This window comes from Schistocerca piceifrons, chromosome 2 (genome assembly GCF_021461385.2).
Source record: "Schistocerca piceifrons isolate TAMUIC-IGC-003096 chromosome 2, iqSchPice1.1, whole genome shotgun sequence".
NCBI lineage: Eukaryota > Metazoa > Arthropoda > Insecta > Orthoptera > Acrididae > Schistocerca > Schistocerca piceifrons.
The window spans coordinates 334,640,330-334,928,687 of record NC_060139.1 but is presented as its reverse complement, the minus strand read 5'-3'; the positions used below and the strand labels follow the sequence as shown (position 1 = coordinate 334,928,687).

Sequence of the window (288,358 nt, the reverse complement as noted above, 5' to 3'; positions counted from 1 at the left end):
TTAACCATTTTTTTTGTTTTCATGTCGTTCGTTGTTTTCCTGATGTTGACCTGAAGCTGATGTTAAAAACGCGTATTCGGGGATGACATCAGGATTAAACGGGATGATTCCTGTGCTTCTGAACCCCGATATTGCATTCTCTATCGTAGCTGCTTGTACCCATGCCTTTGTAAGCAGTCCTCCAAACACTAGTCTGGAAATTTTTCTATTTGTATTCATTTTAATGTACGAATTGCAAGCATTGTAATAATAGGATTTCAGAGCTTTAAAAAATGCTCTGTCTAGCGGCTGTAGATAGTGTGTGGTGTGGCTGGGTGGACAGAGCAAAATTTTGTTTTTTCCTTCTGCAAACTCTAATGTATCCACGCTGCTGCAATGAGAGCTATGTCCATCCAAAATAAGCACGACTGGTCCCTCAGGCTTCCTCGGTGCAAAATGGTTCCTTAGCAACAGAAGAAAAATATCAGTTGTTACGTAAGCCGACTTTTGTGAAATGAATATCATGGAACCCGGCGGCATACAGTCCTTGTACTCGGCCTTTTAATTTTTTCCCTACAAAACACAAGCTGGGGGTAAAAACATGCCCTCTCCATTGCAGCAAAAGATTACAGATATGGTTTCACCCTTTTCGCCGGATGTTATCGCTGGAACGCTCTTAGACCCCTTTGCTGCCAACACGTAACTGGTCTATTATTCAGCTGAAGTCCGGACTCATCTACGTTGAATATATTTCCCGGTTTATCAAGGAGGTTATGCTCTACCAAGATGTTCTGCAGCAGTGAAATATAGTCTGAAACGTTTTTCGTACTTAAACCCCTTCACCGTGCTTGTGAAACTCCTTCCGATTTGCGGATTGAGAGTTCCGGATTTCTTTTTAAGAATGAATGTAACCAACCCAATCCAGCAGTTTCCTTTTGTCGGCTAAATTTGTGATGTTGGTTATATTTCTCAGCTAGTTTATATGCCATGGTACGTACTTCTGTCCTTGTCGGTGCTAATCCGAAGTTTTATAATTTTATGATATGTTTTACCATCTTTTTCTCACATTCTTGTGTTAGTACAGGCTGCCCACCCAAAGGTTCTTTCGTAAAGCACCCGTTTTCTGATCGTCTCTTCAGCGTTGACCATGGAACGCAAAACTCCTTTGAGGCTTTATTCAGGCTCATTCCATTTTGCACCGCTTTTACGGCATCGTTAAGTTGCTCCTCTGTCCAATCAGCACGACTGGAGCCTTTTTGTCTTTGGTAAAATGTAGGCATCTTTGCCTGGAACAATGGCGGTAGTTAGAACTTTTACTTTTTGAATCACTAACAAACCAGACTGTACTCGCAAAAAAATATATAAAAACTAATTTTTAAATTAACGATTGTATTAAGACGTCGGATAAAACAGAATATAACTCTCGCATTGGATAGGAAGCGCTAATATTTCATGACTTGTCGAAAACCGTGGTTAGGATGTACCTAAATAAAAGCTTTAACACTTTACACATAAGAAAAGTGCTTCACCGTATCACCCCTGCCCTAGTTCACCATTTATCCCATTTGCTATGGGTGAAACGTTGAATAGCACGGCAAGAAGTTCAAAACACTAAACGCAACGATTTCTAGGTTATGTAGTACATTAGCAGTATAAGAAGGCAGAATATATCAAAAAATACCCCGCGGACTACGCTATCTGAAGTAACATCTACAAATGCATGCAGCATATAAAAATTATTTGGCATCGAAAACAGTTTTGCACAAAGTACTTACGGTGTTTGAAACGGAGCTGGTTTTCAACACGTGCACACTGCACACATGATCAGAGACTGTTGGCATGAAGACATACAGAGACATCTGTTTAACCAGTAAAGAATTAAAGCAATTCACCATTTCACCCGATTCACCATATCACCCTGACTTACCCTAATATATATGTTTTGAGTCATCAGTCTTCTGATTGGTTTGATGCAACCTTCCACGAATTCCTCTACTGTGCCAAACTTTTCTGTAAATACATATTAGACCGTAAACTGCTGCCCCGACTGATAAAAGTACCTATAAAACATCGATGTTCTGCATCTGCATCTACAACTATATCCTGAAAGCCACTGTGACGTGAACGGCAGAGGGTACGACCAACTTTACCGGAGTTGCAATCACTTATGGAGTGCGGGAAGAATGATTATTTAAAAACCTCTGTGCTTGCTGTAATTAATCTAATCCCTCACGTTATATAGCGGTGTAAGCTGCTGCCCCCCCCCCCTTTTTATATCAGTTTGCTGGAAAAAATTCAGTCTGGCTGTTTGATATTTTTAAAGACATCGGACATCTATATTAGACAATATCTCGAGAGGAAACCTTATTCCCAAGGCACATGCGTCGGTAATTAGTCTCAACTGTGTCGTCTGCGACACATGCCCTGTCTACTTCGTTCACACTGACACAAAACAATCCCACCCAAAAGTTGTGAAAGTAAATTAGGTTATAAATTAGATATAGCGCTTGTACGCAACACTCGATTTTATTCGTTCCTCGATTGCAAACCCCTTCCCCATCTCCGACGCGCAAGTCGCTCGAAGTGGCGTCGAATGCAATAGTACTTGCCTTCGGCGGCCGAAATTCCCCGAATGGGGGACTCCAGGCCCACTATGCCATACGCTCATTTCCATTTCTTTCTTTTTTTTTTTTTTTTTTTTTTTTTTTTTTTTTTTTTTTTTTCAAAGCCCTTTAATCTGGTTTCTAACCGCAGTCGCATTACACTTGCATATACTCATCATTCAGGATATAAAATGAGTTAGCCGTTGGCATTCCATCAATATTAAACGTTTCATAATCGACAAATTAATATTTTTGACACATTCCCGCGATCGCGCTCTCATACATATTCGAGTCCTGCTCGCGTGATAGCTCCAGGTACTGTACGAGTGCGACTGACTCACTGCCTACCGCCAACCGATCTCTAGGTACAACTCGCACATTCCAGTACCATGGGGAATCCCCGTCAGCGCTGCCTATGCGCCGAAGCAAAGACGTACGGTATGCCGTAGCCAAGAAGTATGAAGGGCAGATTCGATCCGTCGAATGCCGGATCGACACCTGTACCCTTAAAGGGGGCAGTAAAATATTTTTAAAGTCATCATTTAAAGCCGGTTCTTGAAACTTTGTCAGCAGGCTTCCTCGTGAATTCGAGAGAATTCTGCGTCGCCAGAACGTACCAGCCAAGCGGACATACTGGGAAGTACACAGTCCAACACTATTAAAGGTTCGCGTTCCGAAACCCCGTAATTGTCTTCCATTGTGACGCAGAGGTTGCAAATTTGGCTCAAAGATACCTACAACCTTCCTCTGTAATGGTGAAAAAGTGTGGGTCCTGCGACGTCATCCTCGGACTCGATGACGCTTCAAACATCGAGGTACACACCTCCTCGCCCCAGCCTCCTCCTTCAGTAGCCTGAGACTGTAGTCGTGTATGTGTAGGTAGCGTTTGTGCGTGTGTGTGCGTGTGTGTTTGTGTGTGTCTACTTCTATTGTTGACAAAGGTCTTAATGTCCGAAAGCTTTATTTGTGACAGTCTTTTTGTTGTGCCTATCTGCATCGCAGGATCTCCGTTATATAGTGAGTAGCAACTTTCCTTTCATAACATTGTTACATTCCATCCTGGATTTTTCGTTTCTTGACTCTTTTAACCCCTTCTTTTGACGCCTCTGCGATGGAGATCAGAATCGCGGCTTTCTTATTTGTGGCCGAGGAAAACATTTCTGACACAGCGCCGCTCACTGATTTTAGAATTTGTAATTAAATTATTTTACGCAGTGACGCGGAACAACACCCAGGAGAATTTTAACCATCGTGATATCCACAGCGGAAGCGTACTTAGTTATGTCATCATCCAAGTTATGTTGTGCAGTACGGGAAGTTGCGAGAATTCGAAAGTGCGTTTCCGTGCAGGGGCGTGGAATTATGACCCCACCATTTTCCGGGTTTATACACAACTATTGCAGTTTAATAAGCAAGCTTGTGTTAAGTAGGCAGAGACCTCACATTAGATAGCGAAGCCGCTAGCAAGCAAAAGGTGGAGTTAAATGAAGGAGACTGACTTCACAAGGTGCGATTAAAGCCAGTAAGATGTTTGGACAATATGGTTGTGGAGAAACAGCGATTGATATAAAATTAACTTAATATTAAGAAAACAATCTTCATTGCGTTTTTTTTTTTTTTTTAAGTGCCGACCGACCGGTGTCCGACAGTCTCCTGCCACACTTTGGTAGACGTGACGCCACCAGCAGTCGACCATATGTTCGCCCTGAAGATGGCACCTGGATGGGCTGAAACCGGTCGGCATGAAAAAAAAAAAAAACTGTTTTCTTAATGTTATGTTAAAGCCAGTAAGTTACCAGAATGAGATTTTCACTCTGCAGCGGAGTGTGCGCTGATATGAAACTTCCTGGCAGATTAAAACTGTGTGCCCGACCGAGACTCGAACTCGGGACCTTTGCCTTTCGCGGGCAAGTGCTCTACCATCTGAGCTACCGAAGCACGACTCACGCCCGGTACTCACAGCTTTACTTCTGCCAGTACCTCGCCTCCTACCTTCCAAACTTTACAGAAGCTCTCCTGCGAAACTTGCAGAACTAGCACTCCTGAAAGAAAGGATATTGCGGAGACATGGCTTAGCCACAGCCTGGGGGATGTTTCCAGAATGAGATTTTCACTCTGCAGCGGAGTGTGCGCTGATATGAAACTTCCTGGCAGATTAAAACTGTGTGCCCGACCGAGACTCGAACTCGGGACCTTTGCCTTTCGCGGGCAAGTGCTCTACCATCTGAGCTACCGAAGCACGACTCACGCCCGGTACTCACAGCTTTACTTCTGCCAGTACCTCGCCTCCTACCTTCCAAACTTTACAGAAGCTCTCCTGCGAAACTTGCAGAACTAGCACTCCTGAAAGAAAGGATATTGCGGAGACATGGCTTAGCCACAGCCTGGGGGATGTTTCCAGAATGAGATTTTCACTCTGCAGCGGAGTGTGCGCTGATATGAAACTTCCTGGCAGATTAAAACTGTGTGCCCGACCGAGACTCGAACTCGGGACCTTTGCCTTTCGCGGGCAAGTGCTCTACCATCTGAGCTACCGAAGCACGACTCACGCCCGGTACTCACAGCTTTACTTCTGCCAGTACCTCGCCTCCTACCTTCCAAACTTTACAGAAGCTCTCCTGCGAAACTTGCAGAACTAGCACTCCTGAAAGAAAGGATATTGCGGAGACATGGCTTAGCCACAGCCTGGGGGATGTTTCCAGAATGAGATTTTCACTCTGCAGCGGAGTGTGCGCTGATATGAAACTTCCTGGCAGATTAAAACTGTGTGCCCGACCGAGACTCGAACTCGGGACCTTTGCCTTTCGCGGGCAAGTGCTCTACCATCTGAGCTACCGAAGCACGACTCACGCCCGGTACTCACAGCTTTACTTCTGCCAGTACCTCGCCTCCTACCTTCCAAACTTTACAGAAGCTCTCCTGCGAAACTTGCAGAACTAGCACTCCTGAAAGAAAGGATATTGCGGAGACATGGCTTAGCCACAGCCTGGGGGATGTTTCCAGAATGAGATTTTCACTCTGCAGCGGAGTGTGCGCTGATATGAAACTTCCTGCCAGGAGTGCTAGTTCTGCAAGTTTCGCAGGAGAGCTTCTGTAAAGTTTGGGAGGTAGGAGGCGAGGTACTGGCAGAAGTAAAGCTGTGAGTACCGGGCGTGAGTCGTGCTTCGGTAGCTCAGATGGTAGAGCACTTGCCCGCGAAAGGCAAAGGTCCCGAGTTCGAGTCTCGGTCGGGCACACAGTTTTAATCTGCCAGGAAGTTTCATATCAGCGCACACTCCGCTGCAGAGTGAAAATCTCATTCTGGAAACATCCCCCAGGCTGTGGCTAAGCCATGTCTCCGCAATATCCTTTCTTTCAGGAGTGCTAGTTCTGCAAGTTTCGCAGGAGAGCTTCTGTAAAGTTTGGAAGGTAGGAGGCGAGGTACTGGCAGAAGTAAAGCTGTGAGTATCGGGCGTGAGTCGTGCTTCGGTAGCTCAGATGGTAGAGCACTTGCCCGCGAAAGGCAAAGGTCCCGAGTTCGAGTCTCGGTCGGGCACACAGTTTTAATCTGCTAGGAAGTTTCATATCAGCGCACACTCCGCTGCAGAGTGAAAATCTCATTCTGGAAACATCCCCCAGGCTGTGGCTAAGCCATGTCTCCGCAATATCCTTTCTTTCAGGAGTGCTAGTTCTGCAAGTTTCGCAGGAGAGCTTCTGTAAAGTTTGGAAGGTAGGAGGCGAGGTACTGGCAGAAGTAAAGCTGTGAGTACCGGGCGTGAGTCGTGCTTCGGTAGCTCAGATGGTAGAGCACTTGCCCGCGAAAGGCAAAGGTCCCGAGTTCGAGTCTCGGTCGGGCACACAGTTTTAATCTGCCAGGAAGTTTCATATCAGCGCACACTCCGCTGCAGAGTGGAAATCTCATTCTGGAAACATCCCCCAGGCTGTGGCTAAGCCGTGTCTCCGCAATATCCTTTCTTTCAGGAGTGCTAGTTCTGCAAGTTTCGCAGGAGAGCTTCTGTAAAGTTTGGAAGGTAGGAGGCGAGGTACTGGCAGAAGTAAAGCTGTGAGTACCGGGCGTGAGTCGTGCTTCGGTAGCTCAGATGGTAGAGCACTTGCCCGCGAAAGGCAAAGGTCCCGAGTTCGAGTCTCGGTCGGGCACACAGTTTTAATCTGCCAGGAAGTTTCAAGTTCCAGTAAGTTACGTTTGTGCCTGTGGAAACCTGAGTTGTTGTGTTATAGGTGACTTTTTGGCTGTTGACTTATCTGTTATCCTGTTTTCTCTTTGTGGATGTTATCGGCTAGGGTTGTGAGAAGCCAGCAGGAGGCGAGATGTGAACTGTTTGTGGACTACAGGCCAGTTGTCTTATCTCAATGCAGTTATGTTGCTCTGAGGAATGAATACACTGTCTGATCAAAACTGTCAGGGTACCCCTACGTAATTCGGAACCGATCTCTGGATGTGCCGGTATAAAAAGGAGGCGGGGAGTGTTGTGTTGTCAGTAGAGATACAGCAGCAGCAGACGGGGCCGACCAGGAGATCTCAGTGACCTGAACGTTGACTACTCACTGGATGTCACCTGCGTAACAAATCCGTCAGGGACGTTTCGACATTTCTGTGTTGGCCAAATCGACTTGGTGCTGTGACTGTGAAGTGAGAACGCGAACAACCACCCCTAAACCGAGGCCAGGCGGATAGGGGCGGTCAAGTGTTTGGAGCGTGCTTATAAGAAGTCGCACGAATCAGTGGAAGGAAACACTCGTGGGTTCCAAGGCCTACCAACAGTCCAGCTAGCACAATGACTGTGAGTACAGAGTTAACAAGAATGGTGTACAGTGGTAGAGCACCTCTCCATAATACACAGATTTCTGCAGTCACTGCCAAATGACGCTTGAGACGGTGTAAAGAGCGGATGCCACTGGACAGTGGATGACTGGAAACGAGAGATTTTAAGTGATGAAGCGTATTATACCTTGCGGTACTCCGGTGAAAGGGTTTGGTTTTGGCGAGTGCCTGAAGAACGTTACCTTCCAACATTTGTAGTGCCAACAGAGAAGTACGGAGGAGGTAACGTTATAGTACGGGACTGTTTTTCGTGATTAGGGTGTGGTCCCCTTATTGCGCCTAAGAAGATTCGAAATACTGAAAGACATGTAATCATTTTACGGCACTGTGTACTTCGTATAGCAGAGGAACAGTTATGAGACTATGATCTATCAGCACGACAATGCATCCCGTCATAGAGCAACATTTTTGAGGCAATCGTTTGTATAGAATAACATTCCTAGAATGGGCTCATCCCAATGGAACACCTTTGCGATGTGTAAGAACATCGACTTCGCTCCAGATGGCAACGTCTAACACAATTACCTTCTATGATTTCAGCTCTAGAGGAAGTTTGAGCCGCCATACCTCCACAGTCATGAAGACCCCCGGCAGGGTTCAAGCCGTCATAAGGGCGACGGAAGTTTGCTTGTAAACTCTGTACTTTTTCGTATGTTGTGTATCACGATGCAAACGAACGTATGCGACTGTGACATACGAAGATCTTTGAGAATATATTTGCCTCGTGATGCCAACTGAGGAGCTACTCGACCGAATACACTACTGGCCATTAAAATTGCTACACCACGAAGATGACGTGCTACAGACGCGAAATTTAGCCGACAGGAAGAAGATGCTGTGATATGCAAATTATTAGCTTTTCAGAGCATTCACACAAGGTTGGCGCCGGTGGCAACACCTACAACGTGTGGACATGAGGAAACTTTGCAACCGATTTCTCATACACAAACAGCAGTTGACCTGCGTTGCCTGGTGAAACGTTGTTGCGATGTCTCGTGTAAGGAGGAGAAATGCATACCATCACGTTTCCGACTTTGATAAAGGTCGGATTGTAGCCTATTGCGATTACGGTGTTTCGTATCGCGACATTGCTGCTAGCGTTGGTCGAGATCCAATCAGTGTTAACAGGAGGGCAATGACTGGGTTCAGGAGGGTAATACGGAACGCAGTGCTGGATTCCAACGGCCTCGTATCACTAGCAGTCGAGATGACAGGCACCTTATCTGCACGGCTGTAACGGATCGTGCAGCCACGTCTCGATCCCTGAGTCAACAGATGGGGACGTTTGCAAGACAACAACCATCTGCACTAACAGTTCGACGACGTTTGGAGCAGCATGGACTAACAGCTAGGAGGCCTTGGCTGCGGTTACCCTTGACGCTGCATCACAGACAGGAGCGCCTGCGATTGTGTACTCAACGACGAACCTGGGTGCACGAATGGCAAAACGTCATTTTTTCGGGTGAATCCAGGTTATGTTTACAGCATCATGATGGTCGCATCCGTGTTTGGCGACATCGCGGTGAACGCACATTGGGAGCGTGTATTCGTCATCGCCATACTGGCGTATCACCCGGCGTGATGATATGGGGTGCCATTGGTTACACGTCTCGGTTACCTCTTTTTCGCATTGACTGCACTTTGAACAGAGGACGTTACATTTCAGATGTGTTACAACCCGTGACTCTACCCTTCATTCGATCCCTGCGAAACCCTACATTTCAGCAGGATGGCGCACGACCGCATGTTGCAGGTCCTGTACGGGCCTTTCTGGATACAGAAAAAGTTCGACTGCTGCCCTGGCTAGCACATTCTCCAGATCTCTCACGAATTGAAAACGTCTGGTCAATGGTGGCCGAGCAACTGGCTCGTCACAATACGCCAGTCACTACTCTTGATGAACTGTGGTATCGTGTTGAAGCTACATGGGCAGCTGTACCTGTACACACCATCCAAGCTCTGTTTGACTCAATGCTCATGCGTATCAAGGCCGTAATAAAGACCAGAGGTGGTTGTTCTAGGTACTGATTTCTTAGGATCTATCCACCTAAATTGCGTGAAAATGTAACCACATGTCAGTTCTAGTATAATATATTTGTCCAATGAATACCCGGTTACCGTCTGCATTTCTTCTTGGTGTAGCAATTTTAAAGGCCAGTAGTGTAGTAGCGGCTCCGGTCAAAGAAAACCATCATAACGACCGGGAAAGCGGTGTGCTGACCACATGACCCTCCTATCCTTACCCTCATCTGAGGATGACACGGCGGTCGGATGGTTCCGGTGGGCCACTTCTGTCCTGAAGACGAAGTGCTTTGCTTTTTGAGAATATATTTCATTCTAAGAAGACTGCAGCAACAAATGCGCCAGATGGACATTCCACAGCAACTCGCAAGAAAGTAGTGTATCATTCGTTTCGAGGAAAGCATGAAAATCATCTGATGATGAACTGTGCAAAATTCGAAACTAGTAACGGCACTTTTTGAATAAATTGGCCTGAAACGAATTTGTGTCTGGTTGTTATACATCATCAACAGTTTATTTCATGTAACAGCCACGGTCTGCAACATTGTCTTTATTTGACTAAGTTGCATGATATAATAACTTCCACTACGGTGCATTGGATTAGTGATAACCAATCAACCCACGATTCTTTAAAGAATCGAAGTCCCATGTGTAAAACAGCTTCTAACCTCTGATTACTTTAGAAATGAGTTAGTGTCTTAAATATTTGAATTTAAGCATGTAAGAGAACAAAAGTTTGGGAAAGGTTTGTAATTATGCTTAAAGTTTGTTGGAAGTCACAATGTGCTCTCATTATGAAGCAAAGGATGAATATAATCAGAGTAATTTGGGCTCCGTTTTAAGAAGAGCTAGTTTTTCAACGTCTATGTCGTCATATCTCCTTAGCTATGCGCCATACAGTGATATAACACTGCAGGTTCATTCGGTGGTACATGTAGATACTCTCTGAAAAGTGTGTTGCGAATGGAGTCAGTAGTAAAGAAGTAATGCGGTTTTTTGAAGTTTTACTACTCGCGATTTTAAGCAAAATCTAGTTTGTCACCCATGTAAATATTCCTGACGTCATAGCTCCTGAATTATGTGTAGTGCAATGATAAAATTTAGCCGTAAAGCCAGTGGTGTATGTGGATATTGTCTGCAAACTATGTTGCGAATAGAGTCGGTAGTAAAAAAAATAATAAACGAAAACTTTATGCCTGGTGCCGAAGTTTGTATGAATAGCGAAAATGTAGTAGCAGATAAACTTTTTTTTCATCTTTTGTGGAAGATGTTAGCGACAAGAACTTTCGTAAAGGTTTTAAATTTTGTATAAAGTTTGGTGAAAGTTGCTAAGTGCTTTCATTCCGACATACTGGACGAATGATGTCATGGAATTTGCGCGCCATCATTTACACTGCCCCAAGACGTATACACAGTTTCTAACTGTAATACTTCTTTCAGCGTGTGTAACGTTTAACATTAGGTTATACCTCTTAAATTTTTGAACTCAGTCAATAATTACGCCAAATACTGAAAATCAAATTACTGTTGCCTCCTGAAGCTGATAGATAGACAACCTGCGACCGGTATGGGGTTCAGGGATAGTGTGGGTTTTTTTCTTTTCTTTTTTCCATCGTTTCGTCCTGCTATAGACCACAAAGATTTTTATCTCTTCCCTGTTTGTGTTTTCCTCTTTTGGCTGCAGATTTTCGTTTTGGCTGACTGTGCTTCTTTTCTCTGCTTTGATCATTTGCAGGCAGGACGTGGAAATGGCGTAGTAAGAGAAATAAGGTTTTTCTCTGAAAACTTCTCGATCCTGAGTGTCATCAAATGAAATTTCAGCTTCCTGTAAATCCTTTTTAACTTGACTTGCCCATTTTGAATACGATTTTGTTTTTGAAATTGATGAATGTATGCGATAAGTAAGTCTTTACTGGTTCATTCTTTCCAGATGACCAAAAAACATCATTCTCCGCTTCCTCATGCTGGTAACAATATCTTCTGTATGTTCGTATAATTCACAGTTGTCTCTTGGCGGAATTCTCCGTTTTCTTTGATAGGGCCATGGATTTTCCTCAAAATTTTCCGGTCTTTTATTTCAAGTTTTCGTAGTGGTCCTTTCTTCATCGTGTTTAAACATTCTGATGGATTCAAAGCACCGGCCGAAGTGGCCGTGCGGTTAAAGGCGCTGCAGTCTGGAACCGCAAGACCGCTACGGTCGCAGGTTCGAATCCTGCCTCGGGCATGGATGTATGTGATGTCCTTAGGTTAGTTAGGTTTAACTAGTTCTAAGTTCTAGGGGCTAATGATCTCAGCAGTTGAGTCCCATAGTGCTCAGAGCCATTTGAGCATTCAAAGCTGACGGTCTAATTACGGTGTTATAATGAAAAAGTTTTAGGTTTAAAGACAGGCATTTGCTTTTGTATAAGTCTTTGCACAGATGAAAAGCACTTTCTAATTTAGAACACCTACTTTCTACAGCTGCATTTTCTGAATCGTCAGGTGTAATTATTTCTCCAAGATATTTAAATTTCTTCAACTGCTTGATTTTCTCTTGTATTTCAATATGAGGAAGAGCGTGTTTGATGTTTGTGATGAATTTAGTTTTGTTAATTGCTATTTTTAGGCCCGTCTTAGCAGCAATTGATTGTAGGCTTAGCTTCGTCAATATTATTTGCAATGAGTGCCAGATCATCAGCAAAAGCAAAACAGTTTCCACTAAGGCCATTTCTTTTGTGTCCAATTTGAATCCCATAACCTGCCGGTACGGTTTTTTTCCACTCTCTGATTATATTTTCCAGGACACAGTTGAAAAGAAATGGAGAGAGCAGATCACCTTGTCTCATCCCTATACAGATTTCAAATTCTGATAATTCGCCTCTGAACTTGACCTTTGACACTGTGTTATTTAAAGTGACGCTTATCAGATTGACTGTTTTCCTATGTAGACCAAATTCGGCAAGAGTGTTCCTTATTGTTTCTCGATCAATTGAGTCATACGCTTTTTGAAAGTCGACAAAGGTCACAACAAACGTTTTTGATCTTGATTTGGCGTATGATATAATAGATTTTAGGTCATGGATCTCCTTTGCACAGGATCTTGATTTCCTGAAACCAGCTTGATATTCGCCCAATTGTTGATCTAAGACTGGTTCAGCTCTGTTTAACAACAGTCTGGAAAAGATCTTGTACGTCGTTGGTAGCAAAGAGATTCCTCGGTAATTATTCAGATCACTCTTATCTCCTTTTTTATGAAGTGGACGAATAATTGCTACGGTCCAATCTGGAGGTAGAGTTTCAGTTTCCCATATCTTCACTATGATATCATGGAGATGTTTTATTGTATCATCTACATCTACATACATACTCCGCAATCCACCATACGGTGCGTGGCGGAGGGTACCTCGTACCACAACTAGCATCTTCTCTCCCTGTTCCACTCCCAAACAGAATTAGGGAAAAATGATCTGCGTATTTCCACATTTCAGCCAAGATGCGATCCTCGCCTCCAGGTTTGTTATTTTTCAAACCTTGTATAGTTTTCATGATTTCATCTAATGTGGGAAGGGCACTATCTGCAGGAGGAACAGTAGGATAGAAATCAAGCTTTTCATTTGGATTTTCAGCATTCAGTAGGAATGAAAAGTAATTTCCAAAAGCTGCAGTACATGATTTGTCATTCAAATTTAGTTTTCCATCGAGTCCTCTTATATGTAACGTAGGAGGTTTAAACTTCGATAGTTGTGATTTAAAGGCTTTATAACATTCCCGAGTGTGATGTCTTCTAAAATTTGCTTCTATTTCATCGATTTGGTTTTTGTTGAAGAGTCTCTTAGTTGTTCTCAGTACTTTTGGTGTATCTTCAAGAATATCTTCTGAATATCTTCAAGAAGTTTTCGTGATTTTCGGAGGTTTTCTTGCTATTCCATTTTATCCAAGCCTGTCTTGGCTTTTCAATTGCTTCATTACAATCTTCGTTCCACCATGGGTGTTTATATTTTTTATTGGTCAGTACAGTTCCAGTGGCTGATTGTGCTTTAGAAATATAGATTCCTGACATCCCGAAATTCATATGTCTCTTCATGTACGAAGCTTTTATTTTACAGATTCCTACAGTTTACGGAAAAAAGGCTACGGTTAATAGCTGCAACCCTCACATTAATGTGGAAAGGGGGGGGGGGGGGGGGAGGGAGAGAGACAGTGAATGAAATCGAATGGCCAGGCAGGATCTCTCGTCCCAACCCAATTAAGCATAATAAACATGAGTTAGAGTGCCTGCCGCCGCCACACACACACACACACACACACACACACACACACACACACACATACGCAGACTAAATCCTCTATACAAGGCTACAAAATTGTTCGCCAACTAGTAAGTGTGTTCGCGCAGAAGAGCAACATAACTTACAGAAAAAGTTTTCGTAGAAAAGGAGGAACTAGAATAAAGTTTACCGTCTATGTTGAAACATTAGAGCTCAGACTGGGTAGGGTTTGGAGAACGGATCGGTTGTGGCCATATGGAATGAATTACGCTGGCATCCTGCTGTACTGACTTAGGAAAACCACAAATCTGCTTCACAATGGCCAAATGGGGATCTGAACATAAAATTGGCATATCCTAAGAAACCATAATAACCACATCAACAAAGGCAAATAGGACATTCCTGATCAATAGAAGTCTCTTAGTATTAAACATCGACCTGCACCCGAGGAAGAAATTTCTGAGAATGTAAGTTTGGAGCACAGCTCTGAATGGTAGTGAATACTGCGCTGTGGGACAACCAGGAAATAAAACAGAGTTTGAGATGTGATGTTATCGAAAGATGTTGAAAATTAGTTGGACTGATAAGAAACGAAGAGGATCTGTGCAGAACAGTCAAAGAAAGAAACATATGGAAAACACCGACAGGAAGAAAGGACAGGGTGATGGAACGTGTATTAAGACATCAGGAAATAGGTTCCATGATATTAAAGGAAGCTCTAGAGGGTGAAAACTGTAGGAGAAGACAAGAGATTGGAATACATCCAACAAATAACTGAAGACGTGAAACGCAAGCGCTACTCTCAGATGAAGAGGTTGGCACAAGCGAGGAATTCGTGGCGGCCGTATCAAACCAGAACATTCGGTGGCAAACGAGTAATAAAAATAATCAATATTGGGCAGCTTATATATAATGACATATTTCGGAAGTCTGATTGCAGAAAAGGCTGAATCAATGCGTTACTGACACTATAAATATCCAGGTAATCAGCCTAGCGCTCTCCATTTTTTTCGGACGTTGATGGCAATGTAATTTAGGGAGCTAAGTACATGCTTCGATTCTTGACTTAAAATTGTTTCTTGAAATTTCGTAAACAGGCTTTCGTGGCTCAAACGATCCCGTGACCACGCGCCCTACACTTCTTTACACACGTTCACCATCACCTGATATGAGAAGTATTGTATGATGGGTCCCACGTGTGTATTGTAAGCAGCCTCCTTGTACACTTCCCAGCATCATCCCTATCAACCGAAATGTGTTGTCTGCCTTACCTGCGGTTGAGTCCAAGTGATCATTCCATGTCGCGTCCTCCCCGGTAGCTGACTGGTCAGCGCGACAGAATGTCAATCCTAAGGGCCCGGGTTCGATTCCTGGAGATTTTCTCCGCTGAGGGACTGGGTGTTGTGTTGTCCTAATCATCATCATTTCATCCCCATCGAACCGCAAGGGCCGAAGTGGCGTCAAATCGAAAGACTTGCACCCGGCGAACGGTCTACCCGACGGGAGGCCCTAGCCACACGACATTTACTTTTATTCCATGTCATAGCCCTACAAATTGTTACACATGGACTTCAGTTGTGACTCATTGATATTGTAATCATAGAGTGCTATATTTTTGTGAAGTGCGTACTTTTACATTTCTGAAAATTTAAAGCAAGTTGACCATCTTTGCACGAAATCCCGAGTTCGAGTCCCGGTCCGGCACATAGCTTTAATCTGGCAAGAAGTTTCATCTCTACACGAACTTGAAATTTTATGAAGATATGAGTATATCAGATCGTCCTTCATTACACACTATGCGATCAAAAGTACCCGGACACCTACGAGTGGACAATAATATGTTATTGTATCCACACTTCGCCTTTACGGCAGCGTAAATTCTGCTGGGAACAGTTTTAGTAACGTGTCTGAATGTCAGTGGAGGAATGGCAGCCCATTCTTTCGTAACAGCTGAAACGTAAGAAGGTAGTGATATTGGACGCTAAGGTTCTGGAGCGAGGTTTTTTTTCCTAACTCATCTCAAAGACATTCCATTGGGTTCAGATCGGGACTCTGGTCAGACCAGTCCATTCCAGGAGTGTTATTGTCAACCAAACACAGCCTCACAGATGCTGCTTCCTGACAGGGTGGATTGTCATCCTAATACAATCGATTATCGACTCCGAGTTGTTCCACCTCTTTACTCTGTGCACAGTGCAGTAAAATTTGGCGTGTCCTTCCACATACAGCGTATTTTTAAGGGTAATAAGAGGACCGCATCCTAACTATGAAAAACAGCCAGGTATCGTAAAGCCACTTCCTCTGTCCTTCACCATTGACAACACATAACAAGTAACGTTCTTTAACCATTCGTCAAACCCAAGCCCTTCCGCTGGATTGTCTGCCGGATCGTCACTGAAAAGCACTCGTTTCCGGTCATCCATTATCCAGTGGCGTCGTTCTTTACACGACCTTAAGCATCGCTTAGCACTGACTACAGAAATGTGTGGCTTATGAGGAACTACTCGATCACTCTTTTTCACGCTCTGGGCACTGTCACTGTGCTAGCTGGACTGCTGGTAGCTCTTTGGAACTCATGAGTGATTACTTCCAACTATTTCATCCATTTATAACAAAAGCCCTCCGCAATGGTCGACGTTCTGTGTACGTAAGTATGTGAGGTCTGCCCGGTTTTGGTTTAGTTTTGGTTGTTACTTAGCATTTCCACGTCACTGTTACATCGCCAACAGTCGTTCTGCGAGGCTCTAGATAGGTAGAAATGTCCCTGGTAGATTTATTATCCAGGTGACATCCTGTGACCAATCCACGTTACTGAAATCACCTGGTTGCTCCATTCTCCTTGTAACATCGAAAATGCAGGATGCATGGCACCTGCTACCGATATATAATTTTTTTTTTGCTGAATTGTGTGTAAATGTTTGTAATTTAAATGCTTTCTTTTAATAAGTAAGGACATTGCTTCACTGTATGTGTAAATTTAGGTTGAAGTCTGTTGACATTTCATTGTGTTTATCTTTGTCTCACTGTGAAACTTATAAGCTCTGGGGAAAACCAAAAGAATTGTTATTGGCATCGGCTAGCAACGATAATAGTAGTGCTTGTGCATTGTAAAATCTTTGGGTAGGGAGTTGCTGCGCGGAGCGCGTGGAAAGAGGGACACGTTCAGATGTTCAAATGTGTGTGAAATCTTATGGGACTTAACTGCTAAGGTCATCAGTCCCTAAGCTTACACACTACATAACCTAAATTATCCTAAGGACAAACACACACACCCATGCCCGAGGGAGGACTCGAACCTCCGCCGGGACCAGCCGCACAGTCCATGACTGCAGCGGGGGACACGTTCCAGCGCTTGTAGTGTGCGGAAGTGTGGTGTTAACGCTCTCGCAGTAGAGTGTACCATTTTTGGCGGCATCACGTACGCGCGCCAGCCAGATGTCTAGTAGCAGGAGTAAGGACAGTGGACGGGCGGAAGAGGCTGTAGTGATTACGGTTGCCCGTTCCTGTAATTAGCCGTGGCTCCACAATATGCTACCGTCTTCAACAACAGCAGCAGTTCCAGCAGCACAGATTCGTCATCGGCTCCGAGTTTCGTCATATGCACAGCATTGAAGTAAGATGTTTGTTGGTGGAAAGTATTAACTGCTAACCCAGCAGCGCAACTGAATGTGATTTGATTGATAAAATTTCTTTAAATAATAATCAGTTAAACTCAGGGCGATTGTCTCCTCATTGTCCTCAGACATTGTTACCAAGCAGGGTCCTTGTTTCTTTTTTTTTTTTTTTTTCCTTATACGCTAACCGAGTGTCGTAAGAAACGAATTGAATAGTTACAGCCAGTTTATTAATGAATAATTTCACTTTTAAGAATTTTAGCCTCAGTCTACTTTCAATTAACTGTTGTACAACACAGACTACAGTATATGAGTAATGTAAAGCAATTTTATTTTTCAAATTTGAGAATCAATCACTGGAAAAAATTCAAGCCTGAGTAAGCGCACAAATTAAGGGTGCGGAAGTTTTATTTATTTTACATATAATTTGGAGCCCATGGCTGTTTGTTTTGGTACATATTCTATTATTTATTTCTTTTCAAGTCAGTAAGAAAAGGCTCAGTTGTTCAGACAATAATTTGAAATCCAATTTGCAAAATAAGTAACTACAAAGCAAAAACTGCTTGCTTTTTTTCTAAATTTCTTTGGTGACGTTACGCTGAGGTCACTGAAAATCATTGTTCACGTAACGAAGTTAAATACTGACATACAGTTTAATCGCATATTTTCAAATCATCACTCGATTGTTTATTTTTTTCAAAATTTAATGACAAACATAACGTAAGAGTGATCTCTCAGTTTTCTTTATCATTACATACTCACTTAAAGTTAGTGTCAAAAAACGTGATAACCTTCAGCTGCCACGTCAGTGTTTAATAATACATGTTTTTCTTTCCCATCATCTCGTACAGGATTTTGGATGTGAATTGCCCTAGTGGGCTGACGACCGTTAATTATTTCCTTTTTGTTTATTAGTGTACTTTTTGATTCATGATCAGTGGTACCTCTTTTCTGTCCACTGTTGTTCGTGAGTGAATGCACAAAATAACTTTCATTTTTCCAAATTATAACCTTGTTTAATTACTTTTTTTATTTTTAGTAGACTTTTCCATCAGAAGGGTCTGATGTACCCTTTCCTCCTACTTATCGGTACTCCTTCTTAGGGAAAGATAGCCTTATCCAATTAGTAAAAATCCATTAGGCATACACGCGATCCACGGTCATATTTTAAATCGCAAGCAGGATAGGCCGATTAGTAAGGGGGAGGTAACGTGCAGTTACTGTTTCTTTACTGACAACACAATACTCCTCGCCTCATTTCACTGATATCTTCACCAACTGCGACATAATCGCGTATACAAACAGTGATCCAATACTGTAAAATGCTTTTTTATTCCAGTCTCTGATCACAAATGAATTCTTTAGACGATGACCGGTTTCAGTCTGTAAAGACCACCCTCAGATGGTGTAAAAAGATCTGAGGATGGTCATTACAGACTAAAACCGGTCATCGTCTAAAGAATTCATTTGTGATCAGAGACTGGAATAAAAAAGCATTTCACTGATATCTAGTGGTTAATTCTGTATTACATACGGATTTGCCTGGATAGCTGTGCGTATTAAAGCGCCGCTTCTGGGGCAGGCAGTTGCGCCGGCCCCAGCTTGAATTCGTCCGGCGGATTAACGACGACCGTGGTCCACTTGCCGGCCATGTTGCTTTTAGCCGGTTTCCTACTAGGTAAATACCAGGACGATATCCAAGCCCGAACTTAATAACATGAATCGGAAACATTTAGAAAATTTTCGCTCACTTTCACCTGAAAAACGCTATATGCAGACCACTTGGGTACACATACTTCTTCCCAGAGTGTTGCGAGGTGCCGAGAGGAAGAGGTTCCGGCCATCCCTTAAATGAAGTACGCCAAATCCGATAATAACCATGCCGATCGTGGGGCGATGTGAGACAAATGCACAAGAAAAGGGTAACCGAATGTTTTTGATCATATAACGTCGATAACTGCACCATCTAAAAAGAGCCTGAGGTTACTACGAGGAGCGTTCAATAAGTAAAGCAACACATTTTCTTTTTCTGAAAGCAGGTTGGGTTTTTTCAGGATTCCATTATTCTCCACTCTTCTGGCTACAAAACCAAAGTTTTCAACACAGTTTCCGTTAAATTACACGGTCTTACGCCACATTACTCGGAGGGCCTGTATGCCCTCGTGGTACCACTCCGCTGGTTCACGTTGAGTCAACATCTTGCTGCATCAATAACCTCCCCGTCCTTCTCTGTGCCAAACACATGGAAGTGGGAAGGCGAGAGATCCAGGTCGTAAGGTGGATGAGGAAGAACCGTCAAATGGTTCAAAGAGCTCTAAGGACTATGGGATTTAACAGCTGAGGTCATCAGTCCCCCAGGCTTAGAACTACTTAAACCGAACTAGCCTAAGGACAGCACACATATCCATGCCCGAGGCAGGATTCGAACCTGCGACCGTAGCAGCAGCGCGGTGCCGGACTGAAGCGTCTAGAACCGCTCGGCTATAACGGCTGGCTGAAGAACAGTCCAGTGAAGTTTTGTGAGCTCCTCTTGGGCGCGCAGACTTGTGTGAGGTCTTGTGTCGTCATGCAGAAGGAGAAGTTCGTTTACATATTTGTGGCGAAGTCGTTTCTTCAATTTCCTGAGAGTAGCATAATACACTTCAGAGTTGATCCTTGCATCATGAGGCAAGACATCAAACAGAATAACTCCTTCAGTATCACAGAAGACCGTCGCCATGACTTTACCGGATGATGGTGTGGCTTTGAACGTTTTCCACTTCGTGAATTGCAGCTTCGTTTCCGGTTCGACGTAATGAGCCCGTATTTCATCGCCAGTTACGATGTTCGACAAAAATTTGTCATAATCGTCGTTGTAACGTACAAGCAATTCCGCCCAAATGGTCCTTTGTTGCACTTTGGTATTGTGTTACGTGGCGAGGAAACCAGCTGGCACACAGCTTTGAATAGTCCAACTGGTGGACGAGTGTGTCAACACTACCAACAGAGACGTCCAGTTGTGCAGCGAGGTGTTTGATTGTCATCCGCCAGTCACCTCGAATGAGACTGTCCGCACGTTCCAGCACTGCAGGAGTCCCAGCTATGAGCGGCCGGACGGCACACAGAAGATCGGACAGGTTTGAGCGACCTTGTTGCGATGACGAAAGACGCCTCGCCCAACGATTCGCCGTGCTTTTGTTCATTTCGAAGAACATTCTGCAAGCGTCTATGAATATCCGCCAAAAGAAACTCAGTGAGAACTCTCTGCTTGGAAGGCGTTACAGAGCCCATTTTGAAGGCTACGCATACCGCTTCCACCTGTCGGAACTTCATGAAACTATAGGGGCTGAAGTGGGAATAGTCTACGACGTCCCATTACAAATTCTGTAGTTTTTCAACTAAAATTGGCAGAGAAAAAATGAGTTGCATTGTTTAATGGCCCTCGTATTAATACTGCCTGTTGCGTCATTGATAGACAATGCAAACACGCTTCCCTGCGATTCTCCTGAAGTTAGTTACTTGTACTTCTGTTGATGACACTCTATCCAAGACACTATGCTGCACCCTCGCTACCAATAACTCCTCAGTTCAGTCACACATTTCGTTTGGTACCCCATATAATGGCACTTTCGTTAATAAGCGCTGATGTGGTGATGAGTCAAATGCCAATTCTACGGGTTGTGGTTTCCAGTAGTGCGTACAGAAATAAGACCGACGAGACGCGACACAGCCGGGTGTACGAGGGTGCCCGCTATTCCTGGAGCCGGCCGGCGACAGCGCGCCCTCAGCGCCACTAATCAGGCCCTTCGGCGACAGGGAGGGCGACACCCCTTCCCACTCGAGCGGATACGAGGAACGAGAGGGCTGACACCCCCAACTGCCACTGTGACAGCTCCTGTCCTCTGGCAGCCCATTGCCACCCTGTGCATGGAGACGGTTAATTACTTGCGTGTTCGATACGTCATTTGCACGACGTATCGTAATGACGTCGAATTACACCGTAAACAGGCTACTTAACATTAAATAATCCCTATCATGTTGTGCTCCCACAGCTAAGTAAAGTGAATCTTAAGAAAACCACCACAGCTGTTATTTTAAGTACCAATGCTCAAACTTCATAAATATTCACTACTGGACATTAAAATTGCTTCACGAAGAAGAAATGCAGATGATAAACGGGTATTCATTGGACAAATATATTATACTAGACCTGACATGTGATTACATTTTCACGCAATTTGGGTGGATAGATCCTGAGAAATCAGTACACAGAACAACCACCTCTGGCCGTAATAACGGCCTTGATGCGCCTGGGCATTGAGTCAAACAGATCTTGGATGGCGTGTACAGGTACAGCTGCCCATGCAGCTTCAACACGATACCACAGTTCATCAAGAGTAGTCACTGGCGTTTTGTAACGAGCCAGTTGCTAGGCCACCATTGACCAGACGTTTTCAATTGGTGAGAGGTCTGGAGAATGTGCTGGCCAGAGCAGCAGTCAAACATTTTCTGTATCCAGAAAGGCCCGTACAGGACCTGCAACATGCGGTCGTGCATTATCCTGCTGAAATGTAGGGTTTCGCAGGGATCGAATGAAGGGTAGAGCCACGGATCGTAACATATCTGAAATGTAACGTCCACTGTTCAAAGTGCCGTCAATGGGAACAAGAGGTGACCGACGCGAGTAACCAATGACACCACCTATCATCACGCCGGGTGATACGCCAGTATGGCGATGACGAATACACGCTTCCAATGCGTGTTCACCACGATGTCGCCAAACACGGATGCGACCATCATGATGCTGTAAACAGAACCTGGATTCATCCGAAAAAATGACATTTTGCCATTCGTGCACTCAAGTTCGTCTTTGAGTACACCATCGCAGGCGCTCCTGTCTGTGATGCAGCGTCAACGGTAACCGCAGCCATGGTCTCCGAGCTGATCGTCCATGCTGCTGCAAACGTCGTCGAACTGTTCGTGCACGTGGTTGTTGTCTTGCAAACGTCCCCATCTGTTGACCCAGGGATCGAGACGTGGCTGCACGACCCGTTACAGCCATTCGGATAAGATGCCTGTCATCTCGACTGCTAGTGGTACGAGGCCGTTGGGATCTAGCACGGCGTTTCGTATTACCCTCCTGAACCCGCCGATTCCAAATTCTGCTAACAGTCATCGGATTTCGACCAACGCGAGCAGCAGTGTCGCGATACGATAACCCGAAATCGCGATAGGCTGCAATCCGACCTTTATCGAAGTCGGAAACGTCATGGTACGCATTTCTCCTCCTTACACGAGGCATCACAACAACGTTTCACCAGGCAACGCCGGTCAACTGCTGTTTGTGTATGAGAAAACGGTTCCAAAGTTTCCTCATGTCAGCACGTTGTAGGTGTCGCCACCGACGCCAACATTGTGTGATTGCTCTGAAAAGCTAATAATTTGCCTATCACAGCATCTTCTTCCTGTCGGTTAAATTTCGCGTCTGTAACACGTCATCTTCGTGGTGTAGCAATTTTAATGGCCAGTAGTGTGCTTACAATAGCAGCTGTAGCCCTTTTCTTAATAATCATATTTAATATTAATTTAGCCTTAAGCGTACAATATGTCCGTTTCCACTCGTAAGCAACTGAATAAGAAATGCAGATGCTGTGTTTAAAAGACAGCGCTCTTGTCACCATGAAGAATTTAATACTTGGCATGACTAAGATAATGAGAGAGATAGAGCATTGCGTGAAGCTTGCAATGAATATTTCTACATATTTTTGCGCCACAGCCACGTTATAATGTTTGAATGATATTTCCACCATCTGATTATATACACATCAAAAAAAGTTTTGCATCACCTCGGTTCCGAGAGTTCTGGAACCCGTACAGAAAATTGCATTGGAGACCAACATAAACATCATTTCCGCCCTTTTTATTGCTCATGACTACCACACATTGCATTTTGTACCACCATACAGCGAGACCTTCAGAGGTGGTGGTCCAGATTGCTCTGTACATCAGTACCTCTAATACCCAGTAGTACGTCCTCTTGCACTGATGCATGCCTGTATTCGTCGTGGCATACTATACACAAGTTCATCAAGGCACTGTTGGTCCAGATTGTCCCACTCCTCAACGGAGATTCGTCGTAGATCCCTCAGAGTGGTTGGTGGGTCACGTCGTCCATAAACAGCCCTTTTCCATCTATCCCAGTAGTGTCCGATAGGGTTCATGTCTGGAGAACATGCTGGCCACTCTAGTCGAACGATGTCGTTATCCTGAAGGAAGTCATTCACAAGATGCGCACGATGGGGGCGCGAAATGTCGTCAATGAAGACGAATGCCTTCCCAATATGCTGCCGATATGATTACACTATCGGTCGGAGGATGGTATCCACGTATCGTACAGCCGTGTACGGCGCCTTCCATGAACACCAGCGTCGTACGTCGGCCCCATATAAAACCCGCGTCCGGCCATCCTGATTCAGGTTTTCCGTGATTTTCCTAAATCACTACAGGAAAATGCCGGGATGGTTCCTCCGAAAGGTCCGATCCTGATTCAGGTTTTCCGTGATTTTCCTAAATCGCTACAGGAAAATGCCGGGATGGTTCCTTTGAAAGGGCCATTTTCCTTCCTGATGCTTCTCTATCCGATAGCAACGATGACCTCGCTGTTTGGTCCCCTGCCCCAAACCAACCAACCAAGTAACCTTGACAACAAAAATTTGAATCAGGGCCTAAAACCACGCAGCCACCGAATTCCGGGACACTGTCGTAGGACCATATAGGCCGTAAAATCAACAATAATTTACAGTGTTAGTTATATCTGTATAGCCATGACTCAGAATAGTAGATTATTAGCTTGCGGTTAACGAGCAGCGCTTTCTTAAAAAGGAAAAGAAAAACGAGATGCATCCTATGAGTTTTTAAAAAGCTGTTGTATTGTGCTTGCTCGTGCGAATGCTGCAACCTTGCGGAACAGGCAGCCCGAGATCTGCTTCGTAAAGCTCTAACACAATCGACCCCACCGTAACCTACACTTCCGTGTCCTATACACAATGGATACACCAGTACTCCGCGTGCAGCTTGTAGAACAGCATAAGCAGGAACTAGTAGAAACACCACTCATAACAATCAAGGTTAACTCACAACAAAACTGTTTTTATTACTACTGTCAAACAGTATCTACAGTAAATTTTGAGCAACTTTTCTGAAACACTATTTATATTTCACATTAAATATTTGCACTAAAACGGTTAGGTCACGAACTGGCATTGGCCAGGGAAAACTTCGCCAGTGGGTCAAGGTAACTGATACAAAACGTCTTACCAGTGTCGTCAAACCCGTGTACCGGCTCGCGAATGCAGGAGGAATCAATGTGCGCGTGTGATGTCCTCTAGAATCCAGGATGAGATGCCTTTTTCGAGCAGTATCGTATCCAAATACTCTTGTACTCTTTGAACGCCAAGGTCACGCTGATCATTAGGGCCCCACGCCTTTGCACAGAACAGACGAGCCTGGTGCCAACCAATCGGCAACATCCATCGGACCGTGTTCCACCTGCCGATTCACAAAGAGCAATTGATTGTATCGCAACTCTTGTCCAGCCTGCCTGGTCGACTTTCTACTGCTGCATCTGTCTTCACGTCATTTTTGAACTCAGTCACAGCAAATCTGTTAACTCCTTAGATACGAGTTCCGTTCCATTACATTCATTTTTACTCTTCTCTTTTATCATATACGACAAAATGCCACTGAAAATTTTTCTCTTACAATGCGCCGGTATCAAAATTTGTGTTTGTAATTCTAATATCGAGAGTTTCAATATATTACAAAAGAAAACTACATTTTCTGCGACACGTTAAAGTTCGTCGGAATCATCGACCGTCTCGCTATCTCTCAAGCTAACCACTGTTTCATGAAAGCAATATTTATGAAGCCATGTTTACAAAGCTTTATTTTTTCATCCAAAGGTTTCTTTAATTTAACAGCAAACATCGTCTACCTTTCCTGTAGCCACGCATGCTTCTCCGTCTTCTCACGATAAAGGGATTTTGGAATCCCATGCTGCAGCGAAAGATCGTTAGAAAAAACAGATGGAGAAACATAACGACAACGACGACACTCCAAATACACTGGTGGAAAAAGTTCAACAGCAAGAAGCAGTCGTCCTACATAAACAAAAGTTGGCATGTGTGTTTCTACATCTGCAAGATGATGTCTATTGAAATTTCGCGTCAACCGCATAATAGCGATGCTGGTTGCGTCACTATGAGGATGCAAATCAGGTTTTATTTAAATACACGCTGCGATGGTCGTGAGATCGTTTTCATTTAGCTAAAATACAGCAGGTCAGCAACTGGAAGCAGTTAATTCCATAAATTATCTGGGAGTAGGCATTAGGAGTGATTTAAAATGGAATGACCATACAAAATTAATCGCCAGTAAAGCAGATGACAGACTGAGATTCATAGGAAGAATCGTAAGGAAATGCAGTCCGAAAACAAAGGAAGTAGGTGACAGTACACTTGTTCGCCCACTGCTTGAATACTGCTCAGCAGTGTGGGATCCGTACCAGATAGGGTTGACAGAAGAGATAGAGAAGATCCAACGGAGAGCAGTGCGCTTCGTTACAGGATCATTTAGTAATCGCGAAAGCGTTACGGAGGTGATAGATAAACTCCAGTGGAAGACTCTGCAAGAGAGACGCTCAGTAGCTCGGTACGGGCTTTTGTTGAAGTTTCGAGAACATACCTTCACGGAGGAGTCAAGCAGTATATTGCTCCTTCCTACGTATATCTCGTGAAGAGACCATGAGGATAAAATCAGAGAGATTAGAGTCCACACAGAGGCATACCGACAATCTTTCTTTCCACGAACAATACGAGACTGGAATAGAAGGGAGAACCCATAGAGGTACTCAAGGTACCCTCCGCCACACACCGACAGGTGGCTTGTGGAGTATGGATGTAGATGTAGATGTAGAGTTGTTTACCTTTGAGACTGGACGTGGTGAGTTGACGTTAGCCAAGGATGCCTTTAAAACGACAAAGACGCCATTATCAACACTCCAATGAGTTTGAATGAGGTCGTGTAATAGGTCTACGAGAAGCTGGATACTTCTTCTGCGATATTCGAGAAGATGGGTATTCCTTTTCCTATACTGTAGAAAGACTTGGCAGGACTGTAGCCACTGTAAATGATTGCTGGCAGCGGTGGTCACGAGAATGTATGGTCGCAAGAAGATCATGATACGGACGGCCACGTTGCACTGCGGAGACAGAAGACTGCCCTTGTAACCCAACATATTGTACAGAGTGTCGACGTGTTTTCTTGGCCTGCTCGATCACCAGATCTCTCTTCAATCAAGCACATATGGGGCATCATCGGACAACAACTCCAGCGTCAGCCACAAACAGCATTAACTGTCCCTGTGTTGACCGATCGAGCGCAACAGGCATGGAACACCATCCCACAGCTGGCACCTGTACAACATAATGCATGCACGTTTGCATGCTTGCATTTAACGTTCTGGCGGTTACACCGGTTACTCAGGTACCAGCTTTACACATTTTCAGTGGCTTATCTTACATTAACCTGTAATCTTGCAATGTTAATCACTCAAGTATGCTACATAGACGAAAGTATTCCCGAAAGTTCATTACTCCCCGTTAATTATTTTGGATTGTTCTTACCACCACTATACATACACTACTGACCATTAAAATTGCTACACCACGAAGATGTCGTGTTACAGACGCGAAATTTAACCTACAGGAAGAAGATGCTGTGATATGCAAATGATTGGCTTTTCAGAGCATTCACACAAGGTTAGCGCCAGTGGCGACACCTACAACGTGCTGACATGAGGAAAGTTTCCAATCGATTTCTCATACACAAACAGCATTTGACCTGCGTTGCCTGGTGAAACGTTGTTGTGATGCCCCGTGTAAGGAGGAGAAATGCGTACCATCACGTTTTCGACGTCGGATTGTAGCCTATCGCGATTTCAGTTTATCGCATCGCGACATTGCTGCTCGCGTTGGTCGAGATCCAATGACTGTTAGCAGAATATGGAATCGGTGGGTTCAGGAGGATAATACGGAACGCCGTGCTGGATCCCAACGCCCTCGTATCACTAGAAGTCGAGATGACAGGCATCTTATCTGCTTGGCTGTAACGGATCGTGAAACCAAGTCTCGTTCCCTGAGTCAACAGATGGGGACATTTGCAAGACAACAGCCATCTGCACGAACAGTTCGATGACGTTTGCAGCAGCATGGGCTATCAGCTCGGAGACCATGGCTGCGGTTACCGTTGACGCTGCATCACAGACAGGAGCGCCTGCGATGGTGTACTCAACGATGAACCTGGGTGCACGAATGGCAAAACGTCATTTTTTCGGATGAATCCAGGTTCTGTTTACAGCATCATGATGGTCACATCCGTGTTTGGCAACATCGCGGTGAACGTACAATGGAAGCGAGTATTCGTCATCGCCACACTGGCGTATCACCCGGCGTGATGGTATGGGGTGCCACTGGTTACACGTTTCGGTCACCTCTTGTTCCCATTGACGGCACTTTGAACAGTGCACGTTACATTTCAGATGTGTTACAACCCGTGGCTCTAGCCTTAATTCGATCCCTGCGAAACCCTACATATCAGTAGGATAATGCACGACCGCATGTTGCAGGTCCTGTACGGGTCTTTCTGGATATAGAAAATGTTCGACTGCTGCCCTGGCCAGCACATTCTCCAGATCTCTCACCAATTGAAAACGTCTGGTCAATGGTGGCCGAGCAACTGGCTCGTCACAATACACCAATCACTATTCTTGATGAACTGTGGTATCGTGTTGAAACTGCATGGGCACTTGTACCTGTACACGCCATCCAAGCTCTGTTTGACTCAATGCCCAGGTGTATCAAGGCCGTTGTTACGGCCAGAGGTGGTTGTTCTAGGTACTGATTTCTCAGGATCTATGTACCCAAATTGCGTGAAAATGTAATCAAATGTCAGTTAGAGTATAATATATTTGACCAATAAATATCACCAGTTTATCATCTGGATTTCTCCTTGGTGTAGCAATTTTAATGGCCAGTAGTGTATAAATTACTACCGCATGAATGACCATGCCATAAACCCGTGTTGGACAAAAACCAGAAAAATCGTAAAATAAACGTCACCTGAAGATATTGACACGAAAGTCGATGGACAATGCGTCAGCAAGTAGCCATGACAACCTCAACAATTATGTAGGTACATGGTTTATTTACTCTAGCAGCGCTTCTTCTCCAGTACAGTTTCAGCCTAGAGCACAACAGTAAATGGAGTAGGCATCTGCTTTACAGCTGTTGTTTTCTGTAGCATGTTGAATCTCATGCGTAGGACGTTCTTAGGGTACGCTTATCGTGCAGCCGCGCTGCTGTCACATCGCTGGTCGCGCAAGTATCTTGTCGCCTAAAGCATTTACTCTGCAGCTGTTCACATCGGAAGTTGAGTGAACTAACCTGCGATTCGGAGCAAGAAACGACATTTGCTGCTTCATCTAACGACAGCAACAGTGATTTGTTCACCCCAAAAATGTGGTCGTCGGCACGGAGAAACAAGAAGTAGCTCGGATGCACTCTCTGAATGTAGACCGTCTAACTACAGATACATTCACCAGTTCTAACAACAACAAATTACCCAGACCACATTTATCTATATTTACGAACCTTACAATAAATTTTAGAATTTGTTATAAATGCAAGTGAAGCACAATAGTTGAAGATATGAACACTGGAGCCAACATTATTAGCGCAATCTCTGTGGAAGAACGATTCGTAGGCCTACTCACTCTGGCGTAATACTTCCGTCCACATCAGCTCCGTGTATTACATATGCCACTTGTAGATATTCGTGCTGATATTCATGTCATTTGTAGATATTCGTGCAGGTATTCTATCGAAAAAATAAATATAATAATTAACGTTGTTGTTGTGGTTTTCAGTCCAGAGACTGGATTGATGCGGCTCTCCATGCTACTCTATCCTGTGCAAGCTTCTTCATCTCACGGTACCTACTGCAACCTACATCCTTCCGAGTTTACTTAGTGTATTCATCTCGTGGTCTCCCTCTACGATTTTTACCCTCCACGCTGCCCTCCAGTACTACATTGGTGATCCCTTGGTGCTTCAGAACATGTCCAACCAACCGATCCCTTCTCCTAGTCAAGTTGTGCCACAAATTCCTCTTCTCCCTTATTCTTTTCAGTACCTCCTCATTAATTACGTTATCTACCCATTTTACCTTCAGCATTCTTCTGTAGCACCACATTTCGAATGCTTCAATTCACTTCTTGTCTGCACTATTTATCGTCCATGTTTCACTTCCATACATGGCTACACTCCATACAAATACTTTCAGAAACGACTTCCTGACACTTAAATCTATACTCGATGTTAACAAATTTTTCTTCTTCAGAAACGCTTTCCTTGCCATTGCCAGTCTACATTTTATATCCTCTCTACTTCGACCATTATCAGTTATTTTGGTCACCAAATTGCAAAGCTCATCTACTACTTTAAGTGTCTCGTATCCTAATATAATTCCCTCTGCATCACCCGACTTAATTCGACTACATTCCATTATCCTCGTTTTGCTTTTGTTGATGTTCTTCTTATATCTTCCTTTGAAGACACTGTCCATTCCACTCAACTGCTCTTCCAAGTCCTTTGCTGCCTCTGACAGAATTACAATGTCATCGGCAAACCTCAATATCTTTATTTCTTCTCCATGGATTTTAATTCCACTCCATATTTTTCTTTTGTTTCCTTTACTGCGTGCTCAATATACAGATTGAATAACATCTCGGATAGGCTACAACCCTGTCTCACTCCCTTCCTAACTACTACTTCCTTTTCATGACCCTCGACTCTTGTAACTGCCATCTGTTTTCTGTACAAATTGTAAATAGCCTTTCGCTCCTTGTATTTGACCCCTGCCACCATCAGAATTTGAAAGAGAGCATTCCAGTCAACATTGTCAAAAGCTTTCTCTAAGTCTACAAATGCTTGAAACGTAGGTTTTCCTTTCCTTATGTATCTTCTAAGATAAGTCGTAGGGTCAGTATTGCCTCACGTGTTCCAACATTTCTATGGAATCCAAAATGACCTCGCCCAAGGTCGGCTTCTACCAGTTTTTCCATTCGTCTTGAAAGAATTCGCGTTAGTATTTTGCAGTTGTGACTTATTAAACTGATAGTTCGGTAATTTTCACATCTGTCAACATCTGCTTTCTTCGGGATTGGAATTATTATATATCCTTCTTGAAGTCTGAGGGTATTTCGCCTGTCTCATACATCTTGCTCACCAGATGATAGAGTTTTGTCAGGTCTGGCTTCCCCAAAGCTATCAGTAGTTCTAATAGAATGTTGTCTACTCCTCGCCTCGTTTCGACTTAGGTCTTTCAGTGCTCTGTCAAACTCTTCACGCAGTATCATATCTCCCATTTCTTCTTCATCTACGTACTGTTCTATTTCCACAATATTGTCCTCAAGTACATCGCCCTTGTACAGACCCTCTATATACTCCTTCCACCTTGCTGCTTTCTCTTCTTTGCTTAGAACTGGGTGTCCATCAGAGCATTTGATATTCATACAAGTGGTTCTCTTTTCTCCAAAGGTCTCTTTAATTTTCCTGTAGGCAGTATCCATCTTACTCCTCGTGAGATTTGTCCTCTAGCCATCCCTGCTTAGCCATTTTGCACTTCCTGTCGGTCTCATTTTTGAGACGTTTGTATTCCTTTTTGCCTGCTTCATTTACTGCATTTTTGTATTTTCTCCTTTCATCAATTAAATTCAATATATCTTCTGTTACCCAAGGATTTCTACTAGCCCTTGTAGTTTTACCTACTTGATCCTCTGCTGCCTTCACTATTTCATCTCTCAAAGCTACCCACTGTTCTTCTACTGTATTTCTTTCCCCCGTTCTTGTCAATTGTTCCCTTATGCTCTCCCTGATACTCTATACAACCTCTGTTCCTTTCAGTTTATCCGCTTCCCACCTCCGTAAGTTCCTGCGTTTTTGCAGTTTCTGCAGTTTTAATCTCCAGTTCATAACAAATAGATTCTGGTCAGAGTCCACATCTGCGCCTGGACATGTCTTACAATATAAAACCTGGTTCCTAAATTAGTAATTAACAGAAATGGTGTATTAGGTGAACCAAAGGAAACAATTTTCTTAAATTATTACACCAGTTGTTATTAGTCACGACGACGCTGTGGTTATCTGCATGCTTCCACTCCCGCACAACTCTAGAAAAAGACTGAAATAAGTGCCTGTTCCCAACCTTCTTAAAATTATCTCTTAAGCTCACAAGAAACACTGCAGTTTGCATATAGTGCATTCACTGGTAGGATACTGAGAAACAGAAGTCAGTCTCCAACGGAGATTGCATTCAAAACGATCTTGCTACCCGTCCTATAATATTGCTTACTAAATGGGAGTAATAGAGCCTTTGAACTTATACACACAAGTAAGCACTAATCGTCACGGGATATTTTCTCCCACAGGTGTGTGTCACGGAGAAGCTGAAAGAACTCAGTTGACACATAATTTTCCTTAAGTGTTGTACCTTTGGTAGAACATGGACGCAGGTTATTCCGAATAGGCCTCTAAAAATAAGGAAGTGGGACCAGAATTCCGTGATGAAATTAGCGATGTATTACAGACCCCTATATATGGCTCCCACAGAGATCTAAGACAAGATTATGCTAATTAGAGCACGCACAGAGGTGTTTCAGAAATCATTTCTCCTGCGCCTAAGAAAAAACCTTAAAACTGGTACAGCGGTAAGTACCCACTGCCATGCTCTTGACTGTGGTTTCCTGAGTGTAAATGTAGATGTAGATTTATAGCTGGCGAGCTTTTTTTTTCAGAGGCCCTTCAGCAGAGAACGGGTGTTTGTTGCTGTGCGTCATTCGATCAGATTCCTTTTCCGTTCAATAAACACGTCGTGGGGGGTCATTGTACACAAGCAACATCTCTGAAAAGGAAATAAAGACAGTAAATATATTAAACAAGAAAAGAGATCTTCAGACAGACTCATTATTCCACATACCTAAAATGAATTAATCCTCAAGGACGTGGAATAAGTCGAGTGCGAAAGACCTCTGAATATGTGACTGTAACGAGACATTCTGAACCGCTGGCAGTCCACCTCCATTCAGACCGCGGCCGAGAGTTTCCCTCAGAGACAGCCTCTTGACCACAGTCAGTCTCTCCGTTTCATTTCATACAAGACTTCGTACGTCAACGAAAGTAACAGACACGCGACCTCGTGACGTCATAAAGAGTTCGGGAAGAAAACCAACGGAGCCCTTGCGTAGCATCAGTCTCATTGACAAACCTTCCGAAGAAAGAGTCGATTTCGAAGTGCGCTTTCTAGGAAGTCTATTTCGCATCCTTCGGCAGTAAGAAGAAACGAAGAGGTAGGTGATCATCGAGTTTTTCATTGTGTTTCAATTACAGACCCCGAATCAGAGATAGGTAGATGAATTTGCCGTGTGTGACTTCAGTTTATACGCTCGCCAAGTATTGGTCAAACGGCGTAAGCATTGAGGAGCAGAATTTCATTTAGCGCTTCCGAAACGCTTTCTACGTAGCTGTAGTCTCAATTTGTCGCTTTGTCACTCATGGCAGCATGTCTGAGTTGACGCCAGCTCCCACGGGCCAACTGAAGAACGGGATACAACCCGTCGGCTTTGACCAATGACGTCATAGCTATTAATGTATTTACTTTCGAGCCATAGATAGTAAATCTGTTGTCAGCTGTGGATAAGCACCGTCAATGTAAATTGAAATAAAGGAGTGCGTTTTTAAAAGACAGTGCAAGACACTGCGTAAGATTTTTTTAATTTTGAATTGTCTTGAGTATCTGGTTCTTTCCAATTCATTCCGTACTTAATTTCATGCTTAGTGAGTTTGAGATAATTTGGAAGAATAGTTTTTCATTTAGAAGAATTTTTAGTTTTTCGTTTTCGTTTGTAGGTATGGATTTATCTATTCCCATGAATGTGAAAAACTTAAGGCAGGCTTTGGGCGTAGACATTACGGTAACCATTTGGTTTTTGCAAATGTCTGGTCTTCTTAATGATAACGTTCGATGTCGTGAGCGCGGCGAACATATGCCCCTGATAAGTGTATCTGCTCGTCGTACTCAAGATATATTCATATGGAGGTGTAGAAAGCATCTACTATGGCGCTCAATTGGACGACGAATATGGTTTGAGAAATCGAAGCTGGCCTCGAGGGCTGTAATAAAAATTACATACTGTTGGTATTTGAGGTATCCTGATAATAAAGGAAAGGGTGGGTTTGGTCTGGATTGTTAAAATATTGATTTGGACTTTTTGCAGTTGATCCTTCATTCATCATTTTCTTATGTTAAGTAGTTTTCTTCTGTGAATATTTTGTAATTATTTTACTTCATTTCGTTGATGTAAGCTTTTGGGTTTATATATTTGTATGTATGTGTATATGTGTGGTTTTTTGGTCATATTGTGTTTCTTGTGCGTGTGGGTGTGTGATTTTTCTTGACGTCTTTCAACTCGAGCTTTGACTTTTTGCGGAGGATTTTGTGTATGGTAAGTTTAGTCTTTTATTTTTATGTTGTACGGACTTTGTCTATTTTAATGTATTTCTCTGTCGTATTATATTGTTCCGCGTTAAGTACGGGTTCGTCAGCTGCAGTGCGGCATACAAATTTTGCAGTGATTGCTGTTTTTCCCTGTCCTAGTACTAGTATCTCTACGATTTTTTTGAGTCTATATTAGCACTACTGAAAGTAAAAAGACCGAGAACTTTAGTCGACTTATACAGGTCAACTGAAGTACCGGATACGGGTGTTAGCTAGACGAAAAAAGCGACGTACGTGACATTGGTATCATTTACCTATATAGGTCAACTGAAGAACAGGATACAAATGTTATGTATGTCGCTATTTTTTCGCCTTCGCTAGCGCTAGTTTCCTATTCTTCAGTTGACCTGTATAGCTCAACTGAAGAATGGGATGCAGAATTTACTGTTGTCGGTCTTCTTTTTCGTCGCCAGCAAGACTATCGTAATTTTCAGTCGATAATATTAGTATCGAAGGCAAAAAGAATGTATCCCATACTTCATTTCGCTTATAGAGCTCAACTAAAGTATGGGATACAAATTTTATGTGTGTCTTTTTTTTTTCGCCTTCGCGTAGTTCAACTGAGGTACAGGATGCCAATGTTACGTACGTCGATTTCTTTGTTTTCGTTAGCATAAGTTTCATATTCTTCAGTTGACCTATACAGGCCAACTGGAGTACGGGATACAAATGTTATGTATGTAGGTCTTTTCGCCTTCGCTAGTAATACTAACTACGTAAGGACAGAATACTAGTAGTAATGGAGGCCAAAAAAGCAACACCTGTAAAATTTTTATCCCTTCCTTCAGTTGACCTGTATAGGTCAACTGAAAAATAGGATACTAAAGCTAACGAAAACGAAGGATTCGACGTATGTTAAATTTTTTTCCAGTACTGCAGCTAACCTATACAGATAAACTACCGTTCGAGATACAACTCATACATATGTTAACTGAACATTCCATGCTAACGTTCTTTGTATCCCTTTCGTTTCTTTATTTTTACAGAAGTACTAGGACTCAAACAAGCGATATCCTTGACATTATGTTCGAAATGTCAATGCATGTAATATATGTTTACCATCTATTTTCTCTCTACTGTATTCCTTTGTTTACAAACACTCGTCTTTGCTGTTAAATCTGTGTAATAAATCATCTCTGGCAAATTCTGACGTCATTAGTCAAATCCGACGGATTGTATCACGTTCTTCAGCAGTCCTGGTCCCACTTACACAACCATAAGCTTTCTTTTCACATACTTCGTGACGATGTGAAAAATTATTCTCATCATATTTTTGTAAGTTCTACCTAACAAATTGTGTACTATGTTGAATACCTATACTTCCTTCAAAAGGTTGAATCAGTATCAAGCTAAGGCTGACTATCCGATATCTGATACATGTATCGTGTGATTTCCAAAAACATACTTCACAGAAATATGTGGAGTTGAATTTGACATAGAATGAAAAACAGGAATTATGACTTACTTATTATAATCGTCACAAACTCGGCATCCCAAATACTATTAGTTTTCAGTACTTAAAGTGTAAATAAAGGCTATAAACCAACTTGTTTCAGAAGCCTAGATGTCATTCACGCAATTACGTGAAAGTACGAGGGCCGTTCAGATAGTAACCTCCGGTTGATTTAAAAAAATACACCAAGTTAAATAAAAATACAGTCCTGGAAATGGAAAAAAGAACACATTGACACCGGTGTGTCAGAACCACCATACTTGCTCCGGACACTGCGAGAGGGCTGTACAAGCAATGATCACACGCACGGCACAGCGGACACACCAGGAACCGCGGTGTTGGCCGTCGAATGGCGCTAGCTGCGCAGCATTTGTGCACCGCCGCCGTCAGTGTCAGCCAGTTTGCCGTGGCATACGGAGCTCCATCGCAGTCTTTAACACTGGTAGCATGCCGCGACAGCGTGGACGTTAACCGTATGTGCAGTTGACGGACTTTGAGCGAGGGCGTATAGTAGGCATGCGGGAGGCCGGGTGGACGTACCGCCGAATTGCTCAACACGTGGGGCGTGAGGTCTCCACAGTACATCGATGTTGTCGCCAGTGGTCGGCGGAAGGTGCACGTGCCCGTCGACCTTGGACCGGACCGCAGCGACGCACGGATGCACGCCAAGACCGTAGGATCCTACGCAGTGCCGTAGGGGACCGCACCGCCACTTCCCAGCAAATTAGGGACACTGTTGCTCCTGGGGTATCGGCGAGGACCATTCGCAACCGTCTCCATGAAGCTGGGCTACGGTCCCGCACACCGTTAGGCAGTCTTCCGCTCACGCCCCAACATCGTGCAGCCCGCCTCCAGTGGTGTCGCGACAGGCGTGAATGGAGGGACGAATGGAGACGTGTCGTCTTCAGCGATGAGAGTCGCTTCTGCCTTGGTGCCAATGATGGTCGTATGCGCGTTTGGCGCCGTGCAGGTGAGCGCCACAATCAGGACTGCATACGACCGAGGCACACAGGGCCAACACCCGGCATCATGGTGTGGGGAGCGATCTCCTACACTGGCCGTACACCACTGGTGATCGTCGAGGGGACACTGAATAGTGCACGGTACATCCAAACCGTCATCGAACCCATCGTTCTACCAATCCTAGACCGGCAAGGGAACTTGCTGTTCCAACAGGACAATGCACGTCCGCATGTATCCCGTGCCACCCAACGTGCTCTAGAAGGTGTAAGTCAACTACCCTGGCCAGCAAGATCTCCGGATCTGTCCCCCATTGAGCATGTTTGGGACTGGATGAAGCGTCGTCTCACGCGGTCTGCACGTTCAGCACGAACGCTGGTCCAACTGAGGCGCCAGGTGGAAATGGCATGGCAAGCCGTTCCACAGGACTACATCCAGCATCTCTACGATCGTCTCCATGGGAGAATAGCAGCCTGCATTGCTGCGAAAGGTGGATATACACTGTACTAGTGCCGACATTGTGCATGCTCTGTTGCCTGTGTCTATGTGCCTGTGGTTCTGTCAGTGTGATCATATGATGTATCTGACCCCAGGAATGTGTCAATAAAGTTTCCCCTTCCTGGGACAATGAATTCACGGTGTTCTTATTTCAATTTCCAGGAGTGTATTTTAATATATACATCTTACAACTACATCTTTGCACTATTTTTCTACATAGTCTCCATAGCGATTGAGGCACTTATCGTATCTCTTCACAAGCTTTGAAATTCCTTCTGCATAAAAATCACCCGCTTGTGCCTGGAGCCAGCCTGTGACCGCATCTTTGAGCTCTTCGTCGTCATCAAACCGCTGTGACCCGAGCCATTTCTTCAAATGCATGAAGAGGTGATAATCACTTGGCGCCAGGTCTGGGCTGTAAGGTGGATGGTTGATAACGTCCCACTTGAAGGACTCAAGAAGGGCCGTTGTTCTGCGAGCAGAGTGAGGACGGGCGTTATCGTGCAAAAAAACGATACCGGAAGTCAGCATACCACGGCGTTTGTTCTGTATAGCCCGTCGTAACTTTTTTATTGTTTCACAGTACACGTCTTGATTAATGGTCGTACCACGTTCCATGAATTCAACCAACAACACCCCTTTGGCATCCCAAAACACCGTTGCCATCAGTTTTCTGGCAGAAAAATCTTGCGAGGCTTTTCTTGGTTTGGTAGGTGAATTTGAATGTGCCCACATCTTTGATTGTTCTTTTGTCTCAGGGTTCACGTACTTAATCCAGGTTTCGTCACCGGTCACGATTCTGTTTAACAATGGTTCTCCTTCGTCCTCATAACGTGACAGAAAGACTAATGCAGAGGCCATTCTTTGAGTTTTGTGGTGGTCGGTAAGAATTTTGGGCACCCATCGTGCACAGAACTTACGGTAACCCAATCTTGCTGTGACTATCTCATACAAGAGAGTCTTAGAAATCTGTGGAAAACCAGTAGACAACTCCGACATTGAGAAACGTCGATTTTCACGAACTTTTGCATCAACTGTCTGAACGAGTTCGTCAGTCACCAATGATGGTCTACCACTCCTCTCTTCATCATGAACGTTTTCTCGTCCACTTTTAAATAAACGTACCCATTCACGGACAACTCCTTCACTCATAACTCTTGGTCCGTACACGGCACAAAGCTCACGATGAATAGCTGCTGCAGAATATCCTTGGCTGTAAAAAACCTTATGACAGCACGCACTTCACATTTGGCGGGGTTTTCTATTGCAGCACACATTTCAAACTGCCACAAAAACTAAACTAGCGCAGGTACGACGTTCACTCGACCACGGCTTGATGCCGACTGACTTGTTGAGTGCGTGAACCCACAGATGGCGTCGCTACTCCCCCCACAACCCGCACTGTGACCAATCGGAAGTTACTTTCTGAACCGCCCTCGTAATTAATCCGTTTCTAAATATGCACGTTCCCAATAGCCGAAGTTCTGGTTATTATTTTTTACCGTGTCGTTTAGCAAGTTTGATTCTCCTGTTACCATATACATAATCTATTTCATTTTTGGATGTTGTGTCAATACATAGAACACGATCAATAATCAAAACGTTAGTGACGTACCTGTCAGTCAGATGGTAAACATTCTAGCTCGGGAACTAACGGAAACGAAGTCGTTCATTTCCCTACGAAATCTTTCTGTGGTCGACAGGTAAATAGAGGCCAGATACAACAGACGTCTGTCGTTCTTGTTTGTGCTAAAAACGCAATTGTCATTTGCACGACATGGTGAACTTTGCTGTCTGTAGCATATCTGTGAACTCTGATCACCAGAAATCCAAAGCACGGGTGAAATCTGGTACAATCAGGATATTAAAGAGCTTCTATTGATGTACTATAGGGTTTGTTACCGAGTTTGAGACAAACTACGACAAAGTGTGTAATTTTGGTATACGGGCCGGTAATTTCGATAGCGTTTTGCATTTGCAAGAGTCCAGTTCGCCTATAAATTAAAATTCTAGTTAGGTAATAATTTTTAGTGTTCCTTAAGTTCGTACATTTTTAGAAGGTTTTATATAACGTGGCATGGATTTGTGTACTTACAGGTACTGTGGCAACAAGTATATACAGGGCTAGAAAATAACCCATTCTCTTTATGCGATACAGATTGGAGTAGTCAGCACAGAGGAAACGCAATCGTTCATAAGCAGCAAAGCTGTAAGGCAGAGTTGCTCATTGCTACTACCGATATTGAATTAGTGTTTTGCTGATACACTGAAGGAAATAATGCACAATACCGTCGTGGAAATGATATATCACAGAAAGAATATCCGCTTTGTCGTTATACTAAGTAAGGTATCGACTTACGTAGCAGCTGGCCATCCTAGTCTTCTAAAAATTAAACTAGGACTAGAAATGTTTAAAGAAGTGGACCTATTTTGCTGTCTAGGGAGTGAAGTCGATAAATGAGGCAGACGTGAGAATTACATAATAGCAACGATTGCACGAAATAAATGTGCGAAAACATTGTAAAATTTAAAATATCGGGTGCGAATATCATTTATGTAAAGGTATGTTAAAGTTCAGTACTTATGGCTATTGAAAATAATAATAGGGATTATACAAATGAAACAATTTGAAGCCTTTAATACAAGGCCGTACTCTGTGTCTGTTCTTGGGACAAGGAGAGGTAAGGGATATTGCGGTAAGTTTCATTGACTCTGCGGGAGGAAATTCAAATCTACAACACAAAAATATAAGTTATGTTTATTTGAGATTTGATAATGCCAATAACGAACACAAAATCTAGCTGTCATTTCATTAACGGTTCTACATGAACACTTCATTTGATGACACTAACTATAATGTGCAATTTTGCTTCTGATTTTCTTACTGAAATCGTCTTATTTGATATACTCGATTAGTAGATGACGTGAAGTAAACAGTTCCAAAGGACGTGTTTGTATTAGAAGTGGCACAATGAGTTACTATTAGTTTTCAGCATCATATTTCACTCAATAATTAAAAAAACTCAAACAAATTTCTGCTGACGTGCATGTTGAACAACATATTGCCGACCAACTGAAGCAATTACGTTTATCTTTGTTCCACTATCAGCAGGTGAGATTTTTCCCGTCTGTGATAAACCTTTTTGCATTTCATTTATGTTTTCGTCTTCTTTAAAGGCAAAGAGAGAAGATGAAGCGGTAGCCCATCATAGAGCCTATGCCTACCGTCATGTATTTTTTTACTTTCAGTTGTTAAAAAACAGAGGATTTTTTTCTGGTACCAGTAGGAGGAAGGAAGGATTCGCGCTCAGCTAGTGAACGAGTGAGAAGCACGCCATTTTTAGCGAGTAATTGTAGACCGCCATTTTGGGGTCGCTATGAATAAGTGAGGAGTATGTATTTCATATGTGCACCGTTTAGAAAAATACAGCATTGTTTTATTAACAGAAAGGTCATGTGAGTTGTTATTTCAAATAGCACGATAATTACAAGAACTGAAGCCCACCTGTGTGCTTTGGAAAATTACGAAGATCCGATAAGCTTAATGGGAACACGGTCAAGACTTAAAAAGGTGAACACGGCGACCAAACGTAGCATTATAAAGAACGGTAAGCACAAATCTACAGCGGAGAAAGAACCTACTTCGCCCTGCAAAATAATATGAACTAATACGAACTTATTTCCAGGCATAGCTCAGTTTATTGTGCTTGTCATTCATGTCGAAAAATTAATATCATTAATTCAATAAATTTTAAAAAGCCACGCAATTCAACATTTTATTATCATCTATTCCATTATTTTATTATATTATACGTCCTTGACATCTTCAGTTCTGCATTCTATATTATCTGCATTGCACCGCTATACTCCAGAAAACTATTCCAGAATTATTACTACAAACCTTTGAACAGACGGAATATGATTTATTCTCATAACGTTAGAAGGTCTACGTAAACCGTTTGCGCATACAAGATGAATTACTTTGTCTCCAATATTTTAACTGACTGGAGAAACGATGTTCATGATTTTTACACAACTGAGCTCTCGACTCTGATACATTTACTTACATAATAGCAAGGTTTTACGAAATATAGTCGAACATACAGTACCCAGTAAGTTTCATTACCTTGAAATGTACCGAGCGAGGTGGCGCAGTTGTTAGCACATTGGACTCGCATTCGGGAGGACGGCGGTTCAAACGCGTGCCCAGCCATCCTGGTTTAGGTTTTCCGTGATTTTCCTAAATCACTTCAGGTGAATGCCTGGATGTTTCCTTTAAAAAGGCAACGGCCGACTTCCTTCCCCATCCTTCCCTAATCCGATGGGAACGATGACCTCGCAGTTCGGTCCCCTCCTCCAAACCAACCCCCCCCCCCCCCCTCTTAAACGTATCGTTGGCAAATCAGCAAATTTCCGTTACTTTAAATATGCCTAACTGTTTCCTTCCTACCAGTAAATATTTGTTCTTAGCGATCAGCTACATATAGCGTGAACTATAGTATAAGACAATTGTTGGTTCCAGCCAATAGTATTAGCCAATACAATAATCTTCATATGACTGTTTTCGCTTCTCCAAACAATATAAATTACAAATAAGACTTGATTTACGTTTCCAGATGTTTTCGCGAATGATGTCGCGGTTCACGTCACCAGCTGCCAGCCAGGGGAATCCCAGTCTGGTCGATGAGCCGCCAACACCTGCGCCTATACGCCGCCTTTGGCCACCTCGACCAAAGCCGAATGAGAAGAAGACGGAATCCACCACTGACAGCGAAGACGACGCTGCTGATAAACCACAGCTCAAAGCAACTCTTGTAAGTAACAAAGCGTCCTGTAACATCAGACAATAAATACTGTATTGCAAGAACAAACTCAGAAATGAATAACGGTAAATGCAGGCACACTTTTTTAAATGACAGTTTCTTTTCACAGGTTGGTCCAAGACCAAGAATTGTACATTTTGACTTGTCTGATGTTGAAGCCCCCCATGAACCATGGACCTTGCCGTTGGTGGGGAGGCTTGCGTGCCTCAGCGATACAGATAGCCGTACCGTAGGTGCAACCACAACGGAGGGGTATCTGTTGAGAGGCCAGACAAACGTGTGGTTCCTGAAGAGGGGCAGCAGCCTTTTCAGTAGTTGCAAGGGCAACAGTCCGGATGATTGACTGATCTGGCCTTGTAACATTAACCAAAACGGCCTTGCTGTGCTGGTACTGCGAACGGCTGAAAGCAAGGAGAAACTACAGCCGTAATTTTTCCCGAGGACATGCAGCTTTACTGTATGATTACATGATGATGGCGTCCTCTTGGGTAAAATATTCCGGAGGTAAAATAGTCCCCCATTCGGATCTCCGGGCGGGGACTACTCAAGAGGACGTCGTTATCAGGAGAAAGAAAACTGGTGTTCTACGGATCGGAGCGTGGAATGTCAGATCCCTTAATCGGGCAGGTGGGTTAGAAAATTTAAAAAGGGAAATGGATAGGGTAAAGTTAGATATAGTGGGAATTAGTGAAGTTCGGTGGCAGGAGGAACAAGACTTCTGGTCAGGTGACTACAGGGCTATAAACACAAAATCAAATAGGGGTAATGCAGGAGTAGGGTTAATAATGAATAGGAAAATAGGAATGCGGGTAAGCTACTACAAACAGCATAGTGAACGCATTATTGTGGCCAAGATAGATACGAAGCCCACACCTACTACAGTAGTACAAGTTTATATGCCAACTAGCTCTGCAGATGACGAAGAAATTGAAGAAATGTACGATCAAATAAAAGAAATTATTCAGATTGTGAAGGGAGACGAAAATTTAATAGTCATGGGTGACTGGAATTCGAGTGTAGGAAAAGGGAGAGAAGGAAACATAGTAGGTGAATATGGATTGGGGGACAGAAATGAAAGAGGAAGCCGCCTTGTAGAATTTTGCACAGAGCACAACATAACCATAACTAACACTTGGTTTAAGAATCATGAAAGAAGGTTGTATACATGGAAGAACCCTGGAGATACTAAATGATATCAGATAGATTATATAATGGTAAGACAGAGATTTAGGAACCAGGTTTTAAATTGTAAGACATTTCCAGGGGCAGATGTGGACTCTGACCACAATCTATTGGTTATGACCTGTAGATTAAAACTGAAGAAACTGCGAAAAGGTGGGAATTTAAGGAGATGGGACCTGGATAAACTAAAAGAACCAGAGGTTGTACAGAGATTCAGGGAGAGCATAAGGGAGCAATTGACAGGAATGGGGGAAATAAATACAGTAGAAGAAGAATGGGTAGCTTTGAGGGATGAAGTAGTGAAGGCAGCAGAGGATCAAGTAGGTAAAAAGACGAGGGCTAGTAGAAATCCTTGGGTAACAGAAGAAATACTGAATTTAATTGATGAAAGGAGGAAATATAAAAATGCAGTAAGTGAAACAGGCAAAAAGGAATACAAACGTCTCAAAAATGAGATCGACAGGAAGTGCAAAATGGCTAAGCAGGGATGGCTAGAGGACAAATGTAAGGATGTAGAGGCCTATCTCACTAGGGGTAAGATAGATACCGCCTACAGGAAAATTAAAGAGACCTTTGGAGATAAGAGAACGACTTGTATGAATATCAAGAGCTCAGATGGAAACCCAGTTCTAAGCAAAGAAGGGAAAGCAGAAAGATGAAAGGAGTATATAGAGGGTCTATACAAGGGCGATGTACTTGAGGACAATATTATGGAAATGGAAGAGGATGTAGATGAAGATGAAATGGGAGATATGATACTGCGTGAAGAGTTTGACAGAGCACTGAAAGACCTGAGTCGAAACAAGGCCCCCGGAGTAGACAATATTCCATTGGAACTACTGACGGCCGTGGGAGAGCCAGTCCTGACAAAACTCTACCATCTGGTGAGCAAGATGTATGAAACAGGCGAAATACCCTCAGACTTCAAGAAGAATATAATAATTCCAATCCCAAAGAAAGCAGGTGTTGACAGATGTGAAAATTACCGAACTATCAGCTTAATAAGTCACAGCTGCAAAATACTAACACGAATTCTTTACAGACGAATGGAAAAACTAGTAGAAGCCAACCTCGGGGAAGATCAGTTTGGATTCCGTAGAAACACTGGAACACGTGAGGCAATACTGACCTTACGACTTATATTAGAAGAAAGATTAAGGAAAGGCAAACCTACGTTTCTAGCATTTGTAGACTTAGAGAAAGCTTTTGACAATGTTGACTGGAATACTCTCTTTCAAATTCTAAAGGTGGCAGGGGTAAAATACAGGGAGCAAAAGGCTATTTACAATTTGTACAGAAACCAGATGGCAGTTATAAGAGTCGAGGGACATGAAAGGAAAGCAGTGGTTGGGAAGGGAGTGAGACAGGGTTGTAGCCTCTCCCCGATGTTGTTCAATCTGTATATTGAGCAAGCAGTAAAGGAAACAAAAGAAAAATTAGGAGTAGGTATTAAAATTCATGGAGAAGAAATAAAAACTTTGAGGTTCGGCGATGACATTGTAATTCTGTCAGAGACAGCAAAGGACTTGGAAGAGCAGTTGAACGGAATGGATAGAGTCTTGAAAGGAGGATATAAGATGAACATCAACAAAAGCAAAATAAGGATAATGGAATGTAGTCTAATTAAGTCGGGTGATGCTCAGGGAATTAGATTAGGAAATGAGACACTTAAAGTAGTAAAGGAGTTTTGCTATTTGGGGAGCAAAATAACTGATGATGGTCGAAGTAGAGAGGATATAAAATGTAGGCTGGCTATGGCAAGGAAAGCGTTTCTGAAGAAGAGAAATTTGTTAACATCCAGTATTGATTTAAGTGTCAGGAAGTCAGTTCTGAAAGTATTCGTATGGAGTGTAGCCATGTATGGAAGTGAAACATGGACGATAAATAGTTTGGACAAGAAGAGAATAGAAGCTTTCGAAATGTGGTGCTACAGAAGAATGCTGAAGATTAGATGGGTAGATCACATAACTAATGAGGAAGTATTGAATGGGATTGGGGAGAAGAGAAGTTTGTGGCACAACTTGACCAGAAGAAGGGATCGGTTGGTAGGACATGTTCTGAGGCATCAAGGGATCACCAATTTAGTATTGGAGGGCAGCGCAGAGGGTAAAAATCGTAGAGGTAGACCAAGAGATGAATACACTAAGCAGATTCAGAAGGATGTAGGTTGCAGTAGGTACTGGGAGATGAAAAAGCTTGCACAGGATAGAGTAGCATGGAGAGCTGCATCAAACCAGTCTCAGGACTGAAGACCACAACAACAACAACGATGTTGAAGATGAAGAGGAGGAAGAGTCCGCCTCTTACTATCCTCCTGCAGTTCCAGTTCCACCCAGTCGGCTGCAAATCTTTGCCAACAGACCACGCAGACGGAAGATTATCAGGGAGCCACCGCCTGTGGAAGTGCAGTCTGCGAATGCACAGCTAAGAGCTGAGATACACGCAATGGTATGTAACCCATGTAACTGTTATATGTACAGCATTAGCTTAGAAACAGAAATATAGCTTTCTCTTTACCTTTTCTAAAGTATGACTCTCTTAATAAATGTGAATGGAGGAGTCATATACCGATTTTCATTCCTTCCATACACCTCATGATGAAAGAGACCCTACAGCTTGTGATGTAACAAAATAAAAGTGAGGTTGTTATTCAATGGAAAAGTTGGAAATTGAGATTTCGCTTACTGTTTTATAAATCACAAATGGCGTAAGAATCATGCATTGACCATTGTCATAAAACATTGCATTATGAAATGTGAATAGTTTTTACTTGCAGTTTCGCGTGGCTTGAAGCAGTCACAGCTAGCGTACTATTGATTAAGAAATTGCATTATCGTCTAATTACTTCATGATCGTAGGTACGATCATACCCGGTTGTGAAGTTATTGTTACGACAAAACAATTTCCTAGGGGACCAGAAAGTTCTTAAGGGCGCAAAAACAGCTGTAACATCACACAAAAGGGAAATTCAGTATTAAAGCTGATGCAAGAAGACGATAAAACAGTTTTCTTTTTGTCAATGTAACACGCACATTGGACTGCTGATCTTGGTGTCTGTAATCTTAGCAAAATGCATAATTAAAACGAAAATAATACTGAGGAGATGATAGGAATGAGCACTGCTAAATGATTCAGTATTTCCAGAACAAATATTTATTATAACTAAAACATATATCGTACCTTAAGCTTAGTACTACATTGACGGTAGGTTTTTATGTCCACGCTCTTTTATATAGCCATTGCCCTTTTGAATCACCCGTGCGTCGTCACGATAAGTTATAACAGTTCTTTTTTTTTTTTTTTTTTTTTTTTTTTTTTTTTTTTTTTTTTTTTTTTTTACACTTTACTCAAACTTAGACGTAACACATTTTTATACATTTAGTAAAAGTTAGATCAGACTGCCACAAATTTGCGTCCGTCTTACTTAAGAAAAACAGTACAAGTCTTTTGCGCTCAAGGCTTCATTTGTTCTCCAGCGAACAAAATAGTGAAGGATCGCATATCTATCCGTATTTTTCTGTTTATATTGCCGCCCAAAGACGACGAATTACATTATTTAGGAAATTTCACCGTCGCTATGCGACGCCTTATGATACATTAATCATTCTTTATAAACAAGTATTTGCCTTCTGGCTGAAACCGTTAACTATTTGCTGTTTTAATGAAGCCAAAAATAGCGAATATCACAAGCTCCATCTAAATCCATACTCAGCAAGTCACTCTGAAGTGCATTGCAGAGGATAGTTACCATTTTGCTACGTGTACGGGTCTCCTCCATTTCCATTAGCGTATCGAGCCACCTTTCCTTAGTCTATTCTCGCCTTTGCACAAACTACGCCATAAATAGGGAAAGTTCTGTAGAATGTTCCTGGCTTCTCCACTTAATACTTTTTCTTGAATCTTCAAAAGCAGACATTCGTCGGATAGTTGGCATCTATCTTAAACTGTATGCCATTTCAGGTTTTTCAGAGTTTTCGGCACTCTCGCACGTCAGTCAAACGAACCTGTGATCATTCGAGCTCCCGATGTTTGTACACGTTAAACATCAACCATTACTCCTTTTTCGTACAGGGCCCTCACACTTGAGTATTGTAGGATGGGCCACATAGCTGTTGTTTAGTAAATCCAGGCTGTAGACTGACAGGATTTCCAAGTTTTCTTTGCAAATGAACCGAAATCTGCCTTCGTGGTCAATGCACTTCACATCCACACAAACTGTTACAATAAGGCATTTCTATTGTTTGTGTGATTCCAGTTTTGTTATTCTGATACTGTAGACATAAAACACTATCATACAGTAGAAAAACAGCGAAAGTACAGATTTGGGTCATATCTAGAAAGTCTTAGAGTTACAACGTTTGAATGCTAAATTTGCTTGTTTTACTAATAATAGTAGGTATTATTGACAGTTAATATGTCTGAATTTAGTCTGAGTTATTGTTGATGTACTTGATGACATTGTTAATCTCTATCCACGTAACATTTCCATTCTTTCCATAGCCCCAGCAAATCATAGTCATCCCGTAGTTAGAGCCTATTAACAGAGTGCAATAATACAAATAGCCGGTTAAGTCGTGGTAGAGCAAGCAGCGTAATTAAATATAAGTATTTTTGTCATTCGCTGGAGAACCCACCGCCTACAACATGGATCGGGCTTCTAGTGGAGAGTCTACTCGACATGTATCGAAATAAGAGAGATTATCGGCGGAACCACGGACTGGCAGAGAGACCAGGGTTTGTCAGTCGAATGAAGAGAGGACTCGCACCCGTTCTTGAGGCAGTGAGAAGATTTCTGCACCCAAAGAAGAATGAGGGGAAGAGACAGCTGCCCACGGGCATTGACTCAACTCTGCGTGATTACTTTCTTCATTGTGAACACCCTGACCCCGATTACCCGCCGATTATTCCCTTTACACCACAACTGCTTGAAATTGCGCTGTGAGCGGACTGTTGCAAGCCACTCTGGTCTGGTTTCAATAAAAAACCTTAAAAACTTACTTAATCGTACTATTTTATTGTAGAGTTTGTTGAAAAAATATTTCCACGCAAAATAAGTAATTCACAAAGGACAAGTGTGAACGAGAGAAATGGTCGACAGTGTGAAGATGACGCCGGCCCGGTGGCCGTGCGGTTCTAGGCGCTTCAGTCCGGAACCGCGCTGCTGCTACGGTCGCAGGTTCGAATCCTGCCTCGGGCATGGATGTGTTTGATGTCCTTAGGTTAGTTAGGGTTAAGTAGTTCGGTCCAGGGGACTGATGACCCCAGCTGTTAAGCCCCATAGTGCTTAGAGCCATTTGAACGATTTTGTGAAGATGACCTTCGCTCTTCTCACGTAGGAAGCTGTGATGTAACCTGCTTGAAAAGAGGTAGTCAAAATTGGAGTGGTAGTAGCACTCGCTGAATTGTAGCAGTTGGTGCTTCAGGTAACTTCAGTGAGTTTAAGAATGAATGGACTGTGGTCGAACAAGCCGGACCAGACAAGAGTTTTAGGAGATGCAACTGGTCTACACGTTTCAGTTTACATTTATCTAGCGACTCCAGTCTTTATATACTGCAGAGAAAAGTTGCAGACGATTCATAGAGTTCGGAAATAGGGAAATCTAGGGAAAATGGTAAGTCAACGCTTAATACTGCTTCTAAACAGTAGTCATCGAATGCGCATATCCGAATTAATGTGGAACTCCCTGCATAGCGAATAGCTACTGCCTACTGTTTCAAGACAAATGCAGGTGTCAGAAACGTCACTTGTGAGATATGCTCTCTGTGGAAAGATATACTGGTGAAGAATAAGAGGCCGGCAGGGGTGGCCGACGGTTCTAGGCGCTTCAGTCCGGAACCGCCTCGGGCATGGATGTGTGTGATGTCCTTAGGTTAGTTAGGTTTAAGTAGTTCTAAGTTCTAGGGGACTGATGACCTCAGATGTTAAGTCCCATAGTGCTCAGAGCCATTTGAACCATTTGAAGAATAACATGTACTGTTTATTGTGAATACAAATAAATTTTTAGATCACAACCTCTTATCCGAAACTGAGGATGATATCAGGTAAACCACTGAGAATGCTCCCTGCAATAAGGTGAATATGTCACTCTTAATGTGATACAACAAGCGCTGGGTGCATTAATCTGTAGAGCACAGAAATTCAAAGCTTCAGGATTAGTTCAGCAGATTGACACATTCCTTAGTGGATGCGATTCATGTATCGCCTCTCACACAGTATGACTGTTTACAGTAAAAGATTACTTACATGATTAATTACCAGAAATGTTACGTGGGACGGAAGCAGTGTTTGTCAATCCCAGTGATTTCCAATAATACACCAAGCATAAATGTTTCCGAAAGATAGATCTGTAAAATATCTAGAGACAAAGCAGCAACACTTAACCACATTACCAAAATAGGATACTTGAACGCACAGAGAGTGAAGTTAAAAGTACTGATACTCAAATAAGTTATAGCACTGAAATCTGGCTAAAGGTCGAGATACCTTCAGTTGAAGTTTTTACGAAGAACCTAATAGTGTTTCGAATGGATAGGCTAAACACAGTTGGCGGTGGTGTGTTTGTTGTTGTTAGAAGTAGTTTATCTTGTAGCGAAATTGAAGCAGATAGTTGCTGTGAGTTAGTATGGGCAGACGTCATGCCTGAGAACCGGAATAAAATAATAAGTGGATCTTTTTACCGACTTCCCAACTCAGATGATACAGTTGCTGAAAGGTTCAAAGAAAACGTGAGTTTAACTTCAAACATGTAGCTGACTCAGACAGTTATAGTTGGTGGTAACTTTAATTCACCCTCGATATGTCGTAGAAAATACATTTTTAAATCCAGATGTAAGCATAAAGCATCATCCAAAATTGTGCTGAACACATTCTTTGATAATTATTTCGAGCACTTAGTTCATGAGCCTATGCGAATGCTTGACATCTCAGCAGCAAATAATCCCTAGCTAATAACGAGAATAAAAACGGATACATGGATTAGTGAACAAAGGGTTGTCGTTGCGAGATTGAATATTGTAACCTCCAAATCCTCCAAAAGTAAACGAAAAATGTACCTATTCAAAAAATCAGATAAAAATTCGCTTGACGCCTTCCTAAAAGACAAACACCTTTCCTTCCAAATTAACAGTGGAAGTCTAGACCAGACGTGGCTTGAATTCAAAGAATTCAGCCACTGACAGATTTATACTGTAACGTCTCTTAGCAAAACACATATTTTGTGTGGTAAAAAAAGGTGAAAAGAATAATTTAACTGGATGATTGTAATTGCGTAGACAACGATTGTGTGAACTTTATGTAATAAAGAAAAAGCATTATGTGTTATGTTTTGTTCTTGTACAGAATTATGTACCGATTTTTTAAAACATGATATCTGTGTCGGCGAGTACTGAAACCGCCACAGACGATACTTATTAAAAATCAAACAAAGATGAGAATATGTCACAACAGGTATAAATAGTAGTGACCGAACATTAATTTCTCTGTCGTCTCTTGGAGTTACGTGAGTAGGAAGAGCCTTTGACGTTATATTGTACGCTTGCGTAGCATTCTTTTGTCAAGATTGAGAGACGTACGCCATTAGGTACTCATTGTAAAGGTGTGTAATAATTTAATCTGCTTAAATGTTTTGAATAGAGTTACTTAGTGAAAACTTGCATTATGATTTGTAATAAGCTAGCCCGGTATTTTATCCCCTCCTTTTAAGACATTTTCAGCTATTTAAATATTATTCGTGGTGCAGAGCTGCGCTACGAACGAACGAGCCGCTGCCGCGGCGCATTCAAACTGCATTAAATGAAACCAATCGTACCGCAAAGAAGCGGACAGGTAATAGTAAACTAAAATCATTTCTTTCAGCTTTCGGAGTTGCAGGGCAGAGCAATAGATTTTATGATTTGTTTTACAGGTGGACGCGGGCTGCCGATGATATATTATTAACAGTGCAAAAAGATAATTTACCTTCATAACATAAAAGAAATCTTGCTGTGCGTAGTTCTGGTCTGGCAAACATTATAGTAAAAACATCTTTTTCCCTGATAATAGTCTCATGTTGTCGTGTTAGTCGTGGTACTTATTGGTGTTTCATTGTTAACAAAAATCCACTGCAAAATTTTGATGCTGAACAAACATTGCGTACCGTAACATCAGTATTGATAACGAAATAATTTTCAGTAACCTTTTGAATAACTGTAAATGAAGGAAGATATGTTGAACTTTATGGCGAGCTACAGTAAGGAAAAAAAAATGTTCCTTTAATAGAAAGCCAGATCCAGATAATAAGAACATAATATATTTTGTTTTGTGGAAAATTAATGATCCAAAGAAAGTCACAGCACAGCATCCCTAAAAAGTATTTCAGGGCTCTCTTCGTAGCAACATATTTTATCTCATATATTAGTTGTTACGCGAGTAATAACGAAGCAAACAGAGACAGTGAAAATATCAAATAAATTAACAAACGAAGGAACGGATCCCCTTTGGTACACAAAAACAGGTCATAACACTGTTGCAGAAACAACGAAAAAAGCATGCCAATTTTAAACAAACGCAAAATCTCCAAGATTGACACTCTCTTACGGAAGTTCGGTATTTATGGCAGACATTAATGCCAGATGGTTATAATTGTTTCCACAACAAAACTTTGTCTCCAAATCTGGCAGAAAATGCAAAGAGATTCTGGTCTTATGTGAAGTATGCTAGCTGCAAGACACAGTCGTGCCTTCTCTGTGCGATGTAATGGAAATACTATAGACGACAGTGCTGCGAAAGCAGAGCTGCTAAATACAGCCTATCGAAATTCCTTCACCAAAGGAAACGAAGTAAATATTCCAGAATTCGAATCAAGAACAGCTGCCAACGTGAGTAACTAAGAAGTAAATAACCTAGGAGTAGTGTAGCAACTTAAATCACTTAATAAAAGCTGGTCTTCTGGTCCAGTCTCTATACCAATTTGTTCCATTCAGAGTATCCAGATGCAACAGCGTCATACTTAACAATCATATACAACCACTCACTCAACGAAAGATCTATACCCAAAGACTGGAAATTTGCACGATCACACCAATATTCAAGAAATGTAGTAGGAGTATTTTACTAAATCACAGGCCCGTATCATTAATGTCGATATGCAGCAGGATTTTGGAACATATATTGTGTTCAAACATTATGAATTACCTGGAAGAGAACGAGCGGTTTATTGATACACAGTCAACACATATTTAGGAAAGATCATTCTTGTGAAACACAACTATTAACACACATGAAGTGTTGAGTTCTATTCAAAAGGGATTTCAAATTGATTTTATCTTTCTAGATTTTCAAAAGACTTTTAATAATGTACCTAACAAGGGCTTGTAGTGAAATTGCATACTTATGGAATATCGTCTCAGTTATGTGACTGGATTCGTGATTTCCTATCAGACAGGTCACAGTCTGCAGTAATTGATGGAAAGTCATCAAGTAAAACAGAAGTAATTTCTGGCGTTTCTCAAGGTAGTGTTAGAGGCTGTTCGCTGTTACTTATCTATCTTAGGTTGTTTGCAAATGATGCTGTCGTTTATCGATTAATATACTCATCAGAAGATAAGAAAAATTGCAAAACGATTTGGGAAAAATATTTGAATGGTGCGAAAATTGGCAGTTGACCCCAAATAATGAAAAATGTGAGTTCATCCACATGAGTGCCAAAATGAGTCCATTAAACTTCGGTTGCGCGATAATCAATCTAATCTAATGGCTGTAAGTTCAATTAAGTACCTAGGAATTACAAACAATTTAAATTGGAAATAACATATAGACAATGTTGTGGGGAAGGAAAATCAAAGACAGTGCTTTATTGGCAGAACACTTAGGAAATGTAACAGATCTGCTAACTGCCTACACTAGACACGTCCATTCTCTTTTTAGTACTGCTGCATGGTCTGGGATCCTTACCGGATAGGATTAATGGAGTATATTGAGAAAAAGAAGAGCAGAACGTTTTGCATTATCGCGAAATATGTGAGAAAATGTCAAGAACACAATACAGATTTTGGGATCGATACCATTAAGACAAAGGCGTTTTTCGTTGCGGTGGAGTCTTCTCACTAAATTTCAATCACCAATGGTGTGCTCCAAGTCCGAACATATTTTGTTCACGGCGACCTACATAGGGAGAAATGATCGTCATAATAAAATAAGGGAAATCAGAGCTCACACTGAAAGATTTAGGTTTTCTTTTTTTCCACGTACTGTTCGAGAGTGGAATAATAGAAAACTATTGTAAAGGTGGTTCAAGAACCCTCTGCCAAGCACTTTAAGTGTGATCTGCAGAGTAGATGCAGAGCTGATTCTAAATCATTACTGGCTCTTCCATTTAACATTGCTATCTGTTTATCTTTGAATTTGTTTATATTTTGTGTGTTCTTTTTCCTTGATATAAATATCTAACGTTTTCCAATACTCCTTTGTCAATCTTAATTACCCATGTTCGTGAACCAATGGTAAACTTCACATGTAATCCAGTTCGAATTGTTTGTCTTCCTCTTTTCTGATTTTGAATTTAATGAATATGGACATTGTTCATTGATAAATATGGAACTTTTCCATTATAAGTTAGTCACTCCAAATTGGAGGGAGTTAAATTTTCTAGGATTGTTAGTGTCACATAAAAGGAGGTATAATTAGATGAATGATGAACACGAACTTCACTTAACGAAGGTTTATTCAGCACTTGCACATACAAGAGGGCGGAGCCAGCTGCCTCTGGCCAGAACATATACAATATATACACAGCTACAGAACATTCCAGTACAATGATTCTTTACATGATACTTCTAGAATGTACTCGAACCGAAGACTGATGGTTGTATCCGGTCGTTGAGGACGCCATATGACATCCATTGAAGTTCGTTGTTGATCCTTTCACTCAGTTATTTTATTTTTATTTTTTTTTAAACAGAGGCGAAACAGCTCTCTGACCGAACACGCTGAACTACCGTGCCGCGGGATAACACTGCAATCTGATTTGCTCTTTGTGATATCAGCCAATCAGAAAAATGCAGGTTCGCGCCAATCTGTGCTGGGAACAAACCCTTTGGTGTGATCTAGGGGGTTCGGGGCTGAGGGTTCAAACTAGTAACATCTCATTGAAAGCAACTCCGACGAAAGTACTGTAAAATCGCGGAAAAATGCTTATTACGAGTTCGCAAGGTAGTAAAAAGTGTATTTAAGTGAACGGTATAGTGGAAGTCGTGTGGAATTTCGGAAGGAATATCAAAATTATTGCTTTTGACTGTTAGTTAAAACCGCGTGGCGTGTTGTGCGATCTAAGACAGGAACAGGTATTACGTGTAGAGCAGAGTGCACAACATTTGACCGAGCACTTGTAACCTCCCCCCTCACTTATCGACCTTAATGACAGTGAAAAATTAAACCGCGTGTACCTAATGGAAATTTGGGAAAAGCAATCGTCACCGAAGTTAACCTGTCGGTAAAGAGGGAGGAAAGGGTTACCTCTAAATGAAAGGAAAAATGCAAATGAAACTGGTGGAAATTAATTTTGAAAAGGGGTTAAGTTAATAAAGAAAGTAAATGTGCAGCCGTTACGTTAACAATTAACTAGCGGTAATTAGATATTTGAGATTTGGGGCAAATCACGGTCGCCAGTCCTAAGGACAATTACTATAGTAACTGAAAAAGAAAGGTTATTACACATATAATTAACACTAGAAGCGTGGCAACTGAAGGTTGACACGTGTAGTGTGAAAACTGAAAGTTTGTCAGAAGTAATAAATTTCGCTACACTCTGACTTAATTTAGCAAAAGAATTAATAAAACCGGAAAATCGAGAGTTAATTTAGTGACTGAAGTTAATAGTGAGCTTTCTTTCTGAAGCACATTGAAATCCAGAAAAATACGGTTAGTCTTGGACTAGCTCAACAATCATTTCAAAAGCAACTTGACTCTACGCAATTTAGAAACAAGAGATTTAACTTTGAACTTGAATTAAATGATTCTGAACAATTAACAATAGTAAAATTTAGTACGTACCAAGCTGAGCTGCAGTCACAGGTAAGCTAAAATACGGTAACAAAGCTCGCACTCTTAATTCGTGCTTGTGTAATCTGAATATTGTAGCCAGCTATTAATGCCATAATTGAACTTTGAAATTAAAGCAGTGAAAACGAGTTAGCTATATTACTTTAATGCTGGCGTTTGAATTTCAACGACACTCGGGTTCATTTCGGAAAAGGAAGGGACCCTGCTTGGTAATGCAATCGGGACAATGAGCAACAAAGGTTGATGCTAAGTTGCTGTAATTTTGCGAGGCAAATGGAACAAGATTAAAAGCTGAGGTCTGCCATACAGTTCTAAAACTTTACGTGCGTTTAGTCTTCCTTGTTGGTTGATTGAAGGTTTGAAGCCGTCGATCGAGGAGGTGGCGACAGTCACTCATTGTCAGCCGTCGCTGTTGCAGAAGCTGGATGTTGGCGCGCCTTCTTCTCGACACGGTCACCAGGCGAAACGGGCTCTTGATGTGCGCCAGCTAATGCTTCCCGTCCGCGACACCATGTCAGAAACTATCATCGCGAGTCGAGCGCAATTACATGCTGCCAAACCCCGAAAGCGCGGCAACTCGCGGGAGCGTCACACAACACCTGCTCCACTCGCTACTCCCGCCAGACTCTCACTCGCTCTGCCCGCGCTCCACGCGGCAGAGTTAACACTACCAAAGATCCTACACACTTTGATTCTTCACACGACCTATCGACGTAATCGTTCGATAGCAGTTTTCCCTAGGCAAGACCCAGCGTAAAAATACAAATAATATTTACGAAACAAACCAATTATACATCGACATGAGTGCATAAATATATATATACAAACAGTAAAACAATTACAATATATAAAGAGACAGAAATGTCATATCTTGAGGTAACAAAACAAGGAAAAAAAATAATAGTACAATAGATGGAAATAGGAGGATATGCATTTCCGGCGTTACACGTGCCCCACATTGTCTGAGGATGTTCGTGTAGCGTAAACAGACTCAGAAAATGTCCCAAAAAAAGAAACAGCGGAAATGCATATGCTCAAAACATCAACAAAATTTAGCATTCGTCTAATTAATCATAAATCAATTTTTAGATTATAATAACTGAGTGGAGACACTCCTAATCTTATTCCACTCTGTCATCTTGCACAAAATAAAATAGGTTGACAACATATTAAAATTCATAGAAGATATAGAAAATGGTTTAGCTATTCTAAAATCGTCAAAATCCGTAACACTATGAGAAATGGAATACTATTTGCAAAATTAATCAGAGTACATGGTCATAAAAACAGGTAGATCAAAATACGCAAATTAATAATTAATTACATAGAATACACATTTTTACATAACCTTTTCATAATTAATATCTCGTCATGAGATTCCACTTAACGCTAAACAAGAAAATAATATTCAGTAGATCGAAAAAAACATAAATATTGACAGCAGAATTCTTTCACATCAGCTGTCCGGGAAGAAAAACTATTCCGCCTTTCGTACTCGCGAGTACAAAGAATGCCGACAGCGGCACAAGAGCCAACAGCGGCACAAGAGCCGACAGCGGCTCGCCTCGCCAGTATTGTTGCGCCCGCGTGTGCGGCACGCTTGATCTCACTCGCCCTTGTGACGGCGTTTCCAGAACGTCCGTTTCACTGAATTCTTTAGGAAAAACTCACTCCCGAGTAATCTCAAGGAGTCCCTTAATACTATCACAGTGGATAACTCAACACTGTCCATCATCACACGCATGTACTAGCCTGAAACTTAAAACAGCGTCTAAGTACATCGGCAATGACTAGTAAAACACATATTCATGAAATCTTACAGCTAGTTACAAAATCATATTTACGTTGCTTAATCTACTGTGACTCAGCTGAAAACTTAAATTAGCAGCTTGGATTTTTCAATTGATAAATAATCACTCTCTCTTAAATCATTTAGTCAAAATTAATTACTTATTAATTACAACTATTTTAATGTCCTCTTGGTCAGTCAAAAGCATGGCAATCTAGCAAACCTTAAATCTTACACTCTATATTTACATATTGTACAAATTACCCATTGTGTGGTATTAATCGATCCTAGGTTGGTACAGTTTCAAATCTATTATATTTCGTATACCTAATAGCTTTCCAGAGCTTGGATACTCTAAGCAATAAGCATTTGTGTGAGGTATACCAATGACTTTATATGGTCCATTATAAACATACTTAAATTTAGAGATTTCATTGTCTATCTCGCTCGATTTCTCATGAGCTTTTACAAGTACTAAGTCTCCGATCGCAAACTTAGCAAAACGCGCTTTAGCGTCATGACGACGTATGCGAGCATCGGCTTTAAGCTTCATTACTTCTCGCAAACGATCTTTTTTCACACCAATACTAATGTTAATCCGTGGAGGGAATTTGATTATCTCTTCCAATTCGCTTTCTACACTTTTGTCAACGCCGAAATTCCTCACGTTACGGCAGTTCAAATTCATACCTACGTCAATAGCATCCGGCCAGTTAACAATGTGTATAGGCTGGTATTGCCTATGCACACCGTCTCCTGCCTCGTCAAAACTAACCACTATTGTTTTACCTTGTGACATACATGTCAAAGTTTTGCTTTCGCAATTAATCACGGCACGATACTTTAATAGCCAATCTAACCCGATAATTACTTCCGTAGTAAAGTCTGGCACGACGACAAACTCTTGTTCAAATCGTGCCCCACATATCTCGAAGTTGACAAAAATCTGTTTTGTGACCGGTTTACTGGCCTTCCCAGTAGCACCGATAATTTTCACTCCTGTTACTGGCATAACTACGATGCCAGGTCTGTCTTTCAGTAACTCAAATATTTTCCCAGATACAGCACTCAATTCTGCACCGGTGTCAATCAACACGTTTAGTTGTAGGTCGTGCATATTAACAGACACTACTATCTGTCTACACTTGTCCTCGACTGTTTCTTTATTTTCCCACAGTAAATCCTCGTCTATATCCAGGTCATTCCAGAACAAACCATCCGGCTTTGATCCTAAATCCGGTTTATCTGGCGGCTTTTTCAGCCTCTGTTCACATACAGTTTTAATTTCAACACGTCTGTCCTGAGGCTTAGTCTGTAGCTTCGCCTCCAATACCGAAACCTTTTCCTGTAACTCGTCAACTAGTGAGTGTTGCTTTGCTATCAATTCACTAATTGTCACCTTCGTTGATTCCTCTTTAATCAGATTGATCTCATCTGCCAATCTACCTGGAGACATGTGCCCAGTAGTATCTGCAATTACTTCCTCTAGATCTGCGCAACCCACACTGTTATCTTCTGACCGTATAATGTCAGCTCTAACCTCATACACGCTGTAATCTACGTGCTTTTCTACCAATCGTGTCCGGCTATCACTAAAATTTTCGTCATCTTTCTCCTTAATACTCTCGCAATGTTTAAGCTGGAGGTTTGCGTCGGATGGGTCGGCTACTTCTATCACTATAACTTTCGGTAAAGTCTGCCGGTTAGGGCCAGAACTTTCCGTTACTATTTCAACATCTAACTCCTGCGGGACGAAACACGACGCATCTTGCTCGTGCTCCCCATTAACATCAACTACTTCTAGTAAAGTCTGCCGGTTAAGGCCAGAACTTTCTATCACTTCACAATCACTATCTTCCTGCGGGACGAGACGCGGCAAATCCTGCCCGCGCTCCCCATAAACACTTCTCCCGTACAGGCCCCTATAATCTCTTAGTTCGTCGTATAAGCGACCGAACTGCCTTAACCAGACCTCATCCCTCTCTACATCTCCTCGCTCGATGACGGACGTTTTATCCGACATCTGATCTTCTTTCAACACTTGCGAATCATTCTTAAACTCAATCTCCAGTTCCGCTGTGGGTATTACAGCTGCCACTTTATAATCGATTTCCGGAACACTACTTAAATTGTTCTCACTGACAGTGAATGTACTTCCTACTGCCGTGTCTACAGCTGATCTACTACTTGTGGGCGCACTCCTTTCTCCTAACACTGGCACACTCTCCCGCCGTTGATTATTCCATACGGAATTTTCATAACGACGACACCTGGGTTTTCTCCTGTTATTGGGCCGCCAAAATTTCTCCACGCCCGGTCGGCCCCTCACCGGCGCGGCTAATGGTTTCCCTGTCTCGTCCCAGCAGATACGCTCCCCGGATACTGCTGAGGCGGCTGGTCACACCCTCTGGCGTTATTACTATTCTGCGCAGCCCGTATCACGCTAGTATGATACTGGTTTCCGTCATTCCGGTTATTATTTGCATTGTACCGATTGTTATTACGGTCCGAACCATTATTGTTATTGCTGCCATGGTTGCGGTATGCATTATTCCCGTGGTTATCGTTGTTGTGGTTGCTGTGGTACCCGTTGTTGTTACCACGGCCTCTACCACTGTTGCGATTATTGCGCCAATTGTCCTCGTCCTCCACTCTTTCCAGGAAATCATTTATTGTCCTGTAATTGCTTCCTACATAGCGTTTTGTATCATCTGGAAGCTTCTTGTAGAGTTCCCAGACTATTTCGGATTCCGAGCGGCGGTCACGCAAATATTCCAACTTGCGGATCCAGCCCTCACAAAACTCCTTCATCGAACCGCGCGAATTCGCATCGAAAGGCCTCGATACGACAAATTCGCGCCAGACACTTTGCTGTTTTTGCTCTGACCAGTATTCAGCCAGAAACAAATTTTTAAACTCGTCAAAAGTCAGGTTCGTAATGTTGAGGTTTAGGCCCCAACGCTTGGCATCACCAGCTAACACATCAATAATCGCATTAATTTTTCTTTCATCAGTCCATGATCTGGGTAAAACTCTTTCACAATTCTTAATGAAATCCGTCGCGTGTATACCGCCTTTTTTCAAGGGGTCGAACCGCTCCTCTTTCGTCAACAATTCCGAACTATGTGCATAGATTGGCACATAGCTCTGTTTTTCGTCAAGTTTCTTTTCTAATTCCGACACCCTCGTAATCACTTGGCAAGTGGTTGTCGCAAGCGTTTCCACTTCCCTCTTTTTCTCTTCGCAGGTGTTAGCCTGCTTCGTCACTTTGGTATCTACTTCGGATACTAAAGCCTTTAAAGTTTCCACATTCTGTTGATCCTCTTTTCTCACTAATTGAATTTGTTCCGTCACCTTATTCTCGATGATCGGAGCAACTGCGTCTCCTACACTTTTCTCGATTCTGCTAATTTCGGAATCAAAACGAGTATTTATGCTCGCAATTTCCGCCTGAACGCCTATCATTTCCTGTTTAAGGTTACCGATTTCGGTATTAAGCACGACAATATCGTCTTTGATTTTATCAACTTTTGTGTTAACAACTTCAACATTGTTGTTAACAACATTAATAGCTTTGTTCTGATTGTCTAGCATTCGTTCAATTTTTTCAGACTGAGCTACTTGCTTGGCAGCCTGAGCTGCTTGCTCGGCAGCCTGAGCTTCTTGCTTGGCAGCCTGAGCTTTAATTTCTGCCGATTGACTCTTGATTTCGTTAATCAAAACATTCAATAAATCATTTAAATTCCCGGAAACCACCGGTTTTACTTCCGTAGCGGCTTCCTCTTTCATTGTCCCCCCGTATTCGTCATCAAGGGATTCAGATTTGATTTTCACTTCCGATTCCGAAACATTTTCTAAAGTCTGGAATTCCATTTCTGCTCTTTGTTGCGTTTCGGCGGTCGCATCTTTCATGCTAGCCGCCTGCCCCGGAACAATGGGTACCGCTGTGCGCGTTTCCCACTGTTCGACCGATTGTTCCGTATCCAAGTCTACCAAATTTTGGTAATTGTTGCCTTCACTCATTTTAATAATTTTCAATATAAATGCCAAATCTCAAATCTAATTAGGATTCCTCACACTAATATTCTCGCTGACGTATCGACCATTTCGTAACCAGTACTTTGTTACGAGATTTGCACAATGCAAAATTCGTGTCCAGAACAACCTCAAATTTGAAGATTGTCCTGTCACCAGGTCGCCACGTGTAACCTCCCCCCTCACTTATCGACCTTAATGACAGTGAAAAATTAAACCGCGTGTACCTAATGGAAATTTGGGAAAAGCAATCGTCACCGAAGTTAACCTGTCGGTAAAGAGGGAGGAAAGGGTTACCTCTAAATGAAAGGAAAAATGCAAATGAAACTGGTGGAAATTAATTTTGAAAAGGGGTTAAGTTAATAAAGAAAGTAAATGTGCAGCCGTTACGTTAACAATTAACTAGCGGTAATTAGATATTTGAGATTTGGGGCAAATCACGGTCGCCAGTCCTAAGGACAATTACTATAGTAACTGAAAAAGAAAGGTTATTACACATATAATTAACACTAGAAGCGTGGCAACTGAAGGTTGACACGTGTAGTGTGAAAACTGAAAGTTTGTCAGAAGTAATAAATTTCGCTACACTCTGACTTAATTTAGCAAAAGAATTAATAAAACCGGAAAATCGAGAGTTAATTTAGTGACTGAAGTTAATAGTGAGCTTTCTTTCTGAAGCACATTGAAATCCAGAAAAATACGGTTAGTCTTGGACTAGCTCAACAATCATTTCAAAAGCAACTTGACTCTACGCAATTTAGAAACAAGAGATTTAACTTTGAACTTGAATTAAATGATTCTGAACAATTAACAATAGTAAAATTTAGTACGTACCAAGCTGAGCTGCAGTCACAGGTAAGCTAAAATACGGTAACAAAGCTCGCACTCTTAATTCGTGCTTGTGTAATCTGAATATTGTAGCCAGCTATTAATGCCATAATTGAACTTTGAAATTAAAGCAGTGAAAACGAGTTAGCTATATTACTTTAATGCTGGCGTTTGAATTTCAACGACACTCGGGTTCATTTCGGAAAAGGAAGGGACCCTGCTTGGTAATGCAATCGGGACAATGAGCAACAAAGGTTGATGCTAAGTTGCTGTAATTTTGCGAGGCAAATGGAACAAGATTAAAAGCTGAGGTCTGCCATACAGTTCTAAAACTTTACGTGCGTTTAGTCTTCCTTGTTGGTTGATTGAAGGTTTGAAGCCGTCGATCGAGGAGGTGGCGACAGTCACTCATTGTCAGCCGTCGCTGTTGCAGAAGCTGGATGTTGGCGCGCCTTCTTCTCGACACGGTCACCAGGCGAAACGGGCTCTTGATGTGCGCCAGCTAATGCTTCCCGTCCGCGACACCATGTCAGAAACTATCATCGCGAGTCGAGCGCAATTACATGCTGCCAAACCCCGAAAGCGCGGCAACTCGCGGGAGCGTCACACAACACCTGCTCCACTCGCTACTCCCGCCAGACTCTCACTCGCTCTGCCCGCGCTCCACGCGGCAGAGTTAACACTACCAAAGATCCTACACACTTTGATTCTTCACACGACCTATCGACGTAATCGTTCGATAGCAGTTTTCCCTAGGCAAGACCCAGCGTAAAAATACAAATAATATTTACGAAACAAACCAATTATACATCGACATGAGTGCATAAATATATATATACAAACAGTAAAACAATTACAATATATAAAGAGACAGAAATGTCATATCTTGAGGTAACAAAACAAGGAAAAAAAATAATAGTACAATAGATGGAAATAGGAGGATATGCATTTCCGGCGTTACACACTTTCATAACTAAACGATCCGGTGAACTCTATTAACTTCGGTAACGGGTGCAAATACCATAAACTGGCTACGTGTGTGATTGTGGTTTGCGTGTGAACTTTACGTTGTGTTTCACTTAGAACGGACTTGGCGGTATTAACTGTGATCTTTATCGTAAATATACACCTGAAAATTTACATTGCCAAGTTAAACTTTTATTTCAGTAGCTAGCCACATCCCGTTTACCGGACAATTCTATATATGTTGTAGACTTGGCCACTGTTTCTATGTTTCGATACAGTGTAACGATACGTGGAACTGTTTCAGTGTTTCGGAACGGCTGTGATTCACTGTTCCGAAACAGTGGTGTTTCATTTCGCCCCTGTCTCGGACAACCGGACCAGATTCGATCTCGAGCCAGACACAGAAACTGTATCGTTGTTTCAAAATAAGGCTGTTTCAGTCCACTTGTGCTTGGAACGAACTAATTGTATCGAAACAGTGATGTTTCATTCCGCTCTGTGTCGGACGAGATTCGGGCTCAGCACAGGTACTGAAACACAACGTAACACTTCATGAAACACTTTCAAGAGTGGCGAAGTCTTTGACAAGCAATAGCATGAAGCTTAAGATATGCGAAAATAAAGCTTCGTTTCTAGCTGACTGTCCTAGTCTGAAATGGCGTAACATCTGCTTTATAAACAGTAACCAAACAATAAAACAACGCATACTATTCACATTTAAAATAATAAATATGAGAAAATCATTCAGTTAAATTACACTTTTTTGTAGCATATGTTTCCCTGTTCATGTACAGTAATCATATTAAGAAACGCAAGTAAGCCTACAACATTTCGAATAAAAAAAAGGCGTAGAGTGACAGTTATTAGACATATACATAAATTTGATGTTGGTATATTGCAAGCAATCTGTTTGACATATCACTGATAGTGGAATGGTGAACGGGAAGGGCTGGGAAGCATGGTGAATTGAAAGTACCAGTTCGAAACACCTTGAAAGACAAATTTTTTTTCTGTTATATTTTGTTATTTATTCGAATTATTTGGCGTTATTTGTGAGTCTATAGTCACTGTGCTTATTATCCACAATGATTCCCTTTGTGTGAATGGAAATTAGCAGGATGGGTATATTACCCATACTAACAGAATATGGGAATCCCAGTAGCATATCCGTTGTTTCTGCAGTTTGTTCCCACCTCCAGTTCCGTTCGTGGTGGTTCTTCTGTCGTATGAAAGTCACACACCACGAAAGCAGCGCATTTTCTGCAGGAAACACGAGACTGCCAAGACGCCTATGTGATACTTTCACGCTTTCTGCGATATGATTAGCGCTCTCGCACCTCATTTGTGTTTATATGGACATACTTATAGACATTCAAGATGATAAAATGTGTAGGTTTATTAGATTACAAAACACAAACTGTTTCAGTTTCGAAACAGCATATCGAAACATTATATTGTACTGTTTCATTTGTTTCGAAACAGTTACGTGTTTCAGTTTGCCCATCTCTAGTATGTTGCGACCTGCAATAGACAAGAGTGGTCTAGTATTTTCTACTACAGCTTTTAGCTAGACAAATGAGCATTGCTGGACAATGGCAGCGCGGTAAAAGGTAACGTGTCGCGATGTAGTGGTCTAGTATTTTCTACTACAGCTTTTAGCTAGACAAATGAGCATTGCTGGACAATGGCAGCGCGGTAAAAGGTGACAAATGAGCATTGCTGGACAATGGCAGCACGGTAAAAGGTAACGTGCCGCGGTGTAGTGGTCTAGTATTTTCTACTACACCTTTTAGCTAGACAAATGAGCATTGCTGGACAATGGCAGCGTGGTAAAAGGTGACAAATGAGCATTGCTGGACAATGGCAGCATGGTAAAAGGTAACGTGCCGCGGTGTAGTGGTCTAGTATTTTCTACTACAGCTTTTAGCTAGACAAATGAGCATTGCTGGACAATGGCAGCGCGGTAAAAGGTAACGTGCCGCGGTGTAGTGGTCTAGTATTTTCTACTACAGCTTTTAGCTAGACAAATGAGCATTGCTGGACAATGGCAGCATGGTAAAAGGTGACAAATGAGCATTGCTGGACAATGGCAGCGCGGTAAAAGGTAACGTGCCGCGGTGTAGTGGTCTAGTATTTTCTACTACAGCTTTTAGCTAGACAAATGAGCATTGCTGGACAATGGCAGTGGGGTAAAAGGTGACAAATGAGCATTCCTGGACAATGGCAGCGCGGAAAAGGTAACGTGTCGTGGTGTAGTGGTCTAGTATTTTCTACTACAGCTTTTAGCTAGACAAATGAGCATTGCTGGACAATGGCAGCACGGTAAAAGGTGACAAATGAGCATTGCTGGACAATGGCAGCATGGTAAAAGGTAACGTGCCGCGGTGTAGTGGTCTAGTATTTTCTACTACAGCTTTTAGCTAGACAAATGAGCATTGCTGGACAATGGCAGCACGGTAAAAGGTGACAAATGAGCATTGCTGGACAATGGCAGCGCGGTAAAAGGTAACGTGCCGCGGTGTAGTGGTCTAGTATTTTCTACTACAGCTTTTAGCTAGACAAATGAGCATTGCTGGACAATGGCAGCACGGTAAAAGGTGACAAATGAGCATTGCTGGACAATGGCAGCGCGGTAAAAGGTAACGTGCCGCGGTGTAGTGGTCTAGTATTTTCTACTACAGCTTTTAGCTAGACAAATGAGCATTGCTGGACAATGGCAGCGGGGTAAAAGGTGACAAATGAGCATTCCTGGACAATGGCAGCGCGGAAAAGGTAACGTGTCGTGGTGTAGTGGTCTAGTATTTTCTACTACAGCTTTTAGCTAGACAAATGAGCATTGCTGGACAATGGCAGCGCGGTAAAAGGTGACAAATGAGCATTGCTGGACAATGGCAGCATGGTAAAAGGTAACGTGCCGCGGTGTAGTGGTCTAGTATTTTCTACTACAGCTTTTAGCTAGACAAATGAGCATTGCTGGACAATGGCAGTGGGGTAAAAGGTGACAAATGAGCATTCCTGGACAATGGCAGCGCGGAAAAGGTAACGTGTCGTGGTGTAGTGGTCTAGTATTTTCTACTACAGCTTTTAGCTAGACAAATGAGCATTGCTGGACAATGGCAGCACGGTAAAAGGTGACAAATGAGCATTGCTGGACAATGGCAGCATGGTAAAAGGTAACGTGCCGCGGTGTAGTGGTCTAGTATTTTCTACTACAGCTTTTAGCTAGACAAATGAGCATTGCTGGACAATGGCAGCACGGTAAAAGGTGACAAATGAGCATTGCTGGACAATGGCAGCGCGGTAAAAGGTAACGTGCTGCGGTGTAGTGGTCTAGTATTTTCTACTACAGCTTTTAGCTAGACAAATGAGCATTGCTGGACAATCGCAGTGCGGTAAAAGGTGACAAATGAGCATTGCTGGACAATGGCAGCTCGGTAAAAGGTAACATGCCACGGTGTAGTGGTCTAGTCTTTTCTACTGCAGCATTTAGCTAGACAAATGAGCATTGCGGGACAATGGCAGTGCGGTAAAAGGTGACAAATGAGCATTGCTGGACAATGGCAGCACGGTAAAAGGTAACGTGCCGCGGTGTAGTGGTCTAGTATTTTCTACTACAGCTTTTAGCTACACAAATGAGAATTGCTGGACAATGGCTGCGCGGTAAAAGGTGACAAATGAGCATTGCTGGACAATGGCAGCGTGGTAAAAGGTAACGTGCCGCGGTGTAGTGGTCTAGTATTTTCCACTACAGCTTCTAGCTAGACAAGTGAGCATTGATGGACAATGGCTGCACGGTAAAAGGTGACAAATGAGCATTGCTGGACAATGGCAGCGCAGTAAAAGGTAACGTGCCGCGCCCCACATGGTGCATCGGCCAGGAAACTATAAAGCTGTAGGAACCGAATTCGTGGTCGAGAGGAACGGTCAATAAGCAACTTTGTAACAGTGACTTTAGGTGCGAGTGAGATATTGCTGTGAAGACGAACATACATTTTGAGATGCAACGAGGAGAGAACCTGTGAAACGGAGATTTTATAGCGAACTGGATGCTACGGGACTGAAGGCGCAGCATAGAATTGGTCCGCTGAGCAACAGATGGCACAGTAAGCGGACAGCAAGGCGCAGCAGCTCCCATCGCAGTGGCAGCGCGTGGGGGCCCTGAATTTGGTACATCGTGGGGAGGAAGGCAATTTGCTGTTTTCAACACGCTGCGACGACGTCGGACGAAGAAATATAAGCAAGTTTATATAGTCTATTATTTGTATGTGTAAACAGACTTGTAGTATGGATGGGAATGATAATTCTGTGGTTGTGAGAGAGGGCGATGTAAGTCAGTCTGATGTGAGTGCTAGTCAGGCAAGTACTCCTGAACAAAAGCAAGTAGCGGATACTGTTAATATGGAAGTATTAAGTAACGATGTGCCTCAGATATCCCCAGTTGTAAAGATGGAAGTGGAACATAATGTTCTGACCGATTCTGGTATGGGTGACAGTTTAAATCTTGACGATAGTCAGGTGAATGATTTCAGTATTAATAGTTTGTTTGATGTCATTAGTGTTGATGTGAGTGACGAGGTTGACAGAACAGATACCAAATTTGGTACTGTGCCTGTACAATTAGCTGAATTGTGCCTGTAAAATTAGCTGAACAAAAAATTGTCAACAGGAAAACAAACCAGTAAATTTACAATATATGTTTGCAGCTTTAATGACGAATATGAATCAAAATTTCAGTAATATTAATCAGAATTTCACTGAGGTAAAACAAAATTTTGGGAAGTTAGATCTGAAAGTTGAACAACAGTCTGGTAGTATCATCAAGCTAGTTAATGATCTGAAACAGTTTAAGACTGAAATTAATGAGAAAATAGAACAACAGGCTGTTGAGCTTAAGAAGATGTGGAGGACGGATTTGCAGGTGTTTGATACTCATGTAAATACGAGAATTTCTGATGCAGAAAGTAGGTGTAAGAAGTCTTCAGAAAATGTAAAAAGCGAATTAACAGAGCTGGTTAGCAAAGTTGATATTGGAAGCAGACAGAATATAGATCAGATAAGAAAAGAAGTAGGTCAAGTCAAGTCAAATCTGACGTCAGTAGGATCTATGTGTCAAATGCACATGGAAATATAAATAAAAAAATTTATTCTGTGAATGAAAATTGTTTGGGCAGTGTGAAAGTTGTGTCTGAACGAGTGAATGCGGTTGTGAGTGGTGTAGAACAAATTACTAACAAAACTGAACAAATAACCCTTAAATTAAATGAGCATGACAGTAGACTAAACAAAGTGGAACGTAATATTAGACTGGGTGCTAACGATGTGAACTGTAGTATGGTGACGGAAACTGCTGAAGCGTCTTATATTGCAAACAGACAGTTTCTTCGTTTTGATCCAGCTGTAAATGTTCATCTGAAAGAGTTCTGGAACGATTTTGAAAATGTTTTGCCTAGTTTGTGGAGTAACCGACAGAAGATAGGTTTCGTAACATCGAAGTTTTTGGGTGAGGCTAGGATATGGGGAACGACTGCAACGGAACAATATGAGACGTTAGAGCAGTTTAAAGAAGCATTTTTCAAAGAATATTGGGGCAAGCAAAAGCAAATAGAATTGCAAAACAGTTTCTGGGCTGGGGAAAAGTTCAATCCCAGGAAAGAGAACATAAAAAGATTTGCTTTAAGATGGGTGACTAATTTGTCATATCTGACGAACAAATTAGAGCCTGAGCAAATAATTATGGGGTTAGATGGAAAGTTGCCTCTAAGCTGCAGAAATAAAATAGTTGCTGCTCCTAGGGACAATGTTGATAAGTTTATTAGTTATTTGGAAAGGGTGGAGAAGCTTATGCAGGAAGAGGAGCAGACAAATCGTAGTTTTAGGCCTCAGAATACAGTTGAGAGAGGTCAGAAGGTTAATGTAAACAGAATGGGTGTGTCACATAATAGCCGAGGAAGGAGAGGAAGGGATTGGCGCTATGCTCCAGTTCCAAGGACAATTGATAATGATCAGGGGCACACTTACAGATCGCGATCGCCAATTCATGATGACAATGATTTTCAAGAGAGAGATCAGGTGGGAGTGCGAGGCAGAAATGAAGCAGAATCACAGGGCACGGGAAACTAGATCCCGTCTGTGAAGGGGCTGGCATTTGCAGAATGGGTAGCAGTAACTGGAATCCGCTGGCCATATCTCTTGTATACAATAAGAATAAAGTAACTGAAGTCCAAATTATTGCCAATAATGATACAATTGAAAGTAGTAAAGCTAAGGATAATAGAATAGGCATGCTACAAGGTGGCTATGTAGATGGGAGCAGGCAAAAGGAGCACTGTGCTGCAGATTGTTTGGTGGGAAAAGATGTTGAATGTGATGTAAAATCTAGCAGTGAGGGAGAAGAGTACAGTAGAGTGAATGAGGAATCTTGCCAGGGAGAAGGAGGAGATACGAATATACAGGGATTGCAGGAGCTAGATGAGAAGTGGGTAGAAGAATTATTGATGTCAGTAAATAGGGACTTCGAGGAAGCTATGGAAGCATTTCATACCGGTGATGACCAGAAGGGGGTCAGCCGAGTGAAAATAATGTAGAAGGAGAAGATGAGGTAGAAGAATTAGTGGAGAAACTAATTACTGTAGAAAAGGGGGCTGCAGATTTGCAGAAGTTTTTTAATCTATCCGTAGTGAATAGGCTAAAGAATGTAGGAAGGGAGAGTAGTGAAAGCAATCCTTTAGATATTTGTATAATCTCTGGGCACAAGGAAGCTTTCGAAAGGCGTAAAACTGTACATGACTTGCTTGAGGTGGATGAAGTCACTGTTAAGGAAGAAAAAAAGTTGACCAGTAATCAATCTGTTAGTGCAAGGGGAAGAAGCACAGTGGCTAGCTGATAGTGGCAGTGATTTATGTGCTGTTAGTCAGCAATGGTTAGATGCTTTGCCTAATAGAAGAGAGCTAGTAATTATGCCTGTCATAGGAATCCAGATAATTGTAGCCACAGGAAAAGTGAAGAAGCATGGAAAGTATGAAGTGATGTTGCCTAACAGTATAAATGGTAACCAGTTGTATCATAACTTTCTAGTTATTGAGGGCTTAAGTATAGATATGTTAGTGGGAATTGATTTCTTAATGAACTACAAGAGGAGGGTGGACTTTGAAAATGACAGTATAATTCTGGAAGTGAGTGGGAAAAACATTATAGTGCCTTTCTCTAAGAAAAAAAAGCTTACAAAGAGGGAAGGTGAGCAGATTCCGATTAGATATTGTAGGAATAGAACAGATCTGGAAGGGCATAACTTGTTGTAGAAGGGAGTGTTATCCTGTTGGAAAATGGTAAAGGAATTGTGGAGTGTTGTTACAAAAGTTGGTGTTTGAAAAAAAAGGGTGTTAGTTAGCATTTGATTATTAATGGAAAGCGAATAAGATGATTTGCATGGAGATGCATGGTCATAATGGAAAATGAATCTATCCCAAAAACGAGATGAAATTTACCAGAGGTGACCAATAAAATAAACCAATAGAGATGACAACCAAAATATTACTAATACTAATGCTACCAGGTGTGAAAGGTAAGAGTGAACGGGCGTATATAATGGATTTTGTAAGTAGATATATGAATTTGAATTTAATATCTTATGTGATTTTGAAGTCATGCTCAAGTTTTGAATTTTGTGTATTATTTGCTATTGTAAAAGACTTCTTAAAAAAATTTGAAGAAGAAATCATAAAGTTAAGTGTATTTATGGAACTTGGTAAAAGCTGTCATAAAGACTTTGCTGTAGTTGTCAAGTTTTGAGAAAAGATTTAGTGGATAGGGAATAATCATTATTTAATCTAATTAAGTGATTTGAGTGTATGCCTTCAATAGCAACGCATAATTTTGCTTTAAAAGAAAATGCAAATTTTCTTGCAGTTTAAGAGTTAAATGTTCTGTTAATTTGCTTTGAACAGTTAAAATATAATTAATTAAAGAGTATAGCATAGGGAGAACAATTTAATATTATATGTTGAGACGGTTATGTATATTAGTAGTCTTAGACGAAACTATGTTTTGTAGGTAAAAACCACTGTACAATAAGGACTGGCCTGAGAGTGGACCAATGGGCAATGTTATGGACGCCAACCAACCAAGGTGTTGTGACATGCTAAGAGAAAAATCATGAGGTAGAGGACACTTATGCAATGCAATGTGTAACGTAGGAGTGGTTTCAAAAATACACCAGGATACCAATCAAAGTGCGGGTGGAGATTCAATGAAATATTGAGTCCATATTAATAAGAGGAGGTAAAAGGCGAAAAATTTAATTGTAATGGACAAGGACTATTTTATGTAAAGTCACAATTTGTGGAAAGTCTGGTTTTGAAGGAAAAATTAATTAGTTCAGCTGTAAAGTTTTGTAAAAAATTCCTAAAAAAAATCAAAAAGTTTTGTAAAATATTAGACTCAGTTAGGATAGTATGCCAAGTCCAAAGTAAGAATTCTGTAACTTAGATCAGTAATTTTCAAATTTCACATTTGTTTTGAGAGTAAGGAGACAGTCACGATGTAGTAAAATTATAAAAAGTTGGTTTCAACAATTTTAATAATTACAGGGGGTGTGAGACGTAGCGCCTTCGCATCGCCCCTTTCACTTGTTAGGACGATATTGTTATAGGCATGAGTCATCGACAGATGTCACCAGCTGACATGGACCTGAGTTACAGAGCTGCGCGTAGTTGAGCTAGTAGGTGGCAGAGGTTAGCAGTTGACAGACAGTGCTAGCAGTCGTAGTCAAAACAATGTTGTGAAGCTATGTATGATTAATGTATTTGCATAATTATAATTGTTTTATATGTGTAGTAATTAGCAGTGTGAGTGTTGTATGAGTGAAGAAGAACAGAAGTAAATGAAAATTGTTTTGTTTATTCACGAAGTACCAGTTAAACTATACAGGGGATTTACTATAATGAAATGTGCAGTCAGTTTATGGTACTAATAAATCGTGAGTAGAACACAAATTAATCGGTAATTTCAGTAGGAGCAATTTTATATTTGATACTTTTCTAAATTTATTTATTTAGCAATTGCCATAGAAAGAAATGTTTTGCTATGAATGGTCATTGAAGTAAAGTGCGGGTTAGCGCGGGATAATACTGCAACCTGATTTGCTGTTTGTGATATCAGCCAATCAGAAAAATGCGGGCTCGCGCCAATCTATGCTGGGAACAAAGCCTTTGGTGTGATCTAGGGGGGTCGGGGCTGAGTGTTCGAACTAGTAACATCTCATTGAAAGCAGCTCCGACGAAAGTACTGTAAAATCGCGGAAAAATGCTAATTACGAGTTCGCAAATTAGTACAAAGTGTATTTAAGTGAACGGTATAATGGAAGTCGTGTGGAATTTCGGACGGAATATCAAAATTATTGCTTTGACTGTTAGTTAAAACCGTGTGGCGTGTTGTGCGATCTAAGACTGGAACAGGTATTACGTGTAGAGCAGAGTTCACAACATTTGAGCGAGCATTTTCATAACTAAACGATCCAGTGAACTCTATTAACTTCGGTAACGGGTGTAAATACCATAAACTGGCTACGTGTGTGATTGTGGATTGCGTGTGAACTTTACATTGTGTTGCCACTTAGTACGGACTTGGCAGTATTAACTGTGATCTTTATCGTAAATATAGACCTGAAAATTTACATTGGAAAGTTAAACTTTTATTTCAGTAGCTAGCTACATCCCGTTTACTGGACAATTCTATGTATGTTGCGACCTGTAATAGACAGTAGTGGTCTAGTATTTTCTACTACAGCTTTTAGCTAGACAAATGAACATTGCTGGACACTGGCAGGGCGGTAAAAGGTAATGTGCCGCGCCGCAAGCCTGTTAGTTTGCGGATGGTGGGCAGTCGTCATGGGATAAGTAATGTTGCACCGACGGTTTATCTCTGTCACAAGATTCGATTGTAAAACTTTCCCTCGTTCCGTAATTAACGACCTTGGGGCACCGTGTTTTAATACAATGTCTTCCACGTGGAATTTGGCTGCCTCAGATGCTTCGGCTGTTATCACAGCTTTTGTAATGGCATATCGTGTCAGATAATCAGAGCAAACAATAATCCACCTATTGCCACTAGCAGACATTGGAAATCGTCCGAGGAGGGCAATCCCAACACGCTGGACAGGAGTTTCTGCTGGCGGAATTGATATGAGTCGACCAGGTGGTTTCTGAGGAACTGCCTTCCTCCTCTGGCACTCTCGACAGTACAACACATAGTGACGGACACTCCTAAGAAAACCTGGCTAGAAAAATCTCTTGCGGATTCTATAGTATGTCTTAATAAATCCTAAATGTCCAGCCTCAGGTGTGTCATGGAATTTCTGTAGAACATGTACGAGCATGTGTTGAGGAATCACTGGTAGCCACCTCTTTCCAAACGGATCAGAGTTTTTCTTGCAAAGTAATCCATTAACTTCCTTAAATTGTCCTTTGACATCCTCTGGCCGATTTAAGGCAAGAATAATTTGAGATATCTTGGCGTCCTTCTTCTGCTCAGCGGAGAGGTCCTGGAGTGCAGCGAGACAGTCACTATCTTCATCAAAGTTTTGATGGCCTTGCACACGGTTTCTTGAGAGACAGTCGGCATCTCGGTGTTTTCTTCCGCTTTTGTACACTATGGTAATGTCATACTCTAGAAGACGTGGTGCGCACCTGGGGAGTCGTCCTGTTGGATCCTTAAGACCTGACAACCAACAAAGTGAATGATGGTCTGTAACAACTACGAATGACCTTCCACAGAGATACTGTCGAAATTTGCACATGGCCCAGATCACAGCAAGACATTCTCTTTCCGTAGTTGAGTAGTTTCTCTCGGCTTTTGTAAGTGTCCTAGAAGCATAGGCAATAACCTTCGCTTTTCCATCCCAAATTTGCACCAGAACTGCACTGATCCCATACCACTGGCACCTGTGTGTAGTTCTGTAGATGCTCTCTCATCATACAGACCAAGTACAGGGTCAGTCGTCAGAGCTTTTCGTAGCACATCGAAACAATCTTGTTGAGCACCACCCCAAATAAATTTAGCATCAGCTTTTATCAACTCTTGGAGTGGCCAGGCTTTGATACAAAACTCTTTCATAAAACGACGGTAATAAGAACATAATCCGAGGAAGTTTCTCACATCTCTAATACTTCTTAGGAACAGGAAATTCCGCTATAGGTCTCACCTTCGTTTTACACAAGGTGTCAAATGTGTCCAAGTATTTTGATTTCTTTTGCTCCAAAGAGACACTTTCTTGAATTAAGTTTCAGCCCGCCTTGTTGGAGAGACTTAAGAAGGGCCCTTAGTCTTTTTATATGTTCATCAAATATCTCTTAGAACACTATAATGCCATCTAAATAACAAAGACACATCGTCAACTTCAGGTGACGTAGAAGATTATCCATCACCTGTTCAAAAGTTGCTGGTGCATTTCACAAGCCAAATGGGATTACCTTAAACTCATACAGGCCCTCAGGGCTGATGAATGGAGTTTACTCGCGACCAGCCTCATCTACTTCGATTTGCCAGTATCCCGAGTACATGTCCATGGTTGAGAAAAACTTAGCCTCCTTCAGATAACCTAGTGTGTCATCAATTCGTGGAAGAGAGTAAACGTCCTTTTTATTTATCTTATTAAGCTTCCTGCAATCATCACAACAGCGCCAACTGCCATCCATCTTCCTGACGATGGTCACTGGTGATGACCAAGGGCTCTGTGAAGTCTGAATGATGTCATTCTTCATCATTTTCTCTACCTCGTCGCGAATTATTCGACGTTCTGTTGCTGACACACGGTATGCTCTCTGGCTTATTGGTTGATGATCTCCAATGCTAATCCGGCGCTTCACCATCGATTTGTCTGATTTGCTCTTCACCTGTGGATTGAGGCACTCAGAGAAATCTTGAAGAATGGCAAGTACCTTCTTCTGTTGTTCCTTAGTGAGATCTGGTGACAGTCGAGCTAGAAGATCTTGTCTCGTAGTGGTAGCACTAATTTCGCCCAGACTCGGCATGGGAGGTTTCTATGACACTCAGCTGTTCTTCAATTAACAGCTCAGCATTTGCTACACACATGGGTCTTAGAAGGATCTGCGGTTTTCAGCGACGGTTAACCACCCACAATTCAGTGAATCCGTTCTTAAACGAGACGACAGAGGCTGGGACGTGCAAATTATTCTTCAGTGGTATGCTTCTCTTACATTCCACTACAAGATCCATGGGCTGATGCATGGTATGATACATGACAGTTACCTTTCTAGCACTGACTGCAGGAATGATCACTTCATCCAGTACACATGGTCTCCACACACTCGGATGCGCATCCTCCTGTCCACAGTATCTTATCTTGTCTAGCATAATCTTCGAGCCACCACAATCTACAATTGCCTGGAAGCTTTCAAAAAGTCCCATCTGAGAATGATGTCATGACCACACTCTTGTAAGACAATGAATTCTAAGGGCTGTGTATGGCCACTTATACCCCTACGACTGGTACATCTTCCTGTAAGTTTTACATATTTCCCGTTAGGCACCTTCAGTAAAGATGTTTTGTTGTCTACGAATACTGTTTTCTGCAACTGGCGACGGTACCTCTCCGAAATGACTGAATTTGATGCTCCAGAGTCCACAAGAGCTTGGGCTCATAGGCCATCCACGAGGATATCGACGTAGTTTCCTATCATTTTTGTAGTGATCGATGGCGGAGGATTTTTCTCTTCGGCGGCCTCACCTCCAAGGAAGGTCGCAGCCTTTAGTTTTCCAGGTTGCGGCGGCTAGGTGATCGGCTGGAGCTTCTAAACGGCGATGGAGACCTTGATCGGTTTGTTGGGGAGCGTCCTATCCAGCAGCTAGTTTGTAGCGATGCCGACCTACGTCGTCCTGCACCCACATCTTCTTGTTTATCGTCGTCGTCCTGGAGTTGGCGTCGGCTAAGATCGGTCTGCTGTCTTCTGGCGCGGGCGTCATCAAATATCCGCCGCCTTTCTCGACAATAGCGCACCACATGTCCCTGTCGTCCGCAGTGGAAACATACTGGTTGGTTATCCTGGGTCCTCCAGAGGTCAGTCTTGCCTGGTGCCCAAACAGGTTCCTCATGCGGCATTGTAGGAACGTAACTCAGCCTAGGTCTCGACTTTTTCATCATTTTAAAGGGAAATGAAGGACGAGAGATTGAGTTCATTGTCTGTTCCACTTCCTCCCTTATGACCTCTTGAAGCGTCTCAGTTTTTTGTTCGACGTGCAATCCAAATGCCTTTTGAACTTCCTCTGTCACTATCTGATGAAGAACACTTGTGAAATTTGTTGCCTCCTCCATTACAGACATCAATACGACGTTTGGAAGCCATTCAAACTTCATGCGTGTAATTCTTTTTTGATGCATTGTCTCTGTATACTGGCACCATTTTATGTAGTCGTCTGTGGTCGAAATCTCCTTCAGGCGTAGGGCTTGATATGTGTCCTCGGCAACACCCTTCAGGATATGTGTAACCTTATTTTCCTCCTTCATTCTAGGACCCACTATTTTACACAGCTCCAAGATGCCTTGAATGTAGGATGCTGTAGTTTCTCCTGGACGCTGTGCCCAGCCTTGCACTTCTATCATTGTTTGTCGCCTAAATACTTGCGCAGTTCCGCCTGGAATACTTCCCAGCTTGTGAACTTCTCCTCATTGTTCTCATACCATTACTTGGCAGTACCCTCCAAGCAGAAAAATACGTTAGCCAAACACAAGGTGTCATCCCATTTGTTAAATTTGGCTATACGCTCATATACCTTCAGCCACTTGTTTGGATCTTGGCTATCGTCACCAGAGAACCCGGAAGAATGTCTCATGTGGTGGCACACAATTGCTGTCATCGTAACGCCCTCTTCTTCTTCTGTCTCCGAACTTTTTGAACTTTTCTGCTTAACATAAAATAAGATAATATAATCCATATGTAATGATAAATATAATATGTGGCAGTAAATTTTTATGATGTCCTACAGCAGGGTATCGTTTATGATCAGGAAAATACACCTTGCCTTCGTCATCTGTATAATTATAGGTGGCTAAATTTTTAGCCTTCTAAAAATCTTAACAGATACAATCATCTTATGATATTTTGAGCATGTAAATGAAGGTTCTTCGACTGTTGTTGACAGCAAAAATAATAGTTGGAGATGAAGCGAGTGCTAATGCAAATAACACTAAAATTATGAAATATTTAAGTGATTTTGGCTATTTGGATATATGAAATAACAGAAATAGAGACAGTCCAAATATGGCTTCAACTGTTGCTACTTGAATGTGTGATTGCACATTGTGAGAAGCATTAATTTTATTTCAGTTAATTCATAATCTTGAGATAAATGGTGGGTTAAATGAAGATGCTTTAAAATTTATGAATAAGCCCAGATGTCGTGCAAAAGATCTATTTCTTTGATACAGCGCATATATCTATAATTAGAATAAGAAAAATATGAAATGACATTATAAGGGGCAACCAAAAATGTATTATAAGTAGCAAAGATGGTATTACAGTTATAGCAAAGTTATATTGAGATTCAATTCCATCATGATAGCAATAATATTTTAATAAAAAATCAAAGATGATTATGTAGATTTGAAATATATGGTTATCAATGTCCAAAAAAACTTGATGGAAATGGTAATTTAGTAGGTCATGCATTTTCCTCCAATTAGAAATACTCCAAGAACAAGTACTCCAACAAAAATACATATGTATGAGATGAGTTGTGATACTTCGAGAAAGATGGGAATATATCAAAGGATCAAACAAATCTATTTGAATATTCATTCATGACATTGGTCATGCATTAGGTTTATAGCATGCAGATGTTTATGGATCAATAATATACCTTTACTACAATTGTTTTAATTTAAATTGTTTTAATTTAAATTGTCTCAAAATAACATCAATGCTATTCACAGTTTATCTGGTAAAATATCAGTACACCCAAAACAACCATCTGTATCAAAATAAACACCAGTCGCTTCACCTACATCAATGGAACCAGTTGAATCATTATCTCAAAACGAGAAAACTGAACACTTAGTATTAGAGAACAGAATTTTATATGTTTTATAAGAAGTAGGTGTGAATAGTGGATAATACAAAGAATTTTAATCACAGTTAAGAACCAATTGGTTAACATTCTTAGCCCCCACTTTACAAAGAATAAGTGCAGTGTATTAAAGACCAACTTGTGAAATTGTTTTACTTGCTGAGGGCATGATATGTATGATGAATTTACAAACATTGCAGTTAATTACAGGATATCCAAAACTGTTGTTTAATACAGGATTATATCAATATTCAGTATTAAATGGTGTAGTCCACACATACTCAGGTAAAACCTTTTTGTTCTTTAACGATTTTTTCTGTCTAGAGCTCAATGTATGGAAGTATAAGTACAAAGTATGTGGCGTTATACACAGAGAATTTTCAGGTTTGCTGCAGCAATAAATTCAGCAGTCAGGTACGTTAATGGGTTGTTTTATTTTTTTGATGTTGGTACATACTATAAATCTAATGAATTCACAAAAAAGATAGTCAGAGCCAGTACAACTGATTTAACAATGTTCAGCATGAACTACAGTAAACCATCTACATTAGTTCCCAGTATAATAGTTGTATTAAAAATGCATTGAAAAACTAGAATATTTTACCATATATTCTACAATTTTCAGTAAAAATATTTCCTACAAAATGAAGGTGGTGAAATCTGAGAAGTATAAAACTTGTGAAATTGAGAAGTCAGCTGATGACCTTACTCCACAGAAACAGAAAAAATGGTTATGAGACATTGTGAAGGCAATGTTTAAATAAATGAATTCCTTCTATATATGGAGGTAACACTTTTGTATATAATTACAAGGAACACTTTAAACCAATTCTGGGGACGAATATCCAAATAAATTATTTTTGATGAAAAACGATAAACGACAAATTGAATGTGATAATGCATCGAAAATTGTATTTGTGATTAAGAAATTAAAGTTTTAGATTCCTTTTACAAAAGTCCATTGTCTAAAGACAAATGCAGAAGTAGATGTAAGATACATTTTCGATAATATGCCAAGAGTAGCAAATCTAATGTTAAAAATCAAGGTGATTGCAATTAAATTTAACTTTGAAACATTCAATTAAACTTATTAAAAATAAATGAAAATGGAACAATGTACAGTTCCTCAGTTTTGTGATTATTGTAAGAGCAATAAAATTACTCAATATGTAAATCAAGAAGAGATATTCTGGATGCACATATTATTAAATATCATTGAATACAAAATAATATTGGTACAAATCTTTAGACACAATTACATTATCCTAAAATCGAAAACCATGATATTTTCACAAGTGCTGAAAATAAATAGTCAAAACCAAACCATTTTCTACTAATATATTTGGGGAAGAAGAAATGGAACAACAATTAATAACTACTTAATTGATAATGCATTTCTAGATAGATTCCAAACTATAATTGTACAGAATAATCTTACTTTTCTTGATCCAAATTTGTTTTTGACTGCATAAAATTTAAAAATTATGAAAATAATGAAAGAAAATTTGGAATTGCATAATGAGTTGAAAGTATATTTTATGTTTTTCTGAACAATAGTTCAGTTTCTGAAAAATAGTTGAATTTAAATTTCAAACATACGGTTCTAGAATTACTGATGAAAGTGATTTGATTAAGTTTGATAAAAAAGGGAAAAAGATAAATGTCTGAATTCCAATACCATTGTTCAGGATAGACATTAAACAAAATTAATGGCCTGTAATTACCAATTAATGAATGTTCTCCATCAAGGGGTTCCACATTTATTGAATTGCCAGACAGAATTAGAAGTAAAACGTCTTGTATTAATATAAAAGATAATGATCAAAATGTTTTCTCTACTCTCTAAAATCTGCATTATATATTTTAAATAAAAAGATGGACAGAGTTGCAAAATATAACAATGCTGTTGGTGCTATTGATGGAAAATTTGAAAATCTTAAATTTCCAATTGTGGGTGATAAAACTCTGAAAGTCAAGGCTAAGAGTAATAGGCTATTAATGGATACTCACTTGATGATAATTAGCAAGTATATCCACTAAAAATAACTAAATGTAAGGAAGGAAAACATATGAATTTATTATATATTAAAACTAACGAAAATTCAGCACCACCTAGAGCTGGCTTATAATTGTGTTCACATTATTGTTGGGGAAGAAATTAATCTTGACTTGTTTCAAGTCAAATTACTGAACATACAGAAGTAAAATTTTTTGTGATTTGTGTTTACTTCATTTTTACAAGAAGGAAAAATGATGTAATCACACAACAAAGTGCTTAGTTAACAAAGAATTAGAACTTGAATTCACAGAGAAAACTGCATATACAGGTTTAAAAAATTATTAACACACAATGAATGTCCGTTTTGTTATTCATGCTGATTCTGAAATTTTGCTATTGAAGGTGGACAATTGTCAACCAAATCTGGGAACACCTTAAACAATAAAGTATAAAAAGCAGTGGTTCTTGTTATTATATGAAGTGTGTAAACGGACATTGCAAAGACCCAGTTGTACATAGAGGAACAAACTGTTCTAAGAAATTTATAAAATCCATGAAAAGTGATTGAACAAACTGGGAGATTTATTTTAAAGTGGAAGAAATGAAACCAGTAACATCTGAAGAGCAATCAAAACTTGGTAAATCTTAAACATGTTCATTGTGTAGGTGCCATTAGTAACGAAAAAAAATTTCATCATCATGATAATTTAACTGGAAAATATATAATTCAATCATGAAATAATTATTTTCAAATAAAGCATCCTAGTTTCATAACTATTTATTTTAAGAATTCATCAGGATATTATTCACATTTTTTGTAAAACAACTTGGTTATGATGAAAATTTTTCCAGAATTTAGTTGACCTACCAATCAAAAAAGGTCTTTATCATTGTGATTGTATGGATAGTCGAAAAAAATTTAAAGAAATAGAGATTCCATCAACACAAGAATTTTACAGTAAGTTGAATGAAAAGTGATATAAGTGATGAAACTATGAACATGCAGACTTATTACAGAAAAAATTTACTATAAAAACCTTATTGATTATTATGATCTATATATTCTAACTGATGTTTTGTTGTTGTCTGATGTATTTGAAAATTTCGAAGCACTTGTCTAAAACCTACATTTTGCATCCATCTTTGTATTTTACAGCACCTGGTTTAGCTCCGGATGCAGTGATAAATATGAATCAAGTTAGATAACAAATATTGCACATTTTATGATATAGTATTAATGGTTGATCAAGGTATTAGAGCTGGTACACTCAAATGTTCTAAGAGATATCTGAAAGCACATAATAAATATTTGAAAGAGTATGATTCAAATAAGAAATTGAATCATTTATGATATTTAAATGCCAAGAATCTATTTTGTTTTGGTATGAGTAAATATTTATCATATGTGTACTTTAAATGGGTAGCTAATAAAAATAGTGAACTGATGAAAATTTCAGATAATTCTGAATATGGATAGATTTTTTGAATTAGATTTAGAATGTCCTGAAAAATTACACAATTTACGTAAAGATTTACAATTACCTCTTGAAAATAAAATTGTGCCTGGAACTAAAGATGAGAGTTATTAACAATATCGTACAACAAACATAACGATGTCCTTCATTGAGGAAATCCTACACAGTATTTGTCCTTTGGATGAATTTAACAAAAATACATAGAATTTTCAAAATCTAAGAAATCGAATAGGTAGAAAAAATATAGATTTGAATACAGAAATAAAAACTAAAGCAGAAGACAGTTTTGAAAAAGATTTCTACTAATTAATGGACAACTTAATATTTGAAAAAACAATCGAAAAAAATATACAGAGTAAATATAAATTTAGTTTCAGATGCAAATAAGTGTGACCAACTTACAGCAAAACCAACTTTTAAGGGAAGAACAGAATGAAAATCTTGGTGCAGTTCACATGAATAAAATAAAAATCTCATTTAGTAAACCAATACTTACTGACATTAGTATATGTGGTTTATCTAACGAATTGGTGTATGCTTTTCAATGTACAGTCATGAAAACAAATCATGGAGAAAATGTTGAACTATACTATAGAGATATAAACTGTCACATTTACAACACAAAAGGTGAAGATTTCTGTAAATATATGAAGATGATGCATTATAAATTTGATACAATGATTATCCAAACTAAATTATTTACAAAATTACACAAACAAATAGAAAAGTATTAGGTAAAATGAAACATTAATGTAATGGAAAAATAATGGTAGAGTTTTGTGGCTTAAGATAAAAATGTTTGTTTATAAAGTTGGAGATCTTGTTGAAAAAACATCAAAATGAGATAAGAAATGTGTTCTAAAAAATAAAATAAGTTTCCAAGATTGTAAAGATAGTTTGTTTAGTGATCCTAAAATATACAGAACTATGAATTCAATACTAAGTATTAAACATGGAATTTATTCAGCTGATGTTAATAAGAAAATATTTTACAGTATGGGCATTACATAATTAAATAATTAATATATAATTTGTAGATTTAACTGTATTTCTTAATTTTTCTTAATTTTTTACTTCTTTGTCATTTTCTCTTAATCTTGTTTCTGTTATTATCTTCAATTTTATCATTAAAAATGGGAATTTTTATGTTTTTAGTTTTATCTTTAAAAACTGAAGAATATAATTCATATTTATTATATAACATTTCTGTTAATTCTTCAGCTGTGTAACTCTGTAGTTTCTTAAATACATTTACGGCGAATAAAATTTAATATAACAAATATTTTCAGGCTCTGAATTGATTTAAATTTCCTTTATTAAGTGTTTTACATATGTGAATAGAAATTTTACTAAAGAAGGTCAACTATGAAATCAACTCCAATTCATTTAAAAAAGTTAATGAGTTCGAAGTAAATGTTGTATATGACATTACTGAATGTGACTGTTTGAACACTAGATATGAAGAAAAATTTGCATGCAGTTCAATATTGAGTTTAAAATTATTTTGTCAGGCAGATATTTGAAATTAATTAACGGTGCGATTTTCAGTTTTTTGAAGATGGGAATGTTGAACTAAGATACAAAAGAATGAAAAAACTTTGGGAAAATAATGGCAATGAATTTCATGATACAGATTTCGATATGAGAATTCCACGAGATTGAATATATTCAATGTAGAGTTTCTACTTTGAAAAATATTATTTTGGAAGACATTTTTATTCATCATAGTTGCATGTGTTTATATATTCTGGGTCTTGTTCAAAAATTAAGAACTTCATCAAAATGTAATTACATGTGATTACAAACTCATTAAAATTCCTAAAAAAAAGTTTAAGGACATGGGAAACGACTGACAAATTTTAGGGAAATATGGTGAAAAAATTATGAAAACGCTTTAAAAGTAGTGAAATTCATCGAAAAAATTGAAAATGCTCAAAAAAGCATGAAGAAGCAGCTTAATTTACCTTACACCACCCTAAGTTCTACCCTAGGTTACCCTGCATGTAACAAATTTTTTGTCATGAACTCTGACTTTTGGAAAAATCAGGGTGTGGTGAGGAATTTTAATATGTTTTTAATTAAATTTTGATGAAGTTCTTCATTTTTGAAAAGTGAGTTAGAACATACAAACATATTCTACTGAAGTGATATGAATATTACCTCTTCCCTCTTATGCAAATACTTGATGATATTTCACATGAGCTATGAATATGGCTGCTACCATTGTGGTGGTAATAATAAGCTGTAATACCAGACCTAGCTGACACTCAACAAAGGCAAACAGTAGACAATCGTTGCAAATCTGTTAGAAGCATATAGAGATACTGTACTTAGTGAAACAACAGCATACATAGTTCACAGGGAAACTTCATCTGCTAATTGTAAAATGGAAAGAATAACTAAACATATTTACAAAGAATGTGAATGCTCTACACCAGGGAAGTGATAGAAAACATACGAAAATCTACAGGGAATTTGGTGTGTTTTTGCCATAACATATTGATGTGTGAGACAAATAGTTACAATTTTGCTGTAACATGGCGATGTAAGAAGCAGTTAGTTATAATGTTACTGTAATATGGCAAAGTATAAGACAATTTGTTAAAATTTTCCTGTAACACATCAATGTGTGGGCCTGTTTGTTACGTTTTGCTTTAACATGACGATATATATGGCAGTTTTTTACAATTCTGCTATGTTATAGTCAGTATAGGACAGTAAGTTGCAGTTACAATGCAACATAACGATGTATGTGGAAATCTGCTTCAATTGCATAAAACAGTGGTGATGCATAAAATAATTTCTTATCATGTTGCTATAACTTGGCAATGTATAGGTTAATTTTGTGACATTTAGGGTGTCTGGGAAAACAATCTTCCAATATCATATACACATAAATGTAAACTGGTCAGAGTGCTGTTATATATCTTTATTCCATAACTTTAGTGTTAATAATCTCCACAGGTCGGTCAAAACAAACACTGTATGCACAGTCTGACTTACTCTTAGTCACACCTTATCATGGCTATTCCTACCACCAGGAATGCAGCAACATGGAAGCCCTATTTGGTGGCATTGCTTTGTAATAGTTGTGGGAGCTACTTCTAGTAAACAAACATTCCATAGCTGGCACAGGCTGCATGATTGTCACATTTTATGTGCCCTCCTATGTTTTCTATGCCATCACAGTAGTCTCACATACTTCTAAGTCCTAAATTTAAAACTAGATTTTCTCTGACACCACACAACATAATGGTTGTGGAAGCTCATGAAGCTCATAAACGTTCCACAGCTGGCACAGCCTACATGTACCGATGACCTCTTTCGACAAACAACAATCCCAGCCCAAAATAGCTGTACCGATTTCTGTGGCATTGCAGTCACCCTCCTACACCACTCTTCCAAAGTCTAGGCTTGCTAGTCATGCATTGGATTCGTCAGATGTGTTCTGTACATCCCAGTAAAAGTTGATCATCAAGCATCATCAGAGATCCACAGCCCTCAAAGTGAATAATAAACTGGCTGACACAGTGAAATGTATCAGCCCACCTCATTGTTTATTATTATTCATTGTGTCTATCTATGCATGTGTGTGTTTTCACTGTCTGTATATGTGTGTATTCACAGTTTTCATTTATTTCTCTACAGTGCTACAACTTCCAGATATATTGGAGCAGAAAGCAAGATAGCACCCAGAATTTTTTCCCATTGTTTCAGTTTCCAATATCTGCATCACTGTCATTGAATGTGCACCAATGAATGTGGTGTTATTCTTTGCAACGTACTACTAAATACAAGTTACAGCGAACATGTTGTTGTAGGCTTGACATCAGATTAAGAGTTCAATATAGGAGTAATTTGTGAAAATGTATAATATCGTGACATGAAAGTAGTGACATCAGACTAAGACTGGTACAAAATCTGCCACACTACAACCCAGATAACTGCAATGTTAAACTCAGGAAAGATGTCAATTTTACTGAATTTCCACATTACATACACTGTCGGAAAAAAATTAGTACACTATTTTAGAGGTATCCAATTCACTCAAGAGCTATTTTGCAACTGCACATATTGAGTACATGAAATGATTAAGTTTACAGGTTAATAGCAAAAGTGGTTCTGAGGTGCCATGTATTGACCCATGCTGAAACACCCATATTAGTATGTAGTGTAGCCTCCATAGGTGGCAATGCAGGTGCTGACTCTGGCGTACAATCAATCACACAGATAGTGAATACTGTCCTGGAATATGTTGTTCCACGTCTGCTAGACCTGTTAGCGTAGTTCAGTAAGAGTTGTTGCTTGGCGGGACATTTATCGTCGAATCATGTCCAATGTGTGCTCAAAAGGAGGCATGTCCAGAGATTGTGCTTGCCAGGAAAGTTGCTACATGTCTTGCACAGCACATTTAGTTTCACAGGCATTGTGGGTGCGACCATTATCCTGTCGGAACAACATATCACCTTCCTGTTGCAAGAATGATAAAAGAGTGGGTCTAACAACATTCTTCACATACTGAGCACTGGTTAGTGCCCCTCCAGAAACACCGAAGATGAATGAGAGATGTAACTTAGTGCATCCCAGACCATAAGTCCTGAAGTATAGCCAGTGTGCCGTGGACAAATGCACTCTACAAGACAGTGCTCACCAGGTCAATGTTGTATGCGCATATGACCATCACCTGTATGCAGGCAGTATCTGCTTTCATTAATGAAGACCATGGCGCACCATTCCATCTTCTAAGTAATCCTCTGACGGATCCAGTCAAACCTTGAACGTCGATGCCATGGCCTGGGGTGAAGATCGGCTAGAGATGTGTGTGGTTGTAGTTTCACTATTAATAATTGGTTCATAACAGTTCATGTTGACATGTCTGGCCTCACAATCTCTCGTATCTGTGATGCAGGAGTTGTACAATCTGCCACTGCTGCCTTTACAATACGACGGCGGGTGTCTGTGCTGCATGGAAGTCCAGAACATTGTCTACCAGTGTGAGAATGTTCATGAGACCACTGATACTGGCGTCGTTGACAACTAACACACCACTCCCAACTCATGTGGCAATTCTCCGAAAGGACCATCCCGCCTCTCTGAAGGCCATAATTTGACCCCTTTCAAACTCACTCAGTTGGCTGTAGGAAGCATGAGAGAGTGTCTGTGGCATGGTTGCCTAATTGGTGCACACGTTTCACCATATGGAGTCTTCTGGCCATGAGCATTCCCTTTGAAAGGGTAGATAGACATGTCGGTCTCGTAGCTGCGTTACCACGGTTTCTGTTGGTGGACGATGTTGAAACCATTATCAGTACATCTACGACACCCTAGGTGACATATGCCGTCGTCAGACTAAAATCGACATCGTCTTTCCAGGTGTACTAACTTTTTTTCTGGCAGTGTCCATTTGGAACTTTCACAGAACAGTGAAAATTTACATCAACGAGAATGCCACACAATACACTCACTTTCAGGAACCCACATTCAGAAACTAGATGTACACTACAAAGCCATCCAGCATGCAGTAGATGAGTATAAGTGTATGGATTTTAACAGTAATATCAGAAATTGAGTCCGCCTTGATGCAATACACATCAAGGCAGACTCAGTTTCTGATATTACTGTTTTTCTATACAAACACAGACCAAATGGAAGAGTTCCAAAATAATATTATTGTATGGATTTTAGTTAAGCATCTGGCATAGCCTTAGCATACTCGTCAGAAACTTCAGAAGAAGTCTTTGCTATGGACTTCATCTCACATCATCACTGCTAGATGTTGGTTCAGTCATGTGTATATTTGACCTTTTTTATGTATTAAACCATATTAAAAATTAATAATAAATTACTGATCTCTGTAAACTGCGTTTCATTGTGCCCAGCTTGCTATGAGTTGAATAAAATATCCAAGGCAACTAAACCAACTAGAATGATATACGTATTCAATACGGTAGATAAAGAGGAAGTTCAGTCTTATCTCAAGGAGAAACTGGAATTTTTCACTTATGGGCAGCAGCATGTGGAAGAATTGTAACTGAAGCTTAAATTAATAGTTGATATGTATGTATATAGTAAGTGATTAATGTAAATTTTCCAAAGTGGACAGCATTTATGCGAATTCAATCCACCACTGTTTTTTAAACAAAAGCTGTTTCTCTCCAGCAGAACAGTGGCATGAGGTGTAGTCATTGGGCAATAATGGCGTCATTGCACTCTTAGCACAGTATTTCCACTGTGTCAGTAATGCTGCAGTTCCACTGTGCTTGTATTGTGCCACAACTTTGTTTTTCAAAACACCTGTTTGGAAACTTATGCAATGTCAATATAGTCTCGATAGAGCTTCATTTTCAAGAGCGCTTAACACTGAAGGGGCTTGCACCACCTTGCTGTAACTTTTGTCTGTTACATGGGCGATGGATTGGGTCCACCTGGTCAGGCACAGCTGTGGCACAAGATATCAAAAACGTGTTAAGTTTCTTCAACATAGCAATAATTTGGACTGTAAAGTCTCTCTCTCTCTCTCTCTCTCTCCCCATCTCTCTCTAGGTATAGAATGCTTTTACATCTATTGTCCAGTAGACACTGTTTGTTTTGAAATTTCTATATGTTGACTATATACCATGGAGGGCTTTCCCACCATGAACTATTAGTTATGGAGAGGCCCTCCATGGTATATAGTCAATGTGTAGAAATTTCAACACAAACAGTGTCTACTGCACAATAGATGAAAAGCATACTATACCTAGAGAGAGATGAGAGAGAGATGAGGAGAGAGAGATACAGACTTTACAGTCCAAATTGTTGCTATATTGAAGAAACTTAACACGTTTTTCATGTCTTGTGCCACAGCTCTGCCTGACCAGGTGGACCCAATCCGTCGCCCATGTATGCTATGTAATACCTCAAACAATAATGAGAACAGAATAAAAAATTCAGAGTTAGCACTTTTCAGCAAGCCCTCGTAGGTTTTCGAGAAATAATTTGCACCTATCTTCAAGAAACCATTTTGATGATAGTCTTTCTTAAGTCATACAACCCTGCAACCACTCCTGCTTTCCTTCTTTGTATGCAGGGTGAGCCTGTAATGATGTTACAAACTATCAGGGATGATGGAGAAGGAACTCTGGTCCAGAAAGTACAAAGTAAACTGTTACCTACTGGTACCATTCTTGCTAAGATTGTAGGGCAGCAACTTTCAGAGGTGATAGTATGGACCAAAACAAGAAAAAACAGTATGGTAGACACGGATTTTAAATAGCACATTTTAAGAGCTATGAGTACTTGTTCAGTAGGAAAGATGTGGTATGGAAGATGAATAAGAGCTGCTAGCTCTTAGAGTATGCATTTTAGAGCCCATGTTTACTTGACATTTTTTCATTCTGTTGTTCCATACTACCACCTCTAAAGATTTTCACCTATAACTTTCTACTGTTTCATTCCAGACGAATGTACCTTACCGATGCATTTACCCTGCTCCATCATATCTGAAAGTTTTTAACAATATCACTGGAATCAACCTGCATGTTCAGTGCCTGCTGTTGATCCTTTATAGTACACGTCCCACACATTTTAGCAATATTCTAAGACAGGATGCACAAGTGATTTGTAAGCAATCTCCTACGTAGACTGACTCCATTTTTTTCAGTATCCTATCAACCAACTGAAGCCTGTGACCTACCTTACTTACAATTGAGGATATGAGATCCCATCCCCATCAACTGCTAACACAAGTATTTGTATCAGTTGACTGATTATGTATCAGTCATAGGATACTATTTTTCTGCATTTTGTCAAGTGTATAGTTTTGCATTTCTGAATAGAAGTTATCAATCTTTACATCGCTTTAAAATCTCATCAACATCGGGCCTGGTATTTGTTTAGCTTTTTTTCAGATTCTTCATGATAAACAACTGTATCACCTGCAAAGAGTCTGACGTTACTTTTAGAACTGTCTATGAAGACATTAATATTCAACAATAACAAAAATAGCCTTTACACACTTCCCTGTGAGATGCCTGAAGTTGTTTCTACTTCTACAAATAAATCTCTATATAAGATACCACGCTGCATCCCCTCCTTCCACGAAATCATCAATTCAGCCACATATTTGGTTTTATGCCCCACATAGGCGTACTTTTGTTAATAAACGTTGTTATGGTGCCTTGTCATATGCTTCTCGAAAGTCATGAAATACTGAATCCACCTGATTGCCTTTCACCGTTGTTTTAAGAATGTCACGCGACGGTGGTGGGGGTAGGCCTGTATGTGGATGTAGACAAGGAGGCAGGGACTGAACTGACCGCTGATGGCAGCACCCTGACTGCATCCCAATATCTGTCTTGTGAGTGATCAGGAACACTGACCAAAATATCAGCCACAGGGTATATGTTACAGATACTGTAGTCAGGACGACAGCAACCGGGACTTCCAGTAGTGTTGTGACGGCTGTCCAAAGCCAACATCGGCTCTGGTTGCGGGAACGGCAGCGCTTTCGTCGGTGGCGCAGCGTCTTTTCTCCCTTGATACTGTGCTGTACGACGCCGACCGCGGCGGGTGGAGATAACTGCTGTTGCAGAACCTACCGGCGTGCTGGATCTGTGGCCAAAAATTCTGCGGCAGAATCACTTATGTAGGAGCGCAGTAACTGATTCTTGTAACACTGGTGCAGCCTGCATGAACCTTGAACGACATAGAAGGAACACCCCCAATACTTGTATGATGACATCATCTCCCAACACAGTTTCTTGCCACAAACTTTGAAGAAAATTTTGTCTTGCAGTTGAACCTTTGTCTGAGTCAGCAGAACAAACTACACTCCTGGAAATTGAAATAAGAACACCGTGAATTCATTGTCCCAGGAAGGGGAAACTTTATTGACACATTCCTGGGGTCAGATACATCACATGATCACACTGACAGAACCACAGGCACACAGACACAGGTAACAGAGCATGCACAATGTCGGCACTAGTACAGTGTATATCCACCTTTCGCAGCAATGCAGGCTGCTATTCTCCCATGGAGACGATCGTAGAGATGCTGGATGTAGTCCTGTGGAACGGCTTGCCATGCCATTTCCACCTGGCGCCTCAGTTGGACCAGCGTTCGTGCTGGACGTGCAGACCGCGTGAGACGACGCTTCATACAGTCCCTAACATGCTCAATGGGGGACAGATCCGGAGATCTTGCTGGCCAGGGTAGTTGACTTACACCTTCTAGAGCACGTTGGGTGGCACGGGATACATGCGGACGTGCATTGTCCTGTTGGAACAGCAAGTTCCCTTGCCGGTCTAGGAATGGTAGAACGATGGGTTCGATGACGGTTTGGATGTACCGTGCACTATTCAGTGTCCCCTCGACGATCACCAGTGGTGTACGGCCAGTGTAGGAGATCGCTCCCCACACCATGATGCCGGGTGTTGGCCCTGTGTGCCTCGGTCGTATGCAGTCCTGATTGTGGCGCTCACCTGCACGGCGCCAAACACGCATACGACCATCATTGGCACCAAGGCAGAAGCGACTCTCATTGCTGAAGACGACACGTCTCCATTCGTCCCTCCATTCACGCCTGTCGCGACACCACTGGAGGTGGGCTGCACGATGTTGGGGCGTGAGCGGAAGACGGCCTAACGGTGTGCGGGACCGTAGCCCAGCTTCATGGAGACGGTTGCGAATGGTCCTCGCCGATACCCCAGGAGCAACAGTGTCCCTAATTTGCTGGGAAGTGGCGGTGCGGTCCCCTACGGCACTGCGTAGGATCCTACGGTCTTGGCGTGCATCCGTGCGTCGCTGCGGTCCGGTCCCAGGTCGACGGGCACGTGCACCTTCCGCCGACCACTGGCGACAACATCGATGTACTGTGGAGACCTCACGCCCCACGTGTTGAGCAATTCGGCGGTACGTCCACCCGGCCTCCCGCATGCCCACTATACGCCCTCGCTCAAAGTCCGTCAACTGCACATACATTCACGTCCACGCTGTCGCGGCATGCTACCAGTGTTAAAGACTGCGATGGAGCTCCGTATGCCACGGCAAACTGGCTGACACTGACGGCGGCGGTGCACAAATGCTGCGCAGCTAGCGCCATTCGACGGCCAACACCGCGGTTCCTGGTGTGTCCGCTGTGCCGTGCGTGTGATCATTGCTTGTACAGCCCTCTCTCAGTGTCCGGAGCAAGTATGGTGGGTCTGACACACCGGTGTCAAAGTGTTCTTTTTTCCATTTCCAGGAGTGTATTTCCATTGCAACTGCAGAAGATGCAGCAGGGTCACAGCTGATTATAGTTATTTGCACTGAATAAGTGTTTCACCCAGAATTGTTCTCAGCCTAAAATGACAATTAAATAACATTTAACTCTGAACATCAGTACACTGCCCTACTAACGACACTAGCTCGCTCCTGGACCTGTACTACAACGAGGCTGCTATCAGAGTGGGTGAGGAATGCTGCATTCTAATGTAAGTAGACTTCCAGCAGTTGTGCTGTACAGAGCTTCTTGAAGGCATGTTTTCATCGATGTCTCTCATTCATGGCTGCGTCTGGCAGAAACTGTCTTTAGCTACGGTTTCATTGTGAGGTACTTAATTAACATTACCAGGCAGAACTAGCTTCTCTTTCAATCTGCTAACACACACAACATTTACAAAGGTATGAGATTACTTGAATATAGGTTTATTTTACTTATTTTCAGCTGAACTACATAAGAAAGTAATAACTTCAAAACTGTCATTTTTTACAGTAATTTAAAATTTTCGAATTCCTTTGTAATGTGCCTACTTTCCAACAATACTAAAAGTTTAGTAAGCTTTTTATGACACGTACTGTTCTAGCTTTTCTAATTACTAATATCATACATATCGTAAAGCAGAAAGTAAGCACACTCAATATTTGAGGAATGTTATATTCATATGATTTACACTCATCTTTTCGTTTTAAGAATGCAGTGCGCATAGTTTTCAAGAAGATTATTTTAGGTCATTGTGTTGATTATCCTGTGAAAACACTATTTCACACTATTTCTTCCCATTTCATTTCATACTTTCCTCTCATAACAGAAGTCAAGTACTTCAGACATGTTGTTACACACAAGAGAATAATATACACACCACTTTTTCCAAATAAAAGACATTTATATGAGCAAATACAAGTTCTTACAGTTCACAGTCTGACAACAGAATGCAGCTTGAGCGCTAACTGAATGCAGACAAACTTATTTGACATGCATTTTGTTCTATATATCAAATTATTTTACATAGTTACGAAAATAAATTCAACAATTTCAAAATATTGCATGTGCAAACATTTCTGTATTTTTAATTTTTACATCAAGATTTTATTTCTGAATAACTTCAGTGTGTTTCTGAAGTATAATGGTAGTTATTAGTTTGATGAACAATAAAATTTAATAATTACTTAAATTAAATTTCGAAAATAATCAAGTCCATGTGGCACTAGTTACGAATGATGTAAAACAGTTAGAACCAATTTACATTTTTCATAAACCAAGTATCTCTCTGCTAAGTGAACTCTACAGTATGATAAAGTTTTGCTACTATACTTTCTATTGTACTTTCTACTTTTTATAGTAATGTGCTATTGTACTTGTACTGTAAAGTACTATTTTATTTCCTTCTTTCTATTGTACTTTTTCTACTGTACTTTCTATTGTACTGTACACATAACATTTAGTGAAATTGTGTAGTAACATCATAGACAAAATTGGAAAACAATATAACTTCATAAACACTTTAAAGTACAATGTATTTAAATAAAGACCACGAATTTCATACTGTAAAATCGAAATCAGGATGAACACTGCCAGAAAATGAAACGGAATTACAACTTTTGGTAAACACAGAATGGTATCATGATCTTTGCCTGATACAGAAAACCCATTATCTTGCTTTCTTATGACTTCCACTGATAACCTGTAGAAACAGAATGAATTTTTTCTTGCAGTATGGTACAACTCGTCACTTCCTACAACTTTATTAGATGTTCACACATATAAATAAAGCTTTGAATCACATTTTCTGCAAACCAATATCCATTTCTCTTGGAATGATCTTGCCCTGACTTCAGTAGTCCTCTATTAGCACGTTTACCAGCCTCAGATTTAGTTGGTTAAGTTAAATAATGTGGTGAATCGGGGAAAATCCTTGGAATCGCACATTCACGTATATTTGGTCGAGTTCTAGTGTATGGTACTTCAGTTCATTTCCTTTAAAATCTTAAAAAATATAAATTGTTTTTAATGTCATCTACTTCAAAATGTTTCACATAGTCCAAGGATTTCTTGGAAATTATTCAGCTCTTCCTGAGAATTGTTCCATGCACAGCCATATACGCTGAGACCTGGAATACCATAGAATAGCCCTTATCGCCACTGTCATGTCAACTGTTTGCACATCCTAGGACAACGTATTTGCCGGTTATCTAAAATATGTTATTCAATTAATAAAGATTCACAAATACTATGAGTAACACATATTTTTTTACAAGCATGTTAGACCTGTGCTTCAGGTCTTCACACTCTCATGCTACCTTCTAATATCATTTCTATAATAAGAAATCAGTAAGAAACCGTACCTGTACAGGTAGATTATTGGTCTTTGAACATTTACATTTGACCTGATGTGGCATATCTTACAACAAATGAAAACGAAACATTCACAAGTCATATTCCCCAGAATACAACAGAGTATTGATGGTAGGTCATCTACACATCATTTCCACTTGTCATGCCTCCGGCTTGTGCAAAGTCGCCGCGTGGGAGTAGCCGAGCGGTCTAGGGTGCTACAGTCAAGGACTGTGCGGCTGCTTCCGGCGGAGGTTCGAATCCTCCCTCAGACATGGGTGTGTGTGTTTGTCCTTAGGATAATTTAGGTTACGTAGTGTGCAAGCTTAGGGACTGATGACCTTAGCGGTTAAGTCCCATAAGATTTCACACACATTTGAACATTTTTTTGCCAGTTACCAGAGTAGCAAGAGTTGGAGCATGAGGTGTGCAACAGAGAAAGAGAGCACACTGGCGACTCTGTAAAATATTCTCTCTCCCCCTCTCTCTCTCTCTCTCTCTCTCTCTCTCTCTCTCTCTCTCTCTCTGTATGTGTGTGTGTGTGTGTGTGTGTGTGTGTGTGTGTGTGTGTGTGTGTGTGTGTGTGTGTGTGTGTTAATGCATAATGCAGCTGTTTACTAATGTGCACAGCATGTTATAGTAGTTGCTGACACGTCCTGGAACACAACACCTTGAAGCCACCTAGAAATGGAAATTACAGTATACCACTGTCAAACATCCAGGTAAGCTTCTCTTGCATCAAAGCTACAACCATATGAAATAAAGGTGTTCTGATAGTACATGTTAACTGATAACATATTATTTTGCTAACTCAAGTACTTTCCAGGTTTATTTCAGTAAGTACTCACACATACACTGTTTTTGTCATTGCAGACTTGTCACATTTCTTAAGTTTACAGGAGAACTACACCAACAGCAGGAGATATTGTGTGGAAGATAAACAGCATATTAACATATAGCTAGAACAATAGCACACAACAAGTAATCCAGTGTGTGGTTCGAGCTGGCCATCAGTGTTGCTGTGCCAAAACTATTCCAGCCTGGTTTATAGATGGTCATGCGCTATTTGGTAGTAGGGGAAAGACAGTGGCATCACAAAGTACAATGTAACTGAGGTTTTTTATGGCGAAACGAAAGTGGTGTGTCTTGAATTATATCTCGGAAAAATTGGGTATTCATATGTACAACTGGTATCCTGCTGCAGTGTACCATGTGTCATTTGCTGTGGCATCACTTTAGTTGTGTGTGTGAATCCAGCTTTATGGTCATTCATACTGGATGTCAACAAAATGGGACAGTCCAAAAAGCAGCCTCACAATCTAATGGAGCCTTGTTCACGTTAGACAGCAACTCAGAATCACTTCGCTTAGCCCAGTACCAAACAGCGAAAGACAGGTATATTTTCTGACACAAAAAACCAGAGTATGGTAACATAACTAAGAAACTAGAGTTGATAGAGTATATCAACAGCCAAAACAAAATTTGGAATGGATGATCTTGACAGTGATTTTCTGTACTGCTGAGAAGTGAAAGAATGGGAAAAGCGTCATCCAAACATTTCAAAACATAGCCATTTATTTAACTGAGAAAATATGTGCATGAACATAAGAACAATATTTTATTGACCAAAGGAAAGGCATGTCATCAGCAGCAGAAGAAGAAGAAGTAATGATAGAAGCCCTATCAAATGGTTGTCAACTTAAAAATGTGAAGACATCAGTGTCGTTCCATGTTCTATTGGAAATTTTTTCCTCAAGGAGCACAGAAAAACAAGAGTAAGATAAGTACAAGGAGATACCCTTGTTATAACAGTTCAAAACATGCAGTCCCAAAAAAATTATCTTTTGGTCTTACAGGTAGCCACAAACGATACTAACATGGAATTGATATCCACAGCTCTCTCTAAAGCAAGAGCATTGACTGAGTGAAAATGAAACTAAATGTACATTATAAATAAATATCACGCATCTACCGAAAACATTTCAGTAATAGAGGCAGTTACTTATCTGTAAAGGAAAGTATAAACTGTCTATTTACAGCAGTTCCCATTGATAAATATTCTGCAGGTAACTGCTGCAAACTCAGTTGTATAACAATTGAGCTGCAAAATGTAGCTTATATTATAGCATCTATATATAGAGCACCAAGTGCTAATTTCAATAGTTTTATACAATTCTAGGATAGGGTACTGGAGGAGTAAACTAATCTTTCGTGGAGATATGAATATCAACTGTTTATCATACAAAAGAGGGGCAGCAGCCATTTCAGTAGTTGTACGGACAACAGTCTGGATGATTGACTGATCTGGCCTTGTAACACTAACCAAAATGGCCTTGCTGTGCTGGTACTGTGAACAGCTGAAAGCAAGGGGAAACTACAGCTGTAATTTTTCCCGATGCATACAGCTTTACTGTGTGGTTAAATGAATATGGCGTCCTCTTGGGTAAAATATTCTAAAATCGTCCCCCATTCGGATTTCCAGGTGGGGACTACTCAGGAGGACGTCGTTATCAGGAGAAAGAAAACTGGCGTTCTACAGATCGGAGCGTGGAATGTCTGATCCCTTAATCAGGCATGTAGGTTAGAAAATTTAAAAAGGGAAATGGATAGGTTAAAGTTAGATATAGTGGGAATTAATTAAGTTCGGTGGCAGGAGGAACAAGACTTTTGGTCAGGTGAATACAGGGTTATAAATACAAGATCAAATAGGGGTAATGCAGGAGTAGGTTTAATAATGTATAAAAAATAGGAATGCGGGTAAGCTACTACAAACAGCATATTGAACGCATTATTGTGGCCAGGATAGATACGAAGCCCATACCTACCACAGTAGTACAAGTTTACATGCCAACTAGCTCCGTGGATGATGAAGAGATTGATGAAATGTATGATGAGATAAAAGAAATTATTCAGATAGTGAATTGAGACGAAAATTTAATAGTCATGGGTGACTGGAATTCGATAGTAGGAAAAGGAAGAGAAGGAAACGTAGTAGTTGAATACAGAATGGGAGTAAGGAATGAAAGAGGAAGCCGCCTGGACAGAGCATAACTTAATCGTAGCTAACACTTGGTTCAAGAATCATAAAAGAAGGTTGTATACATGGAAGAAGCTTGGAGATTCTGGCAGGTTTCAGACAGATTATATAATGGTAAGACAGAGATTTAGGAACCAGGTTTTAAATTGTAAGACATTTCCAGGGGCAGATGTGGACTCTGACCACAATCTATTGGTTATGAACTGTAGATTAAAACTAAAGAAACTGCAAAAAGGTGGGAATTTAAGGAGATGGGACCTGGATAAACTGACAGAACCAGAGGATGTAGAGAGTTTCAGAGAGAACATTAGGGAACGATTGACAAGAATGAGGGAAAGAAATACAGTAGAAGAAGAATGGGTAGCTTTGAGAGATGAAATAGTGAAGGCAGCAGAGCATAAAGTAGGTAAAAGGGACGAGGGCTAATAGAAATCTTTGGGTAACAGAAGAGATACTGCATTTAATTGATGAAAGGAGAAAATACAAAAATGCAGTAAATGAAGCAGGCAAAAACGAATACAAACGTCTCAAAACTGAGATCGACAGGAAGTGCAAAATGGCTAAGCAGGTATGGCTAGAGGACAAATGTAAGGATGTAGAGGCTTATATCACAAGGGGCAAGATAGATACTGCCTACAGGAAAATTAAAGAGACCTTTGGAGAAAAGAGAACCACTTGCTTGAATATCAAGAGCTCAGATGGAAACCCAGTTCTAAGCAAAGAAGAGAAAGCAGAAAGGTGGAAGGAGTATATAGAGGGTCTATACAAGGGCAATGTTCTTGAGGACAATATTATGGAAATGGAATAAGATATAGATGAAGTTGAAATGGGAGATATGATACTGTGTGAGGAGTTTGACAGAGCACTGAAAGACCTAAGTCGAAACAAGGCCCCAGGATACGACAACATTCCATTACAACTACTGACAGCCTTGGGAGAAAAACTCTACCATCTGGTGAGCAAGATGTACGACACAGGCGAAATACCATCAGACTTCAAGAAGAATATAATAATTCCAACCCCAAAGAAAGCAGGTGTTGGCAGATGTGAAAATTACCGAATTAGAAATTTAATAAGCCACAGCTATTTACAGATGAATGGAAAAATGGTTCAAATGGCTCTGAGCACTATGAGACTTAACATCTGTGGTCATCAGTCCCCTAGAACTTAGAACTACTTAAACCTAACTAACCTAAGGGCATCACACACAACCATGCCCGAGGCAGGATTCGAACCTGTGACCGTAGCAGTTGCGCAGTTCCGGACTGAGCGCCTAGAACCGCTAGACCACCGCGGCTGGCAGATGAATGGAAAAACTGGTAGAAGCCAACTTTGGGGAAGATCAGTTTGGATTCCATAGAAATGTTGGAACACGTGAGGCAATAGTGACCCTATGACTTATGTTAGAAAATAGATTAAGGAAAGGCAAACCTACGTTTCTAGCATTTGTAGACTTAGAGAAAGCTTTTGGCATTGTTGACTGGAATACTATCTTTCAAATTCTGAAAGTAGCAAGGGTAAAATACAGGGAGCAAAAGGCTATTTACAATTTGTACAGAAACCAGGTGGCAGTTACAAGAGTTGAGGGGAATGAAAGAGAAGCAGTAGTTGGGAAGGAAATGAGACAGGGTTGTAGCCTAACCCCAATGTTATTCAATCTGTATATTTAGCAAGCATTAAAGGAAACAAAAGAAAAACCATGGAGAAGAAACAAAAACTTTTAGGTTCGCCGATGACATTGTAATTCTGTCAGAGACAGCAAAGGACCTGGAAGAGCAGCTGAACGGAATGGACAGTGTCTTGAAAGGAGGATATAAGTTGAACATCAACAAAAGCAAAACAAGGATAATGGAATGTAGTCGAATTAAATCGGGTGATGCTGAGGGAATTAGATTAGGAAATGAGACACTTAGAGTAGTAAATGAGTTTTGCTATTTGGGGAGCAAAATGACTGATGATGGTCGAAGTAGAGAGGATATAAAATGTAGACTGGCAATGGCAAGGAAATCGTTTCTGAAGAAGAGAAATTTTTTTACTTCGAGTGTAGATTTAAGTGTCTGGAAGTCTTTTCTGAAAGTATTTGTATGGACTGCAGCCATGTATGGAAGTAAAATGTGGACGATAAATAATTTAGGCAAAAAGAGAATAGAAGCTTTCGAAATGTGGTGCTACAGAAGGATGCTGAAGATTATATGGGTAGATCACATAACTAATGAGGAGGTATTGAATAGAATTGGGGAGAAGAGAAATGTGTAGTACAACTTGACTAGAGGAAGGGGTCGGTTGGTAGGACATATTCTGAGGCATAAAGGGATCACCAATTTAGTATTGGAGGGCAGCGTGGAGGGTAAAAATCGTAGAGGGAGACCAAGAGATGAATACACAAAACAGATTGAGAAGGATGTAGGTTGCAGTGGGTACTGGGAGATGAAGAAGCTTGCAGAGGATAGAGTAGCATGGAGAGCTGCATCAAACCAGTCTCTGAACTGTGAACCACAACAACAGCAACATCATACACAAGACTGAAAACAGAATTTGTAACTCTGCTTAGAACATGCGGTTTTCATAATACTCTTGAGAGTTTTACTATACTGAGCAAGGCCATCCAATCTGCCATTCATTATATAATTATAAATGTTGAATGAAATTGGTATAGATGCCTGATTAATGAAATGAGTTTATCAGACCACAGCTCACAGACCTTAGTTATAAATGGTGCTGTGAAGGTCGATTCTCACTGCTGGTTCTTTTACATACACATTAGCATCTCTAACATTGGAAAACGAAAATTAGCCAGAATTTTACCTTTATGACACCACATACATATCATTCTACTGGATATTTACTTAAAAGCCATAGAAGAGTGCCTGCCAAGTAAAACAAGAAGAGTGAAGAAAAAAGAAGGTCATACACCATGGTTGATGAACAGTTTACTTCTATCCTGAAAAAATATAAAACATCTTCTTAGCATTAGCGAAGATGCACACAAACCTGACCATTTTGATTAATATTATAAAGCTTACAGAACGACTTCCAGTAGGAAAACAAGCTGCAAAAATTTTTATAGGAACCATAACTCTTTGGTCATCAAACAGTCAGGAGCACAGAAACATAATTAACAAAGAAACAAGAAAATCGCAAGACAGTAATAGCAAATGCCTAAAACTCAAAGTATACAACAGAGTAGTAGAAGATCGCATAGCAGTAGCACTTTCAACAAATTTTTGCAAGTGTATGCCATAGAATTACACAATATAACAAAAGTGAGCCCCTGCAAGCCCTACAGCTGCTTAAAAATAAGCAAGATTCAGTCACTAACGCATGTTATTTGTAACCCACAACAAGCAAGGGGTAGTGAAAGTGATAAAGAAATCATGATAGTAAAATCTCTAGTGACATAAGTGGGCCTTAAATTAAAATTTTAAAGTTAATAACGGATGAAATGGCCAAAATGCTTTGCCTCCTAGTTAGTTCATGTCTGACAGAAGGTAGTTATCCAGATAGAATGAAAATAACCAGTCTCTTACCACTCTGCAAAATGGAGATCCAATGTATTCTGGCAACTACAGACTAGTTACATTGCAGTCCATTTCCTCAGACTTTTTTTAAAATAATGTGCATTAATGTATATCACATTTTGAAAGATATGACATCATAAATGGTAAACAATTAGGATCCAGAAGGAAAAATCAACAGTTTCAGCGACCTTTGAATGTATAAACGTAATCACAGAGGGGTTAGATGAAGGCGAAAATCCTCTTGGCATATTTTGTGTCTTATCAAAAGCTTTCGACCTAGTTGGCCACGAAATTTTAATACAGAAACTTGATCACTATGGAATCAGAGGAATTAGGGGTGCAGCTCTTAATACCATGAAACGATATCTGCAAAACCGAAAACAAACGGTACGAATTCAATTTCAACAAATAACTCAGGATCTAGCACAAGACAGCTACTAGGATCTCTGTTGCTTCTGACATTTAATGTATAAATGACTTACCTCTCACCACTGAAAGCAAAATGTTTCTATTTGCTGATGTTAGCACCGGCACAACCACTGGCACAAATCTATGTGATGCCAATACCTTGACAAAAAGCGAAATGTTACTTGAGTCTACTTGTGTAAAACTGATGATGCAAACATGTACATCCAAAGCTGCTACATAAATAACAAAAAAACGCTCTGAACAATATTTTGAAGTCAATACATAGAGCCCTTTCCTCAATACACTGTTCCGATTTTTTAAATTACCAAATAACACAAAAAGAACTGTATTTTCATCCTTCAAGAGAGTTCACTTTATCACTGCCGAAAAGGTTTTTCTTAATGAAAAAGTTTCATCTATTTATGCTCACATTTATGCACAGCATAGCCCTCCTTCTTTGTCCATGTGTTATAAAACAAATTTATCTTTCAGTTTCTGATATTTGGGCTCTTTTGTGGGAAAATACTCTTAGGAAAAAAAATCCAGCTTCACATGGAGCTTTCAGAAAGTGTCATGAAAACAAAGCAAACAATAAAATGAACATTGAAGGCCAATTCTCACCGGCTGTCATGGCACCACCAGGTTGCAGTACCACTTGTTAAGGTGTAAGGCCAATTCACTCTGTTCATCACCTCACATCACATCATTGGTGTCAAAACATTCCACAATGGGTTTCATATGGTGGGATTCACACTGGTCATCATATCGTGTCACATCACAGCACCTTAAAACAGGTTATCTGTAAGTTACATAATAATAACTGCTTTAATACATCCGAAACTCTTTTATGCCTATTGTACATTTTTGAAAGTAGCGTTTTAATACGCCTCAGTTTTCATTTTGTCGTGCATACATGTTTTGGTCGACTTACAGTAAGTTGTAATGTTCATTTCCCCTGTGCAGAAAATAGATTGAGTAGTATCACAGTCCAACACAACGGGTCACGACATTCAGTCCATTTTTTGTTATCCACTGCAATTGTTAGCGCCCCAAGCGACCAGGAAGTTATATTGTTGATTTCTGTGAGAGCTTGTGAAAGTGAACGCGAATCGTAATTGTTTATATTAGTCTGCAGAATGGGACCATCTGTAGCGCAATAAATTGCAGCAACAACGGAAGACAACACCATATTTGCCTTTCTTTAGGTTTCCTAACGACTCTAGGAGGTGTGAAAAGCTACTTTACAGAACAGTTTATTTACAATTTTCTTGTAACCTGTGGATATTTAGAGCGGAACCCCATGTTCTTCAAGAACAAAAATATTGCTAGTAAACAAAAGAAGACCTGTCCTTTTGCAGAAAGGTATCACACATCTACTCAAAAACGTGAAGTTTTCTTCGTTACACTTCCAGTGAAATTAGTGAATATGGAACATAGACAATGTGTGCAATTAAATACTCGTACCTACATTATTCGACGTAGCAGACAACCTACCACAATTATAGCTGAAGAAACAAACCACGCAGGCTTGATAACAATAGAATAAAAGCAGAAAAATTGTTTCCCAACATAGAAGAAACCAATTTCACAATTGTAGCTGCATCTGAGCCACAAACAGTAAGAATCTTCAACACATTCGCTTTTGAAACAAAAATAATTACATTTACAAAAATATTTACATATTAGAAAGTCGAATGAAGTGTAAATCTGTGCAAAACATGAAGCTCCCCAAAAAGTTATTACATGTCATAGAAAGTGCCTGTCATATTAACAGACAAAAAAAGAAATATATTCTCAAAAATGTTCAAAAGTGTGTGAATCCCTAAGGGGCCAAACTGCTGAAGTCATTGGTCCCTAGACTTACACACTACTTGAACTAACTTGTGCTAAGAACAAGACACACACCCAGGCCCGAGGGAGGACTCAAGCCTCCGGCAGGAGGGGCCACACAATCCGTGACATGGCGCCTCAGACTGCGTGTCCACTCCAAGCGGCAAATATATTCTTCTCATGCATAAAATATGTGTTTATATTGTCTTGTTTCGAGCAGAGTAAGCTGCAATTACACATATATTCGAATGTATTTCGTCATCATTAAGTTGTAGCTTAAATCATTGATCTAGGAGGTTCCTCTGTTTTTACTTGTATTTCATGATCATTCATGTCTTGATAATTTAATAATGTTTGGAACGCAAAAATTTAATAACTATTTCACTAATTAACTTTAAAAATGATTAAAAACAAACTGTACTTTTACGGCTGCTTTCTCGCCACTGGGAGCGCTAGTGTCACATCAGCTGTCAGATGGTAACAATTTTCACAGGAGTGAGCGTGGCCACTGTATATGTTAGACTGTGGTAGTATCTTTGGTGTCGTGCATTTGGTGAGAATTAATGAATCTTCAGATAAAATCAGAGAATTTAAATTTAAACTTGCTACACAAAATCTTTTCAATTCCTGTTTCAGCGTCTGTATCATAAGAGGCGCTCACACGTTCAGCAATATTGTCAACCTGTCAATATATTTACTGTCTGAGGGCGTGTATTGATGTACTGACTATACTAGAAATATTGACAAGTAGTATTAACGGACTTCAAAATATTCTCAGTATGTCAACACATACTAAACGTGTGTGCTCATGTATTGATGGTTTGACAATATTCTCCAATCAAATGTTGACAGAGCTGGATGTATCAGCCACAGGGCGTTAGTGTACACTGTTTATGTTCAATTCGTTCACATCATACCTCATATTCAAATTTTTAAGTGGTCTTTCAATGTACAACAGTTTTAATAGACCTATGCAAGGGTAATCACTGTGTGCACCACTTTATGGTGGGCAATGGAGGAGTCTCTGTGGCTCTGCTTTGTGTTTGATGGTATTATAGAACTACACTTCGAGCACTCGAATGACCTACATGTCGCCAGGAATCTCAAAGTTACCCCTAATCTCTCGTTGACCGCAATTGCTTTTCTCATTGACGTATTTTGCTTCTCTGTTCTATCTCCTTTCAACATTAGTAACGTGTTGTACCGGTACTGTCCAGGAGTCATCGGAAAATAATATGGAATCTTTCTGGTGGATGGTTCTTATTATTAGTAAATTAAAACGTGATCAGTAACTCGTTTGTTGTTTCGATCATTCTCGGATCCATTTCCTCTGTTTCGCTGGCTTCTATTACTTGCGAGCTATAGATAACATAATTACAGCACACACTTTCTTTTGGACGGGGTGTTCTACATACTAGCCTTGTAAAACCGCGTTGTCAATTAACGATTTTTGTCTTTTATTATTGGTGGCGTGAAGTCGCTCCAATGTGTTGAAGGTTTGAAAAACATGTGTCGTGAATAAATATCGGACGTGTGCAGGCCCCTTTGTTGCTTCTCGTTTGGGAATGTCTGCTTTGGAGGTACTTTGGCTGTTCCAGTGCAGCCAATACAGCTTACATGCGTCTCAAGTAATAACAGTTTGGCTGTGTGTAGTGTGTACGTTGGTAGGAGCGTCCATGAGTCGAGTGATTGTGTTGATACACAAAGTTATAGCTGTGCACAACATGTGAATGTTTGGAATTTTCTGGTCTTGGCATTCCGAAAAATTATTAGAAAAGACACATTAAAATAATGAGGTATGAATAGTACGGAACATTTTCTTCCTCATCTCTTTTTTTTTGTGTAGGATTCCCTCCCGTCATGTAAACGTCAAAAAAACTTTGTTTCATCGTACTCATCATTGTCATTAATACTCCTTTTAGTTTAGCAGTACATTATGTGGTTTTGCCCTGTCATGAACGTTAAAAAGTGGAATTACTTATTTTGTGGATTTATATTGATAGGTTGGATGTCGATGGTTTACCGGTCTATTTCCCTTATGATTACATTTACCCGGAACAGTATGCATACATGTTGGAGCTTAAGAAGGGCCTGGATGCGAAGGTATGCGGTAGTGCTTACGTAGTTTTTAGGAAAATGAAATACGTGTGATCATGTAAAATGTGTGAACAGTGTTGCTATGATTACTTTTTCCTTTTTCCAGGGCCATTGCCTGCTGGAAATGCCGTCAGGCACTGGTAAAACAATATCACTATTGTCCTTGATTGTGGCTTACATGGCGAACAACCCATTGGATGTAACAAAATTAATATATTGTTCTCGTACTGTTCCTGAAATTGAGAAAGTTATTGAGGAACTTAAAAAGTTAATTGCATACATCGAGAAACAGACTGAAGAAAAACCTAGGATACTTGGGCTGGTCCTGAGTTCACGCAAAAATCTTTGCATTCATCCGCAGGTATTCATTTATCAGATTTATATATACTCTTTCCTTTGTGGAATAAATAACTTAAACTTGACTGTTATTCACAGGTCAGTAAAGAGCGTGATGGCAAAATAGTCGATGGTCGATGTCACAGCTTGACTGCATCGTACATACGGGACCGTCACAGCTATGATGAGTCTGTTCCTGTGTGCAACTTCTATGAAGCCTTCAGTACTTTTGGCAAAGAAGCTCCAATGGCACCTGGTGTATATGGCATAGATGATTTGAAGGATTATGGTCGAGACATGGGTTGGTGCCCATATTTCCTTGCCCGATATGCGGTAAGCTTACGGTTTTACTGTTATAAATCACTTATAATCCACCAAGTGTCTCCAGTTCTTCTGAGTCTGGAAATAGCTGTCCAATGCTATATACCTATGTCAATCATTTTGAAGTAATGAATGAAATGTTGACATTTTGGGTGGTAGCTGGACAGCTAATTGTTGAAGTTGTAATTCTGGTAAACTGTATTCCATGTTACAAAAGTGCTGGCTGTGATTTGTAAAAATTATATTCTTTTTCATTGTCTTCATTGTCAGACCATCTTACATACAAACGTATTCATCCTAAATATCTGCCCACTAGTGCTTTTTAAATGGTCCCACTTCTCCCTCCCCACTTATGAGTATAGTTGGGTCAGTAGATGTGTTACATAATAGTGATATTGGACTCCCTCTGAATTCTTGGTTGTGGTGATAGATCTGTAGCAAAGCCTGTGGTCTAGGTTAAGTTGAAAGGTGATAATTTGATTGATGATTGAGGAAGGCTGAATTTGAAACCCAAACCTGTAGCGTAGCTTAATGTTTATATCTGTGCCATATGTAAATGCACTTTGCCATATTTAATGCAAGTTTCATCATAAAAATTAAAACTGCAAAGGAAATTCAGGATAGGACTGTTAAATAATGGCCACATCTCATACAGTTATTTCGATGCATATTATGTTCCTATGATTTATATAAAGTACGAAAAATGTAAGAGGGGTTCACACCGAAACTTTTACTTGAGATACATTTGTTCTGTTAGGTGTTCTTCGGCCTTGTGTCCTCATGTAAGCTATTCCTTCATGAGTCTGAGTCCACATAATCCTTAAATGTCAGGCAGTATTATGCAGTGTAGTTTCCACCATATTTGTGCAAATGAACATGCTTCTCATGCCAGGGGATTTGGTAACACGGAATACGTAGTGTGCAGTACATAAAATGCTAAATTTTTATAAGAGTCCTCACATGTATAGGAGAAACATGTATTCTATCAGCTTAATATGGAGAGTTTCGATTCTGAATTGTAGATTTCTGTATAAAAATGTAAATTCACAATAAATGGTTTATTCATTGAGCTGTTTGATAAAAGTAAAATTGTTAATTCGTGAAAATGAAATGCAAAGTGCGTTCGTAGTTATTTTTTATTTAGAGTATTGCTATCTGCATATATTTTGTTTCCAAGGACAATTTGTAAGTCAGTAATACAGAAGATATGCAGACAGTAACTGTATATAAAAAAGTAACAATGATCTATTCTGAAGAAATCAGCTGTTACTCCTAGATATTATCTAATTTTGCAACATTGTACAATGTGGTTTATACTAGGGTGCACTTATCCACACCCGCATGCAGCTGAAGGCAACTTCCACCATTTGTGTAGCGTATCAGTGTATCTTCCATGTTGTAATCACCTGATAGAAGAGGCACTGAGCAGTAGACACAACAGATGTAAAAGAAGACTGAAGTACTGGACAATGCGAGAGCTTCATCTACTTTTAAATTTATCTGTCTGCCACTCACCGCCACCTCTATGCGATAAGTGGGCTAGCAGCACCGTATTCCTTATTGTTATTCTGTCTGTGATTTTCCGTTGTTTGATTTTATCTCCCATGTTGAACTGATACAACATCTTCTAAGGATTGTTCCTCATTTGTCAGGAGAGACTGCCTCCATTAGGTACTGTAATCTCTTGTCATTCAAAAGCAAGAGAAGTGCAGCAAAATAATTAGCTCATTTAGTTGTAAAACAAAGCCCTTCATACAGAACTACTCTGTAATCCTGACTACAAGCCATAAGTAGATGCACACTAGCTTAAAGTGAAATACACCTGTACTTCTGCCTGTACCTGAGCCCATAATTTTCTTTGTCAAATGCTAGATATTGGGATACACGGGGTAAAATACAAAACAGTGCTGCTTCAGCACACTTAGAATTGTGAAAAGTGATGATAAAAGTTTTATCATTTTATTTTTAGAAATCACAGATTCAGATTAGCCTACATAAGAGCTGAGGGGAAGGAAAAACTCACCAAACAGTTACACTGTTGATTTGGTCGATACTAGTATAGACTATATGTACATCTACACAGCTAGTGCCCCAGCAGACTAAGTTGTACGAGCACTGCTAGACTCTGAACGTCCAACATCAAAAGTTTATCATATCTGTTAACGTATGCACAATGAACAATGTCTGGCAGAGATGATGTTGTACAGTGAGGAGAGTGACAAACGATACCAAATACTAAGCTTCAGGTCTTATCTATAATGCAGTGGGGCATGTTTATAGCTGAATGCAAGGCAAGTATAAAGACTCAACACCCTACTAAACTCTATACTGTGTAGCATCACATACACTTCTACTTATGGCATGTATCGGTTAGAAAAATGCACCGATGATGACTGATATCAGTCGAAATTGATTTGCAACAAGATAAATAAATCATGTTTCCGTGACTGGTTGCTTCATTCTTTATAATTTTGCAACTGATTTACTTCAATAAAATGTAGATTCTGTCGCATTACAGTGTGGAATAATGTTCGCAAAATTACAGTTTATGAGAAATGTTCTTGGACAAAAGTGCCAAACACAAATTAATCTCTCCCCCCTCCCCTCATCCTCTCTCTCTCTCTCTCTCTCTCTCTCTCTCTCTCTCTCTCTCTCTCTCTCTCTCTCTCCCTCCCTCCATCTGCATTCACATTGTGTTTGAATGCTGAATAGGCACCTGTATGAGAACTGGACATAGTAGCTCAGCTATGAACTTTCCTTACTATTCAGAGTACACAGACACACTTTAACGCGCACACACAGAGTTACAGTCCTGGCGATGTGTACTATAGATGGTTATCTTCACTCATTTCATTCCACCCACATATCTGTAGCATTACATACCTGCATCATTCTGTTATTCTTCTTATATAATATCTTGCTCCTCATTAATAATTCAATTCATAGTATCTTTTATTTGTAGGCTTTCAGTTTTTTTCACCTTTCTGTAGCGTTGAACCATTTATGTATTAGGATATCTTCTTACTATAACAGTTTGTAAAACATGAAAACCATTCAGTCCAGCTGGAGGTATTTATACCCTTTCTAACAGCCCATCTCTTGATTGCAGAGTTAACAACACATTTTCTATCGCTATAGAAGATATAAATCTCCATTATAAGTGCACAATTTTCTTGAGCAGGTCTTGCATCTGTCTTATTGTCAGCCTTGTCAAATGCTTCATTCCTCTCTTTACGCTAGCAATAAATACACAATAAATTTTATTATATAGTAGAGACAATCCACTAACAGATTCTATTTTAGTCATAAAATATTTGCCCTTAGAATCTTCTTTATATGCACTGCTCACTGTAGAATTTTGTGGTAAATTCGTATCTTGATTTATACCTGCCTCTGCGGCAAAGGTTTCAAATGCAGATTAGTGTGATAGAATTCTTCTTGGAAGGAGCAAATTTAAATTCTTTCAGTGGGAAATACCTCATCCCACTAGTTCTTGGCCACATAGATGGTGGCGTGAACTGACTCAATGATGTTTTGGGAGTGAAGCCGGTCATCGTTTTCTACCATCACACAATTTTTCAGCTGGGCACCTGCTAGGCACCTGCAGATCAGCTGTCAGAGACTGACGTCAATTGCCCTCAGCACATAGTTTATTAGTGGGCTGTATGTGTTGTGTGCATGCACCGTGATCATAATTTTATTGCGAGACCGAACAGACTCCCAGCAGGCAGTGCTCTCAGTGAGGGAAATGTGAAATTCAGGTGTCCAGTGGGTTGTTGATTGCCATGGACCTTGATGTTCCCTGTTATCTTCACTGTGAGCAAATCAATGAAATAATCAGGTTCCATCACACTTTCATAGTGTGGTCCCATGGAGAAGACAAAGTAATGAATTTTTCTGCCATCAAACTCCATTCATAAGAAGATCCAGTTTATTATGGTAACATCAAAAGAAGAATTTCTGCCATTCTTGGATTATCTGGTTATGTGGAAGAACAATGGCTCTTTGGGTCATTCATTTTAGTTCAAGCTCACTAATGTGGATTTAAATTTGCACATTCACGCCATGAGTGTGCTGAAGACTGTTGCAGATAAGGCACACATAGTTTCCAATTACAAGTTTGTCTACGGAGCTTGTTGGTCTTAGATCAGTGCTTAAGGAAAATGTGTACTTGACATAGCAAATCAATAAAGTATTATCAGTTAAAGCAAAAAAAATATCAGCACTGGACAAGGAGCACAGTAAGCCGGCAAAATCAGCAACTTTTCTTTTGTTAGTTGGCAACATGTCATTCAAAGTAGGCAGGATACTCCAGAAATTTCAAGTTTAAGTGTTTTTCTGTTCACCTAAGATTGCAGGTCTTCTTGGAACAATAAAATGTGATTTATTATTGAGGAAGGCAGGAGTATGCCATGCCAATGTGGTATGGCTTATATACACATATCCTGGAAGAACATTGCACAGAACAGCAACACTGCACTCACCTTTCACTGCTTAAGAAGTCTGAAGTCTTGTCATTGCAGAACATGTATATCCACCAAGCATGCAATGAAATATGGTGAAACAAGTTTAACTACTGCTAATTTATTTTGGGATGACATTATTAAAGAATCTGTGGAGATGAGCATTGTGGATACCCATATTAACAAGGACAGTAAGCTAATAATGTATGGAAACCCATAGTTTCATGATTTTCTCTCAGAAAAGATAAGAGTATGCCAAGGGCCATGGTGAGTGACAACACATCAGTTATCCTGTTTCACATTTCCACCATTGAGGGTACTGCTTGCTGGCAGTGTGGTCAGTGTCGCAACTATGATCACGATGCATCCATGTAGCGTTTACCATGCTCAAATAAATTGTGCTGTTGGGTAGCCGATGGTATTCTTCGATAGCTCCATTCAACATGTCCGGCAAGTACTGAGATGAAGTATCCTGTGTGGTAGAAAACTGTGATCAGTTGCGTACCTGAAACATCGTTGAGTATTCAGTCGTAGGGAAGATTTCAAGATTCACAGCAAGCCTACTGCTGACATCCCATGGGATAATAAGTTAAATATTGGTGTTGCTCCATGCAGCAGGTACGGATGGGTTGAAACAGGGGGATTCCGTTGGTTGCTCTGTTGTTTTTCCGGATCGTGTCCTCAAGGTTAGACTGCCTCAGACTTTTAATGTCTTTGATGCAGAATTGTCTGCGATCTTGCAGGCACTGGGGCAGATGAGACATTCTCCCTGTCCTAAATTCCTTGTCTGTTCTGTTTCACTAAGTGCCCTTCACTCATAGCAATGTTTGTATCCATCAGATCAAATAGTCCAGATCATCCAGGATGCCCTCCTCCAACTGCAGTGACTGTGTAAGGTGGTGTCTTTCTGCTGGGTTCTGGGACACGTTGGCATTGCTGGGAATGAAAGGGCAGATCTCGCAGCCAAGGAGGCATGTCTCGATCCACAAATATTTCGGTGTGCTATCACCCTGCACGCACTCACCTCGCTGTTGAGCTCAAGAGACATGCGTCGGTGGGAGGATGATTGGCTGGAAATGACTGACAATAAGCTCCGTTTAGTCAAGCCCACAACTCGTGTGTGGGCTTTCTTCCAGCCCCGTCGACAGGACAAGGTTCTCCTCACTTGGCTTTGAATAGGCCGCAGCCCTATGACGCATGGCTTCCTGCTCTGACGAGAGGACCCTCCAGTGTGTGGTGCTTGTGGCGTCCAGGTCACTGTGCGCCACGTTTTATTTTCTGACCAGCGGACCACGGCTGACTTGCCAGCGGACCTGCCGTCTCTTTTAGGACACACTCGAATGAATGTGGTTAAAGTTTTAAAGTTCTGTGCCTTGTCAAATGTTTCTACAAAGATTTTAGGGAGAGGGTCTTAATTTGCTCACTGTGTGACAAGCTTGCCCATATTTTATGTAAGTGGCCAGCCAATGACAATTTCCTGTGGCATTCTTGCTTCTACGTTTTTGCTTTCCTTACGTTTTACTTTCTTATGTAGCATTTTCCTTCTTTTCCTGCTTTCTTTGCATGTGTGATTCGATTTTGCTAAGTCTGTCCACATTCGTTGCTTTTAATGTGTGTCAGGGCGCTGATGACCTCGACGTTGAGTGCCCATAAGCCCCAACACACACACACACACACAGTGCCACAGTGCAGCGGATGGGGCAGAAATTGGCAGAAGCATAACGAAATCAGCTATTATTTTGTTATCTGTATCACATCTTTGCCTTTTTTCTCAAATACTAAATGTAGAAAGGTTCTGTTTTGTAACCTTGAGGCTAAAATGTGTTTACACTCACTATATTGTTCCTGTTTTTGTGCTTGCTTGCTATGAACTCTTTACCTATTTTAATTTAATTACTGTAATGGTTTTGTAGTTTATGATATGTCAGTCAGCTTTGTAAAATTTTGATCTCTGCGCACCTAATCCTTTCTATTTTTATAATTTGTTTCAGATCACACATGCCAACATTGTTGTTTACAGTTACCACTATCTCCTAGATCCTAAAATTGCTGAAGTTGTGTCCAAGGAACTTAGCAAGTCATCTGTTGTAGTGTTCGATGAAGCACACAACATTGGTAAGATAACTTTGAATCCCTTTTCAGGGGCAAAATGGCCTCAGATTTTTGCATAGTTTCCAGTACTTTTGCCAGTGCACACATTTTAGCCACCATAAGAACAAATGACCGTAATGTCTCATAGCACCTACTGAATCATTGACTTTGTATACCATTGTTCGTTTAAGAGAAAATCTGAGTGCTTTCACAGAAGATATTACATTTGGTCTGTTGAGTAGGAAATTTATCTCTCATCTCAAGGAAAAATAAGTGCCAAAATTAGACATTGAGGACTCGGTGGTGGTGGGAAGCTACATAGTTTAAGAATAATTGGGTGCTCCAGGGGCCCTCTTCACTCAGCTCTAATCAGTATGCTGGTCAGTCTCCCAGGGTTAGTAGTGGCATATTGTCAGTAACAACAGCATGCTAAAGCGATTTATGAAGCAGTGACTTTTCTCTGGTTTAGTCTGATAAAGACCACACTTCATCATCAGTCCTCCCCTCTGTTTGCTAGGTATACCATATTTACTCAAATCTAAGCCGCACCTGAAAATAAGACTCGAAATCAAGGAAAAAAAATTTTCCCGAATCTAAGCCGCACCTGAAATTTGAGAATCGAAATTCATGGGATAGAAAAGTCTTAGGCCGCACCTCCAAATCGAAACACAGTTGGTCCATTGTAATATGAGACACAATTTAGGTCGAATGAATGACGATACAGCTACAGTAGTTTGGTTCGAGTCGTAAGCTTAGCAGTTAAGCTTTACCAGGTAGCCATTGCTATGCGTCAGGTGCTCCGTCCTTATTTATACGGGTACCCTTCCTTTTTCATGTGCTACGTCTGGTTTGAATCGATTGCTTATTTTTCTTTGATCTGATAAGTGCCGTTCTCTTTGTTATAGGTGTTTACGTCACTCTACACTGAAAATGCGTTTTTGTACTGTGTCATGCATTGTTTGTCGCATTCTGATAACGTGTGTGTACGACCTATCGCTGCTTGCAGCATTTTAGCGTAACAATTGCAAGAGGCTGCTATTTTTTGTTACTTACACTGCTGCTATCTTTGATAATGATCAACAAGAACCAAATAATAGACTGCGTATGATAGAAGATGTTCTGAACGAGAGTTTAGCTAAAAATTTTCGCCATTTGAAAATCTTTGCAGACGCCTCTTTTGTACATCACATTCTGCACAGAAATTAGAGTAATCTTAGATTTAAAAATCTAGTCAATTGCCGTGCTTCATTTCTGACTGTATCACTATCAGGCATAAGAATAATATGAATATAAACATGACATGATGTGTATATTCTTCCGCGTTTGCTGTTGTCTCACACTAGTTTCGTCGTTTATTAGGCAAACAAGATTTAAATGAGATAGCAGCAAACACGAAAGAATACATGGCAAAATGTTTATATTCGTATTATTCTTGTGGTGAAGAGAATACTGCATGTGATTCACAATTCGTAAAAGTTCCTATTAGCAACCATCTCTTCTCACAGGTAGGAAAAAATTCAGAACGTAGAGTTGGCTATATTGACAAACATCCCAAACAGTCTTGCCAGTCGGATTTTCATAGTACATTGAAATGCTGCTACATTCGAAGATGAACAATACTGAATTTGTATTTACTTCGTTGGATAATGTACGAAAATGCAATGGTCGAAACTCGGGGCGGAGAAAAAAGCTCGTCTTCCACCCTTTTTTTAAATTTATTTACTGAGTGAGAGGTTTTGGCGCCAGTATTTATCTTTGTGCCTGCAAAGCATGCCTGTGTAGCGCTACATATATTCGACGGCAGAAGTTAGTTGTGGCGGTACCAACATTTTTCAGAACTTCCGCTTACTTTGAACTCGATTCTAAGCCGCAGGTGGCTTTTTGGATTACAAAAACCGGAAAAAAAGTGCGGCTTAGATTCGAGTAAATACGGTAATGCACAGTTGGACAAAATTTCATTAAGATGTTACATTTCTCTTACTTTTTTCAGCTCTTGGGTAGGCTGCCACCAATCGTTTTGTTTGTGTTCTTTTTCTATGATATAGCATTGTAATTAGCATTCCAACATTCAGTCTCAAGTGTATGCTTAGAGTATTGGTAGGATACTGCTGGCCTGGAATACTGTCACTGTTGGGATGATTGGTTTTGAAGTGTACTGGATGTCATTTCCTGTCTGTTCTGTTCTTGATTCATAGTGGTTTTGAAGGGTACTGGGTATCATTTCCTATCTGTTCTGTTCTTGATTCATAGTCACTCCCAGAAATGTTGAGATGTTTCATAAAGATTTCAGTACTTTATAGTATTCAAATGTGCTCATTTTCATATTAATTACTTCCTGTATTTTACATAATATATATGTTGACTGGGGTCCGATGGCTCCTTAGTATCCCACATCACAACCTCCATAATAACCTATTTTGTGTATCTTCAATGGTCAGATTTATGTTAGTCATACTCCCTTCCATCCACTGCATCAATTTAAATCATTCTGATCCTCCTGTTTCCCACCCCCATTAAGTGGCCAAACCAAAAAAGTTTTTTGCATTGTTTGTCGTCCCTTCGGTATCTTTCTTGTGTGGTATTTCCCTTACATCTTCATTTTGTTCTATGTTCCAAACAGGAGATCCTTGATGCTCATCTTCGAAAGTCCATTTCTACAACTTCAGTCTTCTTGTGGTTCTTCTCCGTAATTGTCCAGTTATAACCTCCCCCTAGTTTCGCACCGAACTTTATTTTTCATGTACGCTGAAGATGAAGTTATATTTAATTAATTTAGCATAATAAGTAATAGCTCCTTTGCATCAAACTCATTGTTGTGTCCTTCTGTTATTGTGAAATCTAAATAAAACTGCTAAATGATGTAATGTCCTTTCTCAAATACTGCATATTGTTAATTAAAACAACCTTTTGTAAACCAGCATTTATAAACACTCAACAGAAATCCGATACTGTGGGCAGTCTTTGCTTTAGTTTATGATCGCTGCATAGTGTGTATGATTGATACTATGTAAGGGTACTGTACCCTTACGCAATGCTCTGAACCATAAATGATAATTGGCTCGATAATGGCTTTGTATATTAAAATTCATTTTTAATCCAAATTTTGTGGACCATAAGAGCAAGTTCTATTTTGATATTGCTCTCCTTCCTGAGTTCAATCTGTTTCTCTAGTCATCCTCAAGTGCTCCATCTTTATTAACTATACTCTTAAGGTATTTATAACTTTTGCAGTTAATGATGTTTACATTATCTGATATTTCAAGGTCAACTGATTGTGTTCTCATGTTTAAGTATTCTTATCTTCTGTTCAACTTCAGTCCTCATTTGCTATACTCTTATATTAATTTTCTCACCATGTAGAAGATATCTTCTTCAGTTCCAACAACCAGCTGCTCATCTCAGAATAAAAGGATATACAAACAATGATCTCGTTTCTGAATTCCCATTCTACAGCATTTATTTTCCCAGTTCTGCAAGGCGATTTGTAGATATGTTTTCAACAATGTTGGGAGGTAAATAAGAGCATTGTTTCAAAGGTCCCGAGTTCGAGTCTCGGTCGGGCACACAGTTTTAATCTGCCAGGAAGTTTCATATCAGCACACACTCCGCTGCAGAGTGAAAATCTCATTCTGGATTGTTTCAATCCTTTAAAACTGGAACATATTGAATAGGAGAACAAACACCTACAGAGAATTCTGGTCCTCCAGATTGGGCTAGTAACACATCACGTGGAAAACAGTGAAACCCTACAAAAAAAATCTCAGCACTAAGACTTCGTGTTGGCAGACTGTATGTATCTGGTCGCTAGCGCAGATTTAATCTGTAGAATTTGGCAACTGTTGTGCAGTTTCTTCATTTTACAAAAACAATGCTGTTCAACACAAGGTCTTGTGTGCCACAGCGATATTTGTATAACCTTGTTTCCAGTACCAATTATAGTGACAAATTAGCTTTTGGCTCCTTCCCCCCCCCCCCCCCCCCCCCCCCCCCACACACACACACACACACACACCACACACACACACACACACACACACACACACACACACACACACACACACACTCTTTATGTTCCTCCCAAGCTAACCTCCCCTGGATGGTTTTAGACATATTGGTGACTTCTGTTTCCTTTTAAACTGATGTTGGTTATTGCCTAGATTTCTTTATATATAAAATATGATAACTTGGTTTTAGATAAAATAGTAAAAACATGGGAAAGCACATTAAACAACATAATCACAAAGCGTATAAGCATGGGCTAAGGAAAGAACAAATTTGAAGTGAAATGCTTAGCCTTTGCGGATGGTATGGCATTGATAACTGAAAACTGAACAGACACAACAGTTATGCTTGATCTGTTACAAGAGATTGCTGAAAAGACTGGGCTAAAAATATCCTATGAAAAAACTGAGTATATAGAACACAAACATAATACAGAAAGGTTTATGAAAACAAAGTATGGAAAAATGAGGTGTTGATAGATTCAAATACCTTGGGGAGTGTATCCAAGCCAATGGACTGGATAACGCAAGAAATAAAGAAAGAATAAAAAAGTTAGAATTTGCATATAAATTAACACAAAACTACTACAATAAGAAATCAATATCCATACAAGCAAAGGTAAGACATTATATTTCAGTTGTTATGACACAAGCAACGTGCCTAACATTGAATAAGAAAGGCGAATTAAGAGAACTAGGAAAAAGAGAGGGAAAAATACTAAGAAAAATTCTAGGTCCTGAGAAAAACAAGGAAAACAGGTGGATTAAAAGGAGAGATGAAGACTTGTACAAAAATACAGAAAAGATCACAGATACAATGAGGAAGAGACGGCTAAAATTTTAGGGACATTTAAAAAGAATGGAAGAAACACGGATTAAAAAGAAAATTTTTAATTACGTTAATAAGCTGAAAAAAACTGTAGGATGGATAAAAGCAGTAAAGAAAGATGCCAACAAAATAGGTGTTACAGAAGAAATAATACGTGACAGGAATCACTTCAGGCTACTGATAGAAAACGCAAACTATGAAGAAGATCAGCCAAAACCTTGACCCAAGAGAGTGTGGACAGATGAGCAGAGACGAGCAGTTGGCGAGAAAATGAAGTAGTACTGGGAAGAACGGAAGAAAAAGAAACACCATAAGTCTTAAGTTGTATGCAGTCCATAGCAGGCCAAATTCGTAAACAATAATAAAAGAAAGTGATGAATGTTTTGTGGCTGCTAACTATTCCATGAATAATTACAGTACACACTTTATCTAAAATCCTGGTTCATGTCCCGTTTAGAAATGGAAAAAATTATTTTGATACTAAATTCATTGCTGCTTATGTATGTCTATAAAGAACTGAAGAGTATTGCACTGTTTCTATTCTTCCAATATTTATTTTGTGTACTTTTAAAAGTAATAAAGTAGTGTTCGAAAATTCAATGTGTCCATACACTGTACATTTGGCAATGATGTGTGTTCATTAATAACATTAAATTAAATATTTCAAAAATAAAATACAGTGTAAATAAACTGCACAATAAAATGAGGGGGCAGTGATAGTTGTCATGTTGTTCCATTTTCAGATAATGTTTGTATTGACTCAATGAGTGTGAAGATAACAAGGAGAATTGTAGACAGGAGTACTGCCAACATCCAGCTGCTGGAACGTACTATTGCTGAGTAAGATCAACATTCTTATTACTTGATGCAGAACTTTTCAAGCAGAAATAAATTTAAACCAGTTCTGTGGCTGATTATGAGACTCGAGCCAGGCGCAGATGTAGGCATGGTAACATCTGGATTTTAATAATTAAAGTTGTATTTAGCAAATACTGTAACAAAATCAGCTGTGAAAGAAAGTATTCCTATTTCTTATAAATGAGGAGTCATATTGATGTACGTTACTGTTTTCCAGAATGAAGGAAGATGATGCTCAAAAACTGAAGGAAGAGTACCAGAGATTGGTTGAAGGATTGCGGGATGCTAATCTTGCCCGTGAGACGGATATTGTCCTTGCTAATCCTGTTTTACCAGATGAAGTTCTTCATGGTGAGATATTGAGAATATGAAAATTAGAATGTCATGAGTTGAAATGTACTCTTAGTTTTGTGAAGTTGTCTGGTAGAAACAACTCTAAATATTGCAACTGTGTTATCTTTGTTTGTCTGCAGACATTCTATGTAGGACAGAACAGCATTGCACAAATTGACTTTAGCGCAGCAGCAGCGTAGGCAGGTGGTATGAACATCAGTCAGTAGAGAATGGCATAAATAGAATTATATTGGTTACATAGTACAAAAAGTTTAGGTCTTTTATGAGATTTTGATGATTCTCTTGGAGCTATCGAAATTGCATAATAACCAGAACCTGTTGTCATATTCCAAAAGTGAGAAAAATTAGTACTATGGAATGATCGAAAAAGTCAGTGTCATAAGACATGTTTGTTGCTGGCAGGCATATTGTTTACTCAATAGCTGTATGGTTTCATTGCTAAACAGTGTTTGCAAGTCATTTATTTGAATATAGTGTAGTTGTTTTTTGTCATATTACTGAGAAGAATAATACTGGTTTATTTGGAAATGCGATTCCATTTGAGACTGGAAAATATAGAGATTCTCTTCTGGTTCAACTGGGTTAACTTGAAAAAATTGAAACTGTGTTGCAGAATTCACTTAACTTTTTGAGAGGATCAGTGCTGTCATTGATTCTGTGTAAAAATGCGCAGAAAGCAATGATCAAGTTTTTCCTATATGATCATATATTTTGTGTGTGCTAAAACTGCAGAAATTGCATAAGAAGAAACGGTCATACTGCAGTTGATGTTTCCAGGCATTTCTTGACAACATTCAAGTTACTTAATTTTGTTCCATCGTTGCAGCTTGATAAACAGTCAGAACAGAAAATTTTGCTCATCCAGAAGCACATGTTCATTGTAGTACATAAACAGTCCTGACACTATAAAAATGGGAGTTTTGAATAGCCCAGCTTTGAATTTTGGTTGATGCCATTTCTCACACATCCAGTGAAATTAAACATCAGCAAAATCATTCGTTTGGCGGGAAATTTCTGCTGAGCAATATTTTTTTCTGTGAAAGTATTGCTTATCAAACCGTGTGACCTAGTAGTAAATAATTTTGAATTGAAGACTTTGTATTGTTAGATGGACATACACTGATGAGCCAAAACGTTATGACCATGTGCGTAATAGTGTGTTAGTTCACCTTTGGTACACACTATGTGGCATGAATTCAACAAGTCCTTCATATGTTTCCAGATCTGTGTGGTGCCAGACATTTACACACAGGTCATTCTATTCCTGTAAATTACAAGTCTGTGGTTTGTGGACAAGGGAGTACTCTCCCACCTATGTTCTCTTGGGTTCAGACCCTGTGACAAAGACAGTTATCATGCTAGAACGTACAGTCATTGTTGGGGAAGACATCAGGCATGAATGGATGCAGGTGGTCCACAATAATGCTCACTCCACAGCTGTCATTATGCTTTTGATTACTACGTTACAACAACAGGTCCCATAGAAGAACAGGCGAATGTGCCTCCTAGCGTAATACTGCATCCATAAGTCTGCATCCATGGAGTGGTGCATGTTTTGAATAACAGTTTGACCAGATAATGGTGTATCTGTATACTACATATGTAACAAAAATAGTCATTCATCTTATTGAGCAATGCATTTCCAGTCTCGACAGTCCCATACTCACTACAAGTGGATCTGTTGATGGGAATATAGAGATGTTTTTACCCGCAGAACCTCATGTTCAATAATGGACACTGAACTGTGTGCTTCGAAACACTTGTGCCTGTCCTAGCATTGCACTCTGTTAGCTGATGAGCTACTGATCTCTGTCTGTTCTGCTTTACACAGTGGAAAGCCTCTGATGTCCACATTCTGTCATGAGGTGTGAATGTCTACATCTACATCTACATTGATACTCCGCAAGCCACCCAACGGTGTGTGGCGGAGGGCACTTTACGTGCCACTGTCATTACCTCCCTTTCCTGTTCCAGTCGCGTATGGTTCGCGGGAAGAACGACTGTCTGAAAGCCTCCGTGCGTGCTCTAATCTCTCTAATTTTACATTCGTGATCTCCTCGGGAGGTATAAGTAGGGGGAAGCAATATATTCGATACCTCATCCAGAAACGCACCCTTTCGAAACCTGGCGAGCAAGCTACACCGCGATGCAGAGCGCCTCTCTTGCAGAGTCTGCCACTTGAGTTTATTAAACATCTCCGTAACGCTATCACGGTTACCAAATAACCCTGTGACGAAACGCGCCGCTCTTCTTTGGATCTTCTCTATCTCCTCCGTCAGACCGATCTGGTACGGATCCCACACTGATGAGCAATACTCAAGTATAGGTCGAACGAGTGTTTTGTAAGCCACCTCCTTTGTTGATGGGTTACATTTTCTAAGCACTCTCCCAATGAATCTCAACCTGGTACCCCGCCTTACCAACAATTAATTTTATATGATCATTCCACTTCAAATCGTTCCGCACGCATACTCCCAGATATTTTACAGAAGTAACTGCTACCAGTGTTTGTTCCGCTATCATATAATCATACAATAAAGGATCCTTCTTTCTATGTATTCGCAATACATTACATTTGTCTATGTTAAGGGTCAGTTGCCACTCCCTGCACCAAGTGCCTATCCGCTGCAGATCTTCCTGCATTTCGCTACAATTTTCTAATGCTGCAACTTCTCTGTATACTACAGCATCATCCGCGAAAAGCCGCATGGAACTTCCGACACTATCTACTAAGTCATTTATATATATTGTGAAAAGCAATGGTCCCATAACACTCCCCTGTGGCACGCCAGAGGTTACTTTAACGTCTGTAGACGTCTCTCCATTGATAACAACATGCTGTGTTCTGTTTGCTAAAAACTCTTCAATCCAGCCACACAGCTGGTCTGATATTCCGTAGGCTCTTACTTTGTTTATCAGGCGACAGTGCGGAACTGTATCGAACGCCTTCCGGAAGTCAAGAAAAATAGCATCTACCTGGGAGCCTGTATATAATATAAGGCGAGTTGGGTCTCACACGATCGCTGTTTCTGGAATCCATGTTGATTCCTACATAGTAGATTCTGGGTTTCCAGAAATGACATGATACGCGAGCAAAAAACATGTTCTAAAATTCTACAAGAGATCGACGTAAGAGATATAGGTCTATAGTTTTGCGCATCTGTCCAGCGTCTTGTTGCCTAATTGTCTCTTCAACCAGTTTCCATAGATCTCAGCAGAAACATGTAAACAGTAGACCAGCTTCGCTGATTTTCACATGCTCATTCTCATGTATCAGGCCAAAACAGTCTGCCCTTTCTCAAAGTTACTTGTTAGAGACTTTCCCCATTTGTGACCTGTAGCGTCACTACAATGGTATACCATTTGTCTCTGCTCTGCTTATATACTTTCCTTACCACATCATGTGCCCACAGTGCCATGGGTGACATTTGAACATGGACAGTGCTCATAATATTTCGGCTCTTTAGTGTGTACCATAATTTGCCTTGACTAATCAGAATATTTTTCACATTCATCATATAACTTTTGTATGGAAAACATTTCCTTGAATCATTGTCATATTAAGTATGAACTGGAAAAGTTCAGTGATAAAATCTTCAATTTTAAATGTAGCATTGTTTTCAGTTCATTTCATTATATACCTCTCAGATCAGCAACTCTTAATTTCTACATTCCTGCCCAAGATGCTGGAGTTAGTGATCATGTGTGCATGAGGTGTGCCTGCTTTTTTGTGTGTGTGTGTGTGTGTGTGTGTGTGTGTGTGTGTGTGTGTGTGTGTGTGTGTGTGTGTGTGTGTGTGTCTCTTTACTGATGAAGGCTGTGGCCGAAAGCTATAGGTGAGTGTCTTATCATGTCTTCTTTACAGTAAGTGAGAATCTATCTTTTCCTACCTTGTTGATATTCCTACCTGAAGTCTCCATTGTTTGAGTAAAGATGCGCATAGTAGCACAATTAGATGATTTTAACAACTCAGATCCAACACAGCTCCCCTCTGCATAACCATCTACTAATGGAAGAGAGAGCTTTGGCACTTTCTGACAAAATCTGTTTCAAACACTTTGTTGGTATGTAAGATACAAATACAGATATTTTCATAAATATCAAAAATGAAAAATAGAGGTGTTGATTTCAAATATGAAAAGAGGAAAATATTGTTTAAAAGTTACAGGAGTTGCATAGAAATGTGAAGACTAGTGAGTTATTTCATAACTGTGATGATGTGCTACAGGGAGGATAAGAAGAGAGACAGTTGCTTAGGTGCACAGAGATGTTCTAAAGTAAAACTTTAGACGGAATTTTCACACTCTAACCTTGAAGTGTATATTGGCAATGCCTGTCGCAAGTTGTTGCAGAAAGTTATGATAGCAGTACAGCTTATTTGTATAGTTTGTGATGTGGTGGGATGATTTTGTTTCGCTCACCAGAGAAATGTTCAAGTATTTAATATAACAACTTTATAATACAGTATACCACATGCTAGAATGGGATCAAATTGAACTTAAACTTTTTTACATAGGGTCAAATAACCACAAACGCTTAATAAATAATTTAATACTGAGTTTTCATTTTCCATCCTTTAGCGTTTCTTTTATTCATATTTGTGTACTGCTGGTGGTCTGTGAATTCAAGTAAACAGAAAATAATTAAAAACAGAACTATCAGCTTCACTACCGATCAGTCAGTCACAACAATCAAAATTTTATATTCACCTTTGTTGACTTTGCCAACTCACAGACAAATTGTCACCTTTCAACCTATTCTACAATTTGAGCTCCATTTAACTTAGATTTAATATTCACATTCATTGTCTTCACCAACTCTCAACAAGACTCACATTCCAATCCAACCTACACCTTGGGCTATGTTATAGATCAATCTTGCCATCACAATGTAGATTTCATCTTTCAGAAGAAATAATTAATAGTATTTCAGTTTATCAGATGTTAATTAGCTGTGTATTAATACATTTTTAAGATATTCAATAACAAAAATGTCTTGTGCAGCAGAAGCAGAATGTGAAGGAAAGGCTGTTCACAAAATGTGATTAGTTCATATGTCCATGCCATAAAGATACCTGGTTAACAACTATTTATGACTACCAAGTACCATCCTTACATTGGCTGCCTCCAACTAGCCAGATACGCTATACCAAAATCTGCACTGTGATGTGGACAAGTTTGTAAAGTTTGGCCCATTTGTACTGTGCATTGAGAACAGATAATTGTCTGTTGACAAGCATACCCTTGTTTCAATATTGAAGTCTTGGTAGTCAAATGGTTTCAGATAATTCTTTCTGAAACATGTTAGGTGTGTGTGTGTGTGTGTGTGTGTGTGTGTGTGTGTGTGTGTGTGTGTGTGTATATGTTAATAGATCTCCGAATGCTGTCTTAATTCAGACCCAGAGTGTATACGATCCGGGAGATCCAGGAAAAACCAGGGAATTTTTTCATCTGGGAGAAAACCAGGAAAAACCTGGGAATTGTTTAGAATTCTGGGAATTTTTCATTGTTTCAGTTTTCAGTTAAATTTTTGATTTTGGCTGGTAAGAAACAATACTCTAACAAAGGATATTACTGTAGCCCGGTACTGCAGAATAATACTGCAGCAACAAAACATGAACGAGAGAAAAAAGAAAATGAAAATAAAACTTAAGTTGCAAAGGAAAAGCTTCATATACAACAACAAAACACAGTGCTTCTACAAGCGTCTGCCAACAGCAGTGTGTCAAAGGCTTTAGAAAGACTGTGCAGTGCTTCATAACAACAAATTGCCTCCGATGAGTGTGATGTGACAACTGTTTAAATTAGATTTGTTTAAGCAGTTGCTTCTGGTTACATGCACAGTTGCTTCTGGTTACAGAAGTGTGGCTGGGTGCCGCTACCTAGTATTGCCCTGGTTCAGAAATATCGTAGACTCGGGGCTGATGCACAGAGCAGTCTGAGGTGTGGTGGGGAGGTGGGTTGTCTGTGGCCAGGAGCTATCAAGTGAATTAAAATACATTCACATAATTACGGAAGGCTAAAATATGTTGTTAGTTTCAGATTTTATTTCCACCTTTCTGGCAGTCAAGCATTAATCGCCTTACAGAACAATGAAGTTATTTTTGTCAGTTTGCTAAAGAGATTCGGCTTTTATTAATCCTTTCCACTGAGGCAGACAGTTTATTTGAAACGAAGTGTTTAATTTCACATTATTGGCTAGTTTCAACTGTTCACTGCATTTGAAGTGCACGTATGGCATTATGCCATAATAAAAAACCAAACATGAGATAATACAGTACTGGTACTCCAAGAAAATTTACATCCGAACCTGAACATACGAATGTGCACTGTAAGCCGAATTATGCATTTTAGTATGGTTCACGAAATTCCAATGCTCTTGAAGTATCCTCTGATGTCTTGTTTCTTTTATGACATAATGTTAGGTCTTTTAATGTTTTACACATACGGACATATGGGCTTCCTGCATCATCGTAGCTGCGCAAGCACGGTGATGCCTGTTATCTGGTGGTGTCTTGCAACTGCTGAAATGAACCTATTTCTAACAGGTCACAGGAAAATACTGTGAATGGTGGTTTGAAAAGCATTACATTCAAAACAAATTTCCTTTTACACAAGATGAACTATGTGCGAGAATGTACGATGAATTTCTTAAATCACAAAGCGTTTGACTCTCATTTAAAAATCAACTCTTTGAGAAGGACCATTTAGAAGAATTTCGAGCCCAGAAGATCAGACATTTACATTGTTACTCAAAATTTACTGGCACATTTGTGTGATGTATCTTAAAGTGTAACAAGCGCAAAAAAGATCAATATTATATGTTGAAGCTTAGCTTCTCTTCCAGCTTATTAATCTTCGAGACCAATATTATATGTGAATACGATGTATATTAATTTAAACCATTAACTTTCCTTATTTGTGTGTTCACGCTACTTAAGAGTGATCTTGCTATTGGCTGACTACATCATGTGTCTTATGCTGTCATCAGCTGGCGAGATCACGTGACGTGAGCTATCTCGATTTCAATGCTTCGTAAAGTGACATATAGTGTTTGGTGGAATTCAAATTTATACCTTCATAATAAGAAAAAATGCAGCGTACATGTAGCTGCACATCAAAGGTCTTTCAAAACGTGTTTTTCCCCCCTGAGTTTTGTTTTCTAAAGTGCCGGGAAATTCTATGTCTGTGTATAAAACCATAAATATTCAAAGGATTGACGAGTTTTACAGGGCCAAGGAAGAGTATTCTGTCACTTAACATGGAAAAAGTATATTTTCATCTGGGAGAAAGTTTATTTTTAACTGGGAGATATGGGAAAAATCTGGGAATTTCTTTTTTTCCTTGTCCGTGTATACGCCCTGAGACTACAGTGTGTTCTTTAAACCAAGTCTCAAAAGTTCTGTCAGTCAGACCTGTGTACTGTTAATGACATTCGTTGCACATAATCATATACACACTAAAAGCTATATATTTACAACCTAATTTGTATCGTGTTTTAGCTAAAAACAAGGAGTTTCACTTATGCAAAAGCCTGTTCCTGATCCAGTTGTCTGAAACTGTTGTGTTATTGTATCTGTCACCATGTGATTGAAACTAAACATTTGGTAGGACCAATAGAGACACATCTTGAAATCTTACAAACAACACCTAAGAGACATTTTTTGAACATCTTGTAAGAACTAGAAATATATGGGAATCACCTGAAAGAACCAGATAAACTACTCCATCTCCAATGTGACTTCAAGAATTTTATGTACCTCAAAAATTTTGGTGACAGACAGCCTGGATAAAATACTTAATGTCCAGTGTGACTTCAAGAATTTGACTTACTTAAGAATTTTGATGACATAATCACTGGTAGGAGAAGAATACCTTAGCAGCTCACCGCACTGACTGGAGACTTGGGCACAGGCGGACTGATCTCAGAGAACAAAAGCGTAATATACCTCAGACGCCTTCTCATGAAAACTCGGTGTAGTCACTTTAACGTAATTGTAAATTTTACCGAGGTGTTTCATTTATTAATGTTAGGTGCATTACTGCACAATATCAGTTCGTTTCCTCTCCCCATCTTATTTTCCCCCCCTTCCCAACTCGTAATCAATTATGTATGGGTCTTTATGGTACATAGCGGGTATAGGAAAATGCTAATGCCAAAAGATGTTGTCACAAGTGCGCTATTGTACTGTTTCCTTTATTTTAAAGGTTCAGCTATGTTCTTTTTAAAGAATTTTGACTTTTCACAACTCTTGATTGTCAGTTTGTATCATCTACTTACTCAAAACCACTTAAAAAGAATTAAGTTTTAAATATTTCCCATCTATATTATCTGCAGAAATAGTTACTTAATAATGTTTTATGTTTAGAACTGAAGATGATCATAAAATGTGATCGAAAATAGTTCTCATGTGGAAATGTTTGCAACTGATACTGTTACAATAAATATTTTAAACACTTGCTGAATCTCTCGTGACAGTGTGTTATCCATTTTTAAAAGTGACAATATTATTGTATTATTTCCTTCTCAGCACATCTGGTAAGTCCCCCTGACCTGGGGTTCTGAGTGACTTTTCTGAACTGTACCCCTTTCCCTAAACCTCTCCAGTCCTTTTCCTTCACCCGTCTTCCTCCCCCTTCAACACTTCTGCCAGAAGTAGGACCCACTGGCTCCGAAAGCTTGTAAAAGTTAAATCTTTTTGTTTGTGTGTTCTCCTGCTGCTGCTTGGTGAGTAAATGTTTTATCTATCCATTTACATTATGTTGTCAATATTATGAAAGGGATAGATTGCTTTCACCATATAGTGGAGATGCTGAGTTGCAGTTAGCAACAACAAATAGACTGTCAAACAAGTAAGCTTTCAGTCAAAAAAGCTTTAATTGGAGTTAGATCTCTCTCTCTCTCTCTCTCTCTCTCTCTCTCTTTCTCTTTCTCTCTCTCTCTCTCTCTCTTTCTTTCTTTCTTAGCAGCTAGAGCCAGTGATTGTGTGTGTGTGTGTGTGTGTGTGTGTTTTGTCTAATTCCGATGGAGGCCTTTTCAGCTGATAGCTTACTAGCTCAACAGGCTTTTTGTTGTGCCTATGCGCGACTCGACACCACTGCTATATGGTGAGTAGCAATCTATGCTTTTATGATATTGTCATTATTCCAGCCTTGGTTTCCATTATTAAAACTTTTTTCTGTGACTTGTCAAGGTGCCTCAATGCCGAAGGCACTTTTTGAATTAACTATCACAAATCACTGCGTGACACATCCCAATTAACATTTTGCTATATCAAGTCAGATAAATGCCCCAACGGTTCCATAAAAGTAGATGTGGCCAATTTCTTGCCACATCCTAGCCAACTTTATTTTTATTATCCACTTGCAATGACCTTAACATCACTTTTGTATTATTACAGAATAATAGAATTTAACTGATGCACTCATATTTAATATTGTGTAGCTGTCAAACTGATGTAAGATAAAGCAGTTTCAGTGTAAAGGTTGGTTTTGATTACCACAGTATTTTGCTAGGCCTGGTCCTGTTGGAGGTGTTATGACATTGCTTTCATCTGACCTTTTAATTGACGTAACTGGTCAGTCATAGGGGACCCACAGTCAAACATGAACTCCGAACCATGATGCAATTTGGAAATTTTTGCAGTCCACTTAAACATTTTTGAAATTAATTGACAATGTTTTAATTCAATTAATTTTTTGAGGTTCTTTCAAGGAGTTGATTCTTTATGCATTAATAAAGTCAAAGAAAAAAATGAAATACCACTTACATATGAACTATTTATAAATGGTGATAGGTGAGCACAGAAAATGTATAAACGGAATGGTAAAAAGAGATTGTTTATCTTTACTGATGTAGTCCCATATTGTATGAATTCTGCCTCCTATTTTGTGTGTTCATTTATTAGCTGTAGTTTTTATCTTGTTTATTATTAGTTATTACTGTATGGAGACATCACAAAGTTAATGACAGTTTGTATGTGATGCTTAAAATATTACTCTTCTGTTTTTGCAGTGTTGTGTATGTCACAAAGGAAAACCTGAATTGTAATAAGCATGTCTTATAATATCTAGAATTAACCCCTTAATGCCTGAATAAATTTCTAGGTGAAAGATAAAAATAAAACATCTTGGTGCTTTGGAGATACTCGAAACACTCATGAGAATGCAGCCCTTGTCATAAGCATTGGTAGCTTCATGAAGAATCAGGATGTGCCGCCACTGGCATTTAAAAACAGCAAACCTTCCAGTTATTAGCACAGCATTGGTATGATGTGAATTCATGACAGTCGGCATTAAGGGGTTAAAGAGCATTGCCCAGGAACTCTGATTCATTGGTGTTTCTCAGAAAAACATTAAAGTGATAAACTGTCTAATTGAGAATAATAAATATCTTTACAGAGGTAGTGCCGGGAAACATTCGAAATGCTGAGCACTTTGTTGCCTTTCTAAAGCGATTTGTGGAGTACCTGAAAACACGTCTTAGAGTCCAGCATGTGGTTCAGGAATCGCCAGCTGGTTTCCTCAAGGATGTTGCACAGAAGGTCTGCATTGAAAGGAAACCACTGAGGTTAATATGAGCATATATTAAAAATGAGTAGATCTTCAAGATGTCTTTCATAATGTCTGTATTATATGTACCTCCTGTATCTCTTGTAGTCATTCTAATTTATCTTATAATTGCAATATTATGTGGGAGAATTCTGTAGTTGTACTCTGTTAATGCATACCACATGCTTAAGGTGAATGATGGAACATTTTCTTAAAAATAACATGGCCAATGCAGTGCCACACCCCTCCACTATCAGAGCATGTTCCATGTCTCTAAAATTATGTCCCAGTCTTTATTCGTCTCCCACACCCGTCTTTTTTAAATCACTTTGTATCCAAGCCATGTGCTGTATTCTTCATTGCCACAACCATTCCCTGATTTCACCTACTGCAGTATAGAAAAAAGTTGTGTATTTGACATCATATATAGTAGTTTGACCATAGCAGTGATTGAGTGGATATTTTGAATTGTGTGTGTGTGTGTGTGTGTGTGTGTGTGTGTGTGTGTGTGAACTAAATTACAGTACCTCATTAGGAACCCAATTTATTTTCTTTGTTTTAGACAAATGCCCCGCTGCGGATTCGGGGGTAAGAATAGGCACGCGGTATTCCTGCCTGTCGTAAGAGGCGTCTAAAAGGAGTCTCAACTGTTTTGGCCTTTAATGTGATGGTCCCCTAAGGGGTTTGACCCCTCCATTTCACAATTTTCCGTTAGTGCGTACCATTTGGGGAAGGACGCCTTACGTGGTGCATTCTATATCCATCTTGCCGTAAGATCTGGCACACCAGATATTGTCATGGAGTTGGACTTACACCGAGCATCCAGCCACATCAGCTGCAGTGTGTTCCGGGTAGCATACATTCCCTCCATTGTGCACTTCGATCTTTGCCTTCGTGATATACATGGATATTCGACACCTGACATCCAGCACAGTAGCCAGTCCGTTGTGGTGGGGTTGTCCTGTACCCTCTTGGTGGTAGCCACCTGACTACACAGGGATTGCACTGCTGATGCCTGAGCTGCTACCTCCCCACGTATGCCGAGGAGTAGATGCCTATCCCTCTGGGGCATCAGGACTCCCGGCAAAGGCCATCCTGCCAGGTGGTCTTTGCTGTGGCTGGGTGGCATCCGTGGGGAGAGCCCCTGGTCGGAGTAGGTGGCATCAGGGCGGATGACCCGCAATGAAGCGTGGTACATCATTTCTCGCTGGTGGGCCTCCACCAGCAGTCTCTAAGCGATCGAGGTCTAACCTCAACGGCAAGCAATACGATCCAAGATCATTTCCCTCCCTGGCCACTCCATGGGAGGAATGTATAGCTAAAGAAGGCAGTGGAGATTATTCATCCCGGTACCTCATCTGTACGCGAGTTGATGGTGAATCATTTATTCTGACCAAGCCTCAGTTTTTTGTGGAGCATATAGAGGACAAGTTCGGGGAGGTGGAGGGCTTATCCAAAATGCGCTTTGGTTCAGTTCTCATCAAAACAGCATCCTATGCCCAGTCACGGAGGTTGCTCGCTTGTGACAAGTTGGGGGATGTTTCAGTTAGCATCAACATGGTCCAGGGTATTATATTCCACAGGGATCTTCTTCTGCAGTCCGACGATGAACTACGCGCCAACCTCGAACGACGAGGTGTTCACTTTGTCCCGCGCATCCATCGGGGTCCGAGGGATATCCTGCTTCATCTTGGCCTTCGAGGGTGATGTCTTACCCGCTTTACCACTGTGATGTAAAGCCATATATCCCTCCTACAATGCGATGTTTTAAATGCTGAAAGTTTGGGCATATGTCATCTCGATGTACTTCCAGCATCACGTGTCAAGATTGTGGACGTCCTTCACATCCCAATACTCCATATGCCCCGCCTCCTATCTGTGTTAACTGTGTAGAACACCATTCCCCCTGCTCGCCGGACTGTAGGATTTTCCAGAAAGAACAGAAGATAATGGAATATAAGACCCTGGACCGCCTGACATATACCAAAGCTAAGCGGAAATATGAGAGGCTCCATCCTGTGCCAATGACATCCACCTACGCCGCTGCTGCAACAACGGTTCTCCCATCGTCATATACGGTTGGCTCTAAGATCGGTCAGAATCCCCCGGCCCCCTTGATTGTGAGGGGGCTCTTCACTCCCTGTTGCTCCTGCTCCATCTACTTCAGGAGCAACACCCCCCAACCATCGGGACACCTGTTCCCACTTCCCAGCCAGAGAAGCGTAAGACTTCTTCGGCTACTCTCACCAGGAAAGGGTCCCTTGGGGACCTCCTTTCGTAAGTTCTGACCAGCGGAAAAGTGGACACCTGCAAGTGGCTGAAACAACCACCAGTCGCTTGTCGTAGGGCCTCACGGTCATCGTCCGTCCCTGAGACTGACCCAGTGAGGCCCTCCCAGCCTGAACTGCTGAAGGCACGCCGCGAGAAGCAGAAAAAGAAGGTTCGCAAGAATCACAACAGTGCGGTGGCACCCGTCCCACTGCTTCCTACGTGCTCCGCGTCTGAGGATGAGGTCGAGATTCTGGCGTCTGCTGAAGACCTGGATCTCACCGGACCCTCGGACACAATGAATGTCATTCGCACGGGTACTGAATCGGTGGCAGCCAGTGACCCAGCGGCGTAATCTGTCTCCCCAGTCCTTTCACACCTTTTTCAGCCATGGACAATATCATCCTCCAGTGGAACTGCAGCGCTTTCTTCCACAGCTGAGCTCCGACAACTTATCAGCCTTCACTCTTTTGCTCTACATTGCTCTTCAGGAAACTTGGTTTCCAGCGATGCGAACCCCCGGCCGCCATGGCTATCATGGTTATTATAAGAACCGGGCAGCTTATGAAAGGGTATCTGGTGGCGTCTGCATCTATGTCCTTCACTCTCTTCACAACGAGTCTGTCCCTCTACAAACGCCTTTAGAGGCTGTCGCTGTTCGGGTGTGGACGCCACAGGCTGTTACTGTCTGCAGTCTGTATCTTCCACCGGATGGTGATGTCCCACAGCATGTCCTCACTGCGCTGATAGCCCAATTGCCGCCACCTTTCTTGTTATTGGGCGACTTCAATGCCCATAACCCTCTGTGGGGTGGGTCAGTGGCAACAGGTCGAGGCGCCACCGTTGAACATGTATTGGCACAGCTCGAGCTTTCCATTTTAAATGATGGTGCCTTCACAGATTTCAGTGTGGCGCATGGCAAGTACTCTTTCTAATGACACCATTGATGCAGTGGTTCACTCGGTCACCATCAGCATCATTACTGCTGCAGAATCTGCCATTCCCCGTTCTTCTGGGTCCCCTCGGTGGAGGACTGTGCCTTGGTGGTCACCTGAGATCGCTGAGGCAATTAAGGATCGCCAGCGGGCACTCCAGCGTCACAAGCACCATCCATCTTTAGAACACCTCATCGCCTTCAAACAGCTGCATGCGCGGGCCCACCGCCTTATCCGCCAACGCAAGCAGGAGTGCTGGGAACGGTATGTTTCCACTATTGGCCTCCATGTTTCTCCATCGCAGGTTTGGACAAAGATTAGATGCCTCTATGGCTATCGGACCCCTGTCAGCGTCCTTGCGCTGTCGCTGAATGGGGCAATTTGTACTGACTCCGACATAATTGCCAACGGCGTAGCAGACCATTTTGCTCTCTGTTCCGCATCTGTGAATTACCCACTGGCTTTCCGCTCCATTAAAGAGTGGTTGGAACATCAGAGCCTTTCATTTCACACGCGCCATCATGAATCCTACAATGTCCCATTCACTGAGTGGGAACTCCACAGTGCCCTAGCCGCTTGCCCTGATACAGCTCCCGGGCCAGATCACATCCACTGTCAGGTGCTGAAACACCTCTCAGTGGACTGCCAGCGACGCCTCCTCGACCTTTGCAACCGCATCTGGGTCGAGGGTGAGTTTCCATCGCAATGGCAGGAAAGTATTGTTATCCCTGTCTTGAAACCTGGCAAGAACCCATTGGAAGTGGACAGCTACCGCCCTATTAGCCTCACCAACGTTCTTTGTAAGTTGCTCGAACGCATGGTGAGCCGGCGGTTGAGTTGGGTACTCTAGTCTCGGGGCCTTCTAGCTCTGTCTCAGGGTGGCTTCCATAAAGGCCGCTCTGCCGCCGACAATCTGGTGAGCCTGGAGTCAGCCATCCGTACGGCCCTTTGCCCGCCATCAGCACCTCCTCGCTGTCTTTTTCGACAATGCGGAAAGTGTATGATATGACATGACGCCATCACATCCTCTCTACGCTTCATGGTTGGGGTCTTCTGGGTCCACTGCCGATTTTCATCTGAAATTTTCTGTCGCATCAAACCTTCCGCGTGCAAGTCGCGGCCTCCCATAGCGCATCCCCCCCCCGCCGCCCGAGTTCAGGAGAACGGAGTGCCACAGGGATCTGTTTTAAGTGTCTGCCTGTTTTTAATTGCAATTAACGGGCTCGCTGCTGCAGTGGGAACGTCTGTCTCAGCATCCTTGTATGCTGACAACTTCTGCCTCTACTATAGCTGCATTGGCATTGCAGCTGCTGAACATCAGTGTTGGGCTGTAGTGCATGGCTTCCGCTTTTCGGCTGCCAAGACCTGCGTTATGCATTTCTGCCGGCGATGAACAGTTCACCGTGAGCCGCGGCTTTATCTTTCTGGCAAACTTCTTGCTGTGGTGGAGACACATCGTTTTTTGGGTGTTTTTGATTTTTGATGCTCGGTTGACTTGGCTCCCACATATTCGGTAGCTTAAACAGATGTGTTGGCGGCATCTTAATGGTCTGCGATGCTTGAGCTACACCAGCTGGGGCGCCAACCGATCTACCCTCTTACGGCTCTACAGGCGTTAATCCAGTTCCGTCTTGATTATGGGAGCCTGGCTTATGGTTCTGCATCCCCATCTGCATTGCGGGTGCTGGACACAAACCTTCACAGCAGGATCCATCTTGCGACTGGTGCTTTCCGAACCAGCCCTGTGGACAGCATACTTGTGGAGGCAGGTGTCCCTCCACTGCGGTTACGGCGCCAACATTTACTGGCCGCTTACGCTACGCATGTTTGTAGCTTGCCCGAGCATACTAACTATCGTCTTCTGTTCCCACAGTCGGTCGTCCATCTCCCGGGTTGTACAATCGCGGTCCACGTAAGAGAGCTTATCTCCGGGCTTAGGGTTTTCCCTCTTCCACCTCCTTTCTGGGCCCCTCTGCGTACACCCCCGTGGTGTGTGCCTCGACCTTGCCTTCGGCTCGAATTGGCACTGGGCCCGAAGGACTCAGTCCCTCAGGAGGCCTTCCGCTGCCGCTTTTTATCCAACCTTGCCACGTATCAGCGCTCTGGCATGTTTTACACTGACAGTTCGATGGTTGCTGGTCGTGTCGGTTATGCTCTAACTCTAGGGGACTATTACGAACAATGATCCTTGCCGGCTGGCTGCAGTGTTTTCGCTGCTGAGCTGGTCGCCATCTATCGTGCCCTAGAGTATATCCGCTCCTGCTCAGGTGAGCCCTTCGTTATCTGTAGCGACTCCCTGAGCAGTTTACGAGCTACCGACCAGTGTTTCCCTTACTCTCATCTGGCGATGGCTGTCCAGGAGTCCCTCCATGCTTTTGCCCGTTGCGGCCGCTCTGTGGTATTTGTGTGGACCCCAGGCCATGTTGGGATACCCGGCAATGAACATGTAGACCGCCTGGTGAAAGAGGCCACCAGTAAACCATCTCTGGACATTGGCCTCCCGGCGACTGATTTGCGTGCAATCTTACCCTGCAAAATTTTCGAACTATGGGACACTGAATGGCGCAACCTGACCACACCAAACAAACTCCATCCTATTAAGGCGACGACGGATGTGTGGCGGTTGTCCATGCGAGCCACTTGCCGGGTCTCAGTAGTCCTTTGTCGGCTCCACATTGGCCACACCCACTTGACACACAGCCATTTACTGCACCATGCGGACCCACCTCTATGTCGCTGCGGGTCGGCTTTGATGGTGGTCCACATTTCGTTGCCCTGTCCAGTTTTAACTGTGCTCAGGCAGACGTTTGCGCTGCCTGATACGCTCCCTGCCCTTTTAACTGATGACTCTGCTATGGCAGGCTTAGTTTTGCATTTTATTTGGGCAGGGGGTTTTTATCATTTGCTCTAAGTGTTTAACTTTATTTAGTGTTGAGTCTGGCTTTTGGCCTACGGTTTTAGATTGAGTTTTTAATATGTTTCTCTGTGGTTGGCTTTTCCTTTTTTTCTCTATGGTCGACCGACCACCGTCACACTCTGTGTGATTTTAATTTGTTTTGTCTGGTCTTTGTCTAAGTTTCTCTTGTCCTGTGTCGTCTGTCATCTTTTCCTTGTTCACTTTTATTCTGTGTGGGTGTTTTTAAGTTTTGGAAAAAGGGACCAATGACCGTAGCAGTCCGGTCCCTTCCCTCCCACAAACCAACTAACCAACCAGACAAATGGATGGCATCAGATGGCATTATTTCTGGGAATTTCTTTCTACAGGATTGATTTTTCTACTTATTTACAAAGAATGACTAGGAGGAGGGATAGTGGTAGAGAAAAGTATTATTAGTGTGATCTGATGTATACGATAATAGGGTGTGTCAATACTAGAGGAGCCGGCCTCAGTGGCCGTGCGGTTCTAGGCGCTCCAGTCCGGAGCCGCACTGCTGCTACGGTCGCAGGTTCGAATCCTGCCTCGGGCATGGATGTGTGTGATGTCCTTAGGTTAGGTAGGTTTAAGTAGTTCTAAGTTCTAGGGAACTGATGACCACAGCAGTTGAGTCCCATAGTGCTCAGAGCCAATACTAGAGGTGTGGAGGAAGTTCTGGATGTTGAAAGCAGTGGTTCAGTGATGACTTCCTCCTTCCGGTCGGAGAGACTGGGCTTGATACAGGAGTTGTCCTCCTCTGGTATTTCCAGCTACTCCACAGGAGGACACTCTCATTTGTAGTACCTGTGGTGTACCTGTATCAGTAGACACATTTTAATGGAGTTCATTTCATATTCTGGCTGGTATATTAACAAGTCACATGGCTTCTGTTATAGTTTAGGACAAGGTGTGTGTTTTAGATGTTTTATAATTTTGTATATTTTGTTGACTGTAGCCTAAGCAGTTAGGTTCAAAATTTAATTGGGTTTCAGAATGGCTACCCTGTCCATTTTTGATTTGTGGTCAGCCCCACACACATTTTTTGTGAGATATTTTAGTTTTTCTCTAGTCCCTTATTTTATTACAGGTGTCAATAACTTTGTACACATTTTATCATTAGCATATGTATTTGAGTGTTTGTGTGTTTTATATTTATTTTAGTGGAAAATTCTAATTGTTACTGTTTTTAACATTATTCATCTCTGTGTATGGGCACAATTGACCATGATGTTGTGGTCATTAAATCCTACCACTACTGCTACCTACACTATGCCACACCACACCATTCCATTCCATAGACAAGCATAAATTGCGTAAGTGCTGCGCAAAGTAAAATGGCTGCAGTGTGATGGAGAGACCTTTTTTTTCCAAACACAATATATTTTACTTTCTGTATGACTACCGCAAGTAATTTTGTTAATAGTGATGTGTTTCTCTGTTGTTTTGGTTCAGGTTTTGCCATGAACGTCTGACTTCATTGTTAAAGACTCTGGAGATATCTGATCTGACAGACTTTTCCCCACTGGTTCTTATTACCCATTTAGCAACACTTGTAGCAACATACACGAAAGGCTTTACTATTATTGTGGAGCCATTTGATGATAAAACTCCAACAGTATCAAATCCCATACTTCATTTCAGGTTGGTATAACAAATTTCCTTAAAATTGTTTGTTATTTACATTTTATATTACGTAGACTCAAACCATGAAACTTATTTTCTTGTAGTTGCCTGGATTCATCAATTGCTGTTAAGCCAGTATTTGACCGCTTTCAGTCTGTGGTAATTACTTCGGGTACACTATCTCCTCTGGACATGTATCCAAAGATACTGGATTTTCACCCTGTTATCATGAGTTCATTTACTATGACATTAGCGAGGCCTTGTCTTCTTCCAATGGTGAGTAATTAGTTTGTACACCATAAAGATGCACTGGTGTAATGTTTGCATGTATCATCATCATGTCATATAGGTGTATGACACTAACTTGTCAGGTAAGGACAGTATAACTGCTTACCCTGTATTTCAGTGGTCACTTCAGTTATTTGTCAAAAAATATTTACAGAATAAAAAGTGTATCTGTGCTCAACCTGCATGTTGATTGGAATGCTATAGTCCTTTATTAGGCATGAGTCTCTGTAGCCTACCTCCCACAAGTGAACTTAAGTCAGTCATTTAAAGGGGGAACTACTGTTTAATGCTGACTCTAGGCTGTGGGGCACCTGACATTGCCCACAAGATTCAAATCATTACCAGAGGTGGCAAATGACAGAAGAAAATTCTAGCACTGTGTGTGGATTGAACATCAAATGTTTGGGTTTGTAGTCTGACATCCACTTGGCCAGCAAATTAAGCCAAAAATGATAACAGACAGATTGTTTGACATCCATTAGGTAAAAATGATACCAGTTGTTGGCATGCCATCTTAAGTCTGGCACACCTAGCTGTAATTAACAAAAAAGTGGTAGAATTATGAATATCAAGATTTTGGAATTATTCTTTCACTGAGAAGTAAGGAAAGAAGGTGGGGAAAGGGAAAGGTATTTGACGTGATTAAAAATATAACGGAAATAAGTAAATCGTGTATCAAAGGGTAAATGAAAATATTCCAAGTAAATGGAATAGGAACTTCAACAATTCTATATCCAAGTACATTTCAGACTTTCAATACAGAAATAAAAACAATACAATTGATGAATTGTGTTTGTTTCAAGGTTATGTTGTCTCTAGTGCCTCCTTTTCCAGTACACACTGACTGAGCACTATCTTTTCACTTTGACGGAAGCATTATCAAGTCACAAATGCAGTTAACAGATAATAAAACATTCCCTCTGCCATCCAGTCATCTAATATCTTTTAATTTTTATGTATGGTCAGGCTTACTTTATGAAACATTTTACCTTCTGTTCTGATTAAAATTATGTGCATTGAACAGCAATGTCCAGATGTACCAGCTCATCCTTCTGCACACAGTTGGCTGCAACAGAAAGCAAACTAATTACATTCAGCAGCCTTATAAGCACAGCTCACATTTGGAATAAGTGGGGAGAAATTCCTGTATCATATATGGGATGACTTCCGTTGCAAAGCATTTTATGGAAGTAGTTTAGATTCTCATGTCTGCCACTGGAACCTGCTGCTCAAACTGCTATTACTAGCTTAAGTACACAACCAGTGATCTTTCAATGATGCTGCCTTAAACCCTGAATAGTAGTAATATGGATAAGCCAACAGCTGTGCCCACACAGCAGCATTGCCTAACAACTTCATAGATCCCTTTCTTATACAAAGTGGGGCAGAATGGACTTCCTGATTTGATGGGTGAGTTGGGAAAGAACATTGCATTCAGTGCCACCGGGAAAAACCCAGGAATTTTTTAGAATTCCAGGAATTTTTCGTTGTTTAAGTTTTAAGTTAATTTTTTGTAATTTTTACTGGTAAGAACCGATACTCTAGCTAAAGGATATTACTATATCCCGCTACTGCAGAATAATACTGCAGCATTAAAACATGAACGAGAGAAAAAACGAAAATAAAACTTCAATTGCAGAGGAAATGCGCCATATAAAATAACAAAGTTCTCGTACAAGTGTCTGCCAACAGCAGAATGTGTCAAAGGCATTTTAGTATCTTTTCCCGCTTCTGGCTGCAGAAATGTGGCTGTTGGCTGTGTAAGTAGCAGTAGCAGCAACCAGCCACATGGTACCCGGAAAAATTTTACTGGCGAGCCCAGGCTGCCAGATTCAAGCGTGTGCAGCAGGCCCGGATCTAGAGGGAGGGGGGGGGGGGGGGGAGGAAACCATGGTATCTTAATCGGGTGGCAATTTCTGGGGGGTGGGGGGGGGGGCAAATTCATATTCTTGAGGGAAAAAATCTTGTTTCACACAGCACATAGCATCCAGCGCACGTCGGTCTATCGATTATTCATATGATTTTGAAACGCACCCCTGCTGGTTTTCGAACACATTCTAAGTTGATTTCTGAATGAATTACAAGTTGATTTTTGAATGCGTGCATATTGATTGTACGTGATGCCTCTGCCAGGGGAATCGTCGTCACATTAAGAAACAAACTTTCCTGCAGACAAAACGGGACGGGGCTACACGAGCTGAGCGGAATAAAGCCGAACCGGTGAATGCCAAGTGCTGCTTGTTTATGTGGTTGATTCGGTTTGCGAATGTTCAGCGTTGTTATAATTACTAGCGAAATCCATAGATTCAGACTACCAGAGTGAAAATAAACGACTAACAGGTAAGACAGATTACGTACTATCTTCTCGGTGTATCCAAGAAAGTGAAATTTTGACAGAAAATTTTTGGCCAGATCGCTACACTAGACAGGGCCAGTTGTAGTCCCCTGCTAGCAGCCGCTTAAGCTCCATTCTGGAAGTAGTGCGGGAAACGCATTGTACGAACTCGTAATAACACCTAACCGGAGAACAATCGCTAGATACCTAAACCGGTGATTGTGGCAGGGGTAGTAAAGTTAACCGGAGAATGAGTTTTGGCAGTGGTAGGAATAGTTACAGAATTAGTGATGATAAGTGACTGTTAGAACGAAGAAGGAGAAGAAACAGGGGCATCACACAAATTATGGAAGTATATGACGATTCCAAATTTATGCAAACATTTCGTTCTACTTTTCGGTCTCGTGCATGAGAAACTGGGGAGCATGAATGAAATGTGAAACTATTTCCTAACGTAAAGCTTTTTGATTGTAGTAGGCCAAATAGGTAATTCGTATTGGTACTTGGTGAATTATTTTGTCTTATTATAAAAACGATCATTATTGTCAAAACAGTGTCGCTTATTTGGTGTGTGTTACAATTGCCGCAATATTAGAAAGGCCTATTTTGTTTTATCCGGCACACAGTGTCAAAATAGACATAATCAGATCGAGAAACCACACCAGTCTTGGGTACTAATTGTATTAACAGCTTTTTCAGTATTAGACAACAACATTTTCTTCTGGTAAACCTTGCGGGATGTAAGGTCGTGGTCCATGAAACTCTTCAGCTCCTAACGTTTCGTCCAGTGCTTCGCTGGACATCTTCAGAGGGGTGTTTCTCCTCCGGTGAGTCTTGCCGACTGACGGGTCGGACGTCTGAGAGCGACTTATGTATCGTGGAAAGTGGGCGTGACCAGAGTTACACGTGATATGCAGAGATAACCTTTGTCAGAGATAAAACTTAACTATCGATCGTAATCTTGTCACGGATAAAACTGTCTAGCAATTCTGTAGTGCTACTGTCCAAATATCACTAAGTTTCATGGTCTCTTCTTTTCGATTAAAATTATCCCTATGTTTATATATTTCAATTGCTTCTCTACAAAGCCATGGGTAATAGTTCGTCGTCGTAGATAAAATTTTTGTTTCGGAAAACTTCACTTGATGATTTCCTGGCTGAAAAGCGTGTTCTGCTACAGCCGATTTATCTGTTTTTCCTAATCGGCAAAGACTTCTGTGTTCTTTTAACCGTGTATTTACGCTTCTTTTTGTTGTTCCAACATAAACTTTACCACATGTACACGGAATTTTATATACGCCACTGGCTGATAGAGGAGCGCGTTTATCTTTTACAGACCGAAGAACATGACAAATTTTCTTCGTTGGTCTAAAAACAGGTCTAATATCATGTTTACTTAAAATCTTCCCAATCTGATCCGTTACTTTCTTTATAAAAGGGAGAGAGACTGTATTCTTCCATCGTTTTTCGGACTTGTCCTTAAGCTTTTTGTTGTTTGGGTGCAGAATTCTGCTTACTTCTTTCTTTGAGTAGCCATTTCTCTCAAAAGCGTGCTTCAGATGTTTTAATTCGTCGTCTAGATACTCCGGCGTGCAAATCCGTCTGGCTCTGTCAACGAGACTTGTAATCACACCTCTTTTTTGTTTTGGATGGTGGTTAGAGTTTTTATGTAAGTATCTGTCTGTGTGCGTTATTTTTCTAAAAATCTGTTGTTTCAAGCTTCCATCCGTCTGTCTCATAACTAAAACATCCAAAAACGGTATTTTGTTATCATTTTCTCTCTCCATGGTAAACTGGATTCTTGGATTTATATTATTAAGGTAATCAAAAAATTCGCCTAAGGCTTCTCTACCATGTGGCCAGACCACAAATGTATCGTCTACATACCGATACCAGCGAGATGGTTTCTTATCTGCTTTTTCCAAGGCTGACTGTTGGAATTTCTCCATGTAGAAATTAGCTACTGCAGGACCCAATGGGTTACCCATTGCTACGCCATTAAGTTGTTCGTAAAACTCATTATTCCACTGGAAATGACTGGAAGTAAGACAGTGTCTGAAAAGAGCAGTCAGATCTTCTGGAAAAATATCCGTTATAAAATCCATAACTTCATTAACTGGAATCATAGTAAATAAAGATACTACATCGAAACTTACTAAAATATCTTCAGGGGTCAGAATTAAACCTTCAATTTTCTCTATAAAATGACGTGAGTCCTTTATATATGAGTCCGTTTTTCCTAAATATGGTTGTAAGCGAGTTGTTAGATATCTTGCTATTTCGTACGTAGGAGAATTGATAGCACTAACAATCGGTCTCAGAGGAAGGTCCTTCTTATGTACCTTGGGTAGGCCATAGAGTCTAGGACACATAGCTTCAGTCTTCAATAAAGCTCTTTTTTCTTCTTTTTGAATAGAAGTGGCCGATTTTATCAAATTATTTGTTTTCCGTAGTACGCTGGCTGTAGGATCTTTCTTAAGTTTTTTGTATTGCCCTGCCGTTAAAAGATTCAAAATTTTGCTTTGATAATCTTCTGTATTTAAAACGACCGTAGCATTCCCTTTATCAGCAGGAACAATCACTATGTCTTCATCTGCATTTAAATCTCTCAGAGCCTTTCTTTCGCCATTGGTTAAATTACTTTCCAGAGGTTTACTGCGGCATAATACTCCGGTGGTTTCGATCCGGATTGCATTTGCGGTTTCTTTGGGGAGAGTACGTATACCTGCTTCTACATTTGCAATAATATCCTCAACAGGAACTTTCGGAGGTGTTATAGAGTAGTTTCCTCCTTTTGCAAGAACTGAAATTTCGTCTTGGGATAAAACTCTGTCTGACTTATTAATAACAGTTTTGGACATCACTATATTACACTCCTGGAAATTGAAATAAGAACACCGTGAATTCATTGTCCCAGGAAGGGGAAACTTTATTGACACATTCCTGGGGTCAGATACATCACATGATCACTCTGACAGAACCACAGGCACATAGACACAGGCAACAGAGCATGCACAATGTCGGCACTAGTACAGTGTATATCCACCTTTCGCAGCAATGCAGGCTGCTATTCTGCCATGGAGACGATCGTAGAGATGCTGGATGTAGTCCTGTGGAACGGCTTGCCATGCCATTTCCACCTGGCGCCTCAGTTGGACCAGCGTTCGTGCTGGACGTGCAGACCGCGTGAGACGACGCTTCATCCAGTCCCAAACATGCTCAATGGAGGACAGATCCGGAGATCTTGCTGGCCAGGGTAGTTGACTTACACCTTCTAGAGCACGTTGGGTGGCACGGGATACATGCAGACGTGCATTGTCCTGTTGGAACAGCAAGTTCCCTTGCCGGTCTAGGAATGGTAGAACGATGGGTTCGATGACGGTATGGATGTACCGTGCACTATTCAGTGTCCCCTCGACGATCACCAGTGGTGTACGGCCAGTGTAGGAGATCGCTCCCCACACCATGATGCCGGGTGTTGGCCCTGTGTGCCTCGGTCATATGCAGTCCTGATTGCGGCGCTCACCTGCACGGCGCCAAACACGCATACGACCATCATTGGCACCAAGGCAGAAGCGACTCTCATTGCTGAAGACGACACGTCTCCATTCGTCCCTCCATTCACGCCTGTCGCGACACCACTGGAGGCGGGCTGCACGATGTTGGGGCGTGAGCGGAAGACGGCCTAACGGTGTGCGGGACCGTAGCCCAGCTTCATGGAGACGGTTGCGAATGGTCCTTGCCGATACCCCAGGAGCAACAGTGTCCCTAATTTGCTGGGAAGTTGCAGTGCGGTCCCCTACGGCACTGCGTAGGATCCTACGGTCTTGGCATGCATCCGTGCGTCGCTGCGGTCCGGTCCCAGGTCGACGGGCACGTGCACCTTCCGCCGACCACTGGCGACAACATCGATGTACTGTGGAGACCTCACGCCCCACGTGTTGAGCAATTCGGCGGTACGTCCACCCGGCCTCCCGCATGCCCACTATACGCCCTCGCTCCAAGTCCGTCAACTGCACATACGGTTCACGTCCACGCTGTCGCGGCATGCTACCAGTGTTAAAGACTGCGATGGAGCTCCGTATGCCACGGCAAACTGGCTGACACTGACGGCGGCGGTGCACAAATGCTGCGCAGCTAGCGCCATTCGACGGCCAACACCGCGGTTCCTGGTGTGTCCGCTGTGCCGTGCGTGTGATCATTGCTTGTACAGCCCTCTCGCAGTGTCCGGAGCAAGTATGGTGGGTCTGACACACCGGTGTCAATGTGTTCTTTTTTCCATTTCCAGGAGTGTATTTGTAGATTCTGCATAAGTTTGTAACTTTTCGAACTTCTTCTTATGCCTTCTAGTAGTCGTTTCCATCATGGTTTCCATAGATCGAAATGTAAGGCAATCTATTTTATTCCATAGGGCTCTCTGTATCTTACTAGCAAGGAATAAATGTAACTGCAGTAACTTACGGTCAACAGAATCCATCTCTCGTCTTGTATAATGTATCCTCTCTCGAAGTAGTGCTGCTTCTGTATAATCGGATATTTGATTATACAGAAGCAGCACTACTTCGAGAGAGGATACATTATACAAGACGAGAGATGGATTCTGTTGACCGTAAGTTACTGCAGTTACATTTATTCCTTGCTAGTAAGATACAGAGAGCCCTATGGAATAAAATAGATTGCCTTACATTTCGATCTATGGAAACCATGATGGAAACGACTACTAGAAGGCATAAGAAGAAGTTCGAAAAGTTACAAACTTATGCAGAATCTACAAATAATATAGTGATGTCCGAAACTGTTATTAATAAGTCAGACAGAGTTTTATCCCAAGACGAAATTTCAGTTCTTGCAAAAGGAGGAAACTACTCTATAACACCTCCGAAAGTTCCTGTTGAGGATATTATTGCAAATGTAGAAGCAGGTATACGTACTCTCCCCAAAGAAACCGCAAATGCAATCCGGATCGAAACCACCAGAGTATTATGCCGCAGTAAACCTCTGGAAAGTAATTTAACCAGTGGCGAAAGAAAGGCTCTGAGAGATTTAAATGCAGATGAAGACATAGTGATTGTTCCTGCTGATAAAGGGAATGCTACGGTCGTTTTAAATACAGAAGATTATCAAAGCAAAATTTTGAATCTTTTAACAGCAGGGCAATACAAAAAACTTAAGAAAGATCCTACAGCCAGCGTACTACGGAAAACAAATAATTTGATAAAATCGGCCACTTCTATTCAAAAAGAAGAAAAAAGAGCTTTATTGAAGACTGAAGCTATGTGTCCTAGACTCTATGGCCTACCCAAGGTACATAAGAAGGACCTTCCTCTGAGACCGATTGTTAGTGCTATCAATTCTCCTACGTACGAAATAGCAAGATATCTAACAACTCGCTTACAACCATATTTAGGAAAAACGGACTCATATATAAAGGACTCACGTCATTTTATAGAGAAAATTGAAGGTTTAATTCTGACTCCTGAAGATATTTTAGTAAGTTTCGATGTAGTATCTTTATTTACTATGATTCCAGTTAATGAAGTTATGGATTTTATAACGGATATTTTTCCAGAAGATCTGACTGCTCTTTTCAGACAATGTCTTACTTCCAGTCATTTCCAGTGGAATAATGAGTTTTACGAACAACTTAATGGCGTAGCAATGGGTAACCCATTGGGTCCTGCAGTAGCTAATTTCTACATGGAGAAATTCGAACAGTCAGCCTTGGAAAAAGCAGATAAGAAACCATCTCGCTGGTATCGGTATGTAGACGATACATTTGTGGTCTGGCCACATGGTAGAGAAGCCTTAGGCGAATTTTTTGATTACCTTAATAATATAAATCCAAGAATCCAGTTTACCATGGAGAGAGAAAATGATAACAAAATACCGTTTTTGGATGTTTTAGTTATGAGACAGACGGATGGAAGCTTGAAACAACAGATTTTTAGAAAAATAACGCACACAGACAGATACTTACATAAAAACTCTAACCACCATCCAAAACAAAAAAGAGGTGTGATTACAAGTCTCGTTGACAGAGCCAGACGGATTTGCACGCCGGAGTATCTAGACGACGAATTAAAACATCTGAAGCACGCTTTTGAGAGAAATGGCTACTCAAAGAAAGAAGTAAGCAGAATTCTGCACCCAAACAACAAAAAGCTTAAGGACAAGTCCGAAAAACGATGGAAGAATACAGTCTCTCTCCCTTTTATAAAGAAAGTAACGGATCAGATTGGAAAGATTTTAAGTAAACATGATATTAGACCTGTTTTTAGACCAACGAAGAAAATTTGTCATGTTCTTCGGTCTGTAAAAGATAAACGCGCTCCTCTATCAGCCAGTGGCGTATATAAAATTCCATGTACATGTGGTAAAGTTTGTGTTGGAACAACAAAAAGAAGCGTAAATACACGGTTAAAAGAACACAGAAGTCTTTGCCGATTAGGAAAAACAGATAAATCGGCTGTAGCAGAACACGCTTTTCAGCCAGGAAATCATCAAGTGAAGTTTTCCGAAACAAAAATTTTATCTACGACGACGAACTATTACCCACGGCTTTGTAGAGAAGCAATTGAAATATATAAACATAGGGATAATTTTAATCGAAAAGAAGAGACCATGAAACTTAGTGATATTTGGACAGTAGCACTACAGAATTGCTAGACAGTTTTATCCGTGACAAGATTACGATCGATAGTTAAGTTTTATCTCTGACAAAGGTTATCTCTGCATATCACGTGTAACTCTGGTCACGCCCACTTTCTACGATACATAAGTCGCTCTCAGATGTCCGACCCGTCAGTCGGCAAGACTCACCGGAGGAGAAACACCCCTCTGAAGATGTCCAGCGAAGCACTGGACGAAACGTTAGGAGCTGAAGAGTTTCATGGACCACGACCTTACATCCCGCAAGGTTTACCAGAAGATATGCCATCCGGTCGTGAAAGCCTTCATACTATGAACAACATTTTCATTTTTCACGTAGCAAAACGTTTGACGAACTTTGATAAGGTAATAGTTCTTTTGCAGAAAGGAAAGGACGCCACGTAAAGCTGTAGCAAGATTAGAGAGAAAAATCGCTAGAACCTAAAGATTGAAGAAATGTGCACTGTCTCTTGTCTTTACTGGCTTTAGGTATCCTATATTTAATTTTATGTTACACACAAGAGCAAGTTATTAGTTAATAGGCAATAAAGAGTCCACATTTTCTGAAGAGTTCTTGTTCTCCTGGTAACAAATAATCGTAGTTGTTGTTGTGGTCTTCAGTCCTGGGACTGGTTTGATGCAGCTCTCCATGCTACTCTATCCTGTGCAAGCTTTTTCATCTCCCAGTACCTACTGCAACCTACATCCTTCTGAATCTGCTTAGTGTATTCATCTCTTGGTCTCCCTCTACGATTTTTACCCTCCACGCTGCCCTCCAATACTAAATTGGTGATCCCTTGATGCGTCAGAACATGTCCTACCAACCGATCCCTTCTTCTGGTCAAGTTGTGCCACAAACTTCTCTTCTCCCCAATCCTATTCAATACTTCCTCATTAGTTACGTGATCTACCCATCTAATCTTCAGCATTCTTCTGTAGCACCACATTTCGAAAGCTTCTATTCTCTTCTTGTCCAAACTATTTATCGTCCATGTTTCACTTCCATACATGGCTACACTCCATACGAATACTTTCAGAAATGACTTCCTGACACTTACATCAATACTGGATGTTAACAAATTTCTCTTCTTCAGAAACGCTTTCCTTGCCATTGCCAGCCTACATTTTATATCCTCTCTACTTCGACCATCATCAGTTATTTTGCTCCCCAAATAGCAAAACTCCTTTACTACTTTAAGTGCCTCATTTCCTAATCTAATTCCCTCAGCATCACCCGACTTAATTAGACTACATTCCATTATCCTTGTTTTGCTTTTGTTGATGTTCATCTTATATCCTCCTTTCAAGACACTGTCCATTCCATTCAACTGCTCTTCCAAATCCTTTGCTGTCTCTGACAGAATTACAATGTCATCGGCGAACCTCAAAGTTTTTATTTCTTCTCCATGAATTTTAATACCTACTCTGAATTTTTCTTTTGTTTCCTTTACTGCTTGCTCAATATACAGATTGAACAACACCGGGGAGAGGCTACAACCCTGTCTTACTCCCTTCCCAACCACTGCTTCCCTTTCATGTCCCTCGACTCTTATAACTGCCATCTGGTTTCTGTACAAATTGTAAATAGCCTTTCGCTCCCTGTATTTTACCCCTGCCACCTTTAGAATTTGAAAGAGAGTATTCCAGTCAACATTGTCAAAAGCTTTCTCTAAGTCTACAAATGCTAGAAACGTAGGTTTGCCTTTCCTTAATCTTTCTTCTAAGATAAGTCGTAAGGCCAGTATTGCCTCACGTGTTCCAGTGTTTCTACGGAATCCAAACTGATCTTCCCCGAGGTTGGCCTCTACCAGTTTTTCCATTCGTCTGTGAAGAATTCGTGTTAGTATTTTGCAGCTGTGACTTATTAAGCTGATAGTTCGGTAATTTTCACATCTGTTAACACCTGCTTTCTTTGGGATTGGAATTATTATATTCTTCTTGAAGTCTGAGGGTATTTCGCCTGTTTCATACATCTTGCTCACCAGATGGTAGAGTTTTGTCAGGACTGGCTCTCCCACGGCCGTCAGTAGTTCCAATGGAATATTGTCTACTCCGGGGGCCTTGTTTCGACTCAGGTTTTTCAGTGCTCTGTCAAACTCTTCACGCAGTATCATATCTCCCATTTCATCTTCACCTACATCCTCTTCCATTTCCATAATATTGTCCTCAAGTACATTGCCCTTGTATAGACCCTCTATAAACTCCTTCCACCTTTCTGCTTTCCCTTCTTTGCTTAGAACTGGGTTTCCATCTGAGCTCTTGATATTCATACAAGCCGTTCTCTTATCTCCAAAGGTCTCTTTAATTTTCCTGTAGGCAGTATCTATCTTACCCCTAGTGAGATAGGCCTCTACATCCTTACATTTGTCCTCTAGCCATCCCTGCTTAGCCATTTTGCACTTCCTGTCGATCTCATTTTTGAGACGTTTGTATTCCTTTTTGCCTGTTTCACTTACTGCATTTTTATATTTCCTCCTTTCATCAATTAAATTCAATATTTCTTCTGTTACCCAAGGATTTCTACTAGCCCTCGTCTTTTTACCTACTTGATCCTCTGCTGCCTTCACTACTTCATCCCTCAAAGCTACCCATTCTTCTTCTACTGTATTTATTTCCCCCATTCCTGTCAGTTGCTCCCTTATGCTCTCCCTGAATCTCTGTACAACCTCCGGTTCTTTTAGTTTATCCAGGTCCCATCTCCTTAAATTCCCACCTTTTTGCAGCTTCTTCAGTTTTAATCTACAAAAATAATCGTATACAGTATTAATTGCGAGGGGTTGGGCAGAATGTCAAACCGGCCGACTGGGTGCAGGATAGGCACTGCAGGACATTTTAATTTCCACTGTCCCGATATAGTTTGATGGCATCCATTACAAAATATACACGTTTGAGTTCCACAGAGTGAAATACAGTGACGTGCACTGTAAGAATGTTGTTTGAAGAGGCATGGCACTGCACTGCACACTTAAGACCAAATAACTTGTCTTACATTTCCTCGAAGATATATGTTTTATGTATCAGACTCTTCAAAAAGATGTGCGCTACAAAACGAACTTATTTTCGAAAAGTTTTTTTTTTTTTTTTTTCGACGTTCTGCTGAGCAGAGTAGTCTGAGCTATAGGGGGGAGGGGGAGGGGTAGTCTCCACGTGATTTTTGTTTCCTCTTCGTTTTCTGCTCTCACGTCAAATGAAAACTAGACGGATTTCTGTGGCTGGGAACTGTCAAGTGAATTAAAATATAATCACATAATTATGGAAGACTAAAATATGTTACTAGTTTCAGATTTTATTTTGTTTCCACCTTTATGAAAGTCAAGCATTAATCGCCTTGCAGAACAATAGTTATTTTTGTCGGTTTGCTAAAGAAATTTGTCTTTTATTAGGGTTTCCTGCTGAGGCAGTGAATTTATTTTAAACGAAGTGTTTAATTCCACATTATCGTCTAGTTTCAACTGTTCGCTGCGTTTCAAGTGCACGTTTTCATCTTCTAGCACATGTGGCATTATGTCATAACAAAGAATCAAACATGAGATAATACAGTACTGGTACTCGAAGAAAATTTACGTCCCGAAAACTACACTGAAAAGTTTCATATCAGGTCGAGACCTACGTCATTGGGAATTTGGACATACGAATGTACACTGTGAGGCGAACTATGCATTTTAGTATGGTTCACGAAATTTCGACTCTCTTAGAGTATCTTCTGATGTCTTGTTTCTTTTATGACAAGATGTAAGATCTTTTAATGTTTTACACGTACGAACACTCGGTCTTCCTACGTCACTATAGCTGCGCAAGCGCGGTGACGCCACTATCTGGCACTGTCTGGCAACTGCTGAAATGAATCTATTTCTAACAAGTCGCGGGAAAATATTGCGAATTGTAGTTCGAGAAACGCTATTTTCAAAGTAAATTTCATTTTACGCAAGACGAACTATGTGCGAGAATGTACGATGAATTTCCTAAAACATAGAGCGTGTGCTCCCTTTTAAAAATCAACTCTCTGATGACGAACCATTTAGAAAAATTTCTAGCCCAGGAGATCAGAGATTTTTGTCGGTATTAAAAATTTTACTAGCGTATTTGTGTGATACATCTTAAAGTGTAACATGCGCTAAACAGAATGAGATTTTCACTCTGCAGCGGAGTGTGCGCTGGTATGAAACTTCCTGGCAGATTAAAACTGTGTGCCCGACCGAGACTCGAACTCGGGACCTTTGCCTTTCGCGGGCAAGTGCTCTACCATCTGAGCTACCGAAGCATGACTCACGCCCGGTACTCACAGCTTTACTTCTGCCAGTACCTCGTCTCCTACCTTCCAAACTTTACAGAAGCTCTCCTGCGAACCATGCAGAACTAGCACTCCCGAAAGAAAGGATATTGCGGAGACATGGCTTAGCCACAGCCTGGGGGATGTTTCCAGAATGAGATTTTCACTCTGCAGTGGAGTGTGCGCTGATATGAAACTTCCTGGCAGATTAAAACTGTGTGCCCGACCGAGACTCGAACTCGGGACCTTTGCCTTTCGCGGGCAAGTGCTCTACCATCTGAGCTACCGAAGCACGACTCACGCCCGGTACTCACAGCTTTACTTCTACCAGTACCTCGTCATTCTGGAAACATCCCCCAGGCTGTGGCTAAGCCATGTCTCCGCAATATCCTTTCTTTCAGGAGTGCTAGTTCTGCATGGTTCGCAGGAGAGCTTCTGTAAAGTTTGGAAGGTAGGAGACGAGGTACTGGCAGAAGTAAAGCTGTGAGTACCGGGCGTGAGTCGTGCTTCGGTAGCTCAGATGGTAGAGCACTTGCCCGCGAAAGGCAAAGGTCCCGAGTTCGAGTCTCGGTCGGGCACACAGTTTTAATCTACCAGGAAGTTTCATATGCGCTAAACAAATCAACATTACATGTGAAAGCTTAGCTTCTCTTGTAGCTTATTAATCTTTGAGACAAATATTATATGCCAAAGCTTTGCTTTTCTTGTAATAATGCCGTGTCTATTAATTTAAACCATTAAATTTTCCTGTTGGTGGAATTCGAATTTATACTTTCGTAATACGAAAATATCCAGCGTACATGTTGCTGCACATCAGAGATCTTTCCAAAACGTGTTTTTTTCGTCCTGAGTGCCGGGAAGTTCTACGCTGCTGTATAAAACCATATCCATTCAAAGGATACGTTTTACAGTTCCGAGGGAAAGCATACTGTCATTTAACACGGAAGAAGTGTATTTTCACCCTGGAGAAAATGAATTTTTATCCAGGAGATCCGGGAAAAATCCAGGAATTTTTTTTCTGTGTCCGTGTATACACCCTGACATACTGAGTCGTTCAAAAAAAATTTTGAAAACTCTTCTCAGCATATCTTGTGTTATGCCATCTGTAATTGCCATCTTAAGAGCTTCCATGGTCCTTGATCAAGCTTTGTAAGCCTCTGCTTTGAGGTATCCCCAAAGAAAAAACTCTCAGGGGCCCAAATCTGGGAAGCAAGGAGGCCATGAAACATCCCCTTGTAAGGAGATCAGATGACTGGGACACCGTTCTTGCAGAATTTGGCATGAATGATGGGCAGTACGAGCCATGGCATCATCCTGTTGAAACCAAAACACTTCTGTGCCATAGTCCTCATCATACTCATCCATTTTGCAGAGTAAAAATTTCTCCAGCAACTCACAATGACGCACAGAGTTCAAGACTGTATATTTCACCCAGTTTTCTGGACTAAGTTCTTGAATAACCATCAACTTGTAGGGGTGAAAGTGAGGTTAGAGTTTAATATTTGCCTTACTGTTCTGGACAATATTCCAAGAGTAACAGCATGTTTCAGCACAGAGTGCGGCCAAGACTGTTCAATGGATGCTCTACTTGCCAAGATGTTTTCAGGTGTCCTCACTTTTTTAGGTCGGTTAGCTGGTTTTCTAAGAATTGCACATCCTATCACCCTAACACTAGTAATCCGTTTCCTAATGGTTGTAGAATCAGGAACCCTGTCATGACAATTCAAGGCAAACCACTTATGGAAAGCCCTCTGTGTCGTCACCATGCCATCATTGTTTTTAAAGAATGTTTCTATGACAAAGCTCTGATGTTCACGATAGCATGGCATGGTGACTACTGAAAATGTTGTTGTTTCCCCCACCTACCACCACTACTCCCTTTGCACTACTGCACCTGCACTCTCTTCAGTGATTGATTGAAACAAGAGAGTCCATTCTGCCCCATCTTGTATGTAACAACCTAATCCTTTTTTTGACAAATAAGCTAAAGCTATTTACTTTCACCTCATATGTATTGCCAGACATTTTATATTTTATCAACACAATGGTCTTTAGTACAGCTTTGTGTTGTACAGATTTCTTAAAATGTATACAGTTATTAAAAACAGTATTAGGTATAGGATAGATTGCTACTCACCATAACGATGAGCCAGAGAGTTTCAGACAGGCACAACAAAAACACTGTGACACACTATAGCTTCTGGTCAAATCCTTCTTCAGCAAAGAAAACACACACACACTTTCACACGAGCAAGCACACCTTGCACACACATGACCACTACCACCAATGATCAGAGCTGCGGGTGATTGCAGTTGTGTGTGCGTGAGGTGTCTTTGCTTGTGTGTGTGTGTGTGTGTGTGTGTGTGTGTGTGTGTGTTGGAGAGGACATATCATTAAGAAATTTTGTTGTAAAAACTATAGTATCCTTGAACACAAGGGGCCAGCATAAGTTACTGGAGGAGACCGTAGTTTTTGCAGAAATAGTGAAAGTGCTCTTTCTGTCATCTCCTGTTGGTCCCTGTTGTTCATTTTAGAGATTCTTTTCTTTATAGAACTTTCATTCAGTGTTAGTCTTTCAGTTTCTCTTTCAAAAACCAAAGTATGATGTAAAAAAAATGTGACTCAAAAAATGTGCTGCTACAAAGAATATATTTTATTTTTTCAGATAGTGTCAAAAGGCAATGACCAGGTAGCAATCTCATCACGATTTGAGACACGTGAAGATGTTGCAGTAGTTCGTAACTATGGTCAACTTCTGGTGGAAGTTGCATCCAATGTCCCTGATGGAGTAGTCTGTTTCTTCACATCTTACCTGTACCTCGAATCAGTCGTAGCTAGCTGGTATGATCAAGGAGTTGTAGATAACATTCAGAGACATAAGCTGCTGTTTATAGAGACACAGGATGCTGCAGAAACAAGCTTAGCACTTCTGAACTACATTAAGGTTTGTAAATTAATATACCTGTATGCATATTTGCTGCTAATATTAATGTCTCTGTTTGCCCTAGTGTTCTGTGTGTAACTCAGTTTTTACTGTTGTTTATTTTTTTCCAAGAAGTGACATTTTTTGTTTGGAAAATGCAGCTCTGCTGGTGGACATCTGAAGGGTAGACTCTTATTTTGTACGAGTAGTGTGCTGTATTTCTTTAGATATGCAATTTATTGACTTTTGTTTTTATATATTTACTTTAGGTGTAAAGGAGACCACTCATCGAAGTGTTGAATCTCCGACAGGTGCATACAAATGAGAAAGAAAACTTATTAGCTTTCGAAATGAAGTCTTCCACATTGTGTCAATGGGTCATACAGTAACAGGATTGCATTTTGGTGTATGGACTAGGGTGGGGTGGGGAGGCTTGGGGTTGTGTTGTGTTTGATGGAGTGAATAGGGGAGGGAGAAGTGGGAGACAGGAGGGGGGGTTGGAGGTGGGTAACTAGCAGCGGGTTTGTTGGTTAGGAATGCGGCGTAGTGGGGGTGGCAAATGCATAGGATAGGCACGGGTTGTGGAGCCAGTGGACAGCAGTGCATGAGGAAGGTGACATGGATTGGGAGGGGCTGACAGAACAGAGAAAGGGGAAATTGTTGGGTAGAGAATGTGGGGACAGCGGGTTAAAGAGATTGAAGCCAGGATGGCTGCATGAGCAAAGGATGTGTTGCAAGAATAGCTCCCTTTGGCATAGCTCAGAATAGTTAGTGATGGAGGTAAGAATCCAGATGGCCTCGCTTGTGAAGCAGCCATTGAACTAAATTGTGTTGTGCTCAGCTACATTTGTGCCACTGGGTGGTCGACTTTGTTCTTGGCCACAGTTTGGCAGTGGCCATTTATTCGGGAGGACAGCTGGTAGTTGTCATACCAACATAAAAATCTGTGAAGTGAAGTGATTTCAGTAGAGTTGGTATACGACATGGATGCTTTCTCAGGTGGCCCTGTCTGTAATGGGCTAGGATAAGTCTGTGACAGGACTGGAGTAGGAAGTGCTGGGTTTGTGGGTTGGACAGGTATTACACCAGGGTCTTTCACAGATATATGATCCTTGTGGTGATGAATTGGGATTGGGAGTGACATAGGGATGGACCAGGATGTTGGTTAGGTTGACTGGTTGATGTAATATCACTTTAGGAGGGCTGAGTAGGATCTTGAGCAGGATGTCCCTCATTTCCTGGCACAAAGATACATGATAGAGAGACATCTTACCCAAGCTGAAGTGGTGTTCTATCACATACACACCCAACTAACATAACATTTTGGTCCACCCCTATGCCACTACCAGTCTCTTGCCACAAGTATCACATCCCTGTGGAAGGCCCAGATGCAAGACAAGCCCACCCCACCCCCACCCACCGCACTTTGTACTGCAGTCCAGGCTCATCCTATCCCATAAGACCTGTGAAAACAGCCATGTCATGAACCAAGTCTGCTGCAATCACTTCACAGCTTTTTACGTCAGTATTAAAACTACCAGCTGTCAAAACGCCATGAGTGACCACTGCCAAACTTGTACAAGAATAAAGTTGGCCACCCAGTGTCACAACAGTTTGTTAGTTGCGTGTTCCACTGATTCTGTGTTCATATATTCTTTTATCAAATACTGGCTACCAGTTTTTAAGTATAAATTTGTCAATGGAATAGAAGTATTTGCCCAAGATAAATGATTTTAAGTTGGATGTAAAACTTGCTTCACTGTCAAACATTTAGTGTTTATTAGAAAAATGATCAAAAATTTTTGTAGCTGCATGTAGAACTTCTCTCTGCTTCCCTCTCGTGTTGTAGGTACGTACATAACTGTTCATCTCGAATTGTGATGGATTATTTATGACGAATTTCATTAGTGAAAGTATGTATTGTGGCAGGGCATTTAAATGCCTACATTCTTGAAGAGGTACCTGCATGATGTCTGTAGTTGAACATATCATATTGTTCCTACTGGTCGCTTTTATGCAATCAATATATTCTCTCTCAGTGATGAGTTACCCAGAAAATTATTCTGTATGACATTACTGAGTGGAAATAAGCAAAATATATCAGACGGTTGATACATTTGTTTCCAAGATTAGCAATTATTCAAAGAGCAAAAGTAGCTGAAATTAATTGTTTGAGAAGCTAAGTAATATACTGCTTCCAGTTAAAGTTTTCATCAATATGTAAACCCAAAAATTTGGAACATTTTACCATACTTACTGACTCCTGCTCATGTACTGATATGACTGTTTGTTGTACAGAAGTGAATGTAGTAAGGTCTTTTTTTCCAATTTTTATGGAGAGTCTGTTTTCAGAGAACCACTTAGTAATTTGTTTGAAAATATAATTTACCAACTCTTCTGTTGCTTCCTGTCTAATGGGATTTATCATAACATTAATATAATATAAAAAGTGCCAGTTTTGCTGTTCAATATGCAGCTGAGCACACCATGCTAGAGTTCAGTGACTGCTTCACAATCTGGGCCGTCTGTATCCTTCCCTCCAGCACCTTCTACTCTGAACTGTGTAAATGGGAGTTATCCTTGCAACACATTCTTCGCTTGTGTGATACTCGTGGCTTCAGTCTACATTAACTCGCCAATCCCACATTCTTTACCCAGCAGTTTCCCTTTTCTCTGTCCTGTTACCCCCCTCCCAATCCACATCATCTTCATTGTGTGCTGGAACCCACCAGCTCCAGTATTCGTGTATCATGTACATTGGTGGCCGGTTATCAAGTCTTAATGTGCTACAGTACAATTACGCCATTTCTCTTTGAATGTGTGCTAGTTTGCAAATAAAAAGATGATAACATGTTTTATAATGTTCTCTCCACAATAACTAGAAACCAGTATCAAGTGCTGTAATGATGATCAGCTGTGCTATGACCCAGTCAGAGAAGGGATGTGGTTATCTGTTAGTGACTGTGCATGCTGTGATGTGACATCATCATCGCTCACAGCACCAAGTCATTATTCTTCTTTGAAAGTGTTGTGATGACATTCCCTGCTTTATTTCTTCGTTGGTGTCGATGTAGTGGCTGAAAAACTAGGGGATCTCTACTGTAAATGATGTAGCTGACAGGTGCACACTTGCATTTTACAGTTCTTTACTTTCACTGTTCACAACCCCCAATAATACACAGTTATATATGGCCAGTGCACTAGTGTTCAACTTCCCATAAGCCTCATTAATAGTTTGCAGGTGAACATCCACATACTGCTACAATATTTTACTTTTGAACATCTATGAGCAGTAAAAACATAACTACATAATTCACAGTTCTTTTGGAATAATCAGATATGTATGGAACAGACACTGTCATTGCTTTAACACACGGCCTGTTGGTGTAACACTTATTTCTCTGTTAAGTTGATGCATCATTGTCGTTCTAACCATCACAGGTTCCTCGTCTGAAACTCAGCTGTGGGCTGACTCTTGGGACCAAAAATCGGGCCCTTATATATCCTCTCAATAATAGGTGCTGAAACTGCACATTGTTTGAAGTTTAATTTACAGACATTACAATTAAAATTTAACTCATTAGATTAACTGAATACATTGAAAAATTCCATCTTTTTAACAGTTTCTTCTGCTACAAGAGTTAGGCCGAATTATTTGTTTAAATCGTGAAATTAACATGTGGTTACACAATCAATACTTTTGACATAACTGTTAATTACTTTGGGATTAATTAAGGGCAGGCTTTGCTAACATGTTTTCGAATAGAGCCAAATAAATACTTTAAGATTACTAGCATTTCGTCTTCCAAATGTTCATAATTATTGAATAATTAATTGTAAAATTTAAATATATGTAAACATTTCAATTTATGTACGCAAAAGTAACATATTCAATTTAGTTACAACTACTACACTGTTAACTCAAAAGTAAATAAACCAAGTATTTGTAGAAATTTAGTATTAAAGTGTTTCCTGTAGATGATCTGATTTCCAGTAGATCTTTGAAGGAGAAAGTAAGAGTTAAAGAGTTAGGTGGATCTACTCCAAATGTAAATCTAACAACAGGAAGGTGTGGGACAAAGCTTATCGATTTGGCTCAGATTATGTTAGCAGAAGCTGATAGATGACCCTTTCAGGTTTCTAGTATATTTTGTCTGAGTGGGTGTTACAAAAAGTAAAACCTTCTCTAAGGATTTACGCATAGAGTAAGAGGGATTTTTGGGCTGCAGTTTACATAATGCCTCGGTAGCACAATGGTGAATCACACCGACTGGTAATTAGTCAGCATGGGTTCAGTTCCCGCTACTACTGTGATTTATTCTTCATTTACTTCTATTCTTTGCAATGTTTAATAAGTGATTATAAAATTTAAAAATATTTTAACGGGTCAGTTTATACATGTAAAATTAATACATGAATCTAGTTAAGATTACTGTCCTTACAAATCAAAAGGCTATTGAACACCACATTGTAACACATTGGTAAAATTTTGAAGAAGCCACCACTGATCATGTGCCTAGCCCACACACCTGCCACCCCTCCTATCCCGTATTCCTAACTACCAAACCTGCTGCTTCCCTCCAAGCCACTGGCTGCCTACCCCCCCCCCCCCTTTCCCCCCTCCCTCCCTCCAAGCCACTGGCTGCCTACCCCCCCCTCCCTCCCCCCCCAAAAAAAATCCCTTTCCTGTCTCGTGCCTCTCCCTCTCCCTCTCCCTCTCCCTCTCCCTCTCCCTCTCCCCCTCCCCCACCCCATCTATATGTGTTTGTGTTTTGTGCTGTAGCTTGACAAAGGATTTCTCCCAAAAGTTTTCTTTCTCTTTTATGCATGCCTGTTGATGACTCAATGCATCTGCTATTCAATGAGTGGTCTCCTTTATTGCTAGAGTATTTACATTCTGCCAGAACTTTCATAACTAGATATATTGATTTTTCTTTAGTTTAATGGGCAGTGAGCCATTATCACCAGCAGCTTTATTATTTTTAACATGAATATGATAACCTTTAGCATAGCTATAGTCTTCCTACTTTTAGAAGTATTATATGAGGAAATTTTGCTGTGTTTTTATAAATTCTGGCCAATTCACATTTTTTTTTTTTTTCCTTTTTACACATTTGAAATTAAGTTATCTGGTATACAAAATCTTCTTGAACCTATTCTGACCATTTGGTGTATTACTTTTAGCTAGATAGTTCAGAACATTCAAGAAGGCAATTTGCAATGAAACAAGTTGTTGAAATATAATTTGTGGTTTATGTGATGCATTAACTCTTTTTGTTTCTTCTTCATCTGCAGTCCACTTTAGTATGCACATTTTTGGAGACATGCTACGTTATGTAAACTCTATCCACACTTGACACATCACCTCTTCATCAGGAATGTGATTTGACCGTGACAGGAAATTGGCAAATTTAGTTTACAACATAACCCACAGAGAAAATAGTCTGAGGGTAAAAAGTGAGGGTGTTGTCAAGTTCAGAAACTTTGTTCACCACCACTGTTCTAATGCCAGTGAAAAGTGTTCTTAGGACACATCTTACCACAAATGACAAATGTGGCAGTTCACCTTCTTACTAGAAAGATAAAGCCGATTCACTCCACTAACTGATATGTTTGGTGGTGCTCTAGTACATTGAGGCTTTTATCATCGTTAACTGCATCTAATTAAATTTTTATATCTAAAAACAAAGATGATGTGACTTACCGAACGAAAGCCCTGGCAGGTCGATAGACACACAAACATACACACAAAATTCTAGCTTTCGCAACCAACAGTTGCTTCGTCAGGAAAGAGGGAAGGAGAGGGAAAGACGAAAGGATGTGGGTTTTAAGGGAGAGGGTAAGGAGTCATTCCAATCCCGGGAGCGGAAAGACTTACCTTGGGGGAAAAAAGGACGGGTATATACTCGCGCGCGCGCACACACACACACACACACACACACACACACACACACACACACACACACACACACACACACACATATATATATATATATATCCATCCACACATATACAGACACAAATCTGTATATGTGTGGATGGATATGTGTATGTGTGTGTGTGCGCGAGTGTATACCCGTCCTTTTTTCCCCCAAGGTAAGTCTTTCCGCTCCTGGGATTGGAATGACTCCTTACCCTCTCCCTTAAAACCCACATCCTTTCGTCTTTCCCTCTCCTTCCCTCTTTCCTGACGAAGCAACTGTTGGTTGCGAAAGCTAGAATTTTGTGTGTATGTTTGTGTGTCTATCGACCTGCCAGCGCTTTCGTTCGGTAAGTCACATCATCTTTGTTTTTAGATATATTTTTCCCACGTGGAATGTTTCCCTCTATTATATTCATATCATTAATTAAATTTTTAAATACAATATGTATCAAGATCCACAAACCATTTCTCAGGCAGTGTATGGGTCTGCTTTTGCTCTCTGTGGCGCTCTGTTAATATGGAAGTTACACACTGATGCCTTCACGTATGTCCTAGCTAAGAAATATTTATCTTTCTCCATATGGGTTAGTATGCATTATCAACGGACCTGATTCTGTCTTCCCTGCAATATTTTGTGTTAACATGACAATAATATACAGTACAACCCCGTTTACCTTCACGGAATTAACATTTTCCCACCGTTTTTTATCGGTCCCATCAAATTTTATGTGCCCACAATGTTAATTTGCACCAGATTTTGCGTGAACATATTTATAATTTTCCCGCAATTTACACATTATGAAAAAATGTTTGTGGGGAAAAAAAATAATGCTGGCATGATGTTGTCCATCCAGTAGTGTTTACAAATATTACATGCTTAAGTTCCTTGACACCAGGGCACTCTACTCAGAGGATTTGAACCAGTAAATGTGTAAAAATTGGAACAATTCATGCCGTATCTCCCACAGCTGCCAAGCTCTAATTGGCGTGGTGGCTGATGTGAGTAACTAGGTTCATTTGAATGAAGATATTAGACCAATCACAACCATTTCCTAACTGTCTCTAATGCGCAAACGCATTTTTGTGATTGTTATGATCATCGTGACACCTTTGTCGGACCATACTTAGCATGTTTCGGCGTTTGGCCCCTTGGAGCACTAGTTGACACCGTCATTCACTTTGTGTTGTTCAACCATTTGGGTATTTTATTCATGCTGAGCAAAACGTCTTTCGAAAATTACTCTGGTACTCAAATGCAGTATTTTCGCATGTATCTTTTGTGATGTTACACAAAGAAACAATGTGAGTGATGTTGTGTGTGTGTGTGTGTGTGTGTGTGTGTGTGTGTGTGTGTGTGGTTTTGTACATAACTGATGAGACACAGTACCTGATAACTTCAAAAAGACAGCTACAGTGCAAGAGACGCAGAATAATACATATTCCAACACCATACAAAATACTTATTTACATATTTGCACTTGACAACAGGAAAAGTTCTCAAAAAGTGTCATTTTAAGCATGAAAAAATATGTAACTAGTGCAGTATTTCATCATTTAAATGAATGACAGCTACAGGCTTTCGAAAACATTGATTATGACATAGGAAATTGAGTCAAACATTCCTACTTCCCAGACAGTTATCAGTTCCAGTTACATTAGCAGTTTTTGTTAGATAATAAACCTTCATTAGATAATAAACAAGTCCCTGACAAGTCTTTCGATGCCTCTAATGTACAGATATCATTCATAAAGGCAAGGGGGTATCCTATACGTAACTTTTACAGCTTAAAATGTTATTTCCTACATTTTACATTTTCCCACATTTTACACCATTTTTTTGAAGTCCCTTGAAAAGTGTAAAAATGGGGTTCATTGTATTAGGTAAGAGTATGTGATGAAATTTTGTGATCCAGGAAGGTAGAGCCATCTGAGTGGAACTTCTTGTCTTTGGAATGTACGCCATAATTAAACTGTGCACCAGGATTATATAGAAATTTTTCCTTTCATTGTCAGTATTCTGTGACTAAGACATTAGTACATGACCTATGGCTTAATGAAGGAGGTGTGAAATCTGTAGATTTTTTAAAATCCCTTACAGGCATGTGAGAGTGGGCGTGGTGCAGTACTTCTTTCTGTCGCACGAGGCAAAGTGTCAGAAGGTGTCGACTTCGATCACCATTTAGGCAGAGCTGTGCTCATGTTCGGAATACCATATGTGTACACACAATCACGCATCCTGAAGGCTCGGTTGGAGTACCTAAGAGACCAGTTCCAGGTATGTATCCACAGTGAATAAGATTTTTATTTGAAACTGTACATGATAATGCATTTTGTATCAAATTCTCCAACCTTTCTCTCTTGATAAGTGAAAGTGCTGCATGTGCTGTACTCCACTTGAGAACACTTTTTCTACCACTGAGACTGTCTCAGGAAATTGTTGTACATGGAAATGTACCCACCTCGCTTGTCTGTGTAGTATATCGTGTTGTATGGCACCCTATAGTGATCACTGCAGTGGCAAGCAGATGAAAATCAGTTTAAATGTCAGTGAGCACTTTGAACAGCATCTGACAGACCAAATCAGCACAGTGAAGCTACTTTCCGGTGAAACATTATGTGTCACACTTTTTCTCATAACTGACCATCACCCCACTTCTTACCTCATTATGTGTTCACTACTTTTATGGCATTTGTCACAGCACAAATAGATTGTAGTGCTTTTAAGTGTGCAGTCTTGTATATTTTCTGCATTTATTTAGTCTTAATGTTGCTGTCTTCAAATGAAATATTTTTAGTTTTTACTTTGGCAGAAAACATTCATATGTACAAATTTATCATCTCTTCTGTTATGATACAAGTTGTCAATGTAAAAAACTCATGTTTTGCTTCTACCATCTTAGCTCCTTCAATGTTACATTTCACTCTGTGCATAGCTGAATTCTCTCCAGTTGGTAGGTATTTGTTTACAGACAGATAAATGTGCACACATTTCCAGACAGTTTTAAGTTACAGAATCCAACTCGCACAGTTTATGTTAAAGTTCTTCAGCAGCTTCCTTCATTTATCCATTATATTTTGCTCAAATTTCAAGCTGCCTCATTTTCTTGATGCTTCCATTATTACTTATGAATTGTAATCTACAAAAACACATTTTCACAGATAAGGGAGAATGACTTCCTCACTTTTGATGCAATGCGACATGCAGCCCAGTGTGTGGGTCGTGCACTGCGTGGTAAAACTGACTATGGTATAATGGTATTTGCTGACAAGGTAAGTGACTTTGTGTATTTCGTGTTGATAATCTCAGTTTATTACTTTACAAAAAAAGTATTCAGTGATGATTTTGTATCTTTAAGAGATTCTCACGCCAGGATAAGCGCAGCAAATTACCAAAGTGGATACAAGAACATCTCAAAGATTCATTATGTAATCTTTCAACAGAAGAAGCTATCCAGGTAATTCAAAAAGATTTTTATAAATTTTTTTTTCTTTTTTGTGTGTGTGTGTGTGTGTGTGTGTGTGTGTGTGTGTGTGTATACTTTGAAGAGCACTGATTTGAATTTAGTTCAAGAATCCTGTTTTAAAATTAACATACAGATAGCATTTATCATTTAGACCAGTTACGCAGGTGACATTACATGGTAAATACGTGGTGTTTTGGTTAATAGGCTCTCAACATTTCAATTATAATATTTTTAAATAATTAAAAGGAACTTTCAAATGCACTTTAAGATTACATCAGTCTGCTAGACCAGTATTTAAAACAAGACTTTGTCTTGTGAACAACGCACATTCTGAATGAGAGTTGCAGGCATAACTTGTAGTAAGTGTAAAGGTTCAGCCTGTCACTACCTCTCTTCTGCTCTCCAAACTCCACAGAAGCTCTCAAATATGCCTTGCTGAACTAGCATTCTGAATATCCTTCTCACAAGAGTGCCAATGATTTTCTATGAAATTACAATGCTAGTTGCTAAAGCAACAAACCACTGCAGCAAACAGTACAGTAGGTGTTGTTCATTCTTTTGCAATTAACTACTGTTCATGCCATTATTCTTGTCCCTGCTGCCACACATTCTGTGCTGAGTGGCATTCCTTCAACTGTGCATTTTAGTTTTGTTTCTTTTGCCTTTTATTTTCCTCTTCTGTCATTCTGATCCACCATTCACTTCCCAATCTTATGTTCTGTGTATCATCGTACTTTGCCAACTTTTCTAGTTTGAGTAGTTATTCAATTTGTTGATTGCCATAGCTTCAACTTATCCACATGTGCCACTGTGCAGACATGTTAGTCAAGTGTATGCCTTTAAAAGAATGCCCAATGAGAAATTTGTGAATGAAGAACTACAAATATTGTTGGCTATAGTGTATGCCCAGTATTATAAATATTACAAGAGCTTCCAAAGTTCTGATTGTGAATGTGTGCCTTTACTTTCTCCCAGATTGCTAAACGATGGCTGAGACAAATGGCACAACCATTTAGCCGTGAGGACCAGCTGGGAGTTTCACTGTTGACACTTGAACAACTTCAGAATGAAGAGATGCGGAGGAATCAGCAAGCAGCTGCTGAACAAAACTAGTACACAGTGTGACCAGTCTGGTTATCAGATAGCCACTGACTGAGGAAAACCATTTGAAAATCACATCTGTGTGTGTGTGTGTGTGTGTGTGTGTGTGTGTGTGTGTGTGTGTTTTGCTCAATATTAAATTTCCATGAATAACACTGTTGAAGTTGTATTTATTGCTTTTATTTTTGTATTGTTTCCCAGTCCATGTTGTGTAAATGCATCTTCTTCAGTACAAATAATAGTATTTTTTATATGTGTACATTGTAATGTAATTACATGTTCTCATTTTACTTTGAATGTTTGTAATAAATGTGTGTATAGCCTCCTTGCTTTTCTTTTTATACTGAATTATCCTCATCGCTGGAATGTGCACCAACACTGGTTTTAATTCCAGATCACTCAGTAGTATCTTCTGTAGTGAGCTGTTGTAACATGTGTATTCTGGAAAATTTCTGTCTTATATCTTCTAAGGGTTTGCTACACATATCTCTGTGCCACATTAATAAACTTTTTTCTGGTATTTGGTGAAGTTAGTGTGTTTGTAAACAATGGCATTGTGTCATGATTGGCAATTATGGTTTAGTCCAAGCAGCAATATAGGAAATACACGTGCATATAAGTATTAAAACATGAAACTTCTGTAATACATGTTGCCTGATATGAGTTACTGTAGCACAATATTTTCAGTGATTCCTATAGGTTGATAATTTACTTTAATTGCATTGTCATACAATACTATCTTGTACGGTAACACCAAATTAAAGTATACAAACATTTTCATGATAGTGCGAAAGAATGTACGATAATTCTACGCCAGTCTCAGAAAAATTACCAGCAGTGTGGATTCCATGTGTAAACAGTTTCCATAATGAAAAATTGGGGGAGGTACCGTATTTACTCGAATCTAAGCCGCACTTGAATCTAAGCCACACCTGAAAAATGAGACTCGAAATCAAGGAAAAAAAAAAAATTCCTGAATCTAAGCTGCACCTGAAATTTGAGACTCAAAATTCAAGGGGAGAGAAAAGTTTTAGACCACCCTAACATGAGACACAATTGTGGCTAAATGAATGAAGATACAGCTACAGTAGTTTGGCCCGAGTCGTAAGCTTAACAGTTAAGCTTTACCAAGTAGCCATTCCTATGTCAATTAACCAAAATGACAGTCACAATCACATTATTTATTTTGTCGCCAACCAGTTTCAACCCGTGATGGGGTCATCTTCAGGACAATTTACACTGTGAAGTTATGATAGTAAGTAATCATGTACAAGCAATCGCTGCTATCTCCACGCAACTATACAGGGTGATTCAAAAAGAATACCACAACTTTAGGAATTTAAAACTCTGCAACGACAAAAGGCAGAGCTAAGCACTATCTGTCGGCGAATTAAGGGAGCTATAAAGTTTCATTTAGTTGTACATTTGTTCGCTTGAGGCGCTGTTGACTAGGCATCAGCGTCAGTTGATGCTAAGATGGCGACCGCTCAACAGAAAGCTTATGTGTTATTGAGTACGGCAGAAGTGAATCGACGACAGTTGTTCAGCGTGCATTTCGAATGAAGTATGGTGTTAAACCTCCTGATAGGTGGTGTATTAAATGTTGGTATAAACAGTTTACAGAGAATGGGTGTTTGTGCAGAGGGAAAAGTTGTGGACGGCCGAGAACGAGTGATGAAAATGTAGCACGCATCCAGCAAGCATTTGTTCGCAGCCCAGGAAAATCGACTCGCAGAGCTAGCAGAGAGCTGCAAATTCCACAATCAACCACATTGGCACTTATCTGTCCGTAACTACCTGAACGTCAACTACCCGAGGCGATGGATCGGCCGCCAGGCAGCCCGTGACAGAGCACTTCATCACTGGCCTCCAAGAAGCCCTGATCTTACCCCCTGCGATTTTTTCTTATGGGGGTATGTTAAGGATATGGTGCTTCGGCCACCTCTCCCAGCCACAATTGATGATTTGAGACGAGAAATAACAGCAGCTATCCAAACTGTTACGCCTGATATGCTACAGAGAGTGTGGAACGAGTTGGAGTATCGGGTTGATATTGCTCGAGTGTCTGGAGGGGGCCATATTGAACATCTCTGAACTTGTTTTTGAGTGAAAAAAAAAACCTTTTTAAATACTCTTTGTAATGATGTATAACAGAAGGTTATATTATGTTTCTTTCATTAAATACACATTTTTAAAGTTGTGGTATTCTTTTTGAATCACCCTGTACATTGCTATGTGTCAGGCGCTCCGTCCGTATTTATACGGGTACCCTTCCTTTTTCACGTGCTTAGTCTGGTTTGAATCGATTGCTTATTTTGCTTTGATCTTATAAGTGTCATTCTCTTTGTTGTAGGTGTTAAGTCACTCTAAGATGAAAATGCATTATTCTACTGTGTCATGCATTGTTTGTCGCATTCTGATAATGAGTGTTTACGACCTGTCGCCGCTTGCGGCATGGCTTGCTTTTGTGCGCACTATGGCTGCTTACAATAAAAAAAAAAAAAAAAGAGGGAGGAATTGTCTCATAAGCGAAACAATGGCAAGAGACTGCTATTTGTTGTTACTTACACTGCTGCTTTCTTTGATAATGACCAACAAGAACCAAATAATAGACTGCATATGATAGAAGGTGTTCTGAACGAGAGTTTAGCGAAAATTTTTCTCCATTTGAAGATCTTTGCAGACGCCTCTTTAGTACATTACATTCTGCACAGAAATTAGAGTCATCTTAGATTTAAAAATCTAGTCAGTTGCCGTGCTTCATTTCTGACTGTATCACTATTCAGCATAAGAATTATATGAATGTAAACATGACATGATATGTATATTCTTCCACATTTGCTGTTGTCTCACTCTAGTTTCGTAGTTTATTAGGCAGACAGAATTTAAATGAGATAGCAGCAAACATGAAAGAATACATGGTATAATGTTTACATTCTTCTAACTTTTCTTTTAATTTATTTACTGATGCAGAGGTTTTGGCGCCAGTATTTATCTTTGTGCCTGCAAAGCATGCTTGTGTAGCGCTACATATATTCGACAGCAGAAGTTAGTTGTAGCGGCACCTACCAACATTTTTCAGAACTTCTGCTTACTTTGCATTCCATTCTAAGCCGCAGGCAGTTTTTTTAATTACAAAAACCAGAAAAAAAAGTGCCGCTTAGATTCGAGTAAATATGGTAATACTAAGTGGGAATAGCAATAAATTCACACCAAAAAAATCACATGAAATTTAGATCACAATAAACATTAAAGTTTACACAGTTAATAAAAAGAAGCTGTTTAAACCGATTTTTTATTCATTTAACTTAAATACATTGTCAAAAGCCAGACAGCAGCAAGTAAAATATTTTTAGTGTATTTGTAAAATATGCTTCAGTGTGTTAAATACTTTTTAATCACAATTAAGCCAAAATAGACCAAGGATATCATTTGTGAGCACTAACACAGGGCAGTGGAAAAAGTTTGCTCCATTCAGACATGCGATCATAGTAGTATAAACCCTTCTTCATTGTGAGTTGTGAGCCTATTTCCATATATTGTTTCTGTGATGCTGTAAGTGGTTTCCAATCCACATTTACTGTGTCATCCTTCTCTGACGTTGGATTGCTGAAACATGAAAGTTTAGTTGAATTTTTAATTTTCACTTTAGTTTCTGATAGGATGTTGCTCTGCCATACACTGTTGAAATTAATGTGTATACAGTAAATAGATTAGACTGAAGACAGGCATCATCAGACATTTGAAAATGACCCTTTCATTCAGACAGCAGATCACAATATGCTAATAGTAGCTGTCAGTTTCAGTGATTGCAGTCTGTCCAAAATCCTGATGGAGTTTCCTTTTGCATGATGTTCATAGCTAGCTGCTTCTTAGATTGTAATATTGGTGATTTTTCTCCGCCCAACTACTAAATTATAAACTTTGATTTTAATTTTAATAATGGAAGGAATAAAGGTAACAACTCACTACATACTTTGAGTGTGGTTGATCTGCACAGCCTGTACAAGGTTGCTAGCCTGGATAATGTAGCAATCGTGGAATCGGACAGCTAATATTTGCGTATTACGGTCAATTCTCTGAATGTTTCAAACATTTAGTATGCACATGCATGCTGCAATAGTTAGCTCTGAAGAATGATGTCACTCAAAAGCTTGGCAACATTATTAGTGCCTATCAACCCCTCAGTGTTTCAACTAAGTGAGAGTTGTTACCTTTGCTTCTTCCATTATTTATATACAAACAGGGACTTTCTACTGCAATGGTGTAAATTTCAAGGATTATGGTTTTTGATAACAGTTGTAAGATAAGCAGTTATACTCCAGTGACTCAAGGAATGGCATATTCAGCTTGACTGCAGAAAGAATGGGAAAAGAGGAGACAATTCATTTAGAATTTACATCTTAAGATTATGAACAAGTCTAAGATGCGATAGTCAGTATCAGATCTCAACTCTATACTTAAGTTACTACTGTTCATGTAAAAATATGTAAAGCATGTAACCATATTTCATGTTGTCATTGCAATCCTAACAGCAGGAGAAAAGTGTTATGTACTCTGATGCTTCATACTGAACACCAGTAATTAGTGGTCTAAGAGGTCATGGAACCATACATGAGGACATTGCTGCTCCTACAGCTGTAGAGAATGACAGTTGCAGTGTACATAATCATTTAAGTTATTGGCATTACTGTGTGTGGTGCGTGCACACAAACACAACTCACACATGCATGACCATAGCCTCTGGCTGCTAAGACTAGACTGCGCAGCAGTGCACAATGGGAGAAGCAACCGGGTGGTGGGTGTAAGGAGGAGGCATGGGTGGGGAGGGGTAAGGATGCAGTGTATTTCTCGATACCTGAAGAAGAAACATTTAGCATGGATAACTTCTGAGTGTTTCACATTAGCAATAAATATTATGATGAATGTAATTAGTTTTATTGCAACTTACCCTGATTTGGCAAAATTGGACCACATTTTAGTCATTCTCTTGACTGTTACGTACTCAGGGTCATCTTTATTAAAGAATGGGAAAAGCGTCGAAATGTAGAATAAGTAAATTAGATCATCATGATGCACAACACCTTTACATGAAAGAAAAAGAAATATATTTGTATTATTCCATTAAAAATAAAACTCAGATTGAGGCAAAAGCCGGATTTTTTTAATGCTCATTCTGCAGTTTCTCTAAATTTTGCGTACCGTAAGGTGTAGTAGTTCCAGGTGCATCCACCCAACTGTATCTTCCTTGATAAGTGAACTGGTAGTAATACACTGGAAATGTATTTATTTTGGATAGTATTCGAGCCGATCGATATACTGGGAATATCGTAATTGAATCAGCGTACAGCTGAAAGAAAAGTGATCTTATTTTAAAGGTAACATACAATAATATGTCTGCTCCACAAGACACTAAGTTCTTAGTTCATAGTGGGATAGTGCATACATACTACGCAAAGCAGCTGCTGGGCAGCCATCTAGCGATACTTGGCCTCTAGGTGTAGCAGGGCAACAAACATGCATTGCATTGCATATGTGCCAGAAACTCACTGATTGGAAAGAGCTGTTATACATTTATGTTAAAGTGTGAAAGTTACCTCATATGTCACCTTAATCGATTTATAGTGTAATTATAGATATGAAAGGTTTGAATTTACTAGGCAGTAGCAGTTACATAAACTAATAACTTTGACATTTCATTATAAAATCTCAAGCTCCCAGGAACTAATTTCCTGTTTTTCAAGTCTCCTTTGTATGCAGTGCTACAGGTCTAAGTCCCTGTTGATATCATTGCCAATCCAACTGAAACTGATCTCTCTGATTATAAAATAACACATGAATCTTATACAGCAGTAGCAGGATGTGTCTTAAGGCTAATAGGTGGTGGGGAAGGAGATCGATGGTCACTTCTAGCATCACTGTTCATGTTTACTGTAACAACATACAGCGTTATAGCCAGTGTCTTTCTATATGTGGCACACATGGTAACACATTACCCAACAAATAGCCATTATCGCTAATAAAACTGTATCATTACATCTGTATTTCATGGACAGCTTTCATAGCTTTCACTTGCTTGAACTCCCTCACCATCTCTCTCAAGACTTACCACATTTTAGAATTCCATGAACTATCCTGTATACTTTTACAGTTTGTATCCCAGATGACTGTCAACTTTGAAGGACTTGGGACATTTGATTCAGCATTGGATGGCTCTATCATAACTTTCCAGAAGACAATGGGGGGCCAATACTGTTACTGGGATACTTAACCAATAACTGTGTTTGAAGAAATATCTGCAATAACTCTGACACTTTAGCTTACATTCCGGAAAGGGAAGATTCAGATTTCCATTTGACCATACAGATTTAGGTTTCTCATTGATTGTTTATCCAAATTACTGCAGGCAGAAGACAGAATGGTTCTTCAGACAAGGCCAGGGCCAATTTCCTGCCCTACCCATGTCCAGTCTGATTTCATACACCGTCTCTAAGGATCTCGTCAATGGGGTGTTACTTTTCTGACATACTTCCACTTACAGGTTCTGCAATCAAGACACTATGCCAGTGGATCAAACACATTACCAAAAATACGTAAGGATTCCAAGCTCCTGTCATGATTCGCAAGCTTATTCACGTAAATCCTTGACAAGACACTGGAAACTGCATGGTGGAGGCTATATGCTACTAAACTTTGAAAGCTATCAGATATTTTCCTGTACTCATTTGCTTTACCTTTAATTTGTATATGTTGAAAAAAATCTCCCATTAGTTTCAAAACTGGACATTTGTCAAAATACAAATAATGTTTGAATCTGCAGCAGTTCTTACACTCCCTTTTCCTCCTCATCCATTCAAAAGGAACATAAAGCTAAACACTCAGTATAAATCTATTTTGATTGCTCAAGTCCAGTAATATATTGTCAGAGTGCCTTCATTCATATATTAAAGGCATTATAGTTATCTACTGGACTAATACAAATCTCTGTTCATACCTCTTCTGCACCTTAGTAGTCACCTTTGATGCCAACCCTTTACACCAGTATTTCTCATGTGAATTGTCTATTTACGTGTTGATTTTTTTTATCTGTCTTTGCCCACTTGAAGGAAAACGTGATCACCTTTCTATTCATTGTAGTCAGTCACGATTTGACCTTAGGCGAGTGGCTTGGAATCTGTGAACCAGAGAATTTCTCTTTTCCTTGCATCCAAAAAGCACCTATCAAAGAGTTGTATAGCCTGGTTGGCTAGAAGACCCTGAAGGATACTTTCTGCCTCTTAATGAGAAATGGTTTTCTTTGTCTGTGCACACCGTTTTCTCATTGCGTGTAATAACTGTATCTTCCTTGTATCTGTTGAATTTCAACAGTTGCTGTTGCAGCCATGTTTAAAATCTTGAAATAATGGATTGTGTGTGTAGTGTAGTGTAGTGTGGTGTCATGTTTGTATTGAATGATGACTATGAGAGAAAAGAGAGGCTGAAACCCAGTGATGGTACATACCCTATTCCTCTCGAATAACACTAAGGGGCCACTGAGTTTATGATACTCATTCAACAGGTGGCTCACCATCAACAGTGTCCTATGGTCTCACTCCATGAGAGACTGCAAAGACATTTTGTATTTAATCAAGGACACTTGTGCAAAGTCCCATGATCAAGACTTTTATGCCTCTGCTTTTCTTGCTGGCCAAATACTAGTGCCGAAAATTTCTTCCATCATTAGGATTCTCATCCGCTATCTTTGAGTCAAGTGCTAACATGGAGGCATATGTTAGCAACTTTGGCCATGGGGCAGGGGAGGAGGGGGGGGGGGGGGAGCAGATAACAGTCACTTATTTTAATTATGATACAATGATCACATCTGAACCAAGGCTGAAGATGGACTGCTGAACTTTCTGAAACATCTAACCACCTCATGTTCAGCAATAAGGTCCTGATTCTTTTCCAAACTTTCCATTACATATCCTTTAATGTTGTCTATCCAGCTTTCAACCAGTTCTAAATTTTATTGCATGTTGAATCCCTCATCAACCAGTAATATTCCATTTGGCAGTGGATGGCCTTTCCATCACTTCTGTGGTGTGGAATGCAAATGTCATCTTGGCCCTCAGGTTTCTATTTTCTGAAAATGAACTCCTATTTGCTACTCTCCCCATACCACCAAAGTAGCTTTAATTGCTCTTACAAGCTCTGCATCATTCTAGTCACATCCTATACATTTTCATGAGTAATTTGATGTGGCCCACCACTGCAAAGTGTCTCTTAAACACCAGCCCACCACTGCTCACTCAAGCCTGATTACTAGGTGAATTAATAGACATCTTAGTGCTGGCTGTAACATACAGATTTTTGCAATATTCCTTACAATGTCTGCATCTCAGAAATTAGATGGAAACTTAGTACAAGCACTTTCTTGGTTCCCTTCCACTCAAATAACTTCACCTCACCCTCATCAGTCACTGTCTTTTACTTTTCACTTCTCCATTTCCCATCCCCTCATTTGTCGTATAATTTTTCCTCATATTCCCTTTGGTATTTTGTTTCATTGTTTTCCTGTTCTTCTTTAACTAGTTTCTCTTTTCTCAGTTACTGTAGATGCTTTTATTTGCAGTATATTCAGTATGGATCTCTGACTGGATCACTGCTCACTCTGCCAATCCTAAACTTTTTGTTATCGATCTTGTGGTGATCTTTGGTTAGGAGATTGGTTTGACACAGCTCTCCACACTAGTCTATCCTATTACATTATGGTTAAAATAGCATTTTTTTCTCTCATCTTGTTCTTCAGATTATCTGGGCTGCTGGGTGGTTTTCAGTTTCCATTTCAGAATGTGTTTCATCTTTTGCCAGTTAAAAGAGCCTCTGGTTCTGACCACTATGATCTGTATCACCAATTTGTCTGCTACTGCCAAGTAAATAGAAAAGTTTCAACAAGCATTATCAGTTACTTAAATTGGCACAATAACCATAACTTATGCAACTAACGTGCGATTTCCAAATTTTTTACTTACTTCTCCAAGTTCATTTCTTGTTTTATTTGTTATGGGATGATCATGAAGGTAGAAACTCCTCAGATTCTTGCTAATTGTATGGGAACTTTCTGTATTTCGTTCATATAGAAAAGAAATTGGATAAATCTTTTCATAGTTCTCAGTCATTTCTTCAGCTGCAGAATCATTTGCAAGAACCTCTGAAATGTGGATTAAATGAACAGGGTAATGAAATATTCTTGGACAGTAATAGGGAAGTTATAGTTAAACGTAACTTAGAAAGATGTAAATCCAAGTATTCAACTGGTTTGACTTTTCTTTTTTAAGCACAGTATTTCAACACCTTCATCATATACTGCAAGTGGTCTTGGATGTACTCACTGAAATTTAGAAATATATTCATTATTATATTGAGAAAACATAAAAAATAACAAATTGTTGGAAGGAGATTAATAACTGATTACACTTAAGTCGTACATGTGAAACTCCCTTATAAAACATTTAGCAAAAGTGTGCATCATATACCTAACGAAAAGATATAGTACACTCATATGGTGGATGAAGAACCAATACCATTCTTAACATGTTAACTGACACGAGGCTGCTCTCAGTCACAGAAGAGAGTCACACCATGTACTAGTCTGGTGGTGAAACATTCATCACTTTGCATGTGGCAGTCAGTGTGTTAAAAAAAATCTGTCAAATGCTTTGAAATTAAGTTTGCCTAGTATAGGTCACAGTTATTCTAAATGTTAATTAATTAGTTTTATTTTCCATGGATCATTTGCATAATAAATCATAATGATGTGGAATGAGTCATTTTACATTCCCTTCACAAATTAACAGGTGTGAGTTAGTAATCCCTACCCACCACCTTTTACACATTACAAAAATAGAAATTATTCTATTGAACAGGAGTAGTTGTCAAGGAGAAACTTTTTCAGTTTGTTTCCAAGTTTTGGTATGCTTTGCTGTCTGCCGGACATTTTATATCTCTGGGTAAGTTATCAAAAATTTTAGTTGCTACATTGTGTGCCCATTTTTGTGCTAAAGTAGGGAAGACTGAATAACATTTGCCAGTCAGAGAGAACTTCATACAGAGCACTGTACAACTAGAAATCAATCTATAAAAAAGGTACTGCGAAAGGTATTGTAAAATAATAAAATGTTTAATCATAAATAGACCTTTTTGGCAAAAAGCTTATTTGTTTGACAGTATTGTTGTTGTTGTGCCCATCTGTGATTCATCATCTCTGCTAAATGGTTAGTATTAATCTAACCTTTTCATAAAATTATTCATTAAGGACATAGAATTATTAGATGAATTTGTGAAGCAAAATCTCATACATATCATTATGAATAGTGAAGCAAATAGTTGCACAAATTCAGAACACACTGATTGTGGTCTTGGTTCAAGTCACATGGTGTTATGGAAACCACTGAAGTGCAAGGCAGAGGGTACTTCTCATTGTACCATATCGTAGTTCCATTTGTGTATGGAGTGCGGGAAGTCTCTCAATTTACAGAAATTGGTCTAATTTTGTCTCCCCACTCCATACAGGAGTCAAACACAGGAGGCTATAGTACATTCCTTGATTCCTCACTTAATACTTGTTCTTGAAACTTTGTAAGTATCCTTTCACGAGATAGTTCACATCTGTCTTAAGGGCCTGTAGTTCTGGTTTTTCAACGCTTCTGTGACACTCGCCCATGGATCGAGGAAACCTGTATTCATCTGTACAACCCTATCTGTGTACTTCCAGTGTATACTGTTAGTTGGTCCCGGCGGAGGTTCAAGTCCTCGCTCAGGCATGGGTGTGTGTGTTTGTCCTTAGGATAATTTAGGTTAAGTAGTGTGTAAGCTTAGGGACTGATGTCGTTAGCAGTTAAGTCCCATAAGATTTAACACATATTTTTTACTGTTAGTTTCGTTTGTTATCAGTCCCACACTCTGGAGCAACAGCTACGGTAAGTTGTGTGTATTTTGTATACCACTGCATGTCTTTTGCTTTCACATTATTTTTAATGTTTTATAGAAATTCTGTGAGCTATGCACAGTGAAACCCCACTTTTACACTTTTCAAGGGACTTAAAGAAAATTGTGTAAAATGTAGGAAACAACATTTTAAGCTGTAAAAGTTACGTTTAGGGTACCCCCTTGCACTTTATATATGATATATTTACATAACAGGCATCAAAAGACTTGTCAGGGACTTGTTTATTATCTAATGAAAGTTTATTATCGAATAAAAACCGCTGATGTAACTGGAGCTGATAACTGTCTGGGAAGTAGGACGTTGACTCAATTTAATATGTCATAATCGATGTTTTTGAAAGCCTGCAGCTGTCATTCATTATATAAGTAATGAAATACTGCACTAGTTACATATTTTTTCAATGTTAGCACAACACTTTTCAAGAAATTTTCTCGTTGTCATGTGCAAATATGTAAATAGGTATTTTGTACGGTGGTTGAATATGTGTTGTTCTGTGTCTCTTGCACTGTAGTCGTCTTTTTGAGGTTATCAGGTACAGTTCCTCATCATTTATGTAGAAAACTACACACACACACACACACACACATTGTTTGTTTGCTTGTTTGTAACAACACAAAAAGTACATACATAAATACTGCACTTGACAACGAGAATAAATCCTCGAAACACGTTTTGCTCAGCATGAATAAAATACGCAACTAGTGATGTGTTTAAATTAAAAACATTTGAGCAACGCAAACTGAATGACGGTGTCAACTGAATTACTGAAAGTAAAATCTAGAGGAACTGTGGTTTAAGGTCAAACATTGTTTTTCAGATGTGTGTGCAGGAGACCTTTTAATTCTACATCTATACTCCACAAACCACCGTGAAGTGAATAGCAGAGGCTAAGTCCCATTGTACCAGTTATTAGGGTTTCTTGCTGTTCCATTTGCTTATGGAGTGTGGGAAGAATGATTGTCTGAATGCCTCTGTGTGTGCATTAATTATTCTAATCTTATCCTCAGTATACCTATGTGAACGATACGTAGAGGACTGTAGTATATTCCTTGAGTCATCATTTAAAGCCGGTTCTTGAAGCATTGTTAATAGATTTTCTTGGAAGGGTTTACATCTGTCTTCAAGAGTCTTCCAGTTCAATTCCTTCATTATCTGTGTGACACTTTCCCACAGATCAAACAAATGTGTGACCATTTGTGCTGCACTTGTCTGTATAAGTTCGGTATCCCCTGTTACTCCTATTTGGTATGGGTCCCACACACTTTAGCAGTATTCTAGAACCAATCCCATAAGTGATTTGTAAACCACCTCATTCATAGACTAATTGCACTTCCCCAGTATTCTATCAATAAACCATAGTCTGCCACCTGCTTTACCCATGACTGAGCCTATGTGATCATTCCATTTAATATCCCTGCAAAATGTTACATTCAGGTATTAGTATGAGTTGGCTGATTCCAACTGTGACTAATTGATATTGAAGTCATTGGATACTACATATTTTTTAATTTGTTAGGTACACAATTTGCCAATCTTTGCACTACTTTGAAACCGTATCAAGATGTGACTGAATATTTATGCAGCTTCTTTCAGGCAGTACTTCTTCACAAATAACTGCATAATCTGCAAAAAAATCTGAGGTTACTATTCATATTATCTGCAAGGTCATTAATATACAACATGAACAGAAAGGGCTCCGACACACTTCCCTGGGGAACACCTGAAGTTACTTTTCCATCTGAAAATGACCCTCAATCCAAGATAATATGCTGCATCCCCCTTATCAAAATGTCCTCAATCCAGTCACAAATTTGACTTGACACCACATGTGATTGTACTTTGGACAATAAGCATGGTGTACTGAGTCAAATGCTTTTCAGAAATCAACAAGGGCTTCATTTACGTGACTGCCTCAGTCCAAAGTTTTCAGTATGTCATGTGAGAAAAGTGTGAGTTGGGTGTCACATCATCAATGTTTCGAGAATCCGTTTGAGGTGTGCTGTGTGCTGAAGAGATGGATGGCTGTTGAGATGGAACAGTCACTGGCGGGAAACCTCTGGGGAACCTGCCGCACCTCGGTTGTATAAGGCTTACTAAGCCATGTGGGGCTCTGTCTGAGTGGACCCTTATTTCCCTAGCTGCTTGTGGGAACGAAATGGTTCCTCTGAAATTTTTTTCCTCCTCTCAGCAGGAAGGGTGGGCTGGTAGGCGGTACTATCATCCAGTGTAACAAGAGGGCTTGTGTAGCCAGTCCTCCTGACTCAGGCTTAACAGGACGCATGCTGCTAGTTAGAATGTGTTTTTAATTGTGAAGCAAAAAAGAGGGTAGGTTTGAGAAGGTTTCACCTTTGTATATTCAGAAAAGTTTAGAGGGCATTGCAGGTGCTCTGAAATTCGTCAAATGATTGTGTAATGGAACACTGTTGGTTTAAGTACCTTGGGGAATATGCCATAGATAAGGAGTTCCACAACAACTTGAACTATAGCTAAGGTGTTGTAATCTGTAGAGATCTTGTTGACATTCCCAAGGAGGAATTGTATGATGAGTGGGCTCAGGAGGGGATCATTTACATGCAAAATATATTGAAAAGTGTGGATGGGTATCTCATAAAATCTGACTCCTTCATCCTTACCTTGAATAGCATGAAACCCCCAGAAAATATCAAGGCAGGGATTCTTCATCTGAGCATACGGCCATACGTCCCTAACCAAATGCTTTGGGCACAACACCTTATGATGCAAGAGTGAAACCATTTGCCGCAAATGTGGCAAGGCCACCTATGATGGCGTTTGCTGCTGCTCCCCTCCAAGATGTGTAAATTGCATTGGGGACACCCTTTCTGGAGTAGAGACTGCAGTGTCTTCTTTGAAGAATGGAAGATAAGGAGATTAAGATGACGAAACGCATCCCATATCGTGAGGCCAAAAAGATCTATAAGGCCATGCAGCCTCCCACATTCACCACAACTTTTGCTTCTGCCCTTAAAAAGCATATTTTGACAGCCAACACTTCTGCACAAATGGAGGTTACTAGTGTCAGCACTAGTACTTGCGTTTGTCAGTGCACATGTCAAGCTGCAGTTGTTTCAGAGCCCATAGCCCTCCCGCAAACATCAGATAAAGTGACAGTTGCCACCACTGCGGACCTTCAGTACCTCCAAAGGTAGAGCCCGGTAAAAAATCCAGCACTGCCCATACAGCTGCTGCGATAGCTCCTCCTCAACTATTGCCTCAGCACAGTGGGAAGCAACTGCTGACCTTCATTCCACTGACCACTTCCCACTGTGAATCCACCTACTGGATTGGGGATTGGTTGAACAGAAGCCACTGAAATGGGTGATTAGCAGGGTTACCTGGGCACTGTTCAGCCAGTTGGCCATGTTTGAACACCATCCAGAAATGGGAAGACCACATTACACACATGATCCATCATGCCACTAACTTCTCCATACCACAGTCTTCAGGTCATCTCCTGAGGCAACCTGTACCTTGGAGGACAGATGATTGCCATTCAGCAATGTGGATCAGGCGTGCTGCTCTTTGACGGTTTAAATGCCACCCGTCAGCGGACAACCTCACAGCCTTTCAAGTCGTGAGAGCCAAGGCTCAACACGTCATTAAGGAAAGCAAGAAAAGTTAATGGTAAGCATTTTGCACTCCATCAACTGTTCCATTTGTTCTACAAAAGTATGGGAAGCCATCTGGAGGATTTCCTGTAAACACCATTTACCAATAACAGCAGTGCCAAAACAGGGGTGTCTCCAAACAATTCCCAGAGACATCACTCATCATTTTGCAGAAACTACAGCTGATGCAAGCCAGGATCCGACATTTCATTGCTGCTACCATGCCGCTGTAGAAAGGAGCAAGTTGGACTTCAGATCCAACAGTTCGGAGGCACACAACTCTCTTTTCTCCATGTTGGTGCAGGAATCAGCGTTGCCTGAGAGTCACGACCAAATCTGGTAATGTATGCTTTGACACTTGCAGTAGAAGCAATGGAAATCCTCCTCAAATGTTTTAATCTTATATGGCAGACAGGCAGCTTTCCCAGCTTGTGGAGGGAGACAATTCTGATACAACTCAAACCAGAAAAGGACGGCACATCTCCAAGAAGTACAGTATCTCCTTAAAGAGTTGTGTAGGAAAAACCCTGGAGTGAATGATTAACCATAATTTGGTCTGATTGTTAGAGACCAGGCAACTCTTTTGCTGCTCTCAGTGTGGATTCCAGATATTTTGGTCCATTGTCAACAAGCTGACCCTCCTAGAGGCAGATATTCAGCAGGCTTTCCTATGTAAACATCATTGTATCGGTGTATTCTTCGATAACATTCTGACATTTTATCTGAGTACCATTATGTAACTTTTTACAGGCAGATCAAAACCGGGGGACTGTTGGTTGTTCTGTTGTTTTCTGGGATCATGTCCTCAACGTCCAATTGCCTCAAGACTTTATTGACTTTGATGCAGAACTATATGTGATCTTGCAGGCACTGGAGCAGATGAGATGTTTTTCCTGTGCTAAATTTTTTGTAGTTTCTGATTCTCCAAGTGCCCTTCACTCTCTGAAACATCTGTACCCAGCAGATAATGTAGCCCAGACTATCCAGGATGCCCTCCTCCTTCAACTACAGTGACTGGGGAAGGAGGTGTTTTTGTGTTTTTCTGCTGGCTACCAGGACACATGGGAATTGTGGGGAATGAAAGGGCAGATCTAGCAGCCAAGGAGGCACATGATGATCCTCAGATATTTCAATGTGCCATCCACGTGCATGGTATAACCTCACTGTTGATTCCATAGTCTTGCTTCAATGAGAGGATGAGTGGCTGGAAGTGACAGACAATAAACTCTGTGTAGTAAAGCCCACAACGCGGCCATGGTGTACTTCCTTTCAGCCTCATAGACAGGACGAGGTTCTGCTCACTCGTCTTCGCATAGGCCACTGCCCTCTGACACAAGCCTTCTTGCTTCAGCAAGAGAACCCTCCACTATATGGCACTTGTGGTGTACAGATCACTGTGTGCAACATTTTACTGGACTGTGTTTTATTTTCCGACCATCGGGCTGCAGCTGATTTGCTGATGGATCTGCCCTTTATTTGAGATAACATTCAAATGAATATGATTACAGTTTTAAAGTTTTGTGAACTGTCCAATGTTTTTTCCAAGATTTTAGGGAGTTGGTTTTAATGTGTTAACAGGGTGACTGGCTCACCCACATTTTACATGAGTGGTCAGCCAGTGGAATTCTCCTGTGCCTTCCTTTTAGCTCCTTTGTCATTTTACTTGTGTTTTAGTCTCCTGTAAAGCATCTTTTATTCTTTCCCTTTGTCTTAGTGAATATGATCACATTTTAGTAATTTATTCCACATTCATTTCTTTTAAAGTGTGTAAGGGTGCTGATAACCTCACAGTTGAGCACCCTGTGCACCAAACACACACACACACACACACACACACACACACACTTTTTTCCAAAAAATGGGAGTGGTTTTTTATTTGCGGGTTCTTCTATAGATTACAGTTACAAGAGGGGCTAACTCAGCCTTGGAGCTTTGTTCAGTTTTCACGATTTCAACTGTTTATCAACATCACTGACACTGATACTTATTTCACTCCTCTTTTCAGTGGTATGAGGATTAAATTGTGGCAGTTCTCCTGAGTTTTCCTTTGTAAAGGAACATTTGAAAACGAAGTTAAGCATTATTTCAGCTTCGCTTTGCTACCCTACATTTCAGTTCCTGTCTCATTCTCTAGGGGTTGGAAACCAACTTTGGTGGCCTAGCAGCAACTAATTAATAAAATGTGTTTTTATTGTCAAAAAATCTTTGCAAGTTTGTAAAAAATCCATGTTGGATTCTCCTTACAATTAATTAATAAGGAATTTCATTATTGAGACCAGTCTTATCTTCAACTACACAGAATCCATTATGGAAGCCCAAATTATAGAGCCAGCAAACCACTTTGTGGAATTCTATCATAAACAATCCCCTCAAATACTTATGAAATACACTCCTGGAAATGGAAAAAAGAACACATTGACACCGGTGTGTCAGACCCACCATACTTGCTCCGGACACTTTTTAGATGGCTGTACAAGCAATGATCACACGCACGGCACAGCGGACACACCAGGAACCGCGGTGTTGGCCGTCGAATGGCGCTAGCTGCGCAGCATTTGTGCACCGCCGCCGTCAGTGTCAGCTAGTTTGCCGTGGCATACGGAGCTCCATCGCAGTCTTTAACACTGGTAGCATGCCGCGACAGCGTGGACGTGAACCGTATGTGCAGTTGACGGACTTTGAGCGAGGGCGTATAGTGGGCATGCGGGAGGCCGGGTGGACGTACCGCCGAATTGCTCAACACGTGGGGCGTGAGGTCTCCACAGTACATCGATGTTGTCGCCAGTGGTCGGCGGAAGGTGCACGTGCCCGTCGACCTGGGACCGGACCGCAGCGACGCACGGATGCACGCCAAGACCGTAGGATCCTACGCAGTGCCGTAGGGGACCGCACCGCCACTTCCCAGCAAATTAGGGACACTGTTGCTCCTGGGGTATCGGCGAGGACCATTCGCAACCGTCTCCATGAAGCTGGGCTACGGTACCGCACATCGTTAGGCCGTCTTCCGCTCACGCCCCAACATCGTGCAGCCCGCCTCCAGTGGTGTCGCGACAGGCGTGAATGGAGGGACGAATGGAGACGTGTCGTCTTCAGCGATGAGAGTTGCTTCTGCCTTGGTGCCAATGATGGTCGTATGCGTGTTTGGCGCCGTGCAGGTGAGCGCCACAATCAGGACTGCATACGACCGAGGCACACAGGACCAACACCCGGCATCATGGTGTGGGGAGCGATCTCCTACACTGGCCGTACACCACTGGTGATCGTCGAGGGGACACTGAATAGTGCACGGTACATCCAAACCGTCATCGAACCCATCGTTCTACCATTCCTAGACCGGCAAGGGAACTTGCTGTTCCAACAGGACAATGCACGTCCGCATGTATCCCGTGCCACCCAACGTGCTCTAGAAGGTGTAAGTCAACTACCCTGGCCAGCAAGATCTCCGGATCTGTCCCCCATTGAGCATGTTTGGGACTGGATGAAGCGTCGTCTCACGCGGTTGCACGTCCAGCACGAACGCTGGTCCAACTGAGGCGCCAGGTGGAAATGGCATGGCAAGCCGTTCCACAGGACTACATCCAGCATCTCTACGATCGTCTCCATGGCAGAATAGCAGCCTGCATTGCTGCGAAAGGTGGATATACACTGTACTAGTGCCGACATTGTGCATGCTCTGTTGCCTGTGTCTATGTGCCTGTGGTTCTGTCAGTGTGATCATGTGATGTATCTGACCCCAGGAATGTGTCAATAAAGTTTCCCCTTCCTGGGACAATGAATTCACGGTGTTCTTATTTCAATTTCCAGGAGTGTAGATAGGCAAGCATAAGAAGGGCTGATGATAGTCCCAATTTTTGTTGACTGGTGTCATTACAAAGTAGTTACTTCTGTCAGTCACTGTACTATCCTTTTTGGTTGGTTACAAGGAGGATACAGTTCACAAGTTATTTACCCTGCATCCAGTTTTGATACAATATTTGAACCTCTATCATACTCATGTATTTTTGTAACCCCTCTATCTATTTTTAACTTCATTCACAGTGGTGTGCTTGAGTACCTTCCCTGGGTTCGGTCCTAGCTGATTTACAACTTCTATATGTAGCTCTGATTCCATAACTGCAATAATCCTACTCCTATTTAACAAATGAGATGACACCCTTATGATTTCCAGTGAACAGCATGACATTCCTATTTGTTTTGGTAGTCTTCTTTATTTTGGTGAATAGTGATCCTAGAACTGAATCTTGATTCCAGTCTCCCTGTGAACAGTGCCACTGAGGTGGGGGCTGTTCGCTACCAACAAATCACTTCTCTTTATGCCTGAAGCAATTTAGAGTGCTTATACAGTGACCCAGCACTTCTACATACAATCTGGACTCTGATACTGCTTGTGACTCTTCACATACACAAATCCCAGTGCAGTAAATGGTCCAGTTGTTATTAGTACTTGAACTATGGATCTTCATATGTACAACTTGGAATCTGGATCACAATGACAAGGAACCCCTTAAGTGCGAGGTTCCAAAAGGCCAATTATGTTTACAGTATTTGACACCCCACATATTGTCTACCATGCAGCCACAATATTGGTTTGTAATGACAACAGGTGGCGGGATTGGAGGTATCCAATAGTGAGCACAGCATGAGGCTATGGAGCATAGTCGAACTGCTTAGTCAACGAGTCCCTCGCAACAGTGCTAGTGGTGTTGATACAAATCAGAGCAATGGCTATGATAAATAAAGCAAACATTGCATTTTATCTACAACAACAGTTGCTGATGTTGACATTTCATCTGAAAGGAATCCACAGTGTGAGAAAGAAGTGGCAGGTAAAATATTAATGTTTCTGCTAGATGAGTCTGTGGAATGTGTGGTGTCATATATACGTGATTGTGTGGACAATGTACATGAGGAGTACAAAGATGTCGATATGTGCTTAGCAAGTGAAAGTGATACTGAAACAGCTGTCAAGCCATGTAGTTCATCATCCTTATTGGACGTAGCTACAAATTCTGTCTCTGAAGTGAAAAGCAATAAAGGATAATCTTTGTCCTTGGAGCAGATACTAAACATAATTATGTACATGGTACATGGAAGATCATCCACAATGGGGGGGGGGGGGGGGGGGGGGGAACTGCAGATATTCAAGGGAGAACAAGGTGCACTTGGTACATATACTTGTTTGCGAGTTTCAAGGATGCTTGATACAATTTACAGGATGTGTATGGCAGTGATCTACTACATTATGCACATCAAATTGTTTTCAGCATGGATAACAGTGATTTCATTGGAAGCAGTAGAGGGTTGCATAACTCCAAAACAGTGCTACAGAATTGGAAGACTTAACAAAATTTCAAACAAAATGTGAACTTAACAATGCACAGCAAACTGCAGAATTGGCCTGAAAATTTTTAGATGAGGAAAACAAACTTGACTCGTCATTCAGTAAAGAATTTTATTTTCAACTTCGACCAATCAGGATTTGAAGAGGAAATGCATATAAAAGGAACCTCGGAAATAAGAGGTACCAAGAGAGTTGTATCAAGATCAACTAATACCAATGCCTTAATGCTTTCGTAAGTTGTATACAATAGGCTATTTTCCTAGGTTAAAAATATGGTTCATTTTGTTGTCATTGTGATTGATTATAATATTTAAATAGCACTTACAGACAATATTCTCACAAAATATATGTTACTTTTACGTAATTAAAGCTTAAAAATCATTAAATATCAAGATCTGGTTATATGATCGAAAATGCTCTGTTACTGGCTGATGCTCTGGTGATTTCACAGGCTAGGAGTAAGATGAAGCTGTACTTGTGTTATAGGAGCATTAGCCAAAGTTACGAGGTTTTTACATACTTTACTGCAAACAGTTTAGTTATATAGTAATGTAAAATGCAATTACAGCTTTTAAATAACAACAGAAAGGAATTTTGGAATGCTGGTCGTGGAAGCCTTGTGAAAGTTGATGCGTTTAAGCTCCATCGATTTAGAGCCAGCGATATGTGCAATGATGGACATTCTTTTCCCTGCTCTCTGCAACATCATTAAACTCACTCAAAACTAAGGAACTGTAGAACTTTTGCAAATGAGTCCATATAAAAACTAGATTGTCAAATATCAGTTGTGAGCTATGATCCAAAGCACAACAAAATTATTCTTGGCAGAACTTAGTGCTGATTTCCTATGTAGAAGCCAGTCAGCAGAAATATTGCATCTGTCAGGCATTCTGTGGCACAACAGTTAACACCTTTGACTGCAGTGATGTTCGGATTCTGGAAGGGATTACTTTTTTTTTTTTTTTTTTTTTTTTATATATATATATATATATATATATATATATATATATATATATATATATATATATATATATATATATATAAAGTACAAAAATAGCTTTAGCAAGAACTGATTGTAGCAGTTCTTTTGATTGTGGGATGTATTGTATATAACTTCACGTTAGTCTTAGTCTGAGAAACAGACGATAAATGCACTTACTTTGCAAACAAACGATTCACTTTTTTGGAAAGCATTACTAGCAAGATATCACCATACATACACAGTACAATGAGGTGTAGGACAATGAGGTTATAGGATATATATAAAGCATGTGCAGCATGCAGGTGAAAGAAATGTAAGGGGTGTGATGTTTTTTAGTGTAAACTTTAGTTAGTATCTGAAGCAGACTTAAGTAAGATGACAAAACTGCAAAAATTTAAACAATAAGAATCATAGCTAGACAGTACAAAGACAAAAACATTGTTTCTAATAAAGTAAAAAGTGTGTGGTCACATTAACAAATACCTTTTAGAATGCGATGTGTGTGACCAGCAATCGCAAATGTAAGCGCATGTAAACAGCAGGGAAAACATAATAATATTCTGTTTCTGACCGATGTGGTGGAGTTTCATAGCCGTGCTTTGATTTTCATACTAGAAGACTGTCAAGTCGTTTTACAAATAAGTTGAACTGTTCTTTTGGACTAGATTTGAACCAGCTATCAGTGGACATTGTCTTCTAAAATTTGATGGTTTACCGCTCCACCAACTGAGGAGCAGTTAGGTAAAATGACACTTTTCACTGGGAGTTTAATTTCGTTGAATGATGCTATCCTTTGTTGTAACAATGGGAGAGCATATCTCAGAGATAAGTTTATGTTAAGTTCACAGTGCAACACATTTTTAATTAAGTTGGTGAACTTGTGTGTCGACATGGTGGCAATTTACCGGTACAGTGCAACTGCATTTTACACATCTTCTCATGCTCTGGAACACTCAAAAACAACTTTTCAGTACTTTTTGTAGATGTATTTGTACAGTTTGATACTACACACCATTTGTAACGCATTTTCCGAAATGTAATTTCCAAAACAGGACACCACTGTGAATTAGCATTATGACAGCAGGAACAGTGAAGTAACCAATTAATCGTAGGCATCACATGACTGTAATGGAGTGTTCTATCAGGTGTTCAAATTATTTGAATTTAATTTCTGTTTTTATAAAAAATATACTGAAATTTAAGAGGGAAAGAAAGCATGTTAGAAGCATGTTGTTGTTGTGGTCTTCAGTCTGGAGACTGGTTTGATGCAGCTCTCCATGCTACTCTATCCTGTGCAAGCTTCTTCATCGCCCAGTACCTACTGCAGCCTACATCCTCCTGAATCTGTTTAGTGTATTCATCTCTTGGTCTCCCTCTATGATTTTTACCCTCCGCACTGCGCTCCAATACTAAACTGGTGATTCCTTGATACCTCAGAATATGTCCTACCAACTGATCCCTTCTTCTAGTCAAGCTGTGCCACAAATTTCTCTTCTCCCCAATTCTATTCAATGCCTCCTCATTAGTTATGTGATCTCCCCATCTAATCTCCAGCATTCTTCTGTAGCACCACATTTCGAAAGCTTCTATTCTCTTTTTGTCTATACTATTTATCATCCACATTTCACTTCCATACATGGCTACACTCCATACAATACTTTCACAAAACACTTCCTGACACTTAAATCTATACTCGATGTTAACAAATTTCTCCTCTTCAGAAACACTTTCCTTGCCATTGCCAGTCTACATTTTATATCCTCTGTACTTTGACCATCATCAGTTATTTTGCTCCCCAAATAGCAAAACTCATTTACTACTTTAAGCGTCTCATTTCCTAATCTAATACCCTCAGCATCACCTGATTTAATTCAACTACATTCCATTATCCTGATTTTGCTTTTGTTGATGTTCATCTTATATCCTCCTTTCAAGACACTGTCCATTCTGCTCAACTGCTCTTCCAGGTCCTTTGCTGTCTCTGACAGAATTACAGTGTCATCGGCGAACCTCAAAGTTTTTATTTCTTCTCCATGGATTTTAATACCTACTATGAGTTATTCTTTTGTTTCCTTTACTGCTTGCTCAATATACAGATTGAATAACACTGGGGAGAGGCTACAACCCTGTCTCACTTCATTCCCAACCACTGCTTCCCTTTCATGCCCCTCAACTCTTATAACTGCCATCTGGTTTCTGAACAAATTGTAAATAGCCTTTTGCTCCCTGTATTTTACCCCTGCCACCTTTAGAATTTGAAAGAGAGTATTCCAGTCAACACTGTCAAAAGCTTTCTCTAAGTCTACAAATGTTAGAAACGTAGGTTTGCCTTTCCTTAATCTTTCTTCTAAGATAAGTCACAGGGTCAGTATTGCCTCATGTGATCCAATATTTCTACAGAGTCCAAACTGATCTTCCCCGAGGTCAGATTCTACCAGTTTTTCCATTCATCTGTAAAGAATTCGCATTAGTATTTTGCAGCTGTGACTTATTAAATTGATAATTTGGTAATTTTCACATCTGTCAACACCTGCTTTCTTTGAGATTGGAATTATTATATTCTTCTTGAAGTCTGAGGGTATTTTGCCTGTGTAACACATCTTGCTCACCAGATGGTAGAATTTTGTCAGGACTGGCTCTCCCGATGCTGTCAGTAGTTCTAATGGAATGTTGTCTACTCCCGGGGCCTTGTTTTGACTCAGGTGTTTCAGTGCTCTGTCAAACTCTTCACACAGTATCATATCTACCATTTCATCTTCATCCTCTTCCATTTCTATAATATTGTCCTCAATTACATCGCCCTTGTATAGACCCTCTATATACTCCTTCCACCTTTCTCCTTTCCCTTCTTTACTTAGACCTGGGTTTCCATCTGGTTAGAAGCATAAAATGATTAATTATGTCATGTTAGAAGCATAAAATGACATAATTAATCATTTAACACAATTTCCAGAGAAAGAGTCAAATGCACTATTATGCCAACTGTTAATCTAGGTGGTAAATTGGCTGGATAGTTATTCATTGTGCTTTGAGATGTTGGAGTTGCTCTGCTCCCTACAGTTCTTTCTCATGTGTGTGATCTTGCAACAGTGGAGTATATTTATGTCACAGAAAGCAAGAGTGGGAAAATAGGTGTAAGAAAACTACAACTATGGTATGAGCACTACTTTTGGCCAATAGCTGGTCAAAATAGCTTGCCTTTGCTTGATTCCTGGTCTGCAGTTAAAGACCATACTTTCTGTCCCTCCTGATAAGTGCCTGACATTGCAATTCATACCACCTGGAACCACTAGACAAATTCAGCCCTTGGATGTTTGTTTTTTCCATACCTACAAACGTATTATCGCACTATCTGCAGCTAATCCTTACAGGATAGCCAGTTTGACAATAAGCCCCACAACAGAATGTTTCGCATTTGGTTGCATACCATCACATTCCATCAGTTCTCATCACTCCCTTATACCAATATGATTCAATATGCATTCTTTAAGAGTGGATACCTAGCTGTATGTCCTGCATGGGTTGTATCTCCCAATGAGTTCGCCTCCGATCTCAATGGTGCAAACCTTTGTGATCAGTGTGGCATGCAATTCCTCATTCAGTGTTCATGATGAAAGCTAATGGTTTGTTTCGAACATTTCTTGAATGTTGATGATGTCCATTTTGTGAAGTGTTATACATATGTTCTATAGAAGATTGGTCAATATACCTCTCAGACACTCATTTTCTGTCATCCTTCAATGCATGTGATGAGTCATTAGCAGCTAATATTTTTCCTGTAGTTATTGTTAACCGAACATTTTCAAACAAACGTTACTAAATACTGAACTTGCTACCTCACACTCAAGGGGTTCCTTGTGTGTCACCAAGTGACACTTGACAAAAGACTTAACACTGTCTATATCCTGGCAGACACATTTACACCAGACAACAAACAGTTCTTGGGACAAGATATTTGTTCAGATTCCTATCACACCATCCTGATTTATACTTTACATAGTAGCTGTTTATTACTTCTGGTGCATGACAGAATACTTTTTTAAAGAAGGTAATTACTAATTTCTTCCTCTATTTTCCACAAAAATGGTTAGATTATTCTAGTATTGAGCACTGTAGAAGTTAATTACTTACGCAAAGCTTTCCATGAAAAATCATCTTTAGTGCTTCCAGTCATCAGTGGCACATGAGTAAAATTTCCTGAAAGGAATTGTTTTGTTGGGTCTTCTGTTAGAAATCTCTCTCCTCCATTCCCATAATCCTTTTCAATAGTTGCTTTGTATATCAGTATTGGATCATACACAAATTCCTGAAGTAGAAAAATTCACTGCAAAATTGATATTTTGACAAAGTATACATATAAGATCATAATACAAATTAATACCACCACCTTCCTCCGTCTCACTTCTTTCCATCTTTTTATTAGTTTTTTCAGCCTCCAAAAATAATCCTTTATTCCAAAATCTTGAGACTGTACTTCAGTCTCCCTAAATATATTCCCTACTTTGGGACACAATTAAATTGTGACTTTATTGTAACAAAAGTTTCAGAGATATTTGAAATTTAAAATATAATTTGCTGTTACATACACATTGTGATTCCGTGATGATGTTACAAATTTTCAGGAATGATGAAGAAGGTTAAGTGCATCAATATGAAGTAAGTGACGCTTGTCTGGAAATGACTGAGTCGAATGTTGTAAGTGAAAACTGTTTTAATACCTTTGACAGTGGACCTCTTCTACTACAGGCTTTTTGCTTCCCATATTTTGGGAGGAAACAGTATGAACCAAAACAAGAAATAAATGTCCAGTAAACATGGGATCTAAGATGCATACCTTAAGAGCTATGAGCACTTGTTCATGTTTGTTACTGTGAAACACATCAGAGGAGTAAAGTTGCAGGTATCTTCTGCGATCTCACAAAAGCATCTGACTCCATGAACTATGTCTTGCTCATCTACAAATTGTACAAATATGTGATTAAGGACAGTGCTATAAATTGGCTTACATCATACTTACACAACAGAAAACAAATGGTAGCTATCACCTCAGATGTAGTGTATTATGATTCTAAATGGAGTACAGTACCACAAGGTGTGCCTCAAGGCCACATTTTGGGGCCAATCCTGTTCCTAAGCACACTGGATACCTTAGAAAACTGGTTCCAGTTAAATGGGTTGAAATTGTACATTGCAAAAACCCATATGATACAAGTCAAAGCCAAACATTCCAAATGTGTGGAACTTAAAATTCAACATAACAATCAACGTATGAAATAAGTTGGCACAGTCAAATTCCTGAGGCTAAGTGTGGACAATAAATTAAGCTGGAATACACTTCCTATCAAATAAAGTTGTATGGAAGTGAAACATGGACGATAAATAGTTTGGACAAGAAGAGAATAGAAGCTTTCGAAATGTGGTGCTACAAAAGAATGCTGAAGATTAGATGGGTAGATCATATAACTAATGAGGAGGTGTTGAATAGGATTGGGGAGAAGAGAAGTTTGTGGCACAACTTGACCAGAAGAAGGGATCGGTTGATAGGACATGTTCTGAGGCATCAAGGGATCACCAATTTAGTATTGGAGGGCAGCGTGGAGGGTAAAAATCGTAGAGGGAGACCAAGAGATGAATACACTAAGCAGATTCAGAAGGATGTAGGTTGCAGTAGGTACTGGGAGATGAAAAAGCTTGCACAGGATAGAGTAGCATGGAGAGCTGCATCAAACCAGTCTCAGGACTGAAGACCACAACAACAACAACATCAAATAAACCAAGCAGTTTTGCACTTGCAATGCAGATACTAGCAAATTCCAATGACTTGAGTACGCAAGAAATTCTTTGTCATTTTTGTTTTGAATCTGTCATTAGATATGGGATAATTTTCTGGGGAAGTTCAAGTAGTGTATAACGAATACTAAAACTGCAAAAGAAAATTGTCCATTACATGTGTACTACACAGCAAACAGAGTCTTCCCATTATTTTGGAAACTACAAATCCCAACTGTTCCCTCCATATACATTTATGAAATTATAATCTTCCTACACAGCAGACAAAAATTATTTGAGGGAATCATTTTAACCAAACATATAACACAAGAAATAAAAATAATTTTATGCTACCCATGCACCATTTGAAATTATATGCACGGACTCCACAGTATATCAGGATGACAATATATAACAAGTCAATGGGCAAAAACATATTTAATATGAAGCTAGAAATTTTGAAAGCAAAACTACAGCAGATTCTGTGGGAGAAATGCTGCTATTCGATAGAAGAATTCATAGAGGATGAAATGATAATTTGAGCAAGGGGGTGATTAAGTGTTAAATTCTATTGTGTATATATATAAAAAAATTGTATTATTATTACTATTATTATGCTGTTTGTTAACATTGGCTGTTCTTTGTTTATGGTGAAACTTTACCACAATTTGACCTGCCTCCTGTACCTGAAGCAAATGATTTAGATTATGTATGTTCTGAGACAAATAAACCATAATTCACAATTCTTCTACTAAACAAGTGCTCATAGCTCTTAAGGTATGCAGTTTAGAGTCCATGTTATACTGTACATTTTTTTTCTTATTTTGGTCCATACTACCTCATCCCAAAATATGGAAAGTAAAGGGCTTGCAGTAGAAAAGGTCACTGTCATAGTTGTCACAACTATTTCCATAACTTTTGACTTGATTGTTTCCAGACCAGGTCCTTAACCTCAAACTGATACATTTATCCTTGTCCATCATCCCCAAAAGCTTGTAACACCATCATGGAACTGCCCAGTATGTTCTGTCTTGATCAAAGAAAATAAACAATTAGTCCAATTCAGTTATTTCAGTTATTTATATTGATGCATAGAAAAGTCTAGGGAGAATAAAAGGAACTTAAAAAAGTAAATTTACAACAGATGAAGTGACAGCTAATGAAAAGAGGAAAAAATAAATCACTTAGTGACAATTACAGCTTCATATTTCATAACTCCACCTTTGTAAAAATATAATAGCAAAGGCCCCCTCTTCCACCAATGTGACAATTATATGTAATGTATGTTAGTGTATATCTAATGCTGAATTGTGTGTAAAACATTTAGCAACAGTAGCCATTAAATAAATAAAACATACATGAAAAAATTTTCATTGAATGGATGCCCAGTATTAAAATTAGGATCAGTTGCATTTCCCTTGCTGCTCCAGAAATTTAACAGATGACTTCAACTCTTGTTCAGAAGACAATACTACTTTAAAAACTTATATTCATCTAAAACTGAAGGGCTAAAAACACCCAAAATGTCCACTCACTAGTTTGGGTGATGATAAAACATTCACCACTAAGCATAAGAGGCATATGAGCTGCTGTTTTTGAGAATCAGCCATTCCATTTTCAAAACAAGGATTGAGAAGGAAAATCTGAAGTTCTTTCAGAGGATTAGCTATTACAACCATATAGCTTATGAGGACAAGGGGGCTACCATTAGACGTGGCTGAATGAAAGTTCTATATGAAAAACAAATAGGAGCTGAAAAACTGAAAATTAAGAAGTAACAGAGGGAGCAGTCAGTGTGTCAGATATATAGAAAGGAGAAACTGAAAAGGCAGATGTGTTAGAGGGTATGCTGGTAGATGCGATTGAGAAAAAGAAGATTAAAATAAAAGAGAACTTTGAAACGTATAAAAAAAAATGGGGTAGCAAGGGAAAATCCATCAATTAGTAAATATTAAGGGGGATTAAACATGTAAAAGATTGGAAGGAAGTGAAACACAAGAGAAAAGGCTATATTTTCTCACTTTCTTTCTGTTATTCCTTTGCCTCCCTTTCTATCTTTTCATTCCTTAAATGACAAATCTAGGCAAAAAGGCTATATTTTCTCACATTATTTCTGTTATCCCTTCACCTCCCTTTCTACCTTTTCGTTCTTTTAATACTTATCCTTGTTTTTTGTTTGTATGTTCATTCATCCATTTCTTCCATTTTCATTTGTTTTTCTGTTTAAATAGCCATCTGTAATGACCTCACTGTTGATAGAAGATACAAACTTCCTTCCCTTCTTTCCTTTTCAGTTTCTCATGCATTCCTTTGCTTTTAACTTCTCCTACTTCTCTTTTCCCTTTCTACACCTGGCACACTTTTCTTCTCAGTTACTGACTTCCCTCTACACCACTTCTATCTCTCTCATTAGCTGCATTCTGTTTTTTATTTCCATCTGATGATATCCACTCACCTGTTTCCCGAAAGCTGCAGCATGAAACAAATCACATAACCCAGATGGTAAAAAGGTGAAAAAGTTTGAAGTGAATAAACAAAAATGCCAGATAGGGCATATAGGAAGAGGGCAGAAATAACCTCAGAATGAGAGGTGGAAGAAAACAAAGAGATAACAAAATTAGCAGATAAAATTGTGAAATAGAGCCAAAGAAGAAGAAAAATTCTGTCATATAGACAGAATTACTTTTTGCTGGAGTGCTAACTCACATATGCAGACTCTGGAATTGAAAAGACACTTAGAACATTAGTAGGAAAAAAAAGAAAAAAAAAAGAAACATAATAATACTACATAGAGCAGCAGGAAATTAGATATTGCTGACTGATGTAAATAACTTGTATTTAACGGCAGTCGTATCAATATATATTGCTGGACAAAGGTATGGGTAATTAGTGGCTCAGAGGGAGGCAGCAGATGTTCTGCTAGGAATGCGGGAGAGAGGGATGGCAGTTGCCCAATCTAACCATGTGATACACAGATACTGGAGCTGGTGAAGTGTAGCGCACCACGAAGAATGGTGGCATGGACTGGGAGGGGGTGAAAGGGCAAATGAAGGGGAAACTGTTGGACAGATGCTATGGGGACAGTGGGTTAACAGAGACTGAGATCAGGAAGATTACATGAGCAAATGATGTGTTGCAAGGATAACTTCCATCTTTTTAGTTCAGATGGTGCTGGAGGAAAGGATCTAGATGGCATGGGTTGTGAGGTAACCATCACCTTCAGCATGTTGTTCTCAGCAGCATGTTGTGCCACTGAGTGGTCAATTTTGTTCTGGGCCACAGTTTGGCAGTGGCTATTCATTCTTGTGGACAGCCTGTTGGTTGTCATGCTGACATAAAAAGTTGCACAGCAATTGCAACAGAGTTGGTATATGACATGGCTGCTTTCACAGGTGGCCCTGCCTCTGAAGGGATATTACTGACAGAACGGGAGTAGGAAGTGCTGGATGGATGAATTGGGAAGATCATGTACTGATGTGTTCCACAGGGATGTGACTGCTGTGACAAGGGGTTGAGAGTAGGAGTGGTTTAGGAAGAGATCAGGAGATTGTGTAGGTTGGGTGGGAAATAGAACACCATTTTAGGAGGGGTGGGAAGGGTCTTGGGTAGGATATCCCTCTTTTCTGGCCACAATGATAGATGATCAAAGCCCTAGCAGAGGATATGGTTGAGATTCTCCAGTCCATGGTGATAATGAGTGAGGAGAGGGGTGCTCCTTTGTAGCTGATTCTTGGATTTGGTGGGAGGATTAGGGGTGCAAGAGAATATGGCATGGGAAATCTCCCTAACCTGTGGAATCCCACCCACTTACATAACCATAACAATTTTCTTCTCTGGATCCCACCTTTCCTTTCAGTATGACTTTCATCTTTTCAGATTCTTTCAGTTCCTATCCTTCACAGATCTGGTACTGCATCTCCATGGTGCAAACATCCCAGAACCACATCCGTTCCCTCCGCAAGACAGTGTTACTGTGCAGTCCCTGAGCACTCTACATACCACCTTGATAAATTATTAAACCTGTTGGCATCCGAGTCCTGCCTTGGAACACTACTGCCCATCAACACCTACCCTACCCACAGTGAACCCCTTTATCAGTCCCTCATAGCCTCCACACGCTGCCTGGCTTACCTTTTCAGTTTACCACATCCTCTAAAACTCCACAAAATCCAGATCTCATACAAACTCAAAACACTGTTGTTAACCTTACCACCAAAATCTCAATCCTATGTAAGTTTTAGTGCTACCCAAAGGCCTCAACCGCAGCCCCACACCCAAGTTTAACCAAGGTGCACTTATCAAAGGCCTAAAAGACCTACCCTCCTCCTCCTGATTCCTCCAGTGGAAACACTTATTTGCACCAACCCCTCCAACCAAAGCTAATTAATTCCAACACTGATCTTTGCCTCTCTCAGTTCATATCACCTTTGGGTAGCACTACTGTGACCCTCCCTCCTTCCCACCCAACCACCCTCTGGCCACCTTCCTGGCATTCCTTACCTCCAACTTGGTTTATTTTATTTATTTATTTGAGATACATATTCCATAGATCCAGTAATGCGTGATTACGCATGGATGTGGAACAAGTCAAAGCACATACAATATAGATATCATAGAATACAATACTCCATGACGTACTGTTCACCAGTCAGACTCTACCTCTCCTATTTGTAGATTGTTAACACCTAATACTATTTTTTGCTGTCTGTCTTCTACATATGATCTGAGCCAGTTACCCATTTGTCCACAGATTCCATATTGGGCTGCTTTTCCTAAAAGGTCTCACGATCCTTTCCCAGGTCTCATCCCAAGAACACAAACCTCTCAACACTTGGGAGATGAATGATTCAAAACTGGTACAATACAATGATCTAATCAAAATAATAAACAATACAATACAATACAAAAATACAATAGTGATAAAAAACAATACAGATAACAATGACAAAGGAAATAATCTGAATTACTACTCGAATTATTTATCTCTGTTGAAGAATTCATCTAAAGAGTAGAAACATTTTTCCAGCAGGAATTCCTTTAGCTTTTTTTTTAATAGCATTTTCTTTTCTTTTAGAAACTTTATATTACCCGGGAGTGCGTTAATGATTTTTATACTTGTGTACGTTACCCCTTTTTGTACCAGAGAGAGATATTTCTGTTCACAGTGCATATCACCTTTCCGTCTTGTGTTATAATGATGGTATGCCTCATTTGTTTCATATTCAGAGGAATTGAGAAGAGTGAAGGCCATGAGTGAGAGGAGATATTGTGAGGTAGTGGTTAATATACCTAACTGTTTAAAAAGATTTTCACGTGAGGTTCTTGGGGGGCACTACATATAATTCGGACTACTTTTTTCTGGCTTACAAAATTTTTTTTTGAAAGTGGTGAGTTGCCCCGAAAGATTATTCCATAGCACATCACTGAATGAAAGTAGCCAAAATATGCAGACCTTGATACGTTAATGTCTCCAATTTTGGAGATTATTCTGATGGCAAATGTTGCTGAGCTAAGCTTTTTTAGTGTTTGCTGTATGTGGAATTCCCAGTTGATCTGGTTATCTATGTGAACGCCTAGGAACTTTGTGCACTTAACGCTCTGTAACTGTTGGCTCTCATGTGCAATGTTAATCTCTTCTGGGCTTATGTAACTGGATTGGAACTGCATGTAATTTGTTTTACTGGGGTTTATTGCTAGAGAATTTGCCGTGAACCAGTTCAGAGCATTTGCAAGTGCTTGGTTGGTATTTGATTCTACGTCAGAGGAGGTTTTGCTGGCTGTCACTATACTTGTGTCATCTGCAAACATTGTGATATTGGTAGCACTATTTGAGGACAGGGGTAGGCCATTAATATATATTATAAATAGGAGGGGACCAAGGACTGACCCTTGCAGAACTCCATGAGGTACTGTTCCCCAGTCAGACTCTACCTCTCCTATTTGTAGATTGTTAACAACTAATACTATTTTTTGTTGTCTGTCTTCTAGATATGATCTGAGCCAGTTACCCATTTGTTCACAGATTCCATATTGGGCTGCTTTTCCTAAAAGGTGTCACGATCCTTTCCCAGGTCTCATCCCAAGAACACAAACCTCTCAACAAAAGAAAAGACAGCCATTCACAGTCTCAAAACAGACCATTCCCTGTGATAAAAGTTCCCTCACCATCATGATGAATAGCAGTGACTACTTGACAGAAGGTTCTGCCAACTGCTAGACTCTTCCACATACAGGCTCTGCCATTGTAATCCTTACTCGGGAATCCAACATACCTTCCAGCACCTACTCAAATCTTTGGGCACATCTCAGAACCTCTCCCTCCTCACGCCAATGACACCCTGCACATCCCACTTTTATATGCCCCCTGAAATCTACAAAAACGACAATCGTGGACACCATCTGAAAGGATTTCCACTCTTGTTGACCAATGCCTCCAATCAACTGTCTGAAGCCTAACCTCTCATGTCGAAGATACTAACCAGCTCCTTTACAGACTCGTGACCATCTCCATCGCTTTACCACTTGGATCCCTACTTGTCACTACTGATGACACCTCAACATCCTACACCAACATCCCTCACACCCGTTGTCTTGCAACTATCAGACACTACCTCTCCCATTGTCGTTTTGACACCAAACCCACTATCTCATTCATCATATACCTTACCAACTATATCCTCAATCACAAATATTTCTCCTTTAAGGGGAAGGTATGTAAACAAATCCATGGCAGAGCCATGGGCACCCGCATGGCATCCTCTGCTACCAACCTATTTATGTATTTATGGGCCATCTAGAGGTAGCCTTCCTAGCCTACTAAAACCCCAAACCCCTTGTCTGTTTCAAGTTCACTGACGATACCTCCATGGTCTGGACTCAGGGCCAAGCCACCCACCCTACCCTCATTCCTCCACAACCTCAACACCATCTCTTCTATCTGCATCACCTGGTCTTTCTCAACCCAAAATGCCACCTTTCTGGATGTTTACTTCCAACTGTCTGATGGCTCCACCCGCACCTCAGCCCATATTAAACCAGCTAACTGCTAACAGTGCCTGACTTTTGACAGCTGTCAGCCCTTCCACACCAAAACATTGCTTACATACCGCCTGGTCACCTCTGGACAGCATATCAGCAGTGATGAGAATTTCCTTGACCAGTATGGTGAAGATCTCACAAGGGCCTTCACAGACAGCCACTACCACCCCTCCTTCCCCCAGACCTAATCCACAAATTTCTCTTGCTATCTGTCCAATTCACCCACCCAGTACTTCCTACTCCTGTCCTGTCATTGGTTTATTCTATCTCATCAGAGGCAAGGAAATCACCCTACAGCTTTTTTATGTTGGTATGACAACCAACATGCTATCTGTCAGAATGAATGACCGCTGCCAAACTGTGGCCAAGAACGAAGTTGACCACCAAGTGGCTCAACATGCTAGAGGTCAATGGTTGCTTCACAACTTGTGCCATCTGAATCATTCTGTCCACCACCAGCTTTTCTGTACTACATAGATGGCAGTTATCCTTGCAACACATTCTCTGCTTGAATAATCCTCCTGGCCTTAATCTGTGCTAACCCACTGTCCATACAGCCTCTGCTCAACAGTTTCCCCTTCCTGAATCATGTCACCTCCTCCAAATCCACATCTCCATGTCACCCTCATTGTGCACCACACCTCACTGGCTCAAGCCCAGTGTATCACATTCCTAGCCTGTACACTTGCCACCCCTCAACCTGCTTTCCTAGCCATCACAACTGCTGCCTCCCTTTGAGCCACTAGCTGCCGCCCAGCCCTAATCCCTCTTCCAGACACCCTCCACTCCATCCCTTTACCTACCCCACCTAACAAAAACATCTCTCTATCCTAGTCCACTTGTCAGACTGCAATCCGGGCTCTGTGTCTAGCTGATACAATGCAGAAGCAAGCAAGGTTTCACTCTCTTTTGTGTGTTCCTGTTGACAGCTCAATGATTCTGCTATTTCATGAGTGGTCTCCTTTATTCCTAAATTATTTACATTCTGCCAGAACTTTCCTTGATATGTTCATCTCTCTCCTTATTATATATGATTTTATGTAAAATATGTTCTCATAGGTGTCGTAGCTGCAGTACAAAGAAGCAGAGTAGAGCAGAGTAGAACAAAGAAACGTATTTTACATTACAAAGAAAATTTTAATGCTGCTAAGAAGTAAAAGCATGTTGTTAGTGTTTCCTCTGACCCTGTCAATGTCTTTCTTAAAGTAGCTCATAAAATATTTATGGGAAATTAAAGTACTGTGATGAAGCTATTAAACATAGGACGTTACTATGGAATGGTCATTTAGAATGAATGAATGTTAATAGGTGTGAATGAAGCTATGGAGTCTAGGAATCTCCAAGAGGGGAATTGGGAAGACTTTAAACTATGAATGTTGAGAAGCAAGAAAGAAAATTAGTATGTTAAGCATATTAGTTCATATGGTTCAACTAAGAAAAAAACAACTTTGAGTAGTGAAAGGATCAACTAATACTATGGTAGTGGCAGTGACCTGCATTGCAATTATCCTGAACAAAAGTCATTTTATTAGCTGCTTGAAGTGCTAGTGCTATGAAAAAATAAGGAAAACGTAAAATTATCTTGTCAGGGAAACATAATATTTTCTTTGTATCACATCATAATTAAGTTTATAATAGCTCTGAACAAACTCTATGTTTAAACTTACTTAGTGCCTAGATATATAACAAAATGGCATCGAATCATCATATTGATAGGCTGACAAATAGTTCAATTTGGAGCAAGATTAGCAACGCCAAGATTGTAGTAATGACAATAAACAGAAAAAAAACAGACTCAAACTTATATTTGGAATAGGTGAAATTAATCAACTTCTAATTTCCAGTACCTCAGAAGCACAACTTCTAAAGACTGGAAATACTGAGCAGAACGCAGAAATCACTAGCTTTTACAATCAAGTCAGAAACCTGCTACAGGATAGCAAAATACCACAAAAAGGCAAAAACAACCACATAACACACATACTTTGTGAAACAACCGTGTACCACTCATACTTTGTGCCAATTCTCACTTATGGTTTAGAGACATGTACCCTATTGGCAAAAGACTGGAGTGGAATTGAAGTGACAGAGATGAGATTCATAAAAACTATGAACCAGACTGCTAGAAAGGACAAGATCAAAAAAGGAAGTGAACAAGAATATAGCCGGCATTGAAGCCCCTATTACTAGTGCAATATAGATATGCAGACTGCAGTGGTATGGGTAAATTATGAGAATGGGTGAGAAAAGACCAACGAGAAAATATTTTGAAATAAGTGTCCAAGGCAAAAAAGACCTAGAGGAAGGTCCAGAAAATGCTGGATAGATGCAATGTAATTAGGGGTGGAGGAGAGAAGATTCCAAAGGAAGATGTCCAGAACAGAAAATCTGTGAAGACATAAAGGGATGGCGAGCACTTGCACACCCCTTCTGGGAGACTGGAGCTGGGAAATGATGATGATGATGGGTTTTACAAACAGAAGTCTCTCTCTTAAATAAACTGACATACAGACAAAATTCTTGCATGTCTGCCATACTTTCGCTCCACAGTGGCTTCTACATCTACATCTACATCCATACTCTGCAAGCCACCTGACAGTGTGTGGTGGAGGGTACTTTGAGTGCCTCTATCGGTTAAGATAATGTTCTGTTGCAGTGTAATAAAAATTAATAAAGTACTTTATTCTGTGTAGCTCTCTCGAAAGAGTATCAGGTTAGGTCAATAATGAAAGACTTAAAGGGGCCTCATCAAGCACAAGATTTATCTACAACCTGGCTGGGAATTGAACCTGGGCCCATTGCATCGTAGGCAAACATGTTACCATTGAGCTAAGCAGGCAGACAATATTTTAAAGAGTTTTCAATTGACACAAGGCAGGAAATTGGAAATGTCTAAAAACTTGAATTAAATTAAAGGTACATTTTATTATTAGCTCCCTGTATATAATCTGAATTGTGGGAAATCTCAGGTACTGCATGGATTAATGTCCAAAGCAATGTGAGCCTCCATTCTTGCAATATGAAAACAGCTATTTATCTTTCAAAGCTGCCAGATTACTCATCAGTGTGATGTATACAGTAGATGTCAAATATTAAATGAACAGTATAATAAAAAAAGCATTTTTTTTTTAACATTTTGCTTTTGAAGCCTCATTATTGCAAATGTTACATTTTCCACTGAACAGTCTTCTGTGGTCATTTAAGGACTATCTGGTTTTGGAACCTTGCACGAAGAGTCACAGCCTCTTTGTCTATATCAGTGCTAACTTAATCATAGCTTCCATCATTATAATGTGCTGTAAATTTGTGTAACTGAAAATCAATTCTTAACTGTGCAATATTTTGTATTGTGACCAAAATATAACTCATAATGAGATTTTCACTCTGCAACAGTGTGTGCACTGTTATGAAACTTCCTGGCAGATTAAAACGGTGTGCTGGACCGAGACTCGAACTCGTGACCTTCGCCTTTTGCGGGCAAGTGCTCTACCATCTGAGCTACCCAAGCATGACTCATGCTCCATCCTCACAGCTTTACTTCTGCCAGTGACTAAGCCATGTCTCCGCAATGTCCTTTCTTCCTGGAGTGCTAGTTCTGCAAGATTCACAGAAGAACTTTGGTGAAGTTTGGAAGGTAGGAGATGAGGTACTGACAGAAGTAAAGCTGTGAGGATGGGGCGTGAGTCGTCCTTGGGTAGCTCAGATGGTAGAGCAGTTCCACATGAAAGGAAAAGGTCCTGAGTTTGGTTGGATGGTTGGTTGGTTTCGGGGAAGGAGACCAGACAGCGAGGTCATCGGTCTCATTGGATTAGGGAAGGATGGGGAAGGAATTCGGCCGTGCCCTTTCAGAGGAACCATCCCGGCATTTGCCTGGAGTGATTTAGGGAAATCACGGAAAACCTAAATCAGGATGGCCTGAGTTTGAGTCTCAGTCTGGCACACAGTTTTAATCTGCCAGGACGTTTTATAACTCATAATGTTTTAGAATGCTTTCTTAGTCTACAGAAAACTAATTAATTGTTTTTATGACTTTCAACACCACAAAGGTGCACAAAAAATTTGCAGATCACATGATACTTACATAAAATCCAGTAATGGAATCAGCAATTTCCTGAGCATCTTTCTCTTTTAAGCAGTTGTATATTTCCTTTGATGAATTGTCAGGGCAGTTCAATAGCTGTGCTTGCTTCTTTGCTTGTCCTAATGGATCATGAAGTACAACTGACTGGACGCCACCACTCATTGCAATTGCCCGATGAAACAATCCTAGGGAAAATTATAATAGCATGTAGTCAGTAAAGATACATTACATATGTTGACATAGGTACACAAAAGTATTCATAGAGTTGTTCGGTAATATGAGAGTTGAGGATGGCCAATGCAGAACAAGGCTGCTGTTTTATTTTAAGTGGTTTCTCATCATATACATTTAAGCTGCTGCTGGTGATGATTTATTATATTCAAGTATAGAGGTAAGGAAGATGATTCTGTGTTTTATATTACTCATTATACACTAGCAATAGACTGTTTTATTTCAACTGTCATTACTTATCAATATTTTAAATAGCTACATGACAGCCAAAAATAGAAGTGTGTCCAACATTAACAGAATAGGGGAGGAAAACTTCAAATTCTAGGTTGAGGTTATCTTTCTCCTGTTGTTGCTATTTGAAATACATTTATTTGTGCTCCAATGCTGAAGTAGCATAAGAATATGTTTTTTGAGTCTTTTTTAAATGTAATTTATAATATACTATTGTAGGTACATTTCTCTTACACTCTTGACAATTTAATTTTATATTGTATGTGTGACTCCTCATCCAATTTCTAGTTTCAAAACATTCTTTCTTAGACAATGAACATCATGCTATTATTTTGATTGACCTTCTTTTCCCAGTATCTATACACTTGTTTTGTTAGTGGCATCTGGTTCAAGCCAGTGTTAATGTGTGAGTGTTTATTGAGACAATGTGCATACCTGTGTCCTGGGACACATCACTTTTGTATGATGGCATCATAAGCACCAGCAGAGTACAGGGGAGGAGCAAGAGACGACACTTTCCCACCCCCCACCCCCCGGTCCCAGAATCTAAAGTACAGAGAAGTACAGAGTTTTTATTCATTACAAAATTCTCATACACTTATAGAAGTGATTTCCTGTGATTATTGTTAGCCAACTTTAGCACCTATGGAATTTAGTTTTTTGTTGTATGACACACCTCAATACTGACCAACTCATTCATATCAAAGATGCCAGTTTTGGAGTTTTGCTGCCCCCATTCCAAACAGGAAAAGATTCTTTGGAAACCTGTGGATGGCATCTCTTTTAATTGATATTCCATGACTATCAAGTGTTAATACAGTGAAGGATATAAGTATGCAGTTCACCAGAAGACATAATACCAATTCATCCATGCTGTTATTCGGGTGTGGAAGACACAAATGAGGAACTCCTCCACCTACAAATCATAAAAAGTAATTGCAGTGCAATAATTTAAAATGTATACTGAATAACAGTCATGTCTTAAGTGTATCAATAACAATGACAGCTGATGTGATGATAACATTTATGAGTCATAGTAACACATCAACAAAGAATAATTCTGGATAAAAACAAAGCCTAATTTGCTGTTGAAATCATTGAACAATGACGTGGATTGCTTTATATAACCATAGAGTTAGTGTAATAAATTATATTAGAAATCAGTCAGTGTCTTCAATTTGTTTTCGCAATTACAATCTGATTCAAGAACAAACAAGACATTTGAATTCATTTACCAACCATTGAACTGATGATCTCCATTAATTAGTAACTACAACACAAATGATGCTAAGGAATATAGAAGAGGAGTCTTTTTGTTATTTTTGCCATTAATAGACTACATTTGCAAACTGAAAATTCACAAAGAAGCTTGTGCATTAGAATACTGTACCTTCTTCCTGCTTTTAATCACCATGATGATTTGCACCTGAGGTATTGCTGTTCTCTAAGAATGAACTACAACTAAAGATTATGTGAATATTTTATGTGATTAAACATTTCCTCCCTGCCCCCCCCCCCCCTCTACTCCACACACACACACACACACACACACACACACACACACACACACACACACACACACACCACACACAGACAGACAGAGAGAGAGAGAGAGAGAGAGAGAGAGAGAGAGAGAGACTGTCTCTCAGTGCTGTCTGGAGCCCATCTCCACTATTGTGGTGAGTAGTAATCTATCCGAATTCATATTATTGTTATTCGATCCCAGATTTTTCATTGTCTGCTTTTACCATATTAGTCAGTTTGTTTAGATGTTCTGATCAGTTTAACAATTTGGTATTTATTTTTCTGAAAACTGTGTCATTATTTTCCTTGCAGACTGTTTGATCCAATTTCCTGTGGTGTTGATGATTCAATAAAATATCAAACAATTATTCTTATATAATAACAATGTCTACATTAAAATGTTGAAAGCACCATTAACTCAGACACTTTTTGCAGATAAGAGGGCCATCCAGGAACAAAGGAATGTTTTGCCATACTGATATTTTCTTCAATGATAATTTTGGCTCATACTTTGTATACTTTTCCACATTGTTCCCTTTCACATTAAGGCACTTGTTGTACCTTGGCACCAATTTGTGAATACCCTCTTCATTCCATGTGGCCACCTGACTGCTCAACCAGGTCATGACAGCATCCTTCTTTGAAGAGTGTTTACCAGCAACGTGCTCCTTCAGTTTTGGAAACAGGAAAAGGTCTGATGGTAGGTCCGGGCTTTAGGAAGGATGCTCAAAAATGTCCCACCTGAATTTCTCATGTACTGAGGCTTGTAGCTGCCAGGCAGTATGCAGACTTATAGTGTCACGCAATTGAACAATTCCATGGGAGAACTTGCCCTTTCAGTCATTCTAGGTAGCCTGCTGAAGATGTTCAAGGATATCACAGTGTACATCACTACCGCTGGTCGCATTGCAGGGATTGAAATGGACAAGTAGGACCCCTTTGCTGTCCCAGTGTACAGAAGTCAGGAGTTTTTGAGTTGTTGCAGTTTGTTTGAACTTGCACAGTGATTGAAGATGAAGCCACTCTGTAGGCTGTTGCTTCAGTGTGAGAATGTTGTGAGATAGCCATGGCTCATTTCTTGTAACAATTTGATCAATGACTGTATCGGCATCTCCTTCATAATGCTTCAAGAACGCTAATGTAGCACCCATTGTTGCAGCTCTCTGGTCATCCTTGAACATGCGCAGCACCTACTGTGCATGGCTTTTGTGGTATGCTAAATGCTGAGTGACAATTTTGTGCACAACTGAATGAGATACTTCATGATATGTTCATACGCGTCACTAATGGTGACTCATCGATTCTCTTGAATTACACGACCAACCTTTTATTTCAGCACCTCTGCTGTGATGGAGAGCCACCCTGCTCTCTCTTTGTCATGAATAACTGTTCTCCCTGTCTTAAACATTATCCACCATTTCCAGACATTGGCTGCTTTTATTGAACCTTCACCATAAATGGTAATAAGTCTGATGCAAATGTCACAGGACCCAACATTTTCTGCTTGCAGAAGACGAATAACACCTTGCACCTTGCAGTTGGCAGGTATTGTGGTTGGTACAGTCATGATCACAGCAATCTCTGCACTTACCACATGTGGCAACTATCTGCATCACACTGAACTAATGAGTGGCTGCTGCAAGACAGGTGCACAGACTGTATGCACAAACATTCTTTACTTTCTGCATGGCCCTCACAGATTATAATATGCTTTGTTAGCAAATGAATGTAACACATGCTGACTAGAAGAAAAGTAAGTGGTAGTGTCACATGAGGTATGTGAGTCACTCTTCAACTATCTTCTATTCCTAATTCATATTGTAGGCTTAAGTTTTAACACAACATAAACACATTCAATAAAGCTCACAATTTGCAGCATTGTTCCCAGAACTGATTGTCGCACTTTGGTTCTGAGTCGAGTGGAAGGACTGAACCAGAGACTTTGAAGGTTCTGTGACAAGCTAGGCTGCAACTGCCTGGACTTGCACCACATGTTTGAAAGCTGTAGGGTCCCCCTAGATAGATCAGGTGTGCACTACACATCAAAAGTTGCTGTACTGGTAGCTGACTGTGTGAGGGGTGCACACAAGGGTTTTTTACATTAGGTGACTCTCCATCCAATACAGATAACGACAGCTGTAGGAAACCCAGAAGTTTCACTGAAGATCAAAAGAAATGCTTTCCACAGGCGGAGAAAATGAAAATCCTAATAGTAAACTGCTGAAGCATTTGCAACCAAATGCCAGAGTTAGAAGCACTCATGAAAGCAGAGAAGTTCACATAACAATAGGTACAGAAAGCTGATCAAAACCTGAAATTGTTAGCAGTGAGAATTTTGAGGAAATTTTAAGTGTATATCGAAAGCATAGGCAAATGGGAAATGGGGCTGGCATATTTGTCCCAATAGGCAAGAAACTCAAAACCACTAAGACAGAAATTGAAGCTGCATGTGAGATTGCATGGGCAAGACTTAGCATCAGGGGTGGGCGTCAAATGATACTGGATCCTTCTGTCACCCACCAGACTCATCTCCTGATGTAGCTGAAAACTTCAGAGAAAACCTCAGTTCACTTGTACGTAAGGTCCCCAGTCATTCTGTAATGATCAGAGGAGACTTTAATCATCCAACAATTAATTGAGAAACTTGCAGTTTTGCAAGTGGTGGGCATGATAAGAAATCCTGTGAAACTTTATTAAATGCCTTCTCTGAAAATTGCCTAGAATGGATAGTTAGGAACCCCACTTAAGATGGAAATATAATGGATCTAGTGGTAACAAATCGATCTGACCTCTTTGAGGATGTCCACATCAAAATTGTTATCAGTGGCCATGACACAGTTGTGGCAACAATGATTATCAAAGTACAAATAACAACTACAAGAAGCAGAAAGATGTATATGTATATATTCAGTAAACTATACAAAAAACAGTAATGCTGTATCTCAATGAGTAACTTGAAACTTTCAGCAGAGGGCAGGAGCATGTAGAGGAACTCTGGATCAAGTTAAAAAAATTAGTTGAGCATCCACTGAATAGATATGAACCCAGTAGAACAGTTCATAACGGGAGGGAACCTCCATGGTATAGAGTCACTGCAAAGAAAATTCTAAAGAACAGAGATTACTGCATAATAAACAAAGCATAGAACTATAGATAAAGAGATGGTGAATGCAACACACTTGGCTATCATGGCAGCAGTCCAGGATGCCTTCAGTGACTACCATAGCAGAACATTTTCAGGTGACCTTTCACAGAACACAAAGAAATTCAGTGTATGTAAAGGCTGTTAGTGGCACCAAAGTTAGTGTCCAGTATCTATCAAATGAGACAGGAACTGAAATTAATGGTAGCAAAGCAAAATCTGAAATGCTTAACTCTGTTTTCAAATGTTCCTTTACAAAGGAAAACCCAGGAGAATTGCCCCAACTCAATCCTTGTAGCATTGAAAACACGAGTGAAATAAGTATTAATGTCAGTGGTGTTGAGAAACAGCTGAAGTCATTAAAGTAGAACAATGCTCCAGGCCCCAATGGAATCCCTGTCAGATTCTATACCGAATTTGTGACTGAATTAACCCCCCCCCCCCCCTCCCCCTTTTAACTATAATCTATCATAAATCCCTCAAACAAAAAACCATTCCCAGTTCTTAGAGAAAGGCAGAGGTCACACCCACCTACAAGAAGGGTATTAGATGTGATTGACAAAACTGCCTTCCAATATCCTTGACATCAATTGTTGTAGACTCTTAGAACATATTCCGATCTCAGACAGAATGAAGTACATTGAAGACAGTGACCTCCTCAATGCCAACCAGCACGGATTTCAAAAACATCGACCACATGAAACTCATCTCGCACTTTTCTCACATGACATACTGCAAGCTTTGGATCAAGCCAGTCACATAGAGCAGTATTTCTTTACTTCTAAAAAGCATTTGACTCAGCACCACACCTATGCTTATTTTCCAAAGTATGATCATGTGGAGTATCATGTGAAATTTGTGACTGGAGTGAGGACTTTTTGCTAGTGAGGACACAGCATGTTATCTTGGATGGAGTAACTCAGGCTTTTTGCAAATGATGCAGTTACCTATAATGAAGTACAATCTGAAAGAAGCTGCATAAATATTCAGTCAGATCTTGATAGGATGTGGTGCAGAGATTGGCGACTTGCTCCAAATGTTCAGAAATTTAAAATTTTGCATGTCAAAAATGAAAAATATATTGTCCTATGACTATAATATCAATGAGTCATTATTGAAATTGGCCAACTCGTACAAACAGATGGGTATAACATTTTGTAGGGATATCAAATGGAATGATCACCTGGATTCAGTCATGGGTAAAGCAGGTGATAGACTTTGGTTTATTGGTAGAACACTGGGGAAGCATAATCAAACTACGAAGAACATTGCTTACAAATCACTCATGCAACTGGTTCTAGAACATTGCTCAAGTGTATGGCACCCACACCATATAGGGCTAACAGGGTATATTGAACATACACAGAGAAGGACAGCATGAATGGTCACAAGTTTGTTTAATCCATGGGAGAGTGTCACAGAGATACTGAAGGAACTTAACTTGAAGACTCTTGAAGATAGATGTAAACTGACCCGAAAAAGTCTATTAACCAAGTTTCACAAACCAGCATTAAATGATGACTCAAGGAACATACTACAACCCCATATCTATTGCTCACATAGAGGTCATGAGGATAAGTTTAGAATAATTACTGCAAGCACACAGGCATTTAAACAATCATTCTTCCCACACTCCATATGTGAATGGAACCTGAAGAAACCCGAATAACTGGTACAATGGTATGTGTCCTCTGCCATGCACCTCACAGTGGTTTGCAGTGTAGAGATGTAGATGTAGATGTGTAATAAGGCTGGTATCATCATTTCTTAATTCAAGTTTATTTTCATTAGATTCATGTGGCATAATGTAGGCAAAAGAAGGAAAAAAAATTGTTTTGACTAAAAAGCAAATTTAAAAGTCACATACACTGTTCAGTGCAGTCAGGGTGTCTACCATAAAGCCATCTGAAATCGCAGTTCATGATAGATGTTTTTATGAAACATTTTGAAGTCCAATTTAATGCTTCATAGAGACATCAGTTCTCTTGATGTTATTTCTCTTCCAAACCAAGCCCAAAGCACTACAAAACCAGCCCGTACCAGTCCTGTCATATGTCAGAATATGAGGGGCCCTGTGGAAAAGTGGCACATGCCACCTGTACAGTGATTTTGTTAATTTAGTACAGCAAGGCAGCTGATGCCATCTAGTGGGAACTTCTAGCACTGTGGCATGTGCATGTTCCTTTAAAGAGAGCATATTATATTTGCTGTTATTCAGGACTGACACATTCACATTGGAAAAGAGGCCCATGCCAATAGTATCTCTGTGTCTCATGAGTCAATTCATCTTGTTGGCTGACTTGGTTTTGGAAACCCAATTAGAAAGCATTTCTCAATTGTTGTTCATATGTTTCCAAGATGGCGGCAATAGGTGTTGCTATTAATGTTACCCACAAAGAAAATGCAACAGTGCATGTAAAAAAAGAAGAATTCGTAAAAAAAAAAGAGCGGAAAGATAACGAAAAAAAGAGATTAAGAAACAATGGAAAATAATATAAATCCCAAAAAAATAAGAGTGCGCCCAAGAAAGTGTTGCATAGTGACAGTGATCATTGCTGCAAAACTAAAACTAAACTCCATCCGAACAGGCCTTGGAAGGCCCAACGGTACCGACCAGCCACCGAGTCAACCTCAGCCCACAGGTGTCACTGCATGCGGATATGGAGGGGCATGTGGTCAGCACACTGCTCTCCTGGCTGTATGTTAGTTTACGAGACTGGAGCCATGACTTCCCAATCACGTAGCTCCTCAGTTTGCCTCACAAGGGCTGAGTGCATCCCACTTGCCAACAGCAAACAGCACTCAGCAGACTGGATGGTCACCCATCCAAGTGCTAGCCCAGCCCGACCGTGCTTAACTTTGGTGATCTGACGGGAACCGGTGTTACCACTGCGGCAAGGCCATTGGCTTGCTGCAAAACTAGTTTCTGCAAATACGCTACATTGAATGAAGAACAGAAGGAGGCGATTGACTTTTATTTGTTTGGAGATTATAATAAGCAAAATGCTTATTTATTTGGGTTAGTGCGGCCAATTGCCATTTCTGTTAAACAATTGAGGAGTGTCCGTAGCAATGAAGAATGTGACACTGAGAGTCATGAATCTACAACACATGTATATATACATACACCTAGGCAGGATAGAGGAGGCAAGCATTGATAACAAGAGAAAAAATTAGGTTAGAAATCACATCAAAATGTTTCCGAGGGACACATCACATTATAGTAGAACGCAGAATCCGAACCAGTCCTACATGACCTCTGTTCACTCAATTGCTGGAATGTATTGTTTGTACTATGAAGATATTAAAAATACAGATGAGTTCCTAGTGAAACAACATGTGTATGAAACCATTTTCAACACAGAATATAATATTGGTTTTAAATTGCTGTTGAGTGATACTTGTTGAATTTGTGATTGTGCTAAGGCACGTAATAACACCAAATCCACAGACATCAAATTGCACCTTGAGATAGCTGAAGCTGCATATAGTGCTCTGAAAAGTCAAATCAGTATGGTAGTGATGCACTCATTTTGTGCATGGTCTTACAGTGACATTGCCAACACCACATGTTTCGATGGAAACAGTTTTTAAAAGAGAAAACTTTGGACATATAATTTCTGTATTCACCACTGTAGTGATGAGAAGGCGGTGATGTGTGTCTGGTCCGAGAATGTTGCATCTAGAGGAGCCGATGAAAAGCAGTGTTTTAATAGCTTTAGGCATGGTGAAGGAAGAATGTCATCAAAGTTCACACAATCAGACTGAGAAACCTGTGCAAGTTAGTCTACAGAAGTGTCGTGGATGATTTACGAACTCCCAGTTAGTTCCTAAATATCCAAATGGATCTCAAATTAAGGCAGCAAAGCTCAAGGACCTTCAAAGCTTACAGCAATTTGTGCCTCCAATATGTTCAAGTTTTTATCAGTCATTGTTATGTGGTTGTAGTGACGATACAATGGAACAGGAAAACATTGATGAGGAGTTTGACTATTGATGACATGCTATGTAATGTGCCTACATGTCAAGGATTTCATTTTCTGTACTTTAAATTGTAATAAAGTGGCCTAATATTTAATAGTATTTGCAAAACACCATCTAGTTACTGTAACAACAGTTGGTATCACAGCAGGAGTTCACATTACTATTCAAAATCATATTTCCTTAATTCCCATTTCCTGACACAACATACTCTGGTGGCAAGTGCCCCTTTTCCACTGGGCCCCTCATATACTAGTTTCGGCATATGGTTGCCTTGAATTCACCATTTTTATCACTGTTGCTGTTATCTTTCTTTTTTTTCCGAATACAAATGAAGATCATCATCAGATTGGAATAGCATTTCTACTCATACTTCACTGCATAAATGTTTTAACTGTATAATATGTTAAACCTTTAATGTACCTTTTGACATGGTTGACAGCATATGCAGCAGAACACTGTATGACCCAGCACTGTAACCACAAATTGTAACATTTTCTGGGTCTCCACCAAATGCAGCAATGTTTTTCTGCACCCACCGTAGGACTTCTACCTGGTCCTTGAGGCCATAATTTCCAGGCATAATAGAATCTCCTGTACTTAAGAACCCTGCAAGGATGTTGCCAAAAAAACCAAAAATAATTTATTACATTCCTCAACATAGGAGAAAGAATTTATGTAACAGCTCTAAACTATATAATATGCCTGTATTTCCACTAATTTCAGCAAAACTATCTTGACAAGTAATAGTTAAAATTATCACACCTGCCTGGCCGCACATTGTATCTCCACAAAGCATTCACTGAATATAATATACAAATATCACATAACACCAATTTCACTCCAGTTTCTTCTTGTATGTTTCTGTAAAGGCATTGGATAAAACATACCTAGAGCCCCCAGTCTATAATTTGCTGTCAGCAGTACAATGTCCTCATCCATGAGATATTCTGGACCAAACAAATCACTGGTAGCTCTCATGCTGTAGAATGCACCAGGGTGAAAAAAGATGAGGACTGGTTTCTTTGGGCTGTCTCTTTTGTCTGGCAGCTGAAATGAACACATATAATCTTTGTATTATATTGTTATTCATCCTTGTTGTCTACAAAAGCAGCTTATGCATAAGACACCATACAAGTCAATTTATATGCATACAGGTGAAAATGATTCCAGTGCATAGGGGTGAAGGAAAAGGACTGGAGAGGTTTAGGGAAAGGCATACAGTATCACCCAGAACCCCGGGTCAGGGGAGACTTACCGGATGGGATGAGAAGGAAAGACTGATTCATATATTTTAGTATTCTTCAGTGGAGTAAATCAGTAATGCTGCAAATATGACTTTCAAGATTTTCTAAGGGTTTTGATGTCAGTGTTTGTTTCTATGTTTTTGGGAAGTTTGTTGTAAAGTTTAACTCTCATGAGGAACCTACTGTTTTGGCAGAGAGATGTGGTGATTTAGGTAATATGATAGGTTTGGTAAAGTGGTCATGAATATAACAGTATATTTTATTTTTGTTTATTTTTTTATTTTTTTGCAGTCTACTTTCCTTACCTATTACATTTATTTTAAAGAATATAAGAGTTTCCATAATGCTGAAGTGTGGTAATGGAGGAATGATCACAAGGTCGCTGTAGCTAGGCTCAATACCGTTTCTTCCAAATCCACCAGAAACAAACGCAAATTAATTTTATTTAAAAAAGTGGATAAAGTGTCACTAGAAGCCTTCCTAAGAGACAATCTCCATTCCTTCCGAACTGACTATGCAAAAGTAAACGAGATATGGCTCAAATTCAAAGATATAGTAGCAACAGCAATTGAGAGATTCATACCTCATAAATTGGTAAGGGATGGAACTGATCCCTATGGTACACAAAACAGGTCCGAACGCTGTTGCAGAGGCAACGGAAAAAGCATGCGAAGTTCAGAAGAACGCGAAATCCCAAAAATTGGCTAAAATTTACAGATGCGCGAAATTTGGCATGGACTTCAATGCGAGATGGCTTTAATAAGTTCCACAACGAAACATTGTCTCCAAATTTGGTAGAAAATCTGAAGAAATTCTGGTCATATGTAAAGTACACATGCGGCAAGACGCAGTCAATACCTTCGCTGCTCAGTGCCGATGGTACTGTTACCGACGACTGTGCTGCTAAAGCGGAGTTATTGAATGCAGTTTTCTGAAATTCTTTCACCAGGGAAGACGAATGGAATATTCCAGAATTTGAAACATGAACAGCTGCTAGCATGAGTTTCTTAGAAGTAGATATCTTAGCAACTCAATACGGGCAAGTCTTCAGGTCCAGATTGTGTACCGATTAGGTTCCATTCAGATTACACTGATACAATAGCTCCCTACATAGCAATCATATACAACCACTCGCTCACCAATAGATCTGTACCTACAGATTGGAAAATTGCGCAGGTCGCACCAGTGTTTAAGAAGGGTAGTAGGAGTAATCCATCAAACTACAGACCTATATCATTGACGTCGGTTTGCAGTAGGGTTTTGGAGCATATACTGTATTCAAACATTATGAATCACCTCAAAGGGAATGACCTATTGATATATAATCAGCATGGTTTCAGAAAACATTGTTCTTCTGCAACGCAGCTAGCTCTTTATTCGCACGAAGTAATGCCCGCTATCAACAGGGGATCTCAAGTTGATTCCATATTTCTAGATTTCCGGAAAGCTTTTGACATTGTTCCTCACAATCGAATTCTAATCACACTGTGGGCCTATGGGGTATGGTCTCAGTTGTGCGACTGGATTCGTTATTTCCTATCAGGAAGGTCACAGTTCATAGTAATAGACAGCAAATCATTGAGTAAAACTGAAGTGATATCAGGTGTTCCCCAGGAAAGCGTCCTGGGACGTCTGCTGTTCCTGATCTATATAAATGACCTGGGTGACAATCTGAGCAGTTCTCTTAGGTTGTTCGCAGATGATGCTGTAATTTACCGTCTAGTAAGGTCATCCGAAGACCAGTATTAGTTGCAAAGCGATTTAGAAAAGATTGCTGTATGGTGTGGCAGGTGGAAGTTGACATAATAAAAAGTGTGAGGTGATCCACATGAGTTCCAAAAGAAATCCGTTGGAATTCGATTACTCGATAAATAGTACAATACTCAAGGCTGTCAATTCAACTAAGTACCTGGGTGTAAAAATTACGAACAACTTCAGTTGGAAAGACCACATAGATAATATTGTGGGGAAGGCGAGCCAAAGGTTGGGTTTCGTTGGCAGGACACTTAGAAGATGCAACAAGTCCACTAAAGAGACAGCTTACACTACACTCGTTCGTCCTCTGTTAGAATATTGCTGCGCGGTGTGGGATCCTTACCAGGTGAGATTGATGGAGGACATCGAAAGGGTGCAAAAAAGGGCAGCTCATTTTGTATTATCACGAATAGGGGAGAGAGTGTGGCAGATATGATACGCGAGTTGGGATGGAAGTCATTAAAGCAAAGACGTTTTTCATCGCGGCGAGATCTATTTACGAAATTTCAGTCACCAACTTTCTCTTCCGAATGCGAAAATATTTTGTTGAGCCCAACCTATATAGGTAGGAATGATCATCAAAATAAAATAAGAGAAATCAGAGCTCAAACAGAAAGGTTTAGGTGTTCGTTTTTCCCGCGCGCTGTTCGGGAGTGGAATGGTAGGGAGATAGTATGATTGTGGTTCGATGAACCCTCTCCCAAGCACTTAAATGTAATTGCAGAGTAATCATGTAGATGTAGATGTAGATATCTTAAACAATGATTTACATGTGTCTCTAGTTTTGTATCCAAACATGACTCTAATAGTCCATTTTTCAGCTTGAATGCGCTCGTAACTGCTTTAGAGTTTCCCCAAAATATGACTCCATATTTAAGGTCAGAATGAAAGTAGGCAGCATATGCACTTTTATTGTTTTCTTACTACAACCGAATTTTAGTGAACAAAGAAGCTAGTAAGTCTTGCTCAATTTTGCATTAATATATACTACACACTTATTCCTTTTTACATTGCTTTGCAGCCCTAAGTCTAAGAATTTCTATTGTGTACTGTTACCAACTGATTCACTGTTAATTGAGAGAAGTGGGATGTTCACATCCTTGTCTAGAGCATTGTGAACTTTTAGTGTGACTCTTTTTTGTTACTATTTATTAAATACTTGCTGACAATTCTGTAGCTAGTTGCCTAGTTTTTTGACAGTGTTTACTGACTGCTGTAATTCTTTCTTACTTTTCCCTTTAAATGTAATTGTGGTATCATGTGCAAACAAGATTTTTTTATGAGCATCCACATTTAAGCTTAGATCATTAACATAAAAAAGGAACAGAAGTGGTCCTATTACTGATCCTTGAGGTATACCATATTTAATTGAGCTGTATTCTGATAAATGCCCAGAAAAATACACAACATTTTCTAATATTTTTGAACTGTAAGAAGCAACTGTGATAGGTCTGTACCTATTTACAGTATTTCCCTTACCTTTTTTCTGCAATAGAATTGCTTCATACGTTTTTAATACATCAGGGGAAGTGGCTGCCTGGAATGAGCACTCACTTGAGTATGTAAATAGTTTAGCTGGGTTAGAGCACTCTTCACTTTAGTCCTTTCAGCTTGTGTGCTGGTGTGCATTGAACAATTATATGTGCTTATTTTATATTTATTGGATTGTGTATTCTTAGTTACTATTTATTCTTATTATTTTTGCTTATTTATAATATTATCTGCAATGCCTATGGAAAAGTTATTAAATGTATTGTCATTTTGGAAGGGAGTGCTCTCTCTCTCTCTCTCTCTCTCTCTCTCTCTCTGCCGCTGTCTCTGTCTCTGTTTCTCTCTTTCTTTTTTTATTTTATTTTTTAATAACACTCCACAAGCCCTTCACTTTATTTGCTGAATTATGTATGTATTCATCACTATGCACTATTTTTGCTACTTTCATTATTTGTGTTCATATTTTGAAATTTTTTTAATATATGTGTAATTTAGGTGAGGAATTATTCAAGTTACACATTTTATGAAATAGTCTCTTCTTGTAACATGAAATCCTTATTCTTCCTGCGATCAAACTGCTTGTTCTAGAATAACCCCTTATGGGCAGTTCTCTGTGGAAATACAATTGGTGGGTTGGTTGGTTGGTTGTTTTGGGGGAGCATCGGTCTCATTGGATTAGGGAAGAACAGGGAAGGAAATCAGCTGTGCCCTTTCAAAGGAACCATTCCAGAATTTGCCAGAGTGATTTAGGGAAATCACAGAAAGGATTGAACCATCGTCCTCCCGAACGTGAGTCCAGTGTGCTAGCCACTACGCCACCTCACTCAGTCGAAATACAATTCACTTTTCTCACATGATATACCAAAAGCTTTGGATCAAGGCAGTCAGGTAGATGCAGTATTTTTTGATTTCTGAAAAGCATTTGACTCCATACCACACCTACACTTATAGCCAAAAGTATAATCATACATGGAATCAAATGAAATTTGTGGTTGGATAGAGGACGTTCTGGTAGGGAGGATGCAGCATGTTACCTTGGATGGAGAGTCTTGTTAAATGTAGAAGACCTTCAGTGTGCCCCAGGGATGTATGTTGGGACCCTTTCTGTTCATGTTGTATATTAATGACCTTGCAGATAATATTAATAGTAACCTCAGACTTCTCACAGATGATGCAGTTATCTATAATGAAGTACTATCTTTGTAGGCATATGAAATGGAATGATCACATAGACCCAGTCGTGGGTAAAGCAAGTGGTAGACTTCAGTGTATTGGTAGAATACTGGGAAAGTGCAATTAGTCTATAAAGGAGATTGCTTACAAATCACTCATTCGATTGGTTCTAGAATACTGAACAGTGCATGGGACCCATACCAAATAGGACTAACAGGGGATATTGAACATATACAAAGAAGGGCAGCATGAGTAGTCACAATTTTCTTTGATCGATTAGAAAGTGTCACACAGATAATGACTGATCTCGAAGACTCTTGAAGAGTCTGAGAAAGTCTGTTAACAATGTTTCAAAAACCAGCTTTTTAATGATGAGTCTAGGAATATACTACATGTCCCTAAGTATCACTCACATAGAGATCATGAGAATAAGATTAGAATAATTACTGCAGGCACAGAGGTATTCAAGCAGTCATTCTTCCCTAGTTTCCATACATAAATGGAATAGGAAGGAGCCCTAACAACTGGTACAATGAGGTGTACCCTCTGTCATGCACATCACAGAGGTTTACAGAGAACAGACATAAATGTAAAAGATGTAGAAAGCAATGGGTTACTGTATCAGTGAAGGTGTTAAACGTTTCATTTAGATCATTAATTTTATAAATCTGTGACCATTTTTCTATGTTTAATAAGCTGCTGAAGTAGTTTATGTTATCCTGACTATGGCATCTACATGTGATTCTTAAAGGCATGTTGTTCACAGTAATGCAATTTACTTTCAAATTTTGTATTTGAGCTAAATGGTCACTAAAGCCTGCAATGAAAATTGTTAGTTAAATGATCGGGGCTGATTTAAAGCCCAAGTGACACAAGCCGCCACTTGAGTCACCAAGCTGAGAGAGACACCAAAGATGCCACAACTGTAAGATTTCTATACAGGATGAACCACAGTCACTAGTGGCTAGTTGGGGTGCCAAGCTGAGAAAGGCTCCACCAATGCACTAGTACATGATTATTCTTTGATGAGCTACAGTACACAAACACATACATAGTCTTTATACACACATGTACACGCACCTATGCCCCTCTATGGTGCCATCTAGCCTGACAGCTTCAATACTCATTTGCGACAGGTCGGCCGGTTGTGATTTACTTAGTGTCAGGTGGTACGAAGAGGGACTGGGGGTGAGTGGGTAGCAGCTCAGAGGGGGGCCAGTTTGTCAGCTAAAAATGTGTGTGTGTGTGGGGAGGGGGAGGGGGGGTAGAGGGGGCAGGTATAGTAGTAGTGGCCGGTGGGCAGCAGCACATGCTGAAGGCTACATGGGGACATGAAATGGGAGGGAGTGACATGATGGCGGAAGTGGAAACTGTTGATTGGAGGGTTCAGGGATGTGGGTTACCTGAGATTGAGGCCAGGATGATTGCAGGAGTGCAGGATGTGTGGTTAGGATAACTCCCGTAGAGTTCAGAGAAGCTGGTGGAGTAGGGAAGAATCCAGATGGCTCAAGTTGTGAAGCAGCCACTGATTGCAGGAGTGCAGGATGTGTGGTGAGGATAACTCCCGTAGAGTTCAGAGAAGCTGGTGGAGTAGGGAAGAATCCAGATGGCTCAAGTTGTGAAGCAGCCACTGAGCTCTAGCATGTTGTGCTCAGCTGGCTGTTGTGCCACCAGGTGATCAATTTTGTTCATGACAATGGTTTGGCTGTGACCATTCACCCTGGTGGACAGCTGGTTGGTAGTCATACCAACATGAAAGGCTGTGCAGTGTTTGCAGCAGAGCTGGTGTACGACATGGCAGCTTTCACAGGTGGGCTGGCCTGTGATGGGATAGGATAAGCCTGTGATGGAACTAGAGTAGGAGATGCTGGATGGGTGGACTGGGCTGGCCTTGCACTTTGGTCTGCCAAACAAACATGACACATTTGCTTTTTGGTGAGTGGTCTCCTTTAATCCTGAAGTATTTATATTCTACAAGAACTTTCCTACAACATTCATAATTTTTTTCTATAGTTCTGAGCTCTTGTTGGGTAATATTAAGAATTATTTAAAAATATAACTATTATTTTGATCTTATAGTTAGGGTACCTTATCTTAGACTTTGAACTAGATTAACCTTGAAGGAAGGTGGACAAGTATGTCAAAGATCATTTGTAGATTCAGAGTTAATTTATTAGAATAACTGGATCCTTGCTAGTAATTGTTGATGCCACCTATCCCTATCTTTGTTCCTCCAAAACCTCAACAGCTTCTCTCCAATCTGTTTCACCTGGTCCTTCTCAAGCCAGCGTACCACCTTCCTGGATGTTGACCTCCTCCTCTCTGATGGCTACATCTGCACCTCTGTCCACATTAAACCCATCAACCACCAACAGTACCTGCATTTTGACAGCTGTCATCCCTTTCACTCCAAAAAAATCCCTCCCGTACAGGCTGGCCACCCACGGACGGCGTATCTGGAGTGACGAGAACTACCTTGCTCAGTATGCTGAGGGTCTCACAAAGACCTTCACAAATAGGGGCTATTCTCCAGACCTAGTCTGTAAACAGATCTCCCATGCCATTTCCTCTCACCATCCCTAAGAAACAGCACAAAGGATTGTCCCCTTCTTCATTCAGTACTATCCCGGACTGGAACAACTGGCCACATCATTTGCCAGGGCTTTGATTACCTATCATCACGCCCTGAAATGAGGGACATCTTACCTGAGATCCTCCCCACACCTCCTAAAGTGGTGTTCCATCACCCACCCAACATCCACAACATCCTACGATCTTATCCCGGTGGAAGACCCAGGTGCAAGGCCTGCACAGTCTTCCCACCTAGCATTTCCTACTCCAGTGCTGTCACAGGTTTATCCCACCCCATCAGGGGCTGGGCCACCTATGAGAGCAGCCGTGTCATTTACCAGCTCTGCTGCAATCATTGCACAGCTTTTTATATTGGTACAACTACCAACCTGCTGTCCACCAGGATGAATTACCACTGCCAAACTGTGGTCAAGAGCAAAGCAGACCATCCTGTGTCACAACATGCAGCTGAACATAACATGCTCCATTTCAATGGCTGCTTCACTACCCGAGTCATCTGGATCCTCCCCTCCACCACAAGCTTTTCTGAACTGTGCAGACAGTAATTAGCCTTACAACACATTCTCTGTTCCCATAATTCACCCGGTCTCAAGCTACGGTAACATACTGCCCCCACACCCTTCACCCAACAGTTTCCACCTCCTCTGTCCTACCTCCTCCTCCCCATTCTCATCTCCAATGCTCTTTGTTTGCCACCCTCTGCCAATGCACCCACACACCTTTCCCCACTACTCTGCTTTTTTACTCTTTTTTTTTCCCACAACCTCCTGACACTGTGCCTGTTGGCCTTATAGTCCCTGCACACACTGCTATACAGCATTCAACGTCTCAACCCCCATCCATGCACTACTATCCTTTTCCCTTCCTCTTCCCCTTCTCCTTCTCCACCTCCTCCAGACTGCTGGTTGCAAACCATGTGATAGTTGATTTCCAGCCCAAGCTGCTGGAGTTGGCAGTCATGTGTGTATGAGGTATACTTGCTTGTGTGTATGAATGATGTGTGTTCCCCTTTTGCTGATGAAGGCTTTGGCCAAAATCTGTATGGGAGTGTCTTTTAATTGTACCTGTCTGCAACTTAACATGTGTTCTTTATGGTAAGAAGCATTCTATCTTTTCCTACATTGTTCATATTCCTATCTAAAGATGTCATTACAGAGTTAAAAGCTGCTGCTACAAAAATAGATAGTTTTGCTCTTCTGCATCTAGATTTAAGGAATCAGATCATCAACGGTACAAAACATCATGATATGTGAATCAGAAAAATGGTAAAGTTATGCTTGTATCTATTAGTAGCTACAAGTCACGTACCTGTGATGTATACACATTCAGGAACAAGCAGTCTTCACTCCCATTGGGCCTCTCTGCTTGAGGACACCAAGGTCCATCCACTGTGGCATTTAGGATTCCGTCCCATGCGTCCACTGGAGAGGGAGGCTGCAAAAGTCATCATATTGCAAGCGGATGGGTCAAAAGTTGTTTTTAAACCAAAACGACAATTGGAATTCTATGCAACAATGTTCATGTAATATATTTTTTTAATTAATAAAGTATACACCTGATTATATGTGCTACTACCTACTGTCTCACGAAGGAGTACACCATTAAAAAGAGATTACTGTGAAACATCAATCACAGATCATAGTTGTTTGTATATATTAATTTAAAGAACACAGCTAATGGCCCTTCTCTTGTGCCTAAATACACACTGAGATGTAAAGATGCCAAAGGTTAGTTTTATTACTATTTTTTGTATACATTGCACCAAAGTTAATTTCTGATAGTTGATGGAATTGATATGCAAAATACTGGACAGTTTGTGTTTACCATTCCTGCAATTGTATTAAAGAACCAGCTGATTTAAAGGCAAATTCCATAAGAGATGGGGATTTGTTTTACATAGAATGGTATGGAAGGAAAAAGAACTCTTTTCAACAAAAGTTACAAAGTTTGTAAGATACAATAAGAAGTGGTATGGTAAAGCATCCATGATTGTTTTCTACAAGCTGCAACATGGTCATGAATTGAACAATGACCTGAAAATAGAACAAATTTCCTTTACTTCACCTCTATGGTCACAGCTTTTTTAGTCCTCAGACTACTGGTTTTGGTCAGCAATGACCATCTTCAGATCTGTTTTATAAAAACACATCCTAATACACTGGAGCCATAGTGGCACCGGCAAATGCTAAACATAAAATCAGTGCCAGCATCCTCAAACATATATAAATAATAGTATACACAAGAGTCACAGCAGCACTCAGAGTGCTGCTGACAAGATGACTCTTGTGTATACTATTATTTATATATGTTTGACGATGCTGGCACTGAGTTTATGATTAGCATTTGACGGTGCCACTATGGCTCCAGTGTATTAGGATGTGTTTTTATAAAAACAGATCTAAAGATGGTCATTGCTGACCAAAACCAGTAGTCTGAGGACTAAAAAACCTGTGACCATAGAGGTGAAGTAAAAGAAATTTATATGATTGTATTTGACATATACCCTGATGTGACAAGTGAGAGGGGTACTAAATCAGCAGAACACGGCAAAATGAGTGTTTCTTTTAAGCAAAGCACCAAATAGCCTCTTATCTCTTTGTTGAGTCAGGCACTTCAAGATCAACACTTCAGAAGCACACTGCTGAGGATGCAGATACTTTAATTGTGGCTAGCATTATTGATGCTGATTATTTCTACATACATTTAGTGGCTGTAACTCAACTTTGTTATTTTTCGTAGAAAAATCAAATGGTTCAAATGGCTCTGAGCACTATGGGACTTAACATCTGAGGTCATCAGTCCCCTAGAACTTAGAACTACTTAAACCTAACTAACCTAAGGACATCACACACATCCATGCCCGAGGCAGGATTTGAACATGCAACCGTAGCAGTTGCACGATTCCAAACTAAAGCGCCTAGAACCGCTCGGCCACCGCAGCCGGATTTTTGTAGAAAGAAAACTGAAATTACTTACATTGTTAAGAGACAAAGAAGCACTTGTGAGGACCAACAGATGCTACTGCTGATGATGGTGATGACATGGGACAAAAGTTCATAGCTGTATTTTATTCTCATTATGAAATAGAACCACAGCTTAACAGAATGTGTTTGAAAGTGCAAGACTAAAAAAGAAAAGAAAGAAAGAAAAAAGCAGGACTCACTGCAACTGTACTGGAAGACCTCAAAATTCAATCTACCGCCATTTACCCCTTACAAACTTATAACGAAGTAACACTCTAGATGATCCTGAAAACCATATGCCACAGGCCTTGCAAAAGTTGCCTTGGAGTTTGTCTGTTCAAGAAAAATGCAATGAAATACCCTACTATTTGCAAACCAATGCCCAGACTGATGAAATCAATCTTATTACAGATGACTGCAACATAGATTGTGATGCCACCACACAAGAAAAAGAAGAAGAAGGAAAAGAATAGACCTTGATTATGGATTAAGTATGAAGAAATCTAAGAAATATAGTATAACACAATAGATCCTTTCTCCTCCAAACACGTGTAAAATGAGAAAAGCTATTGTAATTTCTCATTATCTTTGTTAATTTAATTAAAAAAAAACATTGAATAAACTGAATCCTTGGTTGGCTTGGATAGTCCAGTCAAATTGCAGATATACCTTGCAAAAGGTGGGGTAGAAGATTTTATTTTTTTAACTCGTTCATATAGTTGGAAAGGTTACAAAACCAAGTTTTGCCAACAAAATTTCTCTTGGGGAAAACTTTCTGCAGTCAAAAAACTTCGAAAATTTCGGACTTTTTTCAGTTTTTTCAAAATATCTCAGTTTCATTTGCTCCTATCGCTTTAACATCTATTTTCTTTTTTAAAGAGCACAAAATTCTCTACAAATTTAATTCCTACCATTTTTTTCTACTCCCAGTATCTAAGGCGCTGCAGCGCGTCAAAAAATACCAATTTTTCAAATTTTGAGCATAGTGGCAAGATACCTTATTTTTGAACACTATTTTTTCAGTTTCTGTTTGTGTAGTTAAATACATTATACATCATGCTATATGTAGGAATTTACCACCTCACTTTCAGGTATTCAATTTCTCTGTATGCAACATGAGGATTGCTGGGCACCTATATGTAGGAACTTACCACCTCACTTTCAGGTATTCAATTTCTCTGTATGCAACATGAGGATTGCTGGGCACCCAACTATTGTGATTCTTACATCACTACCTGAAGTTCACTATGGGCCACCTCAGCCTTGGTATTTGTAAAACTATAAATATAAAAATACATCATTAAGAGACATACACACACACACACACACACACACACACACACACACACACACACACACACAAAATAAATTGTCTCCAGAAACTGAACTATTATTAGTGCAATAGGCAACCTAATTAGGAAGGTAATTATTCTTGTGTATAAGGGCCACACAGTTGACATTAAAATAAGTAGCTTTATTACAATTAAAATGCATTGTCAGTTACTAAAAAATGTTGGCAGTTCTGGATGTGTAATACTTGTAATATTGCACTTTAGCGCACTTGAGACAGATATTAGCATCACTTCCAACGTTTTGATGGGCCAGGTTCCTCAGTGTCACCAGAAATACCTTGAGTTACGGATTCAGGGTCTGTACATAGAGTTCATCCCAGATTGACCTCTTCTTTAAACAGCGAGTCAGCCTCAGCAAGTTCGTTGATTTCGTCAGCGGTTTCCTCAACATCCTCCATAACATCTTCTTCACTGTCTTCATATAAAAATTTTGGCCCATTTTCACATTTGACCCCAATACATTTCTTGCAAATTGAAGAACATTTCAAACCCGCTTTTCTGCAGGAGCACGCTCCGCCACAGTTCAGCTTGCATGAGCATGAAACAATGTGAAGGAGTGCTTCAGGTGCTGGATCTTGGCTCATTATAACGAATATTGGACCGTGGTCACTGTGATTCCAGCCCCATTTCTCAGGAGGTTTCCAGCTTCCCATCCAACTTTGGACTTGTTGGTAAGCCCACAACGAATGATGTTGTGCAGCATCTTGTGTAGGTGGAACCGTGCAAGATTCAGTTTGCTTTTTGTGGTAGACTTGGTGAATAGCTGGTACCGCAAATGGTCTAGTGTGTGGGAACTGCTGACACCTCCACTATATAATGCGATAGTAACCTGTTCTCCTGCTGTTATTATTTCTTCATGGGTAGCATGTGGTTTATTGAATGTGCAAAGCGCTCAGGTTAGGTCTTCATTTTTCGCAACAATATTGCAGCACTTAATTTTTCCTTGACCAAAAAAAGTGGATGTTGCATCACATCCGCTAAAGGCGTGAGTGAACAGAATATATTCACTGTCAAACTTGTAAGATGCAGTGGAAAACCACTTGTCTTCTGCATTTCCTCTTCCTGGCTTTAAGAAACATAAGTTTTCAATGCCTTGCCCCAAACCGGTCATGAGCAAAAGCAGGTCAACATCTTCTCCTACAATGACAACACTTCCAAAATCTTTGGTTCTTGAAATGGCAGATGTTACAATCATAACGTCAGCATCTTCTTTTGCCTGGCTTTGAAGCTGTTTCAGCTATCACCACATCGTCACCATATTTCTGGAAAAGGCGAGCCTTCACAGTTTGAATATCAGGACGAGGTGATGTGGGTATTTGCTCTGGCAGATCGTCCATAGAAAACTGACATTCTTCCGTATTGGTTTCCAGGTAGGCAAATATAGCCTCCATGCCTTCATCTACTTGTGTTGCAGGTCGGTAACCTCGATTCTGTCCAGTAGCTGAAACACGGTGAAAGAACTTTCTGTAGCAAAATCTGTGATATCACCCATCTGCAGCAACCAAATCATTTACAGTTTGAATCCGCTCTATCACTTGTTGACCAAATTCATCACCACGTCGTTTAGCCTGTTCTAATACTGTCGATTGCACTTCCAATTTCATTACTTTGTAAATAAAATTTCGTTTGGCATATGGCAATCTTAACTGCTTGGTTAAAAAGTCATCAGAATTCCCTTTTGCAAATAAGAAGCATTTCTCTTTGGAATTGAACTGACCTTTTTCCTGCGGCCGACATAGACGCCTGTTGGTTCCTGAGGATGTCGAAGGCTAGCTGCTATCATTCTCTCATTAATGTACTTCTTGTAGCATGCTTCATGCAACATCACTTCACTGAGCATTTTCAAAAAACGGGTGTGGGCAGACTCCCTGCGTTTAGCACTACAATCGATAAGTGTGCTCAGTCCTTTCTTTTTCACAAATGGTTCAAATGGCTCTGAGCACTATGGAACTTAACATCTATGGTCATCAGTCCCCTAGAACTTAGAACTACTTAAACCTAACTAACCTAAGGACATCACACACATCCATGCCCGAGGCAGGATTCGAACCTGCGACCGTAGCGGTCACGCGATTCCAGACTGAAGCACCTAGAACCGCACGGCCACACTGGCCGGCTTCTTTTTCACATTGCGTCCACCACTCACTACAGTTTTTTTGCAAATGAAACACAAATTCATGTCTGACATACTCATTTTCAGCACCACAACATATACTGAATGGAAGCGACTCCAAATTGTAGGACCCTTATTGTTGTATGCTAATAGCTGTCAGTGCGCTGTGAACAATCACCAGAGATAATCGCCTTCCGCCCGCCAAAGAATAAATACGCTTTTGTCCGCTAAAGAACAATTCCTACATATATTTTCTTATAACTGATCAATAATGTCAATCAACTGTAGAAAATGTACGGCACCTGCATGCAATCGTATTACATATTGTAACATAAATAAACTTCACGCAATCCGACGTGAATGTGTTCGTAGTTACTGAATATGATGCTGTTTTTCCTGGCCCTGCAGCAGAGTGAGATGGTAAATTCCAATGAATAACATGATGAGTAATATGTTTATACTGCACAAATAGAAACTGAAATAACAGTGTTCAAAAATTAGGTAATTTGCCACTTTGCTCGAAATTTGAAAAATTGGTATTTTTTGACACGCTGTAGCGCCTTAGATACTGGGAGTAGAAAAAAATGGTAAGAATTAAATTTGTAGAGAATTTTGTGCTCTTTAAAAAAGAAAATAGACGTTAAAGCGATAGGAGCAAATGAAACTGAGATATTTTGAAAAAACTGAAAAAAGCCCGAAATTTTCGAAGTTTTTTGACTGCAGAAAGTTTTCCCAAGAGTAATTTTGTTGGTTCAAAATGGCTCTGAGCACTATGGGACTTAACTTCTATGGTCATCAGTCCCCTAGAACTTAGAACTACTTAAACCTAACTAACCTAAGGACATCACACACATCCATACCCGAGGCAGGATTCAAACCTGCGACCACAGCGGTCACACGGTTCCAGTCTGTGGCGCCTTTAAGGGGCTCCGGAACGCCCTATACTTGCAATGTTAAAATAACGCTTATAAATTACATCTTTCCTCACAAAGTATTTGAGGTAGGAAGTTGAACTTTTTACAGATTATTTATTGGAATATGGGCTACAACTTAACACAGGGATTTTACAAAATTTTAGTTCAGTTATTATAGATGATTTTTTTTTCAATTGTAATGAAAATTCACAACATTTTTTTGCAATTTTTTATTTGTATATACAAAAATATACAGTTTTTTGGAAAAAAGCTGTGTTAAATTATGCAGAAGGTACTGTGTAACATTTACTGAAAGTTTGAAACAAATATGTTTGGAAGATCCTTAGAAAACATGTAATTAGTATGAGAAAATAAAAGTTTTGGGAATCGAGCGACAAAGATTGGATTAACTTTTTAGTGCATTCCAGGTCCATAGGATGGATTATCTTCATCCTCTGCAAACTCCTCCTCCAGCTTCCTCTTGTTCCTCCTCTTGTTTACTCTTGCTTGTATTTCTAGACTCTTTACAGCCCTGTCTGCAGCCCGAAGGCGTTCCTTGTATAAAGCAAGCATCGCTCATTGTTGTGTTCGTAGATTTTGCTACCATTTTCTTCAGTTGCAGTTACTGCAACACTGTTCCAAAAGGTGGTCATGTATGAACACTTATCACATTTCAGTTGTATTTCACTAGCAAGTCCTACGTGCTTTATTATGGAGAGTTCCAGACCAACTTCACTACAATGAATACATCTTACACAGTTTGAAAAAATTCCTTTGAGAACCGACATATCAAATATTTCATTCACATCCGATTCGCCCATAAAACATTCATAGTTTTCACTCATTGAACCAAGCTTCTTCTGTGAAGTATTTTCTTTCCCACTTTGACTGCTATGGGCAGGTGTACTTGAGAGGTTAGGTTCACTCACTTGGTTATTGTCTTTATTGTTTACAGTAATAACACATACCTTTGGCTTTCCAACATTTCTCCTTTTCTTAAAAGCCTTCAGAGAATTTCTAATAACTTTACTTTTACTCATTATTATACTTCAACAAAACAGAGACTCAAGAAACAGAATTAATTACGAATATTTTCGAGATAATGACAGAGTAAATAAACATGAAACAATCGACAATCACACCAGCGATATATATTGAACCATCACAGGTTAGCCACAACACATACTTTATCTCACATCACTAAAATGTACCTGATGAACACGGACGTTAATAATAACACCATTTGACAGCAGTTTAACAGCGCCACAGTGGGTCACGCCCATGTAGAACACATTTCAAAAAAAATTTAAAAATAGTTGTAGTCTTCGGAATTGAATAAATTATATATCTATTAAAAGGTTATATATAGTCTGCAGATTCAGGAAACGCAAAAAAGTAAAAATTGAACTTTTCATGATTTTGAGCCTTTCCAGAGCCCCTTAACCGTTTGGCCACCCCGGCCAGCTTTGTTGGCAAAACTTGGTTTTGTAACCTTTCCAACAATATGAACGAGTTAAAAAAAATAAAATCTTCTATCCCCACCTTTTGCAAGGTACAGGCTTTTTTTTCTGACAGTTTCACTGGACTATGCCGAGGGCACATGTGGGACTTGACATGTAACTACCTCCTCATGATGAGCCCCTGGGTAGTTTTACTGTGAACTATGGGAAAGTTGCATAATGTTCATAAAACCTACATTATATTGTGGCCATACGATTCCTGTTTTATAAAAATAGATTGGTGTAGAATAAACAAGTGATTTTTCAATTTGCCATAAACTTCATGTATTCCACAGCGAGAATATTAGAACCATTAATCCATTTATTTTTTATAAAGTTGTCACTCTAAGCGCAAAGTAATGTTTGTATTATGCAAAAAAACTCGCTTTTAAAAGCAATGGGAAGATCATAATTGGGCACATGAAACCCAGTGAGCAAGGCATGACGGCTAGTGAAACATTTGTATCTTCAATGATACAGGGCATTTTTTTCTCATCATTGGACTTACTAAATAAACACCAAATTTGATGCACTGCAGGTTTGTGATTATTTCACTGATATTTCACGCATTGTGGAGACAAAATTGACTTTTCAGTAAAAGTCTGACAGGGTACTAGTACCTTATTTGGCACAGTGTATCTACAATACCCCTCCATCGAAAACTGACTGAGAATTTAATGGTCTTTATGTTATGTATCATGAAGCATTGTTAGCTGCGACAGGCAGAAGACGTGCTTTGCTGGTGCTGCACATTTTAGCGAATTTGGTCGAGATAAACTTACGTTGCAGTACGTTCTTCTTCGGCACGCCACTGTAGAAGTGTGCACAGTATCAGCTAAGTGAAAAACCCGCACAATACGCACGTTTATTTGTATACAGGGTGGTCCATTGATAGTGACCGGGCCAAATATCACACGAAACAAGCGTCAAAAGAAAAATTACAGAGAACGCGACTTGTCTAGCTTGAAGGGGGAAACCAGATGGCGCTATGGTTGGCTCCCTACATGGCGCTGCCATAGGTCAAACGGATATCAACTGCGTTTTTTAAATAGGAACCCCCCATGTTTTATTACATATTCGTGTAGTACGTAAAGAAATACGAATGTTTTAGTTGGACCACTTTTTTCGCTTTGTGATAGATGGTGCTGTAATAGTCACAAACGTATAAATACGTGGTATCACGTAACATTCCGCTAATGCGGACGGTATTTGCTTCATGATGGCTATTGTGATCAAAATACCCAACGGGCGTGTGATATGTATGCTGCTCGGTATTTAAGGAAACAGGGAGTGTTCAGCCACATGTGAAACGTCAACCACGACCTGCAACAAATGGTGATGCCCAAGTAGGTGTTTTAGCTGCTGTCGCGGCTAATCTGCACATCAGTGGCAGACATATTGCGAGAGAATCGGGAATCTCAAAAACGTCGTTGTTGAGAATGCTACATCAACATCGATTGCACCCGTATCATATTTCCATGCACCAGGAACTGCATGGCGACGACTTTGAACGTCACGTACAGTTCTGCCACTGGGCACAAGAGAAATTACATTCACCAACAGCAATAACGGAAACCGGCATAGTATGCACTATTGGACAACGGAAAAATCCACGATGGCTGCGACAAGTGGAACATCAGCGACCTTGGCGGGTTAATGTAAGGTGCAGCATTATGGAAGAAAGGATAATTGGCCCCCATTTTATCGATGGCAATCTGAATGGTGCAATGTAATGTTCTACTGATGTTACTACAAGATGTTTCACTGCATGACAGAATGGCGACGTACTTCCAACATGATGGATGTCCGGCACATAGCTCGTGTGAGGTTGAAGCGGTATTGAACAGCATATTTCGTGACAGGTGGATTGGTCGTCGAAGTACTATACCATGGCCCGCACGTTCACCGAATCTGACGTCCCCGGATTTCTTTCTGTGGGGAAAGTTGAAGGATATTTGCTAGTGTGATCCACCGACAACGCCTGACAACATGCGTCAGCGCTTTGTCAATGCATCTGCGAACATTACGGATGTCGAACTACTCGCTGTTGAGAGGAATGTCGTTACACGTATTGCCAAATGCACTGAGGTTGACGGACATCATTTTGAGCATTTATTGCATTAATGTGGTATTTGCAGGCAATCACACGGTAACAGCATGCGTTCTCATAAATGATACGTTCACAAAGGAACATGTATCACTTTGGAACAACCGAAATAAAATGTTAAAACATGCCTATGTTCTGTATTTCAATTTAAAAAACCTACCTGTTACCAACTGTTCTCTAAAATTGTGAGCCAGTAGGCCTATCCTCGATCAAAACAATATTTCTCTAATTTCATTGCGCAATAACGTGAGAAGCAGATTAGTTTCAAAATTTTCGGACGCATACAAAACTATATTTTCGTAACTTTGTGATACGAGTGTTTTCGGTGCGTAATTTAATTCGTAGCAAATTAGCGTTTTTCACACTTCAGCCAAAGTATACATCACCCCTAAATCTCATTGTATATAAACGCAAATAAACGTGCATTTTTGAGAATTTTCGTAAGCTATCATTGTCCTTGCATAATATACGAGCAATTTGTAACTAATCGGGGTTTATGATTTAGTTTCTGTAGCCGATTTTGTAACTAACGTTTTGTATTACATCTTGTTTTCTCTTAAGAGGTTAGCCCTATATATATTATCTGCATTTATCGTAAATAAACTCTGTTTTCGGGTTTGCTAACAACTATAACTAACGCCAAAACGTTTTAGGAAACTAGTAATTTTTACCAAAGGTTTTTGTGTTGCCTTAATGGAAATCTCGTTTTGATATCTGCTTCAATTCTTATAGAGAATTAGCAACATTTTAGCTCTACAGATTAAAAGACAGACAGCAGATTTAATTTAAAGTCCTTTGTTCACTACCTTGTAATACAGTGCACCAGCCAAAATGCAGCCCCAGTATGGATGCTGTTCTCAAACACGGGGTGAGTTGGTTGACGTTCGTAACCAGCTGGAAATCGGCCTGACTACTGTCAAACGGTTGACAGCTGCTGCAAATCGATGTGTTGGAAGAGCTCCCGAGAGTCGTGTACCTGTAGTACCTGTACCAGAGGTAGCTCAAGTACTCTCCTGTGGATTCTTGATTCATCTGCAGAAACTACAGGATCTGTCATTATACGTCCAGTTGACTGCGAGTGGCGTGTTAGTGGTAGATCTAGGCGTCCTGTACGGGGTGGGTGGGGACTGGGGAGGACTCAGGATGTAGTACTAATCACCCTAACAAAGTTTGAGGTGCTGTGTTTCACTGAAACTGAAACTGACCAGTGGCATTCACTTCACCTGTTGTAGGGAAACCTGTTTCTTCCGGTGTCAGGAGGAGGCTTAGGGTAGGGGTCTATTAATCGTGTGACAGTTCAAAGGTACGGTAAATGATGGTACCCTTTAGGGAAATGGCAGCAAGGGACAGGAAAGGACACCAGGTGCACTCATTGTGTATAACTGGGGGCCTCATTCAGCGTTGTAAACAGGCTATTCCGATAGCTTGGAGGGAAGAGGTTGCAACCAACTGCAGATTGTGGCGCACATTGGAGAAAGTTGTGAGGATCAGCCTTATGCGAGGAGTTTCAATGAAACCCACAATTTGCAGCGTTGTCCCCAGAACTGATCGTGGCCCTTTGGTTCTAAGTCGAGTGGAAGGACTGAGCGAGAGACTTCGAAAGTTCTGTGACATGCTAGGTTGCGACTTTCTGAGCTTGCGCCATAGGGTTGAGAACTGTAGAATCCCACTAAATACATCAGGTGTGCATTTCACATCAGAGGCTGCTACTCAGATAGCTGACTGTGTGTGGGGTGCACACAAGGTTTTTTTTCTTTTAGATTAGGTGACTCTCCATTCAATCCAGATAACGATAGCTGTAGGAAACCAAGAAATAGCAGTGTACGACCGAAACCAATGCCCCCATTCCTCCCCCCCCCCCCCCCGCTCAGATGAAGGTATTAAAATCCTAATGGTAAACTGCCGAAGCATTCGCAACAAAAGTGCCGGAGTTTGAAGCGATATTGAAAACAGTAAATCTCACATAATATTTGGTAAAGAAAGCTGGTTGAAACCTGAAATTGATAGCAGTGAGAATTTTGAGGAAATTTTGTGTCGAAGGGGTAGTCAACTGGGAAATGGAGGTGGCGTATTTGTTCTCAGTAGACAAAAAACTCAAACCCACTGAGGAAGAAATCGAAGCTGCATGTGAGACTCAGTATCAGGGGTGGGCATAAAATGATATTGGATCCTTCTATCGCCCACCAGCCTCGTATCCTGATGTAACCGAAAACTTCAGAGAAAATCTCAGCTCACATGTTCGTAAGTTCCCCAGTTACACTGTAATCATCAATGGAAACTTTAATCATTCAACAGGTAATTGAGAATATCGTAGGTTTGTTAGTGGTGGGCGTGATAAGACATCCTGTGAAACTTTACTAAATGCCTTCTCTGAAAGCTACCTGGAACAGATAGTTAGGATCCCTACTCACAACGGAAATATATTAGATCTAATGGCAACAAATCGACCTGACCTCTTTGAGGATGGGTCGTGCGGTAGCGTTCTCGCTTCCCACGCCCGGGTTCCCGGGTTCGATTCCCGGCGGGGTCAGGGATTTTCTCTGCCTCGTGATGATTGGGTGTTGTGTGCTGTCCTTAGGTTAATTAGGTTTAAGTAGTTCTAAGTTCTAGGGGACTGATGATCATAGATGTTAAGTCCCATAGTGCTCAGAGCCATTTGAACCATTTTTCTTTGAGGATGTCTGCATCGAAACTGGTATCAGTGGCCAGACATGGCTGTGGGAACAGTGATTACCAAAGTAAAAAGGACAACTGAAACAAGCAGAAAGATATATATGTTCAGTAAACTAGATAAAAAATCAGTAATGTCATATCTCAACGAGGTACTTGAAACTTTCAGCACGGGTCAGGGGCATGCAGAGGAACTTTGGATCAGGTTTAAAAGAATAGTTAACCACACACTGAATAGATATGTACTCAGTAGAACAGTTCATAATGGGAGAGAACCTTCATGGTAAAGAGATGTTGTAAAGAAACTTCTAGAGAAACAGAGATTACTGCATAATAAACAAAGCATAGGGCTATAGATAGAGAGATGCTGAATGCAACGCACTTCTCTGTCAAGACAGCAATAGGTGATGCCGTCAGTGACTACCGTAGCAGAATATTGTCAAATCACATTTCACAAAATCCAAAGAAATTCTGGTCATATGTAAAGGCTATTAGTGGCACCAAAGATAATGTCCAGTTCATAGCCAATGAGACGGGAACTGAAATTGAGGATAGCGAAACAAAAACTGAAATGCTTAACTCCGTTTTCAAAGGAAAACCGAGGACAACTGCCCCGATTTAATCCTCACACCACTGAAAAGATGAATGAAATAAGTATTAGTGTCAGTTTTTTTGAAAAACAGCTGAAACCGTTAAAACTGAACAAAGCTCTTGGCCCTGATGGGATCCCTGTCAGATTCTATACTGGATTTTGGGCTGAGTTAGCCCACCTTTTAACTATAATCTGTCGTAGATCCCTGGAACAAAAAACCGTGCCCAGTTCTTGGAAAAAGGCACAGATCTCACCCCTCTAAAAGAAAGGTAGTAGAAGTCCAATATTCTTGACATCGATTTGTTGTAGAATCTCAGAACATATTCTGAGCTCAAACACAATGAGTCACGTTGAACATAATGATCTTTTCAATGTTAAACAGCATGGTTTGCGAAAACATCGATCATGTGAAACCTAACTCCCACTTTTCTCACATGTCGTACTAATAGCTTTGGATCAAGGCAACCAGGTACATGCAGTGTTTCTTGATTTCTGAAAAGCATTTGTATCAGTACCGCTCCTATGCTTATTGTCAAAAAAATGGTTCAAATGGCTCTGAGCACTGTGCGACAACTTCTGAGGTCATCAGTCGCCAAGAACTTAGAAGTAATTAAACATAATTAACCTAAGGACATCACACACACCCATGCCCGAGGCAGGATTCGATCCTGCGGCCGTAGCGGTCGCTCGGCTCCAGACTGTAGCGCCTAGAACCGCATGGCCACTCCGGCCGGCCGCATATTGTCAAAATTACGACTGTATGTGGTATCAGTTGTAATTTGTGGCTGGATTGAGAACTTTTTGGTAGGGAGGACACAGCATGTTATCATGGCTAGAGAGTCATTGTCAGATATAGAAGTAACTTCGGGTGTGCCACAGGGAAGTGTGTTGGAACCCTTGCTGTTCATGTTGTATATTAATCACCTTGCAGACAATATTAATAGTAAAATCAGGCTTTCTTCAGATTATTCAGTTATGTATAATGAAGTAATATTTGAGAGAAGCTGCATAAATATTCAGTCAGATCTTGATAAGATTTCAACATAATGCAAACATCAGGTACTTGCTCTAAATGTTCAGAAATGTAAAATTTTGCACTTCACAAAACGAAAAAACCGTAGTATCTTATGACTATAATATCAATGAGTCACTGTTGGAATTGGCCATCTCATCAAGTACCTGGGTGTAACACGTTTTGGGGATATGAAATGGAATGATCACATAGGATCAGTCGTGGGTTAAGCAGGTGGTAGGCTTCGATTTATTGATAGACTATTGGGGAAGTGCAATCAGTCTACAAAAGAGATTTCTTACAAATCACTCATGTGGGGGCATTCCCATGCTTCATACGTGAATGGAACAGGAAGAAACACTAGTAACTGGTGCAATGGGACGTACCCTCTACCATGCACCTCACGGTGGTTTGCAGACTGTAGATGTACTTTTGAATTAACTTCTGATAAATATGAGGAAACTGGAAAAAGAGCTAAATTTTCAGGATTTTTTTCAAGATGGCGGTGGAAGCTACAATAAGGTATCGGGGCAATCCCAGACTAATTATATTGGAGGCACGCTTGATTTATTAAAACAGTTTTCAGAACGCAACCAATTTTTCAAGTCTACTCCCAGAATCAGAAAATACACTCCTGGAAATGGAAAAAAGAACACATTGACACCGGTGTGTCAGACCCACCATACTTGCTCCGGACACTGCGAGAGGGCTGTACAAGCAATGATCACACGCACGGCACAGCGGACACACCAGGAACCGCGGTGTTGGCCGTCGAATGGCGCTAGCTGCGCAGCATTTGTGCACCGCCGCCGTCAGTGTCAGCCAGTTTGCCGTGGCATACGGAGCTCCATCGCAGTCTTTAACACTGGTAGCATGCCGCGACAGCGTGGACGTGAACCGTATGTGCAGTTGACGGACTTTGAGCGAGGGCGTATAGTGGGCATGCGGGAGGCCGGGTGGACGTACCGCCGAATTGCTCAACACGTGGGGCGTGAGGTCTCCACAGTACATCGATGTTGTCGCCAGTGGTCGGCGGAAGGTGCACGTGCCCGTCGACCTGGGACCGGACCGCAGCGACGCACGGATGCACGCCAAGACCGTAGGATCTTACGCAGTGCCGTAGGGGACCGCACCGCCACTTCCCAGCAAATTAGGGACACTGTTGCTCCTGGGGTATCGGCGAGGACCATTCGCAACCGTCTCCATGAAGCTGGGCTACGGTCCCGCACACCGTTAGGCCGTCTTCCGCTCACGCCCCAACATCGTGCAGCCCGCCTCCAGTGGTGTCGCGACAGGCGTGAATGGAGGGACGAATGGAGACGTGTCGTCTTCAGCGATGAGAGTCGCTTCTGCCTTGGTGCCAATGATGGTCGTATGCGTGTTTGGCGCCGTGCAGGTGAGCGCCACAATCAGGACTGCATACGACCGAGGCACACAGGGCCAACACCCGGCATCATGGTGTGGGGAGCGATCTCCTACACTGGCCGTACACCACTGGTGATCGTCGAGGGGACACTGAATAGTGCACGGTACATCCAAACCGTCATCGAACCCATCGTTCTACCATTCCTAGACCGGCAAGGGAACTTGCTGTTCCAACAGGACAATGCACGTCCGCATGTATCCCGTGCCACCCAACGTGCTCTAGAAGGTGTAAGTCAACTACCCTGGCCAGCAAGATCTCCGGATCTGTCCCCCATTGAGCATGTTTGGGACTGGATGAAGCGTCGTCTCACGTGGTCTGCACGTCCAGCACGAACGCTGGTCCAACTGAAGCGCCAGGTGGAAATGGCATGGCAAGCCGTTCCACAGGACTACATCCAGCATCTCTACGATCGTCTCCATGGGAGAATAGCAGCCTGCATTGCTGCGAAAGGTGGATATACACTGTACTAGTGCCGACATTGTGCATGCTCTGTTGCCTGTGTCTATGTGCCTGTGGTTCTGTCAGTGTGATCATGTGATGTATCTGACCCCAGGAATGTGTCAATAAAGTTTCCCCTTCCTGGGACAATGAATTCACGGTGTTCTTATTTCAATTTCCAGGAGTGTAGTTAGCTTACTATAACCGAGTATTCATTCACGTTTTCTCATCACTTCACCTAGCAGCAGAAAAATCTTCACTGGATCATTTCACTTTTGCTTTTCTGCTTGGTTCTCTCTTTGCCAATTTTTTCTGATTTTTCAATGTTACACACGCCATTTTGGGTTCACTCATATGTTATTTTCAATTATTCCAGCTCGCTGTATTGTTTATCTTTTTCACTATGATTTTAAACCAGGAGCTATAAAGTAGCACAATATTTAGTTCAAGATAGTGTCATTGATTACAAACATGCTCCTTCAAGTGAGCACAGTCCTCGTCATGATGTCAGTAGGCTTTACCAAAAGTGTCCTACAGAAGTGGCACGTTTTATGAACAGATGAGTACGTACACAACTCGTACCCAGTATATTTACGAGTAGGACAAATGATTTTGCAATGAAACATAATTGTTGGAGAGAGTCCATTATGTTTATGGGACCTCCACTAGAAACTCTTCCTAGATATTATTTCTCAAGTTTGACATCTGAGGTGTTGTGATTCGTTGAATATTTGTAAGTAATTGTACACTGATTAATATAACTTTGCGATTAACAGATTGCAACGGCAGAGACAGTGTTGTCAACGGGCAGACAGTCGTTATTGTTGTTGTGGTCTTCAGTCCAGGGACTGATTTTGATGCAGCTCTTCATGCTACTCTATCCTGTGCAAGCTTCTTCATCTCCCAGTACCTACTGCAACCTACATCCTTCTGAATCTGCTTAGTGTATTGATCTCTTGGTCTCTCTCTACGATTTTTACCCTCCACGCTGCCCTCCGATATGCTACTAAATTGGCGATCCCTTGATGCCTTAGAACATGTCCTACCAACCGATCCCTTCTTCTAGTCAAGTTGTGCCACAAGCTCCTCTTCTCCCCAATTCTATTCAATACCTCCTCATTAGTTATGTGATCTACCCATCTAATCTTCAGCATTCTTCTGTAGCACTACATTTCGAAAGCTTCTACTCTCTTCTTCTCTAAACTATTTATTGTCCATGTTTCACATTCATACATGGCTACACTCCATACAAATACGTTGAGAAAAGACTTCCTGACGCTTAAATCTATATTTGGTGTTAATAAATTTCTCTTCTTCAGAAACACTTTTCTTGCCATATGTAAGATTTGGTTACAATTTTATGCAGCATAGAGAAAAGTATTCACAATAACAGCAGATATAACATATTAAGAAAATATTATTTTGTCCATTCACTTTGGTCAATATTGAAAAATTCTCCAATAGAATATAATGAGTGTTCTTTCAAGTCCTGTGCAATTGTCCTTTTTGAACAGTCCTAGCGGCAGAGACTGCACTTCTCGGTCCAGTGTATTGAACATTTTTAGATGCACCGCTGGAAAACTGTCTTGCCTTCCAGTCAGTCAACAACTTGGTACTTCAGTGTTCCTCTCGTTGCAGGTGTCGTGATCATGCTGAAATCACCTTGTTTTTCCTTTACACTGCTGAGGCATAGAAATACATATTCGGTGAAAATTGTCATTATCTGTAACCTGGTAATTATAAGTTTGCAGTGCTCCTGCTTTTTACTTGATGTAACGATCCTGACACCTGTTTTTTTTTGGGGGGGGGGTGGAGGGAGGAGCATTAACACCTTCTTACAAGCTGCAGAGTGTCCCCATAACAGCAGACCATTATTAATATGGCTATGAAAGAGTGCATAATAAACTGTTAATAAGTACTGGTCAGTTAATAAACCTTTTAGTTTTCTTAGCAGGTATATAACACGAGAGAGCTTGGAACACACATACTCTGTGCGCTTGTTCATTGTCAGTTTGCTGTCTATCATGAAGCCTAGTACTTTGACAGCCTCCATGTTATCCTGGCAGCTGACGTTGCTGAGACTGCATATCATGTATTGTTTTTTTCTTGATTCATTTTCATTTTCTTTTCTTTAATGCTTTCAAAAAGTACATCTGCTGCCAACAGAGCTTGTTCAGCCGTGCCGGCCGGGGTGGCCGAGCGGTTCTAGGCGCTACAGTCCGGACCGCGCGTCCGCTACGGTCGCAGGTTCGAATCCTGTCTCGGGCATGGATGTGTGTGATGTCCTTAGGTTAGTTAGGTTTAAGTAGTTCTAAGTTCTGGGGGACTGCTGACCTCAGAAGTTAAGTCCCATAGTGCTCAGAGCCATTTGAACTATTTGTTCAGCCGTTTTCCCCTTGGCAAGGAGTGTGGTATCATCAGCAAACTGTAGAATGTCATAGATACAACCTATATTATTGAGGTAGATAAGGAACAGGAAAGGTCCTATGACGGATCTCTGGGGCACACCATGCTCCAATTTTTGCTCTTGGGAGGCTGCTCCATGGACTGATACAATTTGTCTTTGGTTTTCAAGATAGGATTGAAGAGTAGCTATGACCGCACCTTCAATACCCTAACACTTGAGATTATTAATCAGTATCTTGTGTGACATGCAATCAAACGCTTTGCTTAGGTCGCAGAGTGTCAATGCCACACTGTATCTTCAAACCCCTCCCATATCTTCGTGATTAAGTCCAGTACCGATGTAACTGTAGACTTTCCCTTGCGAAAACCGTGCTGTGTGTCCTGGAAGAGTTTATTGTTTTCAAAGTAATTTTGTATCTGATGTTTCATTATGGACTTCATGACATTAACAAGAATGGGTACCAGCATCATCTGATTTAAGTATACTAGATTCCGTTATCCTCGTTTTGCTTTTTTTGATGTTCATCTTATATCCGCCTTTGAAGACACTGTCCATTCCGTTCAACTGCTCTTCCATGTCCTTTGCTGACAGAATTACCATGTCCTCGACAAATCTCAAAGTTTTTATTTCTTCTCTCTGGGTTTCAATTCCTACTCCAAATTTTTCTTTTGTTTCCTTTACTGCTTGCTCAATATACAGACTGAACAACATTGGGGATAGGCTACAACGCTGTCTCACTCCCTCCTCAACCTCTGCTTCCCTTTCATGCCCCTCGACTCTTGCAAGTGCCATCTGGTTTCTGTACAAATTGTAAATAGCCTTTCACTCCCTGTATTTTACCCCTGCCACCTTCAGAATTTCAAAGAGAGTGTTCCAGTCAACATTGTCAAAAGCTTTCTCTAAGTCTACAAATGCTAGAAACGTAGGTTTGCCTTTCCTTAAACTGTCTTCTAAGATAAGTCGTATGGTCAGTATTGCCTCACGTGTTCCAACATTTCTACGGAATCCAAACTGATCTCCCCTAAGGTCGGCTTGTACCAATTTTTCCGTTCGTCTATAAAGAATTCGTGTCAGTATTTTGCAGCTGTGACTTACTGTATTAAACTGATAGTTCGGTAATTTTCACACCTGTCAACACCTGCTTTTTTTGGGATTGGAATTATCGTATTCTTCTTGAAGTATGAGGGAATTTCGCCTGTCTCATACATCTTGCTCACTTCATGGTAGAGTTTTGTTAGACCTGACTCTCCCAAGGCTGTCAGAAGTTCTATTGGAATGTTGTCTACACCCGGCGCCTTGTTTCGACTTACGTGTTTCAGTGTTCTGTCAAATTCTTCACGCAGTATCATATCTCCCATTTCATCTTCATCTACGTCCTCTTCCATTTCCATAACAATCGCCCTTGTATAGAACCTGTGTATACTCCTTCCACCTTTCTGCTTTCCCTTCCTTGCTTAGAACTGATTTTTTTTATCTGAGCTGTCACAATGAACATATGGTGCTTGAGAAACAACTGCTATTGACTGGCGGCTGGACCGTACCATTGAGCTCGCTGAAACGTTAATAACAAAGTTTTTAATCAGAATAGACCTACACAAGATGTGTTAAAAAAGTATCGAGAATTTTGTAATTTCGCTCGTTGCATCTGTACAGTTTGCGCGATTTTTCGTTGTTGTGTTGGTAATCATATCTGAAACATATCTATGCACTGGTTGCCATACTGGATGTTTATAGTTGAGTAACGAACGATGGAGCTCGAGTTAAGGCTTGTTTTGCACACCTTCGTCGTTTTCTCTGCCAGCCAATGAGCGTTCAGTAGTGTTCTGAGCGCTGTGCTGTGAATGTTGTATGCAATGCGAGCATTATACAGGGTGTTTCAGAAGTGATGGTCAATATTCAGGGATATGGCAAGAATGATCATTCGAAACAAAAAAAGTTAAGTAAACACGGGCTCCAAAACGCATGCCTTAAGAGCTATGAGCAGTTCTTGAGCTTCGATACTGTGAAACAAATCTCTTCTACTGCAAGCTCCTTGCTTTCCATATTTTGGGAAGTGGTAGAATGGACCAAACCAAGAAAAAATGTTGAGTAAAGATGTGCTCAAAATTAAAACCTTAAAAGTTATGAGCACTTGTTCATTACAAGAGTTGTGTTTCAAAGTAGCGAAGATGAATAAGTGCTGACAGCTCTTAAGGTACGAATTTTAGAGAATGTGTTTACTGGACATTTTTTTCATGGTTTGGCCCCTACTACCACTTCCCAAAATATGGAAAGCAAAGAGCGTGCAATACATGAGACTTGTTTCGCAGTACCGAAGATAAAGAATAGCTCATAGCTCTTAAGGTGTCCGTTTTAGAGCCCTGTTTACTTGACTTTTTTGTTTAGAATGGTCGTTCATGTCATATCCCTGAATATTGACCATCGCTTCTGAAACACCCTGTACTTGATCATAGCGAGTTATATTGTGCATTTTTGTTCCATTTGTTGCGAGTTGTCATGGCTGATGATGGTCGTAAGCCACATATTCTACACAAGCAAGCAAGAGACATAATTTGCGGGATACATGCTTTCATCAAGCGCAAAACATGTGTATGTGCGTACTGCCGCTCGGAACTGGCAACAATCCAATCCCCGTCCGTATCTCGACCTGCGCGAACTGCCATCGTTCGTTGATCGTGGATCCGGCGCCAGTTGTCAAGAAAGGTGACATGTGTTTCCTTAAGCGTGGCGAGTACTGATTTGTTTTAAAAATGGTTACGCGATACCTAGACTCGAACTTAGGACCTTTGCCTTTCGTGGGCAAGTGCTCTACCATCTGAGCTACCCAAGCACGACTCACGACCCTACCTCACAGCTTCACTTCCGCCAGTATCTCATCACCTACCTTCCAAACTTCACAGAAGCTCTCTTGCAGAACTACCACTCCTGGAAGAAGGACTTGGCGGAGACATGGCTTAGCCACAGCCTGGGGGATGTTTCCAGAATGATATTTTCACTCTGCAGCGCAGTGTGCGCTGATATGAAACTTCCTGGCAGATTAAAATTGTATGGCGGACCGATGCTCGAACTCGGGACCTTTGTCTTCTACAATTTTCGTGTTCCAAGATCGCCAAGGAAAGCTTTTGAGAACTACAAGGTGTGTTCAAAAAAATTCTTGAATGTTGAAATTTTGGAAATAATTTTATTTATTCGTCTACGTTAATGTTATCTCCTTCAAAGAAGCCCTCATTAGATATTATGCACTTACGCCACCAATACCCGAAGCGCTTCTGGTACTCGATCTTTGGGATAGCACTTACGTTTTTCAATGCTGCACTTTTAATCTTATCTAACCTTGTAAACCGACCGCGCTTTAAGGTTCTCTTTATTTTAGGAGACATAAAGTCACACAGGACCATATCCGGTGAATATGGACGCTCGGGCATTATTACAACTAGTATAGGCGTCGCTATGAGACAAAACCCTTAACATTTTGCGCAAAAGATGATGCCTCCCTGAAACCGCATCTTTTTGGCCGAAAGATGGTGGTAACTTTATGGCAGTCACTTTTTTGCAAAATGTTGGCAGCTTTCTGGCGCAAAAGTGGAGATTTTTTGGCGGGCACTTTTTTGAAAAATTTCGTAGACTTTTAGGCGGTCGGCTTTAGGCGACTTTTTGGTGGTTGCTTTTCCTGCAACGACATTTTGGCAGACGTTCTTTAGCGAGCGCATTTTGGCAGCGCATTTTTGATGCCATTTATACCCGCCGCCGGTCAGCAGTAGCAACTGGCGAGCTATGTATGAAAATTGAATTGCATAATTGAAATATTTTATGTATCTGTGTATATAATAAAATGCCTGCGAAAGGAAATGACTCGAATAATTATAGTATGCAAAAACTAAAAGATAAACCGAAAAAATGGTTTTAAAAGGTTATTCAAAGATGAAAAAACAGCAACTTACTGACCTTATTAATAATGCTCAAGTGAATGAAAAACAACAGGAAGAAGAACCTACTCACCTCCTGACTGAACAACAGCAACTTATTCAGATGATTAATGAAACTATCGTTAAACCTCCTTCCCACACGATTTTTCTATAATCTTTAAAAAAAGCCGCCCAGCATTTTCAGCGAGTAGAGTACTTAATTTTCTTTTCTTTGCAACTTTCTGTTGTTAATGAAATTTCCCTCGAATCTTGTGTCATCGTGCAGAGAAGACGTTAGGTGATACAAAACGTTAAGAAGCGCCTGGATGCTCTAGCCTTTACATAATGTGCCCTCTTTTCTTGGCAATTACTACACTCGATAGCTGACTTGGAAAATTGTCAACTAGTTTTACATTCGATTTGCCTTCATAGGCAGTGTAATCTGAGCAGTCTTCAAGTGCCGCATTAAATGTCATCATTACCAAACCAGCCATCACAAACTTTGACGTCTATTTCTACATCTTTGTATGGGAAGTTCAAATTATTTTTAGTCGTCTCGTTTACTGGAAAAGACTGCCATTGGTAACTTTCTATTTTGGTCATCTTTATTAAACGGGAAAAATTTTTATTGCACCATTTACAGAAGCACAGTTACATTCGCACCACCAAAATCTATCACAGAATCGTTTTCATCCGTTATAGTGATCTGCAGATTTGGAACTTTATCGTGAACTGGGAAAATAGCGGATAGCTTGGTTCATATATAATAGGACTGCCAAACTGCAAATGATCAGCTAGTTCAAACAACTTTGGCTTAAATGAAGCGATAATCTTCGTTTCTCTATGAAAAGTATCAGAGTCCTTTACAAACATGCCGTCTGCTAAATTAAAATGGACTTTGATGCTGTCATAAGGAGTGATTTTCGGCAGCTATGCTGCAACAGCTTTTACTGCTGCGAGCTTCACAGTTTGATTCTCCAGAAACCGCCCAATACTGTGCTCTCTACCAAAATACAGCTTATGGCGTGTGCTCTGAATTTCGACTCTGTTGAGCGTACTAATTGGCTTAATCTTTAAATTATCTAGACTGTACTGGCCCGTGGGAATAGTCAACGTATTAGAGACACCGTCTTTCTCGAAGTGCAGTCTGTTGTTTTCACATGTAACATTTGGAGTTAAAAATGTCGAGTGAAAACCAACCACTCTCACTTTTGTAAACGCACTTCGTATAGGTACATTCAGCCTTTTTTCTAAAGGCGAAGACTTACCACTGAGTTCAAAAATTCTGTTCATTTATTATTATAATAAATGACGACTGATTGGGAGCCAAAAATCAGAGTTCGTGAACAGAAATGGAAAAAGAAGCATGGTTAACTTTTAGCTAATTCTGTTAGATGTACAATAATAGGCCCAAGTGGCTGTGGGAAAACAACGCCAATGACTGACAATTATATCTTAGCGCCGGGATGGTTGAACTGGAAAAAAATTAACCACCTGTATGTTTACTCTAGAAGTTTAGATCAGCCGAAATATCAAGAACTGATAAAAGCGTGTGAAAAATGGAAGATAAACACAAAGAAAAAATTACAACAACACTGATGAAATTATTCCACTAGATGAATGTGAAGGTAACTACCAGTAAGTTCTTGTTTTCGACGATTTCATTCTTGAAATTCAAGGTATAGTCAGAGAACGCTTTACCAGAGGACGACATAAGAACGTTGACTGCTTCTATTTAGCACAAACGTACTCAAAAATTCCCAGGCAGTTGGTGAGAGATAACCTTAATTATCTGAAAATTTTTAGGCAAGATGCCACAGATTTAAAGCACATCTACGACGAATTTGTGGGTGGAGATTTGAAGTGGAACGACTTTAGAGAAATTCGCAGTAAATCTTGAAACGAGGATTTTGGCCTTATAACTATCGCGATGCGAATTCAGGTAAAGACAGAGATAAAATTAAAACGTTTATCAGATTTTAATGGAAGCAAACATGTCGCCACTATTTTGCGGGTCTCGCTTACCTGTCGTATCGACGGGTGGATGGTACATTGCAAAAAGATTATTATTTTACGCATAATGTGTAGATGTGAGTATGACCAAATTTCGAGAACACGTCTATCACAGTCAACAAATACCGCATATTTTTATTGATTTTGGTCATGTTCTTTAGGTTACCAGAATCCATTTCAACCAAGTCAGCTAGCTACAAGTCACCTGTACCAAATGCTGTGACTCCTTTCGTTGGGAAGTTTTTTCTCACCGATTTGTGCAGCACATTCACAATTTCTTTGCGAATATTCACAGTCGACCACTTACCATATTTTATTTTTTCTTTACCAACTTGCTCTTCTTACCCTTACATTCTGCGCAATTGCCCTCGATTCTGGTTCGACAATTTTTTCTAGTAACTGTCTGAGGGTGAACTGTAGCTGTAAATCTTTTGCACTTCAAGCACTAAATATGCTTCTCGTCGTTCATTTATTTTACCTAATGAATTATTTATCTCTTTATTATGATGCGCCATGATTCCGCTTTGTTTATCGAATTCAGCTTTACACACATAATCACCGAAAAATTCCTCTAAGTCCTTTTTGCTGTAGTATTCGCTGAGGTCGGTTTTTCTCACATAATTATTAAATAGTGTGAGAATAATTGGGTATTCAGAATTGGTAACAAGATTATTTAATTGATTCCGCTTTGTTTATCGAATTCAGCTTTGCTCACGTAATCACGTAAAAATTTCTCTAAGTCCTTTTTGCTGTAGTATTCGCTGAGGTCGGTTTTGTTGACATAATTATTAAATAGTGTGAGAATACTTGTGTATTCAGGCTTGGTAACAAGATTATTTAATTACACCTTCCTCTCTAGCACATCAATCCTACCTAATGAATTATTTATCTCTTTATTATGATGCGCCATGATTCCGCTTTGTTCATCGAATTCAGCTTTGCTCACACAATCACGGAAAAATTTCTCAAGTTCTTTCTGCTGTAGTATTCGCTGAGGTCGGTTTTGCTCACATAATTATTAAATAGTGTGAGAATACTTGTGTATTCAGGCTTGGTAACAAGATTATTTAATTGATTTTCTACTAGATATTTTTTGGTAACTATATCATGGCCATCTATAGGCTCTTTTACATCTACTAATCTCCTGTCCTTGAAGACAATATAACCTTTCGTTATTTTAAAAACGCTATTGAATTCCTTTCGAAATTGTATTCTCTCACCTTCCAAGTTAGCTTTACCAGCAGTCGATTCTAGTTGCTTATCTAATTCTCCCAAGTCATCTTTACTAGCTAATTCTCTCAAGTCAGCATTACTAGCAGTTGAATCTAGGTGCTTTACTAATTCTCCTTGCTTTATCTTGTTCCCAAATATACCCATTTATTATATCGAGAACTAACTGACCCGACGAACTCTGTTCCGCCTTAATGCCAATAAATAATCAGATTTTGGATGTTAAGTTCAATTTTTTATTAGGAAATAAACATAAAAAATTAAGTATTTTGATGATTCTTTATTCTTTATGTTTTTTGGTGCATAGCTTCCACTCTTCAATTAAGTACCTTGTGATACAGACATTTTTTGTTTTATTATCAGGCGCAAGAACAAACAACGAAGACGGTCTTCCGACCTGTGAACATGCCACATATAAACTACTTTCCCACTAAGGCAGCACAATCCGTGCGTTTCTCAGGAAAACTTCAACGCGCCATAATACTCGCAAACAACGGCCTTCGGCCTAATGCAAACACAAGGATGCAAGCAGTAATCAGTGCTGCAATCGTATCTAAACGCTGCTCGGTTCAAGTCAATCCCTTCTTGTGCTTCGAAAATTATCTAAATGTTGATCTCTGTTGTTCGATCGACGGTTTCGCATTGCCAACCGAGCCGTTTCACGGGCTGCCTCACTTTGCTCTTGTGATTGAGAAGCACGAAGTCGAGCCATACTAACGCGGCGCTCTTCACGGGCAATTTGTTCTTCTTCTTCAGTCCTCTCATTCGCAATGTTTTGTATCCTTCTTGCATTACGGCTTTGTCGAGAAATGTTCGATCGTCTTGGTCGCGGCATTGTTAATAATGACTCAAAGAAAATACAAATTATTTCTTTAAATTTTTAATTAATGATATATACTGATACTTAACCATAGACGTTTAGCTGTCATTTGCGTTTTGTTATTCCATGTAAGATGCGTTTTTGTTATACCACGTTTTATAGTGACGTTTAGCTGACATTTGCGTTTTGTTATTCCATGCCAGATGCGTTATTGTTATACCACGTTTTATAGCGGTCGAGCGGGATAAAAGGTATCCTATGCGCGTCTCCTGGTTCTAAGCTACCTCTCCACCAATTTTCAGCCTAATCGGTCCAGCCGTTCTTGAATTATAAATAGTGTAACTAACACGACTTTCTTTTATATATACACTCCTGGAAATTGAAATAAGAACACCGTGAATTCATTGTCCCAGGAAGGGGAAACTTTATTGACACATTCCTGGGGTCAGATACATCACATGATCACACTGACAGAACCACAGGCACATAGACACAGGCAACAGAGCATGCACAATGTCGGCACTAGTACAGTGTATATCCACCTTTCGCAGCAATGCAGGCTGCTATTCTCCCATGGAGACGATCGTAGAGATGCTGGATGTAGTCCTGTGGAACGGCTTGCCATGCCATTTCCACCTGGCGCCTCAGTTGGACCAGCGTTCGTGCTGGACGTGCAGACCGCGTGAGACGACGCTTCATCCAGTCCCAAACGTGCTCAATGGGGGACAGATCCGGAGATCTTGCTGGCCAGGGTAGTTGACTTACACCTTCTAGAGCACGTTGGGTGGCACGGGATACATGCGGACGTGCATTGTCCTGTTGGAACAGCAAGTTCCCTTGCCGGTCTAGGAATGGTAGAACGATGGGTTCGATGTCGGTTTGGATGTACCGTGCACTATTCAGTGTCCCCTCGACGATCACCAGTGGTGTACGGCCAGTGTAGGAGATCGCTCCCCACACCATGATGCCGGGTGTTGGCCCTGTGTGCCTCGGTCGTATGCAGTCCTGATTGTGGCGCTCACCTGCACGGCGCCAAACACGCATACGACCATCATTGGCACCAAGGCAGAAGCGACTCTCATCGCTGAAGACGACACGTCTCCATTCGTCTCTCCATTCACGCCTGTCGCGACACCACTGGAGGCGGGCTGCACGACGTTGGGGCGTGAGCGGAAGACGGCCTAACGGTGTGCGGGACCGTAGCCCAGCTTCATGGAGACGGTTGCGAATGGTCCTCGCCGATACCCCAGGAGCAACAGTGTCCCTAATTTGCTGGGAAGTGGCGGTGCGGTCCCCTACGGCACTGCGTAGGATCCTACGGTCTTGGCGTGCATCCGTGCGTCGCTGCGGTCCGGTCCCAGGTCGATGGGCACGTGCACCTTCCGCCGACCACTGGCGACAACATCGATGTACTGTGGAGACCTCACGCCCCACGTGTTGAGCAATTCGGCGGTACGTCCACCCGGCCTCCCGCATGCCCACTATACGCCCTCGCTCAAAGTCCGTCAACTGCACATACGGTTCACGTCCACGCTGTCGCGGCATGCTACCAGTGTTAAAGACTGCGATGGAGCTCCTTATGCCACGGCAAACTGGCTGACACTGACGGCGGCGGTGCACAAATGCTGCGCAGCTAGCGCCATTCGACGGCCAACACCGCGGTTTCTGGTGTGTCCGCTGTGCCGTGCGTGTGATCATTGCTTGTACAGCCCTCTCGCAGTGTCCGGAGCAAGTATGGTGGGTCTGACACACCGGTGTCAATGTGTTCTTTTTTCCATTTCCAGGAATGTATATAGATTTTAACAAACGACCATCCATCCGTAAATAAGTTCAAGAGTAGTAAACATAGGTGGCCACATACACACTGATCGAAATTTTGAACGCTCTCTGCGTTGTAAAACAAGTTATCTCGGCCTAGGTAGTTCACTAATGCTTGTGGGATATCGCCAACGAACGAGTCAAACACAAATTTTTCACCGCCATTTTTGAAATAACATATCCAGTGAGTGCCTACGTTAACAGACGTGCCTAGGTTAGCAATTCCTGCTTCGACTTTTGCTGCTTTTTGCGGTAGTTCATCGATCATAAAGACGCCTCTAAAATTTACGATTTTCAGTTGCTTTACTAATTTTTCTATATCAAAGTTGGTAAGCGGATGGCTCTACTCTTGCATCATTTCTTCGACTTGTTTTTCTTTAAGGCTTGATTTCATAGCCAAATTTGACCCTGCTATTCTTTTCTCCATTTCTAGGTTAAGTCTCTTTTGTTTTGCCAACTCAGCACCTACCTCCTGTTTTTTACGGACAGCGCTCGTAATTGCTGCAGCACCAACAGCCAACGATCCAATTGCGCCCAATGCAGCTAGAATCAGCGGCGGGAATCCGCCTGCACGTTTACCTTCTTTTTTTTGCTGTAAGATAATCAAGTAATTTTTTCACAACAGAAATAGATAAAGTTAGGAGTAAACTGCCACTTTTTTTAACCTTACTGGCTTTCTGTTTCATCTGTTTTTCAGTAAGAAAATTATCAAGAAAGCCATGACTTTTCAGTTCGTCGTTGGAGAACTTTAGCTTAATAGTATTGGCTTTTGGCTTGGCTTAAAATCAATACTAAATCCTTTCATTTATAAACAGGAGAAAAAAATTATAATGTCCACCCATTACCGTCTACTAAACCCATTCTTAATTTTTGTTTTCCATACATTAGTAGCAGTAGAAGCTAATCTTTCGCCTACCGATGCATCTTCGCTTAAAATTCTCTCTTTTCCTGCCTTCTGCAATTCTTTATCTGCTTTATGCCTATTTTCCAGATCTTTATGGTCTCTGTATGCAGTTTCATGTATCTTGCAAGCTTCATCTAAATGATTAATTCCTACATCTCCACCCGCTAATCTGTCATCTAATTTTGTCCCTGGAGCGCAAAATCGACAGCCTGGAAGATACATTTCGAACAGTAACTTGTTAATTAGCGTATTGACTAGGACTTTACCATGCTTTTCTTACTTCCAGAACGTGTGAGGGAGATTATTCAGAAATCTATTCAGGTACGGAATTCCCTTTGGATTTACTATTAAAAACAGTCTTGATCACGATTTATTTATTAAGGTGACCGGTTTCGACCACTACTGTGGTCATCTTCAGACCTACAAGTCGTATACAAAGCTTTAACTAGAGGGCTTCATACATTAAAGAAAATACACAAAGTTATAAAGCTATAAAACGATGAATTACCATTGAGTAGGAACCTCTTTCTGCTGGAGAATCACTACTGGAGAAACCAGTGCACGTCTTACTATATATAATGGAGGCTCCGCCCACTTCTGACGGCATGATGTCATTACTAACCAATGAGTTATAAGTCGAATAACAATGTAAAATTTCTTAGTTAAAAGAACATTGTCAAGAAATAAAAATAAACACACACTAAACTTAGCTGTTTTAAGTTTAGCTAAATTTGTGATAGTTTACAGTAGCTTCTATTTTAAATTGTTTTTAACCGTAACTGTTTTTTGATAATTCACTTACTGATTATTGGTGTGTTGTAGAGTAACAGTGTAGCAGATAGGCAATCAGATACAGTACTGGCACGATTTTCTCAATCGCAACGATTTTAAGTTTCAATCGAGTATTTGTTCCTAGGTACATGATCAGGAATAATTTTTGTAATTTCAGAAAAAGACTGTGGCACATAAAAAGTAAATGCAGTCATTTATAATGGAATAGGAACGTATGTTAAGCTTCTATTGCAGGGCTGGCAAGAGGCATAAGTCTGAAAAGTAACCAAGGTAGAACAGTCTCATCTACATTCAAAAATGTAGCAGCTAGTGTAGATGCAGTTGACAGAGTGCTCAGGTCACACCGGTATACAAAGCAGGGTGGCAGAAGTGATCCACAGAACTACCGTCCAATATCTTAGACATCCATTAGTTGTAGAATCTGAGAGTACAGTCCTGTTCTGAGCTCACACGGAATGAAGTATCTACAACCAAATGACCTCCTTCGTGCAAACCATCTGCATTCCGACAACATCGGTCATGTGAAACTCAGATCGCGCTTTTGTCAATGACATCCTGAAAGCCATGGATCAAAGCAGTCAGGTAGATGCAGTTTTTCCCGATTTCCGAAAATCATTTGACTCAGTACCATATCTACGGTTATTATCGTATGGAGCATCAAGCGAAGTTTGCGACTGGACTGAGATTATTTACATAGGGAGGACGCAGCATGTTATCTTGGAAGGGGAGACATTGACAGTTGTAGAAGTAAATTCGGGTGTGATCCAGGGAAGTGTGTTGGGACCTTCGCTGTTCATGTTTTTTATTAATGACCTACAGACGATAGTAATCCAGACTTTGCACGGATGATGTATCTGTAATGAAGTACTGTCTGACGAAAGCTACACAAAAATTCAGTTCCATCTTGGTAAAATTTGGAAGTGGTGGAAAGGTTGGCAACTTGCTTCAAATGCTCAAAAAATGCAAAACTGTGTCTTCACAAAACGAAAAAATGTAGTATCGTATGACTACAATACCTAAGAATCACAGTTCGAACCAGACAACTCATTCAAATACCTGGATGTAACACTTGTAGGGATATGAAGTGGAACGATCATATAGGCTCATTTAAGCAGGTAGCAAACTTTGGTTTATTTTAAGAATATTAACGAAATGGAATTAGTCTACAAAGGAAACTGCTTACGAAACACTACTGCGACCCATTCCAGGATATTGCTCAAGTGTTTGGGACCCGTACCCAATAGGACCAACTGGGGATAATAATCGTTACAGAGAAAGGCAGCACAAATGGTCACAGTTTGTCTGACCCACGGATAATGTCACGTAAGTGCTGAAAGAACTGAACTGGCATATTCTTGAAGGCAGATGCAAACTTTTCCTTGAAAGTCTACTTAGAAAGTTTCTAGAACCAACTTTAAGTGATTAATCTAGGAATATACTTCAACCTTCTATGCATCGCTCCCATAGAACTCGTGAAGACAATATTATACTAACGGCAGCGCGCACAGAGATGTTTAATCAATCACTCTTTCCGCGCACCATACGTGTATAGACTGGAAAGAAGTATCCTCTGCCTCTGCCACGTCACAGGGGTTTGCAGAGTATGACTGAAGATATACATGCATACCTTGAAGCGCAAGTCAGCAACAGGCGCCTTAGCGTAGCGTATTCCACGGAAGGCTGAGAAGTTTTTGCCATCGAGCGTCGTCAGCGTCGAACCCAGAACTCGGCCCAGCGGTGTGGAGGCGATCGGCCGATTGCCGCACGTCGCCAGACAAGTCAGAGGTGCTAACATCACAATGACTAGCGGCTGCCACGAGGTGGACAATGCGGTTCTGTGATGCGCCATAGCAAGTCTGCAACATCCGGTACTGGCGTTTGGTTTTAAGTACTGGAGGGCGACCTTGCCAGGGGACTTCCCGTCTTCTTCCTATCACTTGCCTGTGTCCCGCCCACTGTCACACTACACGAAGAAGTTCGTGACTAATGAGCAGACGGAGGATATAGGTCTAACCTTTGTAAAAGTCATTTATGACGTTGTCTGTATCACAACTACTCCCTTGTCACCATGTACAACAAGCACTGCTGATAAACGGTTGTCTTTCGTAAATATACAGTTTGAGCTTGCCTTTATCACACATATGGTGTCTGGAACGCGTAAAACAATAAGAAAACAGATTCCTAGAAGTAATCACTTTGCATTACTACCTCTTATCTTTGCTGGCTATTAAACAAATGTACTCATGACTACACACACATACGCACATACACCTGTCCAGAGGAAAAGGCGGAATGAGACAGAGAAGTGTACTACCTGTTTGCCTGTCTGTGAATGATGTAGACTCATTCATTACAGTGCAGGTTCAGCAAACCTGAGCCTTTTGCCCTATCATTTCACCTTATTTCATCTTCAATGATTTTCTCGACGAGCGACCCATTCATATCATTTAATTTAGCTGATATAATATACGACAGACCTTCAAAAGGTAAGTTACACGTTATCATACCACGTCAAGTAACTTTTATTGAATGCTCCATTACAGTTCAAACTGATACGTAAACATGACACTGTGGTTAAACAGTCAGCAAGTCTCCATAAATGACTGTCGCAGCATTCTACCAGTCGTTCAGTTCCTCGACGATAGAAAACTGCTTCTTCGTCATCAAGCTATTCGATAACCGCTATGTGAACGTCCTCATAGATGGCAAAGCTCTTCCACCCCCCCACCCCCACTCCCCCCCTTCCTTTGCCTGTCGAAAAGATGGAAACAGCATGGTGCAAGATATGGGCTGTATGGCGGACGCTTCCAGACATCTCATCGGAAACACTGATGCAAAGCTTGAAAGCTTGCACTGAGCGCGCGGTGCATGGCGTTGCATTGTTGTGCAAGAGATTTTCCACGCCTCTTGCTCTTTACGGCGTTGCTCAGCGATGTCAGTGTTGCACAGCACGAATCGTCATTAACGGCTGTACCCTTTGCTATAAATTCTTACAGTGCAGGTTCAGCAAACCTGAACGGTTTGTCCTGATATCATTTCACCTCATTTCATCTGCAATCATTTTCTCGACGACCGACCCATTCATTTCATTTCATGTAGCTGATATAGTATACGAGAGACCTTCAAAACTTAAGTTACACGTTATCATACCAGGTCAAGTAACTTTTATTGAATGTTGAATTACAGTTCAAAGGGATATGTACACATGACACTATGATTCAACAGTCAACAAGTCTCCATAAATGACGATCGCAGCATTCTACCAATCGTTCATTTCCTCAACAATAGAAAACTGCTTCTTGGTCACCAAGCTATTCGATAACCGCTATGTGAACGTCCTCTTCTCTTAGATGGCAAACCTCTTCCACCCCCCCCCCCCCCCCATCCCCCCCTTTTCCTTCAGCCTTTCGAAAAGATGGAAACAGCATGGTGCAAGATATGTGCTGTGCGGAGGACGCTTCTAAACATCTCATCGGAAACATTGAAGCAAAATTGAAAGCTTGCACTGTGCGCGCGGTGCGGGGTGTTGCATTGTGCAGATTTTCCACGCCTCTTAGTCTTTACGGCGTTGCTCAGCGATGTCAGTGTTGCACGGTACGAATCGTCATTTACGGCTGTACCCTTTACTATAAACTCTGTGTACACAAATCCTTCTCAGTGAAGAAACTATGGCCACGACCTTCCCTGCTGATGGTGCGACTTCGCATTTCTTCCGCGAAGACGCTCTCTTGCAAGTGTTAAATACTAGTGGATCCATGTCTCGTCGCCCTTAATGATGCGACTGAGGAAATCATTTACATCGACGGTGTGACTGAGCTCAAGGAAGTCCAGAGACGCCACATCCGTGTTCAGATGACAGTGATTACGGAATAAGGCATAAGCACGATTTTTCCTGCAATGATCTCGCACGATGGAATGGGCACCGTCTATTGGCATGCACATCTGCGGAGCAATTCCTGCGATGGTCCATCTTTGATTGCTGCAGTTAAGTTCCTTGACTGCTTATACAACACTATTATTCAATCAGTCATCTAAATTTAAAAAAAAGAAAATATTGCCGCAACATAACTGTGACATGAAAGACTATGTGAAAAATGTGATATACGTGATGTTAGTGTTGTTTGCTAGTGTATATTTGTAACTTATGTAAAAAATATGTGAAATGTATAATTTAGTAAATAATACGAGGGTTGTAACTTAAATAGTGGCAACTATTTATTCACAACCGATACAAAAGGGTTACACGTTTGCACCTGTTACTGTCCTTCAAAGTAGTCACCAGCGTTGTGTGGAAGGCGTAGTATACAATTAGCACAGCCTGTTCTGTTGATGGTGCGAATGGAGCGGTCTACTGCCTGTCGAATTTCTGGAACAGTTCTAAAGAAAATGCCACGAAGTGGTTCCTTCAATTTCGGAATCAAATCAAAGCCACAAGGACTTAAGTCTGGGGAGTACGGTGGATGGTACAGTACTTCCCAGTCCCATCGACCGAACAGAGCAGCCACAGCTTGTGCTGTATGCGCCCGTGCATTGTCGTCCAAAATGATGGGTGGGTTGCGCAGAAAGTGTCGCCGCTTCTTTCGCAAAGCTGGTCGCAGGTGATGCTCCAAAAACGAACAGTAATACATTGACTGTCTGCCGTGGAGAAACGTAATGCGTTAGGATAACACCATCACAGTCGTACACGAGAATCACCATAACTTTAGACCGCTCCATTCTCACCATCAACAGAACAGGCTCTGCTAACGGTATACTACACCTTCCACATCGCTGGCAACAGGTTCTACCCAACTCTGATGACTGTTTTGAAGGACAGTAAGAAGTGTAAACATGGAACTCTTTTGTATCGGTTGTGAATAAATAGTTCCAATTCTCGAATTTTGTCATGTATGAATGAACTGAAAATGTTCATGTATGTGATTTTATATATTTGTCCAAGTTGTCATTTGCAAAAATGGTACATGCTTAGGGACAAAGTTTGGGATATGTGTTAAGTAAAAGATGGAGTGCTTTTGTACTATATGGAAGTTACTGTGGGAAGCGAAAAAGGTGGCTTGGGGTTTTTTGCGCGCTTTCCTGTAGAGTGCGCGGGAACGAGAGGATACACACCCAACGCCTGCAGCCAACTGGTTACAGACTGTAAAATTAGAATTTTAGAAGCTGTTGTTGTCGTGGTCTTCAGTCCTGAGACTGGTGTGATGCAGCTCTCTATGCTACTCAATCCTGTGCAAGCTTCTTAATCTCCCAGTACCTACTGCAGCCTATATCCTTCTGAATATGCTTAGTGTATTCATCTCTTGGTCTCCCTCTACGATTTTTACCCTCCACGCTGCCCTCCAGTACTAAATTGGTGATCCCTTGATGCCTCAGAACATGTCCTACCAACCGATCCCTTCTTCTGGTCAAGTTGTGCCACAAACTCCTCTTCTCCCCAATTCTATTCAATACCTCCTCATTAGTTATGTGATCTACCCATCTAATCTTCAGCATTCTTCTGTAGCACCACATCTCGAAAGCTTCTGTTCTCTTCTTGTCTAAACTATTTATCGTCCATGTTTCACTTCCATACATAGCTACACTCCACACAAATACTTTCAGAAACGACTTCCTGACACTTAAATCAATACTCAATGTTAACAAATTTCTCTTCTTCAGAAACGCTTTCCTTGCCATTGCCAGTCTACATTTTATATCCTCTCTACTTCGACCATCATCAGTTATTTTGCATCCCAAATAGCAAAACTCCTTTACTACTCTAAGTGTCTCATTTCCTAATCTAATTCCCTCAGCATCACCCAACTTAATTCGACTACATTCCATTATCCTTGTTTTGCTTTTGTTGATGTTCATATTATACCCTCCTTTCAAGACACTGTCCATTCCGTTCAACTTCTCTTCCAAGTCCTTTGCTGTCTCTGACAGAATTACAATGTCATCGACGAACCTCAAAGTTTTTATTTCTTCTCCATTGATTTTAATACCTATTCCGAACTTTTCTTTTGTTTCCTTTACTGCTTGCTCAATATACAGATTGAATAACATCGGGGAGAGGCAACAACCCTGTCTCACTCCCTTCCCAACCACTGCTTCCCTTTCGTGTCCCTCGACTCTTATAACTGCCATCTGCTTTCTGTACAAATTGTAAATAGCCTCTCACTCCCTGTATTTTACCCCTGCCACCTTCAGAATTTGAAAGAGAGTATTCCAGTAAACATTGTCAAAAGCTTTCTCTAAGTCTACAAATGCTAGAAACGTAGGTTTGCCTTTCCTAAATCTTTCTTCTAAGGTAAGTCGTAGGGTCAGTATTGCCTCACGTGTTCCAACATTTCTACGGAATCCAAACTGATCTTCCCCGAGGTCAGCTTCTGCCAGTTTTTCCATTCGTCTGTAAAGAATCCGCGTTAGTATTTTGCAGCTGTGACCTATTAAACTGATAGTTCGGTAATTTTCACATCTGTCAACACCTGCTTTCTTTGGGATTAGAATTATTATATTCTTCTTGAAGTCTGAGGGAATTTCGCCTGTCTCATACATCTTGCTCACCAGATGGTAGAGTTTTGTCAGGACTGGCTCTCCCAAGTCTATCAGTAGTTCTAATGGAATGTTGTCTACTCCCAGGGCCTTGTTTCGACTCAGGTCTTTCAGTGCTCTGTCGAAGTCTTCACGCAATATCGTATCTCCCATTTCATCTTCATCTACATCCTCTTCCATTTCCATGATATTGTCCTCAAGAACATCGCCCCTGTATAGAACCTCTATATACTCCTTCCACCTTTCTGCTTTCCCTTCTTTGCTTAGAACTGGGTTTCCATCTGAGCTCTTGATATTCATGCAAGTGGTTCTCTTTTCTCCAAAGGTCTCTTTAATTTTCCTGTAGGCAGTATCTATCTTACCCCTCGTGAGATTACATCCTTACATTTGTCCTCTAGCCATCCCTGCTTAGCCATTTTGCACTTCCTGTTGATCTCATTTTTGAGACGTTTGTATTCCTTTTTGCCTGCTTCATTTACTGCATTTTTATATTTTCTCCTTTCATCAATTAAATTCAATATTTCTTCTGTTACCCATGGATTTCTACTAGCCCTCATCTTTTTACCTACTTGATCCTCTGCTGCCTTCACTATTTCATCCCTCAAAGCTACCCATTCTTCTTCTACTGTATTTCTTTCCCCCATTCCTGTCAATTGTTCCCTTATGCTCTCCCTGAAACTCTGTACAACCTCTGGTTTAGTCAGTTTATCAAGGTCCCATCTCCTTAAATTCCCACCTTTTTGCAGTTTCTTCAGTTTTAATCTACAGTTCATAACCAGAGTCCACATCTGCCCCTGGAAATGTCTTACAATTTAAAACATGGTTCCTAAATCTCTGTCTTACCATTATATAATCTATCTGAATCCTTCTAGTATCTCCAGGGTTCTTCCATGTATACAACCTTCTTTCATGATTCTTGAACCAAGTGTTAGCTATGACTAAGCTATGCTCTGTGCAAAATTCTACCAGGCGGCTTCCTCTTTCATTTCTTAGCCCCAATCCATATTCACCTACTACGTTTCCTTCTCTCCCTTTTCCTACTGTCGAATTCCAGTCACCCATGACTATTAAATTTTCGTCTCCCTTCACTACCTGAATAATTTCTTTTATCTCAACATACATTTCATCAATTTCTTCATCATCTGCAGAGCTAGTTGGCATATAAACTTGTACTACTGTAGTAGGCATGGGCTTCGTGTCTATCTTGGCCACAATAATGCGTTCACTATGCTGTTTGTAGTAAAGCCTGCATTCCTATTTTCCTATTCATTATTAAAGCTACTCCTGCATTACCCCTATTTGATTTTGTATTTATAATCCTGTATTCACCTGACCAAAAGTCTTGTTCCTTCTGCCACTGAACTTCACTAATTCCCACTATATCTAACTTTAACCAGTCCATTTCCCTTTTTAAATTTTCTAACCTACCTGCCCTATTAAGGGATCTGACATTCCACGCTCCGATCCGTAGAACGCCAGTTTTCTTTCTCCTGATAATGACGTCCTCTTGAGTAGTCCGTGAACCATTAATTCAAAATTGATTTTTCTTGAATTATTATTATTGCGTTAAACATAAAATTCGGTGCACCCTGTTATTTCATTCCTAATCATTCGCCTGTATATGGTCCTTTCCTGGTGTATGATTATTCCGAGTAAAGCTGTTACAAAAACAATTGAAGTGCGTTATTCAGTATCTACAAGCACTAATTTTCATCTTTGAACAAATGTTTGAAAATAGTTGTTGTGAACTAACTTTTAAAGTGAAGGTAAAACTAATGTATGATTTACGTACTAGAAGTGCTGAAGTGGAAGTTTGCTTAAGAACTGAAGTAGATGTTTTCAGACAAATTCTTACTCTCTTCCTGGCAATAAGTGAAGTGAAAGTGAATCAATAAGTCTTGAGGAAGGTAAAGATAAAACTCTTTTAGTTATAAATGAGGTTCAGTAAAGTACAAAGAGTTATAAAAGAAAATTGCGTATGCAGATCAGTAACAATGAAGTAAGGTTGCATAAAATTACTGAATGGCAGTACAGAGTGACCACACCCTACCTTTGGTTTTTGACAGACCCTTTGTTAAGAGAAAGATATAAAGAAAGTCTCTTAATAAACTTAAATATGTGTATTATACTATTAGAGTATTTAATTCTTCAATTTGTTGATTATACAAAGTTGCAAACAAAGACGTCCCCCCTGGCCACTTTTTTAGTACATGGTGATGACTAGGAATTCATGGCCTTTCTAGATGAACACTATATATGCATGTGGGTGTAACAGCTAACCATATCCTGAAAAGTTACATTTGTTTTTGAAATTAAGTTAGGAAACAGTAGGAAAATCATTTCTTTGTCTAGATAGACTGGCGACCGTAAATCCATTGAACAAACCACTTAATGAACTTGATACAGAAAGGTGCTAGACTCAATATTATTCCATTTTACTGCGTTTCTTTCCAACAGCTGGAAAACGCTTAGGAAAAGAACGGATAGTCTGATTTCCAGACTTCAAGGCAGACCAAAACTCTGTACCGGACCGAACCTAGAACTTTTGACTTTCGCGGTTAATTGTTCTATTGGCTCAGGAAGTTTCAAAACAGCAGACACTCCGTTGCAGAGGGAAAATGAATTCTGATTAATTTTCATTTTTAGTTAATATTCTGTCCGTTGGATAGAAGCGTTACTGGCTTACTGGCGACCCTTGATCACTGTATTAAATGATGGTGTGGAAGGCGACATATCCGCAACCAACGCTCAACAGTACTTCCAAAACTTTCCCATTCGTTCTTTTGGAACGCTATCTCGTACATGGTACGCGCTGGCATGGAAGCATCAGGAAGTGAAAGGAGAGTAACACTGTACTCCCCTTTCTCTGAATATAGTTCCTGTCTCTGACACCAGCATTTAAGCAAAGTTATGGTCTATTGTTTTCGTTGGATCATTGAAGTCTGATAAAAAGTTATCTTACAGCTGCACAAGGCAGAGCTTTGTACATCATGGTGCAATGAGATAATGTAGGAACATGTTACTTGCGAAAGTGATGTTCAGATAGCAGGAACCATAATTCAGCATTCCGACAACCATCACTCAGCATTCTGACCTATTCTCACGACCACAATCTTATGATTCCCAATCTCCAATTATTGCAGTGTACTGTGGCTAAATAATGTGTTGGAAATTCAGTCTATGTTCGTGGAAAGAAACTGCTTTTGGTTGTCACAATGTATAGTTGTAAATTTCTATGATCATGCAAAGGCCTTTGATTGTGTAAACAACAAACGTCTAATAGACACATCTCCTTGCAAAAATAGAACCTTGCAAAAATACAGCCCTCATAACAAAAAGTAGACGGTTGTATACCCGACTGCAGCATAGGTTTAAAACTAAACTCACAATGGGATAATATAATATATTTTGGTCTTGACTTTCATAAATAACCTGACAATGACATTAAAGGATTGTTCTAATAATGTCATATTCGTTGATGGTCTGGTCATGTTCATCAAGGGCGAAAAATACCGGACATGGTAAGAACCGTAGCATAACATACTAAATGAAATCCCAAGCATACACTTCTTACGACTGTGAAAGCCCAAAATATGTAGTTCAGTGCGAATTAAACAAATAAAAAGCCTAAATCAAAATAATGACCGGTTGCCATCATAACAGGGCAAAGTAAGTTCTTGAAGATCCCCTAACATTTCACAAGTGGTTTCAGGTACTGAAACGAAGTTTCCAACAAATGGCACAACACAAATGGGCTAATAATTTTATGCAGGGTGTTAGAAACAGTCTGAAAAGATTGTAAGGATGTTGTAGGGTAGATCGTACTAAGAAATAATTGTCAAGAAAAAAATTGATATGTTCCTACGTTTCCAGTTAATTAGCATTGAAGCTAGCCATCCAGAGATGGTGTTTGCAAATGTGTTTTTCGTTCGGTTTCCTAAAAACGAACGAGAGAGCGATACAAAAATTGGACGTGGGACGGATCGAACCCGAGTCAAAGGTGAGCAATCTCGTGCGCACTATGAGAACAATTGATACTAATACAGTATCTGGCAGGCCGACTGAATCTGCGCACACAACGGCCTGACTGGCTAAGTTCAATGCTAATTAACTCGGAAACGGCGCAATCTTTTCTTAACAATTATTCCTCATCGCAATTTACCTTGCAACACACAAGCTATTCAGATTGTTCGTGACCACGCAGCTTTTTTAACTGGCGAGATATTAAAGCAATTACGTTCGTTTTGAATCGAATGAACTGCTTTGTTTTGTGTTTCGGTCGAAACCACATGGAGAGAGACTTCAGTGATATAACGGTTGCAGTCAAACTTTCGCTAAAATACGGGGGTGGTTTGAAAAGTTCTCGGAACGGAACAGAAAAAGGTACTTAGGCCTACATCACTGAAACTTTTTTTACTTTTCAATGTAGTCTCCTTGCAGATTAATGCATCTGGTCCAACGATGTTCCAGTGCCTTGATCTCGTCTCAAAAATAAGTTTCCTCCAGGCCTACATTATTGTTGTCAACTTCGGCTATCAATTCGTCGCTTGAGGTGAATCTTCGTCCACCAAGAAAAATTTTCAGTTTTGTGAAGAAATGGAAGTCTGACGAAGCCATATCAGGTGAATAACGCGGGTGTGGCAACAATTCATACCTTAGTTCGTGTAATTTTGCCATGGTGACGGCACATGTGTGCGGGCGCGCATTGATGCAGCGTCAAGAGTCACAGCACCCATCTTGCAGATAGTTTATTCATTTCTAATTGTTCAGTTAAAATGTGATATACCCTTTCAGATTACACCTGGCAAGAGTGAGCAATTTCACGTACTTTCAATCGGCGATCCTCCATGGCCATTTTGTGCACTTTTGCAATGATTTCTGGAGTAGTGACACATCTTGGCCGACCTCTGTGTGGATCTTCATCTAAGATTCTAAGCCCTCCTGACCAAATTTAAATTCATTTGTCCACTTGGCAACAGTTGACTATAAAGGAGCAGAGTCCTCCAGCGTATTGTGGAAATCGGAATGAATGTTCCTTGCTTTCATACCTTTCTTTATGAAGTACTTAATCACTGCTCGAATCTCGATTTTTTTTTTTCCATCTTCGCAAATCACTACGCGGGTCGCAAATCACTACGCGGGAACAACAACAGAACCAAATTACCGCCACAGCTCTCTTCCAAGAGCACTGACGTGGCATGTGTTTACGGACAACAGTCCAATGAATATCATGTGACCAACTCGTTGCGCTAGCACTGACCTCTCGTGGTGATTCCGAGAACTTTTCAAACCACCTTCGTAGCTACGTAATCCTCAAAATGTATGTGGCAAGACAAGCAGCAATTTCCCTTGCAAGGACTTTCGAATGTCGTTATAGAAAAATATACGGTTATGAAGGAAACAATTGCTTCAGTTGTCGACAAATGTAAAAAGATCCAAATCTTTTACGCATTTGTACCTGTAGCACAGGCTTGGTTAGGCCGCGGTGGTCTAGCGGTTCAGGCGCTCAGTCCGGAACCGCGGGACTGCTACGGTCGCAGGTTCGAATCCTGCCTCGGGCATGGATGTGTGTGATGTCCTTATGTTAGTTAGGTTTAAGTAGTTCTAAGTTCTAGGGAACTGATGACCACAGATGTTAAGTCCCATAGTGCTCAGAGCCATTTTTTGAACAGGCTTGGTTAATCTCTCATCTTGTCTGCCAGTGCAAATCATGTAACCAATGACGCCTTCAATATCTAGAAGTTTAGAAAGGAAATTTAGAGATGGGTGTAAAATATAAATATGACGTCAAAAATATTAGATTTGCTTACTATTTACTCGTAATTGTAGTCACAAAAGTACTAAATTTTTCCCCAGTTCTTGAGTTCTAATGACATTGAACTGGGTTTACCTCTACCAAAACTACTGGGGAGTCTGATACTTAAAGAGCGTGCATCTCCAGATGGTACATTGGGAAACACCTCCCAGATATTTGGTTGCAGAAAGGAAATGAAATGTCTCGGACCAACAGGCATCCATATACTTGTACAAGGTCCAGAGGTAATATGGACAAAGGAGAAATGGTATTACTTTTGTTTCTCAGTGATCATGGAGGCAGAGTAAGTCATGCCAAACGGACTGGCTGAGATGCACATCATGACTCATAAATGTTTTTGGCACTTCTAATGTACTTTCCTGCATGCTAACTAAGTTCACATGTGTCACAAGAGCTAACGTTAGGATCCTAGCACTCGGCTCCCCTGCTACCTGAGATCCCCCTTTAACAAATTCACACTAGTGGCGACGTCGCATATGTAACATAGCTCGACTTCTAAAACTAAATGGCGGTGGAAGCGTTTTCGATGGAGCTGGAAAAATGTCGATTTGGACCTGCATGTTGGTATGAGATTAGAAAGTCAGTCCTGCAACGACACTGCTGTGCAAAACGTAATAGCGAAAGTTCATACATGATGGCTCCCTGGACATTACACAAGTTGGTACATGGTTCTTAATAAGGTGCGTGATCACCATGAGCGGTAATTAATGCTCTACAGGGTGCTCCAATGCTGGTCACAAAGTTGGTAAGGAGTTCTTGTAGTAGGGTGAACACGTCTCCACAGAGCATTCCGCATGTTCACGATGGCATTTAACTCAGGGGAACGGACAGGTCAGTCCATTGGCCAATCCTCTCATTCCAGGAACTCCGTGTCATCCATAAAAATTAGTTCATGGTCGTGTGCACCACTAAAAAGAAGTACATGAGGAGGGAATAACGTCACAATAACATTGACCGGTGAGTGTACTGTGTTCTAAGATTGGAGATCGGTACGACCATGCAGCATTATGCGTCTACACACCATAACACTGGAATCACCAAACCTTGTTTGACAATGTTCCTGGCTGCATTAATTGTTCCCATCTCTCACCAAATGAAGGTACATCCAGAACCACTACTCAGACTGAATATGCTCTCATTCGAGAAGAGTATGTCACCTGGTTCCTCATTGGTCCAGTCCCTGTGCTCTTGGTGCAATAGCAAACAGTGTTGCCGATGTCTGGATGTCTATAGAGTACAATGTTCAGGTTGTCAGGCAAAAAAAGAGATCACCGCCATGCAGTCACCGTGCTAGTGTGGAGCGAGAGATTGCGTGTTTTTCACTCCTGGTAAATGTGGTTGCAATTACACTCGCTGTCTGACATGGGTCGCTTCTTGTCTATTGCACAATGTAGCAGTCTCCACATCTGCAGCTGAGTGGTCAGTGTAGCTGACTACCATTCAGGGGATCCGTGTTTGACACCCAGCTGGGTCAGACATTCTGTCCAGTTACGGACTGGGTGATATGTTGTCTTCATCATCATTTAATCATCATCGACCCGCAAGTCGCCGAAGTGGCCTCAAATAAGAAGACTTGCACTAGGCGGCCGAACGCCAGAAAGGATCTCAACGCCAAAAATGAATGGTCAGTGTAGCTGACTGCCATTCAGGGAATCCATGTTCGACTCCCAGCTAGGTCAGAGATTCTGTCCAGTTAGGGACTGAGTGATATGTTGTCTTCATCATCATTTAATCATCATCTACCCACAAGTCGCCGAAGTGGCTTCAAATAAAAATACTTGCACTAGGTGGTCAAACAACACCCATATAGGATCTCAACGGCAAAAATGCCATATGACAATTTCAGTGTAGCAGTAATCTGCTGACCGAGCGAGGTGGCGCAGTGGTTAAACACTGGACTCGCATTCGGGAGGACGACGGTTCAATCCCGCGTCCGCCCATCCTGATTTAGGTTTTCCGTGATTTCCCTAAATCGCTCCAGGCAAATGCCGGGATGGTTCCTTTCAAAGGGCACGGCCGACTTCCTTCCACGTCCTTCCCTAATCCGATGAGACCGATGACCTCGCTATCTGGTCTCCTTCCCCAAAAACAACAAGAAGAAGTAATCTGCTGCTGTAGTTGACCGTGGTCGACCATCTCCTCTCCTTCAGGGTGCATTGTCTGTGGTTTGGAACACTCCCCATGCACAGAAAACGATGTCGTGAGCAATACCAAACTCCTGAGGCTACACTTTCACACTTCATCCTCCTTTCAGTTTCCCAAAGATTCTTCCCCAAATGAAGTCATTCACATGTTGTCTCCAGGCCGTCTTGTAACGATGAAAACCACCTCGGTGCACTGTAACTGTGTGCTAATTGTCATACCCCACCCTTTCCGGTTCCTTCATCTAATTCCCGTTGCGGGGCCAGCCCCATTTGGCGCTGTAGGCACACTGACCTTATCCCATGTGACGTCCAGCTTCCTGTGCACGACTAAGAATCTCTGGCAACGCACTCCCGCACTTTCATTTATTTCCACTGAGTAGTTAATATGTTATGTTACTTTATCTATGTCGTATTTAAGTTTTGAAGAGCACTGTATTATTGGGCAGGCCTCTTTAGGATTACTGCTACCTGCCCCAAATGAGGAAGGCCATAGCAGAAGTAGGATAAATACAGCAAGTTTCACTTTTAGGCTGGCTAAGTGGTCGTTTCCAGTGAATCACTACACAAGAGACGACAGAAAAGATTAAAAGGGCAGCGGAAAGAAACAAACGTCGATCATTGGAATGTGAAATGTCAAAACTCTGCCAGACGTGAAAGACTGTAAGAGTGCGAGAGGAAACAGTTCTTGTCACTCATGAGCTGCCTAGGTTGAACATTCGATTCCTTATGTAAATCCTATCCTCATTTAAAGTTTGTGTTTTGTCAAGAGGTAGGAGCTCATAGTTCGATCGCAACCGTCAGCGTAGATGCATCTAAACGAATAGTATTAGCTTGCATTGACTTCACACATTTGTTTGAAGTTTTCGTATCTTATACAAAACCAATAATAAGGTTTACATTATCATGAATTGACTATTAAAATACGCGAGAATGTGGTTGCGATATGTAAAAGACATCAATGGCCAAATGCTGGACAATGCAGAAATATATATATATTTTTTAATTTCCTCTAATTGATGTACACATTATCACTGAAAGTATACACAATATTTCACTTTGCCTTGTTTAGGAGTGGTATTGTAACAGTGTTGTTATATTCATTATACACTGACGGAATGGAAAGTGTTAACAGCATCAAGCACAGTCCGATATTTCATCTTGCCTTAGCCGTTAGTGTTTTATTTTATGACTGCAATTTTGACACAGTTCCATTTTGAAGTATAAGATTTTTTTGACATAGGTTGATGTTACAATCTATGTAATAAATCTTATGCTGGAAAACGGTAGTAAGCCGAAGTTGTAATTGTAAAATAAAACACTTACAGCTAAAGCAAGATGGCATCATTTTAAAAATGTGTGGAAGCTGTGGACCCACATTACAAGAACGAGTCCGATAATTATCACGCTTTGAAGAGATTTTCACGCGTAACATGTATTACGCGACTGAGCTTTCATTGCATTCGGAACTAACGTCTGTCATCAATATCAGTACGATTTATGACCCCCACAGGTACAACTAACTCTTGTAGCGTTGTGGAAAGAAATCAGTCGGCCGTGTTGAGGAATTTATTGCCGTTCCTGAAACACGTGCTGCATCAGTTCTTAAGATTGCCGACTGGAGCTTGATATGAAAGTATGCGCCTTCCCGTTGCATCCCAGATATGCTATATAGATGACAAATCTAAGGACCAAGTAGACTTTCTTTTATAGTCAAGGATCCATTCATTTCTCAAGGCTTTTGTGGTGTGAACTGCAGTGTGAGGCCTTGCAATATTCTGATGAAATACACAGACAGAAAAAAAGGTCGCAATACAAAAAAATTATTTATGTAGAGTAATAAAATGTCTGGGATACATTTGCCTAGGTAACATATTTAAGTGGTTAACATTGCAAGATCACAGGTTAATGTAAGAGTGAGATAGGCCATTGAAAATGTGAAATGCTGGTTTATTAATAACCAGTGTAACTGCCAGAATGTTGAATGCAAGCATGCAAACGTGTTTGCATTGTGTTGTGTGGAATTGAGTTCCATGCCTGTTGCACTTGGTCAATCAATAAAGGAACAATTAATGCTATTTGTGGATGACGCTGGAGCTGTCGTCTGATGATGTCCCTAAGTCCTTGACTGTAGACAGATCTGGTGATCGAGGAGGCCAAGGCAACATGTTGGCGCTCTGTAGAGCATATACGGTTACAACAACATAATGTGGGCGAGCGTTATCCTGTTGGAAAACACCCCATGGAATGATGATCATAAACGGCAGCATAACAGATCGAACCACCTTATTGGTGCACGAATTCGCAGTCAGGGTGCGTGGGATAACCAGGTTAATGCTCCAGTTGTCTTACAAAATCTCACCTCGGATCATTACTCCAGGTATTGGTGGAGTGTCTAGCATGCAGACAGTTTGGTTGCAGGCTCTCAACTGGCCCCCTTCTAACCAACACAGCCATCACTGTCACCGAAGCAGAACCAAGTTTTATCAGAAAACATAACAGACCTCCATCTTGCCCTCCAATGAGCTCTCGTTTGACACCACTTAAGTTGCAAATAGTGATGGTCTGGGATCCGTAGAATGCATGCAACATGATGTGTGGCTCAAAGTATACCTTTAAGTAACAGATTTTCAGCAGTTCGATGCTTCACTTTGATGCCAGCTGCTGGTCAAATTGCTGCTGCAGATGCAGTGCAATGCGTCAGAGCCATCCGCCGAACACGATGGTCTTTCTTCTCAGTACTGCCACATGGCCATCTGGAGTCCTGTCTTCCTGCAACCACACATTCTTGTGACCAATGCTACTATCAGTCATGTACAGTGGCTACATTCCTGCCAAGTTTTTCTGCAATATCACAGAAGGAACATCCAGTTTCTTGTAGGACAATTAAGGTGACTTCTTTGAAACTCAGTAAGGTGTTGATAATATGGTATTTTGTTATTTATTCAATTACATAGCGTTATTTGTGAGTCTATAGCTAATGTCCCTATTCTTCACAATGATTCATTTTGTGTGCGTTAAAATTAGCAGGACAGGTATATTATCCATACTAACAGAATGTGGGAATCTCAGTAGTGTATTCATTGTTTCTGCAGTTTGCTCCTGCCTCCAGTTCCGTTCGTGTTGGTTCTTCTGTCTTCAGCTATGGCATTGTGAAGCCTGGTGCGAGATTATTTTATGAAGATGAGTCCTGAGAAAATTAAATGTGACTTATGCTCAGCAGTGTTGTCGTTTAAAAGTAGTTTAACTTCTTGCTTAAACAGACATTTGCAACATAAGCATACAACAGTTAATTTAAGTGAAACTCGGAAACCAGTTATTATGAATCTGGGTAGTGATAAAGCCAGTTCATTTTTCCACAGCAATTGTCCAGGAATCTGCCATTTCAGTGCCTGTGTGTCAAGATGAACAATCTGTGCAAGAAATACCCAGCACTTCCACCAGTTCAGTTCCAGGTAGGTGTGGTAGACAAAAAAAGTTTACTGGTTTTGCATCAAGACAAGTGCCTTCATTCAAATGCGCCAAAATAGATGACAGATTTTAAGACTTGTTAAAGAATATTTTCCATTTAATGTAGTTGAGACAGCAGAGTTTAGAAAAATGACTTGTGTATTAAATGAAAACTATGTACCTCCCAGTAGAAAAACACTCTCGAACAGTTCACTCTCTCATGTGTTCGACAACACACTAGTGTGACTAAGATCTGCAGTGCCAGCTTTATCCTACATCTGAATTGTGACTGATGGATGGACATCGGTGAAAAATGAGAGTTATATTTCACTGAATGCTCACTTCATTGATGAAAACTGCAGTCTGAAGTAATACTTGTTATCTATTTAAATCCCATGACAATCATACAGCTGAAAACATTTCCAGTGAATTGCAAAATATGACTTCATCTTGGGATATTACAAATAAAATTGTAGTTTGCACTACAGATAGTGCACCTAATATGGTGAAGACAGTGATGATGTACAAATGGTGGCATGTACCTTGTTTTGCACATACACTTAATTTAATTGTGCAAGCAAGCCTTGAACAAATTACAGACACAAGGGAAAAGTGAAGTCAATAGTGAAATTTTTCAAAAGAATTTCTCAAGCACTTGAGAAATTACACAACATTCAGAACCAAATGGGCTTCTATATTTTAACACCAAAACAAGATTGCCCTATGAGATGGAATTCCATGTATGAAATGTTTGACAGGCTTTTAAAAAGTAAAAGAGCCTCTGCAAAGCTCCCTTGCCATCCTCAGTGTGGATTTACAAACAAAGCTATCCAATGAAGACTGGTCAGTTATTGAAAAATCATGTGAAATACTATCTCCTTCTGAGCAAGTCATAACAGAAATTAGCAGTGAAAGGAATGTAACCTTGTCAAAAGTCATCTTATTAAGCAAAGGTTTACAAAGTCATTGTCTGAGACTGAAAAACTCAGATTACAGCAATGAAGCAATTAATACAGTAAGTGATTAACCTGAGGATGAAATATGTACCTGCCTCATTCAAAACAGGTAAAGCAATTGCTTGTGAAGCAACATTGTTGGATCCTCACTTGAGGGAGCTTGGATTTCCAAAAACTGGACACTGATTAAAAGAAACAAAAGATACCATAATTAACAAGTCCTGTGCTGTATGACAGAAGCCCACTCGGTGTTCTACACACCACCCAAACTGGTTGTGATGAGCACATTCAACTCTAGAAGTGGCAACATTTGGCAAGATTTTGACCACACTGTAGGAGGCTTGTAGACAATCCATATGCTGCAAGCATAGTTGATAAATACACTCCTGGAAATTGAAATAAGAACATCGTGAATTCATTGTCCCAGGAAGGGGAAACTTTATTGACACATTCCTGGGGTCAGATACATCACATGATCACACTGACAGAACCACAGGCACATAGACACAGGCAACAGAGCATGCACAATGTCGGCACTAGTACAGTGTATATCCACCTTTCGCAGCAATGCAGGCTGCTATTCTCCCATGGAGACGATCGTAGAGATGCTGGATGTAGTCCTGTGGAATGGCTTGCCATGCCATTTCCACCTGGTGCCTCAGTTGGACCAGCGTTCGTGCTGGACGTGCAGACCGTGTGAGACGACGCTTCATCCAGTCCCAAACATGGTCAATGGGGGACAGATCCGGAGATCTTGCTGGCCAGGGTAGTTGACTTACACCTTCTAGAGCACGTTGGGTGGCACGGGATACATGCGGACGTGCATTGTCCTGTTGGAACAGCAAGTTCCCTTGCCGGTCTAGGAATGGTAGAACGATGGGTTCGATGACGGTTTGGATGTACCGTGCACTATTCAGTGTCCCCTCGACGATCACCAGTGGTGTACGGCCAGTGTAGGAGATCGCTCCCCACACCATGATGCCGGGTGTTGGCTCTGTGTGCCTCGGTCGTATGCAGTCCTGATTGTGGCGCTCACCTGCATGGCGCCAAACACCATACGACCATCATTGGCACCAAGGCAGAAGCGACTCTCATCGCTGAAGACGACACGTCTCCATTCGTCCCTCCATTCATGCCTGTCGCGACACCACTGGAGGCGGGCTGCATGATGTTGGGGCGTGAGCGGAAGACGGCCTAACGGTGTGCGGGACCGTAGCCCAGCTTCATGGAGACGGTTGCGAATGGTCCTCGCCGATACCCCAGGAGCAACAGTGTCCCTAATTTGCTGGGAAGTGGTGGTGCGGTCCCCTACGGCACTGCGTAGGATCCTATGGTCTTGGCGTGCATTCGTGCGTCGCTGCGGTCCGGTCCCAGGTCGACGGGCACGTGCACCTTCCGCCGACCACTGGCGACAACATCGATGTACTGTGGAGACCTCACGCCCCACGTGTTGAGCAATTCGGCGGTACGTCCACCCGGCCTCCCGCATGCCCACTATACGCCCTCGCTCAAAGTCCGTCAACTGCACATACGGTTCACGTCCACGCTGTCGCGGCATGCTACCAGTGTTAAAGACTGCGATGGAGCTCCGTATGCCACGGCAAACTGGCTGAAACTGACGGCGGCGGTGCACAAATGCTGCGCAGCTAGCGCCATTCGACAGCCAACACCGCGGTTCCTGGTGTGTCCGCTGTGCCGTGCGTGTGATCATTGCTTGTACAGCCCTCTCGCAGTGTCCGGAGCAAGTATGGTGGGTCTGACACACCGGTGTCAATGTGTTCTTTTTTCCATTTCCAGGAGTGTATATGAAGATGCCACTGATACACAGATCAAAATATCTGTTGCTGTGGTGGAAAAAAATCATGTGTTGTTTCCTATGCTGTTTGAAATAATGAAATGACCTCTTTGTATTATGGACTCCTCTGTTCCATGTGAGCACGTATTTTCAAAACAGGGGAAAACAATAACAGACGATCCCATCTTTCAATTGAAAAAGTATCAAAAATGATATTTCTAAACTACAACTTAGAATAGGTATAGTAGATCTACTCAGAAATGAAACTGAAATTTCAGTTGATTTTGTTCTTCCCTGGACAATGTGCACTGAATTTGTATTTGATGGTATTTTGTTTAGTCCACTAAATCTTTCATGTAGCTACCTTACAAGAACATTTTTCTCAAATTTGTTGCACACAGAAGACACTTATGTTTTTGCTCACCATCCAGTGAGTTTAATTTTTTTGAGTATGTTATTTATTTGTGTTTGAGAATAATTATCTGATTTATGTATGTATATGTTTGTGTGCTTATTTTTGTAAATGTGCTATGTTTGGTTATTACACTATAGGCATCTTAATACTTGTGTATCATAAATAATTCTCAGGCAAATCAACAGTGGTACTTTGATACTTTTGTTTTTTGCGTTCAGATACTGTGATAAAAATTGTATTTCAACAGCAACTTAACTTCATCTCTGATTTCCTGGGGAATTTTATAATAAAATGATAATATTTCTGTTTGCTGTGAGTACTTTAGGAAACTTCATATACCTGTACCTCAAACAAACTTCTTTAGCAAGAACTGTAAGTAGCATAGAGCCATATCTGCCATTATGTAGTATCTCAAAGACATTACACTGTATGAATTGTTTCAAATTTTAGTCTGGTTTTACACTTCAAGGAAACATACTGATCTCTGCATTTCATTTTTCTTGAAATGCTTTAACATGTCTTCAGGTTCTATCAAGTGTACATATTATGAGCTGTATCCAGTTAACTTCTGAATGTTTGATGAAAAATTGCCATACTTGACCACTGTGCTATTTGCTCCAGTCTGTTATTGTAATTTTTTGATCTGTGTGTATCTGTCACTTTGCATCCTGCTCTGTGTGGCAAACAATAGAAAATTTAACTGTGAGTAAGAAAAGTGTAAGTGGCACATTCATAAATGTTAATTTAGTGCCTTGCTTCCCAGAATGCTATCTCAATAAATTATCTCATGATATGCCTTTTCAAGAGCACATACTGATTATAACTCATAAAAGCTATCAAAATTAGGCACTATAATAAGGAGAAACAAGTTTGGCAAAATCTGTTATGTCAAACATACAAAGTCTGTCCTCAGTCAGTTGGAAAGTATGAAAGTCACATGACTCAAAAACAGTGTATTTGCTGCAGCAAATACAAAACTGCCAAAACACCTAAGTGAAAATTTCATACTTTATGTGATACGATTGGCGCTCTCGCACCTCATTTGTGTTTTTATGACAATGTTTGTACAGTAGACACTAAAGATGATATAATGTGGAGGCCTAACTATTACAAAACACAAACTGTTTCACTGTTTTGAAACAGCATTACTGTTTCATTTGTTTCAAAAGAGTTATGTGTTTCATTTTGCCCATCTCTATTTTGCGGTACTCACATTGTTTTGAAACAGCATTACTGTTTCATTTGTTTCAAAAGAGTTATGTGTTTCATTTTGCCCATCTCTATTTTGCGGTACTCACGTCTCACAATATTCCAAAGTGTTTACAAAGAAAAAGAGTTTACAAACTTTCTTGACAAAAGAAGAATCTTCACTAAAATATAAGATGGCGGCGATTGAAAAGTTTAGTGAATTTGTGCCTCCAGTTATTTCGAATTTTCAAATGTTATCCGGCATCAATAGCAAGAAGATGATCAACAAAAGTGCTTCGCAAAGTTTCAAGTCTAGTGCCACGCAAAAAACCTGCAGTGAAAAATCATCCAAATCAAAATGTAAGTGTGTAACATGTGAAGTCCATCCTGGCAAAGCAAAACTAGTTGAAACTATTAATTCGTTGCAAGAAATTGTGCGCAGATCCTTGGTAGAAAACAGAGTGTTAGCTGATAGACTCAAATGGGGTCAACAGAAGCGTCCGATCTTACCCGTCGGCTTTGACCCGTGACGTAAGCGTGTTGTGGTGTGTGACGTCATTACGGCGCGGAGTTTGATTTGCGATTGTGGCGTGTTTGTAGATGTCTTGTTTTTGTTTGTCGTGCTCTCTGGTGGTGTGTTCATGGTTTTCGTTTGTTTCGTTTGTTTCGTGTGGTGGGGTCAGTTTTCTGTTGCTCAGGTGTTGGATTTGAAGCGGAATTTCTATTAGTGAGTTAATGGTTAATTTAATGCTCATTGCTGTACGTCGGGTGAGTTTGTTATTGAGTGTATTTGGTTGTGGTTTTTTGTTCAGGAATGGATATGAAAGACCGCCTTAACAGTGTTCGGTTGAGGGCGATGATGGGGGAGACAGCTTTAGAGCTGATTAAATTTCTTCAGCTATTTGGCTTAATTGCCGAGGTCGTGAAGTGCAGTGTGTGCCGTGAACCTATGAAATTGGTTAAAGTTCCGGACTCTCGGACCAGGGACGGATACATGTGGTGTTGCCGGAAAGATGGCGTATGGCGTTCTGTAAGGCGTGGTACCTGGTTCGAGAAGTCTAGATTGGCCATGCGTGAGATTGTGCTTATTACGTATTATTTTTGTTATAGTTGCGGGCAGAGTTTTTGCGCGTTTGAGACTGGTGTGAGTGAGAGGACTGTTTTAGACTGGTATTCCTTTTGTCGTGAGGTGTGTTCCGAATTTATTAAGTACAGGGGTAAGTTGGGTGGGCATGGGGTGCTTGTGGAGGTGGATGAGTCGCAGTTTGGTAAAAGGAAGTATGGGAGGGGGAAGTCTGTGGCTGGTCTTTGGGTGTGGGGGGCTGTTGTTCAGGGGGGTGGGGGTACTGAATGTGTTTTTAGGGTTGTGGAGGGGAGGTCGAAGCCTGAATTAGTGGGGTTAATTGAGGAGTATGTAGAGCCGGGGTCCACAGTAGTTTCAGATGCGTTTTCTTCATATAGGGGGTTGGGTGAGAGGGGATTTAATCATTTAGTAGTGAACCACAGTCTAGAGTTTAAGAATTATGATACTGGGGCTTGCACTAACACAATTGAGGGGATGTGGGGAGCGGTTAAGTCAGTTCTTGGGAGGGGGAAGAGGCGCTCTTCCAACCTTCAGTCTCATTTAGATGAGTACTGTTGGCGGAAGAGTGTCCCAGAGGGCTATTGCATTCTTCGGGTTTTTTTAAGGGCTGTGGGTAAAATGTATAGACCGAAAGTGGTTAGTTAGGGTGGGCTGGGTAGGTGGGTGGGTGGTTTATTTTGTTGTATAGTGTTTGTGTGTTGTATTTTGGAGTTGTGGGGGAGGGCGTTGACGTTTGGGTGGGTTGGGTTTTTATTTTAGTTCAGTACTTTTTCGTTGGTGTGTGTGTGTGTGTTTTTGTATGTGTGTGTGTGTGTGTGTGTGTGTGCGTGCGTGCGTGTGTGCATTTGTGTGTGATTGTGGTGGCCAATCTAGTTTGTGGAGCTGGAACTTTTTTGAGGTAAGTTCCGTTTTTTTTTTTTTTTGGTTATTTATGTATGTTTTGTGTATTGGGTATAGGTTGGAAACATCCGATCTCACGCGTCGGCTTTGACCCGTGACGTAAGGGACCTACACATTGATCTGTAGCGTAGCCCTGAATACGAGGTTAGGTTGGGAGTTTTTTTTTTGGAATGCGGCCGCCTATGATTCGAAAATATTGATTTGACACTAATGAAGCCTGTGGGGGGATGGGGGGGCACTGCAGACTCCCCCCACCGCATAACGACACATGATGATCAAATTTTGAAAAAAAATGAAAATTTTTTTTCCGTACCTGCTAAACTGCATAAGTGCCGATGTATGTAGGTGTAAGGGAAGCTTTCGTTTCTTAGTTTTCTATTGGGGGATGTGATCGGTAGGTTCTGTTGAGCTATATAGGTTAAGGGAAGTGTCCGATTATGGATAGGAATGTGTTTTTTGGTATTTGGTCAGTTTTGTGATGTTGATTTATTTCGTTGTTTTGCGTGGTTTTGAATGGCGGTCGGTGGCTACATTTCTGTATATTTAGTTTCTCCGCACCCAAAAACCCCTAATTTCCCACGCTTGTCCCGTTACAGTCATTAGGCTTTTTGTGAAACTTGTGTATTTCAGTGTTTACAATACGTATGCGATGTTTTTATATCCGCCATATTGGAATTGTTTATAGTCGTTTCCGCGGTATTTGTGACGTCATGGGTCAAAGCCGACGGGTAAGATCGGACGCTTCTGTATTTCCCTCAAATGTCTTGAAAATGATCATGGAAAACTAAAAACCGCCGAGCAGGGCGTAAGTGAATTCGACAGAAATAAAGTGTACACAGTAACCGATGATTCCGTCGCTATTTCAAGTTTTCCAACACATTCTGGGTGTACCGGTAACGCAAACCATAGCGCAATCATTTCGTCGTCTTTACTAATAAATTCTCCTGCCGTGCTCCAAAAAACGGTAGGCCTATCTACAAAAGATCAAATCGTGCACCATCTGAAAGAAAAGCCTGTTATTAAGCAAAATGTGGAACCTACACAACAGAGTCCGTGTAAAATAAAGTGTGCAGATATCATAAATAGTTCTTCTTCTTCAGTAATAGCTAAAAAAAAAAAAAAAAAAAAAAAAACAAATTCGATATCCTACTACAAAACGATGGTCATTGTGAAAAATAAACTTCTGCTGCATACAATAAATTAGCTCCCAAGACCGCAAAGTTAACACAGGTTCATAGTTATCAAAAAAGGTTACCGAATGTGCAAAAACAGAATATATCTACACAGCAAAAACACGTTTCAAAACCTTCTAGCCCCAAAACTGTGATAAACAAAAAAATTTGTGTACTTGGTGACAGTCATGGACGTGGAATTTCAGCACTATTGAAAGATAAATGTAATTTAATTGTAACAGGTTTTGTGAAGCCAGGAGCGCAGTTTTGTGAGGTAAATAAACTAACAAACTCTACTGATGTATCTCACTTAAGTAATTGTGATTTTGTCGTGCTTCTAGGTGGTTCAAACGATATATATATATAGGAATGAAACAAAAGGGTTTGCAAAAGAAATGAAGGAATGCTTAAACAACCTATTACATACAAATGTACTCGTTGTTAACATTCCTCATCGTTATGATTTGCCTTCCTGGTCCTGTGTCAACCAAGAAATTTACATTGTAAACAAACTGATATCAGAAATATGTTCTACATTTCATAACGTAGAGATAATTGATACATACAATTTAGGAAGAAGATTTCATACAGCTCATGGACTACATTTAAGTATGTTAGAAAGACCAAATAGTAGAAAAACTCCGAAATCATATCCTGAAGAAATCAGCCCCAAGTATCAAGATCGCCAAACAACCACAAATTACAAAATGGTTTAGGCCAAAAACAGAAGCTTTGATGGAAGCAGAACTGTGTCAACCACTCAAAACCATCTCTGCTACTGAAAATTGCGTGCAAGAAGCCACACACAAAAATAAAATCTCGGCCAATTTTTTAGGGTAAGTGCTGTGTCAGAAATACCTTTAGAAAAGAAATTAATTAAACCCTTAACTGAAAAGTCACAAAGTCCATCATTTCTTGTATTACACCATAATGTCCAGTCATTCAGAAATAAGATTCAAATGGTGGAAGTGTTACTTCAGTCTCAAATAAATCCAGATGTAATATGTATTACCGAACACTGGATGTCTAAAGAAGAAATTCAGTCAACCTCTATTCCAAGGTACTCATTAACAAGCTTTTATTGTAGGAATTTCTCCACACATGGCGGTACTGCTATATTTGTAAAGGACCAGATAAAATTCAGTGAGGTAGGCCTAAATGAACAGATTGCATTATCTGAAGATAAGGAATTTGAGCTTTCTATGGTTAAGCTGCCTGAACTAAACTATATAATTATAAATGTATACAGAGCACCAAGTAGTAATATTCCAAATTTTATGACCAAATTAGAAGTTCTGCTGAATAGTGTCAGCTCATTAAATATGAGAATAATACTTTGTGGCGATTTTAACATTGATTTATGAAAAAAACAGTAATGCTAAACTTGATTCGTTAAACATGACCAAATCCTTTAATATGATCCCCACAATACACTCTCCAACAAGATCAACAGAGCATACTGATTCAATAATTGATCAAATCTTCATAACTGATACTGGTTACAAATTCACTGGTGAAGTACTGAGCATGTGAAACAGTGACCATGATGCTCAGCTACTGAGCGCTGACATGGAAAATAGTAAAATCAGCCCCAAAAAAGTATTTCAAAGAAGAAACTTTTCAGATGGCAATATTAGGATTTTTAACTTCCTATTAGCTAAGGAAAATTGGGACAGTGTTTACATGCAAACAACTGTTGATAATATGTTCTTAAGCTTCCATAACACCCTCCTTTATTACTTTAATACAGCATTTCCTTTTGAAACAAAAACTTCAAGCAAACAAAATAGAAAGTCGTGGGTAACAAAAGGAATCAAAACTTCTAGTGAGAGAAACAGATTTCTCCAATATTGCTCCAAAAAATACATAGTCACTGAAGAATTTTCTGACTATTCTAAAGCCTACAAAAAAACTTATCTCAGAGTGATTAGACAGGCAAAACTTTTATGGAATGACAATTTCATAAGAAACTCTTCAAACAAAATGAAAGCTATGTGGAAAGTTATTAAAAAAGAAACTTATAGTTCAACACCTAAAAAGGAAAACATTTCTCTACCACTTAATGACTCTAAGGTCACAGATCCATACACAGTTGTAAACAAGTTCAATGAATATTTCACCTCACTGGCAGAAGATCTCATTCAGGCAAACTGCAAGGTATCGTTCTTCAATTCCACCAATACGTCAAACAGCACTAATGCTACAATGTTTATGAAACAAACCCTGATGAAATTAGGAACATAATGAAATTGTTACCCAATAAAATCTCTAGTGGCTATGATGAAGTACCTGACCTCATATTAAAGGTATGTGCTCCCCATATAGTAAAGCCATTATCAACCATCTACAACCAATCATTAAAAACTGGCATTTTTCCAGATACTCTCAAAATAGCTCAAGTCTCACCATTACTAAAGAAAGGTTCCCCTGATTTAGTATCCAATTATAGACCATTATCCATATTAAGCATCTTTTCAAAAATCCTGGAAAAACTTTTTTATGACAGGCTTATAAATTTCATAAAAAAAACCATGCACCAATCAGCATTCAACAACATGGTTTTAGTAAATCTTTATCCACCCAGACAGCAATTTTTGAACTGTTGGACCACATACTGAAATCAATTGACCAACATAATATAGCTGCAGGTATCTTCTTAGATCTCTCTAAAGCCTTTGACATACTAGATCATAAAATACTGCTTGCTAAATTGGAAAGAAGAGGAATAAGAAGTGTGGCTCACAACTGGATATGCTCTTACCTACAAAACCGCAGACAGAAGGTATCACTTCAATATGATATTAATGTACAGAATAAAATAAATAACACAGTTTTCCTCTCAGAGGAAATAACAATAAGATATGGTGTTCCCCAGGGTTCTGTTCTAGGGCCATTAATTTTCCACATTTACATAGATGATCTTGTTGAACGTATGAGCCCACAAAAAACTATCCTGTTTGCTGATGATACAAGCATAGTGTTGACTGGATCTAGCCCTGAATCCCTTCAGACAATATCTGATAACTCTATGAAAAAACTTTCTGAGTGGTTTAACAAAAATGGCCTAATTGTTAATAGTGGGAAAACTGTATGTATCAACTTCCATCTAATTCCCACATCCAATCAAAAAACTATCCAAGTAAAGTTAAATAATGATAAAATTGAAAATGTAAATGCAACAAAATTTTTGGGTCTATGGGTCCAACAAAATTTAAAATGGGACACACATATAAACAACTTATCAAAGAAACTCTCATCATTGTGCTATGGACTAAGAATACTAAAATCTAACTACAAGTAAATCCACACAAATGCAAGCATACCATGCGCAGTTCCACTCATTGCTCCGCTATGGAATCATCTTTTGGGGAAATTCAACTCACAGCACAAATATATTTAAACTACAAAAAAGAGCACTGAGGATAATCTGTGGCCTCAAAAAGCTGGAATCCTTTAAATGTCAATTTATAAAACTTAATGTTCTAAGCATCCCATCCCTATTCATTCAAGAAACAATCCCATTCACCAGGGAATACCTCTCAAGAACAGGCAAATTAATCCAAAACAATGATATACATGCTCATTATACCAGAGGGCAATCTAATATCCATCAAATTTTTTCAAGGACATCATCATACCAAAAATATATAACTCATCTGGGTGTCATATTACAAAATAAAATTCCAGAACAAATAAAAACTGCTCCAGATCCAATATTTAAAAATAAACTAAAGGTATTTCTGACAAAGCACTGTTTCTATTCAGTACAAGAATTCCTGGAAATGAAAAATTATAAAGTTCCTTTGTAAAATACTGTGATTAGAGTAAAACATTCTGTAGGCAAAATAATAACCTAATTTCTACTATACACAACTATGTTTCAGTTTCACTTCCCAAAATTTTTTAACTCGCTTTTTGAATGTAAAAGTACACATTCCATTAGTATTAAAACTTAATTGTCTGTGAAATCTCAATGTTAATTTCATGTTTAATGTAGTTTTTAAATGACATTGTCCTTCTGTTGTGTTTCCAGTTGACATTTTCACTATTCTGTAATCTCAGTGATGATTTGTGTAAATTCAAAGTAGCACTACTTTGCCTAAAGGTTTCTTAGTTCCCCATGTAAATTGTTTGTATTCTCTGTATGTGAAGTTACTATATTCATCTATGAACAATTTTGTGTACATTTTTTTAAGTGGCAGTGCATTGCCTATTTTTTTTCTCCAAACTACATATTGTTAAGAAAAATGACTTGTCCTATATCATGTGTACTTTGTACAATATGTGATCCACAGGATAAATAAATAAATACAAATACAAATACAAATTTTGTAAATGAGTCCAGAAATAAATTTTATAATAATCATCAGATTGTGCAATTAATAATATGAATTTTAAGTATGCCAGATATTTTGTAATTTCAAATATTTCTAAAAGAAGAATAATTTTAATTGTACATTCAGAGTAGTAACAAATTAATTTCTTTTTACATATTTCAGCCTGAAATATAATACATTGTATACAAAATCATATGAAATTCTTTCAGTTAAACAACTGAGATAATGTTCAACTATACCAGAGTCAATAGTATGAATGGTAGTGGTTATTTCCATTAAAAAAATAAAAAATAAATAAAAAAATAAATAAATAAAAAATAAAGGCAATGTTAGAGAAGGGTGTCCCACTACAAACATAACCCATAGGGAAAATAGTCTGAAGGTAAAAAGTGAGTGCCTTATCAAGTTCAGAAACTTTGTTCACAATCGCTCTTCTAATGCAAGTGAAATATATTCTTTAGGACACATCTAACTGCAAAGGGCAAATGTGGCAGTTCACCTTCTCTCTAGAAAGATAAAGCTGATTCACTCTGCTAACTGATATGTTAGGTGGTGCTCTAGTAAATTAAGGTATTTATCATCATTAACTGCATTTATTCTAATATGTAAATACAGTATATATCATGACACAGAGACCACTTCTCTGACAGTGTATTGATCTGCTTTTGCCCTCTTTAGTTCCCTCTGTTACTATGAAAGTTACGCACTGATGCCTTCACATATGTCCTATCTAAAAAATATTTATCTTTTGCCATACAGGGTGGTATAGTATGCAGCATCAACAGACTTGGTGTTGTTTGCTCTACAATATTTTGTGGTAACACAGCAATAATATATTAGGGAAGAGTATGTGATAAAATTTTGTGCTCCATGAAGATAGAGCCATCTGAGTGGAACTTCCTGTCTTTGGAATGTACACCATGATGGGGCATGTGCACAGAAAATCAATATATGAGGACAGTTCTGTTTACAAATCAAAAATTTGTAGTGTATTGCCAGGTAGCATAAAAAAATACCAAACACTGATACATTCAAAAAAGAACTAAAAAAATCTACTAATAAACAACTGTTTCTACAGCCTTAATGAATACCTGGAATTTTGCTCAAATCTGTAGGTCTGCTTCATTACTCTCATAATTATCATAAAACCAAACTTCTTTTGTCCATGTATGTATCTAATTATGTACCTAGCTTTTGTGCCATATGTTACTATGCCTAGTTAAATAAACTACTGGCATTTAATAGTTTTAGTAAAATCGACCAAGGGGTTCGCCAACTTTTATTTTATCTGTATGTACTTATATAATTTTATAATCAAATTAAGCAGAATAATGTTTTTGTTATAAAGCTGTGTTGATACCAATGACACGATTTTGTACATGATGTAAATATGTAATATTTCATACGGTTCTGTACCTTGACAAGTCCAATATCATGTATGTGATAATATGGGCACTAAATAAATAAATAAATAATAAATTATCTAGAACTTTTTCCTCTGATTGTCAGTGTTCTGTGAGCAAGGCTGTGACCCATGGCTTAATGTGAGAGTGGGCGTGGTGTGGTACTTCTTTCTGCTGCATGAGGTAAAGTGTCAGAAGGCATTGACGTTGATCACCATTTAGGCAGAGCTGTGCTCACGTTTGGAATGCCATATGTGTATACAGAATCATGAATTCTAAAAGCTTGGTTGGAGTACCTAAGAGATCAATTCCAGGTATGTGTTCCCAATGAATAAGATTTTTATTTGAAACTGTACCTGACAATGCATTTTGTTTCACAAGTTCTTACTCACAGTTCACTTACAAAGGATGTTCAGTATATTCAGCTCAAACATCTAGCAGAAAGAAAATAAGTGCATTCGCAGAATCATAAAGTGGGAATGGCAACGTGATGTCTATCATACAATCTGCAAAACATTTTACTTTCAAGTGACTCATTAGTAATGGCCAAAATGAACTAAAATCATAGAAGAAGTTAATAAGAGATCTTTGAGGTGGACAAAAATCCATATCACAACAAGAGTTGTCGAGAACTACAGTCAGCTACACTGCAATGAGTTTAATCAGGTTTTGTCATGTGTAGAGTTTCTGGTAAACTGGTGGGATAAAAGATATTTATTTTGTTTTTTTAATTGTTTTTGCACAGTAAGTTATGTGATGATAATGAGAAAATATGAGATATCTCTTCTGAACTTTCAAATTATAGTAATTCTGGAGACGTTGTTCATTGTGATGCACTGAACTCCCTTTAGAAGCACACATTGCTAGACTGGTGTGCATATAGTAAGAAGACAGTGCTTGATCAAGTAGGAAGGCATGGAGTTTTTTATGTAAACTCGGAGGTACGACAAGACCAGCCCAGAAAAATCCAACCATAACACCAGAGAAAATTGCAAATGACATTGTCGAAATCTTAAGAGCTCTGAGAGACAAACCACATACCAGGATGATTAAGCGCGAACTCAGAACACTAAAAAAGAATACTCCAAATATATCAGAGCTTTCCAGACCATTCACTGAGGATGATGTCATTACTGTCCTCAAGGATATGAAACCGGGCAAAGCCCCAGGTTTTGACAACATACATCCAGAATTTCTAACCTATGCTGGAAAGAACGTAGTCAAATTGCTGGCAAATTTCTTTTCGAACATTTTGACTACAAACCATCTCCCTAGAGAATTCAAAAAGGCAAGAATAATAGCTTTGCTGAAACCAGCAGACCAACCGCTAAGCTACAGACCAATAGCACTTCTTAGCTGTACATACAAACTTCTTGAACAACTTGTCCATAATCAAATTAGCAGCATTATTATGGAGAACTTACCTATAGAACAGGCAGGCTTCAGACCTGGCCGTAGTTGCTGTGACCAAGTTCTGGCATTAACATCCTACATAGAGGCTGGCTTTCAACAGAAATTGAAAACAAGTGCTGTATTTCTAGACTTAACATCTGCATATGATACTGTTTGGAGAGATGGAATAATTTACAAACTCTTAAGAGTGATTCCTTGCCAGATTTTAACATCCTTAATACATAATATGCTGAGTAACAGAACCTTCCAGGTCACCCTAAACGGAAAGACAAGCAAAACAAAACTTATTAACAATGGACTTCCGCAAGGCTCCGTATTGGCCCCTCTTCTGTTTAACCTCTATATAGCAGATCTCCCAAACACAAAGTCAAGAAAATTTTGCTATGCGGATGACATAGCACTGGCTACCAGAGACAAGTATCTCTTTAATACAGAGGAAGTCCTTAATAATGACGTTGAAATACTATACAATTATTTCAAGAAATGGAGACTCAAGCCAAACCCTAACAAAACTGAAGTATCTACATTCCATCTTAATAACAAAATGGCAAATGAAATTATTAACATAAAACTCGGAAACACCAACCTCAAACATAATAAGTTTCCAAAGTACTTAGGTATAACATTGGATCGCACTCTTCCTTACCGAAAACATCTGGAGAACACCACTGCAAAAATTGGAACACGGAATAACATCATTCAAAAACTTAGCGGTACTACTTGGGGAGCTAACGCAAAAACATTACGCACCTCATCTATCGCCTTAGTGTTCTCTGTGGCTGAGTACTGCGCTCCAGTCTGGATTAATAGCTGTCACACCAAACTTATTGACAGACAATTAAATAACACAATGAAGTTGATTTCTGGAACTGTTAAATCAACACCCACGTACTGGTTACCGGTGCTATGTAATATCCTGCCCCCGGACCTGTGTAGAAAAGCGGCCCTACTGCACGAATTCAGAAAGATTGAGACAAAACCAGAACTACCAATTAAAGAAGAATTCTCACAACTGCGACACACTCGATTGAAATCAAGAAAGCCACCCATACGTACAGCTGAGCAGCTTCAAAATAATAACTATGACCACATGAAACAATGGAGACTAGATTGGAACCAAAAGACAAATGACCAACTCAGACCTGGTTTGAGATCTATAACTGCAACATCTCTGGCACGGAACTAACACGGAAAACATGGTCCGCATTAAATTGAATACGTACTGGACATGGCAGGTGTGCGGATTCACTACACAAATGGGGAAGAGCGATGTCACCAGAATGCGACTGCGGTGCCCCTAGACAGACGATCCAACACATCCATGGTGAATGCTCCTTGCGAGCATATGCAGGGAACTGGTCCGACTTCCTGGAGGCATCCCCATTGGCGCTAGAATGGATCTCAAATCTCGATATAACCTTTTAACTGACCAATATAAACATAAATTATATTCATGATTGTTATAAGATTTTAATGTCTAACACTTGATGTATTAATGTTGCATGTATAGCCATACGCTAAATAAATAAATAAAGTGCTTGATATGCTCTGCATGGGGAGGGACTGAAAATATTTTGCTGCATCACCTGTTTGTTCTCTGTCTCTGTCCCTCAACACATTCTCCAACGTTTCTCACTTGGTAAATGAAAATGCTGCATCTGCCATACTCTACTTCAGAACACTGTTTCTACCACTGAGACTGTTTCAGGAAACTGGTGTACATAGAATTGTGTCCCTCTCACTTGTCCTTGTAATATTTTGTGTGTTTGCTTCATGACACCCCATAGTGACCACTGCAGTGACAAGCAGATGAAAATCAATTTAAATCTCCATGAGCGTTTTGAACTGCATGTGACAGACAAATAAGCAAAATGATGCTACTGTCCAGTGAAACTGACATCTCACACTATTTCTCACAACTGATCATGACCCTGCTTCTTACCTCATTATGTGTTCACTACTTTTATAGACATTTGTCACACAACAAATACAGGGTGTCCGAAAAGTCTTTCCCTGATTACATAAATTGATAACTCAGGCTAGAAGTAAGATACAAAAATGAAACTTGTGTCAGATTGTTTATAACTATCAAAGTTTTTTTCTGTTTTAGGTTCGCAGTACGTAAGTAGTGGATGAGGTGCAGTGCCCAAGAAGTCATGTTAACCAATCATGAGAAGGCATAGTGTGTCCTGTGGTACCATGAGACACGATCACCAACCATAGTGCAGAGACACTTCCAGACAGCATTTGGAAGGAATCCACCTGACGTCAAGAGCATTTAAGCCTGGTATGAGAAGTTCAAGAACACAGGATCGGTTGCTGACCTTCCGAGGTCTGGTCGACCAAGAACCTCAGCAGACAGGGTGGAAGCAGTAAGGCAGTCTTTTCTGCGAAGTCCGAAGAAATCGGTGCGCAGGGCCTCGCATGAATTACAGATGCCGAAAAGCTCTCTCCATGACATTTTACACAAACGTTTATGGTTTCATGCATACAAAGTGCAAATCGTTCAGGCCTTGTTGCCCAATGACAGTACATGTCGATATGACTTTGCGGTCGAAATGTTATCATGTATTGAGGACGATGATGGTTATCAGACGAATGTGTGATGTGTGAAAAAAACTTTGATAGTTTGTAAACAATTAGATGCCTGTTTCATATTTGTATCTTACTTCTAGCCTGAGTTATCAATTTATGTAATCAGGGAAAGACTTTTCGGACACCCTGCAGATTGTTCTGCTTTTAAGTGTGTGGTCTTTAATGTTTTCTGTATTTATTTATTCTTAATGTTGCTGTCTTCAGATGAAATGTTATTAGTTTTTACTTGATGCATACAATTTTGTGGCCTTTTTCAGTCTGTATGGCAGACAACCATTCCTATGTATAAATTTATCATCTCTTCTGTTATGATACAAGTATGCAATGTAAAAACCTCATGTTTTGCTTATAACACTTCAGCTCCCTCAATGTTATAATTCAGTCTGTGCATACCTGAATTCTTTGCAGTTGGCAATTGTCTGTTTTAAGACAGATAAATGTACATAAATTTCCAGACAGTTTTAAGTTACAGAATCCTACTCACACAGTTTATGTTAAAGTTCTTCAGCAGTTTCCTTAATTTACCCATTAGATTTTGCTCAAATGTCAAGTTGCCTCGTTTTCTTGATGCTTCTTTGAATACTTATGAATTGTAGACTACAAAAACACATTTTCACAGATAAGGGAGAATGACTTCCTCACTTTTGATGCAATGTGACATGTAGCCCAGTGCGTGGGTCATGCACTACATGGTAAAACTGACTATGGTATAATGGTATTTGCTGACAATATAAGCAACTTTGTGTATTTCTTGTCAATAATCTCAGTTTATTACTTTACAGAAAGTATTCAATGATGGTTTTGTATCTTTGTTAAGAGATTCTCATGCCAGGATAAGTGCAGCAAATTACCAAAGTGGATACAAGAACATCTCAAAGATTCGGTATATAATCTTTCAATGGATTCAAAAAGATTTTTATAAAATGTTTTTTTTTTGTGTATGCTTTGAAGAGCACTGACTTTATTTGGTTTTAGAATTAACAGAAAGATAAAATTTATCATTTAGACCTGCTACACAATTGACACTACATGGTAAATATGTGCAATGTTGGTTAATGGGTTCTCAACATTTTAGTTTTAATATTTTAAATAATTAAGAGGGCTTTCAGATGAACTTTAAGATTACAACAGTCTGCTAGACCAGTATTTAAAACAGGACTGTTGCCTTATGAACAACACACTTTCTGAGTGAGAGACTCAGGCATAACCTGTAGCAAGTGTAAAGGTTCAGCCTGTCACTACCTCTTTTCTGCTCTCCAAACTACAGAAGCTCTCAGATGTGCCTTGCTGGACATATGCTTCTCACAAGAGTGCAAATGATTTTCTATGAAGTTATAATGCTAAGTGCAAAAGCAACAAGCCACGCAGCAAACAGTACAGTAGGCATTGTTCATTCTTTTGCAATTAACAACTGTTCATGCCATTATTCTTGTACCTGCTTCCACACATTCTGTGCTGAGTGGCATTCCTTCAATTGTGCATTTTAGTTTTGTTTCTTTTGTTTCCCTCTTCCATCATTCTGATCCACCACTCACTTCTCAGTCTTGTGTTCTGTGTATCATCATACTTTGCGAACTTTTCTAGTCTGAGTAATTATTCAAATTGTTGATCACCATAGTCTCAACTTTGTCGACCTGTGGCATTGTGCAGAAATGTTTGTCAAGTGTATGCCCAATGAGAAATTTGTGAATGAAAATCTACAAATACTGTTGAATATAGTATATTCCCAGTATCATAAATATTAAAAGAGCTTCCAAAGTTTGGATTGTGAATGTGCGTCTTTACCTCCTCCCAGATTGCCAAATGATGGCACAACCATTCAGCCGTGAGGACTAGCTGTGAGTTTCACAGTTGACACTTGAACAACTTCAGAATGAAGAGATGCGGAGGAATCAGATAAACAAAACTAGTGCACAATGTGACCATTGTGATTATCAGATAGCCACTGACTGAAGAAACAATTTGAAAATCACATTTGTGTGTGTGTGTGTGTGTGTGTGTGTGTGTGTGTGTGTGTGTAAGTGAGTGTTTTGCTCAATATTAAATTTAGATGTATAACACTGTTGAAGTTGTATTTATTGCTTTTATTTTTGTTGTATTGTTTCCCATTCCATCTCATGTAAATGCATCTTCTTCAGTACAAATCATAGTATTTATTTTTATATGTGTGCATTGTAATGTAATTACATGTTATCATTTTACTTTGAATGTTTGTAATAAATGTGTTTATAGCCTCTTTGCTTTTCTTTATATACTGAATTATCTCATTGCTGGAACGCGCACCAACACTCTGGTTTTAATTCCAGATCACTCAGTAGTATCTTCTGTAGTGAGCTGTTGCAACATGTCTGTTTTGGAAAATATCAGTCTTATATCTTCTGAGTGTTTGCTGCACATCCCTGTGCCACATTAATAAACTTTTTACTGTAATTTGGTGAAGTTAGTGTGTTTGTAAACAATGGCATTGTGTCATGATTGACAATTACTGTTTAGCTCAAGCACCAGTATAGGAAATACACCTGTACATAAGTATTAAATCACCAAACTTCCGTAATACAGGGCTATTACAAATGATTGAAGCGATTTCATAAATTCACTGTAGCTCCATTCATTGACATATGGTCACAACACACTACAGATACGTAGAAAAACTCATAAAGTTTTGTTCGGCTGAAGCCGCACTTCAGGTTTCTGCCGCCAGAGTGCTCGAGAGCGCAGTGAGACAAAGTGGCGACAGGAGCCGAGAAAGCGTATGTCGTGCTTGAAATGCACTCACATCAGTCAGTCATAACAGTGCAACGACACTTCAGGACGAAGTTCAACAAAGATCCACCAACTGCTAACTCCATTCGGCGATGGTATGCGCAGTTTAAAGCTTCTGGATGCCTCTGTAAGGGGAAATCAACGTGTCGGCCTGCAGTGAGCGAAGAAACGGTTGAACGCGTTTCACGCGCAGCCCGCGAAAGTCGACGAATAAAGCAAGCAGGGAGCTAAACGTACCACAGCCGACGGTTTGGAAAATCTTACGGAAAAGGCTAAAGCAGAAGCCCTACCGTTTACAATTGCTACAAGCCCTGACACCCGATGACAAAGTCAAACGCTTTGAATTTTCGGCGCGGTTGCAACAGCTCATGGAAGAGGATGTGTTCAGTGCGAAGCTTGTTTTCAGTGATGAAGCAACATTTTTTCTTAATGGTAAAGTGAACGGACACAATGTGCGAATCTGGGTGGTAGAGAATCCTCACGCATTCGTGCAGCAAATTCGCAATTCACCAAAAGTTAACGTGTTTTGTGCAATCTCACGGTTTAAAGTTTATGGCCCCTTCTTCTTCTGCGAAAAAAACGTCACAAGACACATGTATCTGGACATGCTGGAAAATTGGCTCATGCCACAACTGGAGACCAACAGCGCCGACTTCATCTTTCAACAGGATGGTGCTCCACCGCACTTCCATCATGATGTTCAGCATTTCTTAAACAGAAGATTGGAAAAATGATGGATCGGTCGTGGTGGAGATTATGATCAGCAATGCATGTCATGGCCTCCACGCCCTCCCGACTTAACCCCATGCGATTTATTTCTGTGGGGTTATGTGAAAGATTCAGTGTTTAAACTTCCTCTACCAAGAAACGTGCCAGAACTGCGAGCTCGCATCAACGATGCTTTCGAACTCATTGATGGGGACATGCTGTGCCGAGTGTGGGAGGAACTTGATTATCGGCTTGATGTCTGCCGAATCACTAAAGGGGCTCATATCGAACATTTGGGAATGGCTAAAAAAACTTTTTGAGTTTTTGTATGTGTGTGCAAAGCATTGTGAAAATATCTCAAATAATAAAGTTATTGTAGACCTGTGAAATCGCCTCAATCATTTGTAATAACCCTGTACATGTTGCCTGATATATGAGTTAATGTAGCGCAATATTTTCAGTGATTCCTATAGGTTAATAATTTACTTTAATTGCATTGTCATTCA

At 40.4% G+C, this 288,358-nt stretch overlaps 2 protein-coding genes and 1 pseudogene across 2 annotated transcripts; 1 reads left to right on the top strand and 2 right to left on the bottom strand.

Moving 5' to 3' along the window:
• The first annotated feature begins 104,064 nt into the window (after positions 1 to 104,064).
• Positions 104,065 to 163,345, top strand: LOC124777316 (general transcription and DNA repair factor IIH helicase subunit XPD). Its single transcript, XM_047252671.1, has 15 exons — positions 104,065 to 104,223; positions 104,431 to 104,530; positions 104,631 to 104,885; positions 104,960 to 105,193; positions 111,636 to 111,759; positions 117,309 to 117,405; positions 117,641 to 117,774; positions 128,178 to 128,346; positions 135,897 to 136,085; positions 136,172 to 136,343; positions 152,275 to 152,553; positions 160,554 to 160,730; positions 161,615 to 161,725; positions 161,812 to 161,910; positions 162,895 to 163,345. Exons 1-15 carry the CDS (start codon positions 104,219 to 104,221, stop codon positions 163,030 to 163,032), a joined length of 2,283 nt encoding a protein of 760 aa, XP_047108627.1. The 5' UTR covers positions 104,065 to 104,218; the 3' UTR covers positions 163,033 to 163,345.
• A 2,968-nt stretch (positions 163,346 to 166,313) lies between these two features.
• On the bottom strand, positions 166,314 to 251,029 carry LOC124777313 (juvenile hormone esterase-like). Its single transcript, XM_047252669.1, has 10 exons — positions 250,814 to 251,029; positions 219,520 to 219,645; positions 210,844 to 211,003; positions 210,377 to 210,562; positions 200,845 to 201,029; positions 188,088 to 188,262; positions 172,032 to 172,210; positions 168,223 to 168,370; positions 167,972 to 168,104; positions 166,314 to 166,629 (listed from the first exon to the last, which is right to left on the bottom strand). Exons 1-10 carry the CDS (start codon positions 250,979 to 250,981, stop codon positions 166,449 to 166,451), a joined length of 1,641 nt encoding a protein of 546 aa, XP_047108625.1. The 5' UTR covers positions 250,982 to 251,029; the 3' UTR covers positions 166,314 to 166,448.
• LOC124778287 lies at positions 208,763 to 208,880 on the bottom strand (annotated as a pseudogene).
• Positions 251,030 to 288,358: the final 37,329 nt, after the last annotated feature.

Bases quoted from the DNA above. Each gene is read 5' to 3' on its own strand.
- LOC124777316 (XM_047252671.1), top strand. The intron at 111,760-117,308 runs GTAAGATAACTT...TTCCATTTTCAG, and splicing joins CGATGAAGCACACAACATTG to ATAATGTTTGTATTGACTCA. The intron at 161,726-161,811 runs GTAAGTGACTTT...TGTATCTTTAAG, and splicing joins TAATGGTATTTGCTGACAAG to AGATTCTCACGCCAGGATAA.
- LOC124777313 (XM_047252669.1), bottom strand. From the start codon at position 250,981: ATGTTAGCACCTCTGACTTGTCTGGCGACGTGCGGCAATCGGCCGATC. The intron at 188,263-200,844 runs GTAAGTATCATG...TTTCTACTTCAG, and splicing joins ATTCCATTACTGGATTTTAT to GAATTTGTGTATGATCCAAT. The intron at 166,630-167,971 runs GTAAGTTGCAAT...TTCATGTTTCAG, and splicing joins TCCAATTTTGCCAAATCAGG to CAATCCAACGTCAGAGAAGG.